At 31.0% G+C, this 265,953-nt stretch overlaps 23 protein-coding genes and 1 long non-coding RNA gene across 63 annotated transcripts; 13 read left to right on the top strand and 11 right to left on the bottom strand.

Moving 5' to 3' along the window:
• Window positions 1-5,081: 5,081 nt before the first annotated feature.
• On the bottom strand, window positions 5,082-8,656 carry LOC101263967 (uncharacterized). Of its 4 annotated transcripts, none has more exons than XM_004232788.4 (4): window positions 8,439-8,656; window positions 8,008-8,127; window positions 5,770-5,969; window positions 5,082-5,633 (listed from the first exon to the last, which is right to left on the bottom strand). In XM_004232788.4, the coding sequence occupies exons 2-4, from the start codon at window positions 8,095-8,097 to the stop codon at window positions 5,375-5,377; spliced, it is 549 nt and encodes a 182-aa protein (XP_004232836.1). In that variant the 5' UTR covers window positions 8,098-8,127; window positions 8,439-8,656; the 3' UTR covers window positions 5,082-5,374. The 4 variants fall into 4 exon arrangements, with proteins under 4 accessions (XP_004232836.1, XP_004232835.1, XP_069150587.1 ...); XM_004232787.4 differs by having other exon boundaries at window positions 8,312-8,457; XM_069294486.1 differs by lacking the exon at window positions 8,439-8,656 and adding an exon at window positions 8,267-8,320.
• A 354-nt stretch (window positions 8,657-9,010) lies between these two features.
• LOC101263666 (protein MOR1) lies at window positions 9,011-32,893 on the bottom strand. Of its 2 annotated transcripts, none has more exons than XM_010318422.4 (54): window positions 32,372-32,893; window positions 32,109-32,214; window positions 31,894-32,017; window positions 28,004-28,083; window positions 27,745-27,922; window positions 27,589-27,653; window positions 26,048-26,130; window positions 24,953-25,038; window positions 24,671-24,784; window positions 23,452-23,571; window positions 23,107-23,209; window positions 22,296-22,432; window positions 21,281-21,346; window positions 21,069-21,186; window positions 20,923-20,963; window positions 19,986-20,057; window positions 19,800-19,904; window positions 19,581-19,686; window positions 18,455-18,567; window positions 18,272-18,359; window positions 18,058-18,158; window positions 17,816-17,923; window positions 17,618-17,723; window positions 17,461-17,540; window positions 17,244-17,390; window positions 17,089-17,164; window positions 16,871-16,995; window positions 16,680-16,790; window positions 16,452-16,601; window positions 16,262-16,336; window positions 16,083-16,164; window positions 15,838-15,959; window positions 15,658-15,759; window positions 15,510-15,584; window positions 15,333-15,428; window positions 15,154-15,255; window positions 14,941-15,042; window positions 14,312-14,494; window positions 14,128-14,239; window positions 13,868-13,944; window positions 13,565-13,644; window positions 13,133-13,195; window positions 12,916-13,042; window positions 12,079-12,201; window positions 11,915-11,992; window positions 11,616-11,774; window positions 11,358-11,516; window positions 11,014-11,111; window positions 10,753-10,909; window positions 10,555-10,668; window positions 10,334-10,426; window positions 10,170-10,241; window positions 9,805-10,087; window positions 9,011-9,687 (listed from the first exon to the last, which is right to left on the bottom strand). In XM_010318422.4, the coding sequence occupies exons 1-54, from the start codon at window positions 32,529-32,531 to the stop codon at window positions 9,422-9,424; spliced, it is 6,069 nt and encodes a 2,022-aa protein (XP_010316724.1). In that variant the 5' UTR covers window positions 32,532-32,893; the 3' UTR covers window positions 9,011-9,421. The 2 variants fall into 2 exon arrangements, with proteins under 2 accessions (XP_010316724.1, XP_004232834.1); XM_004232786.5 differs by having other exon boundaries at window positions 10,334-10,429.
• Window positions 32,894-47,899: 15,006 nt separating this feature from the next.
• LOC101263372 (polyphenol oxidase, chloroplastic-like) lies at window positions 47,900-91,441 on the top strand. 3 transcript variants are annotated; one of them, XM_069294488.1, is made up of 3 exons: window positions 47,900-48,394; window positions 49,018-50,496; window positions 91,380-91,441. In XM_069294488.1, exons 1-3 carry the CDS (start codon window positions 47,992-47,994, stop codon window positions 91,424-91,426), a joined length of 1,929 nt encoding a protein of 642 aa, XP_069150589.1. In that variant the 5' UTR covers window positions 47,900-47,991; the 3' UTR covers window positions 91,427-91,441. The 3 variants fall into 3 exon arrangements, with proteins under 3 accessions (XP_069150589.1, XP_069150588.1, XP_004232833.3); XM_069294487.1 differs by lacking the exon at window positions 91,380-91,441 and adding an exon at window positions 58,755-59,857; XM_004232785.4 differs by lacking the exon at window positions 91,380-91,441 and having other exon boundaries at window positions 49,018-50,795.
• On the bottom strand, window positions 53,737-58,796 carry LOC101245027 (uncharacterized protein At4g04980). The gene is made up of 9 exons (XM_010318420.4): window positions 58,248-58,796; window positions 57,357-57,578; window positions 57,044-57,139; window positions 56,825-56,945; window positions 55,115-56,711; window positions 54,852-55,017; window positions 54,607-54,771; window positions 54,365-54,517; window positions 53,737-54,257 (listed from the first exon to the last, which is right to left on the bottom strand). Exons 1-9 carry the CDS (start codon window positions 58,488-58,490, stop codon window positions 54,054-54,056), a joined length of 2,967 nt encoding a protein of 988 aa, XP_010316722.2. The 5' UTR covers window positions 58,491-58,796; the 3' UTR covers window positions 53,737-54,053.
• On the bottom strand, window positions 60,519-65,872 carry LOC101263075 (COP1-interacting protein 7). The gene is made up of 9 exons (XM_004232784.5): window positions 65,431-65,872; window positions 65,116-65,292; window positions 64,603-64,724; window positions 64,395-64,447; window positions 64,249-64,301; window positions 64,006-64,158; window positions 63,292-63,494; window positions 61,304-62,988; window positions 60,519-61,209 (listed from the first exon to the last, which is right to left on the bottom strand). Exons 1-9 carry the CDS (start codon window positions 65,487-65,489, stop codon window positions 61,024-61,026), a joined length of 2,691 nt encoding a protein of 896 aa, XP_004232832.1. The 5' UTR covers window positions 65,490-65,872; the 3' UTR covers window positions 60,519-61,023.
• Window positions 76,807-78,650, top strand: LOC101244742 (probable 2' cyclic ADP-D-ribose synthase BdTIR). Its single transcript, XM_004233778.5, has 2 exons — window positions 76,807-77,381; window positions 78,165-78,650. Exons 1-2 carry the CDS (start codon window positions 76,879-76,881, stop codon window positions 78,289-78,291), a joined length of 630 nt encoding a protein of 209 aa, XP_004233826.1. The 5' UTR covers window positions 76,807-76,878; the 3' UTR covers window positions 78,292-78,650.
• LOC101244455 (serine carboxypeptidase-like 31) lies at window positions 86,012-91,283 on the bottom strand. The gene is made up of 10 exons (XM_010318418.4): window positions 90,867-91,283; window positions 90,187-90,294; window positions 89,985-90,080; window positions 89,544-89,636; window positions 89,379-89,461; window positions 87,597-87,884; window positions 87,374-87,507; window positions 87,160-87,255; window positions 86,568-86,673; window positions 86,012-86,450 (listed from the first exon to the last, which is right to left on the bottom strand). Exons 1-10 carry the CDS (start codon window positions 91,171-91,173, stop codon window positions 86,301-86,303), a joined length of 1,461 nt encoding a protein of 486 aa, XP_010316720.1. The 5' UTR covers window positions 91,174-91,283; the 3' UTR covers window positions 86,012-86,300.
• Window positions 91,442-101,645: 10,204 nt separating the features above from the next.
• On the top strand, window positions 101,646-107,323 carry LOC101262771 (protein GID8 homolog). 5 transcript variants are annotated; one of them, XM_069294489.1, is made up of 7 exons: window positions 101,646-101,757; window positions 101,841-101,937; window positions 102,150-102,309; window positions 102,409-102,515; window positions 104,656-104,787; window positions 105,046-105,202; window positions 105,320-105,728. In XM_069294489.1, exons 2-7 carry the CDS (start codon window positions 101,935-101,937, stop codon window positions 105,439-105,441), a joined length of 681 nt encoding a protein of 226 aa, XP_069150590.1. In that variant the 5' UTR covers window positions 101,646-101,757; window positions 101,841-101,934; the 3' UTR covers window positions 105,442-105,728. The 5 variants fall into 5 exon arrangements, 3 of the variants coding, with proteins under 3 accessions (XP_069150590.1, XP_010316719.1, XP_004232831.1); XR_740030.4 differs by lacking the exon at window positions 101,646-101,757 and adding an exon at window positions 107,175-107,323 and having other exon boundaries at window positions 101,765-101,937; window positions 105,320-105,496; XR_740029.4 differs by lacking the exon at window positions 101,646-101,757 and having other exon boundaries at window positions 101,765-101,937; window positions 105,320-105,496; window positions 105,579-105,728.
• Window positions 107,324-108,089: 766 nt separating this feature from the next.
• On the top strand, window positions 108,090-109,193 carry LOC101244157 (F-box/kelch-repeat protein At1g16250-like). Its single transcript, XM_004233776.3, has one exon. The coding sequence runs from the start codon at window positions 108,090-108,092 to the stop codon at window positions 109,191-109,193; it is 1,104 nt and encodes a 367-aa protein (XP_004233824.1).
• A 6,979-nt stretch (window positions 109,194-116,172) lies between these two features.
• LOC101262477 (uncharacterized protein At5g65660-like) lies at window positions 116,173-121,883 on the top strand. Its single transcript, XM_004232782.5, has 2 exons — window positions 116,173-117,416; window positions 121,456-121,883. Exons 1-2 carry the CDS (start codon window positions 117,129-117,131, stop codon window positions 121,600-121,602), a joined length of 435 nt encoding a protein of 144 aa, XP_004232830.1. The 5' UTR covers window positions 116,173-117,128; the 3' UTR covers window positions 121,603-121,883.
• Window positions 121,884-122,877: 994 nt separating this feature from the next.
• Window positions 122,878-129,123, bottom strand: LOC104645822 (uncharacterized). The gene is made up of 5 exons (XR_740028.4): window positions 128,870-129,123; window positions 128,491-128,663; window positions 127,732-127,808; window positions 125,190-125,297; window positions 122,878-124,953 (listed from the first exon to the last, which is right to left on the bottom strand). It is a non-coding gene; the product is annotated as an uncharacterized lncRNA (long non-coding RNA).
• Window positions 123,635-132,302, top strand: LOC101243862 (G-type lectin S-receptor-like serine/threonine-protein kinase At4g03230). Of its 6 annotated transcripts, none has more exons than XM_026029391.2 (9): window positions 123,635-124,913; window positions 125,142-125,648; window positions 126,988-127,146; window positions 127,235-127,428; window positions 127,507-127,717; window positions 128,548-128,785; window positions 129,292-129,433; window positions 130,372-130,432; window positions 132,060-132,302. In XM_026029391.2, the coding sequence occupies exons 1-8, from the start codon at window positions 123,635-123,637 to the stop codon at window positions 130,429-130,431; spliced, it is 2,790 nt and encodes a 929-aa protein (XP_025885176.1). In that variant the 3' UTR covers window position 130,432; window positions 132,060-132,302. The 6 variants fall into 6 exon arrangements, with proteins under 6 accessions (XP_025885176.1, XP_025885175.1, XP_069149757.1 ...); XM_026029390.2 differs by having other exon boundaries at window positions 132,047-132,153; XM_069293656.1 differs by having other exon boundaries at window positions 127,003-127,146; window positions 132,047-132,144.
• Window positions 132,303-133,136: 834 nt separating this feature from the next.
• On the bottom strand, window positions 133,137-135,060 carry LOC101262169 (uncharacterized). The gene has a single exon (XM_004232781.5). The coding sequence runs from the start codon at window positions 133,976-133,978 to the stop codon at window positions 133,217-133,219; it is 762 nt and encodes a 253-aa protein (XP_004232829.1). The 5' UTR covers window positions 133,979-135,060; the 3' UTR covers window positions 133,137-133,216.
• A 14,238-nt stretch (window positions 135,061-149,298) lies between these two features.
• LOC101261873 (protein STRUBBELIG-RECEPTOR FAMILY 3) lies at window positions 149,299-156,406 on the top strand. Of its 12 annotated transcripts, none has more exons than XM_069293665.1 (17): window positions 149,299-149,533; window positions 149,907-150,118; window positions 150,240-150,369; window positions 150,454-150,525; window positions 150,716-150,781; window positions 150,889-150,960; window positions 151,043-151,114; window positions 151,213-151,284; window positions 151,775-151,840; window positions 151,947-152,012; window positions 153,113-153,495; window positions 153,598-153,983; window positions 154,421-154,692; window positions 154,923-155,061; window positions 155,429-155,550; window positions 155,670-155,826; window positions 156,048-156,406. In XM_069293665.1, exons 2-17 carry the CDS (start codon window positions 150,019-150,021, stop codon window positions 156,108-156,110), a joined length of 2,238 nt encoding a protein of 745 aa, XP_069149766.1. In that variant the 5' UTR covers window positions 149,299-149,533; window positions 149,907-150,018; the 3' UTR covers window positions 156,111-156,406. The 12 variants fall into 12 exon arrangements, with proteins under 12 accessions (XP_069149766.1, XP_069149763.1, XP_025885177.1 ...); XM_069293662.1 differs by having other exon boundaries at window positions 149,325-149,396; window positions 155,417-155,550; XM_026029392.2 differs by having other exon boundaries at window positions 149,373-149,621; window positions 155,417-155,550.
• Window positions 156,407-156,736: 330 nt separating this feature from the next.
• LOC101261570 (E3 ubiquitin-protein ligase JMJ24) lies at window positions 156,737-165,890 on the top strand. 6 transcript variants are annotated; one of them, XM_004232779.5, is made up of 15 exons: window positions 156,737-157,103; window positions 159,052-159,443; window positions 159,549-159,647; window positions 159,969-160,108; window positions 160,186-160,285; window positions 160,368-160,500; window positions 160,605-160,659; window positions 160,795-161,473; window positions 161,659-161,988; window positions 163,036-163,464; window positions 163,559-163,631; window positions 164,002-164,087; window positions 164,698-164,817; window positions 164,900-164,970; window positions 165,393-165,890. In XM_004232779.5, the coding sequence occupies exons 2-15, from the start codon at window positions 159,114-159,116 to the stop codon at window positions 165,484-165,486; spliced, it is 2,739 nt and encodes a 912-aa protein (XP_004232827.1). In that variant the 5' UTR covers window positions 156,737-157,103; window positions 159,052-159,113; the 3' UTR covers window positions 165,487-165,890. The 6 variants fall into 6 exon arrangements, 5 of the variants coding, with proteins under 5 accessions (XP_004232827.1, XP_010316711.1, XP_069149762.1 ...); XM_069293661.1 differs by having other exon boundaries at window positions 156,948-157,103; window positions 159,532-159,647; XM_069293660.1 differs by having other exon boundaries at window positions 157,080-157,244.
• Window positions 165,891-175,075: 9,185 nt separating this feature from the next.
• On the top strand, window positions 175,076-188,965 carry LOC101261287 (katanin p80 WD40 repeat-containing subunit B1 homolog KTN80.1). 2 transcript variants are annotated; one of them, XM_004232778.5, is made up of 18 exons: window positions 175,076-175,424; window positions 175,966-176,096; window positions 176,774-176,891; window positions 180,147-180,373; window positions 180,453-180,555; window positions 181,666-181,736; window positions 182,647-182,721; window positions 182,807-182,950; window positions 183,073-183,250; window positions 183,709-184,224; window positions 184,756-184,812; window positions 184,919-185,802; window positions 186,314-186,439; window positions 186,694-186,768; window positions 186,863-186,975; window positions 187,542-187,658; window positions 187,764-187,832; window positions 188,476-188,965. In XM_004232778.5, the coding sequence occupies exons 1-18, from the start codon at window positions 175,400-175,402 to the stop codon at window positions 188,534-188,536; spliced, it is 3,090 nt and encodes a 1,029-aa protein (XP_004232826.1). In that variant the 5' UTR covers window positions 175,076-175,399; the 3' UTR covers window positions 188,537-188,965. The 2 variants fall into 2 exon arrangements, with proteins under 2 accessions (XP_004232826.1, XP_010316710.1); XM_010318408.4 differs by having other exon boundaries at window positions 175,098-175,424; window positions 180,142-180,373.
• A 3,836-nt stretch (window positions 188,966-192,801) lies between these two features.
• On the top strand, window positions 192,802-197,126 carry LOC101260987 (uncharacterized). Its single transcript, XM_004232777.5, has 4 exons — window positions 192,802-193,465; window positions 195,145-195,194; window positions 195,455-195,532; window positions 195,759-197,126. The coding sequence occupies exons 1-4, from the start codon at window positions 193,301-193,303 to the stop codon at window positions 196,969-196,971; spliced, it is 1,506 nt and encodes a 501-aa protein (XP_004232825.1). The 5' UTR covers window positions 192,802-193,300; the 3' UTR covers window positions 196,972-197,126.
• Window positions 197,127-205,040: 7,914 nt separating this feature from the next.
• LOC101260688 (uncharacterized) lies at window positions 205,041-212,782 on the top strand. 4 transcript variants are annotated; one of them, XM_019212310.3, is made up of 18 exons: window positions 205,229-205,445; window positions 205,674-205,760; window positions 206,682-206,741; window positions 207,457-207,555; window positions 207,655-207,762; window positions 208,001-208,036; window positions 208,323-208,439; window positions 208,591-208,674; window positions 208,778-208,896; window positions 209,523-209,624; window positions 210,198-210,314; window positions 210,404-210,469; window positions 210,722-210,788; window positions 211,492-211,545; window positions 211,730-211,819; window positions 211,998-212,024; window positions 212,145-212,171; window positions 212,303-212,782. In XM_019212310.3, exons 4-18 carry the CDS (start codon window positions 207,511-207,513, stop codon window positions 212,459-212,461), a joined length of 1,218 nt encoding a protein of 405 aa, XP_019067855.1. In that variant the 5' UTR covers window positions 205,229-205,445; window positions 205,674-205,760; window positions 206,682-206,741; window positions 207,457-207,510; the 3' UTR covers window positions 212,462-212,782. The 4 variants fall into 4 exon arrangements, with proteins under 4 accessions (XP_004232824.1, XP_019067855.1, XP_010316708.1 ...); XM_004232776.4 differs by lacking the exon at window positions 206,682-206,741 and having other exon boundaries at window positions 205,041-205,445; XM_026029394.2 differs by lacking the exon at window positions 205,229-205,445 and having other exon boundaries at window positions 205,464-205,760.
• An 807-nt stretch (window positions 212,783-213,589) lies between these two features.
• On the top strand, window positions 213,590-216,743 carry LOC101260394 (uncharacterized). The gene is made up of 3 exons (XM_004232775.5): window positions 213,590-214,359; window positions 215,593-215,890; window positions 216,485-216,743. The coding sequence occupies exons 1-3, from the start codon at window positions 213,715-213,717 to the stop codon at window positions 216,553-216,555; spliced, it is 1,014 nt and encodes a 337-aa protein (XP_004232823.1). The 5' UTR covers window positions 213,590-213,714; the 3' UTR covers window positions 216,556-216,743.
• A 1,608-nt stretch (window positions 216,744-218,351) lies between these two features.
• LOC101260101 (secretory carrier-associated membrane protein 2) lies at window positions 218,352-224,749 on the top strand. Its single transcript, XM_004232774.5, has 13 exons — window positions 218,352-218,683; window positions 219,906-219,971; window positions 220,346-220,456; window positions 220,559-220,621; window positions 221,486-221,519; window positions 221,944-222,066; window positions 222,922-222,984; window positions 223,072-223,165; window positions 223,421-223,466; window positions 223,723-223,790; window positions 224,033-224,081; window positions 224,275-224,340; window positions 224,437-224,749. The coding sequence occupies exons 1-13, from the start codon at window positions 218,624-218,626 to the stop codon at window positions 224,521-224,523; spliced, it is 930 nt and encodes a 309-aa protein (XP_004232822.1). The 5' UTR covers window positions 218,352-218,623; the 3' UTR covers window positions 224,524-224,749.
• A 929-nt stretch (window positions 224,750-225,678) lies between these two features.
• LOC101259803 (uncharacterized) lies at window positions 225,679-226,116 on the bottom strand. The gene has a single exon (XM_004232773.5). It carries the CDS (start codon window positions 226,114-226,116, stop codon window positions 225,679-225,681), a length of 438 nt encoding a protein of 145 aa, XP_004232821.1.
• A 1,927-nt stretch (window positions 226,117-228,043) lies between these two features.
• LOC101259503 (3',5'-bisphosphate nucleotidase AHL) lies at window positions 228,044-231,433 on the bottom strand. The gene is made up of 3 exons (XM_004232772.5): window positions 230,824-231,433; window positions 228,802-229,486; window positions 228,044-228,565 (listed from the first exon to the last, which is right to left on the bottom strand). The coding sequence occupies exons 1-3, from the start codon at window positions 231,179-231,181 to the stop codon at window positions 228,262-228,264; spliced, it is 1,347 nt and encodes a 448-aa protein (XP_004232820.1). The 5' UTR covers window positions 231,182-231,433; the 3' UTR covers window positions 228,044-228,261.
• A 17,280-nt stretch (window positions 231,434-248,713) lies between these two features.
• On the bottom strand, window positions 248,714-254,872 carry LOC101259209 (DEAD-box ATP-dependent RNA helicase 18). Its single transcript, XM_004232771.5, has 11 exons — window positions 254,451-254,872; window positions 253,249-253,485; window positions 252,336-252,593; window positions 252,158-252,237; window positions 251,940-252,045; window positions 251,706-251,819; window positions 250,975-251,073; window positions 250,772-250,861; window positions 249,810-249,916; window positions 249,588-249,731; window positions 248,714-249,495 (listed from the first exon to the last, which is right to left on the bottom strand). The coding sequence occupies exons 1-11, from the start codon at window positions 254,712-254,714 to the stop codon at window positions 249,210-249,212; spliced, it is 1,785 nt and encodes a 594-aa protein (XP_004232819.1). The 5' UTR covers window positions 254,715-254,872; the 3' UTR covers window positions 248,714-249,209.
• A 4,884-nt stretch (window positions 254,873-259,756) lies between these two features.
• LOC101258913 (internal alternative NAD(P)H-ubiquinone oxidoreductase A1, mitochondrial) lies at window positions 259,757-264,748 on the bottom strand. 5 transcript variants are annotated; one of them, XM_026029396.2, is made up of 10 exons: window positions 264,387-264,738; window positions 263,415-263,452; window positions 262,265-262,950; window positions 261,753-261,966; window positions 261,448-261,608; window positions 261,285-261,350; window positions 261,044-261,207; window positions 260,835-260,949; window positions 260,210-260,389; window positions 259,757-260,026 (listed from the first exon to the last, which is right to left on the bottom strand). In XM_026029396.2, exons 3-10 carry the CDS (start codon window positions 262,850-262,852, stop codon window positions 259,871-259,873), a joined length of 1,644 nt encoding a protein of 547 aa, XP_025885181.1. In that variant the 5' UTR covers window positions 262,853-262,950; window positions 263,415-263,452; window positions 264,387-264,738; the 3' UTR covers window positions 259,757-259,870. The 5 variants fall into 5 exon arrangements, with proteins under 5 accessions (XP_025885181.1, XP_019067856.1, XP_069149772.1 ...); XM_019212311.3 differs by having other exon boundaries at window positions 263,415-263,473; window positions 264,387-264,729; XM_069293671.1 differs by having other exon boundaries at window positions 263,364-263,452; window positions 264,387-264,717.
• Between the last annotated feature and the right edge of the window lie 1,205 nt (window positions 264,749-265,953).

Genomic DNA, 265,953 nt, shown 5'->3' on the forward strand with positions numbered 1-265,953 from the left:
TTGTCCGACCAAAAAATATTCTTTTTTGTCATTTTCTTTTAATAATATTTAAGGGGAAAAAACATTCTCATAGTGACAGTACCTAACAAACCGACCACGTTTGAATTTGTACAAATAATAATAAATATATCTTACTAATTTAACATTCAGAGAATTTTAATTATATGCTTGACTAGGCTTATTTTCCTGTGGTTTTTCATATTTATAATTATTTAATTAATTTTCATTTAAATATTCGTCTACTTTTTTTTTTCAAAAAAAAAAAAAAACAAATGATGTGAATGGTTATCGCACTTCAGGGATGCACACATCAAATTAGGGTAATTTGATCTTTTTATATGATTTGAAAATTCTAAACGGTTAATATAGATTATTTATGTTAATTTAGAATAGTTATATCTATCTTTTTATGTTTGTGATATATATAGAGTAAATATTGAATTTCGTTGACTTCTTTCTATATTTTTACTTTTTTATATTTTAAATTTTTTCGATGAAAATTATTAGTAGAACATATCATAGTAAATATAGAGAAATGAACAAAAACCAAACATATTTGACACTACCGCTGACTTTCACGACTGGATATTGTTGCAGCCAATATATTCATCATCATACCATTGAAAATAATGACCATTATGTTATGGTTTATGTTTATTTATTGGCGGGTCCAAGGAAGAGTCGGACCATATATTTATATATCACAAGCTTGAATTCATGAAGTTTTGATTCGTGATGATAATTTTACTGATTGCGTCAAATTAAAGCTCTAAGTTTTTATTTTAGAAAATACAATACATCATATATAACTTAGTTTAAAACTATAAAATTAATCAGTCTTATTTTCTCTTTATGTTTACTTTAATTTAGTCAAGCTAAGACAGTTAAAATAAAATGACGAAAGTTCTTTTATACACTTGTGTATTTTCTATAAGTTTATGTCATCCTAAAAGCCTCCTTGTTTGGATGGATGTTAGTTATTGTATTGTATTGTGTTATTAATTTAAATATAATAATTGTTTTGATTGTTACTTAAATTTCATTTATCGTTAAATTTATCATCTGATAAAGAAAATTGAAAAGTTTCTTTTTCATTTTATTTTTATTTATTATTTAAGAATTTTTTTTTTTAATAATATCTCTATCCCAACTCACTTTTTTTTAAATAAATTTAATATGTAACATTATATTACAACAAATAACAATACTAAATAATCTATTCATTAAAACAATATCTACCAACCATTTAAATAAATTACTTCCACACTATATGCCCAAACTCTACATGTAAATCTCATCAACCCCTTTATAGCATAACAATTTCACAAGTGGAGTCAATATCAAACCGACCATTCCCTTTTATTCACTAAAAATAATTATATGAACTTGACTTGAAAAAATAATTTTGTATGTGTAATTTAAAGGAATATGAGAAAAAATAAAAATAAAAGGTGGGTGTTACCCTTTTGTAAGCATCTTCTTGGATCTGTATAAATTATTTGTTGGTTTCCCTTTACTTTTTTTCTTTTAATTAATTGAGTAATTGACCACATCACTTAACTCAATAATCCATGTCACACATGACACATGGTCCCTTTTTCTATACAAATTTAGTACTTTGAATGGAACATCTCTCTTACCAAATTTCCACTATACTTGGTACATATTTTTTCGAGTCTGAATCGAGATAGAGATAGAGACAGAATTTAAAATTTTAGTACATTTATAAATATAAAATTTAAATTACAATCATTAAATCTATTGTGTACGATTTTTAGACATTAGTTTGCCTTTGCCTCTTAGGAATGTGCGATAAAAGTGAAAATAATAAATTAAATACTTCTCATCCAAAATATACACTATATATAAGTAGAATATTTTTTGTTTTTTTGGTACTAGTGTGTATAAGATTTGAATAGAAGGTGTGCACGCCAAAACACATATGGATGTGATGAAAAGTGTATTTAAAATTACTTTAAATTACCGTTTTCTTTCATCTTTTAACTAAAAAGTTAATGTTACAACAAGGATTAGCTGTAATAATCATTGTGATTTAGCAATTAGCATGTTACATTTTACAATTACCACTTATTTCAGGCTATGTGTCGATGAACAACGCTTAATTACTAACCTCTTTTTGTAATTTAATAGTTTACATGTATATTTTATATTGTTGATTGTGTTATATCAAAGATAATTATTAGTGATAATTAATTGATGATAAAAAATTAATTACTATTAAATATATATATTTTTAACAAAAATTAATACTTTTTATTGATAAAAAAATGAAAGCAACATTTTTCGATTTGAAATAAATAATTATAAGATGAAAGAATACAATAATAATAGGAGGGGATGTTATAGATTGTCTGCTAAATTGAAACCTAAGAGTCATAATTTAATATAGACTGCACCCCACAAGCCACAAGTTTCAATCAAAACCATACAACTATTGCTCTCAAGTGATATAAACATATATACCTAGAAAATTAAATATATATCTTATGTCTAGATCTTATTATATAAAATTATATTTTATTTTGATTTTACAGATAGATTGATAGCCCCCATAGACCACCACCCCTTTCACAAGTATATACCCATTTTTTAAAAAATAAAAATAAAGATAGCTAGTGATATACATTCTCATTTCTCATCACCTTCCTCATAAATAATATTCTTTCTTTCAAAGAAAATTCACCATATAATAATACTCCAATTCTCTTCATCTTCATTTCTCTTTCTTGTATCAAGATCCAAACGCAAAAATTATACATTAGAAATCAATACGTCGATTGTTTCGTTTCTGTATACTAGAATTATATATTTCATTGCTCAGGTAGCGAAGGTTCATTTGTTTATCGATTTATGGGGTTGAGTACTAAGTTGGTTTCAATTGATGATGATGGTCTAGATAATTGGACCACCACCACCCACAATACTCGACCGGAACCACCGTCGATAAGGCGGCAGCTGCCGTCGAAATCGGAGTCGTTGAAATGTCCAAGGTGTGATTCAATCAACACAAAATTTTGTTATTACAACAATTACAACAAGTCACAGCCTAGACATTATTGTAAAGGTTGTAAGAGGCATTGGACCGAAGGTGGCACCCTACGTAACGTTCCGGTAGGCGGTGGGCGAAAAAATAAGCGTGTAAGACCTACTGATCCCGTTGATCATATAAATGGAAGGAAACATGTCAGATTAGAAGTAAACGATCAGAGGTGTCCACTAATCACAACGACGAGTATGACCAATAGTATTATTACAAGTTCCATATTGCCAAGTGTCACATTAATAAGGGGAAATAGTACTATTACTAGTGCTATAGATGAAGATATCAAAAATCTTACTTCATCCTCATTACCTTATGACATATTTTCAAATATTTCTCAAGATCATGGGAATACACATTTTTCATTAATTCCCAATTCTAGTACTAATACTCAATTATCTTCAAACGTTTATTATAATTATGAACATATGGGGAAGTTTGATAGTACAATATTGGAGGAGTCAACAATCACTACAATTATGCCAATTACAAGCAACAATGATCTTCATTCTTATGAGCCATGGAAAGTTCCAGAAACAAGCAATAATGATCTTATTATAGATGAAAATATGTCAAATAATTATTGGAATTGGAACGAATTCGAGACGTTGAGTAATGCAGCTGATCTCAATATATCATGGGATGATTTAGAGATCAAACCATAAGAGGATGATCAAGAGAAATGTTTGTATATTATTGATAATTAGTGAAAGGATTTGTTTTGATGTAAATTTTAATTTCATGCAGGGCTAATATTCAAGCCAAGTCTTGTTAATTAGTAGTATTAATGTTACCATTAACCTTTCTTTTCCTCGAAAATTATATATCCCTTTTTATAATCAGCTTTCATGCTATAATAATGTTGATTGTGAATGAGAAAACAAGTACACAAATGTTGTGTGGCAATACATCTGTAAATTATTTAGCAACAATAACAAATATATTGAAAAATTCAGTGATTCTGAATATAATAATGTTAACTTCTAAATATTTTTACGATAATAAATATTGGTTATAGATTGGTGATAGAGAAGGGTGTGAAAATTGAGAGGTGGAAGAGATTGATGGGGTCTAATTCCAGCTAGGTAGTGGTGGGATGATTTAGATGTGATTGAATGGAATTGGAAGATTCTTTCTAGTGGATATATAGATATGTCTATCTCTTTACATCAATAATTCTTCACAAGATTTATTTTTTTCTCTACATCTGTCTTGGGGAATCACTCCCTCTTGCTCCCCACTTCTTGTACTGTTTTTTTTTTTTTAATCGTGGTGTATGGATTAGATTTTGTACAATTTAATATATTCTACAGAATACATATTATCTTCCGCCAATAAGCGATAAGTACCTAAGAATTTTATCTATCAAAGTTAAGATAAATGAAAGAAAGACTATCTAGTATTTTCTTTGTTTCTATTAAGTTTTGAACCTTTTCTTGTACCAATTTTTATTTATTTTTTATTTTTTTGTAGTTGAATACTACGAGATCGTTTGAAAACTAGTAAAGGTAGTAAGTTATGTATATGTTTATTTTGATATAAATTTTTTGATAGTTAGTTATGAAATAAATTATTCACGTACATATAATAATTCATTCAAAATTTAGAATACAAAACTAGTATCTACGATATTGATATTAAAATCTATGTAATTCTAATCCCCTACCAAACGATCTGTAACAGTTTCGTGCATTATGATTAGGTCTTTCATGTATACTTGGCCATAGGAAAAGTTATGAAGATTTCTCCATCCAAAAGAAATTTATCACTAACTATTCACTTCAAAACCATTAAATGAGGTGAAAATATATCGTAATTAATTATAAATGAAATGATAACATATTTATATGACACTTATCTGTTATCACTATTACAATCACAATCACAATCACATAACAGGTATTCAAACCCATTTGGGGGGAAGGATAGTAGGGCGGGCAGAACCATTATTCACTGAGTTTCAAACCGTGTCAAGAAAAATGAATATTCTACTAAAACAGATTGTGAAATGGCAATAGGATTATAGGAACATTAGAATCATCTCAAGGCCCCAGAAAACTTTCTTCAAAACATTGTATAACAGAAATCACAAGTAGCAGTTATATCTATCTATGTCTATATCCCTACTCAGAAATTTTGGACAATGATGAAGGATGCACATAAAGTCGCGACAAATGATCAGAATCTCTAATTCTGTTGAAGTCAAATCAGCAAGCCAACAGGGTTAAGTATACCACGTTACCAATATCACAGTCTAAGTAAGTGCAAAAGCTTAGAGAGTATACAACCAAAACCTCCTTCTGCTCAATGGATTCACATGAACGCATTCATCCTTATGCCACCATCCATTCTTGGAGGAATGGATCCTTCATCGGCCTTGGAATAGCTGACGTAGAAAAGTTCAGAGACGATGCCTGTGAAAACAATAAAAGCAGCGCCAGCACCAAAGACTCCCTTCCTCAAAACCTCGCAGGATGGAGGATGTTGTGCCAAGTAAGTCCTATACTTTGTGTGGTAGGCATTCCTAACGGAAGCCGCCAGTAAGCACACTTCAGCAATAAAGAAGGTGACCCTGAAAAATTCAAGACATAATTGTTTCTCTCATATTTGAATAGATTCTTGCATACATCAGTGAAATCATTATGTCTCTACTCTGGCTAGCAAACACTAAAATGTAGTTCATGAACCATGTTTACAGAGAAACATACCAGCAGGTGATGAATAAGACAATAGCCCATGATCGGGGCTTTCCTGGTCGCAGTGCCCTCCCACAGCATAAACATCGGCTTGCAAACATTATGAGGAGCTGACTAGATAAAAGAAAGAAGAATGAACCCACGCCCAAGCCAGTTGCAACATCTGACTCATACACACAGTAGTTATACTCTGCATCTCTGTTGATCGTTGCCTGAAATAAAGAACCCAAAAATTAAACTTACTGAAAATGTATATTATTAATACTAAATGTTGTCAAGTATAGAAACATCAACCTTATAGCAAAAAATAGCTAAGTCAGAAATGCTTTTATAATTTTAAACTAAAACCCTAAGCAATTAGCGCAGATCTTGATTTCTATCAGTTACTGTATATTATTAGTACTAAACATTGTCAAGTATAGAAACATCAACCTTATAGCAAAAATAGCTAAGTCAGAAATGCTGTTATAATATTAAACTAAAACACTAAGCAATTAGCGCAGATCTTGATTTCTATCAGTTACTTCTTCTAACTGCTCTGAAATCTCACATTTCCCCTTAGGCCACCATCTAAGTTGGCTCCTACAACGACTATAACCGTCCCTGCATGTAAGCTATGAACCATGTCCATTTTGAATATGTACGTGTTACTTGGTAACTTCGCTGTTCTTGCAGAACTAGTCTGTCATGATCGGTTCCTGTCTGCTAACCTCAAAAAGTCAATGAGAACTCTTATCACATCAGATCACGTAAAGACTCACATGCTCGGACAACTTCTACTCCACTTGCATTTGATCAAGGACATCAACATTGGTTAACTCTCTTAGAGAGTAGACATACATATTGGGGTTGATTTAATACAGACCTAACAAAAGATTATAATCACCTCACCTTCCAACCACACGCACGGAGATTCAAGGGAAGAAGAGAGAACACCAAGCAAGATGTAATAATACCATGGATGAAGTTGATGCATAGTATCTTGAAAGGGAAGGTCCACATGTACTTGAGATCTCTGGCCACACTTTCTAATCCACTCACTTGTTTATATGGCGATGTGACTGAACAAGTTACTTTTCTAATTTGATTATCCAAATCTTAAAAGAGCATCAAGTTACTTGCGGAATATCAAAGCATCGAAACAACCTTTTTAAATCAACTGAATAAAGGATATAACTAGCACTCCTTCCAAGTTTATCCACACCCAAGAAGTTGGATAGGGAATTATCTCAGGTCAGACTTGCAAATCTATTCACGTGCTTATATAACAATGAGAATGGGAAAATAATGCTTCTAACTTAATATTTGATTGACATAACTAAAAGCATCTAAGTCACCAAGTCCTTTATTCAGGTAACAAAATTGACCTGATATCACGACAAGCTTCAGCATATGTAAACTAATCTGTAGATGTGACACTATGGCGATAGATGGTAATAAAAGCGAACAAGGTAGATCTATGAACAGATGGAGGAATTTGTAGGTATCAATGTGAACTTAGGCCTTAGCAAACATAATACATAATGGAAGCACGGATCCAATTTACCAACACTGGTCAGATTAAACTTAAGTTGTTGATGTTGTGACGCTTACATTAAGTTCGAATAGGGGTAAGTGTAAAATTTACAAAACCTTGATTTGCAAAGAACCTCTAATTAGACTCAAAAGACATTACTTACATAAAATGAGGATTAGATTCTCAGATAGTTAGAAAATCATTTTTCTGAGATAATAACTATTACTAGTTGAGTCACCATTTGAGAAATGAGAAGCCACTCAATATAACAGAATACATAGAGGTCCCATATTGCCAAACCCTAGAAAGAAATTTGACTGTAATCTGATAGACGACAACAATAAGCAGACACATGTAGTAGGCCAGTAGAGGGGCATGACCCTACTTGTTCAAAATTCAAAAGTTCATTAAATCAACTTCTGGGTCCTTCCATGGATATCATCTCAACAAGCTATAAACTATATACTATAGCATAATCCAACTATCTTCAACCTGGCTAGTTCTAAACCATAATTACTGTTCATAATACACGAAGAATTTTATGGGTCGAGAATTTATTTACCCTCTAAAATAGCTACTACATAATTTCTTCGATTCCTAAACATACAAACCCACACCAAAAAAACTCCAATACAGTAGTATATAGTATGATACTGAAAGATGAACGAAGAATATAACAATAAAACATACAGGAAAGAGCAAAACAGAAGAAGAATTATCGCAAAAGAACTCACAGTAGCCCTCCTCTGCTCAGCAGCAACAGCAAGTCCAAAAGCAATCAAATCAAGCACAAAAACCAAAACTAGTAACAGTGTTGAAGCCATCTTGCTATACAAACTTTATATTTTTGCTATCTGCAACCAAAATCAAACCCAAACAACCTATATTTATGCACAAAAAACTAAAAACTCATGCGTATACGTAAGCTAGAAATCAAATTTAGACTTAACATATCCAAAAAAAAAAAAAAGTATTTGAATTTTAAAGGGCTACTTGGTGAGGAAGCAAAAGGTGCAAGGCTATGGAAGGAAGGGGTACCTGATGTCTAAATTACGTTACATCAGTTTTTTCTACTTATTTATACAAAAAAGTTAGCATTGTTGATGCAATATTCCTCGCTATGTATGAAAATATAAAAATAGGTTTATGTTTAAACCCAACTTACCTATTTTAAGAGGTGGCCTAGTGTTATTAGTGCAACTAATCTCAGTATAAAACTTGTAGAAGATAATGCAACATTTAATTGGTTGTGTATAAAAAAAAATATAATATAGTATAAATTATACTAGCATTCTGAGAGTTAGATTTTAAGCCAGTATCACTGCATAAATAATATATGCAATTTAATTTTTGCGTTTGTACTTGAACCTACATTATCCCTTTCAACTTGTGATATTAACTTAGTTACTTACTTTATCAAATTATTAAAAAATTATAATGGTAGAAAGCTACTGTTTTCCACTTTAAAATGAAAGTGGTCATGTGTCCAGTAAAGGAAAATTAAAGTGGTCACGTGTGTCCCACAAGGAGCAAATCACGTTAAGAAAAACATCAAAAAGTTTTGCACAAATGAATTTACTCACATCCAGAGATTCAAGGTAGAACAAGTTATTGATATCCCGTGTGATATTGTTTAGAATCTTAAGATTTTTTCATCCAAAACATAGACGACTAAACAATACTGCTCCAGTAATATAGCTATACTTTATATTGTATTCCACTAAGGAGTCGGAATCAAACGTGAAAATAGGAAGATTTCAACATTGAAGAGCTATCATACAGCTTACAACAGTTTCAACTATCTAGCCGGAATCTAGCTATCAATTGAGGCATGACATACGATTTCGAAACACACGAGAGCCTCTCAATTAAATTAGACCAAATCAAATCAGTAGATATCTCTACAAAAATATACAGCTAACCCTGCCGGAAAAAAACCATTATGGTACATTATCTACGAGATCTCAAGAACACAAAGATTCTGTCCCATAAAATTGAGATGGCAGGCAACACTTGACGAACTTTCCTTTCTTTCCACTTGTAATCAGACATGAGCTGACGACTGCAATATAAATGTTCAAGGTGTTTCTCGGCAAACACAAAGCATCTTATAATGCAAGTTCACTGGGAAATGCCTCCAAAAAATACCTAGAATTCCATAGATCCACTCTTCAGCCTCTCCATTCGTGCCTGGAGCCCTGAAAGTGCCTTCTCATCCATGGGAAGAACCCCACTCTGAATGGTATTTTCAACACTAGAATGTTCAGTGCCAGGACCGTGATTTGACACCACGTGACTGATGTTACCATTCATGGACATCAGTGGTCTATTACTTGGGTCCGCATTCCCCACGGTAGTAGCTAATGAAATACTTTTCATTCTTTCGCGGATCGCTTCTAGTGTTCCACTAGTAACTGCATCAAAAAAACTATTTTGTAACTGACGTTTGAAGTGAACAGTTAATATATCAAAGATGAAAAAAGAAAGAAAAACACAAAGGCTAAAATAGAAATAGCCTGGCACATGTGTACCTCCAGAAGGCAATCTATCATTTCTCTGCAACTCCAAATGTTCAGATGATAGTCCTCTTGAGGGGAGAGCATTACCACCTCTATCATCTTCGCCATACGACGGTGGCAAACTAAAGTGTGATGGTTCAATTTTATTGTTTACAGATTTTGCATCATTCAATGGGTTGGTATTTACAGGAGATAAAGGACCAAATTTGGGAGAAGACAGGTTTAGTGAAGACGGAGGAGGAGTTGGCATGGGTACACTAGAAGGAGTCCTTCCAGCCGCAGCATTCTTTTCCATCTGCAATTTCATGCGAACAGTTATTCCATGACTAGTGACTACAAATCTATAAATGTGTCGTACACAGAGGTCCAATGCACACCTGGGCTAGACCATCTCTAATATATGTTCGGAATGCCTCACTAGCATTTTGCAGCTGAGCAAATATATCAACCTAATACAGATTGGACAAAATGTGTTACAAGAAGAAGTTCAGTTTTGAAGGCAAGGAAATAAGTTGACACTAAAAAGGATAAAGCATTGTACCTTGGGATACAATTGTGTGATCCGGTATAACTCATAAAGACCAATTGTGCAGGTTTGCTTGTCACCAATCTTCTTAAATATGGCAGCAAGTTCCTGCTGTAAAACACACAACATAACACTACATTGTTATTCACAAGTAAGATGCAACAAAATTATATTGCAACGGAAAGTTCACTTTTGAAAGAAAAAACAAGCTAGAAAAGAAAGGCCACACATTATACCTTCAACTGAGCATCTGCATTATGTGTTGCTGGTGCTGGATTATTTGCTGCAGAATCACCCCAGTGAGTTTGGCCAGGTACAGACGGAGTCAACATCCTTGCAGCGGCCAAGGTCTGAAAGATTATTAACATCAATTGGGAACTCCACATGAATTACTAGCGCAGAAAAAGCAACATGGCAGTTAAAAGTTGCATAACCTGAAGGTTAAGATCAATGTAGGCAAGAATAATTGGAGGTGGTTGCATGTCGATTGGCACCATGGACAGATGACCTTTTATGGCAGTACCACGAAGCTTGACAAGTTCATGCAGCACAGTTTTCACCATTCTTAAAGGTTTATCATCGGCTCCCGCTCTTTCAGTATTTATAAGACAAGAATTAGGAAAGAAAATAGCTGATTAATCCATGTTAAAGTGCATACCCAAAGAAGAAAAATCTCAAATCTAATTGAAAGCTACCTCCTCCTGATCTCTTCCATTCCTAATTCTTGCAGGTAAATGTGAATACTCTGAAGGATGCGATCAAGGTCAACATCATATATGGTGCTTTGAAGAACCTATAAATTATGAAAGCAAGAGTTTAACAGTCACAGTATCAACCTTCAAGAAAGAAACATGTCCACTACACTACTACTGCAAAATGGGAGAGCTTGTATAGAAACTTACCACACCACATTGAACAAAGAGAGAAAACGAGGCAGACAAACATATTTGCATAAAAACGTAAATACAGCTTAAGAATTGCTAGTCATCACAATCTTAAAAGATCCAATACTGTAGTAACAAAAAGTGAGAAAAATTACCTTTGTAAGTTTTATAAGACATTTGACGACCAAATCAGAGAACTTCTGATTTCTTATGACAAGAGATTCATTTGTTGCTGGAGATGGCCACCTTGATGGGTCCAAAGGTCGTAATAGATTAATCAGCACAACGAAGGAGGATGTTCTATCAGCATTGTCCTATATTAGTGACCAAAAATAGATAGAACAAAATCAGGACAAGCTAGCTAAAATAAACATAAACTGCAATCTTTAATGCAATATCAGAAGCAGAAGTACCAAGATTTTTAGCATCAGAACATTCAACGCTTTCAAGAGCTGACTGCCATCATCCATGCGGGGTACTCTCTCATCAAGAAGCCAAAGCAAAAGTTCAGTAATGAGGATATCTAGGGTACGCTCCTTTACAGCATGAGAAAGCGTTTTATTCTGAAATGTCTGCAAACAAGGAAACAGCCAGAAATTGAGATATTTCCAAATACGTGAGAGACCAACAATTTTACAAATACTTGATGATCACATATACAAGGAAACAATAAAGTTGTTGCAGAATTAATAGAAATTGGATAAACACATGCCTGCATGAGTGTGTTAAGAACATATTTGCAAGATCTTGAAGATGCACCCATCAGACTGAAGTCAAAAGTTTTTGCTACCTGTAGTAAATCTAGAAGATCAGCATTTTGAAGCATATACACAGACAACAACGAGTTAGTTAAACAAAAGATGAATCATATCGCACCTTATTTGCTAAGCAGGAAACAAGCCTATCTGCATCTTTGACAATTTCATCCATGGCACTGCCTTCAGGATCATTGGTTGCTAGGGCCAACAAATGGCACACAACTTTCATTCCTTCAACAGACTGCAACAAGCGAAAGAAATGATGGCATCAGTGAATCATTGACAGTTACCCTCCATCCTCTTTAATCTCTTTAATATCCATAGAAGCAGAAAAACCAAGACATAGACACACATACAAACACAAAGATGAACCCATAACCAGCTATGAAAAATTGTGCAACATACGTTGTTCTAAATTTAGACAACTTATGCATTTTTTTGATAAACTCGTAACAAATTTAGCAATGAAAATTTATCCCCAAAATCAAAGAAGAAAGAAAAAACTCCAGTAGTCTAATTAGGGATCCAAATTCTATATTTCAATGGGGACAAAAACCATTCATATTCTTAAGCAAAAACACAAACATTGTGGATCGTGTTAACTTTTTGGCAATCATTTGGATCACCCAATATAGTTCAGGGTGTGAAAAACATCGCAGTGGAAAATGTTTTCTTGGAACTAAATGGATTTCTTACTTTTTTTTCTGGTGTTCAGTAAGTAAGCAGAAAATATTGTTTCAAAGTTATTAACAGATAATCTGGAAACACTAAAGGTGGGGGTGGAGACAGGAGCTATGGGTGTGCCGGAGAGGATGGGGAAGAGTGGAATACCACTTATGGAACTTGTATGAAGTACTTAAGCTTATATAATCCTTCATTGCTATAAACACGGGGTATGACAAGGGATTAAGATGAGAGTAAATCCTAATCCATGAAAAGGAAAATGGGAAACAACCTGCTCGGGAGAATCATATGATATAATATCAAGAGCTTCATTCCAGTCTGATGGACCAATTGTACCGGCAACTGGCCGTAGATTCACATTTCTTTCCATGGGAAGCTCTGTATTGTTATATATATCCCTGGAAAGAAGAGATAAACATACAAAGAAATAAATTAGCAACTCATATTCAGTTTGGTAGGAGAAAAAAATGCAAGGATCTCTAGGTCACCTATTTAAGATTGGGCCAGCTGTCGACCGTGAAACTTCACCGCTCGGCTCTGCCAGATCAGTCCTAAAGATCAACCAAAAATATCCAGTGTCAACGACGAAAGTAACATAAAATTTGAGCTCAACCAGTGTTCAAAACACAGAACGACAGCACAAATATATGTGGTATTCTACCTTTGAATATATTTTTTTCATTGAAACCAAATGTAAAGACAAATTAGAACTCAAACGAAGACCGTCCACTTGTAAGTTAGACAGCAAAGTATAATATAATTATAATCCAGGTCCTGGACAGCTGACTAACCTATAGGTTGGATTTACAATCCCAGGGGAAGTGGTAACTCAATACGCTACAAAAGATGTTTCTTGCCTAGTTGAAAATTTCTACATCCTAAGAACAGGACGATCCAAGTATAAGCAAATAAACACATACCCGTTATCCCTCACTGAACGCCTTAAAGCAGCCCTAGCTTCACCAGGTTTGCCCTCTCTTCTTTTGTCCATCTCTCTTGCCTGGAAAAAAGTTAGTACCCAAGGTTGTGAGAAAGGTAAGGGAACAAAAGATGCAAGGCAACAACAACATACCCAGTGAAATCCCACAACGTGGGATCTGGGGAGAGTAAATTGTATGTGAATCTTACCCCTACCTCATGGAGGTAGAGGCTGTTTCCAAAATACCCTCGGCAAGATATGCAAGAAAATAAAGCAAAAACAATGAGCAGAAACGTTTAGCAACCTTCCACTTGAATCTATCATCTAACATGCTTCTTTGAGCCTCTGTCAGCTTTCCAAGATATTTCCAAATGTCATCACCTGAAAGACATTTAATTAAGATACTTTTTCATCCAAACTGCTGTCATTTATCCAGTTCACTGGAAAAACATATTCCAGAAGGTCAAACACACATGCCAAGGGCTCATGGAATCTAAAACCGGAAACCCGTCAACCTTACACCAGCATTCATAACTAAGAACCTCACAGAACATAAACACTCACCAAGAATCTTATAGCCAATAGCCAAAGTATTCAAAGCAGCCTTCCTAGTTTCACCATCTCGTTCTGCTGTTAAACTTGCAACAACTTGCAAGGATTTCAATTGTCCACCAATCTATCACCAGGAAGGACAGAAGAGGATTTAGCAACCCCTAGAAATGAGAAGATCAATAACTCAGATATTTACCTCAGCTTCATGATTATCCAGTAAGTAGCCAACAAGGTCAGCACATTCTATACGAGTTCGATTGCTCCTTGATCGTAAGCCTTCCAAAATGTAAGGAAAAGTCTTTGCAGCAGAATATGCTTGGATGATTTGCTTAGTTAGCTCTCGCATTTTTTCTCGCACTTTTTCAATGTTATGGCCAGACTGAAAAGATTGAAAGGAGTATGAGACAGGTTAACTAATATTAAATAAAACTGTTACAACCTCTCTGATCAACCCATACCAAGAACTGAATATAATATGACTAAACTACTACGACACGCAAAACACGCAACTAAAGAAAACAAGGAAATAATGTCAGACTAGAATAAAAACCAAACATCTACACAGCATGTCATTTGAAGGCAAGTCAATACCAGAAAAGGCAGCATGCCAAATTTACAGGCATATATGTTTATATATACATGTCTAAGATTAAATACAATAGGAACAGCCCAAAGGGAAATGCTACGAGAAATCACAAATGAATATACAAAATTATGGAAATAGCAAAGGAGAGCCCATATAGACCTATGAGCTTCAAAGATCAAGCATACAGAACATCACAATTTCACAACAATTTGTAGTAAAAGAGATCAATGGAGAAGTACCTTCTCAACCAAACAAGGAAGGAAAATGGCAGCTTCAGCTTCAGTCATCATGTATCCCTCATTCCTTAACATCTCAAAAAGCTCAGGCAGGAATTCCAGAACCTGAGAAATATCACAGTGAAGTACTAGAATGACTACTGGGAAGAAAGCAATAGAGCTAAAATAACATGATAGCATTAAGGAAAAGGACAAATAAAAGGAATAGGAACAAACCTTTAATATGCAGGAAGTGTTTGATTCGCAGAACCTCAGGACAAACCATCTCAGTACTATATCAAGAACTTCAATTAATTCCTTCCCAATTGATGGAAGCACCTGAAATGAGCAAACGTAATATGGTTGATGATAGTCAATTGATTCCCAAAAGAAGGTTGATCTAATAATAAAAGCACCTTTTGCAGCATCTCTATTCCATCAACTTGTTTCTTGAAGTCTGTACTGAGAAGCCTCCGATGCAAATCCTCTCTGAAGTACTTCATCAGGTCAGTCTGCAATTAAAGGTTAATGAGATTCATCAATCAAATGAAGACTACAAGTATTAAGGTTCATTAAATGAATCTTCCAGAAACCTCAAGATCTTGAATCTGTTCCAATCGTGGCTCTTCAAACTTAAATCTGCGCACAACTATTCTCTCTCTGTCACCCTGCAAGTGTATTTGGTCATACCATCACTGAACAAATAACACAAATATAGTATTTCCTGAAATATAGACATACCTTGTTTGAGTCCTTGACATTTATCAAAGCTTGTGACTGGATACTAATGTCCTGAACAGACATTAGGGTCTCTTGCCTTGAGCTCCTTGCAGGAATAACTCTCTAGAGAAACAAATTAAAGGAAGAAAAATCATTACTTCAGCCTTCTGCCTGCAGTCATTTAATCACATAGAAACATACCGAAGCACCAGCTCTGTTTCCATGCCTAGAAGCACGATCAGCAGGACCAGTGGATTTTCCTATCTTTGACCCCACCTTCGATGTTGTCCCAGTGGAAGTTGTTCTTCCCAGATCAGAGGTTTCTGATAAGCAACAATAATTATTGCAATCACATAAACCAAAGATGAAATGATAGATTGTGCAGAGATACCATCACAAGTGGATGACAACGAAAACATTAAGTTAGAACACAGAGTAAAGTATACCTTGAAGTACCCCATATGGTCTCAATCGTTCAACAACAATAGCTAAAGCAGGTCCTTGAATATCTTTCAAGTTCTTGCTCACCTACATCAGAGAGTAACGCAACAAAAAAGAAAGAGATGTCAAGCAAATAATTGGTGGACAAGCAGAAATAACTCAAAACTACTTAAAGCTCATATACCGTCTCCTGCCCGCACACTCTAACAAGTTCTCCAAAGCATGCTTCTGCTGCTTTCCGAACATCAGCTGATTTGTCCTAACATAAAGAACGCAATCACTTTAGTGCACAACATAGACAATTAGGTCTAATAAGAGAAGGCAAAGATTATATGCCAGAGACTAGACGATTAGTGCAAGAGCCATCAATTTACCGTCATAGCAGAGGCTACGGGCTTTAGAAGATGTACAGCATCAGGAAATTCTTTCATTCCAGTAAGTTGTTTGGACAACCAATCAAAGAGATCTTTGCGGCCTTCCGCACCAAGTTTGGCATCAGTTAGCGCAGTAGTAATGTATGGTACCTACATAACATGATTGTGAATGGGGTGAACAATGCTAACCAAAACTAAAACATAGCACAGAACTGGAGAGGTGGAAACCATTTTGTCAAGATGAACAGCAGCAAGCCATGAATCTAATGTATTCAAAGTGCACTCTCTCATGTGCTTTTTATTGTCACCAAGACATTTCAATATGTCCAACAGAATCCCCTGCAATGAAAACATTATTGGATAATCAATAACAAGAAAAAATACAGAGAAAAAACCTTTAGGTTCTGAACAACTTGAACCTTGCTTGACTTCTCAACTGCCGGTCCCATAGCAGAAGCAACACCACCAAAAGTTGACAAAGTGGCCATGATTAAATTCTTGTTGCTGTCATATAGACGACCCCTAAGAGCACCAAACAACTCTCCTGCACAGAAAAAGGGGGGAAATGAAGTGACCTTCAAATGCGCGCAGGAACTATTTCAAGATAATCACTTACAGCACAGTAAGAACACCGTACCAGTTCCAGTAGGCTGAATGCGCTTATTGGCTTCTTCCAATATCTTATTTACAGTTTCAATAGATTCTAAGCGAGCCTGAAATTCAATATAAGAATTATAGCAGTACTATTAAGACACCAATTGCTGAAACATCGATAACAATTGAGGTAGGTACCTTCCAGTCAGAACTTTCCAATCCCTTGAGCAAAGCAGGAGTTATCTTTCCACTAATATCTTCGCGTGGAAGACTATCAAGCCCACCGCTAGACAAGGAAGGGGTATCTGATACCTTCACAGTCTTCTTTGGGACTGCAGATGTCCCCTACATACAATGGAGATGAAGTTAAAGCCACTAGTCACAAGGACGAAATGTCGAAGGCATCAGAATATACCTCAAATGGATTTTTTTCATATTCTGCATCAAGTGCACTAACAAGAGCAGGTTTTACATCTGACAAGAACCCTTTGATATCTGTAAAAACAATAAGTAAATTTCAGCCCCAGCAATAACCTAAAAGGCATGTAAGAATTTCCAAGAAGACCGCTCACCTGGACCGACAAACTTGTGTAAAGTGCCAATAAGTTTAATGGTTGCATTCCTTGTGGCAGGGGCACTGGATTGCAAGCCAGTATCTTTGCAGAAATCAATTAAATCCTACAGGAATAACACCCATTTTCAAAGATTAAGCCGACCTAAAATTGTGCGCTAATCTTGAGCGAATTCAGATTTTTACAAGCTCAGAATACCTTTAGTTTAAGCAGTGAAACACCAAAGTCATCCACTGCAGTAATCATCCACAATATGCCTTCACTAAGAACCTTAGGGTTCTTGTGCTCTTTCATAATTTTATACAGCTAAAACAAAACAGATACAAATATTAGTATCATGAAAGTATAGATAAGTCGTACTTCAATAACAACATCCAAATATTAGTATTTCATAACATGAAGTTAAAATTAAAAATAATGCATGTACAAACTTTACTTACTCTCTCAAAAATAAACCCTGGGCCCACAGCTTCACAAAACGTAGTTAGACATTTCATGGACTGAGCACGAGTCTTAATGTCAGCAACCCTTTCACTCACACCTGACAAAAATGGATTTGAACTTAAAATCAGCCAAAAAAAATAATAACAACAAAGAATTACATGGTAGGATGATGCAACTAAGTGGAAGAATAAAGGGGGGAAAAAAAGAGACCTTGAATGCAAAGCACAACACATTTCTTTGGGTATTTTGAAGCAGTTGAAGCAATGTGGGAAATTACATCAATAACCTGCTGTTGGACCTGCACTTCGATATATATTGACAAGAGCAAAGAAAACGAGTGACTTTCCAGATCAATCATCTTAACTATGTTCACTTCAGGCAAAAGAGAAAAACCTGGACATTCTTTTCACTCCAACCAGGAACAGCACAGAGAAGACGGACCAAAATCTCCACTGAAGGGTCAAGCACTTGTAGCGCTTCAACCTGTTCTTTGAATGAATTAATAGCTGCATATGATAGCAGAGAAATATTATCAACTTTCAAACCAAAACGAAATGAACAGAGGTGAAAAGAAATACATTGAAAAGTATATTACATTCGTAGTGCCCGTTTGGATTAAGCTTATTTCTAGTTACTTTTGACTCTTAAGCACTTTTTTAAATTTTGGAGGTATTTGGAAAGGTTAAGAAGTGCTTTTAAGCTCTCACTTTTAGGCCAAAAAAAACTATTTTTAAAAAAAAGGTCAAAAGCCAAAAGTGGGGTATCTCTACTTATAACTTTTAACTTATAAGTTACTTCTTATAAGTCCATCCAAACAGGCCCTTAAGATGTTTCCACATCAGGTCTAAAAGCAGGAAACTGATGGAACCTATGTTGCTCGGACTCTACAAAAATGTCAACGGGTGCATGTTGGATTCGCCAAAAGTAGTGTATTTTTTATGAATCCGACATGGGTGCGGCAACAAAATTGAATAGTCCGCGCAGCTAAGGCAGGGACAAATAGAGAAAACTAGCAAATTAAATTAAACAAAAAGAAATGCTACAAAAACAAGTAAAATGTGGCAACATTCGAGGAACTGAAAGTTCCCAAAAGAGGATCCACATTTTACGTGGATGCATGCTAACTGACATGGGGATCGCATGCTATCTATGGGAATACATACATGTTTTATAGTACAAATTCTGGTAGAAGGTTATAAAATAAGAAGAGGATCAAATATCACTCACTTTATAAGGGTTAATAAAGACAGGTGACACGGCATTCCCCTAGTTTCAAAGAATTGACACAAGCAAGAGGACATAAAACAAGTAGTGACCACAACATTATCGATGAGCCTACTGTAACAACAGATGCTGAAACTACGTGGATCGAAGCTACAAAATATAGTAGATACGCTCAGCTGAATACTCTGTAAGTTCTCTGCATCAATTCTTCTGTCTTCCCTTTTTTGGAGGGAGGGGAGCCCATGAACTCATCTTAAATAAGCACAAAAAGACCAAAAAAAAAAAAGGAACAAACCTTCAAGCCTCTCTTTCCACACAGCACTCTTCAACTGAGTAATCGTCTCCGTCTGTATAAGGGACCCTAACTTACTTTCAATTTCTTCAAGACTCATCTCTGTGGGCTGTTCATATATCAAAAATTAACTCATTAATTATGTGTGTTTTTCACAGTATCAAGAATGGTGAAAGGATTCTAAGCCAAAAGTTAAAGTTCAAACAAAATAATAGCCCTCACCTCAACATCTTCAACTTCAACAGACTTAGATGCTTTTAACTGAGAAGTTCCATCACCCTTCTTACTTGTACCAGATTTTGCAGATGTCCCTTTCTTACTAGGAGGCTGAGAATCATATCACAAAAATGAGTAAGAAGAAAGACAAAAAGAAAGATCATTGTGGTAGAAAAAGAAAGCAAAACTCACAGCGGCTTGGACAGGCTTCTTTCCACTCAGCATGCTCGCTGCAGACCTCTTAATAAGTGATCCACTTGAAGCCTACAAGAAAAAAAGAACAAGATATCTTTTTGGCTCAAAAGGAAATATTTTGTAATACTACATCATTACAAAATGGAGTGCTATGGTTTTTACTCTGGTTGCTAACACCTATTACAGACTAATTTTTTTTTATGACAAGGGAAACCCGCAGCCGCTACCCTTCGGCTGCGCACAGGGTAAAACCCCCGCTTATGCAATAGCTTGCAAACCACATAGGAGAGGTATTCCGCACTAAGCAAACCTGGTGCAACGAGCTCGACCCAGAAGACAAACCCCTTGCTTTCACTGGCAAGGGGTTTCGAACTTGAGACCTCCAACATGGAAGTCCCAAGCCCAAACCACTGGGTCACCCCGAAGGGTCCTATTACAGACTAATTAAAGATGAGCAAATTTAATATGCTTAAAACTGAAGAACATAGACCAAAAGTTACCTGAAAATTAACTGGAAACAGATATCAACAAAAAATCAACCTAAGACTGACATGGACAGATCACTTCAAATATTAGATTACCCTAAAATCTTTTAAAGGAAAACAAAACGAACTAATAATGTTGGCAATCGCAAGTCATACAAAGTGTTGGATCAGCTAGAATACGACTCTAATGACAATAATAACAGTTTCTCTAAACTACTCCAAGTAGCTAGGAACAAAAAAATTTAGTACCAATCATTGTCTAAATGCAATTACACCAAGCTGTAGTAAGAAGAAATAAGTCAACAGTAATTTGGGAGAATATATTCACAAGTGTGGTAAAGTAAAACAAAAACGTTTGCCCACATTCTCCCAGAATAACTCAAATAGGCCTATGTAGCATACTTTATTTAGATAGAATTGATCAGTATGCTAAAAGAAAGACAAGTCACCTGAGTGGAAGAAGCAATTCCTCCAGACGATGGGACTGCACCTGGTAGTATATACAATCGAGCATGATAAGACAGAACATGTTAGCAATAAATAGATAATACAGCATATACAACGGAAAACATGAAAAATTAGAAGAATTTCAAACCAGAGGTGAATGCAGCAGGTGGACCACCATCAGACCCCCCAATCATTTCAGATAACTTCTTCTTTCTAACATCATCTAATTTCTCCAACGACTTCTCCAGAGGTCTCATGCCAACCGACTGATGCAGAAAGAAAAACATAGCAACAGTTGTCAATAGAGAAGTTGAGTGAGAAGCTATACAAATAGAGAGAAACATTCACAGGCATAAGTACCTTGGCCACAGCTGCCAAGGCTGAAAAAGCAGCATCTCTAACATCTGGAGTTCCATCATTCAGGCTCTGTAGAACAATATCATAATAATAATGATTAAAAAAAAGTATCATTAATATAGCATCCATGCAAAAGAAGCAAATATAGGCACGTAGTAAATAATCTGAGAGAGTAAGATACTATCAAGAGGTTCAAAAAGAGCTATCTCAGCGCAAGATGTGCAGGTTCACCTCAACATTCAATTTTCCAATTAACAAAAATTGGCAAATTCATGTTATTTGGGATTTGAAGATGCTCTTTTATACCCACTAACTTTATTTTCAAACATTTCAACAACAGTCTAAACATATTAAAGCGGAAAGCCTGGTAAACTAAGTTCCCACTCTCACGGGGCCCTAGGAAGAGCTAGACCACATTAGGTATTGTACCTAGCTAAACAAGCACTGAATTTTCATTGCATGCTAAACATCCTAGGCCATTTCTAAAAAACGATAAGAACCAGAGAATTTTGTACCAAGTATAACGGTATATAGACGAATCTCATTCAAGTCTCTAAACGGTTTTGCCTTCACAAAAATTTGTGACGAACCACAATCTTTTCTAGCGTGATTTAAAATACAGCAATTATATAACACCAGCAGAATACCAGCAAATACAAGTGTACTCCCAAAACAAAGTTTAATACTCCCTCATTTCCAATTTATGCCATGTTGCTTGACTGGGCACAAAATTTTAAAAAGAGGAAAAACTTTTTGAAACTTGTGGTCTAAAACAAGTCATAGATATTAGTAATGGCTATAACTCATCTTACTAAGTGTAAAAGGGGAAGTTTTAGGTTACATTATTTCTAAATATAGAGAGGTAATCTTCTTTTTGGGATAGACTAGAACGGAAAGGGTATCCCCAACTTGGGACGGAGAGTGGATGATTTTTGGGTATGCACGATACAAACATTAAAATATCAAAAGAAAAAGGATCACTATAAGAAAAAAAGTACATGGCAACGATCAAACTAACCTCCATGCAAATGGGAACATATTCCTTATGTGCTTTTAAAATAACAGCTTTGCTGCTTGTCTCAATGCAAAATGTCACCCAATTTAAAGTCAGAGATCGAACTAGAGGTACTTTATTTTTCGTGGCAGTCTTGACATCTGCAAAAATATAAAAACAAGTTAGGTATTTTTTCAAATACAATGTTTTACTTTAGTGAAAACAACATACAAGGCTAAGGACAACACATAAGACACACCTCCAACACAAAAACACAGGCAATTTAGTAACTACATATTACTACAAGCCCTTCTGAAAAATCCCAAGGCAATTTAACAAACTAAGAAATAAGCAGTAACCCAAGGGGTTCCTTAGATGCCACCTATCTAGGTAACGTTAAACAGTAGAGGCCGCCATACTGTTGCATCATCGATGCTGTGTCTTGGACTCAAGCAGCACCCCAGGGATCAAAATCTTATTCACACTTAGACATATTTGAATATTGTTCAGTCAAATTGTGGACAAAAGCAAGATATTAATAACTTGAATAGCATATGTCAAAGGTTACTATTTTGTAAATCTTGCACAAAGCCAGTAAAGACAAACAAGATGCATGCTTAGATGTTTGTCAGCTTCACAATGTAAGACATGATAAATTCAATAAAGTTCTTTCAAGCTAAAAGTCTAGGAATCGGATACAGAAGGGGATTAAATTATCACTATGGACATAGAGTAGCAACACATGACTGCTTAAATTTACATTAACAATTGCAGTATCTGAAAAATATTTGCAACAGATGTAGATGGCTTATCCGAATTGAAAATGGGAACCTGCCTTCAACAATATCAGCAAGATTTAAGCACCCGGATTTGTGCATCGCCTGGAGTGTTTGAGTAAGTGCATCTGTAAGGGTTGGTTTTTTCTCTTTCAGTTTTTCCTATAAAGAAAAAGAACATGCAAAAGAGAAATATAATAAAGACATTATTCTAATTTAAGTATGAAATAGTTCAACTCAAAAGAGATTATTCTATGTCAAAATGAGTGGTAGTCATAAGATTCACATGGTGTGAAGAAAGTGAATTGAGGCTGACCAGTCCCCACTCCCCTGACAAAAATAGAGATACACATGCTCCAAGTATATAACAAAGAAAGATGCTCGTCTTAAAGCCAAATGCTTACCAATAATATCGGCAACAAGAAGCGGGAGCTTCCTGAAAAATGTGTTCTCAATCCCCTCGCAAGATTTCCGATAGCCTGGATGGCTTCAACTGCCACGGCAATATTTACATCTGTGATGAGCTGCAAAGTCACAAGACAACAGTCAATTTGTACTGAAAGACGGTGCATGACCATATGTGTGCATGACCAATGTGAAAGCTAAAAATAAATAAACAAGAACTAATTAGTCATCAATATAATACCACAAACAAACAATTCTTACAAAAAGAAATTATTGAAATCAAGATAGTAGAAACTTGAGATAGATTACAACAATGTGGTCAAGACACCGCAAACAGAAAAATACAGAAAGAGAGAATCAGAATAACAGTTCCACAGAAACTAAAAAGTAAGAATATAAAGTAAAAGAGAAAGAGAACTCTTCATGGGTTTACAGAAGCCCATGGAAACAGTTGGTAACACCACAACCAACATCATGGAACTGTAAGTGAAGCAACACTTAGCGAACAAAATACTGCTCACCATGCACAAGCATAAGCTTCAATTCACTTCATTGATGCGAAAATAGACATCCATGAACATATTAGGCGAAATATAAAGAGCCCGTGCTCATACAAATTCAGCTAGAACCATTTAATTTGTGAGGAGATGCGAGATGAACATCAGAAAGAAATTAAAAGGGTTCCATCCAAGCTTGTAGACTAGCTCATGGTTAGCACTGTTAAAAAATGGACCTTGGGACTAACTCAACCTAAAAGCTAAATGAGACGAGGAATGCCCAAGGCAATATAAGGAGACAACAATCAATTACTTCCACTGATGTGGGATACTTAACAAGCACCACTGGTTTCACCACCAGTGATGCCATAGTGTACAAAGAGCCCCATAAGTATAAGACAGGCACTCAGCAATGTTTTTATTCTTGAATCCTATCATACTTATCTTTCTGTACTTCCACTGATGTGGGATACTTAACAAGCACCACTGGTTTCACCACCAGTGATGCCATAGTGTACAAAGAGCCCCAAAATATAAGACAGGCACTCAGCAATGTTTTTATTCTTTAAACCTATCATACTTATCTTTCTGTACTTCCCAATCAACAAGAAATAATTACTGGTCAATAATCAAATTTAAGAATCATTGACAGCTAGCCACCACAAACTCTGCATCATCTAAGCGATCAATTTCTTTAACCAAGGAGAATAAAATTACAAACCTTCTTAAGTGTCCTGCATATTTCTGCAAAATCACCAGGTGCGATTTTCTTTGTAGATGCAAGTTTTGTTAGCTCTGCAACAGCCTCTTTACGCTCTGACCACTTCGTTGCTTTCTACAAAAATCAATTGAAAAACAAATCAATGAATGAATATGTCTTGTCGCTCCTAAAGAAATTTGTCACAGTAACAGGATGCCGCAGAACTTTAAACATAAGAAAACCCTAACAGTTTGATGCAATAAAATAAACAGGACGCCTAAAAGAATAAGAGGAAATACTGACCACTCCTTCCCAAAAACCGGTCTTCTCCAGAGGGGTCAAAATGTCAACAGGATCCACAAGGTCATACTCATCTATCTCCTGTGGAACTGAAAGAAGATGGTGTGTCAAGGGAATAATTCAAACAGCAATAAAAATTTTCAGATTAAGAAAAATTTCAAACATTAAATTAGTGTAATTAGCTGCAATTCCCGGATTTTATTAAATTATATGCACTTTGTTTCCATATTGACAATAGAACCAGCAAAACAGCAACTAAGCCAAACAAAATGGTGATATGGATCGCTTTAAAGAAGAGGAGCCGGATTATGGGGGAGAAGACAAATCATCAACTGTGACATTGTGACTTAATGTTTTTCTTTAATATGTATTTTCAGGTGAGTTCTCCCTAGTTGCCTAAGAATTATAGGCAAAGTTACATAGCACTTATGTTGGCTTTTCTCCCTAGTTTTCAAGATATTATGGTATGATATTTAGTTATTTACAAGGATGAAGCTTGGAAATACATTAGCCGCCTCCAAAAATCTAGTCAACTAACTTTCTACGCAAGTTGGAAAGAAATAAGAACTTTCGACTCTCAAAATTTAATTCACCCCATCAAAAGTTCTCTAATGCCTTCCCCTCCACAGAACCAAAATTACAAAAAGAACTGTCCCCCATAACTACCCATGCAACTAGTCGGCATGTCACAGATATGACCATTCATTCTTTAATGTTAACAAGGCATGTGTCTTTTTCTCAACCAAAAAAATTGCTAACACAGTAGGTGCCGCAAAAGTCAAGTAGGAGACTGCAGAAGATACGCAACAAAAGTAAGGCATCTTGGAGAAGCATACCAATCTATTTGTCTTATTTGGGCATGAAAGAAATATGAGAACATTCCATAATACTGAATGTGATTATTAACGAGATCTCTTTTCAAGTGTAAATCAAGAATTCCCCTTTGTGTAGAGAGCTGCACCGACTCAAATATGATTGTGGTTGAGCCACATACCCTAATTATACATATTGTTTACTAGCATGGTGTGCTAGAAGATTCTTGACTTATGTAGAAATATTGATTCAAATGGATAAGGAATCTTCAGTTAAGTTACATACTGTCTGCAGCGGATTCGTCAGAAGGGCCAGAGGCAACAGCCTCAGAAACTGCTTCCTGTTCCGGCTCTTTGTCCTGCTCAGATCTGATAATAAATAAAAAAATAAAAGTTTCACACAATGTTGCTATTTACCTTCACCAAAAAATGTTGCTTATCATGGTGATGAACAGTTATGCAGAAATAGATATGCACAAGTAGAATGGTCTTGACTGAAAATCATTAGGTGATCTCACATAGCAGCTCAGATCATTAGAATGAAAAATATTCAATTAATATCAAACCTTTTTTATCAGGTCAATCAACATCAAACCTAACATAGCAAAGCCGGCATGTTTAACGAGAATATTTATTAACAGGTACATATTTAGCTAGATAAAAAATAAAACTTGCAGGAGACAGCCAAGTCTGGTTACATTGTGATACAAATGTTTCCATTCTTCCATCAACAAAGATTGTACATTCTACTAGTCAATACTGCATGTATCCTTTCACAATCCACAAAATACACAAGTACAGAAAATGTTTTACAAGCAAGCAAGAAAGACAAGTTGGATACAGAAATAGATAGTTACTGTGAGTACATTCCACTAGTCAATACTGCATGTGTCCCTTTCACAATCCACAAAATACACAAGTGCAGAAAATGTTGTACAAGCAAGCAGCAAGTAAGACAAGTTGGATACAGAAATAGATAAGGTATACACAATTAAACATTTATAGAATTCCAAAAGTAGGGTGCTCATAACATTTAAATGGAAAACAAAACCCCGATCATCTCTTCTTAAAACCCTAATAAGGAATTTGGAATCCGCAGGTATCCAACTAATCCTCAAAGATAGCAAAGACTCCATTTCCTCAACCTAAAGCTTCATATCCTGTTTCGTCAAAGTCCACAGGCATTTCTCCATTTCTAATAACGTCACTTCTATCATCTCCACCTGCAATGCCCTCCCAACCTTCCCCATGACCATAACATTTTCTATCCAGGCGTCATTCAAAGAAAAATATATCAATTTCAATTTTAGCAAAGTCAACTTCCAATGCAGTTAGTAATCAGACACCAAACACAGCAAAGAGAATCCACCAGAGACATCAAGCTCTGACTAAAGACAATAAATATCAGACTGAAATAAACAACCATCTATTTGAGTGCTCTTGATGAGCATACACAGTTTTTCCATGTAGCTATGTCATGCAGGCCTACTATATGGGATCATTCTAGATAATTCAAAGTGGAATTCCTAGTCCGTCTTTCTTCCACCGGCTATGGTAGAAGAACCACACAGAAGACTTGAGCAAACAGATCCTTCAAGCTCTTTATATTTTCAAAATCATAGAGGTGAGGCGCAATCTGTCTCTTTATCAAGCCCCTGTAACCTAAATGAATGACCTTTGTCCTCAACAAGATGACCAAGCAAAGACTCTACGCCCACACATAAAGAAATGAATCAGAAGAACCATGACTTCAGCACAAATAATGCACCTTTCTTGGATTATTGCTATGGTATGAGAAAAAAAAAATTGTCAGATTGGAGAAAATACCTTATTTTGCGTGTTGGCTTGGCAGTCCCTGAAACATTGACAAGCTCAGCTTCCAATTCTTTTTTCTTAAGAAGAAGAAAGAAAGAGAAAGGTAAGGTGAAGATTCATCCAAAACACACCATAAAAACATCAGAAGTTTCCAAGATAGCAGTTTACCATAGTATCACGCATTTTCTCAAACAATATAGATTTCACAGGATCTTTTCCAATCCAGCGGCAGAGCTCCAGTGTCAGCCCCTTAGATGAAGCACGAACATTCTGATCTTGATGGTCAAATAGTTCAGGCAGCATCTTCAAGATTCTTTTTGGTGGAACAATCTTTGTCCCAAATTCACTATTCATATTGGTAAAGTGTCATAATCCAACTAGTAACTAACAAGACGAATCTAACATGTGAACACAGATATTCACAAACCTCAAAGCCTGAAACATGACATCTATTGCAGGAACCACAGCTTTGGCTACTTTATTTTTAATTGCTTTCTCCATAGCATCCTAAACCACAAACCATATTGGTGAGAAAGGAAACTAATAAAATTTATAGCCAGGGGGCTGGAAGAAAAATCAAGAAATACACAAAAAGAATGCAAAATGTAGTTATTATTCAAGTGGAGAGAAGATAAAATTATTATAAAGCATATAGCTCAAAGACTGTTCAATCGTCTGAAGAAAACTGTTCCAACACAATATCTTGTCATTAGCTAATAGCAGATTAGCACTTGAAAGCAACTCACAACTTCTGAGAACCTTCCAAATTTTTAATTTGGAAAAACATAATAAACACAACTACAACTTAAAACAATTTGTTTGATGCTTAATGGACTAACTTAGTTTCAAAAAAATAATAACAACACACCCAGTGTAACCCCACAAGTGGAGTCAAGGAGGGTAAGTATATCCAAAATCTTACCCCTACCTTTGCGGGGTAGAGAGGTTGTTCACGATAGACCTTGTAGTGAACTAATAAAATCACCTACAGGTTGACTGTACTCATGGAAATATCTGTTAAAGCAGTTATTAGTTTCCCAAGCATCATATTGGAATCATTACAAGGTAACCATTGCAATTGGTTCTCCAAAGTAACTCTTTCACATGTCATATGAGAAGTTATCAACTTATCTTTCCATCTGAAGTAATTATTATGACCTCCTTCAGCACTTTCACCTGACATATATTACTTCCAATTTCGTTTGGATGAAGATTCCAGAATCCCAAATAAAATGGCAAGTTTCAACTCGCATGTTTACTGATGAGAATCGGTAAAATGCATTGTTATCAAAAATGCAAAAAAGCTCCAAGTCTTTGAGGCGTAATGCGCAAAACACAAATGAAGGATGGGCTCTAATAAAAAACAGCGAAAAGGGAGAAACAATATAAATATGTATGCATAGTCCAAGATATTAACCATAATAAAATGAATAACTCATACGGACAAGAAAATTAAAAAAATTATGAAAAGTGAAGTATCAATTGTGTAGTGTCGCATGTTCATGATGGCACTCATTGACAATAAGAAGTATGTTTTAGAGTTTTGATGACGATATTGAAGGGCGCCATAAAGTGAAGTGAAGCACTCAACATGTCTGTGTCTGCTCGCCTTTGACAACACTGGTAAAATAATGTAGCTTAATATGAGAAAAGAAGAACAAGACTGCTAAAACTAACTATGTTTAAAAGTCAAGGAGAAAAAATACATTTTAAAGGGTCTAAGGACGTGCAATGTGTAGTGTAACTAATACCAACGTCTTTCAAAAAAAAGGTCATCAACTTCGTGTTCAATGCGAAGGAGGGGATATCACTATTTTCTCAAGGGTGAAGGCTGAAGCCATGCACTTCAGAGAAGTGTGTTTCAAACGCAAAATGATCCAACCTAGAAGCAATCAGTTCTTTGAATCTCAATATTAAGGAGTTAGACATGAACTTTTTTAAATCAAGGATAGATATGAGCATTATTACAAATCAGATGAAATTTGTAATTTTAATTGTAATGTAATGTGAATACTATAGCACTAAATTCATACATGTTTGCTATCTTTTAATTATCTGTACACTCACTTCAAAAAATATGCGCTTCAATTTTCATTTTCCGCTTCAAGCCCCAGGGACCTTGTGGCATTTTTAATTCGTTTATTTGGTCTTAAAACAATGACTAATACATGTTTCAACAACTCATTTCTGAGACTTCTTTTCAAGCAATGACTAATACATGTTTCAACATTTCACTTCTGAGACTTCTTTTCACACAAAAGAGGAGCGCAAATGAAGACTGGCTCCAGAAAAGTGGGCCAAAGATTTGAACTTCATGGGTACGAATTCCAGAATCTACCATAGCACATTTGATTTAATAGGTTTGAAATCTATTATTTTAACTGCTGGATATTTATTGAACGTAGATATTTATTGAACGTATAAACAAAGTCAGAAACAAAATTATTGGGCAAGAAGTGACGAAGTTTCTTTGACTACAGAACCATGCCTGTCTGGTTTGCTTTCCCAACTTTAGGAATGATTTCAAAATTTTGCAGTGCACCTAGTGACTTCTTTAACACGGCTCGGATGAGCAATAACATCAACACTGTATCCGACCCTGATGAGAAGAGAGCTAGCGTAGCGTGGCACATTGTTCTTATAACAAAAGTAGCCCAAAAATAGGCTTACATTCATTAGGAACAAAAATGGAAAATGAATGCTCACTTTGTTACAATAGGATCAGTGGTAAAATCTCTACTTCCGATGACACAACAACAAGATCCTCTATATCAATTATCAAAGCTTAGATAAGACACTAAAAGGCAATCTTTAAGTCGATAAACTTATGTATTTATGGTACACCTTATCACTAAGACTGAAACAGTATAATCTTAGTACGTATAAAGTAGAGTAGCAATTATGTAATTCCTTATTTCAAATTAACATGTCTACTTGTTCATTTATCCTGAGTCATGACTTTTATTCTAAAGAATTGTTCACTCATGACTTTTTGCCAACAGAATTACGGAGTTAAAATTTTAGTCACTATCCTATGTAATGAATTTGAAGCATGGACACTCCGTACTAGTTAAACTTTGCCCAGTGTCCATCTTCTTACCCTCCAAGTACAACTCTAAAAGTGTATGATTTTAAAAGAAAGAATATAAATGGATTTTATACAAAATGATAACCGTCAACTTGCATAAGCAAAAAGAGTTTGTCTTCTTAGAAAAGAAGTCCACAAGAAAGTCTTCCACTTATACAGTGACGGTTTCAGATATCACGTGGTGATGAAAAGACCATAGAACAGCTGTTATCGACCCTATCACCAGTCTTGAAGGAGAAAAAGGCACTAAACAACGTCTTTAGAGCTAGATTCACTCCCTCAGAATATATCCTCTAATAATCAATTATATTCAATTTAGCCTAAACCCAAAGTAATCACAAGCACTGACTACTTAAGAGACTAAGGTGTTGTTTGGTTGGGAACAAGTTGTCTCAGTCATCCCATCCCACCATGTATATGGGATAACTTAGCTCATCACTATGGCATAAATGGTGGAATAAGTTATTCCAAACATGGCAACCAAACAAGACACCAAAATATTATCCCACGACTATTTATTGTCCCAAGACTATTTATTTTATCCCTCACACCAAACAACTCCCAAGTAAAAGTGCTTAACAACAACTGAATGTGTTCCTATTTGTTATTTCCATCACTTGGGTATTTCAATGTGACATCCTTAATTTACTAATAATATTGTACACGCCATTTAGGAAGACATCAAAATTAAAATATTTCTGTGGAGTCCTTCTAACTGTATTCTTTAACCACCAGATATGCTACAGTCACACAAAGCTTGAGTCAATGCTAATAGCCCGTTAGCATATCAATCCACTTTCTACACTTCACAATGATTAAACATTTTAGATTTTTCTAACAATTAATAGCACAGAGTACAAATAACACGCCACTGAACTCTCATACAAAGTGGTAAATATATCGTCAATAACTTTTCCAGCTAAGTAGCGAAAAGGTGACTTCTCTGGCACGAAATGTGATTCAAATAAGTTTCAGTAGTATACAAGACAATAGCATTGATGTTGCATGAAGTAAACAATAAAAAGAATAGCTTTCTGAAAGAATTTTCAATTGCCAAAACAATTACTTCCAGATTGTTTGCTATTTTACTTCAACTCAATAACGCCTAGAAGTGAGCAAAACCATGGAAGACATTTGGGAAATGCATAGCATTTTGATTAACGACTAGAAGTGAACACGAGTAACTACCAAGTATTTGGGAAATGCATAGCATTTTGATTAAAACATACCAAGAATGCCTCAACAGCCTCCAACTCTATCCAAAGCAGAAACACCATCTGTGCCTTCTCCACTGTCTTCGGCCTTCCCGTTAAGCATTTAGCCACTATTGCATCACATACTTCTTTGGCATATCTAGTCATCATCCAAAAACACAGCAAAAAAATTAACCAACACAACAACAACTAAACAGAATTAAATATAAAGTAACTAAATAAAGTTTTACCTCCCAGCATCAGAATCAGCAGCTTTCAAGTAACAAATCAAAGCATCAAGAGCTTTATCCTGAACTGGCGCATTTGAATCTGCTACAGCCTTCCTAAAAAAAGGACCTGAAAATTCCAAAAAGAAAAACATTCAAAAATGAAAATCTATTAACAAATACAATCACATTACATACACAAAACATATAGATCGCCATAAATGAGATCGTAGGCAAAGTAATCCAGATCTAACGAAATCAAAACCCTAACTGAAGTAAATACTCACCAAATTCACGTAGGCGCGGGTCCTTGGGATCAGTAATGGAGTCGCAGACGGCGGCAAGGTCAATGTTAGCGTCATTTCGTACCTTCCAGTTCTTGTGCGCTAACCTCTCATCCCATGGCAATTTCTTTGCCTCTTTCAACAACTTCTCATCTTCCGACATTGTTACCTATAAATGCACAGAAGTTTCGAAAATGTATATGAATTTCTCGGTGTTTATTCAGATTGATATACACCGATCGGAGAACCGCCCGGATAAAGAGGAAGCGGTCGTTTTGGGCTTAATTTCTGCTTCTTCGTTTGTCGTTTTGGTCTCAGCCGAGTGCCGGCGAGTTTGGGGAAATATGGGTTGCAATCGAGTGCGATAATACCTTTTATCTTTCTCCTTTCAAAAAACAAAACACAGAGAAGAGAGAGAAAGAGGAGAAGGGGCTAATTTATGTTTTACGCTTCAATGGAAAAAGAACCACCCTCAGAGGAAGGAGCGTGTATTGTGTGAGTAAAACGAAAGTAATATTTTTCACCATCTCATTATTTTTACAATAATTATAAATAATATTTAGATTCACATAAAAAAAATATTTTGAATGTAGAAATTTTAAAGTCAAAAGAATTTTAATTTTTTATATACGCCATCACAATTGTTGTTGCTTCAATCAATATCTCAAATAAATTTTATTAAAAAAAATAAAAAGCTTCCTTCATAAGCAAAAAAAGATTATTAATTTACTATTTTAAAATATATTCAAATACTTTTTATTTCAAATAGTTGAACTAATCTATATGATATTTTTTATAATAATAATTATTGAGAACTTTTAATTAAATAATGTAAATGTTGTATCATAATAATCTAAAATAAATGAATGTGTATGGCTAAATTTTTAAATTAAATTAAAAATAATAATAAATAATAATAGTTCTCCATTATTAAAGTACAATTAGTCAAAATATTAAAATAGCATTTTAATTCAAATTCAAATGAGTATATAATAAGAGGCGCGTGGGGTGTTTAAGCTTTTGATTCGTTGTAGTTGAGCGGTGTATTTTGAAGAGGGGGTTGTGGTGGGACCCAAAGAGAAGAGAATTTTGTAAAAATTGGAATTCAAATTCAGGAGCAGTTTTATTAATCAGGGAAATATTCCAGTGCTAATAAACCTCATTATACGTAATTTTAAACTTTTTGATCTAATGGTTATAAATAGTTAAGTACGATTAGTGAGTAGAAAATAGGAAATTACTTTGTGATTAAGGAGTTAATTCTTAATTTGGCAGAAGGGTTAGAACGGCTATTTTTAATTATTGTTTAATTAAGTACTATAATTATGGTAAGGGGCAAATATTCCCTGCTACACACCATACACAAAAGCACCTGGTCTCTCGTGTAAGTTAGCTGAGAAGTCATTTTTTGTTCTTTTCCATATTGTTTAATTAATTAATTAATTAAGTGTAGCTTCATGTTACATTATACATTCTTTATAGGTAAGTATTTAATTAATTTCTTATTGTAATTTTTAATCTTCAGATTGTGTCATTAAGGGGGCGTTTGGTAGGCTGTATTAAAAGAAATAATTTATATATTAGATGTAGTATAATTTAATACTGTGTTTGATAGGAATATGAATCTATGTATAACTAATCAATGGATTAGTTATTACATCCTACATGGTATTATGTGATGTATTACTAATACCATCCATTTGGGGGTATTAGCTCTAATACCATGGAACTATTCTAGGTAAAGACAAATACACCCCTCAAAACCTTTTAATATTTTATTTATTTTTTTGATTTTATATTTTATATTTTATATTTTATATTTATACTAATAAAGTTATTTAAATAAATTAGCTTACAAATGTTATTATTTAGATATAATTTTTTATTTCTAAAATATGAATTACTTAATATATTTATTATTAATATAAAATATTATAATCCGACTAATATGTTAATGTTAATGTATGAATTTAAGAACAATTCATAAGTAAAATATTGTCTCTTAATGAAAGTTCATTAAACATTACACGAGTAGTCTAAAACAAGAGTGTATATATATATATATATACACACACATCTCGAGTATAAAAATAGTTTAATTTATTTTTTTATATTTATTTTATATTTTTATTTTATCTTATGATAAAGAGTTTTTTAAAAAATTTATTGATACAAAACAAAGTTTAATAAATTTTCTCTATAATCATTATAGTTGTGTGACCTTTTGAGTTATTAACTCTAATTTATTAAGATGATAATTATTTACCCTCAAATAATTTAAGTGAGAAAATAGTGAACATGACAATAAAAATTTTATTCTCCTAACTAGTTAAAAATATTATAAAAAAATAATATTCTCCGTTAATTATCTAATTTTACTCAATTACATGAAATACAAAATATCATAATAACTTTAGGGTATAATTGGAAAGTTTTTTTAAAAAAACTTTTAAACCAGACACAAAATTAGATATGAAACAATGAACCAAACACTTGATAAAAATAATTCCTGCATTACTAATTCCTTCATTGTTAATCTCTGCATTATTAATTCTTGCATTAATAATCCCTGCATTATTCATTTTTATAACAAAGGACCCTAAGTGTGGCCAAAGAAACTTTATGAGCTCATTTTTTGGAGTGTTTTAGGTCATCAAATGAACTTTTACTATTTTATTTTGAACTAAACAAAAAGAATCGATTAAGTTTTAAATTTTTTTAATAAAAATTGGTGTAGCTATTAGTTCTCTCCTTGAATTATTTTATAGTTTTTAAAATATATCTCTACTTGATTTATGAAACTTGGAGAAATCACTGATATGCATTATGCAACATGAAATAGCAAATGGTTTCAAAAATATGTAAAAACATAAAATTCTTAATAAAAAATTCAATAGAGGTGTTGAAATTTGAAAATGTTCATAAACTTAACGATTATTTAGGGATGTATTTTACTCATATTGCAAGATGAGGGTGAATTTAGGTTTGTTAGTCAAGTAAAAATGTATTTTTAAGGTTGTCAATAATTTGAGATGAAACTAATAATTCAAGTCGAGTTTAAGGGTGTTTTTAATACCTTTGTCGATTAAAAATATTAAATGGTTTTTTTTTCTATCTTATATATTTCTATGAGGAAAACATCTCAATTTTCAATTTTTATTATTTATTTTGAAAACAGGTTTTTTTTTAAAAAAAATCACAATAAAACATGATCAATCAACATCGAAAATAAATAGATAAAAAGCATTTTTCTTTGGTTTTTAATTTTTCTTGGCCTGGGCCACAGGGAGGTTTTTGAGTTCTTATTATGCATGTTTGAATTTTCAAAACATTAAACATCACAAATTTAATTCGATTGTAGATTCCAAGCTCGTAATTCTACATGAATTATAATCGTCTATCATAATATACGAAATAATTATTTTTGGTAGAAATATATAAATATTTTTTTACCTACCGTCTTGCTTTATCAAGCTAGGTGTTTTTTATTTGTTCTTGTAATACTTTTCCATTATCATCTAATCGTGTTATTAGCTTTTATGCTATGCATTACTATAGTTATAGTATTTTATTTATTTTTGGTTAGATTTAGTGAGATACCATATTTTAAAATCTCTCCTACATAATTTTTGTTTTATGACATTTATCATTTTTGGGTAATGAATTATTTCTCCAGATAAGTTTTATTGATTTGATTAGTTTATCAACCCAAATTTCAACTTGTTTAGTAATTTTTAAATATGGAAATCATTTCCCTAAAGTCTTTAGTTGTGGAATGTGCCGTTTAATGTAATTTTTATTTTTGCAAGTTTATTTTTATAAAATATTTTTTCTTCGATATTATCGCCCCACCCCCTTCCCCAACCCCAATATAATAGCTACTTTATTTAATCCATACTTATTGTTCATGTGAAATAAATTACCATCTCGAACTAGGTTTGAGTTGTGCTTATTATATTTATGTTGTGTCACTCTTAATCAGAGTGATATAAGTGATGATGTGTTCAACCTCTTCTCTACAGAGGGGCATTCGATTACTTTGATAGCATGGTAGCAATTTCAGCCCAAACAAATGAAATGAAATCAATTTATTCATATTTAATTAAATGAATTACTCATATTTTCTTTCTTTTTCTTAAATAGGTTAATATGGTCTTCAATCTATTTAACCTCATATAATTAAATATGAACAAAATGAATTAACATGAGAATTCATATCCAGTTGATATCAGTGAGAAATAAAAGTCGGTTGGTGGAAGGTGGGGCCGCGGGTGTGTGCGCGTGCGCGCCAGGGGAAGGGGGTAAATTTATTAATTTTTTTTGAAAAACAATTCTTTTTTATTTTTGTAAAACAAAAAAATAGTAGGGGTAGATTGGTGGAAGATGGGGAAGGGTGCCTTGGGAGGGCATTTTTTTTTTTTTTGAAAAACAAAAAGAAAATTAGGGGTAAACTGGTGGAGGGGGGGTGCTCGGGGAGGGGCAAGGGGGGTAAATTTATTATTTATTTATTTTTAGAAAACAAAAAAAAAAGTTTAGAGGTAGGTTGGTGGAAGGCCGGGAGGAGGGGAGCGCCGAAGGGTGGGAAAAAATTTATTTAAATGGATTAGTACAATACATATTTATTAATATTGTATTTGGATGGATTATAATCCAAATCATTTTTCTCAATCCAATCCAACCGTTTAGCCACTCCTACTTGATTATAAGGAAACGAGTATTTGAAATCATTTTTATTGATTCTTGTGAATTACTCATTTCCTATTGTGATTTATTTTTTATCATGCATAGGTTTTTGATTGAGAATAAGAATTTAAAAAAAAAAAAAAAAGATATAACCAATAAATTATATCAAAGATTCTTTTTGTGTTAGGGAAACACTAAAATGTAACTTTGATGGGATATGGGTATCAAATTTATCACTAGCTAAAGACCTTGAATGAACAAATGTGAATGATCATAGGCTTTATTGTCTGAAAACAATTGATACTGACTACGCTAGGCCTAACTTTGATAATCGAAAGGTTGTCATTGAGCATTCATAGTCACACGGAAAAAGAATGCAAAGGAATACTCATGTTATATTGTATCCACATAAACACAAAAACGGATGTCATAAATTGCTAATGATTGAGTTTTAAGTCACTAAAAATTGAATATGGTTATGCTTCAATGATACATTTATCTATCTATTTGATAATTCTTAATTTTAATTCAATCTATCTATGTAATTTTCTTTAGTTAGGAATAATAACGATGATCCTTTGGTCTAGTACCGAGAAAAATAACTTTTTTTTCTTTTTGGTTAAGTTTGATACTAAAAATAAAATTCATAAAAATAAATTTATTTTTTCATTTAGTTCGATTAATTTAATAGGCTAGTGACTTAGAATTTTACTTTTTAAAGGTCAATTGAGAAACATGTAAGAAAGTATTTTTTATTGAATCATTTTCATTTACTATCTTGATATTTTAGTAGTTTTAAAGAAATTATCTTAATAAATAATGCTCTATCACTCTTATAACATGTAAAAATTAAAATCAAATTTGAACACACATAAAATCACATATATTTACGATCCGTGCCCCCCACATTAATTTTTAAAAAACCCACTTCAAATCATCCCATATTCCACCCGCTTAAACAACATTAAACCCGCTCTTCCTTACATAGCCTAAAACCCATCTACCCGTATCCATCCTGCCTCGTTGCCATCCCTACTCGTCAAGGCCCAAATCACCACTTGTCTTTGTTACTTGGAGCCCAATATAATTAGGTGATTTGCACGAATAGTAAGCATCTGAGGGTGCTATTATTTAAATTTTGGGCTTGTCAAAAAAAATGTAAACTAACTTAACTTTATTTATTCTTTCTAGAAAATAATTTCACTTAGAGTTATAAGTTTGGCAAGAATCTAAATCTCTTAGTTTTTTGTTAACAATATTAATATTTAAAGAGTAACAATTCATATTTGTATGCTATAGCAAAATTTGCATAATTGTGCTTCATAGCAAACATAAATAAGTATAATTCGTTATACATATACAAAGAAACCAATTATATAATTCGCTATATATACAAAAGAAAATAGTTATACACAAATGTGTACGTATAAAACAAGAAAGAGGAAAAGACAAAAGAAAATTGGGTAGGAAAATATTTATATTGTATAATAATAAGTATATAGAATGAATATATATGTATTTGCAAGTGTACATACAATTTTCTCTCACTTTATACAAACCGAAACGCATGATATACATTTGTTTCTGTTTGTATAAGCGATAGAGGCGAGGGCGGCGAGTAAGATTTGGGAGAGTGGCAAGCGAGAACTGGGAGAGGGGAGAGAGGGAAACGAAAATATATGTATATATACAATTTTTTCTCGCTTTACAAACAGAAACACATTTTATACACTTGTGTTTGTATAAAAGTGAGAGGGAGCGAGTAAGAGTTTGAGGGAGAGAGGTGACTGACAAAGAGTTTGCTACATACAGGGTACAATTAAATTAAAGTGTGATCATAACATTTAATTTAATTTATTAATTTGTCATTATATACAATTTCCCCATATTTAAATGGGTGCCTATAATCCTGAATATCATTAGCATTTATTGGAGAAAACTTCGTATCCAAGTCGGTGGCATAAATCTTCAAACTTGAAGTTTTCTCCAGTTCTAGTTGTTGGTATGGAATAGGAGATGTTATATTGGAAATTACCCACTCGTATATCGAGATTCTTTCGGGAGGTTTTATTCCAACAAACTTGACAAAATCTGTAATAAACTTTTAAACGATCACCTCTTAAACTTATTTTTCATGAAATTTGAAAACTAACTAAACATGTCATATAAAATGTCGAAATTAGCTCTGAGATATTGAGTCGGTTCATGTGCGAGTACAGTTCCATAAAATAGATGGTGGTGGTGTCCTGGTAGACCTGGGTCCCTCGAGCACATGGCTCATGGTTCGGTTCATGTTTGGTTCTGGTGCTGTTAAAATTGGTGGTGTTAAAAAGGAAAAAAAGAACAAGTCATTTTAATCAAATCAAATAATTAAGCATTTTTTTGATGTATTTTCTTTAATTAATATCCTACTGTTTCTGATTAATGTTGCATTTGGACAATGTAATTTGTGTAGACACGATGTTTTCTGATTTATGTCTATTGTAAATCTGTAATTAACTGTTTGCATGGAATAAAGGATACGTATATATTGAGATTTCTTGTATGACTTCAAATAAAATGTATTCATGAGTCTCATTTTACTTGGTTTCTATACTTAAAAATACATATTTTCCATTTTAATAAATCAAAATAGTTTTATAACTTTCTTTCATATCATTTTTAGTATTAAATAGTTATATAAAATAAAAATTGGAAGTTCTAAAATAATTAAGTATTTCTTAAGAATCAAAGCACCTCTGTTGGACTTTCCATTAACTTTACCAATGTAGTTTTAATATTCAAAGATTGTGTTGTAGTTGGATTGTAACAAGTATGTACATATTAGCTACTGTTATTTACTTCGCATACGATTATCTTGAGAAATTAACAGAAACTAAATAGTGTTCCATAAAAAGCATATGATAGGACTCCGTATAGTTGGTACTCGCATGTTCATTCATCCTCGTGACCTCGGTTTGAGTCCAGTCATAACCACATTTTATTATATTTACTTGGTAAATAAATTTACTTTTTAAGTAATAAATATGTGTTATAAGTCGTCATAATAGTTTAAGTGTGTAACTGACTTTTCGAAACAAGTTTAAAAATAAATCTATGCCTTTTCCCGTAAAAAAAAGCCAGACTATAACTATTGAGAAGTTGTCACTGAGCATTCACAGTCATATGGAAAAAGAATGTAAAGCAGTACTCATGTTATATTATAGTGTGTCCCTTGTAAACGGAAAAAACTTAGTGTCATAAATTGCTAATGATCGAGGTTTCATACATTATTTGTTAATTCAATTAATTTTGATATTTTCAGATTTAATCCAACCGGCTATTTAACACTGTGACGTATTTCTCTTGGGTTAGGACTAATTATTACGATGATCCTTTGGTCTATTAACTCGTCGAGGCCCAACTCACCACTAGTTTTACTTTATATATTTTTTAAAAAAAATTAAAAAATAATCCCATTTTAGTTATAAGTTTGGCAAGCATCTAAATCTCTTAATTATTTGTTAACAAAATAAATATTTAAATGTGTGTCTATAATCCTAAATATAATTGCAGATACCTTTGCTAAGGACTGGTTTATGCAAATGTTCCTTTCTAAGGCCATTATTTAAATTTTATCTTTGCAAGACTTATAAAATATTTAACTGTTCTCTCTATATATATACTAATTTTGACACACGCAAGTGAATATCAAATCATATACGACATTATTTTTAAAAATAATATAAATATAAAAAGTTAAAAAATTGAAGTAAACAATTACAAAATAAATAATAAATTATAAGTTTCAATGAAAAGTGAATATAAATTTTCTTATGATTACTGTTGAAAGCTAGTCACTCTTGACATATCTTAGTTGCACAAATAAAGGAGTTACAAGTTAGATTAGAAAGAGTAAAGGGGTCTAGAAAAGCAAGAAAGTGTCAATATTTAATACATAGGATGTGTGTTAGATAGTAGTGGCGTAGGCAAATATATGCCTGGGTGTCCAGGACACCCTTCGTCCGAAAAAAATATGATATATATAAGTAAAATATGATAGAAGAAGTGATCAAATAACATATTTTGAACATCTTTGACATAATAAGTTGTTAGAGCCTACTGGTTTAATGTCTTAAATGTGGGTTTGAGCATTTTTAATGAGTGACCCTCTTCATAAAATTTCTGATTCCGCCACTTATAGATAGTTAATAGTTAGATGCTATAGTTTTGTTTACATTCCGAAATTGTAATACTTTTATTTTTGATATAATAATATTCACAATTTATTGCCAAAAAAAAACATCTCTTAGTTATACCTCTTCAATATACTTTCTTTTTACTCTCCATAGTGAAGTTATTTAGTTATTATTGTATTGTTAGAGTCCTTACTTTTAATATAATATAATATAAATAAATATTCATATAAAATATAAAGCATATACTAAATTGGATGCTTTTAGTTGGCATATTCATTAGGAAGTGTTTAAATTTCACTGTATATTGAGATTGTCAATATCTGTAAATTAAACTTGACTTTATAAAAAGAGAAGAATATAAAACATAAAAAAATCATAGTAAAAAAGATGTAAGGATACTCCTTCATGTATACTTAACAAAGACTAGTATGAGCATGTGCATATATATGGTTTCTTATAATAAAAGTTACCACCCTTTGAATAGGTCACACAACTCAACCGAAAAGTCACAATTCCTTGAAAAAGTCGTAATCATTCAAAGTGAAATGATTTCTCCTTTAAATATAATATAAAATAGTTAAATATAATATCATACAAAATATAATAAATTAATTGGGTGTTTTATTAAGAAGAAGAAGAAGAAAAATGAAAAACTTTATAAAATTGTAGTTCGAAAATTTAAGGAAACCCCCCTTTTTTATAGCCAAGAAAGGGTAGTGTATGAAGGAATGCTTATTGTTCCTTCTATAATCTCACAACTCATCAGAAAAGTAACAACTCTTTGGAAAAGTCACACACCCTCGAAAGAGTCACAACTTTTCGAAAAAATTACAACCATGTCAAAAGTTACAACCCTTTGAAAAGGTCACAATTCATCGAAAAAGTTATAAACTTTTGAAAATGTCATAGCCCTTCGATGTAAAAACGTGCTTGTTTTTAATATATAAATAAGTAAATTTAATACAATATAAATTATAGAAGATATACTAATTTGATGTTTTATGTTCTGGATTTTATTATAGTTTGATATTTAATTTAGGCATTTCATTCTTTTAAGGTAGAATAGATACAAAAAAGAAGAAGATAGATATAAATTAATTTAATATGAATTTTTTTAAAAAAACTTCTAATTTAAGAATATGTAGGATATATAAAAACGTCTTTTAACATTGGCGTTTTAAAGATGTGCCCCAAACCCCAGAAGAAAAAAAAGCTTTCTATATTAAACTAAATAAAAATAAAGTACAACAAATAAAAAATTGATCATTACCTATTAAATCTAGTTGATCACTTCTAACAATTTCTTTGTCAAATCATTTTCTTTAACAACTTGAGACTTTGAACAACGTGAAATAATTTATGTAAGAAAATTATTTAATTTCTCATCAAATTGAAATTGTTGTAAAAGTATATTATGATTGTGAAAATGATTTGAACTTATTCCATATTACATTACTTCGAACTTGTTCGGTATGTTTAATTGAGACCTTATAATGTAATTAAATACTCGGATATAATTGTTGTTTTTGTTTCTATATTAATTGACTGCATAAGAACTTATCCCATGTTTCTCATCGGATCCAAATAAAGAACAAATCTTGAGCAATCAATACGACAGAACAACTCAACAATAAAGTTATTATCACGCTAAAATGGCTATTATTAGTTAGATTTCGATCGTTTGACCAAAATTAGATTCTAAGGGTGTGTTCCGTATGAAGGAAAACATTTTTTTGGAAAATGTTTTTCCGTTTTTTCATGTTTGATTGACTTAAATATTTTTTAAATCAACTCATTTTCTCCAATTTAAAAAAAACGACTTGTCTTCAAAAATTAAAGTAAACATTTTTCAAAACTTTACTTCATTCTTCAATAATTTTTTTCTTACCCTATCCTGCACCCCATATCCAACCTTCCCCATGCAAAAACAAAATAATATTATTTTTAAATTTCAAATAATTCTTTTACCCCTACCCTCAAACCAACCCTTTGCTGGCCTGCCCCCTTCCTCAACAAACAAGAAAAGCGAAAACTTCAAAAATTATTTTTAAAAAATATTTAATTTGAAACCTAGTGACTGACTAATCTAAATTTAGCTTGGACAATTTGATATATTCTAATTGTCAACACGTAAAATTCAATCAAGTAGTACTAATTAAAGTCAATGAAGAGAAATTAGCCAAACAGAAAATTCATAAATCATTTTCACATGATGAGTCATTGAAGATTATAAGATGAGCTGAAATAGGTAACGAATTTTCATCTTCAAAACGATTACGTCTTCTGATCAATTAATTTGCCTATAGTACTAACTATGATAAGTGGCATTTCAATATTGAGTACTCAAAGCATTCATTTTAATTAGCAATTAAGAACGTACTTAACTATAGGTGTAGTGAGGGTTAAATCGTCTAATAAAAGTTATTATACTTAAATGAATGCAATTGATTTGAGAATTCAATGATCAAATGTAACTTAAGGGTGCAAAATAAGGTGATAGATACATATGCTAGCTAGCTAAGAACTACTCATCTATTCACTTGTTTTAGGTTGAATTTTGCATGCATAGACTTGAGAAATAATAATTGATATGGTTATTTTATCACCGTTAATGTTTAGTTTTAAGTTTTAAAAAATGTTTTGGGAAATTAAGTAGTTAATGTTAAAAGTAATATCAAAGAAAAAAAATATATTATGTTAATATAACTAAAAACAAAAATACAATAATTTTAATATATCAAACAAGTAAAAGTAAATAAAGAGTACATATTATAAAAGATATCGACTAGTACCAAAAATATAGTTCATGCTCCAATAGCGAACAATTACCGTTTTGATAAGAACAAGTTATCCCAGAATAGTTTTCCTGAGGTTATCTATTCTGAAATAACTTATCCCACCATTTATATCATTGTGATGGAATAAGTTATCCCACTATGATATAAATGGTGGGATAAGTTAATCCAAACATTGCACAAAGCAAGATACAAAAAATTTTATCCCAACCATCACTATTCATTTTTATTCCTCACACAAATATATATATATAGAGAGAGAGAGAGGGTGGGGTGAATAATGAGCATATCCATATTTGAGATACTATTGGCATTACGTGTAAACTCGAATATGTTGAAAAACTTAATAACTCAATATTTTTAATAGTAACTAAAAAAAATGAAAAATAATAAATAATTGTAGAGCTTTATACAATTATATGTTATTATATTCGACCTTTAGTTTACTAAACTTTCGTGATCTGATTTCTATCATTTATCCAATATCATATTTGTATTTTTAATATTTAAGATAAACAAGTTGGAAGAAGATGAACTTGATTAATTGATTTATTAATTGGCAAATCTTAGTTGTTGACTAAAAGCATAAAAGAACGTGCACTTTGTCTTTCCATTAACTATATATTAAATTATATAAAATAAAAATCATAATAACAATTAACAACTGGTCACAATTTTATTCAAGTGTTTGAAAAAATAATGGTAACGGTTTTCTTAAACGCAACCTTTTGAATATTTGACACAATTTGGTCTAAGATCTTCTTAGAATAGTTTTAGCCTGTTAGGTTATCGTTTTGGTATTCTCTTTGGGGGATTATTCTAACTTATATATATCGACAATGATAAATTTTATGATATATATATATAATATAATATGTTAGTTCTTAGTAGAAATTATCTGTTTTAATTTTGTATTCACTGATTTTATACATTATAAATAATTATTATCTGAAATTATAAGTACACGTCCATGTTAATTTTCCAATTATACTTACGAACATTATAAGAGTTCAGAGTCTAAATGGTATAAAATATTAACAAAAATTTTAAAACGATATATATAATTTTATATTAACCAAAACGGCAAAATCGCTGGAACAATAACGATTTACTCCATCAGAAAAAGCAAAATCACTGCCACTGCAGCGATTTTGCAAAATGTGATTTTTTTTTAAAAAAAAATTCAAATCGCTACCTAGGCAGCGATTTTCTAATTATTTTTTTAAAAAAATGAAATCCGCTGCTTAGGCAGCGATTTGAATTTTTTTTTTTAAAAAAAATCACATTTTGCTAAATTACTGCAGTAGCAACGATTTTGCTTTTTCCGGTAAAGTAAATCGCTGTTATTCCAGCAATATTATCGTTTTGATTAATATAAAATTTTATATATCATTTAAAAATTTTTATTAATATTTTATACCAACATTATAATTACATCTTCGTATAATAAATGTGGGGACATTTTTAGAAGAACGAGAAAATTAAACATCAATTTAGCTGAAAAAAGCAATAATTATTTATATCATAGATTATCATCATGAACACGCACTTAAAATTAAAGACTATAAATTAAAAGCCACCGTTACCTACTTTTTTCGTGTTTAAATTGGATAAAGCTTGCATGTAGGATCAATTATTTAGAATAGTAGAATATATATTATATTCCATTCCATTAGTTTATTTTTACTTATTTACTACATCTAAAACAAATGTTCATTGTTATTTGTTTTGTATATATACCTACATTACCTTTTATTATTATATAAGTGCTTGTGTTCATTTTCAACATTTAGATAACTTAAAATAATTAAAGACTTCTTAATAAATATGTTAAATCAAACATAATAAGCTTTTCATGTCAATTTCAATGTGTACGTAAAGGAATTGAACAATTAAATAGAGATAAATAAACATGGACATGATGACTTACAAGTTTTAAAAGTTTAAAGCCTCACAAATTTTTAAAAATCCTTTTTTTTTTACTTAAACTCCATATTAAATAACATTATTTCATACAAATAATATTTTAGTAGAATTTTTTTTACATGTTTCAGAAGTTTGAAGCCTCACAAATTTTTTAATCTCCCTTTTTACTTAAACTCCACATTAAATAAAATTATATCATATATTATATTTTCTTTGTCTCAAAATTAACCATCTATCACGATTTCTAAGAAGTTAAAAAAAAATACTTTGTTTCATATTATTTGCTAATTTATAAGTACAAGATCAAATTAATTATTTTATTTCTATTTACTTTATCCTTATTCCTTTAGTGGAAATTGTTTTTACAAACTAATTGTATTGTTTTTCGAAATCCATAAGTAGTTTTCTTATCCGTTGCTAGGGTTTTGATTTTTAGCAGCAGCCACTAATAATTAATTAATTAACTTGCAACTAATTCACTTGTCTTGGACATTATTGGAGAAAGACAAGGATATCTTTGTTAATTAGATTGTGGTTATTAAAATAATTAATTAAAATATTTCCCATTTAATTCTTTATCACTGCAATGGTCGGTTGTATGTCTTGTTAAGGCACGTCTTGCCTTTTATAATTAGCCAAACCCCGAAATAATGTAAACATGATATATTAATTAATTATTTTTTAATTTCAATTTATGTGATTTGCAAAATATACCTGTTCAACTACTATATAATATATATATAATATTGATTAAACAATATTTTTTAAATTTTTTATTTCATGTTTGATATTGTATCGGAGCATTTTTTCTGATTGTTAGTGATATAATATATATATATATATATATATATATATATATATATATATAGAATTCTTTATTAATATTAATATTTATTACCACTAGAAGTTATTTTATTGCAATGTAAATCCACACGGCATAAGGCCCTTAGAGGAAAGCGATCCTTACTCAGGCATGACAATGAAGTGGGCATGAAGCGATGGCGCAGCGAGTAAGAACCTTAATAAAGATTTTTCAATAGTCAAAGCTCGAATTTGAAATCGGTTAAGCAATATATATTACATTACGTTGAATAATATATTGAGGCTTTGAAGCTTCATCAACTACTTCCTCTTGAGATTGCATTCCAACTTGTTCAATAAAAAAATTAAAAGTCTAAGCAAATAAAATTTTGACACGCCAGACAATAGATGAAATTAAAGTCATTAGTTTCCTTTAAACTAATAAATAAAAAATTTAAAAGTGTAAGAAAATTAAATTTTGACACGGTAGACAATAGTTGAAAGTCATTTAGTTTCTTTTAAAGTAAGTACTCCCTCGTGCGGAATTGTTTTTCATGTTACATTTATCGAAAGTCAATTTAATTAATTTTTAAAGATAAATTATATTACATTAATTTAATATTTTAAATAAAAAAAATTAAATATTCTAAAACTACATAAAAAGTATATTAATATGATTAAAAAATACATCTTAAAATGTTAGTCAAAATATTTATAATTTAACTCTAAAAATAGAAATCATGACAAATAATTTCGAACAGAGAAAATAATAATCAGCTATATCTAGAAGGAGACAATACCAGTACGAGTCATTATTCTTCTTGCTGTAAATAAATTAAGACTAACGACAACTAGAACTAAAGTGGATTAATTTAATATTCCACCCTAATTAATAAATAATAAAAGTAACTTTCCCACTAATTTACCTCATCTCTCATCAATAAATCTACACTTTTAATAATATTGTTTATTTTTAAGCACGTGAACTCACGATGAGAGAGAGCCTCCTGTTTCTTTTTTTTTTTTTTAAATATGTATAGCTATATTAACTTTAGTATTATATTAAAGTCTGTAATTATTTTATTTAATTATTTTTAAAAATTATGTATTAAAAAAGTAACTTTTATTAATTGATTAAACGCTGATCATTATGTTTTTTTTATTCTTTCTCACAAGGTAATTAGAAAGAAAAGTCTTAGCTAACTTGTTCCTTTTTATTCTATATAAATGCTAGCCCTAGATGTTCATGAATACACCTCAAACAAGCAAAGTTATGTCTTCCATTCTATTTCCCACTACCAATACTCTCTCTTCTTCAACTACCAACACTTTTTCCAACTTGCATTCTTCTCCTTTCTTTGCAAAAACATCAAAAATTTCCTCCATTAGAAAGCATAATGTCCATCGTAATTTCCAGGTATCTTGCAAAACCATAGATGATAATAATCACGAACACAACTCACCCGTCGACATTTCTAAAAAGAACGATTCTTCAAACAATATGATCGATAGAAGAAACGTTCTACTTGGATTAGGAGGTTTATATGGTGCTTCTACTCTTGTTGGTGGTCTTCCCTTCGTCCTTGCCGCTCCGGTGAACGGACCCGACGTTACCAAATGTGGGGCCGCAGACTTGCCACCAGGTACGCTATCGTTATATAGTTTGTAATATATATATATACACGATTGTCCCACACATTGATCAATAGAAAAATAGTGATTTTAAAAGTTAAACGAATATAATGTTTATTCATGAAATAAGTAGGTTTATTTCAACTTCGTGAATAAATTAGTCTTTCTATGAGAAGTCATACCTGATAAAGTAGTTTCTTAAAAGGGAAAAAAGACGAAAATATTCTCAAACTATTGTAAATGGTATGCAGATATCATTCGTCATACTTTTGATATATTGGTGCTACTGTCATCTATAAACTAGAGTTTATATGCCCTTCACTCTAACGTAAGATTAAATAGGGACACGTAACGCAATCTTATTCATCGATCCGATGTCGGATCGGTGGATAAGATTATGACACGTGTATGTCCATTAGTATAAAACGTATATATGTTCTAATTTTTGGACGATAGGGGCACTAATTTCCTTAAAATATGATGACGGAGGTATTTGCATATCATTTACGATAGTTTGAAATATATTTATCCTTTTTTTAAAAAAAAATAAAATTATACTATAGGGACAATATCTCTTTAAGAAAAGTTATTTTGAGACAGCCTTAAAGTCATTTCTTGTCGATTGTTTTAACAGGTGCAGAACTGGTTAATTGTTGTCCTCCGATGAGCGGAAGTATCATCGACTTCCAGCTTCCGTCGTCATCCACCCCACTCCGTACACGGCCAGCAGCTCATTCCGTGGATAGTGCCTACATTGAGAAATTCAACAGAGCTATTCAGCTGATGAAGCAACTTCCTGACGACGATCCACGTAGCTTCAAACAACAAGCAAATATTCACTGTGCTTATTGTGATGGTGCTTATGATCAATTAGGGTTCCCAAATTCAGAGCTCCAAGTTCATTCCTCTTGGATTTTTCTTCCATTTCATCGTTGTTATCTCTATTTCTTCGAAAGAATCTTGGGAAGTTTAATCAATGACCCAACCTTCGCGATGCCATTTTGGAATTGGGATCATCCAGATGGCATGCGTATGCCAGGATTGTACACAAACCCTACCTCTTCTCTCTATGATCGACTTAGAGATCGGAGGCATCAGCCTCCGACTATGGTCGATCTAGACTTCAACGGTACCGATCCCAACATAAGTACCGCTCAACAAACATCTCAAAACCTCACAAATATGTATAGACAAATGGTATCTCTCGGAAGAACTCCCGAGACTTTCCTCGGGGACCCTTACCGCGCAGGTGGGGTCCCCGGTGGAGCTGGATCCCTCGAGAACATGGCTCATGGTGCGGTTCATGTTTGGACCGGTGATAGAACCCAAGCTAACTTCGAAAACATGGGCGATTTTTATTCAGCTGCTAGAGATCCTATTTTCTACGCTCATCATTCAAATATCGATAGATTATGGACTGTTTGGAAAACCCTAGGTGGTAGACGTCAAGACTTCACCGATCCTGATTTTCTAAACACTTCATTTTTGTTTTACGACGAAAAAGCACAAATGGTACGTATTAGGGTTCGTGATGTGTTGGATTCAAGCAAACTCGGATACGTTTATCAAAACGTAAGGAATCAATGGATAAATTCGCGACCAACGCCTAGAGTATCGCGGGCGTTGAGTAGCGTAAGGAGGCTCGTTGAAGCCAGAGCAGCTGATGACAATAATAATAATATTATGAATTTTCCTAGACCAAAAGAAATATTTCCTACGAAACTTGACCATGTTATAAAAGTTATGGTAAAAAGGCCAAACAAGAAGAAGAGGAACAAAAAGGAGAAAAACGAGAGAGAGGAGATTTTAATTGTTGAAGGACTAGAAGTGGAGAGTGATGTGTTTGTTAAGTTTGATGTTTTGATCAATGACGAAGATGAAACACTGATTTCACCAGATAATGCTGAGTTTGCTGGAAGTTTTGTGAACGTACCACATCATAGTCATGGTAAAGGTGAGAAAAATTCGAAACGAAAAACGAAGCTAAAATTAGCGATAACTGAGTTGTTGGAGGATTTGGATGCTGAAAATGATGATAATGTGTTGGTGACTTTTGTACCCAAGAATGGTTCTGGTGCTGTTAAAATTGGGGGTGTTAAGATTGTGCTTGAGGATTAGAAGGAAAAAAAAAAGAACAAGTCATTTTAATTAAATCAAAATAATATAAGCATTTCTTGATGTATTTTCTTTTAATTAATATCCTACTGTTTCTGATTAATGTTGCATTTGGACAATGTAACTTGTGTAGACATGATGTTTGCATGGAATAAAGGAAGGAAAAGTAGTTGGATATATTTTTACGTAATTATTTTGTCTCATTTTGACTGAGAAAAAAAAGAGAGAGAGGAATTATATATTGTGTAAAATTTCTTGTATGACTTTGAAATAAAATGTATTCTCAGTTTCATTTTACTTTGGTTTCTATTTTTCATTTTTACTCATTTATTTTAACAAATTAAAACAAAATTTTTACTTTTCTCATATCACTTTTAGTATTAAATGAATATTTAAAAATTTGAAGTTCTAAAATACCATTTAGTAAAATACATCTCGAATTAAAATTTTCTTAAAAGTGTATCAAGTTAACAATATTTATTATCGCTAAAAAATATTTTTATCATTATGCATATGACACAAATAAATAATATTGTACAAATTTAAAAGTATATTTATAAAATAATTAATTTTATATTGAAAAAATTACCGTTGAATCACATGTGCCTCATTTTTAACGTATAAATCCGCCTCGCAAGTAATATGAAAGGAAATGAGTATGATATGATTTTTTAAGACTTGTACAACTCACGCAATTTTAGAAAAATATTCCCTGTCTCGGCAAATCAAGAAAGAACATTAAATTTTCTATTATATCCTCGTTTAAACTTCTTGAAAATTTCTAAGTTTTAATTCATCTTTTTTGAAATCATATTTGATAAAGATAAAATTATAACTTTACCATGTTAATTATTATCATCTTAATATGTGTGTCTTTTCTAAGTGGGCAACTACATAGGGACACCGAATATATTACTTTTTGGGGCAGGCTCGATGCATCCACATGTATCCTTGTCATATTTGACGCTACAAAAAGGAAGTTATATTGTAATTGTCCACTGAGTTTATGTACATAATTATATTTATTAAGAATCAAAGCACGTCTGTTGGACTTTCCATTACCTTTTCCAATGTATTTTAATATTCAAATTCTATGTTGTAGTTGTATTGTAAGTATATATCATATTAGCTACTATTTGAGTATTAATTACTAATCTCTACATTCGATATTGTTTGATATGATTTCTATTTTTACAGTTAAATTATAAAAATTTTGACTAACGTTTTAAGATGTGTTTTTCATCATATTAATATGCAAAAAGTTGTAATTTATAGTACTTTTCATATAGTTTTAGAATATCTAATTTTATTATTTGAAATATCAAATTAATGTGATTCAATTTATCTTTGAAAATTAGTCAAATTGACTTTCTATAAGTGCAATATGACGAACAATTTCAGATGGAGATTATTTACTCCGTATAAGATAATATATAGTTTTTTTTTATCACTTTTGTATATACATATATTAGTTATTAGTTACGTAGATTTTTAAATTACATATTAAAATGTTATATAAAAATAATTTACTTTTTAACTTACCAACAAACGTTATGTAAAAATGAATACATGGAAGTTGTCTTTTTTTAAAACTACAAAAAGACCCCTACTTTTATTAAATTATACTCTCTATATTTCATTTTACTTGGCTAGAGTCTACCTGCTCTATTCTGTTACGTCAATTTAGTAACATATTGAAAAATAATGTCCACACATAAGATAACACTTGGTACAGCTGATCCCATTTGTCCTGGTGATCCCATTTATAATTTTTATTTAAAGGGGCTTAATTATAACATTATAATTGTTAGATAACTGATTCATGAAATTCTAGATTTGCCTTGGCTGAATCATCTCCACTGTGCCCCTTTCTGTCCCAATTGTCATCCTTTATATTTATGTGAATTTTATAGGGAAAGTTATATATAATAGCAAATTAATAATTTAAAATAAATGAATTAATTAGGGTTTGATTTAATTGTGTTCCACAGCAAATGTTTGCAAAAAATTGCCAGGCGTCTCTTTATCAAATGTCTCACTCGCCACGCTTTTTCAATCTCTCGCTTGCTTTCTCATTTTTTATACAAACACAAGTATATAAAAATTATTTCTAATTGTATAAAGCAGAAAAAATTATTTCTAATTAAATATTTTTGTTCCCCTCTCTCCACTCTCTCAAATCTCGCTCGCCACCCTCGTCTTTCTCACTAATACAAACAGAAGCGAAATGTATAAATTGCGTTTCTGTTTGTATAAAGCGTAAGAAAATTACATATTTACATGCAAGTACATATATTTTCGTCTTATACACTTATAATTATACAATAAAAAATACTCCCCTGCCCAGTTTCTTTTGCCTTTCTCTCTTTCTCGTTTTATACAATTTTCAAATTGTATCTAATTTCTCTCTTTCTCGTTTTATACACTTATAATCGTTCTATACACTTATAATAATACGATTCATTTTATACACTGTTTTTATACGGTTCTCTGCCCAAGTGTCTTTCTTTTTCTTGTTTTATACACTTCGTTTTATACAATTTGCTTCAACGGTATATGTATAGCGAATTATACAGTTTCTATATTTGTTGTGGAACATAATTATCCAAATTTTATTATAGCATACAAATATAAATTTTTTATTTGCTATAGATAAAAATTGTTGCCCTTTAAATAACCACCTTAGTAGCACCAGTAAGAATGTGATTTCCAATGAAGAAGCCCACCAGGTGTTTGTCTTTATGCTTTAAAGAGCATTTTGATGAAGTTAGTTAGTTGCATTCTGATTTCTAATTTGCATCCATGGTAGTAGCTTATAATTAATCTCTTATATTTGTCGTTAAAATATTGATTCTTCTGCTTATGTAATATATATGATCACAGTCTCACACACAGGGAATTCAACTCTTCTGCTTGTGTACTATATATATATACAGTCACAGAGACGGATTCAAGAGTTAAAAGTTTGAAGGCGTAGTTACTCTGTATAATGTATTTCTGCTTGTACATGGATGTTAAAAAGTAATCAATATTTAAGGATTGGAAAATTGAAAGAGATCAATAATGTGTTAGATGAGAAACAACATTCTTAATACCATGTAATTCTTCCTACTAATCATTTTGCAGAACAGATGATTTGTAAGTAATAATGATGTATGACATTATTACAAAATGCAGAAGCATGGACTATATACATAAGAACATAGTCATTCATGCGTATACTTTTAAATTCTGAGAGTAGAGACAAAAGTTATATATATACATTCTACAAAACCAGTCACAAAGGTGTAATATAAATATTGTATGTATTGCAGGTGGTAGAGCTAAGCTAGAGTTTAGCTCACTTCTCTCCGTCCCTCAGACAAAAAAGGATATAATGTGCATGAAATCACAGCTCAAGAAACATCTATAGAACACCTGCTAGGGAAATCATCATTATACTAATTGCTCAAACCTCTTAAAAGCGTCTATGTGCATTAATGCCGTTATATATTGACACCTATAGTGATCTTTTTTTTTTTTTTTTGGTTTTTGTGGAAAAAATGACTATAAACTTTATGTCTCTGGATTAGGATCTGTCTCAATTTCTTGAGCCAATTCCTTTGTCAACATGTCAGCACGATCATCTTGCCCACCAGCAAAAGTATAGACTCTGAATGCAAATTGGAAGGCCTTCCATAGAAGTTTAGCTGATCCCTTTTTACCATCATTTTTCGGTGTAGGTCCTTCATTTTCCTTTTGCTTTGCTTCTCTCCGCTCCTGATTCAATTCAAGTGTTACTTCAGATGAAGATGTTCATTAAAATGTGAAGGTTAGTGAATTCGTAAGAAGTGCTACATATGCTATATGCTTTACACTGTGCTAACCTTCAAAGTCAGCTCCATACAGTTGGAGGAAACATCCACCATCAATTCTTTGATACGCACAAGAATGCCGAAATCAAAGTGGATTTTATGGCTTGTAAATTTCTTGGATTCGTCATCTTTTGTCCGCTCCAATGTGTCCATTTCTCCTTTGATCTAAATGATAGAACCTTTTGTTAGAGCTACTAATGGAAATATAAAAGGTTGTGTCATGAGATGTTTTCAACTGCCAACTTTGTTTCTACCTTGTTGAAGTAATTCTCAGCTTTGTCAAGAAGTTGTCCAACAGGTGGTACTAGTGGCCAATTCTGTAGAGTTTTGGCTATTGTATCTAACTTGGTGTGAAGTGCCGCGGCCATCCTCAATGCTTCCAACTTCTTGGTCGGAAATTCTTCAAACCTTGCTAGCACCTACATCAAAATTACTTTAAAGCCAACATCCTGAAGTGGGAATCATGGAGAAATATGTATACGAAAGATAAAAATGAAACCTGAGATTCATCCGTTAGTTTTTCTAGGTTGGATTCTACAGTTTTGTGGAACTTGATTAGCTCAGACATGTCTGATGTTTGGAAAGAGGAAATCGCTGTTTTCATCTCCTTAATTGTTTGTGCATGTACTTTAACATCCTCCTCGATTTGTTGGTGGTATGCTGACCTGAGACACATATGACATAATTTTCAAAGATTTGTCTAACACATATGGAAGTTTTACCTCTACTCGATAATCTGTTGGAGGATCTCCATAATATTACCTCTTTGTCATCTCTGCTAATGCATCAGCCATTCCTTGCTTACCTCCTGCTGGTGCACTAGCACTAGCTTTTCCCTTTCTCCCCTTTGATTTACCATCTAAACTAGATCCTTCAACTTTTCCCTTGAGAAGTCGATATAGATTTCCCATTTGTGATGATCTCTTCAATTTAGTGGCTCCTTTCCTAGGTCCTAGGCTCCTGGCACCTGCAAACCCTGGTGGTGAAGGAGGTGCACCTCCTTTTCCCATTGGCATGGGTGGAGGTGGTGCTGGCATTCTTCCGTTTGAAGTCATTGGTGGAGGTGGGGGTGCAGGTGCCATACCCTTTGATCCCATGGGCGGAGGGGGTGGAGGAGGGGCAGTAAACTTTGATCCCATGGGAGGTGGGGGTGGAGGTGGAACTGATTTAACATTTCCCGATGTCATGGGAGGTGGTGGGGGTGGAGGAGGTGCCACTTCTTTTCCTGATGTCATGGGAGGTGGTGGGGGTGGGGGAGGTGTCACTGCTTTTACTGAAGTCATGGGAGGTGGTGGGGGCGGGGGTGGTGCCACTCTTTGTCCTGATGTCATGGGAGGTGGTGGAGCTGGAGGTGGACATGTTATTTCTTTTCTTGTCATGGGAGGAGGTGGTGGTGGTGGTGGTGGGAGTGCAGATATTGGTTTCATAGGATGTTGTGGTGTTGCTACATTGGCTGATGCCATGGGAGGTGGAGGAGGAGGAGGAGGAGGCTGTGGAACACCACTTGGTTTTGCTAACAATGGAGCAGGCCTTGACCCTTCTGCATTCCCTGATGAATTGGGTACTGGTGGAGGTGGGGGTGGTGGTTGTGGTGCTGCTGGTGCAAAAGTCGATGGTTGGTTCAATGATATATCTCCATCTGGTGTGAGTAAAGAAATTTGCAGAGTAGATGTTGGTTTTTGCGAGTCTATGACATTCAACGACAAAGTGAGTGGTGATTGTTGCCCTGCTCCTTGTTCTGGAAGTGAAGGAGGTAAAAGCACATCCAAGGTAACATGTCCTGACACTGGTAGATTATTTTTGACACCAGTTTTACATGTTCCTTCATTTTCTGGTTGAGCATCCATACTAGTCGGTAGAATATCTGGTGAGTCTGTCATTTCACAATCTTGTCCAAACTCCTCATCATCTTTGGTTTTCACTTGAGAATCTTTCTCCGCTTCTACATCTGACTTTTGTTCATTAACTGTGCTTGTTAATTGAACAACAAAATTTGAATCTTGAGCTGCTACATTTGGAAACATATGAAAAGAGAGACGCTTTACATCAATAGGATTCAGCTTGCCAACTGCTTGAACCCTGAGTGGCAGAAGACGAGGTGGAGAGTATGATGCCTTTGTATTCTTCTTGCTCCTTAACTCAGGGAGAACTGAAGTTGGGGTCACTGGAGTGCTCGAGAGGGAGGACTTGGAACTTGAGTAAGATTCAGAAAGAACCCTCCCAAACATGTTGAATGATGGACGTTCATATCTTATCTGGTCATCCTCATCCTCGTCTTCATCCTCATCCTCATCCTCATCCATCATATCGAACATCCTTTCACTGGCTAGCTGAATCATGTCATCGAGCAACAACACTCCTAAATTGGTTGTAATTGAAAAGATCATTAATATTATCTTACCTAAGAGTCAAGAGATGGATAATAGATGGAAAACATATCTATTTGATGTTGCAATAAACTGTATGATGTACCATAGTGTTCCAAATTGTCTTGTTTACTGAATGAATCGTCCTTGCATTTGACCATCCACTCATCATTGCCTGTCCACATTTCCCCAATTGATATCAGAGTATCAAAGAAGAATTGCAGTGCCTGAGAAATATAACAATTGGTTAGCACAGTGAACTGTGTATCCGCTATACCCAAACATTCAATTTGTAAATACTCAGTACAGCTGAGTAAATAGTAACCTGCTGCATCGGTGCTTCATCAATTTTTGACAAAGAAATAGATGGATTCATTGTAGGATACAGTTGTTGCAGGTCTTTCAGCGTCAAAAGCAGCAGCTGTGGAAAAAAAAGAATTCACCACAGAGGTTACAAAATTCTGCTTTGCTCTTTTTATTGCAGAGTTTTAACTTCTATACACTGACATTGCGTTTAAGTAACCTTCTATAACCATTTTGAATATACTGATGGTGTACAATTCATTTATACAAGTTAAAACTCTTTACGGATTGATATGATTGGTCTTCTGTTCTAAAGACAAATAACAGAAATGTACCTCATTTACAGATGCAGAGCCAATACAAGGGGACAAGTCGAGCAAGTCTCTCAAGGTAAGGATCTTGTTCCGAAGCTCAGTCATTATTATGAAGTTCCCTGCTACTCTAGATGAATTACGAACCGTGGAACCTTTGGATTTAAAACTTTTTGATACTGCTATGGGAGGTGTTTTCTTCTTTTCAACAACAGGACTTCTCTTTGTCTCTTTCATCTCTTCTTCCTGCAAATGTTTGTCAACTACTATCAGTAATATGCTATTATAATATCCAAGTCACCGGTTTCTCGGTTTCTTGGCTCTTAGATTATAATTCACATATATAACAAGATACATAGTCAATCTGTCCACATTTCTTTCTCAAGTTTTTGTCAAATATCATTATATGCATGCATGGGCTGTTTTGTTCCTTAAGCAAAAACTGGTTTTTTATATCACCTTATTGTTGTATGCAACCTTCCCCTCTTAAATCTTTTTTTTTCCTTCTCTTCTTAATCTGTTTCATCATATGATGCAATTCATTAATCACTAGTTTTTTTCTTTAAAAACACATGGAAGATAGAGTCAAAAAGGAAATATTGGGAGAAATCTGCATGGAATATGATTCTGATAAATATAATGTAGAATTTAACCTTTTGGTATATTTAGGATTTTTCATGCACAAATTAACAGAACATTTGTATTTTTTTTATATGATCATAACATTTTGAGGTTTTCTTAAGGATTTATCATATGTTATCAAATTCAAAACCTTTTATGAGGAGAAATAGATTAATTGTGTGTTTTGTTTTATTTCAAATATTGAGAAATGCATAATTAAGATAAATTTACATTCTTTTTAAGATGATCATAACATGTTAAATAAACAAAAGATTTAAGAGAAAATGAAAAAACCTGATAGGTTGTAGTATGCTTCCTGCGTGAAAAGAAAGGAGGCACACCAAAGCATGCTCCAATGGCCATTTCTAATGAGAAATACCAAGTTTTATACAATATTGAAAAAAAACACAAAAATGATTTTACCAGGTCAACTTTGACAATATTATCTGCTGACGCAAAAAAACGGTGAATGAAAACAATAAAATAATAGAAATTATTAGAAGAATGTTGGAGGAGGAGGAAGAAGAACAAGAGCATTCAATATTATTTTTATTATTAAAAAAAAATAAAAAAATTATAATGTTTTGTTTGTTGGATTGATTAAAAAATAATGTAGTAATAATAGTTGTAGGAAAATTGATAAATTAAAGAAGACTCATATAACGTGCAGAGCAAAATAGGAATAATTTAATATGATGAACAAGCTCTGGAGTCAACTGGGAAATTGGTTAATCCAACTTATCACATGGACAAACACTTCTTCTCTCTTTTGTTAACAAAATAGAGAGAGAGTGTTGAGACAAAAAAAAAAAAAAAAATTAAAAAAAAATAATAATGGAGGTCAATTATTCAAATTATTTTTCTTGGTTTTTTGAGGCCAAACCGTGTATGACCCCTAAATTTTTGGGTTTTTGTTAATATGTGTTGTTTTATCTTTGTTTTTGATGACTTTGAGCTGTATCTGATGGTTACACTTTTAGATAAAATTTTATCTAAGCTCCTCAAATTCAGGGGTCTTTTAGTGATCTAAAACATGTTTGCCACTCAACTAGTTGACTACGTCCGAAAAAGGGTTAAAAATGCTCTCAATATATCGAAAATAGATTAAAAATGTTCTCCTTTCACCTATTAGATCAAAAATGTCTTTAAAATTATTTTGAAGGTTAAAAATACCATTCTTTTACAGAATTATGATATTGAGATAAATGAAATTTTAAATTAAACATGTGGCGATAAAGTATTGGTCCACGTGAATTTTTGATCCAACTCAATGGAACTGAACTATCCTTTTGAATATAATCCAGCTGATTTCTGATTTTCTTGTTCGAATATACTTATTTTATTGAACGGATATCACCACGATTGCTTTGTTCGAGTGTCAAAGAGTGAAATTCATTGGGAATATTGTTGTTGTGATTTGGGTTTAAGCCTGGATTGTTCCATAAAATTCTTATTGCGTACTCACATATGATTGATCAAGAAAATTGAACCTTCGTGGGACGGTTGGACGGACCGTGGTCACGAATATCCTGGGTGGTTCCACTGCAGAGATTGTTATCATGTTAAGATGAAGGTTACTGGTGGCACATTGGGATGCAATGGAGTTTTTGGTAGAAGTGAGCACTTGTTCCTCAATAATAGGAAACAGGAAGATAGAAGTCCAATGCAGTCATCAAAAATTTACGTGGATCAATACTTTAATTTCATTTGTTTAATTTAGAAATCCATTTATGGCATGTCAAAATTCTGTTAAAAAGGACATTTTTAATCTTAAAAATAACCTTAAAGGCATTTTTTGTTCCAATAGGTGGAAAAAGCACATTTTTGATCTATTTTCAATACGTTGAGGGCATTTTTAACCCTTTTCCCTAAAAGATATATATACAATCAGATATATTGTAAAAATATTGTAATGAGATGCCTCACTTTCATAGTAACTGACCCGGGGATAGAAGCTAGGGAAAGCAAGGGGTTTATTTGAATCAGATTAAAATTAAATTAAGATTATGTTTTATGGATGATGCTGTCATATTTGGGACACGAATTAAGAATAGTAAATCAAATAGACAAGTAAGAACTTTGAAAAGTTCAATTGGTGCTTTACCTAATAAACTAACATTATTCAAACAACTGGTTCTTTGATCTTGAATAGAAATTAAAATGAAAAAAACATTTTGTTGTGTCTTAGTGGTGACTTGTCATTTGATACATGCCTGCCCCAAATCAAAATAAAGAGACAGTTCAAGTAATTAAGTACTAATAAATAAATGTACAGATAGATGTTAGAATCTTTGACAATTCCTGTGATTTCAGCTGTCCCTTTCATACATCCTCATGTCAAAGAATTGGCTTCCACAAACTTTTTCAGTTGTGTTTTTGTGTACACATAGGCTAAAATCTTCGCTTCTACGCTTTTATTGACTATATGAAAGATCTATCTATACTTGTTACTACACATACATAGGGTTAATCTTTCGATTCAAAGCTGAAACCTTGAACTCATTGTTGGATCAGCAACTGATATATATAATATACAAAAAGAAGTAAAGATCATATAGGAGCAGATAACAACAATAAAAGTGACTGATTTAACATAGCTGGTAAAATGTGAGGATTATACAAAACTTATGTGAATCAACAATAAATATGGGAAGACAAATGTCCATAGTACCAAAATCCTATCTTCACTTATCCAGCAAAAAAAAACAAGATTTGGTATTAGAAGTTTTAACTCACAGGTAGATTTAAATATAACTTTACACAACATATGAACAAATAGCAATATACAAATAATAATAAAGCCTCAAGCAACTATACTGGCAAAACCTTATGATGGGACATGAATGTCTAAATAAATGAGAAGGAATAACTTGCATCAAGCCAGCAAGCAGAGCTGTCCTAGTAAAGAAAAAAATCTATAATTTTCATCGAAAATATTTTATTTCTCCAAGATATATTTGTGGATAATCCAATGTGCACAAAGCAGTGAATTGTGGATGTTCCATATTCGCGGCAAAGCAATCAAATATATTTTAAGGTCGGATCATACTTTTCCTTGATGGATTGCTCCTTAATGCTTGACCTGCACTGGAAATGTGTGAAGTTTGGATGAAGGTGAGATCTTTGAAGCTGTTTTACTTCCTGCTGGCCCTTTCTTGGAAGCTGCTGGGGACGAACCCTTAGCTGCACTTCTTTCTGCAATCCTCTTTTGCCTCTCGATCACTAATTCTTCCATTCTCTTGCGCATTTCTTCGTCCTATTTAAACAATGAGGAAGTATGATTTATAAGAAAGACAAAAATAATGGAGGCAAAAACAATGGGAAAATGAGGTTACTGGTTATTGTCGTACCCGATCTAATTTGCTCTTCTGGGTTGTCAGTTTGTTAGTAGGAGGAGACATCTTCTTGCTCTTTGCTAAAGCATCAATCCTGCTCCTTGACAGAGATCCTGGGGAGACTTTAGACCTTGCATCTTTTCCGGTCTTTGCAAGACTGTCCTTCTTAGTTGTGCTTTTACCTTTCACAGGAACAGTTTCTTCAGTAGGAGGAGGTTTTGCCTCAACTGCAGAAGATTTTTTATCAACTTGAATGAAAGAAGCTTCAATCTGAAAATCCAATTCTGGTTGCCAAGATGCCTCAAGAGGATCCAAACTAGTTTCTCTTGCCAGCACCACACAGAGGTCATCAGGTTGACTGGTCCCATATGTACTAAGCTTGGTTTTTGATGCAACTGGATCACTATTTTCAGCATTTGCTGCAGCAACCAAGTCTGCATCCATGCCAATGTCTGTTTTCCACTGAGAACCATATTGATCATCAAAAGCTGGTCGAGACTGTACCATGAAAGAATCATCAATAGGAGCAGCTCTTTCACTTTCGACTTGAGAGGAACTTTTCTGAGTTGACATGCTACTGTCATTGTCAAATATCATTCGCCTAGTCTCTTGAGTTTCTGAACTGCCGGAGTGGTTGACAACAAACCAATCTTCCCCATTACTATTTCTAATAGCAGAGGATTCAGAACCAAAATCAGATGGAGTTCCCAATGTATTGCCTCCTGATGGTTCTTTGTGCGAAAATAGAAGATGCACATCTTCAGAAACTCCTTTCTTCAAACTTGGCCTCATATCCTCACCATTGGCAAAATCTACCATGTTAACCTTTGTGCCATTATCTTCATGATTTTTGCTCATAAGAGAATCATCAGGTGTCAGATGGTCTCTTCTGACCTTCTCACCAGAATTCTTGATCCCATAGCCTTCATCCTGGAAGTCCAAAGGTAGCTGGTCACTGGTCCCATTCATACTTGGCTCCTCACGACTCATCAGAATATTCTGGAATGCATCCCAAGCCTTATTTCCTTTTGCTTTCTCAGATAACTTTGGTGACACGCCCTCATTTAGGTCCGTGTTGCTATAACCATTTGATTCATTCTCTACATCAAGATTCTGATGTCCTCTATTCTTGTTCCTATGTCCCTTTGAATTACGACGTTTCTCCAGTATTGCAACAGCATCATCTACCTGCTCTTTGATAGAATCTTCATCGAGTAAATGAGATTCAGCTGAAGATGAATCATAAGAAGATCCATCATTTTCCTCATTCTTTCTATTGGAAGTGATATAATTGATGTTGCGGATTACAACTCTTTTTGAGGATTTCTTCTTGTGCTTTTTAGCATGTGAGTTCTCCCTTGAAGAATGCTTTTTCTCATGCTTCCTAACTTCATCTGAATCAGTTCCAGAATCAGAGGCACTCGACTCAGTCTGTTCATCATCTTCTGAACTGTTATGTTCTTTGGATTTCTCCTTCTTCTTTGAGCGTTTGTGAGAGTCCCTAACAGAACCATTTGTGGAGCCATTTACATTTTGTGGCCACTGCATATGTGCTGGATAATATTGTAAAGGATGCATGCCAGCAAAAGGCATCTGTTGAGCTGGGCCATGAAAGTTGTACATATACGGAGGAATATGGTTCTGCCATGGCATTTGCATCTGAACTTTTGCTGATGGATCTGATGCAGGAAGATTCTCATCTGTGCATATAGCAGTTGAGGTTACCAAAAGAAAAAGGTGAGTCTATGCTGTAGACATAAATTTATATGACTACATACAATTTTTCTTGATCATTATTGGTATGCATAACACTACCTAATATAGTTCATATGATTCTTCTACTTTGAAGTCAATCTACGCACACAGATGGGAACTAATCAGTTGAAATTACAATCATTAAGGAAAAGTTTCCCTTTTATATGTTGACTGAGATAAACAAGTGCTACCACCTAAACTTAAATCTAGTAAAATAAATTAATGTTAGGAAAGAACAGATAGGATACCTTTGACACCATTTGAATTTGTTGAATCCTTCGAGTCAGAACTATCCAAAGAGCCATTATTGTCATATGCAAGAATAACACCTTGATTTCCCAAGTACGATAGATCCATTGGTGTACATGCCTTCATTGCAGCTACCTCATCCATCCATTGTCCATCTGTGTGCTTTTGTTTGTAAAGTTCCTTGAAATCTACACATGCATCCCTACAAGAAAGATAAGATCACACAAACTGAAGTTACAAAAAATGGAATTATAACAGTTGACTCAATTTTGACATCTCCCTAATAGTACTATGTATACAGTGAAAGACGTAGAAGCTTGTTATTATATCATCGTCAAAAGCTACACCTAGGAGTTCTCTAGTTCCATATGTAGGAAAGGCTTCCTTCAAAAATCAATATAAAATGGACAAGTGTACAATTTACCTTACAGCAAATAGAAGAGTAACAGACATTAAAACAAGGATAAACATAACGATGTGATGATTTCTTCGATTGTTAGACAGCAGATGTCCTCCAGACTGTGTTTTCAGCTATGCACCAGAATGGAAACAAAGGTTCACAATGATAATTGGAACCTGCCATAAATGTTTCTTCCAACTAAAGTAGTCAAAGACAAACATTGGTGATTCATTTTACACCAGTTGTTTTTCTTTATCTATATACCTAAGCTACAAAACATAGGTTATGATGGAGACACTTTACTGTATCATACCTAAGACGTACTGCACCAAAAGAATTAGCAAACTGTATGAGATCATCCAATTGGTCTATCTCAAAGCCTGCAACGGTTGCACGCGCATAAGCCATGGCCTGCTCTTTCCTAAGTAATGCCTTTCGGGTATCCAGGTGGCGTTGAAGGTGAATCCTGAAATGATAAAAAACAAATAACTCAGTAAGATTCTCTCGTGGAGATGCATTTACAATTCACTGTTGCTTCCAAGGGAAGAAAACTTACTTGGAGTTTTCTTTAGGTGCAGCATTATTAGCTTCTTCAACTTCAGATTTTGCCTAGAAAAACCAATCAAAGCGAAATTTTATAATGAGCTACTAGACTAAATGGAAATCACTAGCCAAAAATCTAACTGTGATCAAGTAAAATACCTTGAACGAATCGTTTGATTTCCTGGTGCTCTCACTATTAGCTGGTGAGCTTCCTGCAAGTCAAGCAACAAATGTACATTAGCCCCAATCTCAAAATGGTATGAACTCTACTAAGAAACAAAACTACAAATGTTATTATCATAAAAAGAAGAAATCTAGAATTAAATCTAATGGACAATGGGTATCTAATTTGATGTCTTGAACATACCTTCCTCTGAATTGCCATTGGAGCATTCATTGGATTGAATGGAACTCTCGATCTGTGAGATCTCTCGTTCCAATCGCATAAACCTCTCAAGAATTTCAGGTGTACTAACAAAGCGTACAAATCTGCCACAAACACAAAGAAACCACAGGTAAATAAAATCGAGTCTACCATTGCATCAGCTTCACATTTATGCTAGATCCAACAAGAATCCATTATTCTAACAGTTTGCAACTAGAGAATAACTTCTAAAATGCAAAAGAACACTAATTATGCTAAAACAACACTACCCTGTTTCCAAGATGTCCAATGAGCAATTATATCTGGTTAGAAGTTATTAGCAAAAAGTCTATACACATTTAGTCTACATTTTTAACCCATAATAATCACAATCTAGTGATGCTTTATGACCAATTTCACCATCAAGATCATCTGCAAGTAACATGTTGGTACTAATGAACAATGACAAAATTACTAAAAGCTTGAAACTTTTCAAAGATCAAACAAAAATTATACCTTAGGAATGTGGCTTTGGTGAACCAGTAGGCATGAGTTGAAGGTGGCCTCATAGTGATTGAATACCCACCTTTTGGAATCTGATCTTTAGCAAATTTCAAGTGAGAAATGAATGGTTCCACCAACCCAGATGCCAATTTCTCATTTTTACCCCCAGAAAACACCACAAGATCACATCTTTTTCAATACCCACAAATCAAAAACACACAAAAAATCAAATCTTTATCAGTTTCCATCACAATACAAAGCTAAAAAAACAGTTAACACAAACTTTGTGTGGAGAGGGGGGGGGGGGGTGTTTAAAGCAAAACCAACCTTGTTCTAGTTGGGGTGAGCTGAAACAGTGCATAATCAAGAAGGGTCTTGGAATCCATGTTTAACTAAAGCAAAGCTTAGTGGACAAAGGGGAGAAAATGGTGAAAAAATGAAACTCAAATAGCAAAAGAAATGGTTGTAAAGAACAAAGACATGTTCAAGAACGTGACATTTGAGAAATCTTTTTGTTGAACTGTAAATGGAAGAAAAATTGCCAGCAAGAAATGATGAAGCAATGGCAAGAATTGCACATGGAGAGATTTTTTTTTAATTATTATTTGAGCTTGTGAACTATAGGTTATAAGATTTTTATTTTTGACAATATGGGAGTGGGCCCCATGTTTTCCCCTTCAATTATTTCATTTTTATTCCAAGTACCCATTATCTCTTTGTCTTCACTCTTTCTTTTATGAAATTATTTTTTAAGAAAAATCTATAGAACCTCTTGAAAAAAAAGATGTGAATTTTAAGATTTTATTTTTAGGTGAACCGACACTTTTTCATTTTGTCTTTTTTAAAATTTAATTTAATATATATGATGAGTATATATACTTTATGTCATGAGCAATTATTTTTCATTTAAAGCTGGTAATAAAATCAACTGATACTTTATAATCATTCATTAATTTAAAACAATGCATAAGTACATTAATTTAAAACAATGCATAAGTAGTTGTGAGTATAAGTAACCATAAATATGAAAAATATAATGTTTTTATGACAGATTAAAAGTGAAACTGCGTTACATTAAATGATAGTATATGCATATTAAAAAAAATTAATTAATGGATGATCTTGTTTTGGTTAAAAAAATATTTCATTAACTTTTCTATTGTTAATTATGATTTTATATATTTTTCATGCATGAAAATAAGTTGTCTGTGGTTGCTTTAAAGTATTTTTGAAAAGAATGGTTATCCTTGTAATAGGACCAGAATTGAGATCTTTGACTTTATAATCATCAATATTATCATATTTTTTAATCTTACTTTTTAGAAATAATTAGTAGTAGGTAGTATATACATGTAGATGAGTTGGAAAAGATAATAATTAATTTTGGATTAGTTGGGAGGTCTACGTCTTATTTAACCACACTTAATTGATGAGAAAATGGACTGATGGTGTCTGAGTGCGATTATTTTAATTTAATTACATCTTAATTATTATACTCGATCACTCACTAATTTTATTCTTGTGAAGTGTAAATATTTAAGTTTTTAAAGATTAACTTCTCCACCTGGATGATCATATAATTTTTTTGCTTTTACCACCTTAGTAGTGAAATGATAAATATTAACTTTCACATTTCGAGTTAAAAGCACCAAGTATATAAGTTTATTTAATAAAATGTACTTTGTTTCAAAATTTTCAATAAAAATTTAGATTAGTTATATTTAAAAGTTGGGTTCAAACAGAATGCGTAAAATAAGAAAAGAATCATATAATAATCCTTTGTTAGTTATTAGTAGAATAAAGTTGCACTAGCAAGTTTCTCCATATCAAATTTGGTTATCATTTTTTTTCCTTTTCGAGTCAATTTGATTAATCTTTGAAATTGAACTGAGTTAAACTAAACTCAATATCTAAATAGTGTATAAAAAAGAACTATAAGTTGTTATATATTCTTCAAATATCAATAAAGATTAAAAAAAATATTCTAAACAATTCTTTTACAATTTCAAAAAGCATAAAACGATAAATAATTGAGAACAAATGTACTAAATATTAGGTTCATTATAAGAATGAATGATAGCCTATGACTAATAAAAATATCAATAATCTATGAATGATCAGGATAGAAATATCAATCGAAAAGATAAAGCTATAAAAAAATTTAAATTCAGACTATAAATAATGACTGACATCCTCACTTACGCAACGAAACTTTTATTTAAATTGTGACTCTCTAATTATAAAAAGAGGATGGACACATTGGCTTACTTCTGATCAAAGGTAGGAATAATCAAGCAATAGTTGATGACAACTCCTGCAATATGATTCCTCAAACAAACTATTTTTTTTCTTCTTTTTTTATTCTGTGTATGTTTGTGTGACAGTGTACTATCCAAGATCGTAGATGGGGATCATTCCATATTAAATGTAGAAATAAAATATTATATACTATAGTCTACAAGAGTTGACATTAACCTTAGTAGTATAAAAATATCTACGTCGATCGTCAACTTTTTTATCTAAATTAAAAAAAAAAAAGCCATGCAAAATAAACACTTAACTACTACATGTATATATCTATTTTCTTACTCCACTTAGTTATTGCGTGGTTCAAATAATTATTCTATCTATTTTCGAGTATTTAGATTGCTAAGTATACATCTATTTTGTTACTCTACTTAGTTATTGCGTGGTTCAAATAATCATTTTATCTATTTTCGAGTATTTAGATTGCTAATAAAGTTTAGTTATTATGTGGTTCAAATAAGCATCTTATTTATTTTCGAGTATTTAGATTGCTAATAAAGTTTTAGCTAATGCGTTATATAATTATTGAGTGAATAAGTTGATTATTTTTTAATATAGAAATAAAATTTTGATAAAAATATCGTTATTTAAAATATTAAAGTACACGACAAAAGTTTTTTATTAAAATTTAAACATTTATCACCTCGTGAAATTTCAAAGTTTTCATAAACAATTTGTTAAATTTAAAACTTCCGACAATTTTTTAAATTTAGTGAAAGTATGATCTTTTTAGTGAAACAATTTTAAAACTCCACTAATTATCAAAAGATATTAATGATTATTTATACAAAGTGGAAATTAAAATATAACTTCTTTTTATCAAATCATAATTAGATAGGACCAAAAAAAGGTTAGAAAAGCAAAAGACAATTAGGGTAAAGAGTTTCATTATTTAATAGCTAATTATTAAAAGTAGGACTCTTATCAAAACCCCAACTACAATATTAATATAGTAAAAGGCAAAATCCATCATTTTCACATTATTTATTACAATACAAAAGGCTATAAAAATGAAAGACCTAATCATTTAGCCGTAATTCCAAGACAGCCATGATACAGCTAATATATGCTTTAGCAACTTGCAAGGGTAGTGACATTTAATTAAATCACTTAACAATTAAAGAAAAATAAAAACTAATAAATACAAAAATAATTTCATTTGGTAGCTAGCTTTTGGCATAATATAAATAGCATAATAGTGTAACCAATATGTACTATATACTATGATTAGTATTGTGGGGTTCCATTGCTTAAAAAAATAAAAAATAGCAACTAACAAATTTCTCTTACTAGAAACAATAAAAATTCATGTTAATTTAATTTCACCATGGATTATTAAAAAATATATATTTAGCCACCAAGTAATGAGAATAATTGATTTATTTTATAATTTCTAGCAAGTGTTCGATCTATTACCTAGCTTTTTAATTGATTATTACACTCTCTCTTTATTTAATATAATATATTTTTAGGCAAAAAAAAATATAAATTACCCCCTAAATTTATCACCAAAAGTCAGTTACACATTTATATTATCATGATGATCTATTAGGCTATTACACACCTAAATTACTTAAAAGTGAATTTTTTTCAACCCTGACACACATACGACCTGTCACGTGATGAGAGAGTGTTTCACACTCGCGCCACGTCAACACCATGTCACTACTACATCAATAATTACGTCAGAATTTTCTTGAAAAAATTTATGTCACCCAATTTCTTCTTCTTCCTTATACACCATCAAACCCACCATTAAGTTACTACTGTTGTTGCTATTATCAAATTCACTTCTCTATCGCCATATATTTCACCACCCATAATCAAATTCTCCGTCGGAATCTTCTCACAATCATTGTCATCATAAAAAATCGATAACAAACATCATAAATTTAACTAATTAATCATTAATATTATTTTTTATTTCAAATGCTCACAATCAACAAAAAGACACAAAAAATAAATTGAATAATCCGTTCTTGACTTGACGAATTTGATATGGAAATAGTGTTTGTGATAAGAAAAAAAATGGAGGAAGAAGAAAGGTAGGTAATGTGAAGGAGAAGCGTGGAGGTGGAAAAAACATTGTCATATTTTTTACTCAAACGCGACTTTTTATATTTTTTGGTTAAATTTTATTTCCATGTCAGCTTTGAGGATGGTATTAAATTCACTTTTGAGTAGTATAAGTGTGTAATAGGCCGTCTCAATCGTTTAAGCATGTAACTGACTTTTCGGTACAACTTCAGGGGTGAATCTATGCCTTTTCCCTATATTTTAATTTACATGGTATATTTTTTAAAGATTTATATAAATTAAAAATATATTTTTAATATAATGTAAAATGTTAAATAATGACAAAAGTGTCACATTGGTGATTAATGAGATGCATGAACTCCTTATAAGGCTTGAACAATACTCTTCCATTGAGCTAACTTTTGGAGTGTGAGTTGGATTTAGGACCTAATTTTACATGGTATCTAAGCAGAGTCCGTCTCACCCGATGTTGGAATCTTCAAAATCAAAATTGTCCACGCACCAGATGCTATGTATGGTTAATGAGATGAAAAGAATGACAAAAGTCCTACATCGATAGTTAATGAGATGGATGGACTCCTTATAAGGCTTAATCAATCCTTTTCCTTTTGAGTTATCTTTTGAGTGTAAGTTAGGCCTAAGGCCTAATTTCGCATAAAGTTATGATGTTTACTTTATTGTTTATTTTAACCGTAAATTTTGCATTTTGTGAGTGGAGGGGTATGGGGCAAAGGTTGGTGGAAGTCGAGTTTTGATAAATTGAGTTAGCAAGGTTTTTTTTTTTTTATCATTATTCTTGAGAATATATATATCTTTTTCATTTTGCTACATTTCAAAAAAGATGTTAATTTAAATGCCCAAACAATATAAAATAATTTTTTACACAATATCACCATCTAAAGTAGTAATAAATAGTTACCAGCAATCATTTCGTAATAAAATGAAATTAAAAACTGATATGGTGAATTGTATAACATGTACGATATGTCGTAAATCATTTATTGACGTAATTATAAGTATTTAATTTTAAATTTAATTATTTATATTTAATCTGAGATAGCTATATAATATATTTATATAGAAAAGTTTAAATTTTAAATCTGTTTCTATTTAAATACACAATAATGACATAATATGTCCACATGGAATATGACGTACATACATAGTAATGACTATTCCTAAATAAGAGAAGAAGTATGAAATATTTTTTTAAAATAAGTAATTCTTCCATTTCAATTTGTTTGACCTACTGATTTATTTAAAAAGTATGTTTATTCCTCATTTGAACAAAATGTAGTCTGTAGTTTTTATTTTTCAGACGACATTTCGATATATTTAGTATATCTCTTATTTAAGAAGATCATCTATTCAAAAAATTTTACTATATTTTAAAATTTAATATCAAATCAAATTATGACAAATAAATTGAAACGAGAGAAACATTTTAGAATAATTTTGGTCTATGGGACTATAACGTAAAGATAATCTTTAATTTTACAAGCCCAAATCGTAGTGCAAGTCCAAGCCCAAGTAAATAAACTTTCAATTACATAAAATATTGAACAACTTACAAAATAACTATATTTATAGGGTTATTAAGGTTCAATAGCTATAAGTATGATATTTATAAAAAATGACTACATTTTAACTCTTTTTTTAGCTATATTATTGTATATGTTTTTTATTTATTTTTTTGTACATTGATACAATTATAATTACAATGAACTAAATAAGAAAAATGTATTAATTGTATGAGTTCAAATTAGTATCTTTATTTATAAAAATTTGAAGTATTAATATATCAAGAATACAAGTATTTGTAAAAACTTAATGTATTAATATATTAAACAAGATAAAGTATAACAATTTAGCATATGAACACGATAATTTGAAAAATGAATACATTATTTTTAAACAAAAAATGAATATACCAATAAAGTATACATATGAACATTGTTTTTGAACAAAAGATGAATATCTTTGACAAATACATAAACAAAAAAAATGAAAAATAATAGAATGTGTAAGTAGAAAAAGTGTGCAAGTATTCGATTGTATAAAAAAAATCAACAAACATCAATCTCTTGTTGGTCAAGTTTTTCTTATAATACTTGAGTTTTGGTGTTGACTCATGTATTTGTTTATAAAAGATTGTATTAATGTATCTAATATACTTGTATTGCGTAATTAACTTTTCAAATTTAATAGATTACTTATGTATCCAAATATACCTGTATTCAGATTTTACCATTTCAACTCGTATTAATATAAAAATACAAGTATCTATGTATATAACTATTCTACTATATACAAATTTGACAATTACACAAACCTCAATCTCTTTTTATTCGTGTTCTTCTTGTACTACTTTTTTTTTTTATAACTATAGTCATTGTAATATAGAAACAAGTCAATTGAAAGCCTATAAAAATAGATGGAACATATATGTATACAACTATGACCTATATAAAGAACAGGAGATAATCAATCAACTGATATCTGATGAATTCAAATTACAAAAATTTCTCCTAAAATCATCAAATTAAAGATCTTAAATTGAAAGAAATTTGGGAGAAAAATTACATAAATTTTGTGATATAAGAAGATTGATGAAAGAAAAAGTATTAGTGAGGGTAAACATGGAGAACCAATTACATAAAACATGCCTACACATAATAAATTAGGTCTGTAACAATAACTTTCCTATTTAATATTAATAACTTTTCTAATTATTTTTATATATAATTAACTTTGCTAATTTATTGTGTAACTATATCCATATAACATTAAAAAATAAATTGTAACTATTTATTTTAAATGTATTTTAATGTTTGCCATATTTTGTAATTTTTCCTAAATATTTTAATAAATTTTTGGTAAATATAAGCTGGCTTTCCTGGTCTTCCACTGTTGATAATTAAGAATGAAGACTAAATACCAAAAGAAATACTATATTATTTTGTTTGGTACATATTTAATACTTTTAGTATATGGTTTTCCAGTCATTTTTAGTCTATAGTAGAAACGTCTAAATTTTGAATGGCGCACATAATATGATAAATCTGCCTCATGCATATTTGCCTTCTTTTGATCAAGTCAATTTGGGCTTCCTCAGACAGCCCAAATAAGGACATTTGTCGGGGAAAATAATGATTATGTAATATACCTATAGTTTTGATTATTTTTAACGTGTGGTTATTAATTTTGTAAAAAGAAAAAAAAATTATTTATTTTTTTAATTGTATAAATTTAAAATTTTTATAATTTGGCCTCTGATTGTATAAATTCAGAATTTGTATAATTCGCTTCTTGATTGTATAACTCATAATTTTTATATGTTTATTTTAACTATTTGTACATGATTTAAGAAAAGATCATAATAAATTATCATTTTTGTATTTTGGCACGTAAAATATTCAAACGGCTTTTGAAAATTTTCTATATGTATAAATACAAATTTTGTATATACTTACCTTGTTTGTATATTTGCAAGCAAAATATACAAACGGACAAGCAAAATATATAAATATACAATTATGGAGCGCAATTACTGAAACCAGCGTTTTAAAAAATATATTTGGAGCGAGTCTTGGGGCGAGATGTACTAAAAATGCTTCGGGACGTAAATGAAAGACGTAGATCCATAAGGCGTAAATCCTAAAATTTGAGGCGTAAGCCTCAAGCATAAAAACGCAAGTACTGGGCGTAAAAACGTACACATGGGACTTACATGAGAATACGCTCCGTAGATCCATGGGACTTACGCTTCGTATCTCGAGGCTTACGCCTCATTCTATACTGTATAAAACGTCACGCCTCACCCCCCCACCCCCCCGCCTTTTAAAACATTGACTAAAACTATATTGGTGAGCTTTACCACGCCACAAAACATATATACATACATACATACATACATACATATATATATATATATATATATATATATATATATATAATTCTTCGTCTCATTTATGTGTCATAGTTCATATTTCTGGATTTCTTAATTGTTTTTTTATTGTGAACTTAGATATATACAGAAGCTTTTAAGATTTTTGAAAATAAATTATCTATATTTAAAAATTACGTAAAAAGTAAATAACTTATAGATGGAGAGAAATCATCCATTCTGATTTTGAAAGACTTGTAATCTGATAAGTAATAAAGAACTTTTTTATAAAAAATATGAAAAAACTAACAATCATACTACATATACAATTATTGAAGAAGGAATCAAGAAAAAAAAATATTGAAAGCCATGAATTTGGTGGTTACCTGCGAAAAGTGAAGAACATCGGAGGGAGAAGGTCAAAATTTTCCCAATGGAAATTCAAATTAGAAGGAAAGAATAATTTTAGGAAAAGATATGGAATGAGAACAGGAGAGATAAATTGGATTTTGAATAAAATTATATAAAAATCTTTAAATGATATTTTTATCATATATACAAATAGTTAATGGGTCTCATTAATTATGACAAAAAAAAATTAAAACTAAATCCTTATTAACTAAATACACAGAGATGTTTGTCTTCACCTGTAATTTTCCCTAAAAATTATATTAAAAAAATAAGTCGTTTAAATTTAGAAATTCAAAGGGAACCACACAATATGAATTCATGAAGGGAGTAGAATTTGACTGCCAATTAGCTAGAGAAGAATTGAAGGGCCACACATTAATTGTTTGTCCAACAAGCCAAGTTAATGTTGTTGTGAATTATATTACTATATATATATATATATTTATGAATATTATGAATAGAACAGTCAATTTGCCACGTTTTTCCATTACTGAATTTAGATCAAAATATTTTCTTTTAACATCCATTCGTGTAAGTTCAATTTTGTGTACTTGTACAAGGAGCATGAAAACAGCTTCTTGTTCTATATCCACATTCAGGATGGATTAATGACCAAGTTATTTAAAAAAAACATCCAATTCCTTTCGTTATATCTGTTTGCAATAAATTTTAAACTGACGAAAAATAAATTATAATAACAAAAATATATATAAAGAAATAAGAATATTTTATTAAAAGCAATGCCAATGCACTTTTTTGTTCCTCCTTTGATTTCTCGGTGATTTGAGAGTACGTATTTCTCGAACTAAAATGATTAAAATTTACCTATCTTCTTGAATATTTTGATTATCTAAAGAGTTTAGGAGATATTTGAGAGAGATGTTTTCGTGGTGTCTTTATGAATATTCAAAAATTTATGGAATATTTTTGGTTGACTTTTCAAGAGAATATAATATCCTTTAAATAGACACGAACCAGGGTCTTAGCTGGAGCAGCCTCCAAGAAGCCTAATGAAAATTAAACTCGTATTATTTAGTTCAACTGAAATAAACACACCCATCTTGTAAAGTCCGATAAAATTTTGATGTCCACAACATTGCCTAGACATTTACCTAAGGCATGATCAAACTATTTGAGACGAGTATTATCTTTTAAGAAGCTTATATTATAGAGTAAGGTTTTGAAAATTCTTTATAATTAATTATGAAGAAGAAGAATTAACGATATTTGACGTCCAATTGATGAGTTAATCAAATATAACGGGTTATAAGATATGTAAGGTATTATATATGGAATGTTAATTAATTATAATAAGACAGATTATTGTAGTAAAATATTGGGTGCTCATATATAATATATAAATATATATATATATATATATTGAATAGTCTTATTTATCGGACTTCAACTTAAATTTCGAGACGATCGATCTGAATTCTGAAGTTAGAAAATTTGGTAATTTCCCACTTTTGACTAATCTCCTTCCCAAAAAAAAAAACAAAACAGATAATATCATGGAAATTAAAGAATGTCTGAATAAAAATATTTAAGATGAAATTCACTCATTTTTTCCCAGATATATCATGCCAAATTACTATTTTTAGCATGTGGTTATATTATATGAATATTATTGACCTAATATGATCTTTTTTTAAAAATTAAATTAGAAAAGTATTTTATTAAATTAATCTTATTAATGATCTTTCGGATTCTAAATAAGATACTGTTGATAAGGATAGTATATACGATAAAGAATAATAGTAAGTTTTCATTGAAATGGACAAATAAAATGAAAAATTTATTTTTATCATAGAGACCAAGTAAAATAAAAAATCTTATTACTGATCTTTGGGGTTATAAATATGATATTGTTGATAAGGATAGTATATACGAGAAAGAATAATAGTAAGTTTTCACTGAAATGAAAAAATAAAATAAAAATTTATTTTTATCATAGAGACCAAGTAAAATAAAAGCACCGAAGTGAAACACAAATATATATAATAAATTGTCGCTACTTGAAATCGAACAAAAGTATTTGCTATGGTGTTGAACAATTCTACTACTAATCATACATGCTCTTTAATAGGGTTTTGCACTTAAAAATCTGATGGAATCCTTCCATTTTTGGAAGAGAAAAATAAAAAAAACTGAGAGGCTTCGTATTTTTTTTTAAAAAATAATTTTTTATTTTATAAAATAGCTTTCACATATTTTTGGCCGAAAATAATCAATGGATGTTAATTTATGTTATTTTTTTTTAAAAAAAAAAAAGAAAATCAGTAAAACCCTACACAAACTTTCATTTTTTCAATCATTTTTAAAACTTTTTTTTAGTAGTGCTCTATTATTTGGATCATAACCCTATTTATAATTACACATTCGAATATCTACCCATATAATTTAATACTCCTACAAGAAAATTGTGAATTACATAGAAATTTTCCTGAAAATTAGTATGAAATTTCGAAGAAAACTTTTTTTTTCCTGTAAATTTTCATACTAATTCCCAAAAATCAACATGTAATTCACAGTTTTCTTGTAGCGTTTCATGAATCGTCTTAGATCCGATCAACTTCAAACATAAATTAACATATCATTAAAATTTGAGATAATTTTTTTATGATATATAGTAATAAACATACTTCTTTAATTATTAATACATACATATATATGTGCAACTCCATATATTCTTACAAAGAAAATTCAAATAACTCTTTTTATGAAGAAAATTCAAAAATTCATATTATTATCCAAACTCAAAAAAGTTGGTATATATAATTATATATATGTATAAAGGGTATTTAAAAAAAATAAAATACTCCTTCATTAAAAGCGTGTTTGAAGGATTAAACTCTCCATAAACCCTTGAGAGTCAAAAAATTCAAACTCTTTTACTCTTTTTCTTCTTTCTTGTCAAGTGTCAAACCAAATACTAGTATTTTCTTGAGTTCCAATCTCAATAGTAGAAAAGTAGCCAAGACCCTAGGAAATTAATGATCAAACATAAAGAATTTAAAATATCAATTAGTATAAATAGCCTATATGAGAATAGGTCATATATCATATACTCATTCAATACACAAAAATTAAAAAAAAAAACGTCATTTTATTTATAACTTGTCGATAAAGCCATGCAACGTTCAATATCTTCTTCCAAAAATGTATGCAACCAAATTCTCCGGCTCGGTAAACGACTCGAGCCGGGGATGAATAAATATCGCACACCTTGCGATATTTTTATAAATCATAGGGGAATCGATACGAAGCAAAATGTCGCGGGGTTGTTATACGAACATATTAAAAATAATCTCGGGCTTCGTCCGTTCTTGGATAGCAAGAACATGAAGCCCGGCGATAAATTGTTCGATAAAATTGACCCCGCGATTCGCCATTGTAAAATTGGGGTGGCTATATTTTCACCTCAATATTGTGATTCGTATTTTTGTTTACATGAACTGTCTCTAATGATGGAATCAAAAAAGAAGATCATACCTGTTTTTTGTGATGTTAAGCCTTCTGAGCTTGCTGTGAAGGATTTGAATCTTAATTTTCCTAATAAAGATTTGGAGAAATTTAACTTGGCTCTTGAGGAGGCAAAATACACCGTTGGACTCACATTTGATACCTTAAAAGGGTGAGTATGTACAATTTTTTCGTCTCAATTTACGTGTTATTCTTTTTTTTAAAATTTTTTTACAAGAAAAATGCCAACGTACTTCCTTATTTCCTACAATTTTTTGTCTTGATTTATGTGTTATACATTTCTTTATGATTTGTTACAAGAAAGAACGTCATACTTCTTATTTAAAAACAAATTTACGTTAAATTTTTTATTTTACAAATAATGAGATGATTTAAAGCTAAACAAATATTTTTATGACTTATTAAAAATCTCAAATTTCAAAGAGTTTTTTTTTCGTTCTTCCATAAATTTTGTGTCCAAGCAAACACAATCGTATAAATTCAGACAAAACGGCTAAGTTTCCTTTTGCACAATTTAAACAATGGTGACACACCTAAACTATCAAATTATCTGCTATCTTTCACAACTGATGTTTAAACAATTTTTTAAAAAAGAAAACTAAATTACTAATTTTAATTTATTTTTTCCAAAAAATAATAATCTTTTGTTGAGATTTGAACTCTGATCTTTCATGATTTTCTTTGCACTTTATTGACCAAAATAGGCTACATTATAAAGTGCAAGTATTGACTCGATACCATTATCGTATTGAAAATATGAACTTATAAAATGATGTTTATTGAAATACGTGTGACATAGCTTATTATGACTTTGTTATTATAGAAAAATAGAATATATTAGATAACCAAATTATACGGAACATTAAAACTTTATTATACTTCAATGATATAATTATTGTAATCTAATATACTTATACAATGTTGTTTTTTGAAGGGATTGGTCAGAATTTTTGGTTAAAGCTTCAGATGCAATAATGAAGAACTTGTACGAGGTAGAAAGAGAGAAGTTTATCAACAGAAAAAAATATATTCGTAGACAACAACTTTTGCATAACTATTGATCAAGTAAAAAAGATATATAATACAATAAATTCGAGCCAGAAGAGATTGTTCAGGTGGTAAATATCTTCGAGGCTCGAGCCACTTAAGAAGCACAAAAAAAAAGTGGAAGCATAAAATAAAATCTAATAAATTCTCATGCATTCATTTGTTTATTAATTAGTTCAAATTCTTTTTTTAACAGAAGTCCTTTAATTAGGAAGACTCAAAGGACTTTTTCCTAGCTAACACATTCAATATTCATTCTTCTTCTTTTTCTTCAATAATTTGTCATGTAATATGAAAGTTTTTTAGACTTTTTTTTTTTTAGTCTATGTAATCAATCAAATCAATCTAATATAATGCATAGATGATTCTTGAATATTTCAAGCACTTTTTCTTAATAGACGTTTGGCTATGTGATCAGGGACGGACTCACACTATACGGTGGGGTACACGTGTACCCGATAACTTTTGAAAAAATCATATGTATATCTATTTTGAAAAACTGATAGAAATTAAGATATAGTTAACAGTGCACCCATAAAAAACATAGAAGTACTCTTGTGCAATTAGTAAAAGATACCACCCTTGAGACCAGGATTAAATCTTCAAATCTTGGGTTAATTGGCCCATTCTGCATGCAATTTAATCTCATAAATCATGAGAGGACTAATTCTTGGTTTTACTACAAATTAGGTATACTATGTTTTTGTACTTTGAGGTTTGACTTATTTATATCGTCTGTGGTAAATAACTTTTTTTTCCCTTTGAATTGGACAAAATAGAAAAGTCATTTATTGGATACTAATGATAAAGACTTTTCAAAATTCAAACTCTCTTTGTGCTCATTTTTAATCATCATAAATATTTAACGAATTTTGTATAAATTAGGAATTTTACTCAATATTAATAAGAGAGGAACTCACGTTTGTACCAGAAGAATTGCAATTTATTATATTTTTATACAATAATTAAGTATGGTATATGAGTACAATTAGATGTTTTTATTTTTTACTTATAATTTTATGTGATGCTTTAATAATTGATTGAATTTTGTGAGGAATAATGTAGCAATGAGCGTATACTGAACTAGAGAAAAAAAATCTACACAAAATAACTCACATTGTTAATTAAAGCTTAGACCTTTTGTCACAATTTGAAGGAAAAAAAAGGTTTAGATTAATTTAAATTTAAGTGCACACTTTTTTAATATAAAATTTTACCTAATGAATGACTATTATTTTCGTAGATATTTTTTGAAAATGTTTGAAAAAAATTATAGTCATAAAAAGAATACAGTTTAACTCTTCCATTGACAAATTTACGTATTTTCTTATTAACCAAAATATATAAACTACCCACATTTATACATAAGTACATGTACTATATAATATCAATAACATTATATTTTACTTTAATTTAATTAAACAAACTACTATTTAAGTTAATTTTCCTTTTTAGTTAAAAAAAAAGGTCGAAAGTCGACAGGACATAATCGTACGACGAAACATTAGCCGACATTAATTATTTATTTGGACCATAATAATCACCGCCGGACTTATATAGTCCTAATTTAATTTTGTCCTTTTTTTGGATGATAAAAATCATAATATTCCCTTTTAATTTTTTTAATATTTAAAATTTGTCTCATATCGTTTTATTGTTTGTTCTTTAATTCTTGGAACTTTACATTCCCTTTTTGGAAAAAAAGAAAAAAAAAATAGGTCAGTCAGCCTGGTGTGCTGAGGCCAAAAAATCTGCGACTTGGTCTACTTTAAGTTTCTTTATATATCTCCCTCTAGCCTAGCTTGGGATCGCAATGGGGTGTGGTTGGTTTAAAATTTTGTGGGGCGGGTTTAAGGTTGTGGAGGGCTCGGGGGAGAGGTGCGGAGTGGATTTTAAAAAAATTAATAAATAGTGTGGTTATGTGATTTTATGCGCGTTTAAATTTAATTTTAATTTTTTACGTGTTATAAGAGTGATATATTGAGAATTTTTAATTTAGATAATTTCTTTGAAGTTAGTAAAATATTGAAGATAGTAAATGAAAATGACTCAGTAAAAATTAATTCAATTTCTTATATGTTTTTCAATTGACCTCTAAAAAAATAAAATTTTAAGTTATTATACTATTAAATTTACAACTTAATGAAAAAATGAATTTATTTTTATGAATTTTATTTTTAATATCAAAGTTAATTAGAAAAAGAACATATCAAAAAAATTATACGGAACAGCTTCATGCAAAGCGAGTCTATGCAAGGCGGGGTGAGCCGGATTAAAAATGAGAAAAATGGTTATGCGGGGTGGGGCGGGCATGGATTAAAAAATGGGAAAATTGTATATAATAGCAAACTAATAACCTAAAATAAATGGAATAGCTAGGGTTTGATATAATTGTGCTCCATAGCAAACGTTAGCTAAAATTTGCCAGCGTCTCTCTCCCAGAAATCTCGCTCGCCACTCTCCATTCTTGCTCGCCTCTCTCACTATATACATAGAAGTGTATAATTCTGTTTCTGTTTTGTATAAAGCGAGAGAAAATTGTATATACACATGCAAAAATATATATCTTCGTGTTATACACTTAATTATACAATTTACAAACATTCTACTTCAAATATTGCAGAGAAAAAGGTCAACGAATTATATAATTGCGAATTATACAATTGCAGTGAAATACAATTTTCTCTAACTTTATACAACATAAGTGTATATATTGTGTTTCTGTTTTTGTATAAAGCGAGAGAAAAACATATATCTTCTTGCTATACACTTAATATTACAGCGAAATAGGCAGTGAATTATACAATTGTGCATTATACAATTACAGTGAAATAGGATAACGAATTATACAATTGCAGCGAAATAGGCCAGCGAATTATACACTTGTATATGTATAGCGAATTATACAGTTTTTATGTTTGCTATGGAGCACAATTATGCAAAGTTTGCTATAGCATACAAATATGAATTTTTTGTTTGCTATATGTGAAAGTTGCCATTAAAAAATTTGCAGCTTAAGCTCAACCTGCTCCGCGCCCCCCCCCCCCCCCCAACCCCCAATTACATCCCTATGAGTAGCTGACAAAATTGTTCATGTGATCATGAGGTTAGGAATTCAAGTCTTGAAAATAACTTTTGACAGTAATACAAAATAAGAATACGTACAATAGGTCTTTGTGCATGTCGAGTTCATCTTCAAACCCTATTCATAACAAGAACTTTAAAACTGAAACGAACTATACATATATTTGGGACAAATTATATATAGTTTTTGATACCAAACATATTTTTTCTTTTCAAAATATACGAGTACACCGTTCGGTTCATTTTCTGTAATCTTGTTTAATCCACTTTTCTACGGATATAGTACAAATTTTGAGACCAACATTTTTTTTTTCAAAATATACAAATATTCTCTATTTGTGTGTTTTAAGTTAAAATTGTTTGACTAAATATAAAATGTATAAGGAGAGAAATGAAATGTTTTAAATTTTGTGATTTTAAATTATACACATATTTAAACTTTTGTTTAAGTATAAGACTTTTGAAAATTGTGTTATAATTTGTTATAACATTTATATAGCCATAAAATCTTATAATTAAGAGTAAAATGAAAAAATGTTAAATTAAGTTAATTTAAGTTTTGGTAGAAAGGTTTTTTTTAATATACCAACTAAAATGGAACAAGTCATAATAAAAGGGGACCATTCTTGATTTGCGTTTGTCTTTCTTATTCTTATTCTTATGTAAAAGTCATGCTAATCAGTTATGAATATGACTAAGATAGAGAATTAATCCACCTGAAAATATGTCAAATTCAATTTTAAACTTTGAAAATATGTTTGTATATATTAAAGAGAAAGATAATCTATTATGGCTTGTATTATTAAAAAAAAAAAAAACCTGTCCTTTTTCTTCTTCTCTTTTGTTTAGTTTGATATAGCTCTATAAACATCTTCCCTTCTTACTTTTTGTATTTGATTGCAAATTTGGAGTGAACTCTCATTCTGTGAGTGTAATTATCCCTTTTAGTATTTTTTTTAAAAATCAAATAATATTTAGTTACACCGTAAAAATAACGAGTTGAATCGAAAACATGAGCTCCTCAATGCAATGACTTTATTTTTATTTGAACCCACGAAAAAATGATTATTAGGAAAACGAATAGTCAATTTTAAATTTGTTCACATACAAATTGGGAACACATACATGCATGTACAACTAGTTACACATAAACAAATAATTACATTCAAATATGATATCCTTATGATCTTAGTTAAGATTCTATTTGCATGCATGTGAGTAAAGAGTATATTGCTATGTTTTAATAGTACGACGATTCTATATTTAAAAAATTAATAAATTAAATCTCGCTATATTTTACAAAATTAATTAATTTCTCATTTTCGCGCATCAAATTAATGTATCTCTCGCATTAGATTAGTGTATCATGTATAAAATGTACCTCGCACATCAGATTGTTGTATCTCGCGCATCATATTAGTGAATCTCACGCATCAGATTAGTGCATCATGTATAGAATGTACCTCGCGCATTAGATTTGTGTATCTCACGCATCAGATTAGTGTATTTCACGCATCAAATTAATGTATCTCGCGCATCAAATTAGTGCATCATGTATAAAAGAATTTTTAACCAAACTAGGCCATTATATAAAACAATTTACCAAAGTAATACTTTTTTCTAAAATTTTACAAAACTAGTATAAACGTATTTCACGGTAACGTTTTAGGGTAATTTTTTTATAAAAAAAAATAACAACATTAGGTTGATATACGTTACTGTGAGTAACATATATCAATCTGATGCCATCAACTTTTAAAAAATAAAATATATCCTAAAACGTTACTGTGGAATACGTTTATACTAGTTCTGTAAAATTTTAGAAAAACATATTATTTTGGTGAATGGCTTTATATAATGGCTTAGTTTGGTTAAAACACCATGTATAAAATGTACCTCACGCATCAGATTAGTGTATCTCGTGCATCAAATTAATGTATCTCGCACATTAGATTAATGTAGCAGCTCTTATATTATTATATCCATTTTAAAGAATTTTTGTAATTATAAGCTTTTAAGAAATAGATTGTAATTTTGTGTTAAAAGTATGATTTCTGTAATTTGTTCTTTTTCTTAAGGGAAATTTTTCAAAATGTCAATATTTTAGCATTTAAGAGGACTCATTAGCAACAACTTCAATATTTAGTAAAATGTCATTTTAGTTTGTTATGTATGTTTTTATTATTTATTTTTATTTAAAGAATATAATTATTTAATAAGAGAAAATTAAGGGGGGGAATATTTCAAAAAAAAGGCAAGCATCCTTAATTTTCTCATCAGTTACATTTTCAAATAAAATTTAAATTTTGTTTTTTTTTCTCTAGAATTTTTACCTTTTTAAAATTATATTCATTCCACAATATATTCTATTTATATTTATTATAGTTTTTTATTAGTTTGTATTCATTTCAATAGGTATGCCGATTTTATCTATATAGTCATTTAAAAAAAATATTTGTATTTTCATATATTTTTTCCCTATATAGTTATTTTTTTTCTTCAAAAATCCTGTATGTATTCATTTCAATATGTATTTTATTTGTATTTCTATTTATTCTAGTTTTTATTTAGAATTTCTTATAATAATATATAAAATACAAAAAATTAGTATGATAAAAAAGTGAATGAAATATAAAATTGAAAAGAAATAATTGAATATTTGGTGTACTCATTCTTAAATAAAATACATAACTAGTTGACATACCCTTAGAATAAATACAAATTAGAAACAAATGTCAAATTCAGTTGACATACCTTTATTAGTTTGTATTCATTCCAATATGTATGTCAAATAAAATATAGTTATTTATGAAATACATTTGTATTCGTATATATTTTCAGTGTGTATTTATTTTTCTTTTCAAGATCTTGTTTCCTTTTCTAAGTCGTATTCATTTCCAATATGTCTATTATTTGTATTTGTATTCGAATACAAATAAACTAATAGAAAGTTGTTCTTCTTATAAATAAAATACATAACTAGTTGACATACATTTGGATGAATACAAATTAGGGACAAATACAAGATTCATAAACCATGCAAAATGAAATTTTTAATAAATACAAATATTGATAGTATACATAGTGATTTGAATACAAATTAAGAAAGCATACCAAATTCTAAAAAAGAACTATAAATACAAAACAAACTAATAGAAAATTGTTCGCGATCTTCGTCGTCTTTTTCAAGATCTGTCTACATTTGCGTTCTAAATTTGAGAAAGGTTTTGCACACCAATGAGTCTTTAAATGTTCTTACCCTCTTTCTTCCCTTATTTTAACAGTGGATCATACATTATACACTATTTGTTAAGTAATAAATAAATTAAAGGATGAAAAATCGCCAGAAATTGGTTGATTAAGATGAATACCTCTAGTAAGCTTCTTGGATTCAGCCATTGGAGAGTAAATCATAACGGAAATTGAAAAATACAAACAACATTTTTTTTAAGATTTAAACAAAAATAATTAGAAAAGAAAAGATTAGAGATACCGTAATCAAAGGGATTCTTGTTGATTCAATTTTGGATTAAAAAAACAACCAAAATATATGGCAAAAAAATATTTGCAACTTGAATGTTGGAGGAAAATCAGAAAAAATAACCATGAGAGAGAAAAAAAATTAAATGGGAGAGAGAATTAACAATTTGAAAAGATAAATATGAGAGAGAATATATTTTTTTTTAAAAAAAAGATATATAGAATTAATTGAAAAAGAGAGATAAAATAAGAAGAAAATTGGGACACATAAATTTTTTAAAATAATGACATTTTTGACATTATTGCTAATATTTATAAAGTATGGATATTTTTACTAAATATGTTATTTATTTTGACTAATTTACTAATTTTTCCTTTTCTAATCAGGTCGTTGGACCATGACAGATAGTCCAATCCTTAGTGGGCCGGAACAGCCCATTGGAAATTCTTAACTGAATCTACTTTGAATTTTTAAGAAACTGGAAACATAATAGACATAATAAAACTTTATAACTATAATTCTGATAATTGCACTTTATAGCTATAGCTTTGTTTGCTATGCAGACCGCAATTCTATATTTTTGTATGTTTATATATTTCAATTGTGAGTATACAAATATGATAAGTATATACAAATTATGTATTTATATATTTGAAAATTTTTCAGAATTCCGTTTGTATATTTCACTTGTCATTATACAAACATGATAATTTAATATGATTTTTTAAAAAATCATATACAATACTAGAGATAAGCATATACAAAATTTTAAATTCATACCGTTAAGAACCGAATACAAATTATAAATTCATGTGAATCATATATAAACCAATGCATATATTTTTTTCTTTAGCCTTTCAGCTTGTCAATAAGTTGTCCGCATAAAATATATACTATTTGCCTAATTGGACACATCAGCAATTATTGGGTGCAGCCAAATGGACTTAGATTTTAAATTTTATGAATCGTAAATGATTTTAGAATACCGACATTAGATTTAAATAATCAAATTTTGAATTTCGCACTTATTTAATGGATTATTATTCATCACGTGTCCATCCATTCTATAAATCCTGTATGAAATTAAAATTACTGTCTACTGAATTATCTGTTATTTTAATTTATTGCCAGCGAGAAAAGTGAGCTAATTATAGTATTTATATGTTAAATAAGCACAAAACATCCTCTTACATCGTATTTATGAGAAATCCATTACATTATTCAAAAACCAAATTCTCCTTAAATTGCTTTGGAGAAAGGTAGAGTACTTTAATAATCCCCTCCTTCTATTGGAAGGGCAAAAAGGGGAAATTAATATATATCTAGTGCCTTAATTAGAGCAAAAGTCTCATTATATCGTAGATAGAATAAAGTTACCAAAAAAAAAAAGTTCCCTTGATATTTATTTTGTCGCTCTATTTCATCAGAAGGATCAATAGTATTTTCACGTATCCTGAATTAAATACGTTGAAAAGGAAGAGATTGTCCGTTAATGAAAGAAGTGAAGAATGCAAGTGATTCACTAGGCTTGAAAGTTGGAACAGCATGTCCTGCTCCTCTAAATGTTGCAAATGTCAAACCCTTGTACTCTTCAACCCATCCTCCTACCTAATTCATAATAATAATAATAATAACGATAAAGATAATATTCGCGTTAGATGATATTGAGTATAAAAGAGTAACAACGATACCAAATTACAAAATTTTAATTAGGTATGTATGTACCTGTTTTTGGTGGTACCATGGTCTCCATTTAGTTGTAATTGGCAGACCAAGGGCACTTAAACTATATCTTGTTGATAAAACAGGAACTCTTCCATCAGTGTCTCCACTAAGCAGACCAAATTAAACAGGATTATAAGGTATAATTAGACCATAATATTATTCTTAATTAATAATTAACCACATTTTACATTTTACTAAAGGAGCACCAATAACTTAGTTTAGGTCCCAAAATTAATAATAAATGTGCAAAATATGACAAAAGGGAAAAGTGGGGTTTTTTTTTATTTTTATTTTTTTGTGTGGGGGGTGAGTGGTTTGGAGGGGGGGGGGGGGTTGAAGAAGAGAAAAAGTGATATAATTGTGTTAAGAAATATTTCTCAATTTGCCCCAAATTGTCGTATTTTTTTTATTTGATAAATATTTAACGATACTTGTAATATTTTACTCATGTTGAGTTTCATTTATTTGACAAAAAGTCTATAAAGATATACTCTTTTTAAGGGTAATTTTTGAACATTAAGTTTTTTTATATTTTCTTAAACTCAATTAAACTGTATCATATAAATTGAGACGAAAGAAGTAATATAATTACCTGTAGACCCAAATCTTGAGTCCAGCATTGATGAGTTTGCGATAAATTGGAAGAACTGATTCCTTTGAGTCTGACCAATTATCAAAGATTGTCATACTGAATATTCAAATATTAAAGAAAAAATGTAAGTTTCTCTGCTTTAGACTTTCACATCATGTGTGGACTAAATAATATATATATATATATTTTTTAAAAAAGATTAATATATAATTACTTGCAAATGCTCCAATTTTTGAGGTGTTGACCATCACTTATAACATGAAGAGCCTTTTGAACATCAAGTCTATTGAAATAAGAAGAAGTATAATCATCAAGACATGGGTCATATCCTCCCATAATCCTTGGCATCTAATAACAAAACATCAAACAAATATATCAAAATGACGTTTATCTGTTATAACAGGTAACCTGTACGGTATTTATGGTTACGCACGTACCATTTTGGACTTGGTATCAAATAAGACTTGTGTGGTTTGTTGTTGACTAGTGGCAGTATCTCTTATGCATACTGAGGTGTAAAGGCTATAGATATCAATTTCTTTGTACTGTTTGAGGACTTCATCAACAGCCTCAGAACAAGTTTGATTGCTCCATGTATCATCACTATGAAAATTACAAGTATCAGAAATAGTTTTATGAGTTTCATCAGAAATGACAGCATGGCTCCAAGCATAATCTACTAGACCCTTCCAATCCTCTGCATCACATGTTTCTGGATTACCTAGCTGCACCACATCATCAACAACAATTTTATTTTTTTTTTAAATTTAGAAAGAACAATAATTTATATACTTTATCGATACACTTTTATTTTTATTTTTTTTTTCTAAAAAAAATATACCTCAAAATAATTATTTTTTTGTTATTTATTTTCACTTTTTATATACTCACGTATAATTATAAATTTTACGGAAAATGTCTTTATCACAAACACTTGTACCGGATTCACCAGAGCTTGTTGTAACTGTCCTTAAGGATATTTCATCCGGTGGGTGTATCCCCAGGATTCAACAAGCTTTTCTAGTATAAAATTAGGAGCCAGAAACTAACAAAGATTCCAAGAACAAAACCCAGCGCACCAATAGACTATAGAAGGAAAGATTTAGCTAGCGTTTGACCATAGATTTCCAAATATTCTTGGCAAATATTATTTGAGTGAAAATTTGGGTGAAATTTCACCATGTTTTTGGCCATGAAATTTGGGAAATATATTTCACCTTTTTAGAAAAATATGATTTATACACACAAGTTTTAAAAACTATCAAAACTAACTAAAAGTTTGTATTACAAGTCAATTGAATGTTAGTTACAACAATAACAAATAATGTCCATGACACTGAAGCAATGTGGTAATTTGGAGTGAGTGCAACAAGAATTATTCCATACATCGTGAAGTAGATAAAGTACATAACTTTGTTACCTAAAGCTAATTTTTAATAATTTTCATCAACAATCATATCATTATTTAATATTTACTAAATATTTCATCACTATTTTGGTGTTCACGTAAAAAATGATGTAATACAACGCAAGCAAATACTAGAGAGGGTGTTTTTGTAAAAGATAAAAGATTGAGGTAAAATTTTAATTTTTAAAATATTCCAAATAATGATATTTGGCCCAAATACTAGAAAAAACTAGTATTTGGAAATTTGGGATATTTGCCAAAAATATTTACCAAATAATGACAAATTATATGGACAAACATTATTTGTCAAATTTTTCCCAAATATTATTTGAAAAATTTATGACCAAACGGCCCTTATTCTCTTATATGTATTGTGTTCTCTACATCTTTGTGATAGATGAAGACTAAATTTTTATATATATATAGAATGATACATTAGGCCAAAGCCTCCAATGGTTAGACAAGGGAATTAAAGACAATAATGAGGAATAAAGGCAAAGTTTTGAAGGCCAATTAAGAGAAAACTGCTATATTTTGACCAAAATTAATATTGATTTATAGTATAATTAATAGAATGTTAACAGCCGTTTGAAATGATGCATATAGAAAAAATAATATGAAACCTTATTTTTGAGATACTAGAATCATTTTTAAAACAATTTTTATTCACTATCTAGTTCCGCCACGGGCTACACATTGGTTTGGATGGTAAATTTAAAAGATATTAGGTTTTTTTTCTTATACTTTGTGTCATACGATTCAAACTATTTCATATAAAATGGAATGTAATATATAGAGGGAATATACATACCAGGATCCCTTTGAGATCAATGAAAAGGGATGGGTCTTTGTTCTTGTCAACAATGACTTCAGCCAACTCAGGTACATATTTTCCTATGCCAAAAAAAAAACCAAATAAAATGTAAGCTCAAATTAAACTTTCAAAAGTTATAATATATATATATACACACGATACCTGCATAACTCTCTCCAGCAATATAAAATGGTCGTTTTTTATATGATGGGAACTTGAGAAGCCACTTGTGTAGAAAAGTGTATGTGTCATTGGCTGGTAAAAAAGTCCAAAAAGGTTAGGAAAAAAGTACAAAAGTAAAATATATATATCAACATCACATAGGTAAGGTATTTCTAGAGGAATATATTACATAAGACATTAAGACAAAATATCAACATCACATAAGATATTTCTGGAGAAACATATTGTACACACATGAATTATTGAAAGATGACCAATTCTTGAAAAGATAAAAGTGAAAAATAAGTTAAACTTTATGAGGGGTAAGTCTGAGTGACAAGTTTGTAGACAACGAGGGTATAAATAATCGCATAGTATAATAACAAAAGGATAAATAAAATATTTTTGATCTTTTTCCCTTTTAAGTAATATAAATCTCACCTGTGAAATCATCTCCAATGTTATAATAATCACCACTTGTATTTGAGTATGAAAAGCCAACACCAATTGGAGATTCCAAGAACAACAAGTTTGCCTCTGCATCAATATTATTTCAATTTAGTATTTTTAAGAACAAACAAATTAAACACACATAAAAATGTATGCATGTAAATTAATTTATATGATAAAGTATATATTAAACCTTTATTCCATGAATAAGGATTAAGTTTTAGGCCAAAACCATCAAAATCTACAAGAAAAGGCCCAATCTCTTGAGTTGCTCCATATCCCACTGAAGAACATCCTGGACCTGAGACATTATCAACCAAATAATTAAAATTTTCTCGTTTCAATTTATTTGTCCGATTTTAATTTGATATCATATTTAAGAAAGTAAAAATAATTTTTAAATTTTATAATTTTAAATATGTCAGAAAGTTAAAATTATCGAGCTGACTAAAAAAGAAATTACGTAAAACAAAGTGTGAAAAAGAAAGTTAAGTTGTTTGACTTACTAGTGGAATTATATATTATTAATGAATTTCTTCTATTGTTATCCAAGCCTCTTTTTTTAGTCAAAGATAAAATTTATTAATCTTGTCTACAAACCTTGAATATTGGTCAAAAAGATATATAATAATGCCAAATTCCATTACCATCAAAACATAATATTATCCATTTCTCAATCCAAGAATATGTCCTTAGGATAAACTTTTGTTGATGCCATAATTTAACATCATGCAACTTTAACATGTCAAAGAAATTAACCAAAATTCACAAGTACTAAATCAATATATAATTTTCCTACTTACCATAACATAACGATAATAATATGTGATTATTACACGTATGATTACTGAACTTTATTCACGTCTTACGTACCTCCATTGAGCCAAAGCACTAAAGGTTTATCTTGAGGGTCAATTGAGCATTCATAAAACCAATAAAAGAGTGCTCTTCCTTTGTTCTCATTTACTGTAACATGTCCAGCATAGTGTTTGAAATTTACACTAGGTTGTCCTGGCAAATTAGTGACGAGATCCTCAGTATAACTACCGACCCGTGAAGAAGAATCAGGCTTGTTGTTATTGGATAATTCATGAGAACGTCGTCCAACGATTTCTATTGGCTCCAAAAATAATATTAAGGAAATAATAATAATAAGAAGCAGAGAATATTGAGTAAACATAATGTTTGATATATTATAAAAAAAAAAACTTGGAGCTAGACAAGCAAGTAGTAGTATTTGTTAAGAGTGAAAATACACGATATCCCACCTATCTATTTATAGTTGTGGCAACAAAGCACTTTTTGAACAAATGTAACCACAAAAAAAAAAAAATTTTTTTAACAAACCCATTATCTATAAGGTGTGAATCATTTTTAGAAATCCACAAAAAAAAAAAAAAAAAAATTGGAATCAGCTACGATATTGTAGTTAAATTAAACTCGTGGTTAACCAAATGTTATGATAATTCATCGTTAAATAAGATAAATAATGGATTTTTCTGCATAAGTATGAATATTTCTCTATTGCTTTTCTCTTTTTTAATTTGTAGTGACCCTATATGTACCAAACTTTTGTTTTAAAATTGAAATAGATCTCTCTTTTATTTTGATTTTCATTCAGTGTTTGATATTTATATTAAAGTTAAAAATTTTCAAATTTATACTGCGTAGGGCTCATTCAGGAGAAAATATTTTTTATTAAATATTTTTCTATATTCAAGACTTAAACCCGAAACCTCGTATTAAAAGAGAACTGGCTCATTGAGTGCATCAAATCTTTGGAAGTAAAAAAAACTCAAGCCTATGGACTATGGTATCTGACAAAGATAGATTTTAGGCATAGGTTTACTCTAGAGCTTAATTTGTTTAATTTGCATGGATATTAAAGGGTTAGTGGAGTCTCCATTTTAATGTGTGTGGGTTGTTGGGTCACTAATCACGTGAGCAAATGTCCAAAAGGGTTACTTTAACATGGCTCTATAATTAACATTTAATTAATTTTATCAAACCACAATGTATAAATTACTACTAATTAATCCAAACTTAAAGCTATACCTTCCTCCACTAAAAAGTTTAGAAATGGCTTATTACAAAAAAAAAAGATCAAAGCCACATTAATGGATGAAAAGATCTTGAAATATAATTTAATGACAATTAATTGTTAGTCTCATACAATATTGCGTAAATAATTTCCTATCCCTATTATTTAAATGATGTATATTTTATATTTTCGGATAAGTCTTCTTGAAATGTGAAATTTAAAATCTTAAAAACAATAAAATATGTTTTTACGCTAACAATGGTCAATGAAGAAAATTATATTACTTAAACTAAATAATAGTCTTTATTTTAACAAACACAATAACAATGAGACTTATGAGTTATATATGTATTGTTATGATTTTGACGTATTTTTATTTAAATTTATATACTTCACGTAAAAATATTGAGTTTAGACAAAATATTTGTCACTACTCAATCTTTGGTACTGCCATTAGAAGAAATTAAAAACTATGCGACAATAAATATTATCGCTTATAAAATAAATTTATTATCATTAAATATCTCTTTTTTCGATTGTGTGCAGTAATACGTAGGCACAATATTTCAAAAAATATGTGAGCCCCCCCTCCCCCCCCCCCCCACATATATATATATATGAGAGGTCAATATAGAACAGCTAGCAAGAAGCAATAAGAAGTAACTAGATTTAATTTTATTAAACTATACTAGTAGATTAGATTAGATTAGATTAGGGTGAATAAATTTTATAACAAATTACGTGAGGCAGCACCCACAAATAGAGTTGTAAAATCCTAGAATATATTAAGAGTGTCCTAACATTAGAGAACAACGTTAATTAACGTCATCCCCTCTTATCCATATCTATAATAATCTAATATACTACCAATTTTAACGTCAATGTTAGCTACTGTGGTGATGTCACTAACAAGAATCAAAGTATGACAAGAATAGCTCAAACCACATTGGCTCTTTTTTTTCATTTTATTTAAATAATTTTTTTACAAAAATTATTACACTATAGTGTGTTTTAATATATTATACATATCTCTGTTATGATTTAAGTCTAGGATATATTATATTTGTTTTGATCATCCAATAAAAACATGCGTACGATATGAATTTGTGGTATTTTTTTAAACATAAAATTCTTTACTTTTCTCTTTCATTTCGATGTGGATTTAATTAGCCTAAAGTCATTTCATGTACACCCTTCTTTAGAAAACCTATAAATTGTTTTTCTTTATAATAATGTAAAAAAAAAATACAATGTCAGATAACCTAAGCTATAAGAAGTCCTTGGTTTGGGAAGTAGTTATTCTAGTATTAACTATTCTACAGTTAGGTATTCTGAGATAACTTATTCCACCATGTATATGAGATAACTTATTCCATTACTATGGTATAAATAGCGGAATAAATTATTCGAAACATGTTAACCGAATAAGACATCTAAGTTTTATCCCAGATCAAAACTATTTTTACTTATCTCTCTCACACCAAATGAGCTCTAAGTCTATTCTGAAATTTGTAACTTAGTAAAATAAGTCAAATCGTATCTTACGACGAACATAGATAATACACTAATAAGTGGGTTGATATATAATTTTAGTAATTTTTGGGGCATGTACACTATGTCATGTTTCATATTAAGGGAATGACAAGTGGAAAGAGAGATTGGCATATATTCTAATAATAAATTGGTGGTGTTTGGCAATTGGCATACAAAAAAAGGTTGAGCAGCTTTTGGGAATCTCATCATCAAAGTGAAGAAAAATATAGTAATTTTTGTGGCGAACCTTGTGCGTTATGACTCTTTGATCTGAACATGAGAGAATGAAAAATAAATATAAAGAGTGCAACAACCAACTAATTAATTGGATGTGAATAATGACTTGGATTCCAACTTTATTTGGTTGAACAATATTATAACTTCTACCACTTTATTATGTTAGAATAGTTTTTGCAACTTCTTTCTCTAGTGGTATAATAATGACAAATAAATACTAATATAGATTGTGATACGATAGTGAGATTAATTTATTTTTAATTAGAGTTTTTAAATTTGATTTTTGAGTATGGAGAAAATTCTATTGAGAACGTTATCCTAAATGAGCCTTTAAAGCTCGACTCAGATTGAATTGAAGCACCAATCCAGATTTCAGACACTAAATAAGAAATCAAAATGAATAATAATGACAAATAAATACTAACATGGATTATGGTGCGGTGATACTATAAGAAAAATAACTTTTAGCGGTAATAAATAGACATATTAATAAAGAGTGCTAAAATATTTACCGATATTAGTTAAGAGGTCATTAAATTCAATGTCGCTAAAGGCTTTAGAGACATATATACAAAGAGTGTTAATTGCCGCTAAAAGTATATGTTTAGCGGCTATTAAAAATTAATTTCCACTAAAGATCATTTTTAATTTGTTACAGTGTGGTGAGATTGTTTCACCTTTAATCAGAATTATGGAATTTGAACCTTGAGTATGGAGAAAATCTTGTTGAGAGTGTCACCTTAAATAAGCCCTTTAACGCGCGATTTAAATTTAATCGAATGTTCAATACATACTTCAGACACCAAATAGGAAATCAAAGTAAATAATAATGACAAAAGTATTATCTTTTCATGTTTTTTTATCTTATTTAGAGGTGGAACTAGAAGGTTATTATACGAGTTAAATACAAATTTAATATATATAGATAGAGTGTGTGTGTTCAAATATAGAAATTTGCTATTTATATTTTAAAATTCAAAAATTAAATATAATTCAAAAATTTCAAATCCAGACTAGATATATCTTTAATTTTCTTATGATGGTTTGGAAACATTCATTGATGCATGTATCTTTTGCATAACTTACTGAAAAAGGAGGAAATTGTCAGTGTTCAACATGCAATAAAATTAGGAAAAATATAGATATGTTATCTTTCTTCTCAACTTTAATATAAATTTAACACACTCAGCCTATATGCTACTGTGGTCCCTTGGGTTTCTTGAATTGATAACTTATTCAAAGGTTGTAAAGAGAATAATAGGTTGGATATATTATCTAGCTAGGGAAAAACATTATATTTGTGGCATTATTTGAAATTGAGTAACTTTATCCTCTATTTAACTTTTGATCTAATATTATTCTTGTCTAAAATAAATTAGTTTTTTCCCCTTGACCTCAAAGGTGTGGATAAAATTGAATCATAAAAAAGTTGATCACTTATATGAACAGTAAATTTGTACTAAGAGTAAATTTGAGTCATTTATGAAAACTAAAAGAATTATACTATAAATCTAGGGGGAAAAGGTTTTGATCGAACTTGTTGTTACGATATCAAATTTTATAGACGATATTTTACCCTTTGAACTATTTAATAGTGTATTTTAAAAGTATATATCTGTCTACGTGGAAACATTACTATTTATAATTGCAATATTTCTATGTCCACGTGGGTACATATATACCTTCAAAATACACTATTAAATAGTGCATGGGTAAATGGTCATTCCAAAGTTTGGCATCGTAACAATAATTTCTATCAATGTTCGGATATATTTCAGACCTTTTCCCATAAATTTATAATAGGTAATTTTTCGCATTAAGTCTGATGCATGTGTTAATTTTTTTTGTTATTAATATGTACTCGACTATCCGTATATATAACTTAAATCAATTTATTTATTTATTCTGGGGGTGGGGTGGGGGGTGGGTGGGGGTGAGGGAACATCCTTTATGCTTATAAAGTTATATATAATGTTAGAGAGAACAATATAAATTGATTTCATGTCTTATCATCCTCTCCAAAACCATAATTAAGTTTAATTAGCTTTAAGAAATTCTTGAAAAGTGTCAAATGACATAGACAGAACATAAGGATCAATAGTGTTGAATTCTTCTGATTTCAGATTATTGAAACTCATCAGAAACAGTAAGTATATGTCTAATTAATAGCCTTTATACTGCTAATATTTATCCAACTCATATCTTATTAATTAAAATGATAACTAACGTGGCAGTTCGTTGATACTTGATGGTAATTTGATTCAATGAATTCGTTAGGAAGATCGTGTAATTAATTTTATCTTATCTTAGTTTAGTGGAAGATATCGAAAGGAATAGGTTGTCCCATCTTCTATAAATAAAATTACGAACGATAAAATTAGTTCATTAAAATATAATTTATCAAATTGATCTAAATTAGAGATAAGCTTAAATCAAGTTCGTCTAATTTTAAATTATCCATCTCTGTATATGTAATATTTGAACGAGTTATATCTTTTAGATCAGTTCAATTTCAACTTAATCTCGTCCATTTAATATCTCCCCGTGCAATTTCTCGAATAAGAAAAAGAGTAGAATAAAGTTTTGAATGGACAATCATTTAGCAAAAGAATAGAATTCAAGCATTCCATGCACGGCCAAGAGTTGAGAAATGGCATGTCAAAATGACAACAAATGGTAATTGTCAACAAGTCTATATATATCCCTATGATTAGTATTTAAGCATAAATGGATATATGTATCTTTTGAATATTGTCCTTTATGTGAAAAAAAAAAAGAAGAAGATGATTTAACTTAATAGTAATCCATATATTAGCAAATGTAAAATTAAAAAAAAAGAAGCTCATTAATATTCAAGTTGTGAAATTAATCAATCAATTGACATAATGAAATTTGAATTTTATGTATGATTATTGGGTTTTATAGCCTGAAAGAATAGTGTTTTAGTCTAAATTTATTTTTATGGATCTTGCCTTTAATGAGCATAATGGATTAATCAAACAATTTAAAGAAAAAGAAGTAGCCTATATAAATAATGTCGATAATATAAATAAAACCACATAATTTAACTAATTGTAATAAATACGTTATTTGTATAAATTAATGTCGATTCCCCTTCTACTAGTATTAATTAACGTAGGTTATTTCTTACTCACATAACATGGAATATTCAAAATTACTCTCTTTCTCATGTTGAATTCAACATAGAATATTAACGTGCATATAATTACTTAGATAAAAAGTTCTTTTACGAAAAGAGAAAAGCATTGTAGCTTTAAGCCGTTGTTGTTTTAAGAATCATTATATATAAAGTGGAAATAAGAAGAAATAATTAATGGTCCTGCTTTGAATAATCAAAGGAAGGAAGTGGGGGTCGTTAGACCTATCAACACTAATGCTATAGGGAACAAAAAAATCATTTCATTTGGTCAAGTTAGTCTTCAATCCGTTTTAGAGTAAATTTTTCGATCTTTTAATTATGTCATTTAAATTCGTAATTTTTAAATATGTCATGTGAAAAGTTGAAAATAATATATTACTATCGAATAAAGAAAAGATATCATGATTCATTCTTAAAAGGAAAGTAGATTTTTTTTTAAACGAACGGAGTAACTAATTTAATTTCTACTCTAATTAAAAGGAAAAGTTCAACTAAAATTATATAGCTAGGTGGATTGGGTCAGTTCTTTATATTTTATAAACAATTCTTTGACAAGATTAAGTTTGTTGAATATTTCAAAGTTTTGAGAGATATTTCTAGATGAGCATGAGATGATACTTATGTTATAATCTCGTATATTTATTCAAATTTAATTATTAATGTGATCATATTTAGATAAGTCGATTTAACGACTTTTATATAAGTATGGCCAAAAGTTTAAAGAAAAAATTAGAGGAAGATATTATGAAACATTTCATCAAGAAAGCCAAAGTTGTACAAACAGTAGTCCAACACTATCAAAAGAAAATATGACCTTCTAAATTATTTTATTTATATGTAATGATTAAGAACATTCCAAAGGTAATTTTATTTGCTTTAAATCCCTTATCCAAGTTTTTATTATATTTTGGAGCTTATTATTGTACACTATAAACATGTGCTACATATAGGTAGTTAATTATAGTATGATCTTTAGGGAAAATGTAATTATAACTAGCCATCTTCCTTGACCACTTTTCCTTAACAAATTTCAGTTTGAACCATCATCATACTCTCTGATTTGGTTATAAATTCGATATTAATTACATTGATTTAAAATTTAAAATTTATTAATTTTTATTATTATCTCAAATTTTGATACAATAATATACGAATTTTAAATTAAATATTTATATTTTTATGTAATTTTATAAATTCTAAATAAAATTTATCTTTGATCAGCATAATTCAAATAAAAAATACATATTTTTTATTAATATGATATCTGAATCAATTTACACCTTAATTATAATAAATATCGAAGTATAATCATTTCCATGTTAAATAAGTAATATAGCATATGGTATGTATTTTATATATGATATGAAATTCATAAACCAACTAAGATAAAAATAGAAAACTTTAAATACAAAGTCTATTCCTCCCACTAAGTAGGCATTTTTGGTGTCTAAATCATTATTTTGTTTTCTTTGGATTAACGTTATCGTTTTCAATTCTCCACAATCATATTTTACTACTTCATTATCAGGTCAAAGCACGACATAATTAATTAGAACACAATACAATATAATTTTTTTTTTCATTTTAATTGGTTTATAAAATGATCTAAAATATTTTTAAACTATTTATATAAGTTTTTAGCGAAATATATTGATTTATTAACTCCACAATATTTTCAGCGAATATATTGATTTATTAACTCCATAATACTTTCAGCGTCAATTTTCACGGCCCTATATGTAATGCCCTTATTAGAAGCTAAACGTCAATCTTTACGACTTTATAATGCTCATAATTATTTTTATCATATTTTTAATAATTTAAATTTAATTTAAAATAAAAAAATGTTAATCTTTCTATTTTAATATAATTATTTGATTTTGATTTGAAATGAAATTTAATTATTTTTAAACGGAATTTTTGATCTTTTTATGTAAACTGTACCCGAAATATCCTTTAATCTTGTAGTTTCACGACGAGTGAAAATTGAAACTAAAAAAATTATTGAAAATTTAACGAAAAAAAGAGTTTTCTTAAACAAACTAACAAAAAATAAATTGAAACAAACGAACTACTAATTAATTTTCACATGAACAATTTGAATAAGAAGTTTGTTAAAGTCTACGTCAGGTCAACTAATTAAAGTTGAAAAGGATATATGTATGTTCCTCTTATACAATTACTAGCTAGCTAACACGAAGAAAATTAAGATTCCAAATAAATTTGTTAAACGTAAAGTCTGTCATTTTTATGACTAACAAAGAAGAATTTGATAAGAAAAGAACCCATAAATTAGAGGAGAAAAAAAAATTAATGGAAGGAACTATTTATTAGACCAGTACACAGTTCTTCCATTAGGAAAATAGCAACACATGACTTGTTCTTCAAAGATTATAATATATGGTCAATGCTTATTTTCTTGTCAATATCAAATGCCAAAACTTTTTTTTCTCGAGATTTCAACCAAATTAAGTCATTATATAAAGTAATTCACTAAAATAATATGTTTTTAATTTTTTTTTACAAAACTAGCATAAACGTATTTCACAGTAACGTTTTAGAGTATATTTTATTTATTAAAATCTGACGGCGTTAGATTGATATATGTTACTCAGAGTAACGTTTTACTCCTAAAATGTTACTCAAAATAACGTTTTAGGAGTAAAACATTACCTATAGTAACGTATATCAACCTAACACTGTTAGTTTTTTTTTTAAAAAAAAACAAAATATATTCTAAAACGTTATTATAAAATACGTTTATATTTGTTTTGTAAAATTCTAAAAAAATTTATTATTTTGATAAATTGTTTTCTATAATGATTTAGTTTGGTCAATGTAGCGATACAAATATGACGTCGTGAGTCTGAACAAATGTGCGAATTGAACAAATGTGGATCGAAGCAAGACAGATTAATTTTTTCTCTAATTTTTTTTTTATGCTTGCCTATATTTAATTATCACTGAATTACTTATTTATTGAGAATTTTACGAGAATTTATGTATACTAATATTTATTGAATTTGAGTTTGTGAAAGTACTTTAATAGAAGGGTCTTTGTGTTTTTATTTTGCATTTTGTATTTTTGAGCCGTTTTTTTAAATTTCATTTCATATTTATTATAAGAGAATTCACCTTATGCTTGAAAATGAAAAGGAAGATTATGTAAATATACTATTTGGACAATTATTTTATGGATATATTGTTAATGGTATTGGGCAATTTTTTTTATTTTTTGGGGGCTTTTGGGGAAATTTCAGTTTTTTTTTAATCAATGTCTCTCATTATTTCATAAAAAACAACATGCCGAAAATATAATGCTCTACTAAGTAGTTTGGTGTAAGGGCAGGTAAATGAGTTGTTAGAATTGAATTTAGTTGAATTAAAATAAACTAAATTATTGTCAATATTGCTTTTAAAATAATTTTAAATATCAATGGTACTTTATTTGGAAAGTCGCTTTTAAACTTATATGTAATTGTTTTTAAAATAAAGATGCACATTTAGTTATTTTGGATAATTAACTACAGATATTCATATTTCATCGTTTCTAATTAACTTCAACATTACATATTTGAAGATGTTTTGAAATGAATAAACATATAAATTTTTATGCATTGCAATCTTGAATTGGATAGTAATTAAACTAGTAAAAATGAGATAAAGTCGAATTAAAATGAACTAAACCATGTGTCATTATACAAATCACTCAACTCTTACCACATTTTGTGTGAAGCATTTAGATAATTTTGTTGGTGAATAAAGATATAATCCTAAAATATCTCATAAATTTTTAAATATTTTTTCTTTTGTTTATTATAAATATTACTCCTTCTGTCTCAAAAAGGATGATCTAGTTTAACTTGAAACGGAGTTTAAGAAAAGAAGCAAAAAATTTAACCTTGTGGTTCTAAATTAAAGTTATGTTAAATTTTTACCAAAATTTCCTTTAATATTGTGGTCTTAAACATGTTATGTGAAAAGTTGAAATTAAAGTGTTGCTTAAAAAAAATAATCATTCTTTTTTAAATAAATTAAAAAGACTAAAGAAAAATAAAATTATTCTTTTTGAGACGGGGAGAATATTTAATTTTAAAAATATTATATTATTCTTAACTTAATAAATACCAAGCTATCTAAAGGTGAATATATAATTTCATTAGATTAAGTTTGAATTAAATTATATGAATTGAATTAGATTTTTGTATAAATGAAAACTACTATTATTATAAACTTAATAGTTGAGGTCAAGTGATGCAACGAATATATTGTAATAATATCAGAAAATGTATACCATAGTCGAGCTAATCTTTTATTTGTTTTTCTTCATTTTTCTTTTGTTATAGTGAATATAGAGAAAAAAATAGAATAATTTCAATTTGATTTTTTGGTTTGGCCAATTATAAAAGATCAGGTGAATTACAATTAATTAAAATGGATCGAACCTGCATAATGTGCAATTATGTAGTCATAACGTATTTGAAGTTTATGAACGGTGACAAGTTTATATTTATTTACAGTAAAAAAAAATAATATATTACCTTTAAATTTGCGCTCATCTCGAATTTAAATATATAAAATTTAATATTTTATGATTTTAAATTATATATACTCATATTTATATACTAGGATGGATTGTGATGCAGCGATACAACTGTTTCACCCTTAACTACAAATTTGAGTTTGAGAATATGAAAATACGATCGAAAGTGCTATCCTCGAATGAGTCGGGGAAAAAAAAAATTAGATAACTATAAAAAACTTGAATTCAAAATAAATCGAGGGCATTTCTGGTAACTTGAGTAACTGTCCATTATTCTTCTTCTTCAATCTTCACAGTTCTTCCCCAAATTTTGAAACTTTACAAAACTTGCAGAATTCTCCCCCAGATTCATTTTCTTCGAGGTGGAGTGTTGAACACTAATGTCATTGTTCTGGATTCTGTATCGTCGCTAAGCTGAATTGAAGCCATGGTATTTTTTTGAATTTCATCAAATTTTTGCCCCCCAATTTGAAATTATTTTGCATTTTTATCAATCTTGTTGCTTCAAATGAGTTATTTGGAAGTTGAATGTGTGAATGTAATAAAATGTTTTGAGTTATTTGCTGCTTTAATCGCATATTAATCAGTTAATTGTATTTGATTATGTTGTTTAACTTTATTTATCTTTTTGTTGATTTGTAGTCCACGAAAAAGATATTAATTACGAGAGATGATTGGGAGAAGAGGCTCAATGATGTAAAGATTAGAAAAGAAGATACAGATAGATTGGTAATGAATTTTCTAGTTACAGAGGGTTATGCAAAAGCTGCAGAGAAGTTCAAAATGGAATCAGGAACGAAACGTATCCTTAGGTCGAAAAATGATCATGTTATGTTTTATACAAATGTGTATGTTATTGGTTATGTAGTTTTAACATTTGTTTATCCTTATATGTCAATAGCTGAGATTGATCTCGCTAGCATCGAGGACCGGATGGCTGTAAATAAGGCTGTGCAGTCTGGTAATGTGGAGGATGCAATCGAGATGGTTAATGATTTGAATCCCGAGGTATGCCTGCTGATTATCATGTACATTTGGCTAGAATGATATCTCACAGTATAAACACATCGTCTAGCTAGTGGTATAATTCGAGTCTCTTGTGGTTTGCGTGTTTTTCTTTTTGGGTTCTTATAATATATGATGATCCACCCTTTATGTTAAACGTGGTTCCTTTATGTGTGTGTCTGAGAGATAGATAGGTGATCCGTTAGCTGTATGTGTTAAGAGTGACATTCCAAAAGAATGATAGCAAACAGCGAAGTCATTAGAACAGAAGATGATGAGGAACTATTTACAGTGCACAGCTGCGGAGAGCACTTCTTTTTTGTGAGTCAGTAAAAGAAAACGATTACTGGAACAATTTTCAACTCACATCAACTTCTTGATGCCAATGAAGACAAATATTCATTTCTGTTTTCTGTTCCACTCTTAACTGTTTGCTCATCAATGAATAGAAGAGGCAAAAATGTAGGGACTCATTAGTCTTGTTCTACTTTGTAACCTGACATTCCATTCGGTTAAATGAAGTTGTGAATGTGATCCAACACTTATCATATACAGTTCCTTTTTGTAATCTTTCCCTTCTTGTTTCCCTGGACACGTGTTGTGTCTTCTTGCATGCACTTTGACTGATCCACCTAGATTCAAATCATGCATCAACGATTTTGTTTATCCCTTTGGGGACAACAGTCTTCATAGTTCCTATAATTTATATTCCCTTTTCCTTTGGGTTTTTCCTTGTTATCTTATGTTGCTGTCCAGAAGTTAAATAAATGTCGGTGTTGCTCACTTCCCAGTGGAACTGTTAAATCCTTAGAGAAGTATATAGTCTTTACTGCTAGACATTCCACCAGTTTGTGCAAATGGTAAACGGAATCTCTTAATTATTCTTCTCACAGAGGATGTGTTAATCATCTTCTGAACTTTTTTTGTTTGTTTCTAACTGATGGTAACAATAGCTTCGCCCTTGTTATTTTGACTTCAAAGAAAATCTTTCCTATATGAGCTTGAACTCTGCCTGAAGTCTCCATAATCTCCAAGCTCAAATATTAGTCACAGAATTTTATGCTGGGATATGGATCTTAAGAGTTCTGATCATGAAACTGCTCGAGCAAGCGTTAATGAACATATAACTGAGGGGAAGATAAATTGCATTTATTTGAAATGACCACAGAGTATAGAGAAGCTCTTTAATATAAGCAGATAGTATGAAATAGATAGCTCTGTCCCTTGAGCGGGTTGGTATTATGTAAGAGAATCCTTCATCTGGAAGGTTTATGGTTCCAATGCAACTTTTTTAATTTGCAGTTAAAACCTAAAGAATGCAAACAAACACTAAGGAATTGCATCTTTCCTTAGTATGCTAGATAAAAATTTGAGCAATTAAAGCATTTGAATTCACTCAGTCACTCTTTGAATCCTGTTAGTTTTACTTCAGTAAACATATGTTTGAAGTTTGCTTTATTGTTGTGCTATCCTTTTCTTTTTTCTTTTTGCTTTCTACGTCATCTCTAGCTTGTGCCTCTTCTCAACAAATGAAATATTTTTTGGATAGGGCTGAAGGAATACAAAATTGACGATTAGAAGATCCTGATGCGAACTGTCCAAAATTATTGTCTTACCTTTGAATATTTGAACCTTGCCTTTAGAGAAGTGTATGCAAACTTCTGTTTTGGTTAATGACATGGAAATCAATTTATAATTGTTGTCTTTGATTAGAATTAGACCATACAGACCAAGATCTAGTTTCTTACTTGGGATGAATCTTCTAACCTGAGCTATTATGCATTGCAATGGGTTCCAGGCCCCTATTATCTTTTCTTTTTTCTATTTTTCCCTAAAATAACAGGAGATCATCTAATGTTGTTTCTATGTAGCCAATATCAATTTCCCCAGTAGCTGATATCAGATCAGGGACGTGATGTTCCTGAAGAATCCAAACGATGTTGAATTTTCTTTTTTTTGGTTCATTGTTCTGTTATTTTGTGGACACATATGCCTTGCCTTTTGTCTCTAGTATCTTTTCTCTTGTCATCTCGTGAGATTAACACCCTAAAAGATCTTGATACTAAGAAGGTTATCACAAACGAGTGCTGATTTTTAGGTTGTTTGAGTTGATTGTATCCTAAGTTTACCTTCATGAATGCAGATATTAAAAACGAATCCCCAACTCTTTTTCCATCTCCAACAGCAAAGGCTGATAGAATTGATAAGGAATGAAAAGTTTGAAGAAGCTTTGGAGTTTGCTCAAGAGGAACTGGCTCCAAGGGGAGAAGAAAATGTAAGTATTCATCTTTAATTACTATGTTCGAGATTTCTGTTAGTTTGTTTTTTGGAATGCAACATACATCTTCACTCGATCTATATTATCCAAGGAGAAAAGCAAGTCTTTGCTTTAACTCTCAGTTTAATTTCATATATCATCTGCATTTCAAATCTCGTCTGGCTGAACTTCATAGTTCCTCGACATTAAAACCTATTGACTGGGGGAATGTCTCCATATTTTTTCTGTTGACTAATTATAGTAATAACTTTACAGGAAAGCTTCTTAGAAGATTTGGAGAAGACTGTTGCATTGCTAGCTTTCGAAGAAGTATCTGAATGCCCAGTTAGAGAGCTTGTAGATGTATCCCAACGCTTAAAGACCGCAAGTGAGGTAAATGCGGCAATTCTTACCAGCCAAAGTCATGAAAAAGGTTAGTCCCATTTTCATTAAAAACAAAATACTTCATCACTCCTGATAATGGTCGGGAGAGACAACATTTATTTAATAATGTTCACTGCATTTGATTCGTGTTTTGATTATGCAACAGATCCGAAGCTTTCAAGCCTATTGAAGATGTTGATATGGGTACAGGACCAGCTTGATGAAAAAGTTTATTACCCTCGCATAACCAATCTGTCGACTGCATCACTTGAAAATCCTGCTGTCTAAAATACAATCCAAGTTCCCTTCACTTCACGGTTGCATGCATCCTCCCTGAATATAGGTAAGGCAAGAAGACCTTATACTCTTTTCTTTTAACCACTCGTTGCTGGTTGATTCATTTTCATTGATCTATGGTTTCTTAGGCATACGTTAGATTTGGCAGTAGGATGTGCAGTTAATTACTCAACAGACCTAGTTTGTATTTTCCTTTTTAAAGGTAATTGATGATTAATGAAAAACTACATAATTCAATGAGGAAAGACTCTTTGCCAAATTTGGGCATTTTCATCAAATGGGCTCATGTGACTGCTTTGTTACTCAAGTCCAATAAAGAGGGGCTCACTGTTGTAATGAAAAGTAAATGGCCCAATTAGATTATTTGATTCTTCACCGGATTTTCGGTACTTGTTTGGGGACCTGACTCCCATTTTTGAAGTTTAGTATTCCTAATCGACTCAAAAACTATGGTTAAGAATAAAATGATACTTAGTTCCTCGAAAGCATATAATTGGGTTTATAAAAGTTGAGGTGCAAGTCATCAACAACAGCATTTTCAATATACATCTCATAAGTGAAGTACGAAGAAGGTATGACCTCATTCCCTACGAAGATGAATAGATTATTTTTGATAGATCGTTGGCTCAGATAAACATCTAAAAGCATTTTGAGAAAAGAGAATACAGAAATATTGAGAAAATACTAGTGAAGAAAAAGTTGTTGGTTCTTGATAATAGCAAAGTGTAATAGTATATAATATGTAAAGCACCGAATTTATGCTGGGCTCGACAACTGCAGTGTTGCTAGATTCGCACATGATATAATTTGCACCCTTTAATAGTGCTACTATACATAATTATATATTATCTGATTAATTTATTGCTACTTAAAAAGAGTATCTTATTTGGATTTGCTCCCTTTACCTTTTGTGTTATCTTAACTTTTTCAGAGTGGGATGCACACCAAAATTCATAGCGGGGGGAATTCCCAGACCTAAAATAAATATATATTTTCTTGTGGGGTTAATTACGCTAGTAAAAAAATAAAATCTCGTTAACATAATTACTTCTTCATGAGGTCTTAGATTTAAAACTCAGTGGAGATAAAAAAAAAATAGAAGGTGGTACGTTTTATTTGTTCGAGTTTTGATGAATAAAATTACATGATACTTGTTATTAATAGGAAGAAGTGACAGGTATTCCATAAAATTAATTGAAGTGTGCGAAATCTGTTATGAACACCACAATCATTAAAAAGTAGTACTCCTATTGAATAATATTAGTACTTGATATGAAAAACTAGCATGCCATGATCATCTCTTAGTTATCCGATCCTACTAATAATTTAATACAATTTTTTCATAGGTCATGTGTATTGATTCTTATATTAGGATAGATATCTTATACCACACTCTCTTTAATTGCAATCTTCTTACGTGAATGCAGAATGTATAGTGTATTGGATTGTCTTTTATATATATATAGAGAATATTAGTTTTTTAAATATTTGACGGAAGGTAAGTGTAATTTTTGAATGGATTTAAAGGAGCAAAATTGCCAAGAAATATAACTAAATGATAACTTTATAATATCTACCCCATATATGAAATATTTGTCATTTTCTTGCACTATTTACGCCATCGTCTGGTTGTTATCTTGTTGAAACAAATATGATAAGATTTTGTTGCCCAGTCTATCATATATGGCCCAAGAAAGAGTTCTAACGAAAGACAAAATTAGCAGGCTACATGTGAAAACCATTGGATGTTGTTTCTCAACGTTGATGGATGATTACATTATGAATTATTTCATGGGAGATATAATTATATGTAAAATAATTGGAAGTTTTCAAATATATGTTTGATTATGTGAATTTTATTTATATTTCTAAATGTTTGAACAAAATACCTAATAGTTTAGCTGAATTTTTTATTTTTTTGGCTGAAAGAAATCTTGAGAGATGTTTTTTCCAAGTCGGGTTGTAAATTCGTTAATGTATGTAATATTGTTAAGGAGTTTCACATCGATAGAAGGATGGAGAATTGGTCTCCTTATATGAATTTGAACAAATCTCCTCTCGTGAACAATCTTTTGGGGTTGAGTTAGGCTCATGTGTCTCTTCATATGGACTTGGATAAATCTCTCTGTATGAGCTAGTTTTTGGAGTTGAGCTAGTCTTGTCCATCTCAATTTGTTGTTCACCAATGTTGATCCCCATTTATAAGTGTTCACACTCCAGTTGAGGTCCTTATGCATCAGTAAAGGAATGGAAATCAAAATTGTTCCACGTCAGTAGAAAAATGAAAAATTGATCACCTTATATAAATGTTTGATACGATCCTTTTTACTCATATAAACTAGCCGTCTTACTCATATAAATGCTTGTGCCAAGTAATAAAAAAAGGCAATCAGAACGAACTAAAATTTTCGATACATTCTATTAAAAACATTAGATTACAAAAATTGGAAGTTACCTTAACGATACTAACAAACAATTTTTCATAATAATCTCCGTCTTATCAATTAAAATCTCACATACATGAAAAACATATATTTCTTCCTAATTTGCACACAAAAGTATAAACTAAGTTAGGAAATTTCTCATCACTTATCAATTTTAAAACATCGAGTGCAAGTAAGTATTTTCAAATCAAACTTATGGGTTCTCTTCCCTTTCCATCCCCCTCTCGAGCATCGCCACGTTCACCGGAAAATTCCACTTCAAGGTACTCTATTTTTGCATCATTCTGTTCAACTATTGTGACAAATGATGCCACTGTTACAAATTGGATAGCATGTTATGATCCTTCTAACAATAATTGGAGTTATGTAACTTCCATCCCCGATTTACCCGAAAATCACGTACTCAAGGACTTCGCGATGGTCTCAGTCTTGAATTCACTTTATATTATTGGTGGTCGCCTCTGTAAAAAAGAGAAAACTCAAAATGCTCAATATGGAATCGACGAATTTTTCGATAGAGATATTGATGTAATGTCATTGGTGTTACGTTACGATGTTGATTCTAATCAATGGTCAAAATGTGCACCACTTAACGTACCACGTTACAATTTTGCCTATGTTGTTGAGAAAAATAAAATTTATGTAGCTGGAGGTCAATCAATGTTGGGTAGTGCTAGGGGTACTTCATCAAGTGAAGTTTATGATACTTTAATTGATGATGGTCAATGGATTTTATTGACAAATATGAATAGGTCAAGGTGCAAATGTGTTGGCGTGACGTGGCAAGGGAAAATCCATGTGGTTGGTGGATTTGTACAGGGTGGAGGGTTTTCGCAATATGTTGACCGTTGTTCAGCTGAGCTGTATGACATGTCAGCGGGACAATGGGACCTCGTGGCGGGGATGTGGCAGTTGGATGTGCCAGCTAATCAAATTGTTGAGGTGGAGGGTAGGTTATTTAGCTCTGGGGATTGTCTTAATGTATGGAAAGGTCATATTGAGGTCTATGATGGGAAACTTAATATATGGTACATGGTTGAAGGTTCACAAAAGAATATTTTCCCCTTTGAAGAAAATGGACAACTTATTCATCGACTATACTTAACAATGGCCCTAATTGGGACACATTTGTATTTCTTGGCAGGTTATCAGACAGTCGATGATCCATCAAAAACAATATCAATGATATATTCATTCGACACGTCAGCAAAGGGAGGTGCATGGAAGAGCTTTGAACCAATCCATCAGGAAGGAGAAAGAGAGCTATGTAGTCATTGTTGTGTTGTCCAACTCTATTAGCTAATTAGGGTGAGAGATCTTTCTTAAGCAAGAAAACAAAAATATCGCACCATTTCGATAATGTACAATTTTAACTTTTACCAAATTTTGCGTATAGCGAAAGCTTAATGCATCAGACTGTTTTGTTCTTTTAAGTAATCATCATAACTTGGATTTCAAGAAAACATAGAAGTAAAAGTGTGTGGGGAAATCCCTTTTTCCTTCATTAGAGGAAACAACCAAAAACATTAGGGTTTGCTTAATAAGAAAAGAATTAAGCAAACATGATTTGATCATGTCTTTCTAGCTAGGCCCCTTGCTAGTATAATTGGTCTTTAAGCTTTATATGACATATATTTTATGTTAGCAAATAAATTAAATGATGATGATGTTGGACAAATGTCCCTACTTAGGTCTATGAAAAAATAGGTTGTTTTGTTGACAATTGATTTTTCTACAAAATATTTTGTATTTTCCCTAGCTAGTTATTACTAGTATAGAATCTATATTTTAAATTTTCTTTTTGGGGATTTGCCTAAGTAGTAGTACTAGATTAAAAGATTTGGTGAGACTTATTAGTGTGTTAAACTATGATTAATTTCTTTTCGGCTTGTCTGCAATCATTTCACTAGTCTTCGAGATACAATGATGTCTTTTTTTTATTTCTGTTTATTGTTCTGTATTTATATTAAAGGCTGACTAAATATATATTTGAATCAGAGAGATTCACGAAAATAAAATATTTATATTCAGAAAATTCAAACTGGACTTCTGAATCAGAATAAAAGAGTATTTATCACTCTACCACGATCTTTGTTGCTAAGATAGAATGATGTTTGTTTTACATAGCACCAAGTGCCTACTTTCATGGATCTTGCCTAAGCTAGAAGAGAGATTCTAATGGAACGAGTCATTCGAGTCATCTAGAGCATTTACTCATAAATTTTTTTCTTCTTTCTCTTTCGAGCTGAACTCTTAAAACTTGTTTAATTATAATATTTCGTAATTCAATTTGAAGTTGAATTGTAGAATTGTCAAAAACATATATATATATATATATATATATTGTCACTTCATTTTTTAAAAAAAATTTATTCAAATTTCACAACGACCCCGTCACAAAGTATATAACTTCCTTTTTATTTCTCTTGACAACCTATAACATAAATAATCTGTAAATAAGTTTCGAGAAATCTCACATTTAATTATTGTAATAACAATTTCTTTGGTACCAAAAATTATGTGAATATGTTTCATAGTAAAATTGAAATTGAGGAAATGAAGTTAATACTCTATTATTACTCCTCCGTCTCAAATTAAATAATATATCTTAGTAAGAACAAACTGTTTGTGTCCCTTTAAAAATTAAAAACACAAATTAATATTCTTTCTCTTTAATTATTTGTCCACTTTTAAATTAATATATCTATTAAGAAATAATAATTGACATAATGAGTTTACCATTTTACTCCTATTAACTATGAAATGAATATTTTAAAGCTTAAGATATTCAAGAAGCTTTAAAAAAATTTCAAAGTAACTAATTGAACGTATAATAGGTAAAAAAAGATGTTCTTTCTTAATTTGTAGAAATGAACTAGTAATTCAGGACAACTAAAAAAAGGAATAATTTTATAGAATGACAAACTAATAAAATAAAATAAATATAGCAGCTACCGTTTGATTTATTTGTGTTCCATAGCAAACTGTTTGTCAATCCCTCTCTCCCTCATTTTCTCGCTCATCACTCTCCCTTTCTCGCTCGCTTTCTGTCGCTCGACTCTCTCGCTTTATACAATTTGTGTAACTTGTGTTTCTAATTGTTTAAAGCGAGAGAAAATTATATATACACATATAAATACATATATTTTTATCCTATACATTTATAATTATACAATAAAAGTACTCCCCTGCCCAAGTCTCTTTTGTTTTTCTCTCTTTTTCGTTTTATACAAATTCAAATTGTTTTTTAATTTCTCTCTTTTTCGTTTTATACAATTGGATTTAATTGTATATTCACTGCCCAAGTCTCTTTTGCCTTTCTCTCTTTTTCATTTTATACAAATTCAAATTGTATATAATCGTTCTATACAGTTATAATTATGCACTTCATTTTATACAATTCTCTGCCTAAGTCTCTTTCCTTTCTCGTTTTATACACTTCGTTTTATACAATTCGCTCAATTATATATTTACAACGAATTATACATATATATATATTTCCTCTAAAGCACAATTATGCAAACTTTGTTATAGCATATAAATATAAATTTTTATAATTGCTATAGGTAAAGATTACCCTAAAAATGTACAAACAATTAAGGATAAAAAGAGTGTGCATGTGTTTATTAATTTCTTAATTTGGACATACTTCTATTAATGTAACATTTATTTTCAGACAGAGAAGTAATAAGGAAAATCCTTTTTTAGAATGGGCCAGAATAATATTTTGTCTTTTTAAATATTTTTATGATTTTAACTTTTTAATAATTTATAGTAATTAAAAAATATTTTGAAAATTAGTATATTTTAAAATTTAAAAATATCATGAATTTTTTAAATTTCTAATTAAATTAATACTAAATTTTCTGAACATTTAGTATTAACCGAGTAATAAATTTCACTAATATTAAGAGGATGCATGATTGATCCGACATACATATGGGGCTAGACTAGAAGGATCAAAAGGAGATTCAAACAGTGACTAACTTTATTACTTTAATAAATATTATAGCATCCAAAGAGTTGCAATCTTGACTGAAAAAAAGCAACAAAAATAAAATCTAATTTTATTAAAAGAATATAAAAGACTGAGAAATTTGAGTTGGCCAATCCAAATGACCAATTGCCAGGATACCAAGGGACAAATTTGTCCCTAATGTTTGACATGTCAATAAAAAATTCTTTTTAAAATCATGTCTCATAAAAAATAAAAAAAATTAAAAATTTCGAGATAGGAATAATGCATTGGCAGACTATTAATTACTTCTACTTTAGATCATATGTGTTCAGATTATAAAAAATTCTGAAATGTTGTATATGATTTCTTAATTGTAAATAAACTTAATAATTAAAATGAGTTATTAGCAAGGTTCATAATTATTATAATTTACTTGATAAGCTTTTTACGTTGTGTTTTTGAGATGAAGAATTCAAATTTCATTAGTGACAGAGTATTTTTAGAATTTATAAACGTTATTCCCGATTCTCTCTTCTGTTTCTCCAAACTTCAATTGGCAACGATATTTTTGGATTGTTTTTCAAAAGAACATTTCTCCAACAATCATAAATATAGTATTAGTTTCTTAATCTATTTACTTTTTTTTGTAGACACTAAAACGAGTAGATGTATAAATGCAAGGATCGAGTTTTACTCTATATCTTTTTTTTCTTTTACTTATTTATTATTTTAAAGTAATTTTTTTTAAAATCATTTTTCACATATCAAGAAAAACAACTTTTTTTCATGTGTACTCTTAACATTAATAATTATTTCATGAATCATTTTTCATATTATAGCAATAACACTCCTATTAGTAAAAATAACTAGATAACATAACTATATTAGGTATTATTTTTCTTTATATATATTACTCTATCCGTTTAAAAATGAATGATTCTTTCCTTTTTTAGTCTGTTCAAATATTATTTTTTTGGTATATTTTAATTTTGATTTTTCACGTGGCATATTTAAGGCCACAAGATAATTTTGTACATTTAATCTAAATTTAATTTAAAAGCACAAGATTCAAAAATATTCGTTATATATTTATACTCTGTTCAAATTAAATCAAATCATTTTTTTTTGTAAAGAAAGAGTAATAAATTTAAATATGACGAATAAAAATGAACGGTGAAGTAAAAGTAATTTGGTCATGAGGAGCATATGCATGCATGTTTGACCACATCCTAATCAGTAAAAGCGCACGTAAAACTTTATTTTGTCTACTGCCATACGCCATCTCACGTGTGTTCTTACCGCATGCGCTATCCATTTTATTTCCACTCATTTACCCTCCTATTTTACTACTGTTAAATAAACAAATCGTAGTTTGAAAATATTTTAAATTTTATAATTTAAATATATAATATAAAACATTTTATAATTTTTAATATATAATGTAAAAAATTTAAAATTATTTTTTATAATATTAAACAAATTAATAATAAAATTAAAAAGGAAAAAATGACAAATTATACAGGTGTCTTCGATCATATTTTTAAAATATCAGTGTCATTCAAGAACTAAAGTATATATATATACCTTAGATTGGTTATTATAGAATAAATTATCCTGCGATAGTTATTATGGAATAACTTATCTCTCAATGTATACATAGGCGGAGTCAGCCTTGTGTCATTGAATTCAATCGATCCCTTTAAACAAAAATAGTAAAATTTTATCTATAAATTATTTATTTTTATCTTTCACGCTAAACGAGTAAATCGCAACGTCCATTTTGTTGGTGGAAACATGAACAGTCCGACAATTTTAAGAGCCCCTACGATTTGATACAAAGAATATTTTTACTTTGACTAATTTGCCCTTCTTCCTATTTTTCAGTATGGCACACAATGTACACTTAATTCCACGTCGGCATGATGACCTGGAGCTACTTTGCTGACGTGTATGATTCAAAACTTATCAGGGGACCACAGAGATGATTACGTAAAAAAAATATAAGCCAAAGTTAACGCATTGTATCGTACCATGTCTAATCATCTCTTATATATATTATTTCGTCTTGTTCATATTTAGATATCTTTATCTCACATATTTAAATTAACATTTTAATCTCGTTTTTCTTATTTTATCTGTCAAATATGATAACCACTCTCACCTCCATTTTGATATCTTCATTTTTAATATTATTATTATTGTCAATATATTCTAAAGAAGGACGTCATATTATTATTTTTTATTATAATTGTGAAACAACTTTTTCAGTGATATTGATTTCACTTAATTAAGAGCTGGTCCCCTTGATCTAACATTTCACTCTCCAACTTTTTTTGAGTCTATTGATGTGAGTTAACAAAAAAGAAATTTAACTTTTTGTGCACATCTCTCTGTGTAACAACTTTGGATAAGAGGCTTAGAAAAATGAAAAAAAAAAAAAAGGATTAGTGAAAATGATATCTAGCACTTAGATATGTCCAACATTGAAATAGAAATGAAAAAAATCAATCATACATAAAACCAAATATTTTTGAAAATTCACAAAGTATGAAATTTAGAAATTTGTCTTGGCTATATATTATTATTAATGAGGTCAAAGAGACAAGTCATCTTCTTGTAGTGGAAAATTCAAAAGGGGAGTAAAGGAGAAAGCTTTTGTTTTTTTTTAACAATAATGGACCACTAACATGTCTTCTTGATATATGAGATTTTGTGATTAAAATATGTGATTGTGGTGTTTAGATTAACTTGTTCATATTTTAAAATTTTAATTTTATATCGACTATAATAATTGACAGTGTATAAAAATATATTTTAATTATAGTCATTTAAAATATCTTCGAAGAGAGATTTGTTATTTTAAAATAAGAGAAGATTATCTTTTATCAAAAATCAACAATGGATATTAGCTAAACTCTTGATATACATGTAGTACTATAGTCTATACATAAACAACCTCTATTTTGTATTTGTCATATTGGAATACTACTACATCTTCATTATACATAAAAAAATAATAATTAAGAATGAACTTATAATTTATGATTTAATAATACATTTTTTTAAAATAAAACTGTATAAAATTTGTTCTAGTCACATAAATAGATTTCTCTTGTTCTACTACCTTTTCATCTACAATTATTGAGTCTAGCCATACCCTAAAAAAGGAAAAAAAAATAAAAATTAGGCTGCATATACAACCAACTTTTTAAATACTTAATAATTTTTTATTTTTTATTTGAAAAGTATCATCAAGTTGCTAGAGGAATAGTGAGATTTTTTGACATAAAAGAAGGACAAGACAAGTGGCTATTCCAAGTTAGACAGAAGCACAAGAGTTATTGGGCTGGGCCCAAATGTTATATATTAGAGCAGCCAGGGCCCATCTTACTATTAGTGCATGCTCATGTAATTTGCATCCACCAATAAAGTGAAACTTCAAACTTATTTTTATTTCAATGGGCCTGATATTTGTATGTTGTACTCTACTTTTCCGTTAATTGTACTGACTGATTCAGAATTTTCACTATGTGTAATCGTGATAGGAACAATACAGAAGTATTAAGCTAGAAGCATTTGCTAGAACGATATATTTTTCAGATAAATAAATAGAATTGAGGTTATAGTTAAAGCCGCTAACAGAAAAACATGTTTGGACTTGAAACTCCTAAATCACTTAAAAACCAATCTCTAGTTTTGTGATTAGGAGATACAATTCATACATATACATAAAAACAAAATTGTTTTATATGTATTGTCGTAAATTTTAGTCGAATAGATTCGAATGAACATCTTAGATCCGTCCATGGCTACACAAACCAACATTTACTAATGCTGACATAAATAAGAAACACTCAAATAGAGCAAAAGTAATTATTAAGTCATACTAGGTAAAACAAAAATGATTAAGCATACACAGCTGTTTAGTTGACAATAATATATATCTCTATTTTTTTTTATATAATTCTTTTAGAGCTGCTCCAGTTACTTTACAAAACTTGCTTCTTTCTTTTTTCACTTTTTCCTGTTTTAGACAAACAAAAGAGGCTACCAGAATAATAATAACTTAAGGGTTCTTTTCAAACTAAAGAAACCTTCTAAAATGTCATACTACTTGCCAATGGGATGTAAAAAGATAAATTGATTACAGTAAAATATAGGTTGACAACTGACATATTTTACATGAATTTATTCAAACTTAATAGTTACATGACTTTTGAATTAGATTTTATATATGTATATATGTTTAACAAGTACAAATAGATATTTTCAAAAACAAAGTAAACAATTAATCATGATAGAATTCCAAGCTTTGAATTTATGAAGTTTAAATTTTATATTTTGCCTCTGTATTGTCTAAAATTCTATTTGTTAATTATGAGAAATTTTGATTATCTTTAACCTTATTTATGTAAGAAGATATATGTTCTTTTGGTTGTATATTTAGTGATAAATAATGTGAGATTTTGACATAATGATATATAATGCGATAATTTCGTCTAAGAATCACGATAAATAATTTAAGTTGGAAAAGTACGAAAACAAAAATGGCTTTAATTAAACTCGAAACAAAATTGAAAACTATTTCCCATGAAAAGGCAGTAATACAAGATGATTCCAATATATGCCATGAGAGGAGCTAGACTGATATGTCCATTTCAACTATCAAATTTGATATTTCCAAACTTGTGTGTACACTTAAAACAGAGCTGAGGATAAAGACAGAAAACCCCTCTCAGACCTCAGTCTTCCTGCTGCTGCTGCACCATTTCAGTAGAGAGGCCCTCACTCACCTCATCTCTGACCAAATTCCAAAGCTCCTTCCTTTATTTCAAAATCAACCCATCTTCATGTTTTCTCTCTCTTTTTAATGGTGTCAAAATATTGAAAAGCCTCTCTAGTCCAAAGTTCTTGTTTTTCTTTTCTTAATTCTTATATGTTGGTATAAAGTTTGCATTTTTAGGAGTTCTTGGTTTGTGGGGTTTTGAAAAAAACTCTTTATTCCCAAGTTGTTGTTGTTTTTCTTTCTTATGTTTGTGAAAAGTTTGCATTTTTAGCAGTTCTTGGTTTGTGGGGTTTTGGATAAACTCTGTATTCTCAGGTTCTTGTTTTTTTTTTCCCCTTGTGTTTGTGAAAAGTTTGCATTTTTAGCAGTTCTTGGTTTGTTGGGTTTTGAATAAACTCTGTATTCTCAAGTTCTTGTTTTTTTCTGTCTTATGTTGGTGTAAAGTTGGCATTTTTAGCAGTTCTTGATTTGTGGGGTTTTGAAGAAAAAAATGGCAGAAGAAGAGGGTTGGGGTTGGCCACCATCACCTACTGGTTCACCAATGTACTTAACAAAAGATGATCATTGGACTCATTTTGATAACTCTGTTAATGCTGTTTCTTTTGGTTTTGTTGCCACTGCTATTCTAATCTCTATGTTCCTTATCATGGCTATCTTTGAGAGGTTCCTCAGACCACCTTCACCGCCGGAATTGAATCCCTCCGGTGGTCACCGCCGGCATGCTGACATTGAGTCTCAGTTAGGGTTCAAACACAAACTTGGATACCCTACACCTAAAGTAAGTGTTTCTGGTTTTGAATTTAAGTTATTTTATGTGTATCAAAGTATCTTTAATTTTGCCGTTTCAAGGTTAGAATTAAAGGGTAAATGATATATTTTTTTTAAATGAAAAAAGAAAAGTAAAATAAATAAATTGAAATGGAGTGTCAGTTACATTATTATTATTGTACATTGACCATTGGGGTTTTTGATCTTTTATATTGTAGCTAATGTTAATAGTGAATTAGGTTAGGAAATGATGAACAAGAATTTGATGTTTGGACTTTACATGAGTTCTTAGTATTTTGCTTTTTTGTTTCTAAGAAAGATAAATTATTTATATATAACATATGTGTCAATGTATTTATTCTTTAGTCATATAGGTTTTAATATTTCTCTGTGCTTTGCAGAATATATGTTAGTGTTGCAATCTTTGATTCGTGCTGCTGTTTTTAGAATGAAATGTGTCCCATCTAAGAAATTGTCAAACAGGTTTCTTTACACTGATTAAATTCCACTATAATTAATATACCTCTGTGCCATTTTCAGTAACTAGAATAATAGTTTCTTCCCTTTATTTCCCTTTTTATTTTATTATTAAAATATTCCATCTCTTTTTCTCACCTTTTCAAATTCTCATGTTTTGGAGTGGGGTGGGGGATGGGCTAAGGTAAATATCCCATTATTTTTGCAGAAACAGTAGAATAAAATTCTCATTTCATAAATCTCTACTCATTTTCTCCAAGATTTGTGCCAGTGAGAGCATTTCAGAGGCTTAGTGACATTAAATTTTTTTTTACGAAAAGGGAAACCCGCACCCGTTATCCTTTTGGGTGCGTATAGGGTAAAATCTCACTCCTACGCAATAGCTCCGTAAACCACATAGAAGAGGTAACCCGCACCAGGCTAGCTTGACCCATAAGGCAAACCCCTTGCTTTCGCTGGCAAGGGGTTTCTAACTTGATACCTTCAACATGGAAGTCCCAAACTCAAATCACTGGACCACCCCGAAAGATCAGGCTTAGTGACATAAATGTGGAATAACATACTTGATTCTTCCCATCCGTCCTAGCCTTAGTGGATAGAGTTACCTCGTACACGTGGAATTAGTCGAGATGCGTGAAAACTGACCTAAACACGAGTGTCATCTAAAAAAGATAAAGTTGCTACTACTTTACAGCAGAAACCCAAGTTGTGGAACTAAAAAAGAGGATAAACACTTTTTTAAGAAGTCTATGAATTATAAAACTATACATTTGCATGTGCATATTCTTCATATTGTGATACACAAGAAAACACTCACATTAATTTTGTGTTTGAAGAATGGCCAGTTAGCTTTTCAGTTGGTCCCCTTTAATAAGATCTGGGGACTTTATGCCTAGTTGTTGTTTTCTTTTGTTGTATATTAAGTCTTTGCCCCCACTCCTTGCTCATCACCTCCATTAATATATCCCATCACCAGTCACCACCAATGTTAATGATGTCCTCCATGGAATACTCCTGGAGTGGAGACAGCTTGCCAACCCTGAGAAAATCTTTGTTTTTTCTTGTTTAGTATTATCCAATTTATATTATATATTTTGAGGGGCTTTTGCTCATTTAGCAGTCTTAGGTTGTGTTCGGTATGGAGGAAATTTTTTTTCGAAAAATGCTTTTCCAATTTCTAGGAAAAGCTATTTCCTTAAAAATAAGGTGAACGGTTTAATTTCCCTAGTGGAAGTAAGGAAATACAAGTTTCACGAGTGACATTCTGCATTATTTGTATCCTCCTGGTCATCCAACACCTATTCAACCCCACCCCAATTGTCAACATACCCTATCTCCCTCTCCACCTTTGATCATATTTGTCTAGATTATATAAAACAATAATCTAATGGAATAATCTAATGTTTTGGGATAATATTTCTTGTTTATTTAATGAACACAAAAAAATAAGCAAAAAACTCATGTTTTTCAAAAAAGACATTATCCTTTCGTACCAAACACACCCTTGATCATAAAGTATGTGTCTAGACTACTATTTACCTCTAAATATCTAAATTGATTAAAACTATAACTATATCGGAGCAATATAGGTTGTTTTGGCCTCAAAGCTTTGGTCTAGTAGTAAGGCCACACCTCTTATGATGTGTGGGTTAGACTCACATCACAAGTTAGAATCTGGCAGTTGACAACAATATGACTGGCGGTGGTACTGGAATCGGGTAAATTGGATCGGTAAGTTTCAGAACCGGGACGGAACCGGTATCATGACAACTGGGACTGCACCAGACCGGTAAACCGGTAAATTATTTTGTATTCTGTCCCGATCCGGAAGGGAACCGGTAGTATATGGGACCGGACCTGTAAGCGGGATGGACCGTTATTAAAAGAAAATAAAATTATTTAAACGTAAAGATTTAAATTTTTTAATTGAATATAATTTTTATTATAATAATTAAAAATTTAAATTTCATTTATATTAAAATAATTATTTATTTATTTTTTGATATTATTTGCATTACATTTTTCTTATTATATATAACCTCACCTTTAATATTTTAATATGAATTTCGGTAAAAATATTGTTCAAAAAGGAAAGGATAAAAAAAGTGCATCAGAGCGTGTAAAAAATGTGTAACTTTACATCCTCCGATAATACAAAAACCGGTAGTTAAATTTCAAACTTTAAAAGTTTGAAAATTTAAAATTTTTTAACTTTTAAAGTTTGAAATTTAAATTTTTAATTTTTTAATTATTATAATTAAAAAAATATTCAATTAAAAAAATTAAATCTTCAAGTTTTAAATAATTTTTTTTTTTTAATAACAGTCCGTCCTGGTTACCGGTCCGGTCCGGTCTACTACCGGTTCCCTTCCGGACCGGGACGGAACATGAAATAATTTACCGGTTTACCGGTCCAGTCCCGGTTCTCACAGTTCCGGCTCCGAAACTTATCGGTCCAGTTCACCCGTTTCCGGTACCGCCGTCAGTTATAGACAGGAGGAATTAGTATAGCTTCTGTCCATCCTGTATTACATGTAACTATAAACAAATAGCTTCCTTTTGCTGTCATAACTTAAAGTTCATTGTAGTAAAGTCTTTTTTTTATGCTTAAAGTCAACACTTTCAATTAACTTGCTTCTTTGCTTAGGGACCTTAATCATCTCTACAATGATATTTTTCCAACCTTTTCTCCTAGTATGAAATCAATTTATAAGGCATCCTCGAAGTTTTTCCTTTACTTGGACTTTCGTCCCCTTTCTCTTTGTCCTGGCGCCTTTTTGTATGGAATATTACAGCTCTTAAAATGATTAATCTTCTTAGTCCCTGCTAATACTTCTTACAGATGCACAAACATACTTAATATGCTTAACCTGCTTCAAGTTTAGATACTAAGTAGGCGTTTGGTTGCAGAACTGATTGAAATTCGGAAACATAATCTTTTTGAAGTTGAAATAGTGTTTTTAACTTTCATTTCACTTGAAAAAAAGTTATACTAGTATGAGTGGAAAAAGATTTTTCCCTTGAGAAACTGAGTTGACCTTTATATTTTATGTGCTGGAAGGCACTCATTGGTACCTATATTTATCCCCCATAAAATAAAGCATTCAGCCTGGATTCCACCAACCAAACATAATGTGAAATGTAAAGGAATCATAGATGAACATGTACAATTAACCTTGAGGAAATTAAATATAGAAAGCTAAAGTGAGTCAGAAGGTAACATAATGTATTATCACACATAGTGATGCTCAAGAGTTAGGTTGGCCTACAATTATTGTGTGTTTTAGTGCCCAATAAAGCAAGAAAAACATCTATGGTACATTGTTTGGTTGGTGTATCGATAATCCTTCGAAAGACTTGGATGTTCATCTCTTTGAGTTCCTACAAGATCAAACACCTAGTCCCTCTTGGATATCATAACTAAAGAGTGGGGAAATCTTAAAAACTCTCAGTTTTAGATATCTGTCAATAGAAAGATACAAGAGAGTCGATAACAAGTCTTTTATCTGTCAATATTTATTGCTTTGTATTGAATTTTCTGTGAAGATCATGAAAACATTTCATTGTTTCAGGTATCTACAAATGCCAAAGAAGTTTCAGTCTTGATGCCAGGAAATGACATTCCAACTTTTATAGCTCATCCTGCTCCTGTACCTTGTCAACCGGAACGCAATCCATGGCCTTCCCATCAGCAGAATCCTATACACCCTGTGTCATAAACTCCAACAACTCCTAGCTATTTTTAACTTGATTGTGCAAACATCGCAAGTGCCAGTTTTATGGAATTATGAAAGGGTAACCTGAGCATATATTTTGAGTTTCCCAGTTGGGATTTTGGGTTATGTACATAGAATTTTCTCAGCTGGTTATCTCTCTCTCTTTTTTTTTTGTACCCAAAGCTTTAAGTAAAGAAATAGCTAAAGAGGTTTTAGCTTGTCTATGTTGTCAATATGTTCCATTCTCCAACATTGAAATAATTCAAAATTGGTCTTCCAAGATACATCATGGTATTATAAGCATGTATCCTCTTGAATTCAAACCTAGTCAACTGCTAATTCTCACAAAACCTACTCCAAATTTTCCAATTTCAAAGAAAAAGCTGAGACGAGAGCTATACCTTCTTCAAACTAGAACAATGACTCTTATAAAGTATACTCTCTGTTCACTTATATTTGTGATGTCAATTTGACTTATTTTTAAAGTTAAATTAGATTATATTAATTTGATATTTTAAACAAAAAATACTTTATATATTCAAAAATTATACAAAAAGTACTATCATTGACAATTTTTTTGCATATGGATTGGGCTAACGGGCCAGCATCCAAATTTCATATGAAGTACAAAATGGGGCAAGGACATAAGTAGCCATCCAAAATTATTCATATACGGTTCTTATACAATATATACACACATACTCTATTATACTTGGAGTAAAGGAACGATCGAAAATATCAATCTCAGGGTGTTGAAATTAGTTGATGGGTCAATATTTTCGACAATTATATCTTTTAAAGTGATTGATGAGGGATCTAAAATTAATTTGGTGGAAAAATAAGATTTTAAACTATCGACAATTGTTTAACCCATACATTGCGTGTTACACACTATCGTTTGATATGAAGATTAATCCTCCGTCAATAATAAATTAGTAACCGTCACAAGAAAAATTAAACTACCATTAAATTTTGAATCCTCCTCAAATCAAAACTAAACATCCATTCAAAAACATAGCTGAACTAGGATTTTTAATAATGGGATTTAAAATTTGAGAAGTCAACATACTAACTAGTGGAAGGGTGTTCGACACATAATATTCTTTCTTTGTCTTAATTTATGTGTTATTTTATTTGTTGAATATAAATTTAACAAATCTTTAAAGCTAAATTGGATTAGATCTAACTCAATATTTTATAATTTAAATTTAAATACCAAAAAGTTACTCTATATAGGTTTTAGTTAGTGTCGTATCAATATAATTAAAGGAAATAAAATTAAAATATTTATCAAAATTTCCATAACTAAAATCAATAACATATCCGATAAAATTCTAAAATAAATACATAATAACTACTCAATTTGATCAAATCAAAAGAAAGCAATAATAGACTATACTTGCTATTTTGAGAATTGTCAGAGTTAATGATTATGAAAAGCACAAGCCATCGGGGAGTGACTGGTCCAAAAATGTTGAGGGGCGGTTGGATTCTTGTGTATTCTCTTTCAATTAATTCTCTCCATTCGTTTTTATTTTTGACTTTCAATATAATCAAGAAAAAATTTAAATATTTATTTTTCAAAAGTAAAGACGACCAAGACGCGTAACTACTTGGAGGAAACAATTATGGGACCGGGGAGGAGAAAGAAAACAAAAAAAAAAAAAGTCCCTAGTACTACCATTTAGTACCAAGGGATTTAAGGGAATCCAAAGTTTAGATTGAAAAGAAAGAAGACTAAGGGTGAGATTGGTAAAGAAAACTATTTAGTAACCTTTTTTCTAGTGTTTGGTAAGTAGAAATATTGTAACTAATAGAGTAGTATTTACATATAATCTTAGTCCATTTAGGATGGAATGTCATTTACGAAACTTACTTGTTATCCTAGTCATTTGAAAACAAAAAGGGCTGGAATTATACTGAATAATTGGTCCCAGTTTGAGCAAAATCCTTACGGAAGTGCAAGCACCAGAGAGTTGTTAATTCAAATCTGAATACCAATACTCCATAGCCATTGTTTTTATGAGCTAGCAACATGAAGTCTACTAGTGTCTTGTTGTTTGTATTCTTGCTGTACTTCAAATGTGATTCTAGGGACATGATAACTTCAAGGAACATATTATCAAACAAAAGGAAAACTCTAGTGTCAGCTGGACAGATATTCGAGCTGGGACTCTTCAACAAACGATCTAAAGATGGAGAAATAAGAAATTATGTTGGCATATGGTACCAGGAGAGTCCAGAAACTATTGTGTGGGTTGCCAATAGGGACAAACCAATTCCCATATCAGGAGAAATTTTGGCTATTGACATTGATGTTGATGGTAATCTCAAAGTGTTGGATTCAACAAGCAACTCTTATTTTTCAACAGGACTTGTTAGTGCATCTTCTTTTAAGCGTACAGCAAAGCTCTATGACTCAGGAAATTTGGTTTTAATTGATGATTTGTCAGGGAAGAGATTGTGGCAAAGTTTTAACAACCCCACTGACACTTTCCTTCCTGGTATGAACATGAACAATGCATTCAAGTTGAGTGCTTGGAGTGATACAAAAAAGGATCCCAGCACTGGAAATTACACGTTTCAGCAAAGTACAGGAAGAAAATTTGAGTACACCATACTATTCCAAGATACAACCCTTCGCTGGAAAGGCTCTGCTCCACCTGCTTATGCCAAACCCTTTAGTTTCAGTGAACTTCCATCCTTGGTGGTGTCAATGTTAAACAATTTCAGTGATAACACTAATACTTTGGCGTCAGACTTTAATTACACTAGGCTCGTAATGAATTCCTCAGGGGAAATACAATTATATGGCTGGTTTAGCGAGAGTCGAGGGTGGTTTCAGATGTGGTCAGAACCACAAGGTCCATGCGAGGTGCAGGACATTTGTGGGAACTTTGGAATTTGCAACAGTGGGCTTATGTCTCGGTGCAAGTGTTTGCCAGGATTTGACCCTATTTCTCCAGATGAATGGACGGTTGGGACTTATACTGATGGTTGTTCAAGAAAGTCAGTTAGTATTTGCAACAAGAAGTCAGAATTCGACACATTCTTAAATTTGCACTTAATGAAATTTGAGGAGCCAGACATGCCGTATGTGGAGGCTAAAAGCGAAGAAGATTGCAGAAAAGGGTGTCTAAGAAACTGTAAGTGCCTAGCATATTCATACTTTGAACAACCTATAGCAGAGAGAGACACTTCTAGCATGGAAACTGTACCTAGTTGCCAGATTTGGACGAAAGATCTCAACAATCTTCAGGAGAACTATACTGGTGGCCACAATCTCTCTGTCCGTGTAACAGTTACTGATATTGGTACTTCCTTTCACAATCTGTCTAACTTTGCAGGCCATACCTTATAAAAATAATATAAGATCAGTATCAATTTTAGACAAGTAGAGATTTTTCTTCATTGGACAAACTATGTAGTCGGGTACATATATTTTTTATCCAAACGGGCCTTCCTATGCCAATTATTCTATAATGTCAAGACATGGATAATTGAGGTTCATGACAAGAATATCCATAAATATCATTTTGCAGGAGCAATAACAAGGAGAAATTGCAAGCCTTGCGGCTCAAACATTATACCTTATCCATTGAGCAGTCAACCAAATTGTGGGGATCCTTTGTATTATAGTTTCTCTTGTGATGATTTAACTGGAGAAGTACATTTCCGGACACTGAAGGGCTCATATCCTGTCATTGACATAAATAAGGAAAACAGAACATTCGTAATACAAGTGCGTGCAGAAAATGCTGGTAATTCATGTGATACCAAAACTCAAATTTTATGGCTCAATCAGTCATTGCCCTTTCATCGTATAGACCGGTGTGATGAAGGAAAATCACAAAACCTCAGTCCTGGTGGATTAAGAAATGGAATACACATCATGTGGAAACCACCACCAGAACCTACATGCAAAACTTCTGCAGATTGTGGGGATTGGCCAACTTCAAGTTGCAACATCAGGGAGGGACAAGGTCAGAGAAGGTGTCTATGTAATAAATACTACAAATGGGATGATTTAGCATTAAATTGTACCAGAGGTATGTTACAAGACTAACTCCAGCTCCTCGTTTTATAATTCATGCTTGACTACAAGTCTATAGAGTCTTTAGTTGTTAGTCTAATCTTTACCTGGTCTTTAGCATGCAGTGACACTATTATTCTTAGTGCCTAGTAGTCAGCAGAAATTTCTCTAGTTTTATGGTTAGTGGGTTGTTACGTTAACAGGAAAGTATGATGCAAGTCTGCAACGTACATGGTCTTGGATGTCTATATAAAGGTCATCATTTACCTTGAATAGATGCCACTGTTAAGTTATTTTCAGTAGCTATGTCTATTTTTAATTCATTAAAAGCTCAACATATTGTTGGCAACAGTCCAAAGATACTCTTAACATTGTGTGATATGTCCACATAGCCAAACCCGCCTGATTTTTCTCGAAAGGTCTCACACCACCACTACACCTTATATGTCTTATTTTTCCTTTTTCAGCTACTAAGGTGAGACTTTGTTCGCACACCCAATCATCTCCACTTCAAACTAAGTTTCACATGAATCATCACCTTATGGGCTCACCCATATCAATATAGTATTTATGGCCACTGAAGCCCACTGACTTATTGTTTGTGTATGCATTTCCACAACTATGGGTAAAGGTAGTAAATCGGCACATAGACATGCAAAGGCATTGAGTCGTGCCCCATGCCACCACTCCACCATATTTATACTCATCTCGCATAACCATTGACTCTATATTAGTTGTTGGCAAGAACAACCCAAAGTTAATCTGAACATCGTGTAGTATTGTCCAAAAGGCCCCACACTATTAAGAGTATCCAACAATTCATGTACCTTTCTTTTCTTCTCTACTTTCACGTGGGACTTTGTTCACACACACTCAATCTCCCTCTCAATTGAGTATTCATGGTTAACTTTGAGATTAATTGTGTATCACTCTCATCAACCGAGTATTCACAGCCACCAAACTACTGGCTTCTTTTGTGTGCACCTTCAAAGCTACAGGTAAAGGTAGAAAATCTCCCTATAGATGGGAAAAGACACTAAGGCGGGTCTAACGCCATCACTCTGCCATCTCCATACTCGTCCAGCCAAGGCATTGTCTTTGATACGAGTTGTTGGGATAAAACAACCCAAACACACGCTTAACATGATGTGATATTGTCCGCTTTGGGCCATGCATGTAGAATTTTTCACAGAAGATCTCACACCATGAATAGTACAATCACACCTTATATGTAGCTTCTTTTCCCTTTCAACCATCAGTGGGGAACTTTGTTTGCATACCTAACAAGGTGTGGATCTCCACCCGCTAATCCTTTTAGTTGTATTCTCCATTTTATTCACCTAAGCAAGTTTCAGTTTCGTTTGGTTCAGAGCATGCAGGACAAAGAGGATGGAGTGGAGAGAAGGCAACATCCTTGAATCTCAAAGTCCTGATTATTTCTGTCAGTCTAGCTGCTGGAACTATAACCATTTGCTATGTAATTTACCATAGAAAAAAGGTGGCAAGAAGGAAAGGTAACAAATAGCACAAGCTTTTATATATATGTATGATATACATTATGAATTTTCTGCTAATTTTGAACTTACTTTATGTAATGAGAAGCCAAGAAAATAAGTTTGGGGAATGGGATAGAGTATTTGTCCGAGTGTGGAGGTTCATCTAAATATTTGGTAACGGAAGATGATAAGAAACGGATAGATCTCCCATTTTTCAACTTGGAAAGCATACTAGTCGCTACTGACAACTTCTCAGACGCAAACAGGCTTGGTCAAGGTGGATTTGGCCCTGTTTACAAGGTGGTGGTTCTCACATGTACATTGTTTATTTGTACCATTTTTATTTTTATCTTGCTAACTACATCTAATATTGTACAGGGTAAGTTCCCTCAAGGACAAGAAATGGCAGTTAAGAGGTTGTCAAGTCATTCTAGTCAAGGTGCTGAAGAATTTAAAAATGAAGTAATGTTAATTGCCAAACTCCAACACAGAAATCTAGTGAGACTTTTGGGCTACTGCATCGAGGAGAACGAAAAGATCTTATTATATGAACATATGCCCAACAAAAGCTTAGACACCCATATATTTAGTGAGTCTACTTACTTTTCTTCTGAGAACTTGGCTCCCCTCCATTATAGAATCTCTCCAGTTGGTTCAGTAAAGCTCTAATTTCATTATACCTGTCAACATAAAGATATAAGGGTCAATAATCATTTAAACAAAACCACCTCTTCACCCTTGTTGAACAAAAACTTTGCTTTGTTGGGGGTCATTATTATATTGGAAACAGAAAACGAGTACCCGAAAACTATTGCTGGGAATTTCCTTTTGGTGTGGAAAGATTTTCTTATCATGGGGAACATTCGTCAATGGTGAAACAATGCAAGAATGTAGTAACAAAAGCTTAAAAATTAGAATGCTTAATTTCTGTTATCCTATATTTAATTGGAGGTATTAGACAGTCCTTGGATTATTTATCCCACAATTTACACCTTAGTGATGATTTAATTGGAGGTATTAGACAGTCCTTGGATTATTTATCCCACAATTTACACCTTAGTGATGGGATAAGTTATCTCATATACTTGGTGGAATAACATGTCAAGGGATAATTAATTACAGGATAACTTGTTCCCAACCAAACGACTTTGAGTTGACTGTACCCGGGTGCTTTATCTGTTTTATCCTGAGAAAAAAATAATCAAAATACCTCGGATACTAGAAGTTATCGAGTTTCTTAGGACACAATGTGAATTCAATTTTGACTTGATGAGCTTCTTCTAGGATAGTTCTCTTGAGACAATTATCAAACATATGGTAGGCAAAAGTATTTGATTTCTAAAAAGCTGCTATATAGTGTACCTTCAATTGTTTTCGGTTTTTGCTAATGCTGTGATTTCTACAAACTTGTTTTGCAAGATCATAGCGTACACCCATTGTTGGATTGGAATATCCGCTTCAAAATTATATTGGGCATTGCTCGTGGACTTCTTTATCTACACCACGACTCCAGATTACGTATCATTCATAGAGATCTAAAAACGAGCAATATTCTATTAGACGAAGAGATGAATGCCAAAATATCAGATTTTGGCTTGGCCAGGAATGTTGAAGGCAGAAATATTGATGCTAAGACGCAAAAGGTCGCCGGAACTTAGTAAGTATATATATACTCTTTCAGTTTAACTTTCTGCATAATATAAAATCGCCAAAAAGCTTATGAAATTACAAGTACAATCACCTGTTTATAGAGAATCAGAAACCCTACGAGCAGCCTTATTTCATGAACTAGCCCCTCTCAAATCTCCGATCAGGAACTCTTCATTGACCGTGTCACCGGAGCTAGATGGATCTTAATTACCGGCATGATATTGTTTCCCTCTAGTATCAAGTAACCATCGTCTACAATTTAATTTTTATTATTTGATTATATTTTAACACGTCCTTCACGTGTTATTATCATGGGTCGAGAAAATTATACGGTGAATAAAGACTAAATGTTAGAGTAGCTATTATGAATATATATTTGATTTTGTATATTCTGTATTCATACGTCTTAGACATTTCTATCTCATATACATGATTGATATGTTATCTAAGATAATTAATTTTAAGATAATTTATTCGTTTAATTGAGATTATATCTTGCCTTGTGATATACAGCGGCTATCTTGCACCAGAATATGCATTGGAAGGACTTTTTTCAATCAAGTCTGATGTTTTTGCTTTTGGTGTGGTTGTACTGGAAATCATTAGTGGAACCAAAAACTTGGATGTTCTTGAAGACTCAAACCTCTTGGGTCATGTAAGTACCAAAATACTTTCTCTATTTTAGAACATGTAGCCTTAAACATACCAATTTATATGAATAATGGGGATCGTTGATGAGTCGAAAATTAAATATAATTACAGGCTTGGAAACTATGGATAGAAAATAAGGCAATGGAGATAATGGATCAAAGTCTAGTGGATACATTCAATGAAATTGAAGTAGTAAAGTGCATAAACATAGCCCTTTTATGTGTGCAAGAAGATCCAGGTGATAGACCAATTATGTCAAATGTGATAATTATGCTTGGAAGTGAAAGCATGGCTCTTCCAAGACCTAATCAACCAGCTTATGTCACAAGGAAAAATTACACAATAGGAGCAAGCACATCTTCTTCCTCTTCTTATAATCATAATAATTATTATTATGATTCATTCACTGGCTCTAAAAATGAGTTGACCATCACTGATATGCAAGGCCGATAGATAATAGTCAATTAATTATTTTCGATATGCATATATAGAATGACACTATTTGTTGTAATTATAAGTAGGCGGATCTAGGTAGAGGAGAGGGAATGCAAGGGCACTCGAACACTCGAGAAGAACTTCATGTGTAAATATCTCGAATATATATATATACAATTTAGAATCACAAGCATATAAATATAGTACTAATAGGATAGGGTTAGCAGTACTACGGTCGACTATTCTCTTGTATGGAACACACCATTGAAGCAGACATGTTGATGTTTATATAGCTCTGTGCTTTTATAGTAATTCTCAGCATTGATTTTCTTTTATCTCTATATATTTATTAAACTTTTGAAATTATTTACTATGGTAATAAAGTAAAAATAATTTATTTGTCTTTTTTCTCATGTTTTATCATGAAAGTTGCAAGTAGAATAAGTACAAATTAAAATCATGGCACAAAATTGACACCCATACTGTATCTCAATTTTAAAACTGCAGGTTGCAACAAAAGACATGAAAATTGAATATTCAAACACAGAAATGGTCCTATATATATAGGGTAAGTCAACTTCATAAGTATGGGCTGAAATATAACATTTGTGTGCCAAAGTATATGGGTAATATATACTGGGGAATCTAAAATATAATATGATGAAATAGCTAACAACAAATTGACAAATTATAGTAACGTTTTTTTCAGGAGCTATATATCCATAAATAAATAGCACCAAAAAAATAAATATGGACCACTGTATATATAGTCCAAGTACTATACAATAACGGCTATGAACGGGATTTTCCCTCTTCGTTTTAAACTTCTAATATATACAGCCAAGAAATAATATTATGTATTTTTGAAGATGTTTATTTTCAAACGGATCATACTAATAGGATGGACCAAACAAAATCTGCATCCAACAAGACTAGCGTGAATCAACAACTTGTTGTTATCTTCTCTATTCAGGTTAGTCAAAAAATATAGAGACAGCAAATATATGAAAAAGACAGAATATTGTAAATCCGAGTTCACAGAAATTACTCTGCTTCCTTAAGAAATTTAATCCTCTCAATGTACTCGAGGTTGTAGATCAATTTCTCCCAAGATAAAACGGATTAACCTGTTAAAGAAGTAGCTTAACTTCATCGAACGCAAAAACAGTAGAAAAATTTCCAGTAAGTGAAAAACGACTAACTTCAGAGAACGCAAGAACAGTAAAAAAAATTCAGTAAGTGAAAAACAAAAAAGACTCCTTTTTATAGTTATTTTCAGCAAGAAACATATTTGTTCAAGCAAATACTTTTCGGAAGGAACAGGTCCCTTCAAATCTTTATTACTGTTTCATGCGAATTTCAAATAAATTTCGTTGCACCAAATCTGAAGCCGAAGCCGAGGCCGAGGTCAAGCAACGACGGCACGAGGGGCACTTTCTTCTTTAACTCTTTAAGAAGTAAAAGAAGTGTTTTCTAATATAATGACAATAATTTCCTTTCTTCTACCAATATAGGAGAAATGACTTTTCAACGACTTTTCATTTTCTCAATAAAATTGGCTCCTTCAACTTTTTTTTTTTTTTTTCATTTACATTTTGCTAGCTAAAACCCAAACACCCTTATTATTCTTCGAGCATTTATTATTCATATGACAAAAATTTCTTGGTAAATATTAGCAATGTATGGTGTAAAGTAGTGAAGGTAGTTATGATAAATATGGTACTTTTAATCTTGTCTTGTGAACCCCATACATACATATATTTTAACCAGTTTAATTGAGATCCATGTATATGTAGAGAGATTTGGTCAAAGTTTCACATTAGCCTAACCAGCTGTGTAGAGCCATAAATGTACAAATCTTATCAAATTAAAATCCCAACAACCTATTTGCTCCATTCCCCTTTAGTACTCTCATGATGATCACATGCATCTTCCTTTGCCCTTTTTTTTTATACACAACTTGTCAAATAACAAGAATCAATTTAGTCCAACAATTTTCTGTCATTTGTCAACTTTCACTATAAAACGGAATATACCCCTCTTCGACTTAACATTTATGTTCTCTGACTTTGAATGTATATAAATAGACATTTAAACTGTATAATTATTACTATTTTTGGTTAGTCTACAATTTTTGAAAATTTTGTGAAAACGGCATCTAGTAATTAGTGGTTTTGAATAGTGTATTTTTGCAGATTAAAGATGAAAATAAAGACAAAAGAATCAAAATAAAGGAAGAGCAGGTAGGTACATGAGAATGTGTGAAGAAAATGAAGAAGCTGCTGACAGCCGCAGCCCATAAAGGCATGTGTATCTTCTTCGATTCAAAGTCTGTTGCCAATTATTGTATCCAAATTTAACCCCCCACAACAGTTGCCACTCTGTTTCTTCTCTTTTTTTTAATCGGACTAAAATATAATCATTAAAGTTTGATTAAATCTGAATTCACGCTAAAAAGTCTCATATTAGAAATAAAGAATTTTTCAATAATGACAACTTATATTCACTCGAAAACTCTAATTAAAAATTTTAAAAAACTACTTATAAATCCACAAGAACCTTCGTTGGTGACGCTTTGTCAACAAAGCCTCCCCACTTATATATCCAAATCGATCTAGTAGCAAACCAATAAAGTAACTAAGCCCGATGCCCAATTTCAAAAGTTGGTTATCTGAATTTTCATTCTACGTATTGTGTGTAAAGTAAATTGTTCTCGTCGAGGATTTTTAATATTAGACATTGTTGAGTGTTATATTTTGAAGGAGACAAGTTAAAAGAGATACTTCTAGATTAATATAAATTATCGTATTATATTTAAATCTCTTTAAAAAAAATAAGATATTTGCACCTTTTTTCTGAGTATCTTTTTATTTTTATTTTATTTCAATCGTAATTTATTATTTTTATGATATATTACATCAATGTGAACACCCCATATGAGTGGTGTTGGGTACAGAGGTGTGAGGTTGGGACTACTGAGTACTAATCCATAATCCAATATTCCAATCCAAGCAAAGTCAGGCTCCAATTCCGACTTCAAATTGAACAATCATTCATTCACATATTTTATTTATTTTTCATTCATTACGTGCAAAATATAAATCTTATTAATTCAAAAGTTTTATAAATCTAAAATTTCATAAACTTATTCATCAGATTTATGTGTTAAATGTCATGTTTAAACAATTTTAATGAATGAAAACTAATTATCTTGATATAAATTTAAATTAATCAAACACGTTAGAATTTATTAAGTAGAGTAAGGTAGATAGATTGCATCATGTTAATGTCAAAATATTATAATATTGTAGCAACTTTTTACCAAAAGATTACATAAATTATTATTATTAATTTAAAGAAAAATGAAACATTCCAATGACACAAGTGGATTTTCAAGTGATTCATTTCCATTTGTCGGTGCCCAAATATTTTCTCCATTTCCATCTCTCTCATCCATTTTCCGGATCCGATCACCCAATTCGGATCTCACCCTTCCCGGTGACTTACCCGTTTTCCTCACCGATGGACTCCTCCCTAAACCCGACCCGTATCCTCCATTCTCCGTCCTCATCGCCGGTGACCTCGATCTCCTACCGGAACATTCCCCATTATCCTTCCTTTGTACCCGAGATTCCCTTCCGGATCCGGATCTCACTCGACCCGGAGACGGATCGGATCTTCTCGCCGGCGAGTTTCCAACACTTCTCTGAAAGGAACCGTTCCGGTACTTCGCCGGTGACCGCTGCCGGACTTCGTTAACGTCATCTTCAACTGCATATCGCTTTTCTGTAACCATTGCTGCCTCACTGAGAGTACTGCTACAGATCTCGGATAATTCTTCGGAAACATCATCTGGGTGGTTGAAATCAGGGGTAATGGGTTTCTTCCTAATGTGATTTTTATGGTATTTTTCTTCCATTGAATTGGAAAATTTCGAGATGGGTGATGATTTTTTGGGACTATTATTTTCATCAGCATAGAGTTTTGATTTCGGAACAGTGGGAGTTTCAGAGAGCACTTCTTTCACTGTTTCTTCCTCACTCTTTTGAGAAGAAGAATTTGATAGAGTTGGAGGTAGTAATTTGCTGTTACCACTGCTAACACAACAACCCATTTTCGACAGCTAAGAAGAAGAAAATTCCTCTAATGGAGTTAACAGCTACTTCATTGTATGACGGTGGTTTTGCGGCGGCGATGCGGTGGAAGACGGCGGCGATAATTTGGAGGGAAGAGCGATTTTGGAAATGGAGAAGTGAGTCAATGAAAGTGAGAATATTCATGTGAAAGGAAGAAATGGTTTCCTTTAATATAGCAGAGGGTGGTGTGGCCCCCAAAAAAACAAATATAATAACTGAATAAAAACTTTGGTCTAAAAATTTTAATATTTTGTTAATGATTAAAAAAAGCTTAATAACTAGTAGGATCCATATGTGATTATTAATTCATGATTTTTTTTCCCCTCAACGTCTACTTTTAAGTTTTTAGGTAGTAGTATATAACATACAAAATATATTAGAATCTTAAATTATAAAAAGTTATCAAATAATGAAAAATACAAATAGGATTGTTTGGTTGATTTTATTAATTTTCACCACCTTTTAAAAAAAATACCATGGTTTAAATAATTTTTTGAAGGTATAAAGTATTTTTTTTGATTTTGAATATTTCTAATATAAATTTTTACTGTGTCACAGGTTATTATTAGGATTGTGCAAAAATCAAACCGATCGATTGAAAAAAGTGCTATTAATGTATTGTTATTGGGTTATTAGGTCAATGATTTTTTTTAATGATTTTATATAAAAAAAAGTATCGAATTATTGATTCGATATCGATTTTTAATATTGAGTAAATCGATAATCATTAAAACTAGTAATTTACTAATACTTTTAATTATACATAATTAAATATTAAGTTTTAGGTATATCTGTTAGCCTTCAATTAACACTTCAGAATGACTTTGAGTTCTTAACTTCACATTATACAAAATTTTAAGAACTTTATTCTTCTTTGTGCTACACTTGTATAGTTTTTTTCATGTTTGTTATTATTATTTTTATTTTTATTTTATGAGCATTTGTAAAGTTACATTATTGTGTTATTGCGTCAAATTTATTATTGAAGTAATATAATCCCTCCATCCCAATTTGTTGGACACTTTTTGGAGTTTGAGAGTCAAACAGATCTAATTTTAATTTGTAAATTTTTCATATATTTTTAATTATTGTCTTATGGTACCTTTTACGTAGTTTACAGATATATAAAATTCATTTCAAAAAATTGAAGATTCCAAACGCAAGTTTTCGTGTCAGACTTAAATTATTTAACTTTCGAAAAATGAAAAGTGTCACATAAGCTAAAGCAAAGTAAATATTTGTTTTATAAGTATTTTATTGATTAAACCGAAAATCGAACCATTAAAAACTAAAACGATAAACTAAAAAATGATACGATATCTTATTAAATTGGCTATATTATTGGTTTAATACTTTAACATATTTAAAAACAAAAAATTAATAAATCAAATCAATACATATAATGTCATGTAAAATTTGAAGTAAGGAATCACTAACCAATTATAACAAAATTATGACCTCTACAAATAGAATAGCTTACAAAAGGCAAAAATAAAATAAAAATAAATAAATAGATAAACCTTGGTTATAGAATATGGCAATTTTTCGTCCCTTCAAGAATATTTGATAATTTTGAGGAATATGACCATTCTTGGGAAGAATTTTCCAGATATCCCCACTTTACCTCCAAAATCCAAAAGATAAATTAAAAAAAAAAAATCAAAAAAGTAATTTATTTTGTTATATACTCACAAAAATTTAATTAATTGAAATATTTTTATCTAATATGATGCATATGTTAAACATTGTCACACCCCTTTTTTTCTCTTAACATATTTTTTATTTTTTTCATTTTATTTTTTGAAAAGAAAAAAAGAGTTTTTCCAATTAAAGTGACATTTTGAAAAGGGATAATTATTATTTAGAGTCGCCACTTGGAATTGAGTTTTGATGTTCCAAGTCACCTTATTTAAATCCCTAGAAATTCGGGTAAGGAATTCTATTGACCGAGGGGAAGGTGTTAGGCATCCCTCGAATCCCGTGGTTCTAGCACGGTCGCTTTATTAACTTTGATATGACTTGACTTAATTTTGGATATTATATTATTTAAATTTAATAATAAATTTTTATTTTACCCAAATTTATTGTTTAACTTATTTGAAACTGACTAATTTTGCTTTTATATTTTTCTTATATATTTTTATGTTATTATGGGGATGAATTTATATAGGTATTTTATAGTTAAAAAAATATTTAGAGTTCACGTTAATTAGAATTTCTATTTTTTTTAATTTAAAAATAGAAAGATGAAATTTTATGAGATTTGAATTAGTTTTAAAATCACCAAAATTCTAAATAGATTAGGACTATATTTATTCTTTTTAAGAAAGGTTTAATTTTTTTTCCTTTTAATGCATGTAACAATTTTTTTTAACATTTTGTCTTCTTTTTTTAAAAAAATAAAATAAAATAATTATTTTTAGATTAATTCTTTTTATTTACGTTTGTATATAACTAATTTATTTTTATTTTTTACGTTCCATACTAAAAAAATAATTTTGTGCTACATCTCCTTTTTTATCTTTTTTTTTTACTTTTTTTTTCTTTTTATGTTTTTAATTTTTTTGTCTTTTTACGTTTTTTTAGTCTGATTCTCTTTTTTTTAGTTTTTCACGTTTTTTTTTTTGCTCTTTGTTTCTGTTTTTTTTTGGAAAAAATCTGCTTTTTTTTGTTTCTTATTTTATTTTAGATTTTATATATATATATATATATATATATATATATATATTTTTTCCTTCTATAAGTCTTTTTCTCTCTCTTTTGTTTTTATTATTTTATTTTATCATTATTTTTATTATATTATTATTTTATAATTTTTGTCTTCTTCTCCTTTTTTTTTTAATAATTTTTGTTACTTTTTTTCTTCATTCATTTTTTTTTGTTTTTTTTATATATATTTGCTTCTCTTCTGTTTTTATGTTTTGTTTATTTTTATATTTTCTTTTTTTCACGTTTCTTTTCTGTCTTTCTTTCTTTTTTTTTCGTTTTCCTTTTTAAAAAATCTGATATTTTTTCTTTTCTTTTTTTTCGTTGTTTTTCTTTTCTTTTTATGTTTTAGGCTTTCTTGTTGTTTTTTATTTATTTATTCATTTATTTATTTTGTTCTTTTGTTTTCTTTATACAATTTCTCTTAAAAAAATTATTATAATTATTAATAGTAATTATCACTAATTTATCATGAATCTCTAGATGAAATCTACAATTCTACTTAAATAAAAAAAAATTACTAATTATTTATATATCCTAATCTAACAAGTCTATAATAAATCCAATAAAATCTTCTAAAGTGAAAATAGACGGAAAGATATATTAATATGGTTAAATTCAACAATTCAATATGCGACATAATATTGCAAAATCGATCTAAAAAAAATATAATAATAATAACAACTTAGCAATAATCAATATAATACATGTGATTTGAAGTATTTCATGCTATTGAAATCAAATTTTCATAGAAATAATATTATTTAGATCATGCGAGAATTTATAGTTACCTCGCTGCGAAAATTGATACGACGAAAGCGAGCTGTTATCCACGAATTCAAAATCAAGATCAAATTTCTAACTCTAACCTAATTCTCAAAAGAAATACCTCGTTTTTTTTCTTTGTCTTTGCTTGTTTTCTCTGTCTGTGTATTTTGTATTTGTGTATTTGTGTATTTGTGTATTTTTCTATATCTCTCTGTATTTTTTTTCCTTCTCAGTTGAACGTGTTTTTATAATAATTTGGCTGAGAGTTTGATGCTAATTAAATGGATAGTAATAGAGTTGGATTAGGATTTAGTTTGAAATATTGTTGAGAAAATTGGGGTTGAGGTAAGGATTTAAAATAAATAGATAATAATAATAGAAAATTAACAAAAAAAAATGTTAAAAAAAATCAAAAGGAACATCCAAAAGAAGAAGAAAAAATCAAAATTAATGGGATGAGACTTTTTAGTAAAATAAGTTAGAAAGTTGGGAATAATTAGGATAAGGTAAACAAATTTGAAATCTTTACGACTCCTCTTTTCTTTTCTTTTTCTATACATTTTCATAATATTTTCTATCTTATTATTATTTTTAAACTAGATAATTAACAAATAACTTAAATTCCAAACTTCTATTTATCAATTTTTTTTATTATTAAACTATAATTGATCTTATTAGTTTTATTAATTTACAATTTATTATTATTATTTTATTTTATTTTAAATATAACCCTTTTTAAAAAAAAATAAATTGGTGTTTGACTCTTTATATTTTGGTAAAAAATTAGGTGTTCACAAACATTATCAAGTAATAGAGTACATATAATTTCTATGACAAATATCATTATTCATGTGTTTATCTAATTAAGTTACACATTATTATAAGTTCGTACTTTTTCCTAACTCAGTTTAGAAGAAATGATTATTGTTCCATAATTTGCATCTTAATCATGATTAATGTTGCAATTAGTTAAAGAGCAGGAGCATTTTAAGTGTTTTTGGTCTATTTATCACATGTATAGCCAGGGAACATATACATGTGAAACATGAAACTGTGTAATGTGTCCATCCTGACGTTAATAGGCCAAAAATAAATAATAATCTTAATTAGGGGAGACGTTATCGAATCGAATCTAATTGAATTGATTTATATTATTTTTGAATAAAATTGTAAATTTTTATGTGTGACTCTCCTGAACAATTTAGATGGTCTTTTTAATTTATATAAAAAAAAAATCCAAAAAAAAATATTTGAATCGAACTGAATAAACGTACATGTATATAACTATATTTTATACATGCAATATGTTAAAATTAAAATATAAATATATTTTTGACATTTTTCATATATAAATATAACTTAGCTCTGAGATCGATGAATGAACGACTTTGAATCTTTGCTATCTAATTATCCTTTAATTAATTAGATTTAAAATTAAAAGATATTATAATAAATACTTCATTAAGCAATACAGCAAAACATGTGCGAGTATTCATATTAAATGTTTAAGATCATACAATATGACAACAATGTTTTATATTTTTGATATTTTGGTGAAGAATTGAAGTGTTTTTTCAAAAACATATTTGTGAAAGAAATATTTTAATAATAGTATATTGTGAAGGTAAAACTAAAAAGTAAAAATCAATTTGAACCATAGTGATATCGAAGAAAAATTGAAATGATTAGAATGGTTTTAAAATTATAATTTTAGGTCATATATTACTATAAAATTTATCTCATTGGTCAAAGCAGTTCCATTGGAGCTCAAAACCAATTACACAAAAATTAAAGATTTGTTTTATTTAAATAGTTTCCAAAAATTGGTATTCTGATTAACTTTTTGTTATTCTAACTATATAGTGATTAGTTAACATTTCAGACGTAAAATTTAGTGGGTTAGGCCGAATTTTTTTTAATATTAAGCTAATTGATTTAGTTTTCTTTAATTCAATTAATAATTTTTTTGATTTATCTAAACATCAAATTAAGATAAAATAATTTTTATATCGTTATTTTTCGAGTTCTGTCTCTTAACTTTGGACGATTAAATTTTTTTCGATATATGTTTTTAAAGACATATTTTTTTGGTGCAACGGATTGAAAATTATTCCCTCTATACGTTGGACTCGTTATTCTTCTATGTCATTTTCAAAGTCAAGTTTTATGTCATAAATGTAGAATTTCAAAACAAAGAAAGAAACAACAATTAAACAAAAAGGAATTCAAATGCAAAAAAGTCCCCACAAATTTATATTCATATTTATTGACCTAAAACAAGGAAAAAAAACTTCCTTCTCGTGATTTTCATTAACAATATGACAAACGGAAATCAATTATATTCCAAGTTTTAGATCTCATCTCATCTAATTAAAATATGCCAAATTAATTCAATTCGTAGTTTGATACATACTTTAATTTGTTGGTTTCATATTTTATAATACGTATGAACAGTGACGTACATAGAATCTTTTGTAAGCAGTGAATATTTAAAAATTAATAAATAATAAATAATTGATATAACAACATTATATTAATAAAAACTATTTAGACTGTAAGTCAAGTAAATTAAATTTTATTTGAAAATGTCTCAAAAATAAAAAATAATTTGGCCTCATTGAGGCTCAATCTTAGGCAACGACAGGTAAATTACCATTGATTTCACACTACAAACCAACGAGCTAAGAGATACAATTATCGAAATAATGTGTTAATGTTATTTATAAGAATATTTTTATTTTTTTTAAATTTTTATATATATATAATACGAAAACAATCGACACCCTATGACATAGAATGGGTCCCCCTTTGCATATGGGTAGATGTAACTTTAAGAGTCCAAGGGATATGGTGATTTAGTTTTATATAGTTTTTTCTTTTGCCACTTTCGATATTGTGAGCGATATCAGATTCAAAATTTAATTATAGAGAAATTTCACTTTACTAAGATTAATATCTAAGTAATTTTAAATTATCTTTTATGTATATTAAATATTGACATAATAAATCTTATCAGGATAAGCTTTATTAAATTTTTAATAGAACATACAATTATTTACAATTTCACGGTGGTTCAGACCTATCGAGAAATCAAAACATATAAACACATTTGAAGTCAAATCTCCTATGTATTTATTTAGACTATTTTATAAACCATTAATATTAATCAACTATGTAGTGAAAAATTCCAACATTATAAGATTCTAATTAATTAAGCCGCCAAATTAAATAGGTTTAATTAGCAATTAATGCCACAATACGAGATTTACAATATTTTAAGGATGCCTGTGTCTGTCCCTAGAATCTTATCAGACTTGACCAAAGTTATTTTGACGAGTGTTTCTCTAAATAATATATTTTCTAAGGATGCATGTGTCTGCCTTTGGTTTTCTTATCCTCTCTGATAATTATTAATTATATAATCTCATAAAAAAATTACTTCAACAGAAAAAACAATTATTAGAAAATACTTGTTCTGCAAATGTTACCTACATTTATAATTACTATACTAGCTAGCCATTAGAGGTGGTATTTATGTGACAATATTTTGGTTTCGAGAGTCGTAATTTTTTATTATTGTGATTTTTCATAGATTCTTTTTGATATTATTGTAATTTATAATATTTTTTTACGATATATATACATATATCGTAAATATTATAAAAATATTCTTCATGAAATTTTTGAGACATTGGTTCTCCTACTATTCAAAAATTATAACATATATATCCTTTATATTAATGGTCATATACGTGTCATAATCTTATACACCGATCCGATATTTATCAACGGATAAGATTGTGTCACGTTTCCGTATTTAGTCTTCCGTTAGAGTGAAGGACATATATGCTCTAGTTTTTGAACGACAGGGACACCAATGTCCCAAAGGTATGACGGATGGTATGAACGTACCATTTACGATAGTTCAAGGTTATATTTGTCCTCTTTCCCATATATATATATATATATATATATATATATATATATATATATATATATATATATATATATATATATATATATATATATATTACTTCAAAAAGCTTAAAGATTTCATATTCCAATTTGAGATATCGTGACATAAATTGAGACAAAGAAACTAATGAAAATCCAACACTCTAATAAAAAAAATAAAAAAGGAAATAGGATGTAAAGTGAAGAAAAAATGAGCTAGCACATCATGAAGCACAATTCAACTTTTTGCTTCTTAATAGCTGTTATTTTGTTATCTTCAAAAGTATATGATCGAAGTTGATAATAATGATATATGTAGACTTGTTTAAATCAAGGGTCCCTTTTTGTTCGACAATATTTGAGGCTAGATTCCAGTAGCTATGACAGATGTTTTTGAAAAAAATTAAGAATAAAATAATTTCATTCGATATTTTATATCGATAATTTAATTAATTGAATTTGTGTCAAAACATTTCGATCTATTTCGAGTCAGGGATAAGGTAGTCATTATATTTGGCTAATAATGGAAGCGTAACTATCACCTCACTAAGGGAAGCTAAGGGCCTAAGAAGTTCATCCGAATCTTCTTCAACGAAAATATTATTTATATATAATTTAAAATATCATATATATATTTATAATAGCTTACCTTTTAAATTTAATATAGTAGCATAAACTAGCTACATTTTCAAGTCATATAATTGAAAAAAAATATCACAGTCTTAAAATTTCAACTATTACTGAAAATTTTAAAATTAGTTGTAGTAATTATTTTCAATTATGAGGTTTAGTTGTTATTTTCTTTTTATAATTTACCCTCAGAGCTGCGGGACAATAATGGCCCATGTATATCACAAGTATAATATTGATGAGTATCATGGCTTTAATTTGCCCTTTGCACATTAATATATTCATAAGTATATCTTTAATTAAATCGAATTATTTTGAAACACTAACTAGTACTAATGAGATCTAGGAAAACTAATCATTTGTGTTAAATATACATATGATATGATTAACAAACAAATAATATTATTATGTATCATACATCAATGTTTGACCTCAAAAACCGATAAAACTTCATATATAACATGGTTACCTCCTAATCTCTTTTTTTAATTTATTATTATACATTAATATATAATTATTCTTTGTTTTCCAACCTAATGATTCCCATCTTTGTACTAAGTCAATGAGCCATTTTAAGAGTTGATGGAAAAGTTGATTTGACCTTAATTCTCTATCTAATCTCATTTTAAGAAACTATTTTTTAAAGTTTATCAATATTAAAGGGGTTAGAAGTGATTAATAACACTCATTTTCCAATAGGAATAATAAGGTTGGAGAAAATAAGAAAAGGTACCAATAGTTTAGTAACCTTGTCCATTTGTCCTCGATATTGCCCGTTTAGTCATGTGATATGGTATCATGATATGAAATTATGAGATGAAATTGAAGTTTTACTTGGACATGCGATTTAGAATTTTTGTGTTGTATATTTTATCATAAATATACAAATTTCATAAGTTGTAAAATTATTAAAAATAGCCCCAATCGTTTATTCAATTTTATCAAATAAAAAATTATAAAATTGCATATTAAATTATTACAAAGATATTTGTTCTCCACTTAAGTAATTGTTTCATCTAGCTTTAATTTAATAAAAAAAATTGATCATAAATTATAGTGTACTAGTTCTTAATATAATCATCCCGCATAGTACGAAAATTTCCTCAAGTTGAACTTGCATTTCTCGATCATGTGGCTGAGAAAACAATCCAACATTGTTATTTTGAGCCATTTGTTGGTCAATATTATCCGCAACTATATTTTCATGTTTATAGACCATATATATTTCATCACTTTAACAATCGGTTGGTATGAGTTAAAGTGACTATTTTTTGGTGAGAATGATAACTTTTATGTCGGCGAGAATAATAAATTTTAAAAAGTAATGATGTGATTATAAATTTTATTTACATATGAAATAAATGGTTAGTAGATATAAATGTGGGGTTGTTTTAGTAAAATATAAACTTGTAGATCAATTTTTATATTAAAATATCTCAAATCATAACATGGAACTGGTTGAAAGAACTTAGTGGAAAGATGAATCGATTTTCCTTTTTCTTTTATCTGATTTAATTTTTCTAATAATTTGAATAAAAAATACGTGTAAATAAGTTTAATAATTGGCATAATATAATTGGTAACTTAATCCACGTAGAACGGGTTGTGTTGCACGCGCCTATAGTCTACGGATGTTAGTGAAAAAAGTGTTTAAGTAACACATAGGGATCCTACGTTGGGTGTTTAAAATGAAAATCCACTAGTTGAGGTGCCCAAGTGAAAGTTCGTGTCAAGTTTAGAGGGCCACCGATGGATTACCTTTTTTGGAGAATATGGAATCACATCTCATGATATGGAATCATGAGATGAAATCAGCGTGAAATTGCATGTCCAAACATTGATTTCATCTCACAATACTATATTATGATATGATGTCGGATGGTCAAACACCTACGTAAAATGATATTTTAAAATTAATCATTGTGATCGTTATCAATACTTCCTATTAGTCATGAAGATGAAGGATGATCAAGATAATGTCTTTTTGAAAGTCGTGTCACTTTATGAAATAACCCTCAATAAATACATATATAAGATTAATACACAAGTGAGGAACATTTTTCTTATAACTTGTCAAGAACATTTTTGTTTTAGCAAGTATAGAGTTTGATTTAATAAAGCGTTGATTGATGAGGTAATTTTTTTTAAGAGGGTAAACTCTACGTGATTTTTCAAAAAAATGAAGGACTTTGCAAGAAAAAAAGAAAAAAATTGCACCACTTACAATTCCAATATTGTAAAATTTTAGGGAAAACAAAGCATAAAAATCATATTAACGGTTTATAGCTATAATTTGTTATTTACTCTCTGTAGCAAACATATGGAGCATTTGATTTGTATAAATTGAAGGCAGACATTTCGTTTGTATAAAAGTGCAATGATTCTATGTGTATTTTGGGTAGATAATTGAATATATGTAACTACCATGCATATGTATCAATGATTGTGTTTGTGTATCTACATAAAAAATTTGAATTTGTATACAATTGAATCAAATTAAAAACTATTTTATATTAAAACTCTCTCGCTTTATAAAACACAAATTATATACTGTAATAGCAGTGCCAAAGAGAACTGGGGAGGGGAAGATTTGTATTTGTATACTTATAAGTGCATACGACGAAAAGATATGTATTTGTTTTTGTATATGTAGTTCTCTCTCGCTTTATACCAAACACAAACACAATTTATACATTTGTATTTGTATTAAGTGAGAGAGGCGAGCGAGATTCTCTAAATGGCACAACATTTGCGACCACTTAGAATTAAATAAAATTATAGCTATAACATTTATTTTGAAGTAATAGTTTGTAGCATTCTACAATTAGGCCCATAAATTTTTACTATTTGGCCCATTAAATTAGTGGGCTTAAATGAAGTGATCATAGTGCGTCAAATTTTTATCACTAATAACAGGCCCGAGATCTGTTTAAGCCTTTTGAATGTTGAAGCATTTGTATATGTGAATATTCTCTAAGAAATAATGATCGATAATTCGATATAGATATTTTTTCGTAATATCCACATTAATTGATGAATATTTTAGGTCATGAAAAATAGTTTGAGAAATAAGTAATTAATGTTGAGTAAGATATATATATATATATTTTTTTTTTATTTTTTCTTGATATGTTAAAAGTGAAAATCTATTTTTGAAATAGTGTACTAGTAAAATGAAACGGAGGGAGTTGTAAGATGTTCTTAAAGGAAATTCTCTTACATTTGATTATTTTAATTTTAAACATATTTATTTATGGTAAATATTCTAAATGAGATGATTGGATATGTCCTTTGATAAATAGTAATATGCACAACAATATCATATACACTGAAATCTCAAAAGTATAAAGTTTGAGGAGAATAGGATGTATGTATATCTTATCACTACGTCATGAAAGAGAAATTGTTAACGAGAGAACATCGACTCAAATAGAATTATTAGTATGTAGCATGTATAACAGTAAAGCTTCAATGATCGAAAAATTATTTAAAATTTTATTCGGTGACTTTACTTTAATCATAAAAAATAACCAACAAAAATAATTTTCAATTATATCTATAGACTATTGAGTAATTCTTACTCGTATTTCTTGTTAAATAAAAAAAAAATGTAGACTTTTTCTCTTCACGGTCCTTCCAGTGCACAAGATATTATAGTTGTTGCAAAGACAAAAGTCTCAAAAGTGCAACTTTCATGAATATTTAGCCATAATTAATTTACCAACAATAATTAATAAATGTGCATAAAGTTTATAATATTTTGAGGATGAAGTTTAATTTTTCATTAAATATTTGATATAGTTGTGAATGTGTGACATAATAATGTCAAATGATTAGTGGGAGTTGGAAAATAAAAACGCATGTCCCATATTTGCAGCAACATTGCTATCATTAGTCTTTCTTTACTTGTCACTCTTCCAAATTAGTAATAGTTAGATTCCTAAATAAGTGGTATTTTAGAATTTTTGATATGAAATGTTTTTAGTTTTCAAAAATCATTAGTTTTTAAAATAATTCAGGATGACTCATAGTTGTTTACAATCTCTCTCACAGCCTCGATTGTTTGGATGAACACTTTGTACGCATAGGGTAAATTCTCACTGTGAAATAGCCTGCAAACCATACAGAAGATACAAATCGCACAAACAAATCCTATGTGACAGACTTGATTCAAAAGCCATTTGGAGTGGGGTGGGGGGTTGGATCCCAGGTCATGCGTGTGAATGATCACTCTCCAAACTAACTGGGTCATTCCGAATTATTATTTTAACACATGGAGTTTTACACATTAGAAAATCACTTCTTTAATCAAATTATTTGATTAGGGGTAACTTATATGGATAATAAAATAATTGAAGAACCAATGTTGATTTTAAATTATGATTTTTTTTATATGACTTTCGTGTAAAATCTTGAATGGGAAGGAACACTTGTGAAGAAGAATTTGAAGATCTTTGAATTCAAAAAGAAGAGGTGGAGTTTTATATTATAATATTAATTAATAAATATATATAATAATTTTTTTATATAAATAAATTAAGACGAATAAACGATTTTTTTTTAATATTGCTTCTAAGGAATGATTTAAACTATTTCCCTCTCGACGTCGTTATTCGAAGAAATTTTAAAATAATAATTGAATAATAAATTATGTATAATATACATAATTAATGCACATTAACATATAATTTTAATATATTTAATTGGAAATTATATTGCAAATGTGTTCAACTTATAAAAACTAATGGGATAAAAAAAAATGTTATAGTATTAATAAGGAGAATAGCTCGCAAGTTTTTTTCTTTTTTGGTTCGTAATTTTATTTTTTATGAAATATTTGTATTATTTTTTTTATTAGTTAATTAGAAGTTAACCTCCTTAACCAATAATTATTAGTAGAATATTGTGCACTAGTGGAGATACTGGCTAGTTAATTATAATTACCTTTCTAGGAGTTTTTATATATATATATATTTACAAGAAAAAGGAAAAGTGAAGTAAAATATAATTTTCCTCTTTTTATTTTCGTTATTGATAATGACAATACGTAATTCACGGACTCAACAATGATATACTTTTATATATATATATATATATATGTATATATAAATTTTATTTTTTAAAAAAAGAATCATAATAAAAAGTTGTTATAATGTATAATTATTATTGTTATATGTTTTAAGCCTATAAACTTTAAAAGTTATATAATTATACAAATACTATATAATATTTAAGAATTAAGACCATTAATTAAAAAAAAAATTTAAACCCACCTCAAAATTTAAATTATGTTATATAAATTAGAATGAAGCGAATATATAATTATATTGGAATGTATATATATATATGTTAAGACTTAAGACCTAAGAAAATACCTTTTCGAAAAATAAACTTCACGTTACTAATCACTTTTCACCACTTTCTAATTAACAATCATATTCAACTTTAAAGTTTTACTTAGTTGAAAATGACACAAGGCTAACTCTTATTAAAAAATTACTAATAATCAATTAGGGGATTGTTAAATGATCAAGAAAGTATTATAATATTTGATTAAAATTTAGGTGCTCTATTAGTCATTGCTGACCAAGTGGAGTTTCATTTTATTTCACCTTATTTATAAAAGCTAAATTTTCTCAAAATTAGTTTTATGTTTTTCTTTTAATTATTAAATTACTCTATAATGTATCTTCTCTTTGGAAATACAATATTGTTTTTATAGAAATAAAATCTCTAAGATTATTAATAATAACTATAGAAATTCTGATCAAATGTTTGATATTATAAATGACAAAAAATATTATATTAATATATATGTCTATCTTTAAGAGATTTACCATTTTTGAAAGGATTTTTCAGTAAATTTAGTTATGTAGTTGGTGAAATTGTATGAACTATCGTCAATTTATAGTTACTTAGTTAGTAAAGTAAGCACATATAAAATTTTATTATAAAGTTTATGGTACAAATTTCATATGCACCAGACTTTAATGCTAATACTAAGTCAATAAAAAAACAAAAGAAGTTAATGTAACACAAAAAGACAATTTTTGTGCTTATTTAATGTTTTTATCATAATTTGCAGGGCAAATTGACTATTTCAAATTTATCGCGATCTAAAATTTTATTTAATGAGATGCGCTACTTACTAAGAGTTTTTTCAAACCCAAGCTTCAAATCTCTATTAAGAAGGACTAAACCCACCTTAGACCATCTCTAATTTTTCTCTTTTTTACATTTTATATTCTATATTCGGGAAATAAAATAGAATATGTTTCTCGCCAAATAATTTTTATTTTATCGTTTATTCATACTCTGTATTTTACTTTAGGGATATTATATTATTATTTTTATTATATAATTATTATAATTAACATATTATAAATCATATAAAGTCATTAATTAAATTTATAATAATCATAATTCTTTTTTATGTCGTATATCATTTTAAAAAGCAGATCACTTAATACTATTTTCATGTCGAATTAATAATATTTCAAATTTTTGTCGCTTTAGATAATGTAATATTAAATTATTATTAAGCATCACTACAAAGATGCACAAAATTTAAATGCTAAGATGAAAATTTAAATTTTTAATATAAGGCAGAGCATAATAATTTCAATACAAGATAACAATATAAATATACTATGCATAATATAATAATTTTAAAAATCACAGCAATAATTTAGTAATTCGGTAGGTCATTTTTAAATTTAAGAACAAAAATGTTCATTTTGAATTTCATAATGTATTTATAGGACATTTGTGGGTACAACATAATAATTTTGAAAGTTTAATATTTAGATATTGTTTATGTAATTGTATTTCATTAATTATTTCACTTTTATTTGAATTGTCCATTACTATGTATATTAATATATAATGTTTACTTGTAATTTGTGTTACTTCCTTTGTTCAACAATAATTGTCTTTGTCACATAGATTAAGAATCAGTAAATGATAAAGACTAAATCACCTTTATTAAATATAATTCATCTAAAACATTGAAAAACAAATATAGTATTTAATCGCCAGAGTAAATTAGACATAACATGATAAGTTATTTATTGATTTTATAAAGTGAAAAAATATTTTGAAGATTTCAAAACAGTATAAATAATAACATAATGTTGAAGATAAAAATAAATTTTTTTACAAGAGTAAAATAAAAAATTAAATTGTCTGTATGACAACACAAATACTAAATTTTATATTTGGAGAGAGTAAAATAAAGATTGGTCTACCAAAATATTAGTGTAGATTTTGTTTGCATTAAAAGCATAAATAGTCAAATTCAGAGAGAGAAGCAGTAGTGTTTTCTACACAGAACCAACGGTACAATCTGCAGTATAAATTCAAATCAAATTATTGAAATTCTCCAGCTTTTAACGTTCTCTTAGGAAAATTTGTTATATGTGGGTTCCCCTAAATTAAGTACTCTACTGCTGTACCAAATCACTGTTTATCAGAAGGTAGAAGAAAGAAGATTATAGGCTTAAGCCTAAAAGCAAGTGTTTATCTATTGTTTTTGTCTTGTTTAGAGACACAAAAAAGAAAAGGGTAGTAGCACATATCCCAACTTTCTTGTATATATGTGGGGTTCTTCACTTTACTATTTTCCACTTTTTTTTTGACATAAAGTTTGAATCTTTATGTACTTTTTGTATTGAAAGATGTGTTCTTTTTATGCTTGGTGAACTTCTCTATGATGGGTGTTCAGTATTTGACCGTCTTTCTTTTTTAAGAGTGTTTTGAAAATCCATGGAAATGTAGTTTTGAGATTTTTGTTTCTTTTGGTTGTTGGAGATTTGTCTATTTTGTATGTTAAAGTGAAGATCTCTGTAGTGTTTTGCAGAGTTTTTTTGGGGGGTGGAACTGTGAAACAAAGAATTGAAGGAAAAAGGAGTACAGAAGAAGAGGAAGCAGAAAATTTGTGTTCTTGGAGTGTCCGTTAGTGATGATTGGTCACAAGATGTGTGGACTATATATGAAGATTTTGTTTGTATTTGCAGTTTTTGCTGTTCAAAATTGCCAGGGGTTTACTGATCCTCGTGATGGTATTAATAATCTCTCTGTGGTTTGAATTTTGTGTATTATAGAATGTCTCAATAGTTTGAATTTGTTATCTTTTCTATTAGCTTTGGTGAAATTACATTTTGATGTTTTCTTGCTCTCCAGTATTTGCCATAAATAGTTTATATACTAGTCTGGGCTACCCCTTGCTTCCTGGATGGGTGCCATATGGATTAGACCCTTGTGGTGATCTATGGCATGGTGTACTTTGTGTCAATTCCAATGTAACTGGAATGTAAGATTTCATTTTATTTTTGCTTGTGTTTCTCACATGGTTAGGTTACTTTATAATAATAGATTTCTTTTCTTCTTTTGGCAGAGTACTAAATGATTCAAATTTGGGAGGTGAATTAAGTGAAGGCATAGGAAGCTTTGCTTCAATCATACAAATGTTGGTACCATCTTTATACTTCATCAGTGTATTGATTTGACTTATGTTGGTGAAATTCACCTTGTCATTTGGTTCTGTGCACTTTGTCCTTCCCTGCATCATTTGACACCACCATTACATTGTTTAATTCTATGGATTTAGTTAACTGTTGTGTATCAAATGTCTACTGTTTGTGTTATGATCAAACCAGAGATCTCAGCAACAACCATATTGGAGGCAGTATACCATCCAATTTGCCTATTACCCTCAAAACCTTGTAAGTTAATAATCTTTGTCCTTACTGAGCTTCTTCACCACTTTATAAGTTATTTTCTCCACATACATCCACACTTTTAACCTATTATGGTATTTGTGTATATATAGGTCTCTCTCCGGTAACCAGCTTACTGGGAGCATTCCAGACAACATATCCTCGTTAGGGCAATTAACAGACTTGTAAGTTATATTTTACTTATCTTGATATACTTTTTCAATCACCATGCTTTTGTTGTCATTACATTTAATTTCTCCCTAATAGGTCGTTGAACAACAATCATCTCAATGGAGTCATTCCAGATGCCTTTCTGCAACTTAAGACTTTGATTAACATGTACTCATACTTCTTTTAGCTTTTTACCGTTTCTCCAGTGATGAAACTACTTTTCTTGGTGTTGTTTTTATTTATGGCTTCATGCTCTCATTTTGCAGGGACTTATCTGGGAACAGTTTAAGTGGTCAACTGCCTCCTTCAATGGGGACTTTGTCGTCACTTACTACCTTGTATGTATTTCTCCTTGTTGGTAGGATAATTAGGGAAATATAAGGAAATGAAACTACTTTTCTGGCTATGAGGAATGAGTGCTTTCCTCTCTCGAGACACTGACTAGTAGTTCTAATAAGTCCTTAATTCCTTTAGAATTTTTACATAAGTTCTGCTCATACATAATTTAAACTGATAAGTTTTGTAAAGATAAATATAGTTTTTGACATTTCGTCGCATATGTAACTGTTGTATAGTTGTGCTGAATGTTGGTTTGTCAAGATGTGTTTGCTGTGAACAAGCTAGAGGAATGATATTTGAGGATAATACTTCACAAAGTTTATTAATTTTGTCTAGAATCTCCATTTGCAACCATTTAGCTTAATATTCTTGGATGGTAAAAGGATGTTAACATAATTTCTCAACTGAACTTGTGAATATACTTGTATTTATGGCAAATGGTGATACTCTAGTTTTGATTTTTGAATATATACTTTTGGCTCTATGCAGACACTTACAGAACAATCAGCTTTCTGGGATCCTTGACGTTTTGCAAGATCTTGCTCTAACGGATTTGTAATCTCCTGGACTAATAATTTTTTTATCATTATAGATAATGTCATCAACTATGTCGTTTTCTGCTCAATGTGTGCTTAAATTTGGTCACTTTCTTGTTCTGCAGAAACATAGAGAATAATTCGTTCTCTGGGCCTATACCGCCAAAATTGTTGAGCATCCCGACCTTCAGGTAAAACCCAGAATTTTTTTTGCCCTATTTAGTTTGAGTTTTTCTTTTAAGCTGATGAAGTCCATTTTATTCTATCTTAAACTTCTGTAATATGAATTGGAGCATCTTTATTTCTCTTTGTTTTAATTTAGCTTCATCTCTCTGTGTACTTCCATCAATTTAAAATTGGATTAGCATTGGTCACTGTGGTAATGGGACAATGTGATTTAAAAAACTTAAAACAAAAGGGAGTTGTCTCTTGGGCTAGAGATTGCACTATTTAGATCTAATTTAATTGCCAATTGTGCTTGCAATGAATATTATGGGAAGCCAGTATAACTGTTGCCTCTAATAAACTGACACCATTCCTTGAGCTGACCATGAAATGTTGGTTTTACAAGTTTTAGTTTCTATTACTTTGTCATGCATTGATCTGATAAATAAATCAGTACACTGGCTAATAACTGGGTAATGTAGCAAACTTGAAGATATGGCATGTAATGATATACTAAAATAGTATGGTCTTTTTGATGGAAGACTGCATAGTACACCTTATGAACCAGTTCTTTACTCTATCAATCAACCATCCTCAATCCCAAATTAATTGCGGATGGCCATATGAATCCTCTTTATCCGTTCTACCTTATGCATCCTATTCTATTTTGTGCAAGATTGATTATAGATATTTAGTTGGTGTTTGTTGTGAAAGCTCTTTTGGAGTTCTTACCTTATTGAAACCATGTTTGCTTAAGTTCTTATAAGAAATTTTTCATTTCATCAATGAAGAAGGGGGTTTGAGGGATTTTTATTAAAAAACTTCCACACATAAAAGTGCTCACAAATCTTCAAAAGATAAACCGTGTAAACACATTTGTTTTGCACATCTACAAAAATGCATCTCCAGAACCATTTGATTGGTTAAAATGAAATTACAATGGATAACTAATCAACATGATACATTCTGTGATAGACTAGCCTTAGTCATGGCCTCAATTGTTTAGTTGATACTCTTAGTCTTTGGGGGAAGCGAACTATGTTAGTCATTTCTTCTTCATGAAAGGTTCATTTGTATACTTGTAAATTTTGTTGCCTTACATGGTGAAATCTATGTTTTTTATCAGACGTGCAGGGAATCCTTTTAATACTACTATCATCCCTTCACCACCCATGATATCGCCTTCTCCAGCACCATTTGCGCTTTCTCCAGGTTTAGCCCCTTCACTGCCATATATTGTACCGCCAGGACAGGAATTACAGCCCTCTGAAGGGCAAAATAGTAGTAATTCAACCAAACATGTCAAATTGATTGCTATAGCCGGATTAGTATCCCTTGTCATACTTGGATTGGGTGTTTGCCTTTTGATGTCACAATTCTGCAAAAGAAGAAGAGAGACCCAAAAAGAAACCAAGAGACATGAAACATATGATCATAGTTTGCCCAAGGCCAAGGGTAACCCTAAACATGATCAATCCCTGCAAAATCCATGTTATGATGCAGAGAAAGGTAAATAGTTCATATGTACTTTCTTCGTATAGATTAATGTTTATCGTCAGTCACCTGTAGTTTTTAATGGCATTATGATGACAAAATGGATATGTCCAAAAGAAGCAGGTTTGAGGCCAGTGGCTGGAAATGGGAAAGCTCAGGGTAGGAACATGTCAATGAATACTTCAGAGGCTGTGCTGCAGAAAGACGTGAAGAGCTCTATATCATATAAAGATGATGAGCTGGGCTCGGAGATGGAGTCAATGATATCGGATGTTCTTCCACCACCGCCACCACCATTTCTTCAAACTCTTTCTGCTGAGAGGATGGTTGTAAATCCAATTTTGCCGCTAATTACCTCAGGCAAGCATGCTATGAAGAATGTAAACTCTGCAGAGTTCTTCACCATTGCCTCTCTTCAGCAGTATACAAATAGCTTTTCTCAAGATAATCTTATTGGAGGAGGCATGCTTGGAACAGTCTACAGAGCTGAGTCTCCCAAAAAAGTAAGCATCTTTATTTTCACGAGCTTCAGATCAGTAAATACTGTGCGCTTGCATGCATTGTGATTGCATCAGTACCACATCTCGAGCTTCAATTTCACTTTTTTAAAGATGGAAATTACTCGTTATTTTTTATTAAAAGCATGGTTTTCTGTGACAGACATTATATCTATTTTACATTGAACTTGTAGATGTTTGATGGGTCTGTACTGTTTGACTCAAGTTATGCATAATAGAAGTAGTCCAGCCTTGTAGACTGCAACAGTTTCCATTAGTAGACTGTAGATGTACCTGACTTGCCTTCTGATTCATTGAAATAGTTTCCTGTTTTCCCAATAACCACTTGTACTTGTCATGTTTGTATGTAAGCTATTTAGATGCTGTACAAGGGTAGAAGGTGCTGAGACTTTGTTATTTCTTGATGCCTTTTGTTTTGTTAGCTATTGGCGGTCAAGAAACTAGACACTGCTATGACCAAGCGTCAAAGTGATCAAGAATTTGTTGAAATGGTTTCCAATATTTCTAAACTTCAGCATGAAAACATTGTCAACCTTGTGGGTTACTGTTCAGAGCATGGACAACGGTTGCTTGTCTACGAGTATTGCAGAAGTGGTACCCTCCATGAAGCATTGCACTTAGATGATCAGATCCACAGAAAACTTTCCTGGAGTACACGTGTACGCGTTGCACTTCAAGCAGCAAGAGCATTAGAGTAAGTATGAAAAAAAAGCTAAATGATATTAGTTTATAAGTGCTTATAACTTGTTTTAATGATTTTATATCAATCCCAATTGTGATGATTAAATAAATTAGAAATTGGCTGTTAAAGTCAGCTCTGCGTGTTTCCCGGGCTTAATGTTTGCTACACCACAATTAATTTTGTAGCTTTATCCTTAGCTTGTAACCATTTAGAAATTGAGTTGCTTCCTGTTTCACTGAAAGGTACTTGCATGAAGTTTGTCAACCACCTATTGTCCACCTGAACTTCAAGTCCAGTAATGTTCTCCTTGATGATGAACTTGCTGTACATATGTCAGATTGTGGTTTGGCGCCTCTGATGTCATCTGATTCCATAAGACAGGTAATCCATTCTCTCCTCAAACTAGAAACAAGAATAACAGGGATTTTACTTGCATACTGTAGTTATGCTGAATTCGTAATGGGCCTCTTGGACTGTGATTTTCATTGAACTTGGAAACACTTCCTTCTCAACTTCAAGAAACTGCATCATTATTCATTAGTATGAAATCTAGGTACCAAAGCATGAATTGGCTGCTAAAAGTTGGTGTAATCTGTTTAGAAATGGTTGTTCCTTATTTCGAGGGGATAAAAAAACGAAAGGACAAGACCTGGTATTTCTGCTAATTTTGGTTTGCATCAAAAACTGTCCCATCTCATATTGCATTTATCGTTGAATAAAGTGTTGATATCTTCAGTACAACTTTCAGCTGCAAGGATCCGGCTATGGTGCTCCTGAACTTGAATTGGGAAACTATACTTGTCAGAGTGATGTTTATAGCTTTGGAGTTGTTATGCTAGAACTTCTCACAGGAAGACAATCTTACGACAGGTTAACTTCATTCTGGACAGATATATTTTAACACCTTGCTAGTTGTTATTGCTGCAACTACAAATGTTTCTAAAATTATACGACTCCTGACTTTGAGCCCATTAAAATATGATTTCCAGGTCACGACCTAGAGGAGAGCAGTTGCTAGTTCGATGGGCTATTCCACGGCTGCATGATATAGATGCATTATCAAGAATGGTTGATCCTTCCCTAAATGGTTGTTATCCATCCAAGTCTTTGTCTCGGTTTGCTGACATAATTTCCTTGTGTATTCAGGTCAGTCTCTTCCTTTACAGGTTTCTCCATATTCTCACCGTGTTTTGGATAAAATTACTTCACCATAGACTGCATATAACTATGTACAACAAGAAACAAACTCTACATTTGAGCTTGCAAGGCTTTAAGTAAATACTAAATTTTAGTAAACATACATAAGTTTTCGAGCTGTCTCCTTTTGTTACTGTTCTCATGTCCTCTTATTTTTTTTGTTGGGGCAGTCGGAACCTGAATTCAGGCCACCAATTTCCGAAATCGTGCAGAATCTTCTGCAGATGATCTAAAGATACCATCAAGAACTCTGTCTTTTAGCAGCATAGATGGCAAGGATTCAAGGAGAAATCTTTACACAAACATTTTCATGAAGCTCAAATATTGTGTGCTAACATGAGTAATGTAATGTAATGTACTGTAAATAGCATTATTATGTTCTGTAACATTTTCATGTGTGATTCTTTTTGACTTATCTATGAGAAAGTAGAAAAAAATTTATCATTCTTTTAGTGTAATATATTTCTTTTATGCAAATTTTGTGATAATTCGAAGCACTTTTATAACATAATATAAATGTAGTTTCTAATCTCTTTGCTTGATTTTACATTTTTTGTATGTAAGTAGATTTTTGTTTCTTGATATTTTTTAATCACATCATTTATAAAAATGTAATATGTAAATGATAATTAAAGAGAAAACAAAACAGAAGCAACACTCAAAGAAAGAATACAAATTTTAAAAATAAATTAAAATAGCATACACGTGCAAATTATAATAAGTGATCGACAGTTTCTACTCATTTTCTAATTAATATATATTTTTTTAAATATGTTCTCGTGTAAATCATTATTATTATTATGAGAATAATTAAAATCATCGGCACGATAGGTTGACAAGTGCTCCTTTATTTTTAGTCAAGAAGTTTCACACTTTTCGACACAAACTCGAATTTAATCTAAATATGAGTACTGAATACTTTAATTGGATTGTAAATACGAGTGTTGAACACCTAGTCGGATAATTTTTTTAAAAAAATAAATAAATTAAAATTATATAATTTTAATTAATATTTTAATGAAGCTAGGAATTAGTTCCCTTTTACGACTTAACTTTATTTTTCTTTTCTGAAAAAATTTAAGAGAGAAGATGGGATTGTTAGCTGCAGTGCAGCACTTGCTTACAGAACTTGAACGACGTCGTTTCAGTCTTCTCCTTCTTCTTCTTCTCCTTCTCGCCTTCTGCATCTTACAGCCCCACGAACTACAGCTTCACGTATTCACCAGGTTTCTCTCTCTACTTTCTCTCTCTATTTCCCACATAGTTTCGTAGAGACACACTCTATAATTACTGGATTGATCTTCCTTATACTCTTAAAGCACCCTAATTTTGTTGATGAATTGTTGGACCTATAATTCGCTGCTAATGTAAGACTATGATTATGATTTTATGTATGTTTCTGTTTCTTCTGCTTCTCTTTTGATATTATTATGAATGGAAATTTTGCCCGAATTTGCGTAGGTTTTGGATTTAGAACAATCTCTGTCGAAGGATTTTAATTTTTGCGACGTGGGTTTTGTTTCGTTTTACTGTGAGATGGGTTCTTTTCTGTACTTTGATTTCAAATGACCCTGGAAGAGCAGAATTGTTAAAAGGGATTCATATAGTTGTGTCCAACTAGTTTGGGATTTAGGTATAGTTGGTTGGTTGGTTGATTGACAGTATGTTATATTAATTTTCTGCTGTAATGGGGGAAGGGGAAAAATAAAAAGAGCAGTTCTTTCTTATTGATGGAATTCCGTGTCCGTTTTGATTGAGGGAGAAAATCTATAAATTTAATCTTTCCCAGGAATAAACTTAGTTAAGAGAAGTAGTGTTTTTGAATTACCGGAAGTCACTTCTCCATCCAGATGATCTCGTGAAATACAGCCATAAAAGCTCGGTAGGAATTGAAGGGCGAGGAGAAGTTGAATCTTTAGGTTTTATTCTTAATTATAGAATGCAAATTATGGACCGGTTGCTAGTTCTTTGTGATTCTCCTGCGGTTAGTTTGCATTCTTATTAGCTACCTATGTGAGAAAAATATATCATCTTAGATGATACACTAATGTACTACCCTGAATTCTACCCGAAATTTCAACCTAAACTTTGTGAGGGTCATATTACCCCTAAACACATTTTTTTAATGTATTTTTGTGCTCCTTTTGTGCTGACATGGCACCGCGCGTGAATACACTAATGGCACATGGGAACAGTAGTGCAGCAGCGCTAATCAATAGGATTTTGCCACATGTCATTGACAAAGTTGAAAAAAAATCCCTTCTTCAAAACCTGATTCTTTTCATATTCAATTTACCATTTCTTCATTCTCCATTAATGGTTGCTCCATTTCAATACCCTTCTTGAAATTTCTTCTTGACTCAAAAAGGTAAGCTTAATTTTGTGTAAATTCTTTATCTTTGCGTCCTTTCATGTCTAATTTGTAGTTCTGATTTTTGAAAGCCTTCAAATTTGACCGCACTCCTCGGATGATTCAATCAAAAGAAACCCTACACTCCTGGGATGGAATCAAAAACTAAAAAAAAAGTATCAAATTGAAGCCTACATACTAAGTACAAAACTGAAAGCTATGATTTCGGTGAGTTCACGAAGGCGAGAGGTTGGATCTGGAAAGATAAATCATTTTGGTAAAGTTAAATGTTTTTGGGAATAAAGTTAAATCTTATTTGTGTAAAAAAAATTTGAATGTAAGTGGTAAAGGTTAATCGAGTGAAACCCTTTTTGTGTAATCAAAACGCTTGTTAGATACCGCACGTCATTTACCTGGAAAATGGTAATACGACAGCACAAAAGGAACACAAAAATACATAAAAATGTGTTTAGGAGGGAATTGGATCCCTGTAAAGTTTCGGTGTCTCTGGGATCCTGGGTATAGTTCCGGGTGGTACTTGTGCCTTATCCCTCAAATATTCGACAATGTACTCGCATGTCTCATATGAATGGGAAAAGATTAGAAAAACACGGAATAAGTTTCTATGCGGATGTTGCTATGACATAACACAATAGAAGCAAAGGAACCATATAGCACTGGCTGCTTTCTTGTAAATCTTGCTGTAGATCTAATTACAATAAGCTTTTAGTAATTTTTTAAGTTTTTGTGGTTTTCAAGTTCTTACTCATCATGCAATTTATTCCTCTTTCTATTTTCCTGGCTACTTGTCTGTGAATGTTCAGGTTATTTCATCATATGGTTTTGGATGATTATTTAGCTCTTAGTTTTCATACTTCACATCTTGATGGATTACCCACGATCATCCTCTGGGCCTGTTGAAGATAATATTGGCATACCTGATGATTTGCGGTGTAAGAGGTCTGACGGGAAACAGTGGAGATGCACTGCATTGTCTATGCCTGATAAGACTGTGTGTGAAAAGCACTACATACAGGCTAAGAAGAGAGCTGCAAATTCTGCAATGAGAGCCAGCATGAAAAAGGGAAAGAGAAAATCAATGGATGAAAATGATGTATATTCGGAGAGTAGAAGTGATGATATGGATATAACAGCCGAGAACCAGAAACTTGGGGATTATTCTGGTTCATTCTCCGAGAAGAAGCACAAAGAAAAGGTACCAAAGAATCAGATGAATTATTTTTCTGAAACACCTCAAAGCAAGATATTTTTAGCTCGTGGCATGAAGTCTACTGATTATCTAGACATGGATGTTGTACAGTATGATGAAAGCCGAAGAGGTTACAGGACGCCACCCCCTTCTGGTATGGAATCTTCCAGAAGCAGATCGCTGAAGATGTTTGATTCCAGTCCTACAGCGGTGAGTTTGCACTCACAGTGAGTAGCATTGGGAATGGAGTTACTTTAGGAAGTGAATAGGTTGTATTTTGGTAAAAACATGAGATTACTCTAGGGCAATGTGATGCAGTCATTAAGTAAATAAATAATTAGAATTAAATTGTGGTGTTTGTTATCTAATCTGCACATTAAGTTTGAAGAAGACATATTGTCTTAGATTCAATTAGAGTTCTTAGACCTGAAGTTTCATTTGCACTCCAAGTATTAGAAGTCAGCAGTCCGTCATTATTATTGCTGGCTGTGTTTGATATTCTCACTTGGGCTTCTTTGATTTTCCCCCTAGGGAACTTCTGAAGGGAGCTCCAATTCTTCTGATAATACCGGGGGGCAACCTTGTCATCAATGTAGGCGGAATGATCACCGAGTAACTTGGTGCCTTAGATGTGATAGAAGGGGATACTGTGAAAGCTGCATTTCAACTTGGTGAGACTCAATTATGAAAGTAACATGTCTCTAAATTTCTCCATTTCCTATGCAATGACTGCAGAGTTTAATCTCAGGTACTCCAACATGCCAGTTGAAGAGATACAGAGGATTTGTCCCGCGTGTCGTGGTAGTTGCAATTGCAAAGTGTGTATGCGGGGAGACAACTTGTTAAAGGTATATATATAGGGCTAAAAGAGCTTTACATGATATGTATAAAATATTTCTTCCTTATCTGTGATTATTGCTGTGTGCTTAGGCTAGAATAAGGGAGATACCTGCACAAAACAAATTGCAGTATCTCTATTCCCTTTTGTCAGCAGTTCTTCCAGTTGTTAAGCATATTCATAATCAGCAGTGCTTTGAGGTGGAACTAGAAAAAAGACTACGAGGTACAAGTATGATCTTTTGCATTTTTATTAACGTATATGGGAGTCCAAATTCTGATATTGGGCAAACAATGATGTATGAACTGAACATCCCTTATATTGTCCAGGAAATGGAATGGATCTTTGTCGGACAAAATTGAATGCAGATGAGCAAATGTGCTGGTAATGTTTCAAATTTAAAAATGTTGAACAATTGCCGAAGTTCTTATCTTCTTTCTATTCCTGCCATTAGGAAATATGCACACTCAACTTCTCTGCTTGATAAGATCTATGTCATCGAGACATTTCTGTTTGCAGTAATTTCTGCAGGATACCAATTGTTGATTACCATAGACACTGCTCAAATTGCTCATATGACCTCTGCCTTAGCTGCTGCAAAGATCTCAGAGATGCAACCAAGCTTGTGCAGGATGACAGGGGTAAGAAATTCCTAGAAAGAGCTGATTGCAGAGAAACCACATCAAAGGAAGTGAAATTGTCAAATGTTCATCTAAATATACTTAGCAAGCTTTCTGATTGGAAAGCAGATGGTAATGGCTCCATACCCTGTCCACCAAAGCAATATGGGGGCTGCAGTTCCTCGGTCTTATCATTGAAACGAATCTTCAAGATGAATTGGGTCGCGAAACTGGTGAAAAATGTTGAAGAAATGGTTAGTGGATGTAAAGTATGTGATTCTGGCGATCTAGAGAATATGTCTGAAGGGAAGTTGTTCCAAGCTGCTCATAGAGAAAATGGGGATGATAACATTTTGTACCATCCATTATCTGAAGATATTAGAAGTGAAGGGATCGAGGACTTCAGAAAGCAATGGAGTAGAGGTAAACCTGTTATCATCAAGGATATATATGATGTATCATCAATGTCAAACTGGGATCCCATTGAGATATGGAGAGGGGTAAGGGAGACAACAGAGGAGAAAACAAAAGATGATAACAGAACTGTGAAGGCCATTGATTGTTTTGATGGGAGTGAGGTTGGTACCAATTGTCTCTTGCTTACACTATTAGATCTAGTTTCAACTTTCTTTCGATTGACATATGTGGTTCATATCCCCTATTATATGTTATAACTACTGTGTCCATTTTCCGTGAAGTGGGCTCTTGGTTTCTTTTTATCTTTAGCTGATCATACCACCGTCTCGTGTTTATTGTTTTGCAGATTGATATTCAGATTGGTCAATTTATCAGAGGATACTCAGAGGGAAGAATTCATGAGAATGGTTGGCCAGAAATGCTCAAATTGAAAGACTGGCCTTCTCCTAGTGCTTCAGAAGAGTTCTTGTTGTACCAGAGACCTGAGTTTATTAGTAAACTTCCTTTACTTGAATTCATTCACTCCAAGTGGGGTCTTCTAAATGTAGCTGCAAAATTGCCTCATTATTCCCTGCAGAATGATGTTGGTCCTAAGATCTTTCTTTCTTATGGGATGTATGAAGAACTTGGTAAAGGTGACTCAGTGAACAATCTGCATACCAACATGCGTGACCTAGTGAGTGCCATAATTTCCTTCCCATGCCATCTGTGTCTTCCTATTGTCTTCATATGTTTGATACCTCAATTAGAGAGTTTCTTGTGTTTATCTGAAGTCGAGTCAGTTGATATGCAAAGTGACTTGAATTCCATTATGAGGATGCGTGCATTTTTACTTGGAAATATATTTGCAAATATAATCCTCAAGATGATTTATTTTTTCTGTAGAGTCTAAGATTTTTAGTTGACTGATCCACAAACAATTCGATTGTTTGGTCAATTTGGTATTGATAAGGCATTAACTTGATAACGGAAAAATACCTGATCCTGGCCTTAATGTGTACAAGTAATCAAGAACAAATATTAGTTTAGCTTCTCCTTTGCATGGTTCGGGAATGTGAATAGAAGGTGTGTACAAGCCCCAGTGAGGAGGTGTGAGAGGTTAAATGTCGTTGGCTTAAGGAGAGGCAGAGATATGCTGAAGTGTTGGGAAGAAATGATTAGGCAAGATATGAGTTATGACACAACTTCAGCTTACCGAGGATGTGACCTTAGAAAGGAGGTTATGGAGGTCACATATTAAGGTAGAAGCTTTGTAGGTTGTTGAGCATTGTCTCTCGTTTCCAGGAAGGATAGGCTTGGTGATATTGTGCACCGTACCTATTTCCCCATTTATACCAGCAGTTGTAGCATTTTTCTCGTATTTACCTGTCTTGTGATTTTTGTTGCTCATTATTTTTTGTGCTTCAGTTATCACATTCTTTGGTTATTGTTGTTGCTCTTGTTTTCTGAAAGTTATGTTATGCTTTCCCTATTATATGCTATGTCCTCTGTACGTCTGTATTTTCCTTTTAATTGCTTTGATGTGCTTTACTTGAGCCTAGGGTCTGTGCAAAACAGCCTTTCTACCTCCACGAGGTAGGGTTCAGTTATGTGTACACTCTACCCTCTCAAGATCCCGCTTATGGGACTACATTGGGTTTGTTGTTGTTGTTTGGTCTTAACAGTACAAATCCTGCTTTCATCTGATAAATAATTTAGGTTGCTGTCTCTTCTCTGTAATTAGGTATTCCTTTTGGTTCATATCAGTGAGGTCAAACTGAAAGGTTGGCAGAAGACGAAGATAGGAAAGATGCAGAAAATCTTTGCTGAATCTGATCACAAAGGAATTTCTGGCGATGCACTAAATGTTTCAAGCGAAGGGGATTTCTCCAAATTCTCGCCTGTTGGCGATAGAGGGGATGGTCAGTATGCTGATACGGATTCAAATGCCAATGAAATGTTGGTCGACCCAGAGAGCAGAGTTACTTCCCAGATTGGTGTAGATAACTTGAGTCATGAAGATCTGAATGGTTCCAGTCTAAACAGCTCCGACAGTAGTCATTCTGGAGCTCTTTGGGATGTCTTCCGGAGGCAGGATGTGCCGATGCTTATCGAGTATCTAAGATTTCATTGGAAGAAACACGGAGATTCAGACCATGTAACGGATGATTCTGTAGGTTTACTTCTCAAATGCAATAACTTGTCCAAGTATTTCTCTCTATATATATTGAGGTCATAATATTTGCTTTCAACATTATTGGTCTCAGGTGCCAAGTCCTCTTTACGATGGAATAGTATATCTGAATGAGCATCATAAGAGAAAGTTGAAAGAGTTATTTGGTAAGACTAGTAGTTTGTCGTTGTTACTAAAGTTGCAATGTAAAAATCTCGTGTGCTGACATTCTGCCTTACAGTATCTTTCCAATTAGCTTTAAATTCTTAAACACTGTATGCGTATAACAAAATAAATACTTAACAATGCCTCAGAACTGATTCTGTCTAACTTCATGAAACTTTCCTTGAGTTCTTATTTTTTTGGAGCGGATTGTTCTGCTTTTAGTTCCCAACTTCAGGATATTTAATGAGGCCCTAAAACTAGACTCTGTGAGTGCCTGTCATCACCCCTAACATTTTCTTCTATGTTTTCTTGTTGCTCTCTTTTAGCTATACTGTCACAAAATGATTCCTTGATTGAAACTCTAATTCACAGGAATTGAGCCTTGGTCGTTTGAACAGCATTTAGGCGAAGCTATTTTCGTTCCTGCTGGTTGTCCTTTCCAAGTGAGGAATCTTCAGGTTAGTGGACGAGATGAATTTTATGAGTGGTTTGTAAACAACATAGGTTCTCCTCCTCCTCACATGCTCATAAAAGGAACACAATGCAACTGTTTCTCCTGAAAAGTTTTTTGGACACATGAAAGTCAACTATTGGATGGAAATTAAGCTTTGCTAAACCATCCACCCAATCTTGTAGGTTAAAAACCTTAAAAAGTACCTAGCTTAACTGCTGGAGAGGAAGGTCTCTTTTATTTTTATTCTTTTCACTAGATGGAGATATGTTCACCCAGTTAGAGATATGATATTCCTTCTAATCACTAGAGGGCTGCAGAATGTTTGTGTTTTTTCACTAGATATCTGTAATGTTCTGAAGAAATCCCCAAATGCTCCCCTCTTTCAGAACCAGTTCTCCAAGTCCTGGTCAGGTGTATAAGTGGCCCAGATGTTTGTAAAGGAAAGCTCCTGGTGATTTGCAGTCGAAGCTTTTTTTTAGTTAATACTTAATAGATACGTTAAGTTCCTCTTTGAAACCTTATTACTAGAGCCATTTAAGAAGATTTTAAACATAACCTTTTTTAGTGTGCGATTTAGAAAAGTTCTGCTGATTGCTCTTTCTGTTTTATTGCAGTCCACTGTCCAATTGGGCCTTGATTTTCTTTCTCCAGAAAGCTTAGGTGAGGCTGTTAGAATGGCTGAAGAAATCCGTGGCCTTCCTAATACTCATGATGCGAAGCTGCAAATGTTGGAGGTCTGTGTAGTGATTCTTATTCTTTTCCTACCTCAGCTTCATTGGATTGGCATTCTTAACTTTATGCATTCATTTAATACAGGTGGGAAAGATATCACTTTATGCAGCAAGCTCAGCCATCAAAGAAGTTCAGAAGTTGGTTCTGGATCCTAAGTAAGCTGTTTTGCATGTTATTCTTTCTTTATGGCTTCTCTATACTTCCTTGTAAGATAGGATGTCTATGACATTTCTTATGTGGAGGTTCTAGGTTGAGGGGTAGAAAAACTATATTGACTTGTTGAATAAATCCTACTGCTGAGCTATGTATCTGTCAAAGTTGGGGCTGATCTCGACTACTTATACCATCTAGAGGCTTCTAAAGGCCTCTTTGGTTAATTTCAACAGGAATGTACAGTAAACTACAACCATTATAATCCTTCCATAAGTTGTTTCTCCGATTGTTATAGGGATGGATCCATTTGCTTTGGTTACAAAATTTTTAAAACGTAAGCGAAGGTGGAAAGAGAGGGATTTTTTCACTCTCTTTCTGATGAATTCATTTACTATATCATTTCCTTGTGTTATTGTGTGTGCAGAGTTGGTCCTGAGCTTGGATTTGAGGATCCCAATTTGACCGCATTGGTGTCAGAGAATTTGGAGAAAATGATGAAGAGACGTCAGGTACCTTGAACATAAACCAGTGCAGAGAGGTTTGTATCCGAGTATGTCTGAATTCATATGTACAGAAGAAACAGCAAAACCCCTAGGGAATGTGCATCGGAGTACTTGATTTTGTTCTGCTAAATGCTAGAACGCTCTCAGGGGATGTGCATTGTTACCGCTTACTTTGGTCTCCCATAATCTCATAGGTTGTAGCCTGTGATATCTATCTATCTATTATCTTATGAAGAAATCAACAGCTGTGTGCTCCCATAGTCTTGTAGTAGAAGATATCAATAGGTCTTATTGTAATTGTAATTTCATAGGTGGAATGAAACATCAATTCAAGATATCATTTTTTGATAGATATTCAAGGTTAACAATCCTATGTAGCCTTCATATGATTATATAAAAAGCTTCTTTCTTTTAGTTTACTCTCATCTTATTTTTCTTTTTTATTTTTGGGGTGGGAAAGTGAGTTTTTCTTTTTCTTTCATGGGAGAATAAATTGTGCTCCAATAGTGTATACATGGTTGACAAAAGTTTATGAAGGAAAATTCATTTTGTAATTACAACAAATGAACACTTGTAATCCACATCTTGAGTAGGAGAAAGACAAAAGGCAATCAATTCCTTTTGGAGTAATTTCGATTTCTTTGTGATTTTGACATTGTCTGTTTTGTACCTTTCATTTCTTTGGTGCTTCTACATGATTTTCAATCGTCTGGTTATAAGTCACTCTGAAAAATAAATCTTTTCCTTCCAAAAAAAAAACACACACACACTAATTTAATGGAAAATTATGACGTTTCTAACAAATATATATAACAAAAATGATGCAAAAATTCACAAGTCAATGTAAGTAATCTCATATTAAGATTACTTTGTTTTTTCTTTTTCTTGTCCAATTTTATTTAGGGCAAAGGACAAAACTCACATACTTTTATGATGAAAATTGTCACTTGTCCCTTATAAGTTAATAATTACAAAAATTACTTCAAAATAATACAATAATTAGGTATATAGCATTTTTTATAGTAATATTCTCAAGTTACAGCACTAGAGTTTGAATTTCATTGTATAACATTTAATATCTCAAGTTATAGCATTTTAAAAAAATATATAATGTTAATTTTAAATTATTAAAAAGAGTTGTTAAAAGAAAAAATAAATTAAAAAAACGGACAAATTAATAATGGAAAATGGGATCTTTTATTAAATAAATTAAATATAATTATTAATTACTGTTAATAAATTAGCACGTTTTAAGGGATTTTAAATTTTTTGTAGATTAGTTAGTTGCCTTAATTCTCTCAAATTAGTTTAAATGATATTAATTTTTGATTTAATTCTTTGAAAAGCTCTACCAAATTGGTATGAACATACATGTCATTTTGCTTTCCAAAATTTCACAATCTTTTTGAAATTTGCAGATTTTATTTTCATTTTTTATTAGTAGTTGAATAAATTTTGGCGTTGAAAACAATTTGATTTGATTTGATGGAGAACAATGTGTCGATATTAATAAAACATGGTGGAAAATGGAATTCATCATATTGATTTTTGTTATGATTTGTTGTTTTAATTATGAATTGTTGGTTTTAATTGTATTTATTGTTTTGTACATGTATAAAAGTGTTCGATTTTTTTTAATTATTGTTAGATCTAAAATATACTTTGTATGTTATTTTTTTGGATAAACAATCAAGTTACGTATGGCATTTTGAAAAACGATAAGTAAATATAAATGTATTTGAGTTGTAATTAAATTGAAGATTCGCGTGTTAGTTGATTTGTGAAGAAAATAGAAAAACGTACATTTATTAACTAGACAAATAATAATTAGATATAATTCTTTGTACAGGTGAAGTATTACAAATGTATGAATAATGTCTGAAAATTATATAAAAATTGTATTTAATGGTAAAACCTGCTCAGATAATATTCAAAAAGTAAGAAGATATAATTTTGTGTATTGGTGAAGTATGAAAATTGTATTAATTGTGTATGAAATTTCTAAGAACTTGTATTAATTGTGTATGAAAATCTATATTTTGTTAAACTCACAATATATGTTTCTGTTGAAATTATAATATATATTTTGTATTAATTTTGTATAGAAACTACATTCTTTTTGTTTAATTGAAATAGTGTATATGTCAGTGAATGATATATTAAATGCGTATGAAGTTTGTATGAATTATTTTGATAGGTACAGATACAAAATCAGAAATTGGTCCACATTTTAGACCGGTTACAGCAACAAATTCTTTTAACCCAAGATGTAACTTTGTACCATTTACATTCATAACAAACATGTCATCCCTGTCATTTTTAGTTTCAAAAATAAATATATGTCATAACATCTGACATTGGATTTTTACGTCATGCAAATCATAAAAAAATTCAAATGTTGTTTCTTGTAAGAATTGTTGAAACTTGTCTTGACCTAGGAAGGTCAACAGATCCGCAAACACATTCATGTTAATACATGAAGACAAATGTATTTGTATCTTCTTCTCCTATAAAATTGGTAAATTAAATTAATACATTTATCATACTATATAATGTCATATAAAATCATATATATACTGGTATATTAAATGGACATTCAATTCAATTCATACACAAAGCATACAAAAATTGTACATCAGTTCATACACAATGCATACAATATTAATACATATTTAATTTTTAAAAAAATAATAATTTATGACTTTTAAACTACAAACTACTACTCAAACAGTACCAATACATTAATTCATACATCAAAATCAGAACATAAAATATACAGCTTTAATACTTTTAATAATATTAAAAAATATACGACATACAACACTTATACATTATTCATACACTTATATTGTAATAGACAATATAGCATTTCATACACATAGCATACAAAGTTAATACATAATGCATACATTCCTATAGTGAAATATAGTAATTATTTTATACACAAAATCATACAACACTAATACATCATTATTTATCAAAAATCATACTTTGTTGTAATCCAATTATATATTCACAAATCATACAGTATTAAATCATACAATATTCATATATAATTATAATATACAATACTAAAAACTCAACTGATATATAAATCATACAAATTTTCATGTACTATACTATTGACAAATAAAATCAAAATTAAACACACTTAAACCATACATTTTAATTGAAATTTGAAAAAATCTTTTTACTGATCTTAACAACTTGTTTAGGTTTATTTGTGGCTTATCTCTGACCTACCAATTTCAATGCCTTTTGCTTTTTTTGATTTTGTATTACAATATACTCATACACAGTTCATACATTGTTTATACATTTATAATGTAATAAAGTAGATGTAGCATTTCATACAAACTTACAACATTCTTTCATATACAATATATTCAACACTAAATATACAAATCAAAACATAAAGTATGTAATTTTATTATGGATATTAATATTCAACAATATCATAAACTTGATACAAAACTTAATACACAAATCATACAAATTTAATATACATATCATACCAAATTAATACATTGAATCATACACAATTCATAAATGTTTCATATATTGATATTGTAATGTAAAAAAATGTGTAATTTCATACAGTGAATCATACACAATTCATACATAAATAAAAGAACATAAAAATGTACTATACTATTCACAATTAACTCGAAATTAGAATAAAATTAAATAGATAATTTTAATTTAATTTTTTTTAAATTTTTTTTTACTAACCTTTAAATTTTTTTTGGGTTTAACTGTTTCTTCTTCTTCTTGTAAATGTGAAGTATCGATTTTAGAGGTTCTTGGTTTTTTTTATTTTGATTTTATCAATTCTTCTACAAAATCAGATTCAGAATCTGATGAATACTCAATTTGTTTTCCTTTCCTCTTTCTTTCGCCCTTTTCTCCGATTCATCTACTTTTTGCTTTTCTTTCCCTTTTCTCTTCTTCTCGGATTCCTTTGGATGTTTGTTTGTTTGTTTTTTTTTTCATTTTTGATTTCCCTGATCTAGCTTTGTCTTTTGCATATGAAGGCTGAGTTTGTGATAAAATTTTGAAAGATGGAGCATGAAATTCGTCTGAGCTTTGTTCATCATTCAACCTTTTGAATTTTCGCGGGGTTTCATTGCCTCTCTTCGACATTGTACAATTTTTTAAGTGCAAAAGATGAAGATTTGAGTGCAGAAAAGGAAGATTTGAGTGCAAAATAGTAGAATTGGAGAAGACGACTGTTAAGATTGAAAGTTTTTTAAGCGTTCAAAAGAGATGATTTGGTAAAAAATTAATTGTTAGGCGTGCAAAAGAGATGATTTTGTGAGGATTTGGGGAAGAACAAAATTTTGGGGCAGTGTGGCAGTTTTAAAATAAAATTGTAATTATTTTAGATATTGATGGGTAGTTATTAATTATGGAATGATAAAATCCCTATTATTTTGTAATTTTTTTTAAAAAGGTAACTATATAATATTTATTTGAATTTACACTAGTTAAGAGTTTTGTTTAAAAAAGGTAACTTAAAATAATTAATTTAATTAACTACATTGGTTTAAAAAAGGTAACTGAATAATAAATGTAATTATTTAAATAAGTTTATTATTATTTAAAAAAATTAATGAGAATAATATGTTTTTTCTTGATATGCTATAACTTGATAGTAATATGCTATAAGTAGTTTATTATTAAAAAATATGTTTATAACTTGATATTTATCATCTTAAATGTGTGTGTAGTGTTATTTATACATAATATAAGTGCTGATACATTTATCTGATGCGTCAATACATTAATCGTTAAGTAAGATACATTACATTTTATACATGATATACTAATATAATATACATTTTATATATGATACACTAATCTGAGCGTGAGATACATTACTCTGATGCGCGAGATATATTAATTCGACGCATTGATACATTAATTTGATACGTAAAAACAAAAAAATTTAAAAATTTATAAAACTAATAGTGAATAATGATAATAAAAAATTTAAAGGTGAGAATTCTGTTATTTACCATTTTATCCATTGCAACTATACAAAGAGGGGTAGAAAAAGGATTCAGTCACGCTTTGGACATTGCTACCGGAATCGTTGAGGCTCCGATCCCTTATTTTTAGGCTTACCACGTGGCTGATTCCTCTTGCGACGTCTGTTGAGAGGTAGCATCCAATAGATCTATCTACTAGGCCTTTCATCGTGGAAGCAAATGAAAGACGCGATACTCATTAGCGAGCGTCTGGTGACCAACGATTTCGGAATTCATTTTTTTTTTGTGTGTGTAAAATAATAAGAACAAAGAGAAGAAAAAGTCACGTGGTACACTATGGTACGAGAGTGGTAATGTCGGTTGTTTTTTTTTGACAGTCAACTGTAGATTTATTTCTCAGTCTTTTTTTTTTTTTGGAATTTACTCAATCATTCTAATATTATTTTACTACCTATTTAATTATTTAAAATGTTGGACGTTTTCTTAATCAGAACATGGCAAAAGAAAAGAAAAATAAAATTTTGGTGGCGGTGGACGAAAAAGGACAAGAACATGAGCACATGATTTAATCTTTTAGTGTATAAAATAACAATTGTAAGTACAAAATAAAAATTAAACTTCTCATGCAAATATTAAAATTTATTCATTCATGCTTATTTTAATTTAACCATATATTATAAAGGAATAAAAGAAAAGTTGTTATAATATTGATGATTTTTTATCTCATATTTTCAATTTTTGGTGGTTTAAAGTTAGTCCGAACATGTGCTAATGAAAAGTGATTAATTTTCCGTACTATTAAATTGAATCAACGGTATTATTAATATTATAAAGGCACAAGTCACAACATATAAATATATCGATATCAATATTTTTTAATTTTGAGTTTGCATGAGTATGTATTTGAATTTGAATAAATATACATATGATTCTACGTGATATGATCCTACGTGATATAATACACGTAAGGTGCAATTTGTTACATAGGATGTCAAATAAGATGCAAATGTATTTAATTTTATACAAGTTAAAATATCTACTTATAGTCACTCAAAATTATAAATAAATATCAACTGAAGTCGAATTTAAAAGAATATGTTTATTTGTTATGTCTGTTACAATTAGGGGTATGCATTTGTTTTCTCGCTTGGTTTTGCACTATTCAGTTTGAATTTTTTGCTTTTTGGTTTTGCACAAGTGTACTCAATTCGATCCAAAATAAAATTGGTTTGATTTTCCTCTGTTCGGTTCGATTACCAAATTCGATTATTTCAATGATTAAATAACATAACCAAAGTAATTAATAATATTGAATCCCTTAAATATACTTTCTAATATAAATCATAAGAAAAACTTAAAACGCAATACATATAATAAGTATACCTATCATAGATGTTCAAGCATAAAATTTAAACGTAATCATTGTGAAAGACAGTAACTAAAAAGGGACAAAAGTGGTTAACTAAACATATATACACATATATATCAAATTCAATTTCAAAAAATAAAACAATCTATTCAAATAAAAATTTAATTTGATTTGATTTAATTATTCAATTTAACTCGAACAATACGTGCCCCTAGTTATAATAGATAAAAAGAAGGGAAAAGGCTCAAATATGTCAGTGAACTTTTAGAAAAGACTAATTTTTGCCAATAGTTATAAGTTTGGCTAATTTATGTCATTCATGCCATTATTTTTTTAACTGTGATTTTGCAAAACCATTTACGACACGTGATCAATTATAATTCGGTCACGTAATCAATTTTTTTTATTTTAAAAAAATAACTCAATTTTTATTCAGAACTTCAATTTTTTTAATTGAAAAAATTGATGGCGTGATAAATTATAATTCGGCCACCTCATCAATTTATTTAATATAAAAAAAATTATTTTTTTTAGAATTATGATTTTTTTATTAAAAAATTGATTAAGTGGACGAATCATAATCGGCCACATATCAAAAATGATTTTGTAGAACTACCGTTAAAAAATAATGGCATGAATGAATTTTTTCTTTAACGATAATGACATAAATAAACCTTACTTTTAACTGATGACATAAATAAATTTTTTCTAAAAATTTGATAGGATATTCGAGTCTTTTCCCTAAAAAGAATAAAGAAGGGGACATACCACAATGTTCAAGAGTGAAAAGCAATTTATTAAAAAAAGGTGAATTTTTCAAACAATCATGATGATAAACTATGATGAAACCTCCAAACAAGCAGGCAATAGCACATTACCTCACCTCACACTTTGTTACAATTAATAATTGCTACACCAAAAAAAAAAAAAACTTTTACAATTATATCTAACTAATTAAAATAAAAACATTATGATAAATCTTTGTCATATTAAAATCCAAGGTTAAATCTCATCTATATAAGTCATATGTTTGATTTAGTTTAATTAGTATGGTAATGGACAACTTATTCTTAATTATTATGTTTTAGAAATTCAGTCAAAGTCATAAGTTAGTTTTTGATCCTTTTACTTCAAGTTTAAGGAGTTCTCAATACCTTTTTTTTACTTCTTACCAAGTTATAATAATTACACTTAACAATATATATTTCATAATCCTCACTATTGGTTACAATTATATATAATAACATTATGCATGGTAATACTAATCCCATAATTATTGTCCTAATCATTACAACTATAGTAATGCTAAAAGACTATTAATTAATGCCTTTGCCAAATAACTAGTCAACTTACAATTTATCCTCTTTTGATTATAAGAAATCACGTTCACATACATTTTATACAAAAAGAATTTTACTTTTTTAATGAAGTGAATAAACTATCGCGATTATGAATTTGAATATTATTTAATGTGTAAAGAAAAATTACTTTTAATTCTTATTTTATTTTTTTCTTCCCTTTTGAATATTATTTCAAACTTCCATATCTAATTAAATACTAAAGGAAAAAAAGAAAGAAAGAAAAAACATAATTGATTATAAGTTTGTTGAGTTGCCTTTATCTAAATGATTGATATTTTAATTGAGTATTTATGTATAATTAAAGCTAACTTGATAGCTCAAACACACATTTTATTTTTCTGAAAAAGACAACTTAACTGAACATCTCTTAATCTTAATATAAAGTGCTTTTTTATCTTTTATTTAAACACTCAAACATATATTTCTTATTTGAATTATTGTCAATTAATTTATTATCTATTATGGTAATTAGTAGGTAAAGGGTGAAATTGGAAGTCTTAGTTCTCTAACTTAATTTTTTTTTTAATTCAAAAAATCAATCTTTAAAATATATACTCCACGTGTTCCATTTTTTTAATTTTTCAATTATTTTATATTTAATGTATTTCTATCTTTTCTCAAATATAAATATTTATTACACTAAAATGAATTTCCAACCACCATTTCTATGTTTTGGCATTTTTTGAAACAATATTTTTAATATTAAAAAGAAAAAAGGAAAGTTAAAATAATAAAAGACAATTAATGGTCCTTGATCACCGGAGCTGTTTTTTTGGTTAGTGGCTAGAATGTTTGGATAAGTCAATAACAACAACAATATTTAAATTCAAAATGAAAAAAAAAAACAAAGATTCCAGCAATATTGGCTAATAAAGTCGGTTGAGAATGACGAGATTTCATATTTAAATTTTAGTAAAGATTAAAATAATTGATAATTTTTTTATTTAATTTAGTTTTAGTGGAAAAAATTATCTGATATATATTAATTTTAGGAAGTAGTAAATATTATGTGAAATCTATATGTATTAATTTGATCTGAACATTGTGATTACGAAGAAAATAATGATATGCCATAAAGTACTAGAGGACCTAGTGGTTAATGAAGTCAATTGAGAATTCTGAGTTGATCAAATTTAAGCAAAGACTAAGACACCTGATGGTTTCTCTATTTGATTTAGCCTTGATACAAAGTTATTTTTCTATTTTAAATAGAAGATAACAGATATTTCGTGAAACTTATTTGTGCGTAAATTGGCGCGAACTCTATGATTATCACGAAGGAAATAATAATAATAATAATTAATATACCATGCAGTATACAAGACTGTGTTGTAGTAGCTAATGAACTAAGTCGAAAATTACAAAATATCATCTTCATAAGATAGATGATTTGTTCATCTGATTTAGTCTTGCTGCAGAGTTATCTGCTTCCTATTTCTGATTGGGGACAACAAATATCTATAAAATTACTTGTGCGTAATTTGGCGCGAACGCCATAATTATCACGAACAAAAAGGTAAAAATTAATATTTCACGAAGTACCCAAGATTGTGATATAGTGGCTAGTGAACTAAGTTGAAAATTACACGATATCAGAATCAAATTTCAACAGAGACGAAAAAACTTGTGATTTCTTTCATCTGGTATAACTTTAATGGAGAAATGTATCTGATACTTATTTCAAATGAAAAGTAACATATATCATTTAAAAACTTATCTACCAATACCTAAATTGACTCGACCATCATGATTAATTTATATAGCAGAAGAAAATAATGTTAAATCACATGTAATCATGTTTAAAAAGTTTTTTTTTTTAAAAAAAAAATCCAAATTCTTTGAATCTTTTCTTTATGCTTTCAAGGAAACAAATAATAAAAAGAAAAAAAAAAAGTGGTACCACATAAGTTTTAAGTATTTTTCATGTTCTCTTTCTTCTCTCTTCAAATCCCTCTGAATTTTCACAATTTCCATTTCCATTTCTCTTCCCCTTTCCCTTTTTAGCTTTTTCACTTTTCTTCAACAAAATTTGATTCCTAACTTTCTCTGTAGATTTTGCACTCACTCTCCCTTCCTTTCTTCCCCTCTCTGTCATCCACAATCGGAAGTTTTTCTTCTCTCTGTTGACGACGGACGGTGACTTTTGTCGGTGCTTCTTATCTTATGCTTTGTTGTTTTCCGGCGAGTTATCCGATTTGCGGTGCAGAATGGCTAATCGTGGCTACAAATTGCGTATCCTTTTTTTGAATTTTGCTATTCGTTCTATTTATTTTACTTAAATGTGCGTTAAGTTTGAATTTTACTGTGTTGTTATGTTTTCTGTTTGATCTGGGAGTGTTCTATAGAATCTTATAGTTAGCTGCTGAAAATCGAAGTAGGATTTTAGTAACTTAGATAGAAAAAAAAATTGAATTTGATTAGGATTTAGAGAATTTTGTTGGAGTGAGCTGAATAGTTGGATTTTTCTGGTATGATTTACTTTTTGTGCTTTTTTTGGTTTTATTAGTTTTTAGATTTAGCTAAGAGTTGGTGTTGTAGGTGAGTTTTTTGAGGTTTAATGTGTGATGTTGTTTTTAAGTTAAAGTATGTGGAGAAGTGACGAGGGTTGCTCGGATGGTAAACACCTTCTACCTCCAATTATAAGGTTGTGGGTTCGAGTCGCGGGGGAGAAAAAAGGTGGGATTTTTCTGGGAGGGGTTAAAAAAAAGTTGTGTGGAGAAGTATTTAATTTCAGCAATAATTTCTTGTGATTCTTGACTAATGTGAAATATAGAGGAATTTGTGGCGCATTCGGGGAATGTAAACTGTTTAAGGTTTGGGAAGAAGACGCGTAGACAGTTTCTCACTGGTGGAGATGATCAGAATGTGAATCTTTGGTCCATTGGTAAACCAACATCCACCACGGTGAGTTCAAATATCTATTCTTTCCAGTTCTCTTGCATGAGTAATGTTGTTATGCTTTATTGGGATAATTGATTTAGTTTCACAATGAGATCTTTCTTTTTCTGTTAACGTTTAATTCAAATGTAAATGCATTAAATGAGTGATCTATTATGATTATGCCTTCTATGCGGGAAGAGCTGCTGCTGCTGCTTTTGTTGTTGGAGCTTTCTCTAGATAATTAGAGTGGGTGAGGATTGAGGAATGAGGTTTGATGTGCATTTTGGATGTGGTAGAGAATTTGTAAAGTTGTTAATGCTGCCACTTAGATATAAGTGAGGTTATGTTATCATTGTTTCTTTATTGGTGCCTTATAAGAATCTTTACCACTTGAAATACCAGACTGCTGTGGTTCTTTTGGATGATCTGAAACAGGTAACACGTGGATCGTATATTTCAAAATATTATGGTTTATTAATCTAACTAATGTGTTTAGTTGCAACCTTTGGTATGATAAAGAATACAAATATGTGGAAACTGTAAACCTTACGAGTATCGAGTGATGGGTCATTCATCTCTATGAATGCATGAAATTATTTGTTGATTCCCTGTGTTGCAAAGAGCTGACTGCTACATGTTTTTATTTATCTTGAATCACTTTAGTCATATGGGACTGAATAGTCTGGTTTTGTGCTGTTCAGAGCCTAAGTGGGCATACGAGTCCAATAGAATCTGTAGCTTTTGACTCAGCAGAGGTTCTAGTGCTTGCTGGAGCTTCATCAGGTGTAATAAAGCTATGGGATCTGGAAGAAACAAAAAGTAAGTCGATTTATCTTTTTAGCTCTATATATTCTATAAAATGAATACTAGCTTTACTCTTAAAGAATTGCAGCGAAAGTGCTCGCAATACATTCTAAGAATGTGCTCACAATTTTTATTTTATTACATTGCTGCTTTATCCTCTTAAGCATGTGTCCTATTTATTAAATGTTGGTCTTACCTGTGAACTTCTAGCTACGAGAAAGCATCGCCTGAAGTTTCCTCAGCCTGTTGGCTTGATTATTTTGGTGTAAATGAGCTAAGTGTAGTCTTAACTGTAGTATATGTCTTTTTACATAAAAACGGCTAGTTGATTTTATTCCTCGTGCAAAGAAAGTTAACTGCTTCACTATAGTATGATGTACAGTTAATTGCAATTAACACTTACTGCATGGTCATGCATTCATTAACCAACTCCGTATGTAACTGAAAGAGCATCTTTGGATCTTCAGTTACACAAGAAACTTGCTTTATGATTTCAAGATTGACTCCAAGGGCGGATCTGTGTGAAGGCGTACTCCCTCACCGGGAAAATGCACTGTATATCTAAGGTCAAATTTGAATTTTATGAGTATATGTGTTATAATGAACCCCCTTGATGAGTTAAGAAACTTAGCTTAGAAGTTAAGGGGGTTCAACCATTCCCTGGGTCTCTGGTTCTATTCTTGCCCACTGCATTTCTTTTTCCCCTTGTTTTTGCTTTGACTTTCCTCGCAGATTGGGCTCAGCTTGCAGCTGTTTGGGCCTTAAACTCCAACCCAATTGGAAAGCCTCATTATTTTTGGGCTCCATTGGAAACTTTATGCTTCCTACTTTTTTGTTATTTTTCTCTTTTATTATATTTCTCCTACTCAATCTTTGGTTCCAATCTGTTAGGCACACTATTTTTGCCTTTTATTCTTCTTGTCTCTATTGCTCATTTTGTTTCTACATAAAAAAAACCCTTTTATGAACTAATTCCAGGGAACTCTTCTAAAAAATGATGAGTTATTGTTGAACTTGCAATTGAGATAGAAAACTATTTTTTAAAGAAAGGTAAAATTAAGAAATTTAAAAGTTGTGGAGATTCTTTTAACAATATCTATTTAATTGAACTTACTTTTTTTGTTTTTTTGGTATTTCTTTCCTATTTTTTCAATTGTATTTTCGATAGAGGAAAACCGAATTACACTAATTTAAATGAACTAAAAATGACGTTTATTTGACTTCTGAATCTGTATTATAGTATTAGTAACTCATTCCTTACACCTTTTTAAAGAATCTTGACGATATTCAAAGTAATTTATGATTGAATGGACACTAATTTGGAATATTTAAAAAATAAAGTAGAATTCTAGGAGGTGCGACAGGCACTTTGCCATCAATATACTTGGGCATGCCCCTGGAAGTTAATCTAACTTTGATCAACTCAGCTTTAGATGCCCTCCCTACGTGTATGTTATCTCTCTTCCATATACCCCAGTCAAAGGTTGGATAAAATCAGAAGAAACTTCTTGTGGCAAGGCAATAACGAAAGGAAGGGTTTTCATTTGGTCAAATGGAAGAACATTATCAGAAGTAAAGAACAAGGTGGACTAGGTATCAAGAACCTTAAATACCAGAGCAAAGCACTCAAGGTCAAGTGGCTATGGAAGTACCATCAGGAGGACCAAGCCCTCTGGTACAGGGTAATCAGGAGCAAGTATGAGCTACTGAACACATGGGTAACTAAAGAGGTCAAAACCCCCTATGGTATTAGCCTCTGGAAATCCATTAGAATATTCTGGCAGTTTCTCAATAATCAAGTAATCAATTAACTGTCAAAGTTCGAAATGGTAGAAAAACAAGTTTTTGGATTGATATATGGGTGGGTACTGTGAGCCCCTATGGTATTAGCCTCTGGAAATCCATTAGAATATTCTGGCAGTTCCTCAGTAATCAATTAACTCTCAAAGTTCGAAATGGTAGAAAAACAAGTTTTTGGATTGATAAATGGGTGGGTACTGTGAGTCTTAAAGATCTCTTTCCTGACATCTTTGTTTTGGCTCAACAACAAAAGAAAACTGTTGCTGAAATGTGGTCACCACAAGGATGGAATATGATCTTTAGAAGAAACTTGAATGACTGGGAAATTCCCAGAATGATTGAACTTTTCAAACTACTGGAGAGTTTCCAAGGAATCCAACCAGGTGAAGGCTATTTATGGTGGCATGGGCGCAACAAAGGAAGATACAGGCTGAAGGAAGGATATAAACAAACTAGTCTTATGGAGAACCAAGACTTCAAATGGCCATGGGAGCAAATCTGGAGAGTCAAAGTGCCACAAAAAGTGGCATGCTTCACCTGGATGCTAGCCAATGAAGCAGTCCTGACATTGGACAATGTGGCCAAGAGGCATATCTCTATGCAACAGATGCTCCTTATGTGGTAAGGGTACAGAAACAGTAAAACACCTCTTCCTACACTGCAATTTCACTGACCAACTGTGGCAGATTTTCCTTGATCTCAGAGGCATTTCCTGGAGTATGCCTAGTAAGATTGATGAGACTCTTTTCAGTTGGGAGGAGGCTGAAGTTGGGGCTACAAACAGAGAAAGATGGAGGATGATCCCTGCTTGTATATGGTAGAGTATATGGAGAGAGAGAAATGATAGATGTTATGAAATAGGGACAACAACCTGCAGGAAGTCGAGCTTAAATGTATTTTGTTGTTCTGTTTTTGTTGTACAAATGTCTACTCCAATGAGACTGAGTCAATCATAGATGGTTTAGGGTCCATCTAGTTCCTGGTTTAGCATTGGAAGGACTTTAATCTTTTTCTTCTTTTTGTAAATATGGTTTTTCAGTACTAAAGTAGTACTGACTGATATACAAATAGTACTAGTGTCAAAAAATTAAAGTAGAACATTGTGAAGTAAAAGAAAAGAAGTATCAGAAATTTCAATAAGGCTTGATGGAGCAAGGAAAAAGTAGGACAAACACTAAATGGGGAATGAAAAGATAAGTTAATTTATTGGGTTAAGGTTAGTCTTTTCCTTTCCCACTTTGCTCCATTTTTCATTTTGTAATTCGTGCGTGTTTGCTTCTTCACACTTCGAACCTCCTTTAGTGAAAAATCCTGCCTTTGCCATTGATTGACACTAGTTATATTTAACTGAACATCCTTCAAGTGTTTGAATTATCTGCGTGTTAAACAAAATATGTAATCCTATTGTGCTTAAATGAGCAAGTCATATCCAGCTTGACTCCTAATCCGGTAATTGTTCTTGAAGTGTAGTGGTTCGCACTCTTACGGGACACAGATCATATTGCACTGCCTGTGAATTCCATCCTTTTGGTGAATTTTTTGCATCTGGATCTATGGATACTAATCTTAAGATATGGGATATAAGAAAAAAAGGATGCATCCACACATACAAAGGTCATACTCGAGGAATAAGTACCATACGATTCTCCCCTGATGGCCGCTGGGTGGTTTCTGGCGGATTTGACAATGTTGTGAAGGTAATTCCTAAGTTGGCTAAAAAAATGTGGCATTATAGACTCTTTTTTTTCTTGAGTATTAACCTCTATTGGTAGTCAGGTATGGGACCTAACAGCTGGAAAGCTCTTGCACGACTTTAAGTTCCATGAAGGGCACATTCGATCCATAGATTTCCATCCACTTGAGTTTCTTTTGGCAACAGGTACTCCTTTTATTCTGTACCCAATCATAGAAATGGTGCTCTGAACAAATTTATGTCTGGTTTTCTTCCTTCCCTTATCTTTTCTTTTGATGTGAATGATTCTCCTTATCTCTGTCCTTAATCTTTCTTTTGTTTTATTTCATATTTCAGTCACGACTCTACATCTTCTAACACAAGGATCAAATTAACTTAGTGGTTAACATACCACTATAGCTTGTTTGGCCAAGCTACTGAAGGCCAAATATGTCTTCTTCTTTTTCCTTTTTTTTCTTTTTTAAAGAAACTCTTATTTAGAGATTGAAGGTATTTGGCAAAGCTTTTGGTGAAAGAAATAAGTGTTTTTGAGTAGTACTGGAAATTGCTTTTCAGCTTTCAAGCAGAAAGTGGAAAAAATAGCTTCTTCCAATAGTAATTGCTTTTTTTTCTTTTCAGACAAGATTACCCATCTAAACAATATTTACCGAATTGATTAGTTGTGGCTTCCTTTTTTCATAATTTACCACTCAAAAATACTTTTGCAAATTTTCCAAACTTATAACAAAAGAACTTCTCAAATAATTTAGTGAAACACAAACTGCGATTCTTCCTAAGTACTTTCTCGAAAAGGACTTTTGATAAGAAGTACTTCTCAAAAGAAGCTGATTTCGGAAGCTTGGCCAAACATGCTACATGCTTTTTTTACAGACTTGCCAAAAGGTTGTGTTTTTGCCTTCCCTTGTCATAAATAGTGGTACTTGCTTAACTTTTCAATTAGAAAAGAGAATGTGGTCAGTTAAAATGGAGAAATCACGGGAAAAGGTGCATGTTTTAAGCAAAAGGATTTATCTCACTGATTCATTGGGCAGATTATGAGAAGTTCAAACATTTCAAGAGGTGGTAGTGTAGTTGAGAGTGTGAAATGTTTTGAAGAATTATCTTGCTCTCCATTTATTATGGTCCATCTGTGATGGAATTTTAAAGCCAGATCCATCTTAAGATGGCATATTATAGCAGGATCAAATAATGGATTCTTCTAAACACAATAGAGTTTTGTACCTTGCCTCTATCCAAATAATGCTATTTTTTTCTGCTGTCCATGTGATCTTGTTTCAACACTTGAGTTGTTCTCAGGTTCAGCTGACCGCACCGTGAACTTTTGGGATTTGGAAACATTTGAATTGATTGGATCGACTCGACGTGAGGTATCTATGCATCTTCTTTCAACTTTTTACTCTTTAAAAAAATGTACACCATGTGCAAGCGAAGTATCTTGTGTTGCGTTCTTAGTTTGGCTGTTAGTTGTGAGGATCATATCCAGATATTTGTATACATTGGATGCTTTGTGTAATAACTCTGACTGCTCATACCTAAAGTTCCTCCTTGAAGTTGCCGTCTTTCCTGTTATGTGCTTATTCCCAAAGTGCTTGTAACTAAATAAGATATTCTATAATTTGCTGTTAAAAAATGTCTTAGAAGTTACAATTTAGTACGTTGGCTATACTACATGAAATGATTGAAGCGAAGCATTTATTTTGTCAACATAACTATGCTCTTTCTTTGATAAACAATTTAAGATCAAAATGGTCATCTCATGCGAGTATCTCTTCCCATCTTTCAGAGGATGATAGGAAGAGATTTCGTAGGAGACATATGACTTGGGTTCTGTTAAGAATATTGCCGTCTTTCTGCCCCTTATGTTTCAGTTTTCTCTTGGATGCATTAGAAGGATTTGTCAGATAAAACCATTAGACTTGCTCCTAAAGATATTTTCTGCCGTCTTTGTGCCCCTTATGTCTCAGTTTACTCTTGGATACATTAGAAGGATAGGTGGGCTAGAAGCGTAGAACCATTAGACTTGCTTTTCACTCCAAACGCTTTACTGGTCCAATGAATGTGGTGTTCTTTCAGGGATAGAACTGGCTATGTAAATAAATTTATCTTGCTTATATAATTTTCTTTTCTGGGTAATATTGATACCGCTGCATATTTTTCTGTGATTGAAAACAGGATATGATGTTGCTTCCAGTATATTTGTTTTGATTAAATTTTTATGTTAAAATTTAATCTACTCAGTTACAATTATGTTTGGAAAGTTTTGACGTGTTCTTCTAGGCTGCAGGAGTACGATCAATCACCTTTCACCCGGAAGGAAGGACTCTGTTTTGTGGATTGGATGATAGCTTGAAGGTTAAGCTCTTGGCATACTGCACTTTTGTAATTCTATTGTTGAAATAAGCAATTCTCATGTTTGTTGACCACCTTTATCCTGAAGGTTTATTCATGGGAGCCTGTAAATTGTCATGACTCTGTTGAAATGGGATGGTCGACTTTAAGCGATCTCTGCATACATGATGGGAAGCTTGTAGGTGGTGCTTATTACCAAAACTATGTTGGAGTTTGGGTTGCAGATATTTCGGTAATTAGCTTGATCACTGAAGCTTAAGTCAAACTAGTCCATGGCTTTAGTTTTCTTTACATTTGACCCATTGTTTCAAGATCAGTTTTTCGATTTGTCTTATTTGTTGTCTTTTCTGCCAGCTTATTGATCCCCATGGAGCTGGTTCAACTCCAGATAGACAAAGTAACTTGGAGCAGAAACAGGACCATGTGGAGAGTCGTTTAGAAAGAATAGGAAGCAACAGAAGTTCTAATTCAAATCTTCGCTGCACATCACCTGATATTGATTCCAAGGAAATAAAGAATATATATGTGGACTGTAAGTTGTTTTAACATCCTACTCTAAAAATCAGACCATGGAAACCAAAATATTTTTTAGCAACTTGCGATTAAGAAACTCTAATATTGACATCTTGTTCAATTATAGCCATACACTTGGGGTGGAATATAATGGCCTGGTGTAAGTGGTTACCTGATATGGTGATAACTGGTCTTCTGGGTAAACCAACCTGTTCCGTACTTTTAGGCCAATGTTGGGTACTTAGAAGATTTCACCTTGCCACCGACATATCCTTCCATGAAAGGGTTTAATGAATTTCATCATAGTTATTCAATACTAGGTCATCAAAAAAATAAATAATAGTTATTCATTACTAGTTGAAATGCAACTTTTTATTGAATACTCTTTCTACTTCATTTAGTATCACAAATTTCAGTTTACATATCCACATCTAATTGCAGTTCTATTTCCATGCACTTAATAGTTTCTTTTTGCAGGTGAAAATCCTGTAACCATTAAGAAAGTTACTTCTCCTTCTCCAAAAGTGGTTCCTCCTTTAAATTCTAAGGAAAACAAGAATCAGTTGAGTCAGAAGCTTAATTCTGTTGTAGGTTTACCTGCAAAAATTAATGGATTGCCAGTAGGTAAATCATTTGTCGTCCCCAGTGTGGTACCTCGTGATATTCCAGAGGAGAAGAAATTGGATACTTGTAGAAGGGAATCTGTTTCTGCAACCAGTGCAAGTAGTGGTATACCACAAAAGCCGTCTCACATAAAGTGCCCATCCAGCAACAACTTTGATATGGAGAAGATCTCTGTGGCTCTTCAGTCTGAAATTGCAGACAACTTGCTGCATACAGTAGATAGTAAGAAGGAATCAGATATTAATAGCAGGCTTATGGCAGATAATGATTCCAGAGAACGTTCCGAGGCAAAAGATTCTGCTGGCAAGCATGGTGGAGAAAAGCTAGAGAAAACTTCATTGCAACCACCGCTGAATAGTCGGGAGAACCGTTAGTTCTAAATACTCTTTATTTGAATTGACTTTTGAGCTCTCTATGGTCTGTTTCCGTGTTGTACAGTTTTCTGCATTCTTCCTCGGAGGTTTTCTGCTAATTTTGGGCTGGTGATCTCTATTTTAGTTACAGGTTTTCTTCATCTTAAGGGATTTGCTCATTAAAACTTGCCTTAAAATAAAACATTAAACTACAAGATATTTCTAGTTTGTATTTGACCAGTGTTCAGAATTTTATGGCGAAGTATTGTAAGAATGTTCAAATTTTTATTTTTATTTTTCCTGATCAGTGCTATGATGTGAAATGTTTTTGAAAAGTCAAAATTAGCTAGCGAAATCATGCTGGCTGAAATAATCATTTTCTGCTTTTGCTTGACACTCTGTAAGTTGCTTGTATGCACTTCCTGGTTTGCTTACATTTCAGTTCTTCTTTAGGTTTATAGTTTTGTACTTGGCCTTTTCTTTGCATATATAGATGCATAAGTTAGAAGCATGAAAACAATATTAATTTAATTTCATTATGTTTCAGGTAATGTGGGTTCAGAAGGTAGGAAAGAGTTGCATCCAGTTAGATTTGTGAATGGAGGTTAGTGTCTGATAAAACTATGCTGTAAGAAAAGGAAATTTCAAACAGTCCTTTTTTTTTTTGTACGAGAAAATCCAACATTGTAACTAATGTTTTGTTATGGCAGTGGCGGTAGTGCGAGGAAGGACGCGCAGTTTGGTTGAGAGGTTTGAGAAAAGAGAAGGGTTGAACATAGATGATGTCCATAAGCTGGATGTGGTGTCTCATTCTAAAACTGAGGAAACAGATGTATCCCCTTTGCCACCTTCTTGTTGTAAAGATGAGGAACTAGAAACCTTTTCCACAAAATTTGAAGAAGAACCAGAAACATCACCTTTGACAGCTTCTCGTTTTAAAACAGAGGAAGCAATGCGCCCCATGCCTCTAGCTCATTCGAAAGTTGAGGAAACAAATTCATCTGCTTTGCCAGCTTCTCAATATGAAGTTGAGGACTTAGAAGCATCCCATAAGCCAGCTTCTAAATCTAAATCTGAGGAAGTAAGAAAAAACCATTTACCAGCTTCTCATTCTGAAGCTGAGAAATTAGAGGCATCCCTTATGCTAGCTTCTCAGTTTAAATACGAGGAAGTTAGAGAATCCCATTTACCAGCTTCTTGTTCTAAAGCTGAGGAATTTGAAGCATCCCCTATCCTAGCTTCACAGGTTAAATCTGAGGATGTAAGGAAGTCTCGTTTGCCAACTTCTCGTTCTAGAACTGGGGAATTAGGAGCATCCTCTATACCAGCTTCACAGCTTAAACCTGAGAATGTAAGAAGATCCCGTTTATCAGCTTCTCGTTCTAAAGCTGAGGAACTAGAAGCATCCCCTGTGCCTGTTTCTAAGTTTAGAAGTGGAACAAGAACATCCCGTTTGTCGGCTTTTCGTTCAAAAGCTGAGGAAGCTAAAACATCACGATTATTAGCTTCTCGTTCTAAAGCTGAGGAGGCACAAACATTGCGCCTGTTGTCTTCTGGTTCTAATGCTGAGCAACCACAAATAGCTCCTTTGCCGGTATTGATCTTGTGCCATCTATAGTTGATTGTTTCTTCTTTCGTTGTGTTTTGTTGAAATTTTGAGATTGCCTGGTCTTATCTGATATACCTTTACATTCTGTCTAAGCGATGCCACGAATGCTGAAATACATGTCCTCCGCTGTGCTATGTAAATTATGTGAGCCTAAAAAAATCTATCATAGCTAGTGCACTTGTTAGGAATCAATTGTTCCGTATCTAATTCATCTACTAGGAATGTGGTTTAAACTTTTAAACAGGTGATGAGAGAATTTGGTGCTCTCTGGTTTTGTTAACAGAAAGAATTCTCCTAGAATTACATGTTCCAGGCTTTATTTTTTTCTTCCGTCTCATAAGTTGACATAGGGAAATGGCAGTGGAGTTGGGGTCACTACGGTTTTCACTTGTAACATTGATTTTATTGCAGCCTTCTCTTTCAATATTTCAATCTTATTTGGTAAATACTTTCTCACCATTGGCACAACTCTCTTATGTTATTTGCCTACATGCAGGATGCTAATCAGCAGATCATTGCACGGTGTGAGCCAGTGCAGAATGATGATATCATTATTGAAGATCTTATGCAACGCCATGATGTGCTGCTAAATTCGTTTAGATCTCGTTTGACAAAGCTGCAGGTAACCTTTAGCTTATATTTTTTATAGTTTGAGCTTATGTCTACACGTGTCACACATATACTGGTTTCTGCATTCCTAACTTTATCTTAATAGGATTTAACTCTTTAGAAACGTCAGTCTAATGTTGACAGCGTGGAATGTAATTCTTGTAGGAATTGGAAGATCTTTTAATTGATACTTATGATATAGGAAAAACTGTGTGTGATCCTGTAATGCTTGAAGCCTCTTACAAGTATGGTCTTTTAAACTCACAGGTAGTTCGTCACTACTGGGAACGGAATGACATCAGGGGTGCTTTTGAGGCCTTGAGGAAGTTGTCAGATTATTCTGTGAGCATTTATTCTTCTGTCATAGTGGTCTCTTCCCAAATATTATATTTGATAAACTCTCTAATGTATTTCTTAAATTTATTTCCTCTTGCAGGTGCAAGCTGATGTTGTGAGTGTCCTCGTAGATAAAATGGAGATTATCACTTTGGATTTGTTTTCCTTCTTGTTGCCTGTACTGTTAGCCTTACTTGAAACTAAGATAGAAAGGTACGTAGTGATACAACTCATTGCTTGTTGCCTTAACTGTTTCCAGTTTGACATCCTTCAAATATGATCTAAAAATACTGCTTAAATGATAACTGCGGTATACATGGTGATTATTTATTCTTTGATACATATCATTACCAATCAAGCTCGGGTGACTCTGGTTTTGAATTTCTGGAAAAAAAAAATATTGGTTTTCCTTCTCCATCCTGCCAAACTAGAAGTTTTTGCAAACATGGTAATATATAAATTCGAAAGGTTAGAACAGAAAAGAAGGAACGATACATATCTTGGCAAACCTTGACATTTAACATGGTGGTGAATATTACTTGCTTCAAGGGAAGCATAAGAGATAAAAGGGACTACCTCAGATGGTTTCTTAGCTTTAAACAATTTCTGGTTCTGTCTGTGTGGATATGGGGGTTGCATAGCACACTTATTTATTTCATTGAATTCTGCTGTTAATTTTTATTTTATTTTCTGATTGCGCTGTTAAATTTTATAGTTATATTTTTTTAAAATTTCTTATTCACATGTTGATTGCTTCTGTCTTTTTTACTCTTCTTTAGGCATGCAAATGTTTCCCTGGAGCTGTTGTTGAAACTTGTTGCAGTCTTTGGACCAGTAGTTCGCTCAGCCGCTTCAGCACGTCCATCTGTTGGGGTTGATCTTCATGCAGAAGCAAGGTAATGATGCTTATGTGGCTAAGCAGTTCACTTCTTGTTTATATGCTTGGATGCTGGTAAATACAAAACACTTACCTGTCTTCGATTTTGTACACTGTAAAACAGAATTAAGTGCTGCAGGCAGTGCTTTGCCTACCTCCAAGATATACAGAAAACACTTCCTGAACTTATAAGGTAACTAAGAATCTACTTTTTTACTTTTCATAATTATGTTTGTTGTCATGAATTTATTTTATGGGTGGTCCAACTCATCCTCTCTTTATCTGGGATAGAGTTACTAGAATCCCAATAGAGCTTCAAAGTCAGAAAAATGGCAAGTATAGTGCCTCATTATGTTTGAGCCATCGATTAAGGTGTTGTAAGCATACTTCACAGTCAATGATGCACAACAAACTTCAAACCTAGTAAGAAAATGAGAATCTTTTGGTTTTAACTTTCATTGGACAATTGTTATGATCAAAGAATGGTGGATTTGCTATCATTGTGATTTATCACAAGTTTTGTATATTGAAATACGTTTGCTTCTATCATGGTAGCTTAGTAACTAGTGAATCAAATTGTTCTGATGCTTCATGATTAATGCTATCTGAATATGTTTGGTTTGTGGGTAAGACATTCAAGGCTTGATATCTAATACAATAGGTCCATGTTGAACTTTTGACATTTTAAAGTAGATGGATGCAACTTGTTGTCGAATAGGACTTCCCTTTGATATCTTTACCTTCTTTTGTTACATATCTAATGCAAGCTAAAAAGTCGAAATTCCTTATGTCTTGATGTTGCTTGCTATCTAAATTTCGCTTACGCTCTGTTGTAGGGGAGGGGGTCAGCCGGCAAAAGGTGCAGTACAATTAAATCTCCTACTTCAAGAATCATAGTCCAGTTTATGATATATGCTTTTCCTAATGGCTAAAGCGAGACAACGGAATGGGAAGTTAGCTACTATACAATGTTCTCAAACTTATGTCTCTTTATGGACACCCACAATTTTGCTCCTCGGGTTTCCGTCCTTGCTACCATTTTCACCAACCTTGTAACAGCGGAAAATTGGCAAGATGGAAATGCAGTGTCTGTCCTCCGCCACTGCAACTGGGTTGGGAGGCAAAGGTAAAAACTCTCGACATAATATATCCTTTTGTTGGAGAGTAGCATCGCTATCTTCATTCAGATACGCGGCTTGAACATATTCAAAGTTCCTGGCTGTATGTGTCCATCCATATGTAAGTTGTGTACATGTATCTGCAATAGTAAAAAAAAATTGGATGAGATGTGTACATCATTTGATCAATGAAACAGAGATTCATACACACACCTTCTCTTGCTATCAAAACTCAATATTGAACTTTCTTCTCAAGTCACTATAAGCCTATACTGGTAAGTTTAATTTTTAATTGCAGACTTAGATGATTGTCATTATACAATTAGACTCCTTTTGTGGAGTACATAGGCCGTTTTCAAATGAAGGTATCTACAATATTTTGGAAATTTTATTAGGAAATCGAATTTATTTTTTCAAAAATAATAAGGATGTACTGTATAAGGCTATGACTAAAGTTGAAATGATGTTCACAAACTCTGATTACAAATGACGCCATAGATTAAGAGGTTAACTACAATCCTAAGTTAGTGTTCTATGGTCTATACGTATAGTATATGTTTTAGATAATCGTTTTTCATGGGAAATATTTTTTTTCTTTCGTTTTCTTGTGCTGATACGTATGCAAAAAGTATGAAATGCCACATGTGAATATATTCGTTTTACTTTTATTAAAGTCATTTTTCTCATTTCTAAAGAATTTATTTTTTTTGAGATATTTTTCCTCTCGACCCAACACATCCTAAAGTAGAAAGGACGTTCACGTTATATGTTTCATTCAATTTATTGGTTAAACAAATGCTTGTCTTAGGAGATTAAATCACGCAATTCCCTTCCTTTTTCATCTTTTTTTTCTGGAATTAGTTGAAGTTAGAAGGTAGAAAGGAATAAAAATCGATCAATTTAAGCTATTAAAGTAAGTACTTAAGGCACAATTATATGTCTGAATCAGTTAAAAAAAATAGTAGGCACTTCATGTGAAAGGTATTTTAATATTGACCCTAAAACGACCTTAATCCAAGTATATCACTCGCACAAATTTTGCTACGTTGGTTAGTTTTTTATTCTTCATGGAAGTTTCTTGTCCCCTATCATTGTTTATCGACTGCTATTGTTGCTAGTAAATTTTACGTAAGACTTTGATATGTTTTAATTGAGCAAACGATAAAATATTCTTGTTAGACATTTTCGGCTCAAATATTTTTATGAATATCCCCAAGTGCTCATTATATAAACAAGTTAATCACTTAAAATATGTTGCTTCTCTTATTTGTAAGTCGAAAGGTCTCAAGCCTATCTGATTTGAAGCTCATGTATATGACTAAAGTAGGTGATATATTTTATGTGATTAACATACAAAAGTTTTTTCTAGAATCTAAAATGAAATAAAATAAAAACTTTCACATATAACAAACGTAAAAATCATATTCGTATGTTATAGCAACAATTTTGCATAATTGCGCTTCATAGCGAACTTTACTTTGCTATTTCGCTATACATATATACAAAAGGCAGTGGTTATGCATATATACAAACGAAGCAATTATATAATCTGTTTCGGTATACATATACAAAAGAATCAATTGTATAATTTGTGTTTGTAAAAAGTGAAAAAGAGAGAAAGCCAAAAGAAAACTGAGCAGGGAAAGATCGTATTTGTATAATCAATACGTGTATAGGACGAAAATATATGCAATTGTATTTGTATATACAATTCTCTCTCACTTTATACAAACACAAGCACAATATATACATTTTTGTTTGTATAAAATAAGAGAGGCGAGTAAGATTGGCGAGTGAGATCTGGGAGAGAGGAGAGAACGAAACCAGAATATATGTATATATATACAATTTTCTCTCACTTAACATAAACACAACTCATTTTATACATTTGTGTTTGTATAAAATGAGAGAGGCGAGTGAGAGTGGCGAGCGAGATCTGGGAGAGGGAAGAAAATGAAACCAAAATATATACGTATATATATATACAATTTTATCCCGCTTAATACAAACACAAACACATTTTATCCATTTGTGTTTGTATAAAATTGAGAGAGGCGAGCGAGACTGCCAGTAAAAGAAGAGTGTCGAGCGAGATTCCACCAAGGATAGAGTCAAAAATAACAACAGTTTGATGTAAGATACAATTAAATCAAACTGTAATTACAACATTCAATTTGAATTAATAATTTACTATCATATACAATTTTCGCAATAAAAAATATCTAATAAAAATATTTTATTACGTATTAAAACAAGTCATAGTTCAAGTCATCTATCGTTAATTTTATGGAAAAATAACTTAAATACACAATTATAAGTTTTATATTCTCTAATTTTTCCTTCTTTTTTTAAATATTACCTAATTCCCTTTTTTTTAATTTTAGTGTAAGTTTATAGATACATTACATTCTCTCTCCTATAATACACAATTATCCATTTTAATGCCTATTTTTTCTCCATTAAAACACTCAACCTTTTAAATCAGTTTTTGGATTTTGAATTTTCTCCATTTAAACACTCAACCTTTTAAATCAGTTTTTTGATTTTGAATTATTAATTTTAATTAATTTTAAATAAAAGACCCAATTTTGAAATTTTGAATTTCAAAATTCAAAAATTTTGAAATTTCAAAAATCAGAACAACTTCTCTTAACTTCTCCCGTTTTGTTCTTTTAAATCAGTTTTTGGATTTTGAATTTTCTCCATTTAAACACTCAACCTTTTAAATCAGTTTTTTGATTTTGAATTATTAATTTTAAATAAAAGACCCAATTTTGAAATTTTGAATTTCAAAATTCAAAAATTTTGAAATTTCAAAAATCAGAACAACTTCTCTTAACTTCTCCCGTTTTGTTCTTTTAAATCAGTTTTTGGATTTTGAATTTTCTCCATTTAAACACTCAACCTTTTAAATCAGTTTTTTTATTTTGAATTATTAATTTTAATTAATTTTAAATAAAAGACCCAATTTTGAAATTTCAAAAATCAGAACAACTTCTCTTAACTTCTCCCGTTTTGTTCTTACTCCATCAAGTTTCAGTTCTTTTTTTTCCATAATCATCTTCCTTCTCTTAAAGATTACTTACTCCGCCATTGCAACTTCAACGTAAACCCACATGCTTGACAACTCCCAAAAATAAAAACCCTAAACCCCCAAGTTCAGTTACCGAAGAAACAAATTTCAATCAGAGGAAAGATTAAACGAACAATCAAAAAGCAGATGAATTTGGTAATCTTCTTGTTCTTGGAGGCAAGCAGATGAACTGATACATGTTTTGAAAATTGTTATAATGTATCATTCACTAAGTTTAATAAATGTTTCATCCACTGTACTTGATGATACATATAGAATCAATGTGTATATTGTTTAGGCAATGTTTCTGATACATGTATTAGATATGTATCACATGTTATAATGTTTTAGTTAATTCACTGATACATGTAGTAGACATGTATCACATGTTTTTCATGTAGTATGAATTTCTGAAAACTGAAACCATGTATCAGTAAGTTATTAGTTGTTTTATTTAGTATTTATATTTCAATATCATTATAATTTGCTGTTTTATTTTCAAATTGCAGCCACTGAAGTACAAGATTAAAAAGATATCAACACATCTCATAAGGTTTGCTGACAATTTTAACAACAATTTCCTAAAGGACTTTGAAAAATATATAGGGGAGAATATTATCCAAATGTTTAATGATATGTTACCTAATACATAGGGGAGAACGTTATCCAATTACGTGCTGATTTTATGGTGATTAATGATCTGTTACCTTAAATTAAGTTGTTTTAGTAACAACATTAATTGTACCGTTTTTTCTCAATTTTTTTCTCAACAGTTTAAACTTACCATGTATCATTTACCATGTATCACTAGAGTCTAAAGTATCACGAAACAACAAATTTATGGAATTTTTTGTAAATACTAATTTTATCGGGACAAAATATAATTATTGAATTACACTATGCGATTTTTTTACTAATTTTATTATATAGTCAATCTTATTAATTCATGGTCATTCCAAGTCAGTCAACGTACGGTCCATTTTCTCTCTGTCAATTTCTTAAAATTAAAAGGGTCATTTTATATATAATTAAAAATAACATTTTTTAATCCCTCAAAAGAAAAAAGAAAAATGGCTTTCACTGTTGATTGATTCATCCGCAGAGAGATATTTTCAGGTAAACCAAAATTCTCGATAATTCAAAACAAAAAATCTCCAATTCCCCAAAATTACAGAAAAAACAGTTATCATTGTTTTCTCCATGTTTTTCTCTTCCAGTCACCATTTTTCATCAATCATTTCTCCTCCTAAATTCCCATTTCTAAAACTTTCGCACAAATCCGTCGACCCCTTTTTTCTTCCCTAACAACAAACGAAAAAAAATAATTAGAATTTTCCGTTTAGAAAACCATTTTTTCCGGTGATGTTTTCGGGGTAGTTGCTAACGTGCGCCGTTACGGGAGTTTTTTTTTTTGAAAAAAATAATCTGAGCCGTCCACGTGGAGGTTCTGGATTGTTCTAGACCGTTAGGATGGAAACGGAAACAATGGGGGTGGGGGTGGGGAAGATGAATTGGGGTACGTGGGAAGAGCTAATACTTGGTAGCGCTGTTCGCCGGCATGGGACCAGAGATTGGAACGTCGTCGCATCGGAGCTCCGTGCCCGGACTTTATATCCTCACTGTTTTACCCCTGAGGTATACACTTATTTACAATTACCTGCCACTGTTTTTTTTTATTTTATTTTATTTTTATGATAGAGACAACACTACTTTTTGATTATTTTTTTTTCTGGTCTGTTCGTAATCTCCGTGTTTTTCTTCCGTTATAAAAGAATTATTCTTCTTTGTCGGATAGTTTGTTTATTTGTTTATTCATTTCAATTATGCTTCTGCTTCGATTTCCTTATCAGACTGATTTTGTGGGGCCCAATCTCATAGGATAAATTACTAAATAATTGAGTTGAAATTAAACAAATAAATTGAAATAACTTAATTTATTTTTAAAGATCGTGATTTTTTTTTTTAAACAGATCAAAAAGAAAAGAAAGATAGTAGTAGTATTAATTGGATAGATGTAAAGACCCTTTCTTTTTTGTTTGTGTCACTGTCTGTCCCTAGTACTAAAAATTGAGTAGATAGAATTACAAATAGTAGTATTATTGTTGAATGTTGAGTGTTGAGGTGGAGGGGTGGCCTAATTATGTGGCAGGAGGAGTTTGGTTGGTAGACTGTCAATGTGGACCAGAATCTGAAGCTTTTGGTGTGTCTGATTACTGATAATGGTGTTGGGACCAGGCAAAATATTTGTCCTTGTTGATGAATGAACATGTGGCTGCCATGTAGAGTGGTGAACCAATGAATAATTGGATCTTTTTTTTGTAGTGGTTTAAAGCATTTTATATGTCAGTGTTTCTTGGTGCCTTTATGTTTTTGCCTTTGACTACGTGGTGGTCTTGTGGTGGATGAATATTTGATAAGACAATTCTTGATGATAACGTATATTTGTACTATGTTTTCTGAATAAAGTTGTTAGCTTTATAGCTGTGTTGATCAAACCCTCTACGAATATTGTTGTGTCTTTCAATAATACATAGCTTTCGAAGGATATGAACGTGACTTTTAAAGATTCGTAGCAACATAGCATTATAGAAACTTGATAGTGATATATGAGGTCTTGACTAGTAATGGTTGTTAGGCTTTTCTTCTCCCCCGGTCTGCGAAATTATTGCCTTTCTGTACGCTTTACTCTTGATCAGTTGATATTAGAGTAGAATTGTTCTGCAAGAGATGTGACTGATTGAGACATGATAGGCTCTTTGATCATCTCGACAAAATTCTTTGTGATGTAATGGAGTTGTAAAACAGAACTCTGAAACATAGCTTGTAATGCCTTATCACTTTCTAATGATAGAGATGGACAAAAATAATGACTGCAAGATTTCTCTGATGCAACCGAGTTGATTGTAGCATTTACTTGGAATATTTGATATTGAGGACCATGGACATCATAAGATCACTGCTTCTCAGTCATAATTTTCTCACATGTCGTTGGTTTTTGGATGCAACTAGTTGTAAAATGAGATATGTTGTGTCTTGGCACATTTGAGTAGTTTGAATAGCAAGAGTTTAGGCTGATAAATATCTTGCTAACTATGTAAATGTACCAACCAGAGATAAGGTAACCATGAGGTATACTAATTTAATTCAGGATTGTAGTGCTCTGTTGACTTATGACTAGCCTATGCATTTTCTGTAGCAAATTAACTTCAATGCTTTTTCTTGACCTTATTTTTTCCATGCTTAAGTTTGCCACACCTTTAACCATACTCTATGATATGCTAATTTGAGTCATCGACAAATAACTTCAATTGCAGGCCTGCAAAGCCAGGTATGAGGAGTTACGTAAGCGCTACTCTGGATGCACGTGAGTGAAGTTCTTCGATATCATGATTCTATTTGTTTATTAATGAGTTAGTTACCATGGAAGTTATGGCTTCTGACATATGACACATGTATGATTTTTGCTTCCATCTAATGTATGGAGTACACAATTCACTGAGATATTTGATCTTGCCTTCAGCTCTGGAATGAATTCATGGTTCCATTAGTTACTGTGAGTTGAATATAATAGGATGCCATCCTTGCCCTAACCAGTGTCTTACTTGTATAACCTTCTTTGGCCAGTGCTTTGTTTGAAGAGTTGCGGAAACGACGAGTGGAAGAATTGAAGCGGGAATTGGTGAGATCTGAGAGCTCCATTGGGTTAGTAAATATGTTTCTTCCTGTTTTAAGTTGATAAGCAAACACTGGCTAATAAATCACTTCATTAATGAATCCTGATGTTTTTGCCAATATTTCATGCATCTGAATGGCATAAAAATCCTGTCTCATTACATTACTACTGCCTCAAGTCTCTGGTTCCCTTAGTTATCTGTATCCTTAGAGTAACTCTGTGATTCTCATATTTTATCTCGACGCTCATTGTCAGGTCACTTGAGTCAAAGATTGAAAGGCTACAGGCTGAGAGAGAGCGATCTGATCAGATAGACCACGGTTTGAGTCGCACTAAATCTCCTGCTCCTCAGACAAAATCAGAAGATATCGAGTCTTCTGTGAAAGAAGAAGCAAAGGATGGGTTGTCTGCTGGCAGCTTCACGCTTGATATTAGAACAAACGGGTCCTCCGAGTCTCAGGTTCCCACCATACCCTCAGCTACAGAGGCAGTCGTGAAGCTAGAACTTTCAGAGTTTTGGGGACGGGACAAAGCTCCAAGTACAAGCAAGGTTCCAGAGTCTGCGAATGGAAATGGTGGGGCTGTGAGGAAGAGAAGAGGTAAGAGGAGAAGAAAAGACACGGTTTGGGATGCCAAAGAAGGGAGCATTGAGGACAGTGACAATGTATGTTCAACGAGTCTCGCCTCCACTTCTCACTGTAAAGAAGTACTAACCAGTTGTGATCAGAGTAACAGGCGTTCTGCTGCAAGTGATCATATAGTAGGTTTATCTAGGTTTAGGAACGATGACTTGATGAGGATTTTCAATTCTATCACGCAGCACGAAGCTGCTATGGTCTTCAGGCATCGTCTTGATAGTCAGAAGAGAGCAAGATACAAGAAAATGATAAGGCGTCATATGGATATTGAAACAGCAAGATCAAGACTAGCCAACTGGTCCATCAGAACGCCAAGTGAACTCTTCAGAGATTTCCTTTTACTAGCCAACAATGCCATGGTATTTTACTCTAAGAGAACGAGAGAATACAAAGCAGCAATGGCCCTAAGAGACATTGTCACTAGAGCCTATCGGGAACATTACAAAGGCTCTTACCACAAAGCTACATCATCACACCTTCCATTGCCAATAATTGGTAATCCACCTGGTAAGCCACGAAGTGTTCGTCCTCGTCCTTCTAAAGAAAAACTTCAAGCCAAGTATGGCAACAACATCATTGCTGGAACACTAGGAAGACAGAATCATAAACCTGGTGATGCTGCTGATTCTAAGGTACCATCGCAAACTCCCTCATCAGCTAAGAAGGGCTTCAAGAGGCCCGGGAAAATCAAGTGTGGATCGACTACCGAAACTGTCAATCCACAGAGTAAAGTACAAGCTAAGGAATCCTCACAACATAATATTAAGGTCAAAAAGGAGCATCGAGTTAAGGCTGTAACCAAAGAGAGGAAGAGGGCTCGGCAAAAGTGATTTTGGTTTTTTAGAAACTTTCTGGTGTATCATATTTCAATTTTGTGTTGCCATTTTGCTCTAGGCATCATCTTGATACAGGAGAAATGCAGGTGTAATATAATACTAATGAAGTTGTGGATAATTAACTTCAAAATTATAGAATTGTTCATGAACTATCTCTTCATCAGGCCCTACTATATTATGGATAAAAAGGCCTTGTATAATAAGAATCCCAATGGTTGAAACTTGGACCCAACAATTGTGTTGTTATGTTTGTGCGCAATGCAGCAGGCTTGACTCAGAAGGCATTGAGAGAAGGAACGATTCTGTATAATCCGTATGGATAAATATTCTTCAAATCAACCAAGTCATCTCGAAGTACAGTCTTTTGCAATTTTCTCCTTTTGTGTTGCTCTTCACTTGATGCCCCTCGTTACAAATAATTTTTTGTGGGCATACGATCCACAAATTATGTCTCAACATAACTTCAATTTCTAAAGAACTTAGGTCCCATTACACATAAGCGAAATGACAAAAATGAAAACCAGACCATTATCACCACATGATATTATTTCCTATAATTTAACCAGATATTGTAGTTAGCCTAATCAATAAACATGTCAAGATCAACTTACACATAATTGATTAACTAATTAGTGATCAATAAAATAGATAAATAAACAAAGAATTAAGCCAATAGGCAATGGACAAAACTCCTTAGCTTATGCATAATTGATTATAACTAATTGGTGACAGAGAATAAGGAATAAGTTACTATTTTAAAAGAAGGTTACATTGGTTAACTAGTTCCACCACATGTCAAGATCAACTTATAGTTTAGATCTTAATTATTTTTTAATTCAACATTGTTACTCAAAAAGGGTTAGCACATATTTGGTAAACACTTACCTACCCCAAATGCTTACATTATTAAATTAATAGACATGTAACATGTGTTTGCATGTAATTTTCTTTAACATTTATATATTTTTCACTTATTAAATCACTTGATAATACCAATTTCATGTTGTTTAATATAAACAATAAAAATTTATTTGCATTTGGTGTATATATTAGATTATATTAATTTATCTTGATTATTATTTATGAAAGCGAAAATATGTATTAGTGTATCGTAATTTAGTATTTAGAGTATATATAAAAATCGATCATGCAAAAATCTTTTTTGATTCTTTCACTACAGATAATAAACATTCAAAACTCGAGAATTATTTATCAGAAAAGAAGGGTTTTGAAGATAAATTCATGCTATAGATCGAATCGCTCACTGAACATTTTCTTTTTTTAGAATGAAATAACTTATTATTGTGTGTGCTAAGAAATTCAATCTATATTTAATAGTATATATTTCATTAAATCGATATAATTATCAAGTGCATATAAATTCACATGATAAAAATACCTAATACGAATAAATTATTATATATTAATATAAATTTAGAGTAGTTTTTGTTGAAACCAAGTTAAGATAAAATGGGGACCGTTTGAACAATTTAGAAAACAACCACCTAATATTAGATACCTAAACAATTTGTTTTTCCATGTGAATAACATTCTTCATAGGGTTAGGACTCTAATTTTTCCCTAATCCTAGTGGACGGTTGACAACACCATCTTCGGTCCATTCTCTATTTTATTTGTTATTTGTTTATATTTAAAAAATAAAATAAAAAATGAACACTCCAATCCGTTCATATCACTCTCTATTCTTCATATTTAGAGAAAGGTGAATAGTAGTTTTACTATTCATACTCTCTATTTCACTTTTTAATTATTTTATTACTATTTATATTACTTTCTAATAAATATGTATTTTACATATAATGTCATTAATTAAATATTTAATATTCACAATTCTTTTTCAATGTAATATGATATTTTTAAAAACATATTATTTTCAACCTGCAATAATAAAATTTTAATTTTTATAATTTTTGACAATAATATAATTTGATTTTATCATTAATTTTCATTATAAAGAATATACAAAATTCAATGATAAGATGAAAAATTTAATTTGAAAATATAATACATAAAATTATAATTCAAATATAAGATGGCAATATAATACATAACATAATAATTTAAATTCAATATAAAATACAATACATAACATAATAATTAATTCGCAATGAAACAAGAATCATGTCGAAAAGATGTTGAACGTGTATTCGGAGTCTTGCAATCATGTTTTGTAGTTATTGTAGGACCGTCACGTTTTTGGAAAAAGGATGTGCTAAATGATATAATGACTACATGTATTAGAACAACATAATAACTGAGGATGGATGTGATCTTAATGCAATAATTAAAGTGTCGTAGAGGCTCCAACTCCAACTACAGAAATGATGGTAGATGTAAATCTCCGATTTCAACAATTTTTAGCTAGACATAAAAAATTAAGGGCAAAAATATTCGTTTTGAACTCCTTAGTTCATTAATAGAGCATTTATGGAAGCAATGTAGTTATTCCCAAAATTGAGCGTTTATATAATTATATTTCACTTTTATTTGAATTTGTTCATTAATTTATATATTATATAATATTTTCTTGTAATTTCTATTATCTAAAAATTTAGAATAAAATATAATTTTATATTAAATAAAAAGTTTGAAAAAAGAACAAAATTTTATATCACATAAAAGTTATATAAAGTAATTATTGGAAAAATAGAGAATTTATATTATGAGATAAGAAAATAAGAATGAAATTGAAATAATAATATATCTTGAGGAAAGAGAGAATTTTTTTTTTTTAGAATAAAACAGAAAATTAGGTTGAAATTAATCATCTAAAAAATATAAAATTATATATTTAGAGAAAAAAATAGAGTATATGGTTAAAAATACCCTTAACCAATTTGCCTCTTTTTTCCACATAATTACTTCCCTTTCTTTATTTTGACCGTATCATATGGTTTAACATAAAAAAAAAATTGGAAATAGTCAATTACAAAATATATATTTACTTTTGTTTTTGGAATTTAATCATCTTATATTTAATATTTACTAATCTAATTAATCTAAATTTAAGTTGAATATATTATTATTGTGATTCAAATTGAGGCATATTTGTTATTTAATTATTTATTCTTTTGCGCGCGACTTCACCTGAGGTGATAGATACCATATAGTTGGAGTCTGGAAAAAGAATATGAATAAAAGATAACCTAATAATATTAGTAATAAATAGTTTCCCTTATTTGTATGATATTTTTTTTTTTATAAAGGAAACAAGGTTTGTGTATCGGTCGGTTTGATTCAATTTTAAAATTTATCGGGTGTGCTTATTGGTTATCAGTTTGTAGAGATGCTAAACTGTTATAGAACCATTAAGATATTGACTTATCTGTTATTGGTTTATCGATTTTTTATCGTTATCGATTTAACCGTTAAGATTTGATAAAAGAAAATCACTTAAAAACAAAGTGATAAACTAAATAAACGATGCACTTGAGTTCACAAATTACTTCTTGTTCAAAAAAGCAAAACACTTTTACATGGTAGAATAACAAGTGTTTGAGACAATCAAAAATAAAAGTAGGAAATTAAACTCTAAGTTGAGGACTTTATATACAAAATGGTATAAATATAGTTATTTAATTTACTATCCGTTATCAGTTAACCCGTTAAGAAAAAACTTCAAACCGTTAAGAATCGATAACCCGATAATTAAAAAAAAATCAAAACCACTAAACTAATAACCCAATACTATAAAAATCAATAATTTTTTTATCAATTCAACTTATCGATTTCAGTTCAGTTTTGAACCGCCCCAATATCATAGATCAATTTTACTTTAGATCTTCATTTTATTTTTTTAATGCAAGTTATGGGACTTAAAATATGTTGCTACATAGATTAAGAGATTATATATTAATTTATTGAGAAAACAAATACTAGGATTTAAAATAATATTGGGTGTATTTATTGGAGATGAACTGATTTTATTTTATTGACGAAAGAAGTTAATTCTTCACTTTTTCCCATTATTTTTTATAAAATAAACATAAAAAAATTAAGGCTCGTATCACGGAAATATTACTTATACTTTTTTCACTTTTCTTTTTTCGTTATCTCTAGTTATTTATTTATTATGATAAATTAAAAAATAATAATTTTTTTTACTTATAATATTCTTAATTAATTATTTAGAAAAAATAATTCTTTTTGAAAATTTTAAATTTTTTAATTTTATTCATTTTACAATTAATAAAGATAAAATAATAATTTCACTATATTACTATTATTTTATTAATAAATATATCAAGTGAATGAATAATTATGAATAGAGAAAGTCTTAAACAAGCAAAATAAAATAATATAAAATACCCTCCAAACCTAGACTGTGATTGACACTAGACTGTGATTTCTACGTCGATTTAATAAATAACTACTTCATGAATGTTTGCTCGTTAGTATAATAAAAATATAGTTATCACTTCATGAATGTTGCTTGGTAGTATAATAATTCTTCCACACGTGAATAATTAAATAGGTATATTAGATAATCATTTTCAAAAATTTATGAATATTCATAACCATGGTGATAAGAAATGCTCGTTTCAAGTACACCATGAAGGTTAACTATACACTCAAATTTATCCATAATTAAAGAATTAACTTATCGAAAAATAACATGAAATAATAAATTATTAATTCAAATTTAATGTTATATTCATAATTTATGTTATTCGTAACTCACAGCAAATATTCCATCTTTTTTTAATTTGATTCGGTATACAATTAGTCATTTTTGATATATAAATGTATAAAATATGTTTGTTTTTGTACAAAGCGAGAGAACATGTCTATACAAATACATATATTTTTGTCTTATACACTTATAATTACACAATACGAATTTTATCATACAAATTACAATGCATAAATGAGTTTATACAGAAATGAACAATTTATATAAAACTGAATGTATCTAGAGAATTATACATATTAAAAGCGTAATTATGCAAACTATAGCTAGAACATATAAAAATAATTTTTATGTTACTATAAATTTAAATTACACTTAAAATATTTATTAATCCATCTCCACCCAACTATCCCACCAAAAAAAAGAAAGATAAACCTAACTTAATTGTACCGAAAATTAGGCAGGTAGTTCAAATAATAATTTTAAGAAACCAAAAAAAAAGGTGTTAGGTCTAATAATTGCAAAGAAAAAGAAATACCAAATAAATCTTTGTTCCGACCAAAATCCCAAAAAGCCTTGTTAATACACTTTTTCCTCACTTTTCTCATGTGACCCCCCCACCCCCTAAAAACAATGGAAAAAACAAGAAATTAAATAATAGGGCCTATAGAATAAGGAGAGAAAAAAAATAAGAAATAATAAAATATTCAATCTCACAAATAGCAGTGGCCTCATATTAATTAAGTAGGCGTTGGACATGTAAGTTTACGTCGAGATATGAAATTATGACATAAAATTAATATTTGTATATAAAATAACGATTTGAGATTTTTTTAATATAAAGTTGATCAATAAATTTATATTTTATAAAACTACTCACATTTATTTCATATGTAAAAAAAATTATAATTCATATCATTGCTTTTTGAAACTATTTTATTCATCAAATTTTTTATTCTTTGTCAAATTTATTTACCGATGAAATTAAAGAAACAATGTTTATTCGTCTTTTTAATCACATGAACGAGAACTGCAAATTTAACGTGAGAAATTATCCGTATTATATGAAAAGATTATATTAACAACTAGTATATCACAACTTACGTTTAATTTCATTTTTTTATTGAAAAGAACTTTGATCAATAAATATTGCAACTTTAAAGAATACATTTATGATTGTTTATAAAATTTTACTTATTTGGTAAGATTATTAAAAAATTGAGATAATCTTAAAAGTTTTATAACTTGAAATTTTATGTGTTGCGACAAAACATGCAACATAAATTTTCAAAATACTTATAAATTTTTTTTTAATTTTATCTCATAATTTTATATTATATCGTTAAATAAGATCCCAAAAACATCATCAAAATAGCTAGCATCATGAAAGGTCACAAGTATTTTACATGCACCCACACGCCTTCAATTTCGATTCACATGATTTATGTATAGCTAGCTACTAGATTCTACTAATAATAATCTACTCTTTTTTTATTCTTTTTCTATATATTTATAATTTCATATTTCACTTATATACTAGTCACACCATTTTCACTTGATGCAAGGTTAAAAATTACAAGTTTATTATTATTATGTTTAATAGAACCATTTTTTCTGATAATAATACAAGGTAATATAAGTCAAAAATTGACTTTATTATTAACACGTAAATCCAACCAGATACTTATTTACTAATTAATAGATACTTTTTTTTTATCAATTCTTTAATCTTGACCACCACAAAATTAGAAAAATAAAACTTTTTTTTTTGTTTTTTTGTTGCAATCATTTAAAGTTGAATGTCCATATAAATTAGGTGCAAAAATTACCAAATCTCATCTTCTTCTGGACCCCAAAATATTTAAAAAGTTCCAAAAGAAGGCATATTATTGCACCAAACAAATTGTTGAAATTATTCACAAAAATAATTAAGAAGCCAAAAATGTTTTATTTTTCGAGAGCTTTGTCTACTTAACTACTCCTACATAAATTCAAACTATAAACAATCATCAATGTAAAGTTCTATGTCGATATCGATAATAAAAAAATATTTGAATTATTTTTTCGCAAGTTCTATATTAATTATTAGTTACTCTCTTTTATTATAAAACAAAAAAGGAGCAACTAATAGAAATTAATTTTGAAGTGGAAAACTTATAAAAAATTGATAATTTATATTTTTAATGAATAACTTTTTAGAGATTATATATGATCGTTTTTTAATATAAGATTTTATTCGAACTAAATAAATGTATTAAAATCAGTAATCAGCTGCTCCATTTGAAAACACCGACATACACTACGATTCACATAATTTTTAAAAAAATATTAGAAATATTTATTTATATTAGGTAGAAGTTGGCAAACAAAAACACACATATATATTGGAAAACCAAAATATATATTTTAATTTTTTTTTCAAAAAATTGCACTTTTCAACCAATTTTTTTTTATTTTCCGAATAAAATTTAACGGCAAGTTTGGTAAATTAATTGAACTTAACAAACTTCCAACTTGAAGGATTCATTTAGAGAAATTCAGTTACGAAATTTTGCAAAAAAATTGTTAAAATAATATTCCAGAAATAAATACTCGACATTTTTACTTTAATTAAGTTAATCAAAACGTCAAAACTAATTTTCTAGAATAATCAACATGCATCAATAACACTAAAATATTTTTTAGTTTTCCAATTTGCAAAAATATTAGGATTACATTCAAATAAGTTATATATAAACTATTTATAATGCAGATTTTAGGATGACTTGTTATAAATTTAAAATGAATACATTTTTTAAACCACCTCCTTTATAAATTGAATTAAAAATATGTTAAATTAAAAAGAAAAGATTAAAACTAAAAACCAAATTTTGTAGAAATATACAACACGTCAACACCAAAATTGACCTTCTATTGATAGAACACGTTTCTTATAATAAAGTCTTTGCTCATGTCACAATTTTCTTCTTGATTAATTATGTGATTATATCGACTTGATATATCATCATTATCATATATAGATAAAAAATACGTGTTTCCATTTATATATATATATATATATATATATATATATATAATTAAAATACACTATTAAATAGCTCAGGGAGTTAGTAGGTTCGTATGAAAATTTAGTATCGCAACAACAAATTCGATCAAAATTGAGATATTTTTCAAATCCTTTATCCCATGGATTAACATACAATTGTCAAATACACAATATTGTTTTTTTCTTCTCTTTCAAATACTTATCTTGTATTCAATATTAACTGATCTAATTATTAATTCGAATTTAATTTGAATAAGTTATTTTTTATGATTTGAATTGGGATATCTTCATGATTTAATTATTTATTTTTTGACTCAGGTATGTATGTTACTATAAAGAGTATACATGCTTTAATTTTTGAACGATAGAAACATCAATGCCATAAAATTATTAATTCGAGACAATATTTATCCTTTTCCCCTATATTATTTAATTTTTTTTAAAGAAATTTAAATTAATATGCTCGCCTTCTCCTAGATCCGTCCACGAATCTACAATTATACTACGTGCATATGTTAATTATTTATTTCCCAGGGACACCATATACACAAAACACTTTAGCAAACATCATACCACAACAAAAATATTTAATTATTTCTGTAATTTAATAATACTATGTACATCATCAATTTTTGTGTATTCTTAACTAAATAAGATTAAAGTATTAACAGTTGAATTAAAAAAAGAAAAACCAAAAATGGAGGTGATTACAGGTGCATTATTACAGTATATAGTAGATTAGAGAAAGCAAAGGAGCCACCTTAAACCGAGGTACTTTCCAACAATTTCGTCTCTCTCAAAGACTCTTTCTTTTGCCTAACCCTCCTCCTCCTTCTTTAACCCCACCCCCACCTACACCCCCTACCCCCCCCACTGCTACCCTTTGTTCACTTCTTTCAATATCTATACTGTATCTATATGCTTACCTATACATATATGTAGATTTGTCCCATTTTCTGTTCTGTTTTTGCTGATAAAGACTTGAACTTGTTCTTCAAGGTTCACTTTTTTTTTCACTTTTCAAGATTCTGGAGCTGTTGGGTTGCTATTTTGCTACAAACCCTTGTTGGGTTTTCAGTTCTTGAGGTATGTTTTCAATCTTTCTTGGTTCTTGATTTTTGGTGCTGTTATGGAGGTTGTTGAGTAATGACAATTAAGCCCATGGTGGAGTTGGGTGTGATTGTTCTTGAAAAAAGATCAAGTCTTTAATTAATGGGGTGGCGTGAGTTGATCAGATTCATTAGCTTTTCGAAGTTTTATTAATGCTAGTGTTTGTGTAATTAATGGTTGGTTAAGTATGCATTGAATGGTTGTTTGTTGTAATCTTGAAAACTGATTACTTCAAGTAACGTCTTCTCTTCATTTAATTTTGTCCCCTGGTCTTTTGAATTCTCCTATTTTTTGGATCCTATTGAACAATGGTTTCCCTCATCAATAATTTTGAATTCGTTATAGGATTTGCAAAATTTGTAAAAAAAATGAGCAGATGTTAGGAATTTCGTCTGTTTGCTGTGAGCTTTTTTATTTGGAATTAAAAAACTCTGAATCACAATTTTCTTTTTGTAGGGAGGAGGATAGATTTTTGTTAATCACTACTGTTATTTTCCAGATTCATTTATCTAGTTTTACATGGTTCTTAGTTCAACGCAGATAAATATAGAACTATATGAATTGGTTAGATTAAAACATAGAATGTGGGTTGAACAATTTTTTTGGTAGTCTTGATGCCGTGTGAATTGCAAATGTTGTTCCGAGAAAAATTCTGGCATACATGAAAATCAAACAAGGTGACAACTGTTAGTGGAATTCGTCAACTTTGTCAAACGCTTGCGTGTCACTTAATTGTCATATTCTCTGTCTCTACATTCAAATTAGACATCTTATCATTGACAACACTGCCTTTTCCATTTTTTCGGTCGGTTTGTTGGTGGGGATGGAAAGAGGCAAAGAATGAGTTGTCTTGGAATAGCTTACTGAACTTGCAACTGCTTTCCTTTTGTTGATAAGGGCGTGGTCTACAATTAATTTGCTCACACCTCAGCCATAACACTTGCTATCTTTCACTAGGTAAATTTTTCTGCCAATGCTTTTTCCGATGGAAAGAGGTCACTTAGCGTTTTTTATCTTTTCCACTCTCCCATAGTATTAGTCCATTTCATTCACCTAGCTACTAGTCCCAAAGTTTTCACACACTCCATTACCTCTTGGGCACATCCAGTCTACCAGTAGCAACCCTGAATTCAAAATGACCTGTCAGTTCTATAATCGTCTCCCAATGTTTCACACGCTTGATTACCTCCAGGGCACATCTAGTCAACCACTAGTGACCACAAATGCAAAATGACCTCTCATTTACAAGCAGATATTGTTGCCTGACTGTGTAGTTGTGTGGGTAACTCATAATTTTGTGATCTAATCAGATTATAGAATATTGGTCGCTAGATCCTTTTTGGGTTTTGTCCATAAATGGTGTCAAAAGAAATTGGTTACTGTATTCATGTGTGTTAATAACCTGTTAAATCGGCTGAGTGAGAGAGTTACTAGGCAATCTTATGTACATTTAAGTTTCATTCCATTTTGGTCAAACTGATAGCTAGCACAACATTCTTTTCCTTGTATGCGTTGTTTGCTAGATACGGAATTCCGTTGGAGATTTTATATTAGAAATAATGTTCATCAGTTAATGAATTGCAGAAAAGAGATAAATGTGTAACGGCTTTAAAATCTATTTTGCTAGATTCTTTGTTAAGACTAGTTGTTGATATGTGTATATTTGTTGCAGTGTTCGATGAGAACTTTTTCTGTTTCATATTCGCCTGCAACAGGCAATTAAATTATGGCGGTGTTTCTGCTGAAGAAAAGGAGTGTTCTCCTTGACGGGGTATGTAAATGCTATCTGGTTAGGAATTACTAATGACCTGATTATCTAGCTAACAATCCATAGATTTATTAAACATTAACTTGTGAAATTGAATTGCAGGGAACATGTGGAGTAAAGATGAGACAGCTACCATTTATGTGGATCATCTGTATAGTTATGTTGTTTATTGTATATAGGACCACCAATTATCAGTATCAACAGACAGAGGTATGATTGCATTGTACTGCCATTGATTTGCTAACATTTGCTACTTCTAATTTTGACATTTAGAGGGTCGCATGTGAAAGTATAAGAGAGAACTTTCCATTTATCAAACCGAGAGAGGCCAGATGATACACATTTGGTGGCGTACAAGTTTATATATTGACCTTCTAATTGTGCTTTACTTGATTACCCTAATACAATGTTGCTAAAAACATTTTCCTTTCCCTGTTTACCTTTTCAGATGGAGTCAAGGTTGGATCCGTTTTATTCTTCAAAGGTAGTTATGTTCCTTTTTTTAGAATACTAGATTTTGTACCTTGCACATCACAGGTAGTACCAACAGGATTTATTTTTTGAAATTCAAGAAGTTCTATAATTCATCATTACTATTTCTTGTAATCTAAAGAAGGTGTGCACAACATAAGTAAACAATGGAATACTATAAGTGGTGGAGTGGCATCCGCTTAAATTCAGCACCAAAAAGAATTTATTTTTTTGGGTGAACTAATTTACCCCTAAAAAATCCTTATACCAATGGTGATGCTTTTTATTCTTTCAACCAGGACTCTAGTATGGATATGAGAAGCTTGCACAGTTTACCGCGTGGTATTATCCAAGCAAGATCAGATCTGGAGTTAAAGCCTCTGTGGTCAACAACTAGTTCAAAGTCAAAGGCAAAGGTCTTACTCTCTATACTCCTGAACTTTGAAAAAATAGAGCAACCTCCTTAGGATACTGATATCTTATTTATTACCACACTTTTTCCCTCTCTGTGCTGTCTGTCACTCTGTCATGCATTTAATTTGTGGCAATGTTGTGTCTCCATTTCAGGCTAGCAATTCTAGCTCTCATAATTTATTGGCAGTTCCAGTTGGCATCAAACAGAAGAGCAATGTTGATGCTCTCGTCCAAAAGGTATAACATCTAATTTATGCTTGTTATGGAGAGCACTTATGTTGTGGTACTTTCTGATTTTACTATCTTATATATACCTGTGACCTTATCTTGTGATGTTCAGTTTCTTTCAGCAAATTTTACTGTCATTCTATTCCACTATGATGGTAATGTTGATGGGTGGGAAGACCTCCAATGGAGTAAAGATGCCATTCACATTGTTGCTCACAATCAGACAAAATGGTAAGATACACACTCCATAGGGGATTAAATTGACACGGGCAGATTTATTCACATTAGAGGGAACACCTTAGCCACCTGGACTAGCAATATTTTCTGTGATTTAGAAGTGCTGTTCAACTGATCTGCAGTGTGATTTTAGTGAAAACCGAGTAATCCTTAGGCCACAAGTTGCTTGAGATTAATCTGTGCTTCTCATTAATTCTGAAAGTTTATATCTACTGATCCAACACAGAGTTGCTGGAAATTAGTCTGTTTCATAATAACCATCCAGGATACCCTGCAATCCTTCGCTGAACAAATGATGACATCTTGTTCTTCATGAATCTAGACTTAATATACTCCTAATATACCCTAAGTTGGTCTCATCTTTTGGCTGGATGGAATTGTTACCCTGCAACCTTTGCTGAACAAATGATGCTATCTTGTTCTTCATGACTTTTTGACTGAATGAACTCCTAATATATCCTAAGTTGGTCTCATCTTTTGGCTGTATGCAAAGTGTTATTTAATTTCTTTAGGGTTCTAGTATTCTTCTTATGCAAAGTTTTCATCATTGTGGATGCATCTAGCTTGTATGGTTTATGCTAAATGATATCTCACCATTGTTGTGAATTTATCTGATGCAGGTGGTTTGCGAAGAGATTTTTACATCCTGCAGTTGTTTCAATTTATGATTACATTTTCCTTTGGGATGAAGATTTGGGTGTGGAGAATTTCCATCCTGGAAGGTAAGATGATTGCACGAGGTTGAAGTTGGCTTTCTGTTTATCTTACATTTTTAATCCACCAATAGATACATTAGATACAATTCGTTCACTCCTGGTGAGTATTGTGAATATATTTTCTATTAACTCTTTTTGTGGAAATAAAACAGATCTAATCATTTGATATCTCCTGGTGGATTATTGTGAACAATGATCCTATAGATTCCTTTCTTAGAAATAGGCAGATGTTATCATTTTAAATATAAATTAGTATGAGTTTGTTTCTATGATCCTGGATATTTTTCCTCTCCTATTATTTCTCAAGCATTTGGTGTCAAAAGTCATGACATGTTTATTTGGGCATTCCGAGCTTTTGAGGAGATAAACAGTAGTTGCTTCATTTAGTATCCACAGTTTATTGTATTTACATTGTCATGTCAATGGATGATTTCTATTGCGTACTCTGTTAATCAGGCTTCCTTTTTTATGGGGCTTCTTGCTCTAGAAGGATGGTTGTTAGTTATCATGAAAGCAACAAGTCTTACATGCCTCTTTGCTAATTATAATTTTCTTTCAATTGCATCTTTTGTTATTTAGGTACCTTGAAATAGTAAAATCTGAAGGACTGGAAATTTCTCAGCCAGCTTTAGACCCGAATTCAACTGGTATCCATCATAGAATCACAATAAGAAGCAGAACAAATAGGTTCCACAGGTAAGTCCGCCAGGCTATCCAACCACCCAAATTCAACCTTTTATTGCACCTCCTTTGGATGAATACTGATGCACAATTCCTTTTTGCAGAAGGGTCTACGATATTAGAGGTAGTACGAAGTGTTCAGACGAAAGCGAAGGTCCCCCATGCACCGGGTAAGTGTAACACAATTACTGGATAAGACTGTTATGAGACTTTGGGCATTGGTTGGTCAGGATAAGTTTTTGCATCAGTTCCTGATGTTCAAGTTGACCCTGTTATATATTCTCTTCCTACAATTTTGTTCTACAAAAAAAAAAAAGATTTTGAGAATATTTAACTTCTCGAGTGTCTTGAGGTAGATGCTAGTTCTTCCGGATTTTCTTTATCATGCATTAGAAGAATGGTTGATTCACTCTCCTTTACAGATTTGTGGAGGGAATGGCTCCGGTCTTTTCCAGATCTGCATGGCTTTGTGCCTGGCATCTTATACAGGTAGAACTTTGTTTCTCTCTTTGCTGAGATAGGACATTTTCAAGCCTTTATTAAGAACTCTATGCATACACTTAAATCAGGAATATAAATGTAAGTGAATGTTACCTTTCTCAAAAAAAAAAAAAAAAGAGAATATAAATGTAACTTTACCAATGCTCAAAAAAAAAAAGAATATAATTGTAAGTTTTGAGGAGGATGTTGGATTTGGATATTTTGATTTTCGATTTGAAAGAGGCTGGCAAAAGTATCCTAGAAGTGTGTTTTGATTGAGTGCTAGTGTTTTTGTCACTTTGTTTAGTTGATCATCCCAATGAGTGGTTCATTTTGAAGAATTCTGGCAGCTTAAAATTAAGAATTCTACTGTGTGCGCCTGTGCTCTAAGTTACATTCTTCTTGGTGGAGTGGGGAGCAGTGTTCTCTTAGAGATGATGACTATGTCTGGTTTGTGTCAGAACTTAAACAGTACCATATAAATTGTTGCATTTGCTCATCTTCTAATCATGTTTGTTTTCATTTTGGATTGAAATGCTCGTATACTGTTAATGTGCTCTAAGTTTCAGCGATGTTCTTGAATTAATTTTCCACATGCACTTTTGACATGCCGTGTGGACGCACTATCCACTTTCATTTTCCACTCTTGTACTGATTCATCATCCTGTTTACATGAGCTGCTAATGGTTGCTCTTTGCCTCTTTCCTGTCAGAATGATCTTGTTCATGGATGGGGAATGGACATGAAACTTGGTTATTGTGCACAGGTGAACTTTCTTTTCAACTTGTTAATTTACAAGATGAACCTCTCATCCCTTCCTGTGTATGTTTTTATGCCCTCTGTCTACGGAGTGTAATCTAAATTGTAAATTGCTATACATTTCTCTTTACTCTTTAAAACATTATGTTCTGATACAGCCCTAAACCTACGTGAATTTTATATTATCATAGGGAGATCGATCCAAAAAGGTGGGAGTAGTTGATAGTGAATATGTAGTGCACCAGAGCATCCAAACTTTGGGCGGACAATCACTGAAAAAGGTAACTCTCTATGTCACTTATCAAAGACTTCTGATTTGTTTATGCAACTATCCTCATTAATCATCCCGAATATGTTAGATAAGGTGTTCTTTAAGTCTACATATAGAGGCTATATTATAATAATTGTTGTGTTTGCTTCTTTATACCTCCATTCACCATGCTTTTTTTCTATGTGCAGGATTCAAATTCTGAAGAGTCTGTGAAGGTATACATCCAATTCTACTTTGTACTTTGAGAGTTTAATTTTCCCAACATCTAACTTCTTCTGCTGATGTTTTAACTGATTCTTGTCCTTGATTTTCATTTTCTTTTCCTTAACCTACAGAGGCACGTTGTTGATGTGCGATCTGAGGTGAGTGTCTGCTTATACGACAACCTATTTATTTCATATAACTTTCTTTTTTCATGGCATTGTTCATGTTGTGTGCATTACTATTGTCTATCTGCCCCTTGTTTTCATAAAACTGCCTTCCCATTTTGCAGATTCGGAGACAATCAACTTATGAGCTGCAAATATTCAAGGATCGATGGGAACGAGCTGTGAAGCAGGACAAGAACTGGGCAGATCCGTTTAAAGCTAGCCAGAGACGTAGACAGCTGTATAAACAAAGGCGAAAATCAAAGGTGAAGAAGCTGAGATAAGCAATGGGATAGATAAAACAAAAGGTTCATAGGTTGAGCCTTGTAATTTGTTCTTTCTTTTTAGGCCCCATGAATCTCATCATTAGTTCATTACATATATAGGTTTAGTTTCTCCTAATTTTTCTTCTTTTTAACTTTATTTTTTTTCACTTCTCATTTATGTACATCAATTTTTTTTTTTGTAACTAGCCTTCGGTTACCACACTGTTTCTTTTGATTTTAAGTTCCAGTTTCTTCAATACATTGGAAAAAGACCAAAACATGAAATTTATTGTTGAGAAATGTCTCTATATATTGAAGGATTGAAGATTGGAATCTAAATACCCAGTTGAATTGAATTTTTTGATCAATAATGTTTAAATTACAGGTACCCAATTTTCGTTATGTTAAACGAACTCTTATAACTTCTCTCACTCGCTTCTCTCCTCCCTCGCTAACTCACCTTTCTCCCTCTCTTGCCCTCTCTAATGAATCGCGTGGTATATAAATTAGTTCATATATTCAACCCTAGGTTGAGAAATTGAAAACCTTTGTTTGATCTACCACGACAATACCGCTAGTGAAGCTTGTGGCTGGAAATTTCACGGACTGGTGGCTTCATTGCCTGTGATGAGACAATGATCATCTTTCTTCTTCTTCTTAAGTATGTATTTATGCGCGATACAATTTGATATATCATATATATATATATATATATATATATATATATATATATATATATATACAAGATATATGTATCGATTCAAAGATGAACTAAATACATTGCAGATAAACTATCCAAGTTTGTCTTCGGATACATTGTATCCAATATTGAATACACTAGATACTTGATATCGGATACATTATATGAAATTGGTATTAGATACACCAGATGAAACTGTCGACCAAACACATATACCCTTATAGAAATTGATACAAGCTTGTATATATACACAGATACATTGTGAGACAAAGATACGTGGAATGAAAAGGAACGAGAGAAGGATAGATGCAATTGAAATGGAAGAAAGGTGAGCCATGGAAAGAGACAGTATATTCCAAATACATGCAAATCACTCGTTCATAGATAACGTATTCAGACCAAAACTTGGATAAATATGTAATTAAGTAAGCCCACCCACCCAAATCGGCCCAAATAAAATCCAAGAAAATAACCCGGCCCACTATCTTCTTCGTTCACATTACCTTAATTCTCTTCCTAGGGTTTAACATAAACCCCTTTTTTTCTCTCTCTCTCATCGCTGCGTAAAGCTATGAGTTTAATTGCAGGTTCATACGAGAGATTCATTTGGGGATTCAAGTTGAGATCCCTCAAAAACGATCAGAATTACGAACTAACCCCTCTATTCTCCTTCCCTTCACATCTCTCACCAATTAAATGCACCGCCGTCGCCGGTTCTGCCGCTGTATCCGGCGGCGCCGATGACACTATCAAAATCTATGACCTTTCTACTTGCTCAGAAATTGGGTCACTACACCACTCCGCCACCGTTACTTCACTTTCCTTTTTTACCCCTTCTTCATTCTCCTTCCCTCGTAACCTTATTGCCGCGTCTGAAGATGGTTCGGTTTCCATATATGATGCTGATCCTTTTGTTCATCTCAAGACGGTTAAAGTGCATCGTAAGGCAGTGAATTCTATATGCATTCATCCGTCGGGGAGGTTGGCATTGACTGTTGGAAGAGATGAATGTATGGCTATGGTTAATTTGGTTAGAGGAAGGAGAAGTTTTTATTGTAGGTTGGGAAAAGAAGCTTCTTTAGTTAATTTTAGTGATGGTGGTGAAAAGTTTTTTATGGTTATGGATGATAAGATTTCTGTACATGAATCTGAAGATGCCAAAGCTATTCTAGAGCTTGACAGTAAGAAGAGGGTGCTTTGTGCCACTTATGGGATGGTGAGTTTTCTGGACTATTACTAGATTGAACTCTCCTCAATTTTTGTACTGACATATTTTGATCACCAACTTACTGTATTGATTATCACTTTCTAGACCATTGCAAAAAAAAAATCATTATTTATCCATTATGAACTGTGCTTTTGTATTCACCTCTTGTGGTTGTGTGCCTCGTTAATTTGTGGAGATCCTTAGACCATTATACTTTCTTAAGAGTGTTTATGAGGCTCAACCAGTAGCAAGTAGAATAGCCATCTGTTACTCTGTCACTGAGTTGTAGAATGGCCATCTGTTACTCTGTCACTGGATTGTAGAATAGCCATTTGTTCCTCTGTCACTGGATTTTGGTGGCAAATTATTTGATTTTTCCGTCTGTAATGGGATCAGTTGGTGGGGGGATATACACTTTTATTTCTTCTTAACCCAAATAGACAGTAGAGAAGCTTATATAGCTAATCAAAGTCCTCAACTGAAGTTTTCAGAATGCAGTTTGCCTATATCTGTTTCTAGCAAGTCCCGTCTCTTGGTGTCTTGTTTGCACAGTGATAAAACATACTTTCAACCTGTTCATTAAGTGCATATATGGGTTAATTGAGATAATGTGGACTATACTGGAATCTGAAACATGAGAATGTTGATGGTGTACTGTCAAAAAAAAAATCAGATATCATGACCAAAAAGAATATGATGGAGTCGGGAAGCTACCTAGTTAGATTGTTCCTTAGGTATCATAGAAAGTGTGTTATTGGTGGTTAATATTTGCTACACATAAAAGGCTCCAGTTTTCTTATATATCTTAATTTCATATATTATTTAACGTATTTCTGAAAATGAGTCTCTTGTGTGCTTTCACTTTCTTTTTAAATTTTCAATCCTCATTTTTTTTGTATAATGGTATTGTTTGGGTCGACTTGCAACTGCTATTTTCCACCAGTGCAGGTGTTAGTTACTTTTATCCAATAAAATCACCTAGCATTTTTTTTTGTATATTCCAGATTCATTAACACCAAAAACCACACCTTGGGTGCTTTCTGTCCCATCCTTTTCCCTGCATGTTGTACATTCTTTTACTTGTCTATCATCTTGCACTTGGTGTCCTACCACCCCACTTTCAAAGCACGATGAAAACAATCAGGATTATATAGATCATGGAATGTTTAGTTGTAGGCTCCAGTTTTTTTTCCCTTCCAATTATTTGATTTACTTCTTGAAGCTGAAAGTAATATTTTACAGCATGGTATTTTGTTTACTGGGGGAGAGGACCGGAGTATTAAAGCTTGGGACATTACTAGTGGAAAACTTGCATATAGCATTGAAGATGCACATTCTACCCGTGTGAAAGGCATTGTTGTGCTACACAAAAACAGTGATGGTGATGCTGAAGATCATCAACACATAGTAGCATCAGCATCATCAGATGGGGTCATACGTGTTTGGGATGTTCGCATGACTAACAAAGATAAGCCAAATCCACTGGCTGAGGTCAATACAAAATCCAGGCTGACTTGTCTGGCTGGATCATCCATCAAATGTGAGTCTTCCTTTGCTATTTGAATTTTCCCCTCTTGAAATGTTTGCCTAATTTTAAATGATTCAGATAGTCACTGCCTTGACTGGTAACTTTTTGATTGTTTTAATTTTGCCTATTCTGTTCTGTGGTGCTAAATCATTTCATTTAAGGTAAAATGAGAATATTAAAGCTAAAAATTGATAAATTTTGAAAAAGGGACATTCTTTTTGGGATAAACTATAAAGAAGAGTCTCACATCAATTGACTGACACTGGAGTAGGAAATACAAAAAATTGCCAATCATTTCTCTTGGTTGATAAGTATAATAGAATCTACAATCTTTTCATTGGCATTTTTTTTTCAAAATTAACTATCGGTGATCCATATTGAAAGAAGAGGGGAATGCCTTTGAGTCTAATGCCAAAGATAGAGGACTATTTTGGGCCTTCTCTCGAGAAACAGTTCACAGGAGCTAACCAGCATCTTATCAATTTAGATTGAAAAAGAGTCACAATTGTAAACATAGGCCGACAGCTATAAATTGCACGGAGTTTGCTACCTAAATAATATGAAACACTCGACTGATTTGTTGTCATTGTCATTGTCATCTTTCAGCTATGAAAAGACCACAGGTTGGAAATACTACTTCAAATGGACAACAGCTCGACGCAGGTGAAGAATCATAGTGCTGTAATTTGGTAATGACAATCACATAGTGTATCTGCCATATTTTTCCTTTAGATTCCCCCTCCCCCTGAAGTTGTTGGAATCATATCAATTTTGTTAGTTAAAAGTTGATCACTCGAAATCTATTTTGTAAGGCGTGTGTATTATTTAATTAATGAATATGAGCAGTTATTTATTTTGGTTCTCATATCTCCCTAGTTAAGGTCCCCTTCGTACACGGATGGGACTTCATTTTTTGGTATTTTACTATGGATATGAATGTGCCTCTCTTGGCTGACAGGTTTGGTAAAAAATCTAGTAGCTTGTAATTGACATTTTTGTATTTCATATACAACACTCTTCTGATTCTTTCCTTTTAGTTTTGTCTAGAAAATGTCACATCTTCAGATTCATAAATTTAGCTTTATAAGGAATGTAACTTTGAATCTTCTTTTGGCATTGGATGATGACACTTGTCACAAGGACTCAGTTATCCAAACAAACATGGGTGTACAGATACATTGATATCTGTGGAGATAGTAACCTAAGTTTTTGTGTAATTAATTGAGGTGTGCGTAAGATGATAAAATTTTTCTCATTTATCCAAACAAACGTTGGTGGACAACGGACACATATATGTGTTTGATAGGAGACATGTTTAATCGATATTATATAAAATTAATCAAGATGTGTGCAAGATAATATAGAAATATGATATGCATAGGTCTATAAATAAAACACCATTGGTTAAAACTCATTCGGGGATTTAGACCTCAAATTTTGATGTATTTTTTGTGTTGATACTATTGATATGTTTATTAATCAGGGGTGTCTCTCGGTGTTCAAGTCTTCTTTAAGTATGTTCAAGTCTTCTTTTAAGTATGGAGTTGGATCGTTTTATGTTTTAAGATTTTTTAACATAAATTTAAATATAATCGAACTTCAATAATTCTGTTCCTTTTTTTTTCGGATGTCAATGTCTGAAACTTCCTTTTGTTTTTCTTTTTGCTCTCTTTCTAGTCAAAAGATTGGGAAGTGGAAACATGAGAACAAAGATAGATCAGAACCTTAAAAAAAAGATATTTATTTTTATTCATTCTCCGTTCAATAATAATTGTCTAATATATTATTTTAAAAATATTCAACTATATTTATTCACCTTATTCAAGTATTAATTAAATTTTATTTTATCGTGGACGAAACTAACATATGAAAACATATATGATTGATTAATTGTAGTTTTCTTATATGGGTAATTTTCTTTTCTCTGTGTCTCAATTATCGGGAAATTTATAAAAGTAAGAAAATCCGTATATCTATTTCATTATACCTATACAATTGCTGTTCTTATTGATTAATAAGGACTAATCACGTTGTCCAATAAAAGCAGGAATAAGTAGATCAAATTAAGTTAAACAGCACCTAAAAAAAAAAGAAATTTACCTTTATATTTACAATAAAATTATTATATTAATAATATCGATCATTAAAATATAAAAAGGTTTATATTAAAAGTAATCAATTTTTATATTCTGAGCGCGATATAAATATAGAGAATTGTCAAAAATTAAATCCTCTCCATATGTATTAAGTAAGCTAATAATTATAAAATAATTTTTTTGTCGTTTAATTGAATCTTAAAATTTACGTCAAAATCCTTGCATAAAATTACAATTTGAAAAATATATTTAATGTAATTGGAAAGAATAATTTAGATCACTTTTTAATATATGTAATTAATTTTAAAGTAATTTGGTGCATACAAAGATTAAAACTTTTTTATTTTATATATATGTTTGGTACTAATTAATTAAAAATTAAAAACTGACCAAAACCACCCAATTTTATCTTTTCTTTGTTTTCTTCTTTTGTCTTTCTACCACTCTAGAATTGTAGTGGAATTTTCTTTCTTCTTGTTTTTCTCATTCAAACTACTATAGTTTTCAAGACTCTGCCTTTTTCCCCCTTCTCTGCTTAGCCTTTTCCACCTATTTTTTGCTATTCAGATCTCAAGTTTTACACTTTGCTTTCCCTCTGTAAATTTCTTGTTTTGTGGCAAAATTCAGAAAGTAGCAAAGTTTTCTTGAAATGGCCGGCCGTTATGATCATAACCCTTTTGAAGAAGAAGAAGAAGTTAACCCTTTTGCTGTAAGTTCCTTCTTCTTCTCTTTTTTTCGTTTTTTTTTTGCGGTTTAATTCTGAAAGTTGCTATCTTTCCGTTCTGGGGTTTCCTATTTTGCTGCTGTGCAAGTGGGATGTTTGTTATTCTTCACTTGATCAAGTTTTTAGTGATTCTACTGCTCTGTTTTTGTGTGTGTGTTTCTGGGCGTTAACTCGTGCTATGCGGTTTAATTATGAAGTTATGATCGTTTTGTTTTCTGGGTTTTTCTATTGTTTATTGGTTTTGCAAATCAATATTTCAGTTTCCTGTAATGGTTAATTGAAAAGGATGTAGCTTTAATCTGACTTGAGTTGAATTTGAGGTTTTGGGTTTTATATATTTTGGAGTTGATCGTTTTTTATTGTGAAAGTGTAGTTGGAGCTTATTAATCCAAAAAAAAAATAAATTAAAAGTGTAGCTGGTGCGTCCTATTTCCCATGCTTTGTTGGATTGATTGATTTGGGACCATCTTAAGTGGTGTGATTGATTTTTCTGTAGGTTGACGTTTTCTATGGGAAACATTGAAATATATGATTATAGATTGTTATATGGAGTACTATGATTAGCGGAAGTTGTTTAGTTTTGGTATTCTGAGATATGGGGGAAATCTCTTTTCTTTCATTGAGTCCAGCTCTTTTATCTGTAATGTGGGTTTGATGGTGTCTGACCAGTTTAAGAGTTGGTGTCTAAAGGAAAATGGTTCCTCGTTTTCATTTCAAATGTGTTCCATTATGCAATTGGTAATAATGTTTCCCGTGGTGATGGATAAGGAAATCCAGGATCATATGTGGATCCGTTCCTTGGCTCTACTTAATCGGATATGTGTAATCTAATATAAATGATTGGCATAAAAGTGGTTGTAGTAAAAGTGATGAGTTAATTTCTTTTGGCTTTAATATTTGCAATACTGGAGGCATTTTGGAGAAACAATTAACATCATACATATTTGAATATTAGAACCCTGTAATCCTTGATGTGTTCCTAATATAGTATGTTCTGACTTATGTTCATTGTAATGTAAGTTTAGTGAATGATGTCACAGAGTCATGTTAGATCACTCATCACAGGATTTTAGATATTTTTTGCACTGATCTCCTCCTGTGCATGAACAATAATTATGGCATCTATGTGTGCAAGTGTTGGATAAATGGATGATTTAGTTTTTTTTTTTGTATAACAGTCTCAAGTATCTTCTGAAATTTGCTGCAGGATGGCGGAGGCAGAGGGAAATCTTCAGGGCAATCAAAATTTAGTGGAGGTGCATTTTATACCACAGTAAGTTGGACATACTTTTCTCTGTCCTATTTGTGTATCTCAGTCTGCTTACATCGGGATCGGGGTTTGGAAACCAGTTTTCCTTATTTTTGTAAGAGATCAATATTTCTACCTTTACAAACTGCTGCTGTATCTGAACTAAGCCTTTGCTTATGCTTAGTTGCTTTATCTTTGTAACCTCCCTCATTTTTTTTCCTTTTTTTAGTGTGTGTATGTGTTGGGGGAATGGGGTTGGTGAGGTGAAGTAGAAAGGAAGAAAGTACGGGTAAATAGATGGATTGGTTTCTTTTGTTGAGTGTTTGAAGTTGCTAGTATCTTTTGCCATTTCCTCTTGATGTATTATCTTAATATTTTCCCTTTTATCAACTTTTCAGTCCGGGAGTGTGCCTCCAGCAACAAACTCCAGACTTTCACCCCTTCCGCCAGAACCAGCTGATTTCTATGACCGCAATGCGTCAATTGATATTCCTCTTGACAGTGCTTCGGTAGATGGAACTTTCTGAATCTCTGTGATGATTTGTCATCTTTATCTTATTTGACATTAGTAGCTATGATGGTTTCTTACTTTAAGTTTGTTTGAATTAAAGGACCTGAAAAAGAAAGAAAAAGAATTACAGTCTAAGGAGAATGAATTGCGGAGGAGGGAACAGGTATGGGATGATGAAAATTTGAACCAGTGTTTTATTAATAGTCACACCCTTTTTCTGGGTGATGAATGTTTATTGTATTTCCCCTATATGACGGCTATATTTGTTAGTTTCTGTCTGTAATTTAGCATTATTATCTTGTTTCCCTCTTCTTTTCTCCTTCCATCTAATGTATTTTCTGGATTTCTTTTGGGGCGTTATTCTGGTTTATTCACTCTTTTAGAATGTGCTTACTTCTTCTACCACTGATGAACATGGATGAATTGCAAACGAACTTGTTCTGTAGTATATTCTTGAAAATAGATGGGAGGTTCCCTAGAGCATATGCCATAGGAATTGTGCGTTTACTGTTTGTGATATAGTTATACTTGCAGCCGAGGGGCTTCCTTTTGCCGTCCTCCTCTCATTGCAGTGATGTGATGGAGAGACTGGATGAACCGTTTGTTCTGATATCTGAAGATAAGTCTTGGAGATTCTTCCACCCACTTAACAAAAATTTATACGAGGGGGATAGGAGGTTTGTAGAGCACTTTCTATTACTTCCCTGCTTACCAAATATTGTTCCTATTCTTTGAGGGCCTATATAATCAAACAAGAACTCATTCAGGCGTCTACTTGTTTTGAGCCAGAAGTTGTGGATTAATTCTCCTGTGAAAAGTTCGCAGCTGTCTACTTTCTTTAATTTGGAATTAATTGGCATCTATTATGTCTCTTGTTGCCTACGGCTCTTCTTTCCTCCTATTCTCGTTACGTGTTACTAATCTATTTGAGTTGAAAATATCATTTCCCTCTATTTGCACCTCAGCTCTTTGTTGCTGGTGTATCAAAGTCATCTTTTCACTTATCTGGTTTCTCTTTGTTTTGCAGGATCTAAAAAGGAGAGAAGATGCTGCTGCACGAGGTGCTTTTTTTGCTTTTGCTTCAATTCTCTTTTTGGCGTTTATCCTTCTGCTGTCCTTCTGTTTTATCTTCAATGAATATTCAATCTTGCAATATTCTTAGACATTTAAACTACTAATATGAAGTGAGAAATCCATATATAGTTTCTAATTACATCCGAAGGAAGAAAGATAATGGTACCTTCTATGTTCCAGATTGAGCCTTCTGATTTTTATCTAGGGCAATTTAAATTTTTTCATCTTCTCATACTGGTCTCCACCATTCTTTCCACATTTGAAGTAGAATTTTGATGTTCAAATATAACTTTCAATTCTCTGATTTGCCTGAGTACCTCTCTAGTTTTGTAGAATAATGTATTTCAGATGGAACTTCTGTCCTGTGATTATTGTAGTATCTTACAAGTTCAGTTCATCTTTCAATTGCAGCCGGCATTGTTCTCGAGGAGAAAAATTGGCCTCCGTTCTTCCCAATCATCCATCATGATATTGCAAATGAAATACCAATTCATCTTCAAAAGCTACAATATGTTGCATTTACAACGTTCTTGGGTATGTTATCTCCTGCTTACCATGTCTTCGGTTATTCTATTTGGAACACCGTATATGGTGCATACTTTAGATGGGTTTGTGTTCTTATATGGTGTACCCTCCGTCCAAAAAATTGTGAGGTTTGGAGCGAATTCGTCACACATCTAATTTTAAAATCAACTCCTTGATTTGTTTAAATTAAATTACACATTTAAAAAATACATCGAAGCACTAAACACAACTTCTTGTAGTAGAAAATATTTAGAGATGTTCGGATAGAATTGTCAGAAAAATAGTTGGACTCTAATAGTAATGTACCAAAAAAGTCAGATCCCCATATAATGCCTTTTTGGAGGCCTTCAAGGAATTAGGTACAATATTGCAGAAACTAAAAAGACCCTAGTTTAGTCCTTATAGAAAGAAAAACAGAGATTTGAATTTATAATCCTTCTCTTTTTCGTCCCCCTTCCCATGTAACTTGGACTTAAAAATGTGTGCATACCAGTAAGAGTATAAGTGTCTGGTAGAGGTGGGGGAATTGTTTTTGCAAAATTTCTAGTATTTTCGAATGATCTTCCTGTAAGTGCCACTATGTCTATTTCGGTACACTTTACTGCACCAGCAGACAAGTGAGGGATCCATATGTTTTTGCTCACTTTCGATCAACATTGTAACTGAATCTTATGGTGAAAATTGCAACTCAAACAAGCTTTTGCTAGTGAATTGTTCAGGTTGTTGAATAAATTTTTTTTGCACGTTATAACTTGATAGATCTGTGTGCCTGGAATAATTTTTTGAGTATGATTTGTCATTTTGTACTGTATGTGAGTTTCTTGTTTTTCTCTTGCTAATGAGATATATGCTGATCGTGAGCAGGACTTATTGCATGCCTATTATGGAACATTGTAGCTACAACTACAGCATGGATTAAAGAAGGAGGTACATCGAATCGGCATGTCACCCTGCCTCTACATGCCATTACTTATCCGATGAAGTCAGAATACTTACTTTAGTTTTTGTCTGTAGATGTGAAGATCTGGTTCCTTTCTATCATATACTTCATATCAGGTGTTCCTGGAGCCTACTTCATGTGGTATCGTCCTCTGTATCGTGCGTTTAGGTAAACTTATCTGTCTTTTCAGAGAATTGAGCTGATTTACTTCAGAAATTATCAAACAGTTTTTAAATGCGATAACTGATCTTTTTGTTGGTTGTTATTGCTGAAGTAATAAATTCGAAAATTTTGTCAATGTTGCAGAGAACTGATTCTTTTTTTAAATTTTGCATATGCCTCCCACGAGTTTATCCCCTTGTTTGTCTCTTTTCTTTTGCCTTGTTTTCCCCTTCCCATACTAATCGTGGTATTTGGTCACAGAACTGAGGGTGCCATGAAGTTTGCGTGGTTTTTCTTGTTTTACTTGGTAAGTTCCTTATGCAATTGTTTTTGTCTATGTTATATACTTTTTGTTATTCTGCCATATGCTCAACGTGAATGACATGGGAATGGGTACTTTATAAGGATCCTTTAAAATACACTAGAAACTTTCAAAAAAGTTAAGATTACTCCCTACCGTGTACATACCTGTACCTGAGTCCATATTACAAAATACAAAGTCAAAGATATCTTGGATATCTGATTCAAATGTTCAGCTGTCATAGATTTTTCTGTGTTTGCAGGTTCACATTGTATTTTGCGTCTTTGCTGCTGTTGCTCCTCCAGTAGTCTTCAGAGGAAAATCCCTTACGTAAGTTCCATATTGCTTTTGACTTTTTAGAAAGAGTTGTAAAATTACATTAACACTGTCACCTTTTTCCAAAAAAAAAGAGACTCAAATAAATCCACTGTTTCCGGCATACTAGTTCCCTTCCAACCAAAACACTGAGTTCTGCTTTCGCCAAGCTTATTGCTTTTCAATTTCACATGGATTTCATCTATGAAGTAGCTAACCGTTAAAATGATCTGATGTTCTGTTATTTGTTGGAACAGAGGCATCCTGCCTGCGGTGGATCTCATCGGCAAAAATGTACTTGTTGGGGTGAGTTATGACTATTTTCATCACAATCCATAGTATCCCTGACGTACCTTTTGCGCCTTTTTGTTTAGATGGACTACCTTTTCATTAATTTGAAATGGAAGAACAGAACCTACTCAAAACTTCTTTCTAATGAAAGTTTTAACTCAAGCTAATAAAGGTTATTAACATGAATCTGCTGTCCTTCCCTTATTAGATTTTCTACTTCATCGGTTTTGGGTTATTTTGTCTCGAGTCATTGCTGAGCATTTGGGTTATTCAGGTCAGACTCATTTTCTGTTTATCTGCTTCCCAAAATATGCTTCTCACTCGATCCTCGAATGAAATCTCCTGGTTCATGTTTACTCTCATAATGCAGCAAGTATACATGTATTTCCGAGGAAGTGGTAAAGCCGCGCAGATGAAGCAAGAAGCTGCTAGAGGTGCCCTTAGAGCAGCAATATAATTGAAAGAAATGTTCTTGGTAGAAGGCTGTTAAATATGCTTTTGGTGATTATATGTTTTAGTTAGTTCAATTTGACATATATGCTGCTTGTTTTGCATATGCTTTTGGTGATTATGCTTTTATTTATGACTACTTAGACCAAAGTGCTGTTAGGAAAAAGATTTAGAATTCCTTTTGTTTAATTGGAGACACAATCTATATTATGTTTATATTGCTATTTTTGTCATACTCATTTCTTGTAATATGTTTCTTCTGAAAATCAAACATTCTTCTCCAATAACATCTTGTAATGAATTTTGATTTGAAAGTTGAAAGAACCTACAGAGAATTGATTTAGTAAGTTGAATTATAATGTTTTTTTTTCGGATTCGAAACTCATAAAGGACTTTTAAGGGAGACAATAGAGAGGCCTTTGATACATCAGAGTGAATTAACTCAAATAGTACATACACAATAATGACACGCGGTATTAAAATATTGTTTTAGAATATCTTAAATATATTCTTTCTCTTGAAAAAATGTATAATAATACATCTACTGAGTGCAATTGAATGATATTAAATCTTTTCAATTTTTTGTTTATTTATGATTCGATGCTAATTTCGTAAATCTTTTTTTTCTTAATCAATCTATAGATATGATATAATATAAGGTTACAACTCACAATTAATAAGAAGTTGGCACCATATTAATGAAGTATTAATCTCATAATCATAACCCCTCCCCCTCTTCAAGTTCTTAGTCAATGTGATTAAATGTATCCAGCTAATTGAGTACAAACATCTTTAATTCACCCAAATCTATCAATTTGTCCACAATTTAGAATTTCAAAGATGTATAATTTCCCACGCAACATTCTTAAACTACTATATCCTTCGAAATAGTTGCAGAGCCAGAAAATTTTAAATTCAAAAAACGATTCAACAATACTAATAAGATCATCAAATATAAATCAAAGTAACATCTCAATCCCAAACATGAATTTTTCACCATGAATTCTATTACTTGTATCATAAAAATGTAGAACTTAGCTAACATAATATATTGTTCCACATGACAAAACAAATACAACCAAACAACACATATTATAAGTAATATAAATATAACAAATAACTTACTTAGGTATATTTTATTTTTTTTTTGGGTGGGGTGGGGTTAACAATAAGCAAGACATTTCTTCTTGCAATCCATAGTACATCCACCAGATCCACCACCAAAACCATAACCTTTTCCAGCACTAGAATATGATTTATAACATTTTGCTGGACATATTAATTTCATACCAAAACATGGGCCTTTTACTTTACACACAACACTAGACCTTATGACTCCACCTTTTCCATATCCACCTTTTGGGCCTCCAAATCCACCACCAAATACTCCACCACCAAGCCCAGGAATATTAAACCCTCCACCAGGCCCAAATATCCCACCAAAACCCACATCGCCACCGTTATTATTTCTGACTTCGCCACTGCCTTTCTTTGTTTTTCCAACCCCGTGTTTATTCGGGTGAATGTGTCTTGTAGCAATGGTGGAATTGAATGTTATGATGAGCAATAGAGCTAAGAGAGTAATGGAGATTTTCTTCATTTTTTTTTTGGTGAAAGAGAGAGGAGAAGAATTGAGTAATATTTATGGGAAAAGAGAGAGTTATAAGGAGATGGTAGTTGGGACATTTTTATGAAGACTTTATATAATTAGAATAGGGTGGGTGCAATTTATTACACTATATAGTATACATGTTTATATTAGATATGTCTAGATATTTTCCTTTTTAATTAGTGTTATTAATGCGTCAAAACATATACAGCGATAGAGACAGAGTTTACATAAGAATTATTCAACAAATCGGTTCAAATAAATTCTTTTTTGTTTTATCCCTAAACATGTGTACATATTTATTATATAGATGTAAAATGACTTATCATTGAGAATGTGTGACAAGATAGTTAGGAATCTTTGACTAATAATTTTGAATTTTAAACGTAATTTAAAAGTGCTAATTACCTCATATTTAACCTGAATTCAAATTAATCAAATCGTTTTAAATTATCAGACAATAAATATGGACCTAGTTGGGGTGTGCTGTAATTCTATAAATTAGGCATGTAGGGTTGGAGATAGGGGCTGGCTTAATGAGCCCTAGGAAGCAGAGAATTAATTTTACATTAATGGAGTACAAATTAATAAATGTGATTATACAAGTTGGGTGGTACAAATCAAATCGAGAAAACGTACAAAACTGAAAATTCAAGTAAATTGGAAAAAAAAATATAATCAATTAGGCTTATATTTAGTATTGAGTAAGAAAAAAACGATTTAAAAAATATATTATTTTTTATCTATAACTTGAAAAATAAAGTTTGAAATAATATTTGTGTAACCAAAAAAATGATATAACTAATTTGGTTTGATTTTGATTTTAGAAAATCCAAGCAATAGATTAATTATCTATATATCATAACTTCCGTGTCAATTGTTTTTTATAATTTTGTCAAAAAATGAAAACGCGTTAAATATCAGCGGTTTTAATTTGAAATTTGTATGAACTTATTGTGGCTAGAAAAGCCAGCTCACACGAAATTGTCCTTTGAAGATACTTCAATACTAAGCCCCGTTTGAACATAAATTTTAATGTTAAAATTTTAAATTTTTAAAGTTGTGTTTAGGCAGATATTTTTGTAAAAAAAAAAAAATTATGTTATGAGTGAGAGTCCTAAAAACTGCTCTAGAGCAAGAATTTCAAAATATTTAAAAAGCTTTAAAATTTCAAAATATGTTAAAGATGATTTTTAATATATGATCCAAAATATGTTTGTTAAATGCTTGGTCCATCTAATAGTATCCGTACATGCCAATACAATGGTTATTTATTGTCATGTTTGGTAAAAATGGATGCTTGAGATTTATTTATTTTTGAAGAATTAAAAGAGGTAAATAATTTTAATCAAATTAAAAAAAGGAAAAGAAAATTTAAAAAGTATTTTTTCTATGAGAAGTTATTTTTCTCGTTTTGAATGTAATTATAATATTTAAAAAAATATTTGTCTAATCAAAAAATTAAAACTGACAAAGACATTAAAAGAAAATTGGACTCATCCTATTGAATTTCACTCGCTGTATATTTTCCCTATATGTTTACCTAAGGTGATATAACCAAATTCTAAAATACATTCGAACTTTGATGAAATTATTATAAGCCGATAATAATATTAAATTTTAGAAAATATTTTTTACCCTTTGCACTATTTAATAATGTATTTTAATTTTTAAAAGTATATATATATGTCCACGTGGATATAAAAAAATATTACATAATTATAAATAGTAATGTATTCACATGGACACATACCTATCTTTAAAATACACTATAAAACCATAAAATTTGATATCGCAATAATAATTTCGATCAAAATTGGAATATTTTTCAGAGCATTTTTCCTTTCTTTTAATGAAATAAATATCCACATGCTGATGCTAGACATTTTTTTCCAATTTTGGCTCCCACAATGCATAGTGCAATAAATCAGTGCCTCCACTTCTCGATACGAATTTAAATTTAGTCAGGCTCCAATAACGATATCAAACATCGGGTAGAAAATAAAAAAAAAATCATTACCCACGGTTGCAGTAAATGCCTAGTACTATCATTTATTCATATTTGCAACATAGATGATTCTATGCACACCATTTGACCACATTTTAGGCTGAAATTTTTGAGTAACATACAGTAGGTTAAAGGCTAGAGGAGTTCCAGCTAGCATCTACAGCCCCGATGATCGTTTCGTGCAGTTTGGCTCCAGCGCAAGCAATTATACCGCGATCAAGTCCTTCTAAGTATTCGCCTTTTGAGAAGTCTAGTGGTTGCCCTCCTGCATCGGTCACCACTCCACCGGCTTCTTCAATGATAAGAACACCAGCTGCATGATCCCATATTTTCTCCTTGTAACCAGCCCTAGCGAACTTCATGTATATCTCAGCATCTCCTCGAGCTATGGCTGCATACTTTACCATGCTGTATACACGTAACGGCTGGTTCCTGCAGTTCATATGCTGTTAGCTGAGATTTATAAGACATCTTGAATGCATCAACATCATACTAGAGGTTGCATTGCATTATAGCTGTCATGGGAAAAACATATCCAGAAATAGATGCGACATGCTAAGACAACTAGTAAGCAATCGTAAATATAGAATCTTGAAAGTTACACACGTTGACTGGAAGATAGGAAGATCAGTTTTGGAATACGAGAGGGAATTGTGAGAGATATTTACCGAAGTCCAACACTATGAGCCAGTCCTGCTGTGAATGAATGGCTTGAATTTGCCTTCTCAACTGGTTCACAAAAGGTAGCTAGTGCTGGGTTATCGATGGAGGATACTCTAATTTCCCTTGCAGCGTTTGGCCACACAAACTTACTTTCTCCGCGCAGTAACGGTTGCATCCAGGCCCTGCCGCCACCTTTCCTTGCATAAAGTACAGAACCTCTATCCGAAGATTCAGATGTAGAGGAGCTCAACCTAGATAAGATTCTCCTATAACCATTTTGATAACTAAGCCATTCCTTCTTCATAGGATAATTTGGACATCCGAGAACCCCAAGCACAGGTTCTCCGTCTTCTATCAATGCCAAAGCAATGGCATATTGATCTCCACGCACGAAACCCAACGTGCCATCAACAGGATCCAGTACCCAAAACTTGCTACCTCTGGCACCTGCTAAGCTGCAACGACTTATGGCCTCAAGAACAGCTTTAGCATCCAGATCAGTACCAGGACCTTTCAGTCCAAAACGAGGAGCATCGGCTAGACACTCATTCACAGTTCTTACTACTGCTTCTAACAGACCAGCTGCGCTAGCCTTGGAAAGAGCTTCTACATCTTCTTCAGCAACAATAGAGACGTTACTGCCATAAGCCTCGGACAGTACCCAGCTGACAATTGCTTGGACGCTCCAATCTAACAAGTAATGAAAACCACAGCATGACATCAGAAAGTAAAGCTTGATGCTTTCACGTTTGAAGATTTAGGTCCAACTTAATGCATTGGACCAAAATTGCACCTAATGTTACATGGATCCATATTTGTTTTCACGTCAATTTTTATTGTAATTTAATTTGAAAACTCAGCATGAAGCACCTATACCCATGTCACACCCGTTCAACTTTGTGACATAAAAGTAGACTTACCCATAAATGATTCCATGTTATATAGATAGAAACAGGAAAGAGATGGATATAGTTTTAGAGACAGAGCACTTGCTCCTCAGAGATAAAATCTTCTTCAGTCCCAGTCTGGGACATCTTATGATTCTGATTCTATAATTCTCTTATTAAGATAGTACAACCTTGTATGTCATATGTTCTTTTATTGTCAGTATTTACAACATAAATGACATAATCTTCAGTCTATCATCACCAGTAAAGTTTCCTACTATAAATCAGACAATGATAATATTTATGTTAAAAAGTTTCTTAGACCAGATTATTACTTCTTGGGAGACAAAAAGGATATATTAATGGATTTGTTGAGTAAAAATGAATGGAATTCAATATCCAGCCATGATCATCAAACTGTTCCCATCACGAGGGATGCCACCTTCGGAGAAGATTGTGGTTACCTCAATGTTGTATGGTAACTTTATGATTTATGTTTGTTTCCTTGAAACTCAGTGACGAAAAAAAAAAAAGACGATCATATACACTTATTTATAAATTTAATAACTAAATGATCATGTAGGAGTACAACACAAAATCTTTTCTTGTTTCTCTTTGACTCTTCCTGTTACTTTTCTCAACAAACATATTTGGACAAGGCAGCAACTCATCACAAAGAGAAAGGCATCAATGACTTGGCTTGAATGACTGTTATTTTGTGCTTTTTTAGAAGTCTACAAGTCGTAAAACATAACAGTACATAGTGCATTAGGTTGTCTTTATACATTGTGAGCTTTAAAGTTTAAACAAATACACTCGAAGATTAATTAGGTTAGTATGCTTTAACTCCCACACAACTTCAATAGCACTACAGAAAACCAAAAAAGTATGTTCCATTTCACAGGAGAAAACATGGACTACATAGAACTCCAAATAAAATTAAATAATGTAATTTAATCCTAAAAGCTAGCTCACGAGATAAGGATCCCAAACCACACACTCCTACCCATACTATCTAATCAACAATATCCAAAATGAATACTCAAAAAAGCAAAAAGACACAATCTTTCTCCTTCCCCAATTCACCTACAAAAACCCAATTCACCAAAACACAATATATAGAACAACAAGAAGACATACCAGCAATTGTGACAGGAGAGTCATCCTCCTTAGAATGAACATGTTCAGAGGTTTCAGATAACAAATTTTCTTGAACCCTCTGGCAGAGCAAACAAGCCATATGAACAGCTCTTACAGCAATCTCCAATTCTTTACAATACCCATCTGATATATAATTCGATTTCAATTCCAATTTACAATCTTCATCCATTGCAGACACAAAATCTGTTTGACTACTAGTTTGGGCAGTGAAACCCAAGTAAGAATCTTTCTTGGAAGAAAAAGAAATAGTTCCCAACATTTGTTTTTTCAGGAAAATATCATTCTTCCTAAAAGTTGGTGACACTTTGGTTGAAAAGCTAGTAGTACAAGAAGACATAATAAAGATTAGTTTTTTTTTCTTTTATAGATGAATAAAGAAACAGGGGATGATTTTTTTTTTTTTTTGGTTTCAATGATTGGCTTGAAAAAAACAGAGTTTTGTTGTGGACTCAATTTGTTTATCCTTTATATAGAGACACAGTCAGAGACTCCTTGAAGGCCAAGGAGCCGCGGAGGCCGGAGTTTCCCCTGGATTATATAACCATATGAGTATAGATTTTATTTTATTTTTGTTGGTTTCAAAATGAATGAATACTTTTTCTTTTTTAGTGATATTTTACTCTTAAAAAAAATATATTGGTGTATTATATTTGGTAACCTTAATAATTTAGTATTTTATTTGATATAATTTACAAATTTTTAAAAATATTTACATGTCATAGTTTCTCTTCATTTATTTCAAATTTTTATTTGAATTAGTGATACGTGACATAGATTAAAATAAATGGCTAAGATTTAGCTTTTTAAAAATAAATTTCTAATTATAATTTAACTAATAAATAGAATATATATTTAGTATTAAAAATTGTTATAATTTCACAATCTTAGCAACATATTATCTTGTCCATAAATATAGCGGGAAAAAGTTATTCCGAATTATTTTTATTTTTTTACGTGGGGTCTTTTTTTAATTTTCTTTTAAATATTGAACAGCTGCAAAATATAGGTAATGTTAATTTAGGAGGAAAAAATAAGACTCTTTTATAGCTAAAGGCTAAAAAGGAAAATTCGAGGGAAAAAATGTAATAAAAGTATTAACTTAAAAAGAAAATTAAATAAACAGCCTAAGTAAAATAATTTAAGAAGAAATTATATATATATTGGGTGTAAATTGTTAAGTTTAGGATAAAAAATTAAATTGAACACATTTTACCCAAAATATATTAAGGACCAAAAGAAAGCAATCCAATATATCAAGGACCATTTTAATCATTTTCAAACTAGACATTATTCTAACCTTAATCCAAAACACTTACTCAGCAAGGCTCTTAATTAGTAATTATATATATAGGCCAAATACATAAATAGATTTCTAAATTTGTGGAGGATTTTCTTCGGGTACCTCAACTATGTTATTGAATCATTGAACCACTCGTAATTTATTCATTTTAAACATTGTTAGCTGATGTGGAACCAAATTTTGTGAGGGGTATTGATAGAGAATACATGTGTTGCTCGAGAACTCATTAGTCTAACTGATAGTGAAAATGTTTGAGAATAATTGTGTTTTACTTCAAGTCATTTGAACACATTAGAAAACAAATGAGACAAACACACAATTTGTCTTCATTATTTCAATCAAAATCATTATAATACAAACACAATTGAAAGCATTTACGATAGAAAAACCGATCAAAATAAGCCAAAGGTGTTTAAAAGGAATAAATTATGGGTGGTCCAATGATTCAATAGGAAAATAACATAGTTAAGGTACTTGAAGGGAAAATCCCAACAAATTTATGAATTTGTTTATGAGTTAAACCCCAACAAATTTACGAATTTATTTATGAGTTCGATCATATATATATATTTGATATATATATATATATATATATATAATATAAAAGTTGTTTGGCTAATAATAATTAAGAGGATTGGAGTTTGACAAGTTAATTTTCGAACTTCTTAATTATATAATGTTAATTATTTTATAATAGAAAGACAGCTCAAAGTTAAACGGATTATTCATAATTCTAGTGAGTTGTTTGGATGAAAACCTTAGCGTGATCATGTTGTTATATCATAAAACTATAAAATATACTATAATTCATATATAAGTATATATTTTTTAGCTAATCAATATTATAAAATACTTGCTTTTGCTCAAGGGACACATCAATTTTCTTGGTGGGATAAGGATAACAATGAATGATTTACAGATATCTTTATCCTAGCTAATTCGTTTTAACATACCCCCACAGTGAATATTAAATGTATATATTGAGAGTGTAAATCATGACTTATTGTTGATGTCAAAATGACACACTGCTCTTTAAAGTTGAAATAATATCATCAGTTTATAATATTATTTAAGAAAAAATACTCAAATACACGTCCCCTTCTATTTCTAAAAAGAAAAAGCCTCTAAAATCTTTATTTTTTTTTGATATATTTGAGCTACATATTTAATGTATACAAGCTACATATTATGTATTTGATTTAATTTACAACATATTCGAGCTAGTTTTTAATTTATCCGACTACATACTAGATATTTGAACTAGTTTTTAATGTATCGAAGTAACATATTATGTATCGGATTTATGTTATAATGTAACTGAGATACTCTCCAAGCTACGTATTCCAATTTGATTCTATCATTTCCAAGGTGAAATAAATCTTGTTACACTTAGCTAATTAATATTCCTTAGTCCTAAATAGGTTTAATAATTTACGAAACTTTACATAAAATTAATTTAGGTTAAAAGTTTTTCTGAACTTTATATTCATGTAATCACATATATATAACTAGTAAACTTCAAAATTTGACATTATTTCAACTTTGCTTATTACTTTGTTTATACACATATATAAATTTTGTTAATCACAAGCCTTTAAATATGTGCATAAAAAACATAACACAAAGATATATTTATCCTGACAGTAGCGTTATTTTTTTTGGTCTATATAGGGAAATATAAAATAATAATAAAAAAAACTTATTGCTGATTTCAAAATGACATATTCTTCGTGTTCATTAGATAGTATTTGAGAGTTGAGCAGAATTAAGAAGGGTGAGCTAACGAATAATTGTTAAAACTTTAATTGTTACAGTTATTTTGAGAGAGTTTAAACGACAGTTAAAATGGACGAATATATATATATAATATATAAAATGACTTATTGCTGATTTGAAAATGACACATTATTGATGTTCAAAGTTGAAATAATGCATGATCAGTTTATAATTATCGATCTAAGTTGATTCCAAAGTAAATCCAAAAATTAATCATATCCTTAATTAATTTTTTGATATACGACGAATGGAATAATATGATTAACACTTATCCAATAACCTTTCCGTCTTTTGAACATTTACTATTTTATTTTTGTCTTGGAGCATATATATATAAATATATAAATTTGCTTAATTTACTAATCTCATCAATATAATAGTCCAAAGTTAAAATAAGTTACTCTAAAGTCTAATTATACGAGGAGTTCGGAGTCTAAAGGGCGAAAAATGTTACAAAAATTTCAAAATACGGAAGTAAAATTGTTGCTGTAGTAGCGATTTGTTAAATTTACTTTTTTAAAAAAAAATTAAAATAAAACCGCTCCCAAAAGAGCTATTTATCAAAAAAAAATTAAATAATTTTTTTCATATGTCGCTGCCTCAGCAGCGACTTAAAGTGATTTTTTTAAAAAAATCAAATTTAACAAATTATTGTGATAACAGTGATTTTGTTTTTTCGGACAAAATCGCTACTTCATCAACGATTTTATCATTTTAATTTTAAAAAATTTCATATGCTATTTTAGAATTTTATCAACATTTTTCATCTGTTAAGCTCCGGATGGAGATGGTAACAGATATCAATGCCACATGATGCATTGCTTTGTTCAACACATCGTCATTCAACTTTATATTTCTTCTTAATCACACATAATTATGTTTGTTTTAACTTAGCACAAAGTCGATATTATAAATCATGCTGTAAAAAATTACTATATTTTTGTAGTTGGTTATATAAATACTTATTGATTATATTTATCGAATTTAACTCATCTCAGTGGAAATTTTTTTTATGTATAACAAAAAAGATATCACTTCCTTGGTCATGCAATAACTCAAATTTAATTTATTACTCTTATAAAGACAAATAAATAAATCCAATATAAATCATTCAAACAAGATGGGAAAAAAGGGAATTTGGTTAAGTTGGTCAATTTAAGACCAATATAACATTATTCTTTTTGTTGAATCATATGATAATACTAATCTATAGAGAAAGGAATATGACACGTCGATTAGCAAGCGATGATGTGCTCAAACGTTAAATTGATTCGCGGTTTAAATTATTATGAAATTATAATTCTGGAATGACTAATTTATTTTATGTTTATAGCAGGTTAAAATAACATCAAATTAAAAAAATTCAATATGTGTTATTTATTTGAATTTTCATTTATTGGTTAGAGTTTAATTCTTCGCCTTCTGATTCCCTCTCTTCCCCATATTTTTTTTAAAAAAAATTTGATGGGATAATGTATATAGAATATCTCTAAGACTATACATTTGATTCCCAAAGTTAATACAAATTAAAAGATCAAACAAAATATCAACTTCAAATCAACGTGATTCGAAATCATGACCAAAACGGACCGGACCCTTAGTTTCAAAAGTTGATCAATGGAGGATACAACTTACAAGTTGCTTTCTCCGTTCACTTTTATTTCTCCATTTTGAATTTTGTATGTCTTTTTAAAAGATAATGATTAATATAAACAATTTTATCATACTACCCATAATAGTTGTTGTATATATAGTCTTAGATCTTAAGAAATTATTTGAAAATAAATAATTAACGTTGAGGGTAAAACATAAAATATATATATTTTTATGTATGTTATAGATAAGGATAATTAGTTTAGGGTTGTACATGATCGATATCGGGTTGGTTCGGATAAATCAAATGTCAAATCAAACCATTCATGTAAAAATTTTAGATTTATAAATCAAATCAAACTAATAAAATTCGGTTTTTTAAACCTCGGGTTGGTTCGGATTTTTCAAAATATCAAACCAACCCATTGTGTCAAATTTTTAAATTTATAAATCAAATCAAACTAATAAACTTCAAATTTTTGGATTATTTTGGTAAAGTTTGCATACAAACATATAATTAACTTGTGCTTCAAATATTTCTTTAGTCCAACCAAAACATAACTATCTAAGTTGTTTCTTAAAAAAAAATAACACAAAATATTAGATGAGTATTGATGACACAAAAATATTCAATAAAAAATAATAATGAAATTATCATATAAAATAAATATTGTAAAGTCATAATGAAAATTATCATAATTTAAAAGTACTAAATCATGCTAAAATAATTTCAATAAGTATTAATTACATTACTAAATTTTTAAGAAAAATTAAAATTAAATTATGTATTTTAATTGTCTAAACCAATGTAAAACTAAAGAACAAATATTCAACATATTATCATTCTTAGTGTTGATTTTCTTTTTACATTTAGTATTAATTTGATTTTGATTTAAGTTTTATTATAATTATCAAAATCTATAAACTATAATCTTTATTGGACCATTTTAAATTCTAAGTTTTAAACTTGAAATAATATATTAAAATATAAAAACTATCAATTAGTATAAGAAATATTATAAAATGATATCAAAGTAAATATTTTTATGTATAAAATAAAATTTTAAAATTACATATATAATATCGGGTTAGTTTGGTCTTGGATTGATTTTTTTATAGTTAAAATCAAACCAACCCAAATATAATTTGATTTCTTTTTTAGTTAAAACCAAACCAACCTAAATAGTTTAAATTCGACTTTTTTGCGATTCGATTCGATTTAACTGGGCCAGCCCAAGTTTGAGAAATCATCTAGTCCAGTAATTTGACAACTAAAAATGGGCTTTTCCTGCCCAAATATGAGACATTAATTAGCCTTGTCAATAAAATTAAGAAATTGCAGAAAACGGTCATTGTAAAATGTGGTCTTAAAGTTTTAGCTCACTTCGACAAAATCTTTTAAGAAAATGATTTTAAAATGAATTGAGTTAATAAATGATCGCACAAAAATAATTCGAGTTAAAATAGGATAAACTATGGATCATAACTCAATCTGGTTAACTCTTTGCTAAGTTTTCATTAGTTCTTTTATTTGTTTTCTTATATTTTATCAAACAAAACGAAAAAACTAAAAACCTTTTTTAATAGTATGACAAAGTTTCTCATAAGTAAATTAGGGCCGCATTTCATTCAAAGTTTAGTTGTATTTAATTGAACGTATTAAAATGGATTAACTTAATAAATGAAAGTATCATTAACTCGCTCAAACTTTGGCGAACTAGGTGATTCATGATTTTATGGGCTAATTTTGTTACTCTTAGTTCTAGTTGTAGTGTTTGCATGTATTAATTTTGCTTATAAGTTAAAGTGTTCGAAACATTTTTTAAAAAAAAGACATATTACACAAATGCACACCGTTTGCTACAATATAATATAGGGCAACTTTCACATATAGCAAACAAAAAAATCATATTTGTATAATATAGCAAATTTTGCATAATTGCGCTCCATAGCAAACATTAAAACTGTATAATTCGCTATACATATAAAAGTGTATAATTCGCTGGCCTAAATTGTATAATTTGCTGGCCTAAATTGTATAATTCGCTGGCCTATTTCGCTGCAGTTGTATAATTAGCTTTGCATACAGTTGAATCGAATTAAAATATATGTATATTGCATAATTATAAGTGTATAGCAAGAAGATATATGTTTTTCTCGCTTTATACAAAAACAGAAACACAATATATACACTTCTGTTGTATAAAGCTAGAAAAAATTGTATTTCACTGCAATTGTATAATTCACAATTGTATAATTCTTTGGCCTTTTTCTCTGCAATATTTGAAGTAAAATGCTTGTAAATTATATAATTAAGTGTATAACACGAAGATATACATTTTTGCATGTGTATATACAATTTTCTCTCGCTTTATACAAAACAGAAACAGAAATTATACACTTCTGAGTATAAAGCGAGAGAGGCGAGAATGGGAGAGTGGCGAGCGAGACTTCTGGGAGAGAGACGCCTGGCAAATTTTTGTCAATGTTTGCTATGGAGCACAATTAAATCAAACCCTAGCTATTCAATTTAATTTAGGTTATTAGTTTGCTATTTTATACAATTTTCCCTATATTATATACGAGCCAATATTTAATGTATCTGAATTACATATTATATATTCGAGTTAGTATTTAATGTATTCAAACTTCAATTATTATATCCAATTTTTTTAATTTTGAAAAAATTAATATAATTAAAAACTTATTAGCGATAAACTGTAATTTCATATTAAAACTATGAAATTTATATAATTTACTCTTTTAAAAAAATAATTATGCACCCTGAAAATAGTGTAATGTGTTAATTATTGGAAAGGATCGTTTCTGTTATGTTTGTAGAATTAAAATTCCCACAATATGATAAATATAGCAATTAAGACAAAAAAGTTTCAAACGATAGAATAATTCAACTATTTTAATCATATTATTGTGCCTAATATCCATTTAGAATATAGCAATTTATCTGTTAATATGATACTATATGCTTCGACATAATAATTATAAGCTGATCTGAAATCAAGAATCAGAAACAAATAAATTAAACGAGTTAGAATTAACAATCCTTTAATTTGTGTGCCACAAATGATAATTTTGTCCACTAAATTATAGCTCACAATCTAATTATATTCCACTAAACTATGGATCCAAAAATCTATTTAATTAAATAAGGGAAAGTTTTATTCATAGAAGCTTCATCAAATAGTAGTACAAAACTACATTTTCCTTTTTTTTTTTATATTAAAAAAATAATTACAAGAAAGTCTTAATTCATTGTACTTCCTAAAATGATGCAGGGTGGAATCTTGTCTGCTATTTTTAGTAACTTATTTTAGTCAAAATTTGGTCTATTTATTAGGTTAATTAAATAACCCAATGTAGACATCTAAAAAAAATGGAAAAATTACATAAATCAAGACATTTTAAAAAATAATTACTTATTAGCGATATTTTTTTTATTTATTATCATTTATAGCAATATTGTGATAAATCTGTAATATGTATTAAAAGTAAATTATGTATGCAATGTATTTGAATTATAATTACTTTTGAAATATATTATGTTTGTTTGGTAAAATCACATTGTATTATAAGTGTATTAAAATGTGTGATAAATGTATTATTCATCATTAAAACTTGTATTATATGTGAATAATAAATTGTTCTTTATAATATGTATTAAACTTATATTATAAATGAATTAAAAGTGGTCATATAAAAGAAATACTATTGCTATAAATGATAAATATTTTTTTATTATAATATATTGATATAAATTTCAAAAAAAAAAATAAGTTTCTAGATATATATATCAAATTTAGTTTGTCTGCTATATTATAATTTTGATAGCGAAAGAAAAATATTTAATTATACTACTAACTGTACGTTTCTTCATTTGAAACAGGACATGTTAATTGGAATATTTTTGACTAAGAAATGGACCTTTCTTTAGTCATATTTGTCTCCTTGAAAAATTATATTTTAATATATAGAAAAAGGACACTTCTTTTGATTATGAATATGAATATTTGACAGTGGACAAGCCATTTTAAATGAAAATAAAAATGTGAAACAGTCAAGATCTAGTCAAGCTAATGTTCCAATTTTTTTGTTGTTTAATGATTAACTTATATAGTACATATGAATAAGCAATCTTGTTAATTGATTTTCTTTCTCTTATAACGTAACTTATTTGGAATTCGGGTGTAATGATAAAAACGTTCTAAAGGGATCGATTTCTTCTGAAAAGTCATTACTTTTCTCAAAAGACACAATATTCTGGAAAAAAACGAGTGTGAATAGGATTCTCTGAAGAGACGCGTTCCTTGCTACAAATGGCTATAAATAAGAATTTTTTTTTTCATTTTTTAAATACTGAAATTTTTTTCCTCGGCATATATTTTTCTTACAAAACAAAATTGTCGATTGATTCTGTGTATGCTTTTGCGTTCGCTGAAATTAGTGAAGTTTGAGATACCGCTACTTCACTAATAGGTAATTCGTTTTATCTTGGGAGGAATTAATCTGCAACCTCGGGTACAGTAAGTGGGTTTACACAGTGATTTATGTGGATTCAAATTTCTTACATTCTATCTATTTCATCTTTTTTCTGTTTCTGTATTTTTGACTAACATGAATATAGGTTATAACATATTTCCCACATGATTTGTTAGCTATATAAATTGTTCACCACAAATTACTCACCCAAAGGAAAGAGATTTGTAACATAAATTGTAACGTTTGCGAATTATTTTGAAATTTTGAAAGAAAAAGAAATATGATCATTAATGATTTAACTACGTGCTGTAAATGATAAAAAAAAAATGGACGTAATATATAAAGAGAAAAATTACATTTCTGATACGATTAAATATTTTATACCAGAGACACATTTTATACACACAATTTATAATTTATTGAGGATGTTTTTTTAGAGGAGCTCGGCTTTTGCTATTTCAAAATTGAAAAAGAGTAAGACTTATCATTCGAGCAACGCTATTAATCAAAGATGTGGAAATGTCAACATCTTTCCATTTTTTAGTTTTTTGCGCTTATATTTTTTACTAGAAATACGCAAAAAATAAAGTAAAAGTTTGAAATTGAAATAGTTTAATATTGAAATTGAAAAAGTTAATAGTGTAAGTGTGGATGTATCTTTTTTCAAAATTTCAAGGGGAACATATATACGTGTGAAAACCCTACCAAGTCAATATGTAGTCAAACTCTAATGCTCCAAATTCAATAATTTAATAATTTCTAGAAGTAGTTAATTATGTGCAATCGTATCTACTCAAAACTTATTTTAAAAATCATCTAGACAGAAATGTTTTTGGGCATGTCCTTCTGTATTTATTAAGTTAATTATATAAAATATTCTGTTAAAAAAGTGAATGCATTTATAGGTAAAAAATATACGTAGAAATATAATTTTAGATTAAAAAGTGGATAAAAGATACTTTCTTCATCCTTTATTGTTTCTCATGATTTCTATATTTAGAGTCAAATCATAAGTATTTTGATTAACATTTTAAGATGTATGTTTTCATCATATTAATATGTAGAAAAATTGCAATTTACAGTACTTTTCATATAGTTTTTGAATATTTGATTTTTTTTGTTTGAAATATCGAATTAATGTAATCTAATTTTACTTTAAAAATTAGTCAAATTGACTTTTTAAAAGCGCAACATGACAATTAGAAATGGACGGATAGAGTATTTTTAGACTTTTTTTGGTTGAGGGGTATTTTTTAGCTCTTATCCCGTTAATTTTTCTTTTGAAAGAAAGTCAAAATATTATAATAATACTTTGATTTTTTCGAAAAGGAAAATATAATATATTTTTTTCATATTTAAGTTATTTTATCTTTAGAGGAAAAGTTTGAAACTCTATAAATTGAAGACCTTGATCTCTTATAATATCTCATATATATATATACATAAGAGCAACCACAATATAAACATTTAGAGAGTTTTAGTTTTCATACGTAGGCTAAATCGTCAAACCATATAATAATATTATGTTTTAAAAATAAATTTTTGCCATCTACTTTATCATCATCTTGATTTGTAATTATAAATTTTCGCATGACGTTCTAATTACTTTCGAAACTAACCAGATCAATGTGATATATTAAGTAGTTTATCCACTTATTAAGAGCTTGAGAACACTCATGCGCAAAAAGTATTTGCGATTGAAACAAATCATAATTTAACTATAAAATAAAATTTACAATTAAAATTAAAAAAAATATCAAATATATTTATAATTCATATCAAATCAATAAATCCTAAACATCGTGTGCTAATATAAAAAATGATGCAAGTCATTATCGGCAAGTCATGTCAATATATTAATAGGGATGATAATTAAAAATAAAGCTAGTCTGAATACAATGCAACGAGTCCATTATTTTGATCGTGAAAAATAATAAAATGATATAAAGCCATCGGGTCCCAATTATATTTTTTAATGATACACTTTTAATTATTATAATTGCTATGCTAAATGGACCCAATTATATTAATTCCCACGTGTTGTGGATGTAACATGACTACTAAAATATATTAATTTCACACAACTTTATTGGGGGTTTTATATTTTGCTTTTGATTTTGCTTCCACCAGACATATCTTATACGCTTAACTGGCATTGTACCCACTACTTAATCAACTTTTAATTAAAAATAATATTATTTTGAACACATAATTTATTCTGATTCTCTTTCTTTTCTTTTTTCTTAACAAATTGGAGAAAAAGACAAAGGATGGAAAAGTAATAAAGGCTCGCTAAAAAATGAGATGCGATGGATAGTGTTGTTTGCGTCTGTATTTTAAATATATTCTTTTTAATAAGAAATATTTTTTTCAAATAAAACTCTACACAATATAAATATAAATTAATCAATTCTATTATGAACATCGAATACTATAATATACTAATAAAGAAATTGAATGGAACAAATAGTGTGTCACACTTACTCGGAGTAATTATTTATATAATTTCAAGTAACGTGTCCGAGAAATTGAAGCCTATAATGTCATCATCTGTTTAAGCATATTCTTGACATGTAAGAATTCCACTTTTTTAGAAGAGAAACTTTTTTATGATAAAGAAATAGGATAATGTGAATAGAAAATGAAAATATTAAATAAATACGATATATACATTTTTAAGATACCATAATATCTATAGCAAAAAATTACATAAATCTCCTTATGAAAATAGAGGCGAACCCACAATTATACGTGAAATTGCACGTGTACCTGTTAATAGTGAAGCTATAAATAATACAAAAATGCTTTTGTACCACCTATATAATCTAAAATTATCACATGCGAAACTAAAGCTCAAATCTAGCTAAAAAGTCCAACAAATAATCCCTAATTACTTCTCGAGCTTATGAGATTTATGTACTTTATATCTAGAAAAAGGATTAGTATAGTCAATGAAATGTTAATTACTCCTCGAGCTTATAAGATTTATGTAATTTATACCTAGAAAAAGGATTAGTATAGTCAATGAAATGTCAATAGTATTTCCTTCGTCTCATTTTATGTGACAATATTTGACTCGACACAAATTTAAGAAATAATGAAAACTATGTAATGTTTATCAAATTATCCTACAAAATGTAACTCATTTTTCTCTGTACTTATAAATGTATTAAAATATTAAATGGAATCAATAAAAATAATTGAGAAATTATACATTTAAATACTTATCATATAATATAATGTGACTTTGCTTTTGGAACTGACAAAAAAGAAAATGATGACAATGGAACGGAGGAAGTACTTTACTACAACTCCAATAAATAATAAATGTAAAACTATAATAATGGCTTAATACGTAAATTTCATAAAAAATCAGGGTTATTATCAAATTAGTGAGCTATATATACATAGGCACGGTACCATTTCTTCTCACTCGATAAGCAAATCAAAGAAAACAAATCAGTTAACAGTATCCAAACCGCCGGAGTCCAAAATTGAAGCAATTAAATCACATCGGAGATTTTCAAAAATGGCCGGAGTAAGAAAAGAGATGATAAATGGAGTAAATATGTCAAGAAGAGAGGAATATGGAAGACCGATTCCAAAAAGAGGGCAAGTGAAGATTACTATAGTTTTGGGTTTAGCTCACTCTCTGTCTTCTATTTTCTCCAATCGCCGGTAGCTATGGGGTTAGTGAAGACAGAGAACATCCAGTTTTGGTAAATTTAGTGAGTGTTGGAGGGTATTAATGTCCTTTCACAGGCTAGGATTTTGAACTTGGTGTGTTTTGTATTTTGTAAATAGCTGGTGATTTTGGTAAATACTTCATCGGTAGCTTTTTTAGATGTTCAATAATATTTTTTCTATTTTATGAAATTAATGGCTAATATATCGTTATTAATTATATTTATTTTTTAATTATATTTTTAGGCGTTACATCTATTATACTCAAAAATATATTATATTAAAATTATTATTTCTATTTATAATTTCTTAAGAAACGTCTAAAATTAATAGTGGATAAATATTACTTGACAAAAAAATATACTATTTTACGAAGATTCACTAATTAAAAATAATAATAAAAAAAATTATTTTTAATAAAATCCATTAATATATTCACACTAACCATGATCTTTTTTATAAATATGAATTGATAGGTCTTTTATGGTTTTTTTTTTTTACAAAATATAAATCTATACATCAAGTTTCACATTTTAAAAAAAATTGAAATCAAGATTTAAAATTTAAAATCATATATTTTCAGATTGCATACTCAAAAATAATTTGAAGTCATAATTGGGATCTCAAATTGCATAGTAAAAAATAATTGGAAATCATGACTTTATATGGCATATTTAAACACGCACTTAAATTCTACACCCCTTAACTATTTATTGTGATACATATACTACTTACTATTGTATAATCTTTAGTTAATGATACGATAAAATAAAATAAAAGATTGTCTTTCCCATATATACTAAAATAGATAAATACAAGCAAATGATTATTCTCATAGTATATATATAAATTACAAAGGTGAGCAGATGAATAAATATATAGTTTTTAATTCATTTTTAAAAAGTCAATTTCACTAATTTTTAGAGTTAATGAGATTACATAAATTAGTATTTTAAATAAAAAGTTTATATCTTTAAAAATTATACAAAAAGCACTATAAATTTTAATTTTTTTATAATATATTAATATAACGATAAAATACATCATAAAATATTACTCATAATTCTTATAAAAAATTAAAAACACGAAAATTGAAAGTGGACAATAAAGGAGTAGTAAAATATTTCACCTAATGTGAAGGTGTGTGTCGTGTCAAATTTGATAATTTGACATCATAAATTAATCCAAAATCAATGAACCATAAAACAAGAAATAAAAGAACTAATTAACAATCTTTGCAGCCTCTTATGATAATTTGATCCACTAAATTTGGACAAAGAATAATAAAGTACTTAGATTACAATCTAATTCCACTAAGCTATAGATTCTAAAACAAATAAATAAAAAGGAAAAAAGTCCTTTTCATAGAAGCTTCATCCAATAATAAAACTATTTTTTCCTTTTGAAATAAAATGATTTCAAACTTAAGTCTTAATTCATTGTATCTCTTAAACAACCAAAATGAACATGATTGAATCTTGTCTGCCTTTCTTATAACTTATTTTAGTCAAGATTGATTTTTTTTTTTTATGATAAAAAAAAAATCAAAGTTGTAATGAGACTGCAATAAAATTAGAAATTCTTAGATGTCAAACCTTTTCGGAGAAAAAAATTGAAATATATTTGAATTTTGATTGAAATTATTGTAATAATATCGAATAATGAAAAAGATATTTATCTTATGTATTATTTAATAGTATATTTTAAAAGTATATGTGTGTATGTGGACATCATAAATATCATATCATCATAAATAGTAACGTATTCATGTGAGCACATATATTCATTTAAAATACACTATTAAAAAGCATAGAGATAAAAGATTCTTTATAAAATTTGATATCATAATAATAATTTCGACCAAATAAAATTATTTTTCAAATCATTTTCCTTTTTGATTTTGACACGAAAAGGAAAAAAAGAAAAAGCTTGATCATTTTTAATTTTTTTTTTCTTTGAAACAAAACATGTTTTGGAATTTTCTATGAAATGAAATATTCTCTGGTCAACTTGTCTCCTAAAGAATTATATAGGAAAATAGAAGAAAAAAATAGTACTGACACTCAATAAATCTTTGTTATGGCTTGTCAAATTTTAATATCGCAATTTAACATTTCTTATAAGACTTTTTGTTAAAATATAGATGATTTAAAGTTCATCTCGACTTGCATATAATTATAAGTGTCCATAATTTTAATTTTTTTAAATATTATTTTGAATTTTAGAGACTTTAGATTTTAAATGGTCAAATAAATATTCTAGTCCATAGATATCAGTAATTTAAAAAAAAAATTCAATCAAAATCAAATTAATGCTAACAAAAAAAATACAAATAATAATTTAACACTAAGACCGATAATAATATGAAATATTTGTTTTTTTAGTTTTACAATAATTTAGATAATTTAAAATATATAACATAATTTTAGTTTTTTTAATGTCTAATCATGTAAATAATATTTATAAGTCTTATTTTAGCATGATTTGATACTCTTTAATTATGACCGTTCTCATTATTAATAGTCATATTTTAGCATGATTTAATATTTTTAAATTATAATTCATTTTCATTATGACTTATTAATTTGTAATATTTATTTTATGCAATTTCATTATTATTATTTGTTGATTATTTTAGTTTAATCACTATCTCAATTTTTTTGTTGTTATTTCTTAAAAAACATCTCAGATAGTTATATTTTTATAAGACTAAAAACATATTTAAAACACAAATTAATTATATACGTCTATGAATACTTTACCGTATAAACCCAAGAAAACTCAAATTTTTTTTTGTGAATTCTATTAATGTTGGATAATAAATTTAACAATTCTACGTAAATAATTATTTTTTTGATATTTTAAAAAAACCAAACTAATTCCGCTATGAATTCCCCCTCAATAAGAAAAAGAATTATAGATATTCAAAATTGATATATAAATGCTATTTATAGTTCATTTTACTTAACTTTAATTATCTAACATGTATTTTATTCTATTAAATAACATAATAATTAAATTTAATTAATTTAATATAAATACTTGATATTGATAAAATATTTTCTCACATAAAAACAAACATTTAAAAACTACAAATAACTTAGGTGTGAATGCATCTTTTCGAGTCCCCATAAAAATATATATATATGTGTGTGGAACCCTATCAAGTCAATATCTAGTCAAACCAAATTCATGCAAGTTGTATCACTAATCGCTCAAAATTACAACAACTATAAATTCAAATTTATTCACTAACAACCCTAAAGTCGAAATTCATCGTCAACGAAAATAAAAAGTTTTATCCTTTTAAATTAAAGCTCATTACACCAAGTTTAATTAGTTCCTATAAGTTATCTTTCTTATGTGATTTGTAAGCTATTTATAAGAGTTAAAATTTTATCTATACACATTCAACGAATAGCAATTGTGAATTTCTATTGTAATAAAAAAATTAAAAAGACTATAAATTCAAATCAATTAATAAATGAAACTTAAATGACCAAGATAGTTGGAAAAATAGATTTATAAATTAATTGTCATGTCATCTTCGATTCAATTATTTAATGATCAAAGGATAATAGAGAACCTAAAGGAACATTTTATTATTAAAAATTGATACTTCATTATTCGGCAAAGCATATTAATTAATGGGGCTAATTAAATGAAAAAACAAGTCTTAATGCAATGCACGAGTCCATAGTTTTCAATTAGATATGATAAAAAGCCACCAAATCCCAGCTTTTCCTTTTCTTTTTTCTTTTAATGATTTAGATTTTTAATTAGCTACTATCTCTATACGTTAATGAAATTATATTGACTTGATATATTTCTTATATTAAAATATATTTAATTATCATGATATGAAATTTTTTTATATAAATTTAAATTTTATTTCATTTATTTGCGTCAATTAAATAAATGGATTTGGTGTCAATTATGTATATTAATTAATTACCACGTGTTTCTTCATACAACTTGACAATTAAAAAATTAATTTTAGATATCTTATCTTTTGGTTCGACCAGACATATCTTATACGCTTAACTGGCACTGTGCCCACCACTTATCAATTTGTGATTAATAAATATTTAATTAGTTCGAATCATTATCGTTTTTCAAGACATAATTTAACTTAAATCTGTTATATTTTGTTTTTTTTTTACTTAAATTAAATTAGAGTAAACGACAAAGAAAAAAAAAAGAACAAATAATATGTCACACTTGAAAAATATAAAAAAAAAAGCAATGGCACAGTTTGTAATTGTCACCAAAACAAGGGGCTATTACCCCAACTGCTGGACTATATATATCACGGATCATTTCACTATACTCGCACAACAAACAAAGCAAAAGCAGAGTAGTACATACCAACCACCGAAGCAACAACCAAACTCACCAGAGTAGCCGCCGGCGAACAGATCCATCACCGGAGTTCATTTACAGTAATTAAAGCTCACTGTAGAAATTTAAAGATGGCCGGAGTAAGAAAAGAGATGATGATGATGAATGGAGGAAACATGTTACGAAGTGTGGAATATGGAAGACCGATTCCGAAAAGAGGGCAAGTGAAGGTTACCATAGTTTTGGGATTAGCTCACTCTTTATCTTCTATTTTCTCCAATCGCCGGTAGAGATGGAGTACTGAAGAGAGAACCCAGTTTTGGTAAATTTAGAGAGTGTTGGAGGGTATTATTGTCCTTCCATAGGCTAGGATCTTGAGCTTGGTGTGTCTTGTATTTTGTACATAGCTGGTGATTTTGGCGCCCATTGTGTAGTATTTTGGAACTTAATTTCCAATCAATACCACTTCTCTTTTACGAAAAAGGATCAAAATGCTCTTAAACTCGGTGAAATTTTAAAAAATATTCACTGTTAGTAGTTTGATTTGTCATGAGATGTGCGTCAAATTTTAAAAAATATCCACCGTTAATAGTTTGATTTGTCATGAGACGTGCGTCAAGTTTTTTGTATGTACACAAGCTTTAAAAGTATGAATGTAATGCAAGATTAATCAAATGATTCAAATCTGAGGAAAAATGAACCTTTTAATGAAAAATCACACCAATAATACTTTCTCCGTGAATATTCTGATCTGACATGAAGTTAAAAAAAAAATAAAGAAAAGTAGAAAAAAAGTTCATTTATTTCGAAGTAATACTACTTAGCAGGGAAACAATTTTTTTTTTTGATTAATCTCGTATGTTACTCTTAAATTCATTCAAAAATTATATCCTACGAACAATACAAAAAAATAAAACATTTATCATTCAGCTAAGTAATTGATAAAATTAAGTGTATCATGATATATGAATTACAAAAGTAGTACAAAATTTGGCTGCCCATCCATGGATCTGCAATCCAATGTAAGGTGGTGGATGCTTGATGAAATTCAGTTTCTGGGTGACCAGACCAGACATATACTTATCTTTCTTTGCTTGGTAACTAGTGTAACATCTGCAATCACCACCACATATGAATGCATTAGACCAGCAGAATTTGTGCCTAGATGTTTAAATCATATGTCAGAAAGCAAGTCTTCTGTGCCAGTCAATTTTGCAAACTCATTCTCATCGATAGCTCCCTTTTTTAGCTTTTTCAATAACCGGTACTCCCGTGTGATCTCATCTTCATCTTCAACCAACTGTGTAGCACGTCTTTGTTTGGCAGTTCTCTTTCTCAAGGCACTTGCTGTAGAGTTTGCTTCTTTTTTAAGTCTCTGTGTCTTCTGTTCTTGTTGTTGTGCCATTGCAGCTTTTTTCACTTGTAAATTTTTCTTTCTTTGCTTCTCTCTCGACTTGTCCCTGAATGGAAAAAAGTAATAGCTAAGTATCAAAGGCCAACACCCCACAACAGATCTAACATTTACTGACCAATCTTATGAGAATAAACTTACTTAAACTTGATGTTGTCCAGGTTGATATCTTCAACAGCAGTGAATCCCTTTGTAGAAAGAGAATGATGTTTCACATCAGGCACAGAAGGAAGCTGCAGAAGACCATATCCCATGCCCAGCTTCCCGATCTCAAGCTCCTTCCACCTGTAAATAGAAGACTAAGCTGAAGATGTGGAAATGCAACTACTGTAATTTTTGTATTGCACCATGGCCTTAACTTACCTTAAGATGTAAGAGCAGTGGTGCTCTTTATATGCACGGATGTATGATACAAAGGCTCTGAGTCCTTTCTCCATTACATCACGATCTTTCTTTGCTGCTGATCGTATCTAGAAAAAAGGAACATCAGTAACAGACAGAATTCATTAGTCAACTGCAGCCTCTTCAACCTCTCTGAACACCAAGGACAAGATTTTTTCTTTGGGAGGGGGGGAGGGGGGGAGGGGGGGGGGGGGGACTACACAATTCTGGATCTCATTATATTATATCTAGTTACAATTTTTTAATTGATGAGGATCATGGCCTTGGAGGAACATATGAAGATCAAAGTCAACACGGAAAGTGACTTGTTTTGTGTCACTAGTTACAAGAAAAGCATGCTCAGACAACCTTCAGAAAAGAGGTTCTCAACTCTGTAACAGGTGCCATCTTTGTGGAAAGAATTCAGAAACCATCAACCAATTTATTTTTGTACTGTCCCATTGTTTCACAACTTTGGCATTATTTATGAATATGCTGGGATTGCAATGGACAACGCCTGAAGATACAATTGATTTGACAAGAAGCTAGTATAGAAGGGACTTGTCAAAAGAACAACACAAATGGCAGAGAACTATCCCAGCTACTATATAGGTGGACTGTTTGGAAAGAGAGAAATGCAAGATGCTTTGAAGATACAGCTAGTTCTATACAGAATATAAAAGCAAAGAACTGTATACTTTTGTTCCTTTTTGGTGTGTAAAGAGGGTTCAATTAATGATGCAGAATCTCTGTTACACACACTTCAATCCATGCTGATATGATGTGAAGTTGGATCTTTTTGTAAATAGTCAAGCGCAATTCGTGTTGCATTTATAATACATGCCCTTTTCTCAATTAAAAAGAAGGAACTAAAACTAGAGGAATAAAAGCATTCGCACTACAAAGCAAGGGGAAAGAGAAACATGGCATAATGTAATTCTTACTTCATCTATAATATCAGGAGCATCAGAGGCACATTCTCCCTCTTCTAAGAAAACGTCTTTTATACGCAAGAACTCCACATATGCTTCCTCCTAAAAAGACCAAGACATATCATAGTTAATAAGTAAGTTTGGAGTAACCCTGATAGAGACTATATCCAAACAACCTTCAAAAAGTTTGATACATTAGAAGTGCAAGACCTGACCTTTGGTAATAGGAAAACAACAGCACTACCTTGTCGGCCCAGCCTAGCTGTTCGGCCTACTCTGTGTATGAACATTTTATCATCCTGAGGAAGGTCATACTGCACAATAAACAGAATTAAAGAATAATACATTCATATAAGTTCCAGCTGCTTATTATCATACTCATAATTACATGCACAACTGACTATAGAACTATTCTTTAGGAGAGCAGTGGTTCATATTCCTTCCACAAACTTCCATCTGATACCTGTTCATGAAGGATTTAATGCCTTTGGTGTGGCTAGCTGGGTGTACACAAAAGACTTAAGCATTTATTTGTTTTAAAAAAAAGTGAAAATATTTCCCGAGTTATTTTTAGATTTTGCAAAAACTGAAAAGCTTTTCTTTGGTGTTTGATCGAATCAAATTTTCAGAAAATTGAAGAAGTTTGTTGAAATGATTTTTCAACACTTCTCAAAAACAAATGCCAACTAGATCATTACTATATAAAATGCAGTCTGTGTGAACTATTCTTTAAATACTGTAGTGTTATATAAACCAGGTAACTTTTCCTTATAATGATATCATGTTATTATTCTTTAGGGGAAGGCAACAGTAAACAATATGTAATACTAACTTGACTACCATCGGAAATTATTAATTCTGCTGCACACATTCTCAGTTCTTTAAGTTCAAGATGGTGAAGGAGTGATAAACATAGCCAAAATTATTATGTCCAATAAGAAAGTACCTGTATTATATAATCAACACCTGCAATATCAAGTCCACGAGCTGCTACATCTGTGCATAAAAGAACACCACTGGAAAGAGATGTAAATGATGCTAGTGCTTTCTCCCTTGCACTCTACAAAATATAAGAGAGTTAATTTCCTGAGCTGCTATAGAACCTTCTTTAAATAATAGGCCTTAATTAACAATTTCATAAAATAATAGACCTTTATTATTAAGACGTCAATAAATGTACCTGCTTCATCCTTCCATGAAGAGAGATCAATGAAAAACTTTTCAGACAAGAGAGACGTGGAAGAACAGTTCCCCAATAATCAACACAAGCACAAGTCATGAAATAACTGCAGGAGTAAAAAATACCAAGTACTAAACACCAACGTGATCTCCTACCATCTATGCAGGTATGTAAAAATATATGATATACAATTCAAGATTCCAGGAAAGTAAGCTCACACTATAATTTTTTTTGACTTGTTCTTTGTTATGAGGTGTACAAGCTGCGATGATTTCTTGTCCGCTTCACATTCCAAATACTGCCAAATTGAAGGGACATTAGAATATGGTAACCTATTCCTTGATATAAATAAATTCTTTAGAAACAAACAAACACTGTGAAACAGTGGGAGCATACCTCAATATGAAGGCCAGAAGGTGTTTTTGACGAGGTCGAATTCCCAGATGCAGATCCGCTCAACTGTTTTGCTTCTGCCCGAACTTCAACCCTGACAGGATTTCGCAATCCTGCCTTTGATAGTTCTTCAACTGCTTCAGTTTGAGTAGCAGAGAAGAGACCCGTTCTACGAAGCTTAGGTAAACGAGAAATGATTGAATTTAGCTGCTTCTCGAATCCCATGCCTAATAGCCTATCAGCCTCGTCTAATATCAGGATCTGCAAATGAGATGGTTTTTTCTGAGTGGCTAATTGAGATGTAGTATTTCATATATCACTACCAAATCCTGAACACACATGGACAAAAGAAGGTTGAGGAAAGGGGGTGAACTCGAAGCCCATTGTTCTATTTATTGACAGCCAATTGACTGCTGTAAGAACATGTAGGAAATCAGAGACTAATTTTTCTTTTTAAATGTAGGAAATCAGAGACCACTTAAGTCAGAATGTGATTATAGGCAATCATGAAAGTCAGCCTTGAGTATGAACGTATGATCTAGGAGGTAAAACTTAACTCCTTCTGGGGTAAGGCTGAATTTAGCATTACTTAAGTGCACAAATGGAAAGCTTTATATGCAGCTAAATGGTTTAAACACAGGGCATATGGCAACTTCATTTTTCCTTTTTAAAGTATCATATGCAAAACATAGATTATCATCTATCAAGTAAAAGATTTGACACTCTAAATCCCAAGCAAACTTAATCTTTAAGAGTAAACAAATGGTTAGCAGCTAAAGACATACTGCAGCACCGAGCAAAAGAATTTGATACTCCTAAATTACCAAGTTAGCTTTCTTTAATAGTAAACAAATAATTAACAGCTTAAAAATCACTATAGCACTTGAGCACCACTGAAGGAGGCATAAAGTAGCACCTCAAGATCCCGAAAGTCCAGTATATCCAGGCGCTCCATTATGTCATATAGCCTCCCAGGTGTCCCAATCAACAAATTTGCTCCTTCCTCCTCTATCTTTTTGATATCTGCCTTTACTTCTAATCCTCCAACAAGAAGCATAGGCCTAACATTTGCTAATGTGGAAATGAATGGCTGAGCAACATGAAATATTTGTGACGACAACTCCCTGGTTGGTGATATAATTATACCCATTACCTGCAAAGGCATCAAAGAGACAGCTAAACACAAAAAGAGGACAAAGTAGAATTAAAGGAAAAAAACAGAAAGGGAAGTATATCACAAGGATCTTTATTGGTTGTCAAATGGGTCTATTTGGATAGAACATAATGCCTTAAGCATGGAAGATCAAATTTTACAGAGTATAACATGTGCGGCACAGATGAGTCAGTGCCTTTTGTTTGTAATGTACGGCCACGGCTTTATTTATCTATTGTAACTATTTCTAGGGTTGACAGCAACACTGGCAAACAATAACGAGACAACAATTGAAGCACCAGAGAGCAACCTCCGGTCTTTATAATCTTACAGTACCTCCCAACTGGCAACTACTGCTGAATCAAGTTCAAACTGGTACACCGAAGATCCCTTAAGTTGGAAATATTCCAAACCAGAAACACCATAAATGATCCAACTTGACAATATTAACCAGCAAAATCAATGTCTTCAAAAATACCAATAACCAAGTGACTCATTTTTTACAAAGTCAATCAGCAGAGTCCACTTCCAAAACAAGTGAAGTGGATGACAGTGCCATTGTTTCCCACAAGCATATGTATTTGTATAAGTACCATTCTATAGTCAAATTTGAATGTCCTCTAGAACTACTATGAAACTTGACTTGGTACAAATGAGCGCAACTGCATCTGTTTCTAGCTTATATCAAAATCCTTCATGACAGGCCGGTTAATACTTAAAATACTAGTACTCAAGCATCTTAATCATATTTAGCTCACATACCTCAAATTGGGAATACTATATTCATTATAAGCTATATCAATTTTAGCTCCGGGGTTCTCTGTATGTAATCAATATGTTACAGCAAAGCCCCAAATTTTCCTACCTAACAAATCTAAACACTGGTGCCGGCGCAAATGCTTTCATACTTTACATAAGTAAAAGCCTAAACAGGTCTCGTAAAGCAGAAGGAGGAACCTTATTACCTTGTGAGGTTTGGGATTAGAAGAGGATCGACGGATGATCTCAACCACAGGTAAAACGAAGGCTAGGGTTTTACCAGAGCCAGTGGCGGCGTCAACGGTGACATCCTTGTAGCTGCAGAGTAAGGGTATGGTGGCGGCCTGAACAGGAGTACAGAACTCGAAGCCGGAGTTGGTTAGGGCTTCCAAAACTGGCTCAGCAAGCCGTGGTTCGAGGTCGGAGAAACGAGTATTCGTTAAAGCTTTGTTCTGATTCGCCGACGCCATGCCCGCCGCACTCGCTAGTTTTTCTTCAACCCAACTGTGCTAGTAATTACAACCGACCGAGTCGAATAAGAACCGATTTACAAAGTTTTTCCGGTCCGGTTTGGCTGCTACCCGGTTTACTCTTGTATATTAAAAATAATTTCTACTTTCCCATCAACAAAAAGTTTTCGTTTTCATTTAATTTAATATTATTAAATACTTTTACTATAATTTCATAGATAATTCTAAAATTCATAAAATGAGATGACGCTGTTCAAATATCCTAATTTAAACACATTAAATTCAAACAATTATGAAAATGTAATATAAATTTGACAATTAATTAAAAACCCATTATGGAGATTCTCTAAAAAAGAAGAACAACAACACCGTTCTTCCAATTCTATGCTTATCATTAAATAATTTAAGATGCTGGTAATCAAATTTAAATTTCTGAAGTATACTAAATAAACTTCATTCTATTACTTCTCTATTTATTTTTTAATTTGAAAAAATAACACCCTGAAATTAGATAATGAAATATTTGAAAGGTAGTGAAATCAAGTATATATTTTTGTAATTCTTTTTATTTATACAATTTTTTCCAGCAATCATTTATAAAGTGATATCAACTTCTCTAAAGAAGACAAAATTACCAACAAAATTCATAAATGTTGTAGTTAGTGAAGATTTTCTTACCATACATATTTTGTACAAAAATTACGTCGTATATAATTAATATATATATATATATATATATATTAACACATCTTGATACATGTAAAATGATTAGTGTAGTGGTTAAGAGAAAGTTGTATGTTTAAGCCTTGTTGGGCTCATAATTATTACTCTTTCCGTTTCACAAAGAATTGTCTAGTTTGACTTGACACGAAATTTAATAAAATAAAATAGAGTATAGTTATATCAAATGTACAAAATTACTCTTTAATTTTGCGACCTTAAACATGGCACATGAAAAAAATATATTAAAATATCACGTGAAAAATTGAAATTAAAATATTACCATAAAAAAAAATTCATTCTTATTAAAATAGACCAAAAAAAGCCAGTCTTTTTAAAGCGCGAAGAGTACTTTTCGTTGACACCCTCCGTGAAAATTTATAGAGGTATCTCAATTGTTACTACCTAGCTTCCCTACCAAATAATCTATACTATAGTAAAAGTATAAAGATTATTAAAAATATAGATTGGATTTTTTATTTTTTATTTAAAAGTTTTATAATAAACAAAATTATTATTTTTGTCCTCTTTGTATATGTTTTATTATAAATTAATATGTTTAAAACACATACACTTGACTAGTATTTATTTATTACATAAAAGTTGTGTTTCCATTTGAAAACACAACTTTGAGACCCTACTAAGTCAATATCTAGTCAAACTAATGATTCAAATTTATTCAGGTTTACATTTCAACAATATTTGCTTGAATTGAAAAGAAAATACCTTTGAATTGAACCCCACATACAAAATAGACTATACATTAAAAGTGGTAGTTAATTCAACATTATTTACATGAAAAAAATTGCACCATGCGTATATGTTATATATTCACTTTACATAAATATATTAAAATTTGAGGATATTTTAACGAAATTTTGAGAATATTCTAAATTTGAATCAATTATATGAACTTGAGTTGGGGTATATAATTAGTGGCAGTATTATACTTTCTCCGTTCAATAATAAAATGTTCGACAATATTTGTTCATTTTATCAAATTAATAGATAATTTTATTCTTAGTTCCTATTTTATTATTACATTTTTTAAGATATCGTATTTATTATATTCAAAGGGTGATATAGTTTTACTCTTCTATTTATAGTTTTTAAAAAAATATTTAAGTTAATAATGAACAAGTATTATTGAACAGAAAAAATAATTTCTTAAGAAGTGTGCAAAGTCATAAATAAATATTATTCTATTGATTCAATGTATTTAATAATCCTAAATCTCACTTTTTTTTAATAAAAAAAAACTAAATAAATTGGTTGTCATAATTGACCAATGCATGTGACACAAAGGAACATTATATTATAGTGTGCAATAAAAACGATTCTATAATGCTTTTTTCCTTTTGAAAATAAAGATTAGACGATGACAGAAAGAAATTGGGCCCCAAATTAATTCCTTTATACCAATAATCAATAATGAGTGCTTTTACTAAATAGATTTTAAACCAATAATATTAATACCCACGTGATTTTTATGTAACATAGATTATAATGCTTTTAGGAGCGTCTTTACTTTTGCTTCCACTTAACATAATCTTTATCCTTAATTAATTGTCAATGTGCTCTCCATTATACACCTTCCAATTAAAAAAATTTCTGGTTTAAAGACATATATACCCCTCTACGTGAATAAAAGAAAAAAAAATAATTTGGAAGAAAGAAAAGTAAACTGATTACCAATCTAATAATATATTTATTTTTAATTTATCTAAGAAACATATTTCATCTGTCCCTATTTAGTTATTTACTTTAGAAAATGTACACATATTAAGATAACAATAACTAACATAGTAAAATTATAATTATACTCTTATTAAATATGATTTCAAAAAGGATGAATTAAAACATAGAAATTTTCAAGAAATTTAAATGAGGGTATAATAATTTTTTTTTGTCATTTCTTAATTTATCAAAATAAACAAGTAAATAGAGACAAAATATGAACAAGTAAATAGAATACTATAATTAAAAATAATTACGTTTAATGAAATAATTTATCACCCGGAGAACAGCAAGGGCAATATCGTCAACACAATCATAACTACAATAATGGAGATAAAAGATAAGGAATGGCACATATAGTAAATTTACTTAATGCGAGAGGTAATATTAACAACTCAGTTCTATATATAGGTGTACCATTCACGTTCTTCACAAATCAAAACAATCAATCAACCGACGGCAACTCAAATCACCGGAGCAATCACCGGCGACGAAATAGTCAATACAATTCACTACCAGTAAAAAGACATCGGAGAATTTCATTTTCAAAGATGGCCGGAGCAAGAAAAGAGACAATGATGATGAATGGAGGAAGCATATCAAGAAGGGAGGAATATGGGCGACCAATTCCAAAAAGAGGGCAAGTGAAGATGACCATAGTTTTGGGCTTAGCTCACTCTTTAACTTCTATTTTCTCCACCGGTGACCGATCTGAGTCTGGCCGGAGAACAACGCATCTCCCTTGAGTTCGCCGATGGAGACGGAGTGTATCAGTTTTGGTAAATTTAGATAGTTTTGAAGGGTATTATAGTCCTTGTAGGAAGCTCAAATCTTTCTTGTGTACAACTTTTTCTTAATTTTACAAGTTCCGTCTGTACATACTAATTTTAGTTGTTAGGTCCATTGTCGTGTATATACTTTGGGAGTCAATTTTCATTTATTCGAGAACTAGGCGTTGATCATGTCATATTATATCACTATATAATATTATGAAATGAAATTAGTATTTGTATACGCGATTTTTAAGTTGATTTCATTTCATGATTCTATATTTTTCAAAAATATGATATGGAAATACAATATAATATGATGATTTGAGATATTTTTGATACAAAGATTAATTCAAAAATTTATATTTTGTTAAAAACTCACATTTTTATTTACTAAATCATTTATTTTATATGTAAATAAAATTTATAATGAATGTCATTACTTTTTAAATTTTATTATTTTCATCAACATAATTTTTTTTTAATATCAATATATAGTTAATTTAATGCACATTGTTGAGTAATATTGAAAACTAATACACTATAATTTATGTTCGATTTTTTATTGAATTAAAATTTGGTGAATTAAAATTAGATGAAACAATTACTTAATTAGAAAACAAATAGCAATGTAATAATATATTATATAATGTTATAATTTTTTGTTTATTTGAAAAGATCGAGTAAATAATTGAAGATATCTTCATAATTTTTAATTTTATCCAAAAAAAAAAAAAAGGACACATTAACTATTTATATATTGAAATGGTTGGCTTTTCTCATCATTACATCAATTCTTTATCCACTAGAACTAGGTATAACTATACCAACAAATTTTTTTGATGTGAAACTCAGATATTTTTTTTTAAAAAAATTGGATGAGATTTGATTGTTCTAGAATTAAAATTCGTAATCAATTAGTTTATGAATATTTAACCCAAAAGATGAACGTGGAGCATATTATTAAATAGTAAAATAGAAAAAAAATTATTCATAAACTAATTCTCATAGGTCAAAGGTATTTTTGACCTTTGTCTTTACAAAAATAAGTTCAAATTATTGTTAGTTTATGAAAATTATTATGGTAAAATATAAATGTCATACATATAGGACACACAATGTTTATATTTTAAAACTAGGCTACTAGACTTTATTGTGTTCCCATGTTTTTCTTGCATAAATTTAAATACACACATCACTTGATCTAATGTCCAAATTCCATTGAAATGGATGATTAATAATGATTCAGGGCCCGTTTGGATGGGCTTAATAAAAGCAGCTTTAAAAAAGTATTTTTGAAAGTGCTGAAACTTATTTTTAAAATAAGCAGTTATGCGTTTGGATAAAAGTGCTGAAGTTGTTATGCCAAACGTGAAAAGGAAAAAATAGAAGAAAGAGATGTTAGGGTTATATTGGTAATTTGGAGATTGTATAAAAATATTAAGGGAAAAAAACATAAAAATGTGGTCAACTTAAAACAGCTTATAAGCTAAAACAAAAAAGCACCCCTACCCACCTTTTAACTTTTGGCTTAAAATAAGTTTTTTTAAACTTAAAATAAGCTATTTTGAGTATTGCCAAACAGTTAAATAAGTCAAAAATCAGTTTTTAAGTCAGCTTTTAAGCTGAGCTAAACAGGCTCTCAGTATAATGTTCCATGTTCTTTGAAATATTGTTATGAATACTTAACAAAAATAATATGTGACATAATATTTAATAACGTTTTGAAATGATGTAACATTATAACTCTAACGTCGTCAAAGATCCCTTGCCCCAACCCTCATAATTCCATTTTGACAAAGCACTTTTTCCCCCTTTTCTTTTTCAATCCTCAAAGATATTAACATTATTGATAACACTACAAGGTAGGTTATTAGAAGTGTTCAAAAAATGGATCAAGAACATGAAAATCCTACTAGAAGTGGTAGTTTATCCTATCTTAGTATTGTCTCTGCCAAAGATTAACGTTGTTCCCCAGTTCATAGCCACGTAAAACCTGTTCCTCCAGCTGATAACTCGAGTCAGATACGCGGACCGCCAAATAAGCCAGCTCGTGAAGCCTGCTAATGAGACACCCTTCTCACCCTGACAAACAAAATAAAGATCAAAACATAGTATGGAAAGGTACATATACACAGGACAAGCTCTTTCCTGATTGATATTACACGAAGAGACGAATCCAAGATGTAGAGTCACTGAGTCCAACAACCCCGACTGACTAAATGTTTTGGTCGATGAGTAATAGAGATGATGATGGATATAATGTACCTTAGCTTGACGGAGATCAACAAGAGCCTTGTAACGCCCCACAGTTGCCATGCTTCCAAGATGCTTGTAAACAAATGGATCTCCTAGAGTGATGTCTTTGGCTGAGAGAGCTTTGCCTCCATTCTGTTTCCCAATGTCGGTGAACAATTTAACAAGATACTTCCCTTGCCTTTCAGCAACCTGTTAAAAAAATTGCACTTTGAGAAAAATTTTGTACTCCTCCGTCATTTTTCAAGAAAATGTAGTAGTTTCTCAAGATAACTCAATTCTTGAAACCCAAGAAGAAGGATAGGGGTAAATATCTACTCCTAGTTATGTCTAATACACGACAACAAGACGGCTTCTTGTATTCTTGTAGTAGAAAAGGATGACTGGTCAACTTTCAAGTAACATAATCACTGTAATCCTTGACAGCATGCAACTTTAAGGTTGTTCACTAAAACTCAGGCCTCAGTCAAGTTCATAAACGGTTGCAATTGAGGCCATTCCACATAAAACTAAGCGTGATCAAGAAGAAAAAAACATGCAAAGTACTACAGGAAAAAAGATCTGGGCAGGAGAAATGCAAATGCATAAGAATAACATGGACGGACAAATCAAGGACGTATCAGGAAATTATACTGACCTGAGCAAGAGCCGGAAGCACCGGCTTTCCAGTCTGTTCAAGAAAACCAGCACAATCTCCTATAGCAAACACATCTTCTACGGAAGGAACTCGCAACCATTCATCAATTCCAATCCTGTAACATGTCTTAGGATTAGTTGACTAGATACAGAAGAGTGAACGAAGGACCACAAAGCACCTAAGTTGTTGGAGAAGTTAAAACTTTGTACCTTCCACCAGGAGACTTGGGAACATTTAGTGATTTAACAAAATTGGAAGGACCAACTCCAGTAGACCAAACGAGAAGGCCATATGGAACATCACTTCCATCACTGAGAACTATTTTATCTGGATGTACTTCTTTTACAACACCATGAACAAGGCGGACACCAACCTGATATGTATGAAATTTTGCTCACAGAAACTGAAGAAACTTCTTTCTTGATGCAAAGCAATTGAAGGATTCATTACCTTGGTCAAATGCTTTGTCGCATACTCCCGCAACCCAACATCAAATGAAGACAAAATCTCATTAGCCTGTCCATGGAAAGTGTTACTAGACCATACTCAACAGTCAACATAATGATATTTTCTCTGCAATTTTAGGTTTACCCATATACAGCTGGATATTTACCTCAATGAGGGTCACATGAATGTAGTTTTTGACATGAGCATAACGTTCGCGTACATCTCTCATAATAAAATCACTTAGCTCCCCGCTGAATTCAACCCCTGTAGGTCCACCTCCAATCACAACACAGTGCAACAAGCGCTCTTTCTCTTCTTCCGAGATGCCTGCAATTATACACATGCACAAAATTTATACTACATTCAATTTACTATTGTGAAGTTGATGTCATATATTATCCTACAGAGTCCAGATCTACCAAAGAAGTCTGGTACGTCTAGAGTAAAGACTATGGAACATGGGGGAATAACCTGGAGTTTCTGAGACCATCAAGTTCATAAGAAGCTTCTTCCTGATTTCTTGGGCATTCTGTACTTCACGGAGAAAGAAGGCATGTTCCTCCACTCCCTTTATGCCAAAGGTCAAAGGTTCAGCTCCAGAAGCAATGACAAGCTTGTCATATGCAACCTTAAATCTGTAATGCTCATGAGAGACTCCACGATCGCCAACCGTTTCACAGTATACCTGTATTGTGTCTTCTCAAATCAAAACACACACAAACATAATAGATGGAACACAATAATAAGTTGAATGCAGTTTAAACAAAGTCCCTTTCCCTTTAACTACTTGAATGTATTGCTCTAATAATTCTCTGGTCGGTATGCCATTTACCTAGGACTCTGTCCTAATTTCCTAAAAAACATTACCTGAATGGATGTAGGTAATCATGTCTATATATTTGATCAAATTGAAAAGAGGAATTATATGTTGTAATTGAGACATATTTTGGATGTGAGAAATAATAAGAGCTTGTTATACTCACTTCATGTTTATCAGCATCAACACCAGTGCAGGATGCTAGGAAGAAATATGAATTTGGATCCTTTGCCAGTGCTTTCTGTATCTGGGTGACTGGTTCAGCAACTGATCGGAATTCCAATGTTCCAACACAAGTAGATGCAAGCAATGGTGTAAAGACCATATGGTTTCTTGGTGCTATACAAACAACATCATACATACTAGTGTCTATTCCTTTGAGGAATCTGCAAGCGGCCCAACCAGATCCAAGAACAACTACTCTAGGTTTTTCGCCCTGTTTTGTTGCTTCAAGGCCTGGATAACTGGATCTTTCATTCTTTGAATCAGCACCCCCAACCGTCTCAGCTGCTGCATGTGGAAACTGATATTGAGGGGTAAACTTCATTCCTCTGTTCCCGAAACTTAATTGATTTATCATCTGGGTACTTGGAATGTATGATGAATTGAAACCTGTTACAGCTTTTTCAAAAACTGGCGCAGGATGTCTAAATGGTGATATGCCTTCACAGAATATATTTCTCTCACTTGCATAGTTTCCGATTGCACCTCCAGAACGCCTAAAGCTACTCCTTGCAGCCCTTACCAATGCCATTTTCAGAGTACCCCTTACCGAAGCTGATACTGTTGAAATTTTTTATTAAGGCAATTACTGTTTGGACTATAGATGGTATGCAATGTTTAAGAATGACACTGAAAAAAGGAAGAAAGTAGATGTGAGCTCTCAATACGAAGCTGCAATACACTCATAAAAAAGATCCCAGTAAGTGTGGAAAAATAAAAACAATAAACATTGAAGTTAAGCGTATCAGTCAAGGACAAGACAAAAGCAAGACAAAGATGGTTCCTAAACCAACTAGCAGAAACAGGAAAGACAAAATTTGCATTTCTACACTGTGGCAGTTTCAGTGTGAAGTGTTCTCGCAAAATTCTTAGTATGGATGCAGATATAAAACACCTGGATTCACAATACACCATGATCTTGCATACACTCACTACAATCTCAGTACTCTAGACAAATATGACCAGTTAGTGCCAAATTCCAAAATTGGTAGCAGATTTTACAAGAATCTGGTCAAGAAAATGAAGAGTGCAACCATACTTACTATGCCAATTTCAATTTGAAGTTTATTTGCTCAGGCTTTGCTAATACATACCAGATATGAATTTCGCATTTGAATTCTCTCTAGTCAGTCTGTGTATGAAATCCAAACCTCTGTCAAGATGATGATATCATTGCACAACAACTTGATGGTACATATAAAACTCCAATAACATTATAGGTTATGCATTTCATTGCTTCAAATCTTAAAACAAACTATTTGTTGACACAAGGTTACTAACAATCAGCAAAAGTTCGTTGGATTAAATTTCTGAACACGACATACTTAAGTTCAAATTTGGAATGGCAGAACACACGTCTAGCAATGGAAGAAATGTGATCGCCATCAATGCAAGCAATCCATATTAAGTTATATGATTAGTTAGCAACTAAAAGGTTCAATCTTCTATACAAGAAAATATCTAATTCTACAAATATATTAGCTTGAACCATCAAAAGTAAAAACTAGAAGCAAAATCAAGAGGTACACCAAAAAGAATCAGTCGAAGAAACCAATGACAGCATTACGGAATTAAAAACGATTGTAAACATCAGCCTACCAAAATCTGCTACACATAATTTGACATTCGAATTTCTACAACCAAAATGGACAAGAAGAAAAACAAACATCTTTAACTTAGATATCTTGGACAATCCTTCCCTCGTGAGCTATATCTCGGATTGAGTTAGCTTATGCCAAAATAGATCAAGAGAGGAGCGGATTAACAGTATTGAGCTTAATATGTCAAAATATTAATTTTTTTAACCTAGTAACAGAAATAGTTTATGGGTTCAATTGAATCCTGGATCCACCCTTAGATCAAGAACACCTATGTGTTCAATATATAACATCATACTCAAAAATAGCAGTAAAAACTTGCACATGATTAATTACATACTCATAAGGTCACAACATAAGTTTCAATAATGATGAAACTGTACATGGTACAATCAAGATCCAGCATAATATATGTATATATACATTAGAAAAGCCTCAAGAAATCAGAACAAGAAAAAAAGGAATTACCTTTAGGAATTTAAAGAAGAAGATGAAACCCCATAAGAAATTTTCCAGGATATTAGGAGTCAACAGTATTACTTTTACACTTCAAAAAAAAGACCCTCTTTAATTTTATATAGACAAAACCTTGATCAGCAAGAAAATATTGGTCAAAATCTGATGCATTTTTTTTTTCTAATGTAAAACAAAAAGGGTATGGAGAAATCACAAATACAAGTTCTCTACTGCTATAATTTAAACATTTGGGTGATTTGCTGCAAAATATGTATGCAACTGTAGATGAAGGCAAAATGAAAGAGGCAACTCTGCCATTTCGGTGGAACAAACGACACGTTTTGGTTTTTTTCTTAGGTCAATTAAGGAGTGCTAATTAGCGAATATGATAATTAATTACATATTACGTCATGGCCTGTGTACGTTGCTAACAAATTATTAAACCTCCCTGTGATCGGGTAAAACTATCTCTATCGGATATTTATATCAAGCCAATATATGCATGTCATGTATTTAAATTTATATTTTATTTTACTTCACTAAATCACGTAATAATAAAAAATTGTATTAATTTAATATAAACACTAAATTCGAGTAAATTTTCTCTATTATCTATTTGTTATAATAGTATTTTATTATAATGGTTTGATTTTCAATCGGTTCGATTTTTGTGTACTTTTATTTATAATACCTAAATATCATTTTATAATTTTACATATTTTAATTTATAATAGTTAAATGACACTTATACGTCGTACATACCTACCTCACTATAATCATCATAAAATTTTCATATAAAAGTTCTCATTTTAGAGAAGTTTAACTGTGTACATTTGGTAAATTTTCTTCATTAGTTTCAATTTATGTGATAGTAATTAAATTGAAATAAAAATAAAATATTATTTAAAACTTAAATTATTTTTTTAATATAAAAAATTATCTTTAGACAGCCTAATAATGTAGAGAATAACACTATACATGGCTTTAATAATTGATTACATACATACAATAATTAATAAATGAGAGAAATCAAAATCTTCTAGAACGAAATTCGTTTTCAATCACCTAAAAGAATTTGGCTTCGAAAATTCAGAATGTTCCAGTGATGTTTAAATAAATACATCTAGAACACACCATGCAATTATACAAACGTAGAAGCAAAGGCTAATTAAATAGTATAACAATAAGGATTTAGCTTAAATTACATACATTGTCAAGATTAATTTTTTTTAAAAAAGTATCGTTGCAATTTAATACCATATTAGTAATAGTAAATTAGTTGTACTTTTTTTTATCAAGTTATTAACAATTCTACACTATTTTATTTTATTTTTCACTATTTTTTAAAAAATTAATTAATTACAAAGAGATATATCATTATAATTTTTCTTAATTAAAACTTTTATCATTTGGTGGTATTAGCTCTAATACCATGGGACTAATCTAGGTAAAGACAAAAATACCCCCTCAAATCCTTTTAATCTTTTTTTATGAATTTATATTTTATATTTATAATAATAAATTTATTTAAATAAATTAGCTTACAAATTTTTGTTATTTAGATATAATTTTTTATTTC

The sequence above is a fragment of the Solanum lycopersicum genome, chromosome 2, assembly GCF_036512215.1.
Source record: "Solanum lycopersicum chromosome 2, SLM_r2.1".
NCBI lineage: Eukaryota > Viridiplantae > Streptophyta > Magnoliopsida > Solanales > Solanaceae > Solanum > Solanum lycopersicum.

What these genes read in the sequence shown, in the direction of transcription:
- LOC101263666 (XM_004232786.5), bottom strand. Translation starts at nt 32,531, where the DNA reads ATGTCGGAAGATGAGAAGTTGTTGAAAGAGGCAAAGAAATTGCCATGG. An exon ending in AGAAAATGCGTGATACTATG is followed by an intron (nt 27,654 to 27,744) that starts GTAAACTGCTAT and finishes CTTCTTCTTAAG; the next exon opens with AAAAAAGAATTGGAAGCTGA. An exon ending in ATGATAGATTCAAGTGGAAG is followed by an intron (nt 13,645 to 13,867) that starts GTTGCTAAACGT and finishes ACTTTTTTCCAG; the next exon opens with GCAAGAGAGATGGACAAAAG.
- LOC101260987 (XM_004232777.5), top strand. Translation starts at nt 193,301, where the DNA reads ATGGAAACGGAAACAATGGGGGTGGGGGTGGGGAAGATGAATTGGGGT. An exon ending in CTCACTGTTTTACCCCTGAG is followed by an intron (nt 193,466 to 195,144) that starts GTATACACTTAT and finishes CTTCAATTGCAG; the next exon opens with GCCTGCAAAGCCAGGTATGA. An exon ending in AAGCGCTACTCTGGATGCAC is followed by an intron (nt 195,195 to 195,454) that starts GTGAGTGAAGTT and finishes TTCTTTGGCCAG; the next exon opens with TGCTTTGTTTGAAGAGTTGC.
- LOC101262169 (XM_004232781.5), bottom strand. Translation starts at nt 133,978, where the DNA reads ATGGGTTGTTGTGTTAGCAGTGGTAACAGCAAATTACTACCTCCAACT.
- LOC101259803 (XM_004232773.5), bottom strand. Translation starts at nt 226,116, where the DNA reads ATGAAGAAAATCTCCATTACTCTCTTAGCTCTATTGCTCATCATAACA.
- LOC101261287 (XM_004232778.5), top strand. Translation starts at nt 175,400, where the DNA reads ATGGCTAATCGTGGCTACAAATTGC. An exon ending in GGATCTGGAAGAAACAAAAA is followed by an intron (nt 176,892 to 180,146) that starts GTAAGTCGATTT and finishes CTTGAAGTGTAG; the next exon opens with TGGTTCGCACTCTTACGGGA. An exon ending in ACACTTCCTGAACTTATAAG is followed by an intron (nt 187,833 to 188,475) that starts GTAACTAAGAAT and finishes GCTCTGTTGTAG; the next exon opens with GGGAGGGGGTCAGCCGGCAA.
- LOC101263372 (XM_069294487.1), top strand. Translation starts at nt 47,992, where the DNA reads ATGTTCATGAATACACCTCAAACAAGCAAAGTTATGTCTTCCATTCTA. An exon ending in GGCCGCAGACTTGCCACCAG is followed by an intron (nt 48,395 to 49,017) that starts GTACGCTATCGT and finishes TTGTTTTAACAG; the next exon opens with GTGCAGAACTGGTTAATTGT. An exon ending in TGTTAAGATTGTGCTTGAGG is followed by an intron (nt 50,497 to 58,754) that starts ATTAGAAGGAAA and finishes GAGTGTTGAGAC; the next exon opens with AAAAAAAAAAAAAAAAATTA.
- LOC101261570 (XM_010318409.4), top strand. Translation starts at nt 159,114, where the DNA reads ATGGATTACCCACGATCATCCTCTGGGCCTGTTGAAGATAATATTGGC. An exon ending in ACTAGAAAAAAGACTACGAG is followed by an intron (nt 160,501 to 160,604) that starts GTACAAGTATGA and finishes TATATTGTCCAG; the next exon opens with GAAATGGAATGGATCTTTGT. An exon ending in GCAGATGAGCAAATGTGCTG is followed by an intron (nt 160,660 to 160,794) that starts GTAATGTTTCAA and finishes TTCTGTTTGCAG; the next exon opens with TAATTTCTGCAGGATACCAA.
- LOC101245027 (XM_010318420.4), bottom strand. Translation starts at nt 58,490, where the DNA reads ATGCTCTTGTTCTTCTTCCTCCTCCTCCAACATTCTTCTAATAATTTC. An exon ending in AGCATACTACAACCTATCAG is followed by an intron (nt 57,579 to 58,247) that starts GTTTTTTCATTT and finishes AAACATTTGCAG; the next exon opens with GAAGAAGAGATGAAAGAGAC. An exon ending in GCTCTGCATCTGTAAATGAG is followed by an intron (nt 57,140 to 57,356) that starts GTACATTTCTGT and finishes TTTTTTCCACAG; the next exon opens with CTGCTGCTTTTGACGCTGAA.
- LOC101258913 (XM_004232770.5), bottom strand. Translation starts at nt 262,852, where the DNA reads ATGGCATTGGTAAGGGCTGCAAGGAGTAGCTTTAGGCGTTCTGGAGGT. An exon ending in TTGATGCTGATAAACATGAA is followed by an intron (nt 261,967 to 262,264) that starts GTGAGTATAACA and finishes GACACAATACAG; the next exon opens with GTATACTGTGAAACGGTTGG. An exon ending in GATGGTCTCAGAAACTCCAG is followed by an intron (nt 261,609 to 261,752) that starts GTTATTCCCCCA and finishes GTATAATTGCAG; the next exon opens with GCATCTCGGAAGAAGAGAAA.
- LOC101260101 (XM_004232774.5), top strand. Translation starts at nt 218,624, where the DNA reads ATGGCCGGCCGTTATGATCATAACCCTTTTGAAGAAGAAGAAGAAGTT. An exon ending in TGCATTTACAACGTTCTTGG is followed by an intron (nt 222,067 to 222,921) that starts GTATGTTATCTC and finishes GATCGTGAGCAG; the next exon opens with GACTTATTGCATGCCTATTA. An exon ending in GCAAAAATGTACTTGTTGGG is followed by an intron (nt 224,082 to 224,274) that starts GTGAGTTATGAC and finishes TTCCCTTATTAG; the next exon opens with ATTTTCTACTTCATCGGTTT.
- LOC101243862 (XM_026029389.2), top strand. Translation starts at nt 123,635, where the DNA reads ATGAAGTCTACTAGTGTCTTGTTGTTTGTATTCTTGCTGTACTTCAAA. An exon ending in AAAGGTGGCAAGAAGGAAAG is followed by an intron (nt 127,147 to 127,234) that starts GTAACAAATAGC and finishes TGTAATGAGAAG; the next exon opens with CCAAGAAAATAAGTTTGGGG. An exon ending in CTTAGACACCCATATATTTA is followed by an intron (nt 127,718 to 128,547) that starts GTGAGTCTACTT and finishes TTGTTTTGCAAG; the next exon opens with ATCATAGCGTACACCCATTG.
- LOC101260394 (XM_004232775.5), top strand. Translation starts at nt 213,715, where the DNA reads ATGAGTTTAATTGCAGGTTCATACGAGAGATTCATTTGGGGATTCAAG. An exon ending in TTTGTGCCACTTATGGGATG is followed by an intron (nt 214,360 to 215,592) that starts GTGAGTTTTCTG and finishes AATATTTTACAG; the next exon opens with CATGGTATTTTGTTTACTGG. An exon ending in GGCTGGATCATCCATCAAAT is followed by an intron (nt 215,891 to 216,484) that starts GTGAGTCTTCCT and finishes GTCATCTTTCAG; the next exon opens with CTATGAAAAGACCACAGGTT.
- LOC101263967 (XM_010318423.4), bottom strand. Translation starts at nt 6,759, where the DNA reads ATGTGGACCTTCCCTTTCAAGATACTATGCATCAACTTCATCCATGGT. An exon ending in TCCGTGCGTGTGGTTGGAAG is followed by an intron (nt 5,970 to 6,648) that starts GTGAGGTGATTA and finishes TCTTTATTTCAG; the next exon opens with GCAACGATCAACAGAGATGC. An exon ending in GTCTTATTCATCACCTGCTG is followed by an intron (nt 5,634 to 5,769) that starts GTATGTTTCTCT and finishes TGAATTTTTCAG; the next exon opens with GGTCACCTTCTTTATTGCTG.
- LOC101259503 (XM_004232772.5), bottom strand. Translation starts at nt 231,181, where the DNA reads ATGTCTTCTTGTACTACTAGCTTTTCAACCAAAGTGTCACCAACTTTT. An exon ending in CTCTCCTGTCACAATTGCTG is followed by an intron (nt 229,487 to 230,823) that starts GTATGTCTTCTT and finishes ATTACTTGTTAG; the next exon opens with ATTGGAGCGTCCAAGCAATT. An exon ending in GCTCATAGTGTTGGACTTCG is followed by an intron (nt 228,566 to 228,801) that starts GTAAATATCTCT and finishes TATGAACTGCAG; the next exon opens with GAACCAGCCGTTACGTGTAT.
- LOC101262771 (XM_069294489.1), top strand. An exon ending in TTAATGATTTGAATCCCGAG is followed by an intron (nt 102,516 to 104,655) that starts GTATGCCTGCTG and finishes TCATGAATGCAG; the next exon opens with ATATTAAAAACGAATCCCCA. An exon ending in CTCCAAGGGGAGAAGAAAAT is followed by an intron (nt 104,788 to 105,045) that starts GTAAGTATTCAT and finishes ATAACTTTACAG; the next exon opens with GAAAGCTTCTTAGAAGATTT.
- LOC101261873 (XM_069293662.1), top strand. Translation starts at nt 150,019, where the DNA reads ATGATTGGTCACAAGATGTGTGGACTATATATGAAGATTTTGTTTGTA. An exon ending in TTGTCGTCACTTACTACCTT is followed by an intron (nt 151,285 to 151,774) that starts GTATGTATTTCT and finishes GGCTCTATGCAG; the next exon opens with ACACTTACAGAACAATCAGC. An exon ending in GAGCTGAGTCTCCCAAAAAA is followed by an intron (nt 153,984 to 154,420) that starts GTAAGCATCTTT and finishes TTGTTTTGTTAG; the next exon opens with CTATTGGCGGTCAAGAAACT.
- LOC101244455 (XM_010318418.4), bottom strand. Translation starts at nt 91,173, where the DNA reads ATGTTTACTCAATATTCTCTGCTTCTTATTATTATTATTTCCTTAATA. An exon ending in TGCTGGAGAGAGTTATGCAG is followed by an intron (nt 89,462 to 89,543) that starts GTATCGTGTGTA and finishes TTTTTGGCATAG; the next exon opens with GAAAATATGTACCTGAGTTG. An exon ending in CTCAAGATTTGGGTCTACAG is followed by an intron (nt 86,674 to 87,159) that starts GTAATTATATTA and finishes TGGTCTGCTTAG; the next exon opens with TGGAGACACTGATGGAAGAG.
- LOC101244157 (XM_004233776.3), top strand. Translation starts at nt 108,090, where the DNA reads ATGGGTTCTCTTCCCTTTCCATCCCCCTCTCGAGCATCGCCACGTTCA.
- LOC101262477 (XM_004232782.5), top strand. Translation starts at nt 117,129, where the DNA reads ATGGCAGAAGAAGAGGGTTGGGGTTGGCCACCATCACCTACTGGTTCA. An exon ending in TTGGATACCCTACACCTAAA is followed by an intron (nt 117,417 to 121,455) that starts GTAAGTGTTTCT and finishes TCATTGTTTCAG; the next exon opens with GTATCTACAAATGCCAAAGA.
- LOC101263075 (XM_004232784.5), bottom strand. Translation starts at nt 65,489, where the DNA reads ATGGATTCCAAGACCCTTCTTGATTATGCACTGTTTCAGCTCACCCCA. An exon ending in CAATGGCAATTCAGAGGAAG is followed by an intron (nt 64,448 to 64,602) that starts GTATGTTCAAGA and finishes CTTGACTTGCAG; the next exon opens with GAAGCTCACCAGCTAATAGT. An exon ending in AAATTCAAATGGTGTCAAAG is followed by an intron (nt 62,989 to 63,291) that starts GTATCCTATCTG and finishes CTATATGCACAG; the next exon opens with ATGAGAATCTTCCTGCATCA.
- LOC101244742 (XM_004233778.5), top strand. Translation starts at nt 76,879, where the DNA reads ATGCAACGTTCAATATCTTCTTCCAAAAATGTATGCAACCAAATTCTC. An exon ending in ACATTTGATACCTTAAAAGG is followed by an intron (nt 77,382 to 78,164) that starts GTGAGTATGTAC and finishes TGTTTTTTGAAG; the next exon opens with GGATTGGTCAGAATTTTTGG.
- LOC101260688 (XM_004232776.4), top strand. Translation starts at nt 207,511, where the DNA reads ATGGCGGTGTTTCTGCTGAAGAAAAGGAGTGTTCTCCTTGACGGG. An exon ending in TTGATGCTCTCGTCCAAAAG is followed by an intron (nt 208,675 to 208,777) that starts GTATAACATCTA and finishes TGTGATGTTCAG; the next exon opens with TTTCTTTCAGCAAATTTTAC. An exon ending in TTGTTGATGTGCGATCTGAG is followed by an intron (nt 212,172 to 212,302) that starts GTGAGTGTCTGC and finishes CCCATTTTGCAG; the next exon opens with ATTCGGAGACAATCAACTTA.
- LOC101259209 (XM_004232771.5), bottom strand. Translation starts at nt 254,714, where the DNA reads ATGGCGTCGGCGAATCAGAACAAAGCTTTAACGAATACTCGTTTCTCC. An exon ending in CTTCTGGCCTTCATATTGAG is followed by an intron (nt 252,238 to 252,335) that starts GTATGCTCCCAC and finishes TCAATTTGGCAG; the next exon opens with TATTTGGAATGTGAAGCGGA. An exon ending in AAGTCAAAAAAAATTATAGT is followed by an intron (nt 252,046 to 252,157) that starts GTGAGCTTACTT and finishes TTACTCCTGCAG; the next exon opens with TTATTTCATGACTTGTGCTT.